Source organism: Lynx rufus, unplaced genomic scaffold (assembly GCF_022079265.1).
Source record: "Lynx rufus isolate CCGP_SWC_20201006 ecotype Redwood Valley unplaced genomic scaffold, mLynRuf1.p SCAF_3, whole genome shotgun sequence".
Lineage (NCBI taxonomy): Eukaryota > Metazoa > Chordata > Mammalia > Carnivora > Felidae > Lynx > Lynx rufus.
The window spans coordinates 29,887,671-30,111,090 of record NW_025814845.1 but is presented as its reverse complement, the minus strand read 5'-3'; the positions used below and the strand labels follow the sequence as shown (position 1 = coordinate 30,111,090).

General features: G+C 38.4%; 5 protein-coding genes across 18 annotated transcripts; 3 read left to right on the top strand and 2 right to left on the bottom strand.

Annotated features, from left to right (window-relative positions):
- Positions 1-22,313: 22,313 nt before the first annotated feature.
- SMIM14 (small integral membrane protein 14) lies at positions 22,314-149,785 on the top strand. Of its 10 annotated transcripts, none has more exons than XM_047092213.1 (8): positions 22,314-22,422; positions 30,987-31,126; positions 40,142-40,256; positions 47,840-47,940; positions 105,902-106,011; positions 129,602-129,650; positions 144,436-144,578; positions 146,685-149,785. In XM_047092213.1, exons 4-8 carry the CDS (start codon positions 47,922-47,924, stop codon positions 146,715-146,717), a joined length of 354 nt encoding a protein of 117 aa, XP_046948169.1. In that variant the 5' UTR covers positions 22,314-22,422; positions 30,987-31,126; positions 40,142-40,256; positions 47,840-47,921; the 3' UTR covers positions 146,718-149,785. The 10 variants fall into 10 exon arrangements, with proteins under 10 accessions (XP_046948169.1, XP_046948168.1, XP_046948172.1 ...); XM_047092212.1 differs by having other exon boundaries at positions 22,314-22,506; XM_047092216.1 differs by lacking the exon at positions 30,987-31,126.
- On the bottom strand, positions 55,296-55,777 carry LOC124521027 (small nuclear ribonucleoprotein G-like). Its single transcript, XM_047092222.1, has one exon. It carries the CDS (start codon positions 55,666-55,668, stop codon positions 55,438-55,440), a length of 231 nt encoding a protein of 76 aa, XP_046948178.1. The 5' UTR covers positions 55,669-55,777; the 3' UTR covers positions 55,296-55,437.
- An 8,657-nt stretch (positions 149,786-158,442) lies between the features above and the next one.
- UGDH (UDP-glucose 6-dehydrogenase) lies at positions 158,443-193,107 on the top strand. 4 transcript variants are annotated; one of them, XM_047091789.1, is made up of 14 exons: positions 161,718-161,987; positions 166,901-167,126; positions 167,224-167,341; positions 170,281-170,449; positions 175,536-175,637; positions 180,581-180,781; positions 180,889-181,086; positions 181,555-181,702; positions 185,388-185,482; positions 187,226-187,356; positions 187,604-187,737; positions 188,887-188,978; positions 189,088-189,198; positions 191,651-193,107. In XM_047091789.1, exons 4-14 carry the CDS (start codon positions 170,288-170,290, stop codon positions 191,759-191,761), a joined length of 1,485 nt encoding a protein of 494 aa, XP_046947745.1. In that variant the 5' UTR covers positions 161,718-161,987; positions 166,901-167,126; positions 167,224-167,341; positions 170,281-170,287; the 3' UTR covers positions 191,762-193,107. The 4 variants fall into 4 exon arrangements, with proteins under 4 accessions (XP_046947747.1, XP_046947745.1, XP_046947744.1 ...); XM_047091791.1 differs by lacking the exons at positions 161,718-161,987; positions 166,901-167,126; positions 167,224-167,341 and adding an exon at positions 158,443-158,678; XM_047091788.1 differs by lacking the exons at positions 166,901-167,126; positions 167,224-167,341.
- A 6,700-nt stretch (positions 193,108-199,807) lies between these two features.
- Positions 199,808-215,721, bottom strand: LIAS (lipoic acid synthetase). Of its 2 annotated transcripts, XM_047092187.1 has the most exons (11): positions 215,607-215,719; positions 214,351-214,523; positions 213,308-213,401; positions 211,644-211,724; positions 209,274-209,430; positions 209,130-209,187; positions 206,827-206,955; positions 204,803-204,948; positions 203,121-203,191; positions 202,243-202,354; positions 199,808-200,158 (listed from the first exon to the last, which is right to left on the bottom strand). In XM_047092187.1, exons 1-11 carry the CDS (start codon positions 215,649-215,651, stop codon positions 200,103-200,105), a joined length of 1,122 nt encoding a protein of 373 aa, XP_046948143.1. In that variant the 5' UTR covers positions 215,652-215,719; the 3' UTR covers positions 199,808-200,102. The 2 variants fall into 2 exon arrangements, with proteins under 2 accessions (XP_046948143.1, XP_046948144.1); XM_047092188.1 differs by lacking the exons at positions 209,130-209,187; positions 209,274-209,430; positions 213,308-213,401 and having other exon boundaries at positions 215,607-215,721.
- A 148-nt stretch (positions 215,722-215,869) lies between these two features.
- On the top strand, positions 215,870-220,525 carry RPL9 (ribosomal protein L9). The gene is made up of 8 exons (XM_047091973.1): positions 215,870-215,900; positions 216,352-216,398; positions 216,490-216,605; positions 217,132-217,227; positions 218,587-218,719; positions 219,759-219,839; positions 220,065-220,179; positions 220,435-220,525. The coding sequence occupies exons 2-7, from the start codon at positions 216,353-216,355 to the stop codon at positions 220,169-220,171; spliced, it is 579 nt and encodes a 192-aa protein (XP_046947929.1). The 5' UTR covers positions 215,870-215,900; position 216,352; the 3' UTR covers positions 220,172-220,179; positions 220,435-220,525.
- The last annotated feature ends 2,895 nt before the right edge of the window (positions 220,526-223,420 follow it).

The following is a 223,420-nucleotide window of genomic DNA, read 5'->3' as shown; positions in this document are numbered from 1 at the left end:
ACTCGATCTGGCCCATTTGCTGTTGGTATAAGCCCAGAAAATCCACTGCGCTCGTTTTCCTTCTGAAGCCATTGTGGTGGCAGTATTATTACGATCATTCCAGGTACTACAAATCACTGAATTAAGAGTGGTCATTGTTGGGTCCCAGCAGGTGTATTTGAAACAGGTACTCATTGGATATGCCTGAGATGGATTTAGAAGTCAGATGTTGATCTTTGAACTACTCAGATAATTAATCCCGACTTTTAATGGTTTCTAACCATGAGTGTACATCAGAATCCCTGAAGAGCTTCTTAAAAAAAAGAAAAAAAATCCCTAGTGTGGGGGGTGGGCCTAACAATCTGCATGCATCTCTTAACAAGTTCTCAAATGCTGCTGCCCCTGCTACTGATTCAGGGACCACACTAGGAGAACCACTACACTAAAGCATGTGAAAATAGTTTGTATATTAAAGTGAAAAATGGAGAAATACATGCTTCTGGTGTGGAAAGGGCAGCTTTACTTCCGTAAGCCTTGGGCCTACGATGGTGTCTGGCACTAGTAAGCACTCAATAAATATTGAATGAACAAATGAAGATAAGAGTAAAATGTTTTAAGTGGAAAGTAAGTTTGAAAGGCAATTTGAAAGTGGTTGCTAGGGTTTCAGTAAGCAATATGGTTTTGGTGCTGAGAGGTACTTTAAGTAGAACATTCCGAAATAAGTAATAAAGGTTATTTAGGGGTGCCTGGGTGGCTCAATCAGTTGGGCGTCCTCAGGTCATGATCTCCCGGTTCGTGAGTTCGAACCCCGTGTGGGGCTCTGTGCTGACAGATCAGAGCCTGGAGCCTGCTTCAGATTCTGTGTCTCCCCCTCTCTCTGACCCTACCCTGCTCATGCTCTGTCTCTCTCTGTCTCAAAAGTAAAAAAAAAAAAATTAAATTTTTTTTTCTAAACTTGAAAAAAAAGGTTATTTAGAAGTTTTTATTTCATTTCATGAACTCCGTTCACCTAATCAATTAGTAAAGTATCCTAGAACAATATCACAAATACAGTCTTAGCAAAAATTACTAAAGTTATGGCAACAGTAAGGAAATAGCCATTAGCAGTGAATCATTCAAGTGGAGGCACATGCAAAAGAAATTCTTGAACTTCTGCCACACGAACCTAGAGGGGATTTTTGATTCCAGCTCTCTTCCATGCTAGCTATCTTAGCCAACCTTGGTTTCCTCATCTGCAAAATAAGGAAGCTGGACTATATGATGTCTTTGAGGTTTTAAGAGGTCAGAATTCTAAAGCATCATTTGGAAACATTTCCCTGAGTGGACTAACATAAATTATAAAAACCCTTCTAGCAGAGCCCCCTAGTGGTCCTAAGAGGAACCAGCTATACATGTGGGTCATGGTACAATGAGTTATTGGTGTAATGTAAATCATGCAATTTTTATGTGTATTTGTGTTGGTACAGTAAAAGTAATTATTTTGAAGTGTGCAAAAACTGTTTTGAGTACTTTATTTATTTATTATTATTTTTTAATTTTTTCTTTTTAATGTTTATTTATTTTTGACAGAGAGAGGGAGACAGAGCATGAGCGGGGGAGGGGCAGAGAGAGAGGGAGACACAGAATCCGAAGCAGGCTCCAGGCTCTGAGCTGTCAGCACAGAGCCGGACGTGGGGCTCGAACTCACAGACCGCGAGATCATGACCTGAGCCGAAGTCGGACGCTCAACCGACTGAGCCACCCAGGTGCCCCTTGAGTACTTTAAATTTATCAGCTTCATTCAGTCCCTAATCTTAATCTTGGACTTCAAAGAAACTTGGCAACACTCAAATCACAGAGTGGTCTACTTAGAAGAGTATGGTCGTTTCTTTGGGGGAGAGAGGCTAGGTCATTTTTAAATACACATAATCATTGATCATGACATTCTACTTCTAGAAAATCATTCTACAGTCCTTCCAGAGAATGAGGCAACTGCATATTAACTGATATGAGATAATTCCCAAAGTACATTTTAAGTAAAAAAAAACAAAAAAAAAAAAACAAAAAAAAAACCCACCACTGTGCTAAATGCAATGTGGTGTATTGAATTAGATCCTAGAACTGAAAGGACTTAACTAGTGAAATCTAAATAAATTCTGTAACTTAGTTAATAGTATTGTACCAATATTAATTTCTCAGTTTGACATGGTACTGTGGTTATGTAAGACTTAACATTAATAGAAGTAAGTAAAGAGTACATAAGCATCTCTGAAACTTTTCTACCAATCTACAATTATTCCAAAAGAAAAAATTTACTTTTATAGTTATTTCTTTATTTTTTGAGAGAGAGATAGAGAGCGAATGGGGGAGGGCTAGAGAGAGAGGGGGAGACAGAGAAGCCCAAGCAGGCTCCGCGCTATCAGCGCAGACCCCAATGTGGGGCTCAAACTCATGATCTGTGAGATCATGATCTGAGCTTAAACCAAGAGTGGAAGACGTAACTGATTGAGTCACCCAGACACCCCACAAAAAGTTTACTTTTAAAAAAATTTTTTTTAACACTTATTTATTTTTGAGACAGAGAGAGACAGAGCATGAACATGGGAGGGGCAGAGAGAGAGGGAGACACAGAATGTGAAACAGGCTCCAGGCTCTGAGCGGTCAGCACAGAGCATGACGCGGGGCTCGAACTCACGGACCATGAGATCATGACCTGAGCTGAAGTCGGCCGCTTAACCGACTGAGCCACCCAGGCGCCCCAAAGTTTACTTTTTAAAAAGCACTATGCAGGATATATTGTGTACAGTATACTACCATGTATGTGAGGGAAGAAATGAATATGCTTGTGTATATAATGTTTGTGAATCCTCAAAATATCACTGGAAAAATGCATAAGAAACTGACAGTATTGGTTATCTCTGAGAAAGCAGCTTAAATGCCTTGGAGAAAGCAAAATGGGAGACTTGCACCATGTAACCTCTTGTATATTTCACCTATTCAAAACTAATTTTTTAAAAATGAGTTTCCAGTAATGCAGATTATAAACTCTTCATGATGTAGTTCTGGTTGGTTACTTCATTAAAAATTAATTAGTTAACCAACTATTTATTGAGTGTCTACTATGTGCCAGGCATGATCTAGGCCCTAAAGGTGTATCAATGAACAAGAAACAGAACACCTCTGGAATTGCAGGAATTACATCTTGTCAGGGATAGGGAGAATTCATCTCAAAGTGTAATCCACAGAAATGTCGGGGCCCCTGAGATGTTTTCAGGGGTCAGTCTGCAATGACCAAACTATAATCTTAGTACAACTAAGGCATTATTTGCCTTATACTGTGTTGACATTTGCACTGATGATATAAAAACAATAGTAGACAAAAAATTACTGTACAAGTAATAATTTTATTAATATCACACACTCACTGTTAAAAATACCAGTTTTAGGGGCACCTGGCTAGCTCAGTCGGTGGAGCATGAGACTCTTGATCATGAGTTTGAGCCCTACATTGGGCATGGAACTTACTTTAAAAAAAAAATACCAGTTTCACTTTTTAAAAAAGATTTTATTTTATTTGTTAATGTTTATTTAGTTTGAGAGAGAGAGTGAGCTGGGGAGGGGCTGGGGGGAGGGGAGAGAATCCCAAGCAGGCTCTGGGTGGTCAGCACAGAGCTCAACCTGATGCTTGATTCCATAAACCATAAGATCATGACCTTAGCCAAAATCAACAGACACTGAACCAACTGAGCCAGCTAGGCACCCCAAGATTTTATTTTTAAGTAATCTCTACACTCAACATGGGGCTTGAACTTACAACCTCAAGAACAAGAGTTTCATGCTTTTCCAACTGAGCCAGCCAGGCACCACCCCCACCCTGTTTTATTTTTTTTTTAACCAGTTTCACTTTAGAATGCCTTTGATGAAGCAGCAGAAAGTGTTGATGTTATTAAACTTAAACTTTTGGATACATGCCTTCTTCATATTCTGTGTGATTTATGGGAAGGATAGAGAAAGCACTTCTGCTGCATAAGGCACATGGTAAAGTCTGTGCAATTGGTTTGGTTGTGAACTAAATGAGACACTATTTCCATGGAACACCATTTTTACTTAAAATAATGATTGAGACAAACTATGTTTATCAAGGGTTGGGTATTTGGCAATATTTTATCAAAAATGAACTAGGTAAGCCTGTCACTTCAAGGAACATAACTGGCAGAATTTGTTGCCAATGATAAAAGTTAAACTTTCAACTGAAAATTTGAGCTTTAGAAAATATATCTGCCATTGTGACTTGACAGCTTCCCAATACACTTAAAGATATTTCTTTTTTTTAATTAATTTTTTTAACATTTATTTATTTTTGAGACAGAGACAGAGCATGAAGGGGGGAAGGTCAGAGAGAGAGAGAGACACAGATTCTGAAACAGGCTCCAGGCTCTGAGCTGTCAGCACAGAGTGCGACGCAGGGCTCGAACTCACGAACCGGGAGATCATGACCTGAGCTGAAGTCAGACGCTTAACTGACTGAGCCACCCAGGCTCCCCTCTTTTTTTTTTTTTTTTTAAATTAGAAGTCATCTGTTCTTTTTTTTTTATGTTTATTTATTTTTGAGACAGAGAGACAGAGAGAGAGAGAGAGAACAAGTGAGGGAGGGGCAGAGAGAGGGACACACAGAATCCAAAAGCAGGCTCCAGGCTCTGAGCTGTCAGCACAGAGTCCCACGTGGGACCCGAACTCAAGAACCGTGAGATCATGACCTGTGCCGAAGTCGGACGCCTAATTGTCTGAGCCACCCAGGCGCCCCAAAGATATTTCTGATTAAATTGGTGGTGATTGTAACAAATATGAATGCTTTTAATTGTACAATGAAATGTGTTCATATTTGGAAGATCCGCATTAAGTCAGTGAACCAATATTTTCCAAATGACCAAGGCATGATGTTACAAAATCATGCATGGGTAAAGCATCCATTCAAGGTTTGAGACAGACCAGTAGATTTAATATAACAGAGTACAAAAAGTTCACTGGTAATATTTCAGATTCCACGTTGCAACTAACCTTTGAGGAAGGACCCCTTGTCTGGATTTAGTGTAGTACTGAAGAATAAGATCCACAAATATCTGAAAAAGTTATTAAAGTATTTCTTCCCTTTCCAACTACATATCTGTGTGAGGTTGGATTTTCTTCATATACTTCAACCAAAACAATATATGCAACATACTGAATGCAAAAGCATATATGAAAATCCAGCTGCATTCTATTAAATCAGGCATTAAAGAGATTTTATCTTAGAAAATATAGCCTATTTCTCACTAAAGATATTTATGTAAGTATGTAATAGGTTTATTATAGTTATTTTAAATATATGTTTAAATATATGTTCCAATAATTTGTTTTAATTTCTTTGTTTTGTTTTATTTTGTTTTAATTTCTAACAAATATTGTTTAGCCCACGTAAATAATGCTATTTGGAATCCTCAATTTTTTTATTTTTTTGAGAGAGAGTGCATGCTTGTGTGTGCGACATGGGAGTGGGAGTGGGAAGGGAGAGAGAATCTTAAGCAGTCTCCATGCTCAGTGCCGGTGGGGGTGGGAGTTCAACACGGGGCTTGATCCCACAGCCCTGGGATCATGACCTGAGTCAAAATCAAGAGTCAGATGTTCAACCAATTGAGTCATATAGATGCCCCTAGAACCCTCACTATTTTGGGGCACCTGGGTGGCTCAGTTGGTTAAGCGTCTGACTTCGGCTCAGGTCATGATCACACAGCTTGTGAGTTCGAGCCCCGTGTCGGGCTCTGTGCTGACAGCTCAGAGCCTGGAGCCTCTTCAGATTCTGTGTCTTTCTCTCTCTTTCTGCCCCTCCCCCGCTCATGCTACGTCTCTGTCTCTGTCTCTGTCTCTCTCTCTCTCTCTGTCAAAAATAAATAAACATTAAAAAAAAGTAACACCAGCATTCTTCACAGAGCTAGAACAGGCAATCCTAAAATGTGTGTAAAACCAGAAAAGACCCCAAATAGCCAAAGCAATCCTGAAAAAGAAAACTAAAGCAGGAGGCATTACAATTCCGGACTTTAAGCTGTATTACAAAGCTGTTATCATCAAGACAGTATGGTACTGGCACAAAAACAGACACTCAGGTCAGAGAAACAGAATAAAGAAACCAGAAATGGACCCTCAAACGTATGGCCAACTAATTTTTGGCATAGCGGGAAAGAATATCCAATGGAATAAAGATAGTCTCTTCAGCAAATGTCATTGGGAAAACTGGACAGGGACATGCAGAAATATGAATCCAGACCACTTTCTTACACCATACACAAAAATAAACTTAAAATGGAGGAAAGACCTAAATGTAAGACAGGAAGCCATTAAAATCCTAGGGGAGAAAGCAGGCAAAAATCTCTTTGACCTTGGCCACAGCAACTTCTTACTCAACATGTCTCCAGAGGAAAGGGAAACAAAAGCAAAAATGAACTATTGGGACCTGATCAAAATAAAAAGCTTCTGCATAGTGGAGGAAACAATCAGCAAAACTAAAAGGCAACCGACAGAATGGGAGAAGATATTTGCAAATGACATATCAGATAAAGGGTTAGTATCCAAAATCTATAAAGAACTTCTCAAACTCAACACCCAAAAAACAAATAATCCAGTGAAGAAATGGGCAAAAGACATGAATAGACACTTCACCAAAGAAGACATCCAGATGACCAACTGGCACATGAAAAACTGCTCAACATCACTCATCATCAGGGAAATACAAATCAAAATGACAATGAGATATCACCTCACACCTGTCAGAATGGCTAACATTAACAACTCAGGCAACAACCAATGTTGGCAAGGATGCAGAGAAAGAGGATCTCTTTCGCACTGCTGGTAGGAATGCAAACTGGTACAGCCACTCTGGAAAACATCATTGAGGTTCCTCAAAAAACTAAAAATAGAACTACCCTATGACCCAGCAATTGCACTGCTAGGTATTTATCCAAGGGATACAGGTGTGCTGTTTCAAAGGGGCATATGCACTCCAATGTTTATAGCAGCACTATCAACAATAGCCGAAGTATGGAAAGAACCCAAATGTCCATTGACAGTTGAATGGATAAAGAAGATGTGGTATATATATATATATATATATATATATATATATATGTAATGGAATATTACTCAGCAATCAAAAAGAAATCTTGCCATTTGCAAGTATGTGGATGGAACTAGAGGGTATTATGCTAAGCGAAATTAGAGAAAGACAAAAATCATCTGACTTCACTCATATGAGGACTTTAAGATACAAAACAGATGAACATAAGGGAACGGAAGCAAAAATAATATAAAAACAGGGAGGGGGACAAAACATAAGAGACTCTTAAATATAGAGAACAAACAGAGGTTACTGAAGGGGTTGTGGGAGGTGGGGATGGGCTAAATGGGTAGGGGCATTAAGGAATCTACTCCTGAAATCATTGTTGCACTATATGCTAACTAACTTGGATATAAATTTAAAAATTAAAATTAAAATTAAAAAAAGTTCCTGTAAAAAAAAAGAATATATAATTTACATAAACTTGTTATATATGTGAAATTTGTAAACTTGGTTTCAGATTAATGGAGTTAATCTAGTAACTCTTCCATTACGTCTAACAGAACAATGTGTTTTGATGTGTTGATTCACGTAAGAAAAAAAAAATGAAGTAAGGCATTATAGTGCTTTGCTAACTCCTGATAATAATAGCCAGTCTTCCTTTTTTGTAATTCCTGCTAGTTACTATTACTGCTCTTCAGATTTAAATTTCCTGTTGTTCAGAAGGCAGAACAATTTTTTTCCCTACTGCTCTTTCCTGACCTTGTGTTTGCCAGCTTTTTTCCTTTCTTTCTCTCATCACTGCCTGTTCTACCCAAGCCTCTCATTTAACTTTTTTTTGAAACACCCAGTCATAACTCTGAGGTCATTTTGCCTTTTTTCTTTCACTGAATTCTGCCCTTCCCATCTTGTTAGCTTCTCTCCCCTACCCGCCCCAGCTGGGGTGAGGAGCTCTAGCAGCAAGAGTGGAAAGCAGCATTTAGATCCACAGTCGAACTTCTAAACTTAGCCCCAGGCCAGTGGGCACCACAGTATTGATTGTAATGCACACTGTATTTTTCTAAATTTAGAGAATAAAGCATAACTCCCACCATTATGGCTTTCAGGATATCTGCAGCATGGGGTGGAAAGCTGATTTTAATAGAATAGAATATGTTTCCTTGTCTTAAGTTACTGATTTGTTTCCTGTTAGGTGCAGAGGTTCTATAGGTGAGACTTTTTAAGGGAAGGACTTTATCATTTCACTCTTTCCAAGGAATATGCAGCTACAACTGGGACAAGGCTACAGGGCCTTCATACTTCATGTTTAAGACACTATCCACCTTTCCCATAGACTACCCTCTGCTGACCATCTCAATTGTTTTTGCTGAGTTGGTTAATTTCTTTCTGTCCTCTACACCAGAGTCCTTTATTTTAGAGCCTAGAATTTCTGGGGCTCCAGTGAAAAGATCCTAATCCTTTAGAAGCCACTCTTCAAAATCCCCTTCCTTTGGTCACCTCAAAGGCCATGAACTTCCCACTGAATAAAATCCACAACTAGTTCTACCTACTTGATTATGTCAATTATGTCAATTATTTATTATTCATTTAGAATACAGAATTTCATAAATCATATCAGCCTCATTAAGTTGGTCAGATGGTCTTTGTTTGCTTTCTGCAAATCTACTCTCCAACATTCTCTACTCTGTGCCCCCAGAACCAGAAAGTATGATCTATAATATTGTCTTCACATCAATAAGACTTCATTATCTTCTGGATTCCACTTGAATGTGGTCAATGGATGCGAGGCTCTGGCAGGAGATGAGGCCAAGGCTCACCAATGCCGTTTTGGCTACCAAAGGCTAAAGTTTCTGTCCAAGAGCTCCCTTTCAGCTATAGCTACTGCTATTGCTCTTCCAGGATTCTGATAATTTTGCTCCCTTTACCCTTTCAAACCTGGAGGTACCATGTGGTCCTTACTGTTAGCCTTTGTCAGCTTCCTGTAACTTTTATAGTATCTTTAACAAACTCTTCTGATAAACCACCTGCTTCCTGCCAAGGCCCTGTCTGAAAAACCAAGGTATAACCATTATTTCTTACTTTCCTGGATATTGCTGTTACTGAGGAAAGTTCCCACTCTGTCTCTACTGTTCTGTAGCCTCTGCATTAGGATTACTTAGAGGAGGCCAGTGTTCCAACTTTCCCCACCAGAGTGATGACCTAATTCAGAAGGACCAACTGAAAGTGACCACTTCAGGTATTGCTCTATGAATAATAGACAAATATCTTTCCCTTTCTTGGTGCTTCCTGGAGTAGAAATTCATAGCCACTTGCAGATGTCTGTAGCTGAGCATTCAACTGCACCATCCCAGGGAATGGCTCCTTTCCAAGGTGAAGGATCCAGCTTTTAGTGTCTCTTCCGAGAGATTTAGGGGAGCATTATGCAAATGATTCCCCCTGTGCCCTCTGAAGCTAGCGAGCAGCATGACTTAGGCACTCTCAGGAGACCCTACAGAGGCCAGGCTTCTCTGCGTAAGAGAGCTGTAATGAAAAGCATAATCCAAAGTAGCAGGAGGAAGACTTATCATGTGAACATCTCAGCAAAAGCACTGTGCTCAGGATTTGATGCAATTACAAATTACATCTTATCCTTCTTTTTATGATGTCAATGTATTAACAATGCTGTGAATTCTTACACATTTTTAACCTAATAGTATAATATATTTTTAAGTTAACATTAGGAAGGTTAGTTTTGTGTTTTTAATTTTCTTTTTTCCCCTCCACCCCAGAAGGTTAGTTTTAAATAAAAATAGTTTAGGGGCGCCTGGGTGGTGCAGTCGGTTAAGCGTCCGACTTCAGCCAGGTCACGATCTCGCGGTCCGTGAGTTCGAGCCCCGTGTCAGGCTCTGGGCTGATGGCTCGGAGCCTGGAGCCTGTTTCCGATTCTGTGTCTCCCTCTCTCTCTGCCCCTCCCCCGTTCATGCTCTGTCTCTCTCTGTCCCAAAAATAAATAAAAAACGTTGAAAAAAAATAAATAAAAATAGTTTAAATAGCATAATTTAAAAATTTGATAATTTATTATTCCACAATTTTGTGTATTTGATTAAGAAACATACATTCCCATATTTCCCATCTGAAAAGTGCAGGAAAGCACTTAGATACTACCACAATTAGAGCTTTGAATATGTCTGCAGTAGTAAGTAGTCTAAGCACACTTATTGATAAATAATATTATTTTTAAAAAACAATAAAACCTTATTTTCTACACCAGATAATTAGGTTTTTAGATTTCTGTCATTATATAAACCTAAGTACCAAGGGTTTATACCAGGCTCTCACTAGGCTTCCTTACAACACTTCTCCTCAAGCTTTCAATTTTTTCTTATTTTTAAATTTTTTTTTAATATTCATTTATTTGAGAGAGAGAGGGAGGAAGGGAGAGAGAGAGAGGGTACGTGCAAGTTAAGGAGGGGCAGAGAGAGAGGGAGACACAGAATTCAAAGCAGGCTGCAAGCTCTGAGCTGTCAGCCTAGAGTCCAACACTGGTCTCGAACCCAAAAACCACGAGATCATGACCTGAACTGAAGTCAGATATTTAATCAACTAGCCACCCAGGTGCCCCAAGCCTTTTATTTTTTATTTTTAAAAGTTGTGGTAAAATATGCATAACATAAAATTTACCATTTTAGCCATTTTTAAGTGTAGAGTTCAAGGCATTATCTTCACATTGTTGTGTAACCATCACCACCTGGAATTTTTTCATCATCCCAAACTGAAACTCTGTATTTCTCATTCTTCCTTCCTTTCAGCCTCTGGTATCCACTATTCTACTTTCTGTCTCTGTGAAGTTCACTATTCTAAGTACTCAAGTAAATGGAATCCTACAATGTTTGTCCTTTTGTATCTCGCTTATTTCATTTGTAATGTTTCCAAGGTTCATCCATGTTGTAGCATGTGTCAAAATTTCCTTCCTTTTTAAGACTGAATAATATTCCATTGTATATATATGGCACATTTTGTTTATTCATCATCTATCTATGGACACTTCAGTTGTTTTCATCTTTTGGCTGCCGCTAGGAACATATGTGTGCAAATTATCTCTTTGACCCCGCTTCAATTATTTTGTGAGTCTGTACCTGGATGTAAAATTACTGGGCTACTTGGTAATCCATATTTAATTTTTTAACTTTTTTTTTAAAGTAATATATAAGTATATATATACTTATATATATATAATATATACTTTTAAAGTATATATTATATATATATACAAAGTATATAAAGTATATAATATATACTTTATATATATATAATATATATTTATATATAAAGTATATAAAGTATAAAATATATAAAGTATATATTATATATATATACAAAGTATATATATATATATAATATATGTACTTTAAAGTATATATTATATATATATACTTTGTATATACTTTGTATATATATATAATATATACTTTAAAGTATATATATATAAAGTATATATTATATATATATACTTTAAAGTATAAAGTATATATTATATATATACTTTAAAAGCATATATTATATATATATTATATATACTTTTAAAGTATATATATATATATATTATGTATACTTTTAAAGTATATATATATTCAGGCCCAATGTGAGGCCTGAACCCACAACCCCAAGATCAAGAGTCACATGCTCTACTAACTGAGTCAGTCAGGTGCCCTATCCATATTTAATTAAAAAAAATTTTTTTCGGGGAGGCGCCGACAGAGAGACAGAGAGAGAGAGAGCGTGAGCAGGGGAAGGGGCAGAGAGAGAGCGAGACACAGAATCCGAAGCAGGCTCCAGGCTCTGAGCCGTCAGCACAGAGCCCAACGCAGGGTGTGAGATCATGACCTGAGCTGAAGTTGGATGCTGAGCACCCAGGCGCCCCGTATTTATTTTTTTTTAAAAAGGCACTTTTAGTTTTTATTTTTAATTTATTTTGAGAGAGAGAGAGCACAGTGGGGGAGAGAGAATCCCAAGAACACTCCATGCTGTCAGCACAGAACCCAATGTGGGGTTCAATGTGGGACTCAATCCCATGAACCATGAGATCATGAACTGAGCTGAGATCAAGAATCAGACACTTAACTGACTGAGCCACCCAGGTGCCCCCATATTTAATTAATTAATTAATGTATTTATTTATTAAAAAATTTTTTTAATATTTATTTATTTTTGAGAGAGACAGAGACAGAATGTGAGTGGGTTAGGGGCAGAGAGAGAGGGAGACACAGAATCCAAAGCAGGCTCCAGGCTCTGAGCTATCAGCACAGAGCCCCACGCAGGGCTCGAACTCACGAGCTGTGAGATCATGACCTGAGCCGAAGTGGGACTCTCAACCAACTGAGCCACCCAGGTGCCCCCCCAACACACTTAATTTTTAAAGGAACTACCACAAAATTATCCACAGCAGCTGCACCATTTTACATTGCCACCAGCAGTGCACAGGGTTCCAATTTCTTGACATCTTTGCCAACATTTCTTACTTTGTTTCTTTGTTCATAACCATCATGACAGCTGTGAGGTGGTATCTCATTGTGCTTTTTATATGCACTTCTCTAATGATTAGTTATGTCAAGCATCTTTTTATGTGCTTATTGGCCATTTGTATACCTTCTTTGAAGAAATATCTATTTAAGTCCTTTGCTTATTTTTTTATAATATTTTATTTTTCTTTAAGTAATCTCTGTACCCACCATGGGGCTTGAACCCACAACCCAGATATCAAGAATTTCATGCTTCTCTGACTGAGCCAGCCAGGCACCCCAGTCTTTTGATTATTTTTTTTAATGTTTATTTACTTATCTACAGAGAAAGAGAGAGAGATGGGGTTGGGGAGGGGCAGAGAGAGAGGGAGAGAGAATCCTAAGTAGACTCAATGTTCAGCATGGATCTTGATGCGGGGCTTGATACTACAATCAGCAAGATCATGACCTGAGCCAATATCAAGAGTTGAGTGCTCAACTGAATGAGCCACCCAGGCTTCCCTCTTTTGCTTATTTTTAAATCAGGTTGTTTGTTTTGTTTTTGTTGAGTTGTAGGGAGTATTTATTTATTTTAAAAAGTTCTTCTAAGACTTTTATAGCTCTAACTGTTACTTTAAAAAAATTTTTTTAAATCTTTATTTTTGAGAGAGAGACAGAGCGTGAGCAGGGGAGGAGCAAAGAGAGAGGGAGATACAGAATCTGAAAGCAGGCTCCAGGCCCTAAGCTGTCAGCACAGAGCCCGACGCAGGGCTGTAACTCGTGAACCGTGAGAAAAACGCCCTGAGCCGAAGTCGGACGCCTAACCGACTGAGCCACCCATGCGCCCCTAGCTGTTACTTTTAGGTCTTTGATCCATTTTAAGTTAATCTTTGAATATGGTATAAGGTAAGGTCCCACTACATAATTTTGCATGTGGGATGTCAGTTTTCACAGCATGATTTGTTAAAAAGATTGTCTTTTCCCCAATGAATGGTCTTGGCCCTTGTTGAAAATTATTTGACCATATATGTGACGGATCATCTCAAGCTTTTAACTGCAGAGGATTATTCTTCTCTTTCTTCCCAAGCAAAGCTTACCTTTGAATAAAAGCCACTATTATCACCATTTATGAGTATACAAGTAACTATATTAGATGTTAGAGATACATAGAGGAATAAGATATGGACTCTGCTCATGAAACTACCAATTTATTGGGGGAAGTAGAATATCTCATTAAAATACATACAAATACAAGATAGCATATGGTAGTTTAAAAATAAGCGCCACCTTATTGCTCAGTCAGTAAAGTATGTGACTCTTGATCTCAGGGTTCTAAGTTTGAGCCTCATGTTAAGTGTAGAGGTTACTTAAAAATAAAATCTTGGGGCACGTGGGTAGCTCAGCCAGTTAAGTGTCCAACTCTTGATTTCAGCTTAGCTCATGATCTCACAGTTCATGAGATTGAGCCCTTCATCGGACTCTGTACTGACATTGTGGATCCCACTTAGAATTTTCTCTCTCCCTCTCTCTCTGCCCCTCTCCCACTTTCTTTCTCTCTCTCTCAAAATAAATACATAAACATTAAAGAGAGAGAGAGAGAGAGAGACAGAGAGACAGAGAATGCCTGAGTGGCTCAGTCTATTAAGCATCTGACTTTGGCTCAGGTCATGATCTCACAGTTCTTGAGTTTGGGCCCCATGTCAGGCTCTGGGCTGACGGCTCAGAGCATGGAGTCTGCTTCAGATTCTGTGTCTCCCTCTCTCTCTGTTCTTCCTCCCCACTCATGCTCTGTCTCTCTCTCTCAAAGATAAATTAACACCAACCCCCCTCCTCTAAAAATTAAAAATTTCCCTTAAAAAAACAAAATAAAATAGGGGCACCTAGGTGACTCAGTCAGTTAAGCATCCAACTCTTGATTTTGGCTCAGGTCATGATCTCAGCGTTCATGGGTTCAAGCCCTGAGTTGGGCTCTGAGCTGACAGCACGAAGCCTGCTTGAGATTCTCTCTGCTCCTCTGCTGCTCTCTCTCTTAAAATAAATAAATAAACTTAAAAAAAAAACCTTAAAGGGGCGCCTGGGTGGCTTGGTCGGTTAAGCGTCCGACTTCGGCTCAGGTCATGATCTCACGGTCCGTGAGTTCGAGCCCCGCGTCGGGCTCTGTGCTGACAGCTCAGAGCCTGGAGCCTGTTTCAGATTCTGTGTCTCCCTCTCTCTCTGCTCCTCCTCTGTTCATGCTCTGTCTCTCTCTGTCACAAAAATAAATAAACATTAAAAAAAAATTTAAAAAAAACCTTAAAATTTTAAAACACAATTAAATAAAAATAAGTGGCACAGAAATTACATGTGTTGGGAGTTCAGAGGCTGTTGTTTTAGGAATTAATTTTAAATATTAAGATATCAATCAGTATATACACAAAAGTTCATAGTAACATTATTCATAATGGCCCCAAAATGGGAACAGTGCAAATGTCCATCAACTGATGAATGGATAAACAATATGTGGTGTGTCTATACAATGGAATATTATTCACCAATTAAAAGAAATGAAGTACTGACACATATTACAACATGGATGAACTTTAAAAACATCATGCTAAGTGAAATAAACTAGTTACAAAGGGCCATATATTGTGTTATTCCATTTATATGAAATATTGAGAAGAGAGAAATTTATACAAGCAGAAAATAAATTACTGGTTGCCTAGGCCTGGAGGGGAGAGGTGGAAGCAAGGAGGGAGGAATGGAAAGTAACTGCAAATGGGCATGGAATTAAGAATTTCTTTTTGGGATGATGAGAATGTTCTGAAATGGATTATGATGATGATTGCACAACTCTATGACTATACTAAAAACAATGGAGTTGTTCACATTAAACAGGTGGATTGTATGGCATATAAATTATATATCAATAAAGGTGTTATTTTAAAAAACAAATAGCCTCACCAGCCTCATCACTCCTAAATAAATGTAAATTTGAGGGTACTTGGGTGGCTTAGTCAGTTGAACATCTGACTCTTGATTTCAGCTCAGTTCACCATGATCCCAGGGTCATGGGATCAAGCCTTCTGTCAGTCTCCACACTCATGGAGCCTGCTTAAGATTCTCTCTCTCCCTCTGTCCCTCTCCCTCGCTCATGCTCTCTCTCTCCAAAATAAAAAACAAAAATTTTAATGTAAATTTTATTGTATACAAACTGCACCTCAGTAAAGCAGTTATTTAAAAAGAAATAAAAGATACATTGGTGGGGCGCCTGGGTGGCTCAGTTGGTTGAGCATCCTACTTCGGCTCAGGTCATGATCTCACAGCTGATGAGTTCGAGCCCCACGTTGGGCTCTGTGCTGATGACTCAGAGCCTAGATCTTGCTTCAGATTCTGTTTCTCCTGGTCTTTGTGCTCCTCCCCAGCTCTCGCTGGGTCTCTCTCTGTCTCTTGAAAATAAATAAACATTAAAAAAAAAAAAGAGGGGCGCCTGGGTGGCGCAGTCGGTTAAGCGTCCGACTTCAGCCAGGTCACGATCTCGCGGTCCGTGAGTTCGAGCCCCGCGTCGGGCTCTGGGCTGATGGCTCAGAGCCTGGAGCCTGTTTCCGATTCTGTGTCTCCCTCTCTCTCTGCCCCTCCCCCGTTCATGCTCTGTCTCTCTCTGTCCCAAAAATAAAAATAAACATTGAAAAAAAAAAAAGACACTAATTTGTAATCCAAAAGGAACTACTTTTGGATCAAATGACCTGTTTCTCTTAAGTTTGTAGAATCCTATCTGATGCCATGCAAAAGAGTGTGAGTTTTTATATCTGAGGCATTAGGGAATTATTGAAGGTATTTTATTAAGGTAGTGATATATGGAAACTGAATTTTAGAAAGACTGATACTGGCAGCTCTCAGTAACCTGAAATGAAATGGAGAGGAACTGGAAGGGGGAAGACTACTTAGGTTAGGCTATTGTAAAACAGTGGTTCACAGTAGCATCAACATCACCTGGGAACTTGTTAGAAATGCAAATTCTTGGCGTTCATCCCGGAGCTACTGAATCAAAAACTGTGAATTCGAGTTTAGCAATCTATGTTTTAATAAATCCTCCAGGTGATTCTGGGACAGGGAAACATTTGAGAACCACTGCTCCAGAAATAACAAGTATTTGAGAATTTTTTAAAATTATGGGGCGCCTGGGTGGCGCAGTCGGTTGGGCGTCCGACTTCAGCCAGGTCACGATCTCGCGGTCCGTGAGTTCGAGCCCCGCGTCGGGCTCTGGGCTGATGGCTCAGAGCCTGGAGCCTGTTTCCGATTCTGTGTCTCCCTCTCTCTCTGCCCCTCCCCCGTTCATGCTCTGTCTCTCTCTGTCCCACAAATAAATAAACGTTGAAAAAAAATTTTTTTTAAATTAATTTATTTATTTTGAGAGAGACAGAGACAGTGTATATGGGGGAGGAGCAGAGAGAGAGAGAAAGAGAGAGAGGGAGAGAGAGAATCCCGAGCAGGCTCTGTGCTGGTAGCTACCAGCACAGAGCCCTAATGTGGGGATCAAACCCACAAACTGCGAGATCATGACCTGAGCCGAAGTCAGACACTCAACCAACTGAGCCATCCAGGTGCCCCTATAAACTTTAAGAAATAATGCAAAGGATATTTTGTCCATCGAGGATAACAAATGTGCCACACTAGTGCAAAATGTTAATAGTAGAAGAAACTGTGAGGGATGGGGAAAGTGTAATATGGGAACTCTCAGTAGTATTTACTGAATTTTCTCTAAACCTGTTCTAAACAGTTCTCATGAACTTTAATATCATGACCTGAGCCAAAATCAAGAGTTGGATGCTTAACCAACTAAGCCACCCAGACATCCTGATACATCATTATTAACTGAAGTCCATAGTTCACATTAGAGTTTACTCTGTGTATATATGGGGTTTTGTGTGTACGGGCTTTGACAAATGCACAATATCATGTATCCACCATTACAGTATCATACAGAGGAGTTTTACTGCCTAAAAAATCCTCTGTAGTGTACCTATTAATCCCTCTTCCACCTCTTTCTCCTACCCCTGGTAACCACTGATCTTTTCACTGTCTCCTTTTCACTGTTTCCATGTTGTCATGTAGTTGGAATCACTCAGTATGTATCCTTTACAAACTGACTTCTTTCATTAAACAATATGTATTTAAGATTCTTCTGTGGCTTTTCCTGGCTTGATAACTATCTCCTTTTTAAAATTAAAAAATTTTTTTTTAAATGTTTACCTATTTTGAGAGCGAGAGAGAGAGAGAGAGAGAGAGCACAAGTCTGGGAGGAACAGAGAGAGAGGGAGAGAATCCCAAGCAGGCTCCATGCTGTCAGCACAGAGCCTGTTGTGGGGCTCGATCCCACAAACCGTGAGATCATGACCTGAGCTGAAATCAAGAATTGGATCCTTAACTGATTGAGCCTTCCAGGCGCCCCAGATAGCTATCTCCTTTTAATCACTGAATAGCATTCCATTGTGTGGATGTACCATAGTTTATCCATTCACCTCCTAAAGAACATCTTGGTTGCTTCTCGTTTGGGGCAATTATGAATAAAACTTCTATAAACATTCACCTGCAGATTTTTATGTGGACATAAGTTTTCAACTGTGTTGGGTAAATACCTAAGAGACTAATTGCTAGGTTATATCCTAAGTATATGGTTAGACTATGTTTGGTTTTTTTTGTTGTTGTTTGTTTTTTTAAGTTTAGTTATTTATTTTGAGAGGGGGGATGAGACGCAGAGAGAGAGGGAGAGAGAGGATCCCACGAAGGCTCCGAGCTGTTAGCGCAGGGCCTGATGTGGGGCTTGATCTCACAAACCATGAGATCATGACCCAAGCTGAAATCAAGAGTCAGACTCTTAACCAACTGAGCCACCCAGGTGCCCCTGTTTTTCTTCTTCATACTATGTTGGCTCTTCTGAGCTTCAGCATTTCTTAGAGCATTTTAAAATAAGCTGCCCAAGGATCATCTGACTCAGAAATTGTAACTCTGACCATTAATTGATTAGGGACCAGATTTTTTACTGTAATAGTTGAACTGAATGCATAGGAATGAATAGGGTGCAATGATTTTTTTTTTCTGTTGGTAGTGAGGATAAGCCCAAGATTATATTTTATTGTCCTTTAGCACACTGACCATTTTTGCATCTAATTTAGTGATCTTATTTCAGCATTCCATTTTCCACTAGCTATATGTTTCTAGTTCTCCTTTTCCTTTGTTTTTAAAGGTTTTATTTTATTTTTTTAATGTTTATTTATTTTGAGAGAGAAGGTACAAGTGGAGGAGGGGCAGAGAGAGAATCCCAAGCAGGCCCCTCGCTGTCAACACAAAACCTGACACAGGACTCAAGCTCATGAACCATGAGATTATGACCTGAGCCACAGTCAGATGCTTAACCAACTGAGCCACCCAGGCACCCCAGATTTTTTTTTTAAGTAATCTCTACACTCACGTCCTGAGATCAAGAGTCGCACACTCTACTAACTGAGCCAGCCAGGAACCCCTACTTCTCCTTTTCTGAAACAGCTCAGAATTTAACTGATTTTATCATTAATGAATTAAACAAAACTTTGACATGAGTTCACTATGTATTTGGATAATAATTTAAAAAATCAATTTCAGAATTGTGTTTTCACAAGATAAAACTAAAATAATTATCAAGCAATAAACACTATAATTACATAACACATTAAGAAAAACCATGAAATTTTATTGAGAAGACAAAAAAACACCCATTTCTTTATTAGAAGACTCAAATTTCTAATGATTTTCCCATCTTATCCCATAAATTATTAATAACTTAGTAATTATTCCCAAAATAATTTATAAATGTAATGCTATTCCAACTAAAATTCTAAGGGGACTTTTTTTTCTCAGCTGAACCATTTCATCCTAAATCTAAGAATCTTTGGAAAAGAAAGACACTACTAGGTATTAAAATATACTTTAAAGCTGTTGAGAATCAAAACATTTTTCTGAATAGGTAGTATAGATAGAATGGACTGATTCAACAGTTCATAAAGATTGGGATGCAGTACATGTGGCATTTCAAATTGGTAGAGAAATAATGAACTATTTAATAAATAGTGTCAGGATAATTTGGGGGAAAAATGCTACCTTCTACCCCACAACAATGCACCATGAACAACAGCTATGTCATTCTATTTTCTGCTTCCCAACCATGCAATGTTATCTATTTTCATGCTTTCATGCCTTTGTGTACGCTGTTCTCTCTGCTTGGAATTCCTTCTTTACCTCATCCATTTACTGAAATACTATTCTTTCCAGATCCAAATTAAACATCTGTGAAGCTTTCCTTCCTTCTCCAAACAAACATATGTCTTCTTTTGTGCAGCCACCATATCTACCACATATATCTACTATTGCACTCATAATGTTCTATTATGATTATTTATTTAAATTTCTACGCCTTTTACTAGACTGTAATCATCTTATGGCCAGGGACCATGTCTTTTTAATGTTGTATCTTTATATCTAGTACAAGGTGATTCGTAATTGGTGCTCAATAAGTATTTTTTGAATTAATGAATAAAATTAAATGTGATGATACTTTGACCAAAATGGAGCGATCAATCAATAAATAGTTGTCAGAAGCCCATGTGCTGGTCACGAGCATGGGTTCAAACCAGACTGCTTCAGTTTGAATCTCATATCCCCATTTACTAGTTGGGTGATCTTGGGCAAATGACTTAACCTCTCTGTACTCACTTTCCCCATCTGAAATGGCTATAATAGTAGTTACCTCCTCAGATTGATGGAGGTATTTAAAAGTTAGAGGATTTTAAAAGTTAGCATAGACTTCCACATCCAGGAAGAAATGGAATAGATGTACTTTTCCCTATTCCTTCCACTGAGTGCAACTAAAATTGCTGGATACATGGAGAGGAGAAAGTTGGCCAGTTAACGATGTTAGGACCCAAGGAATAACATGGTGCTGAGTTCCCAGGTTTTCTTTTCACTGCATATATTCCAGACTGGATATTAGAAAAACCAGCACCTTGGAACTACCAATGGACACTGATTTAAAAAAGAATGTCCCCAAGAAAAGCCTGTTCTCTCTAGCCAAAGGACAAGGAAAGGAATAGTTTGCTAGACAAAACAACCTCTAAACAGTAACTGCTCTAACATTATACAAACATCATAGAAAACAACCTGTGGCTCCACCCACACAATCACCAGCAAAGGCCCTGTGGGGAGCCTTTCCACTTTTTCCAGTCATCCCAATGAGTCATCCCAATCCCCCTACCTGGGTAAGTGTCACAGAAAGCCAAGTGAAGAGCTATGACTTTCATCTCTGCTTGGTGGTTAAGAGCATAGGATTCCCTGTGATGTCAGTGGAGACCATATGGGGAGCCTGGACTTCCATCTTCACCCACAACACTCCTTCTCCTTGTCACTGGTGTCAGGATAGGCCTAATAGAGTCAGGACTTTCACTACTTGTCAGTGGTACCAATGCCATAAATACCTCCATGGTGTCAGCAGAGGCCACATAGGGAGCCAGAACTCCTGCCCCTACTCAACAGTAATCAAATGCCCCTTCCTCCACCCATGGTATCATAGAAGAGAACTAACACTTTCACTCTTACCTGGCAATAATGAGGTAGCACACCTCTTTACCCATCAGAGTGGAGGAGGCCTGCTAAAACACAAGATCTAAATAAGATCTGGAGTCCGGGTGCCTGGGTGGCTCAGTCAGTTAAGCGTCCTACTCTTGATTTTGGCTCAAGTCACAATCTCCTGATTAGTGGATTTGAGCCTCATGTCTGGGTCTGCAGTCACAGCATGGAGCCTACTTGGGATTCTCTGTCTCCCTCTCTCTCTACCCCTCCCCCACTCACGTACATACATGTGCACACTCTCAACAAAAAACAAACATTTAAAAAATAAATGATATCTGGAGTCTTATACCACCCAAAATATAGGTTTCAATAAAAAATCATTCATAACAAAACCCAAGATGATCTCAAAAAGAATGAAAAAAAGATAACAGATGCAAAAAAACACACCAAAAACAAACAGATGCCAACACCAAAATGACACAGATGTTAGGATTATTTTATAAGGATTGCAAAGTAGATGTCATAAATATCTTTCAATAAACAATTATGAGCATGCTTTAAAAAAGAAAAAATAGACAGTTTTACAAAGAAACAAAGTCTTAGGAAAGAAATAAGATATACAAGGAACAAAATGGAAATTTAGAGTTAGAATATTTAATAACCAAAATAAAAATCTTAATGGATGGGTTCAAAAGAATAATGGAGAGGACAGATGAAAGAATCAGTGAACCTAAAGATAGAAGAACAGAAATTACCACTCTGAACAATGAGAGAAATTGATTTTTAGAAAAATGAACAGAATCTTGAGGACTACGACAAAAAGTCTAATAGCTGTATCTACAGAGTCCTGGACAGAGAGGAAGAACAGGGCTGAAAAAGTATTTGAAGAAATAGTAACTGTAAAGTTCCCAAATTTGGCAAAACAAACAAGCAAACAGACCAAAAGACTCATAAACAATGCAAGAAACTGACTGAACTCCAAACAGGATAAACTTAATTTCATGTCAAGGCACTTCATAGTAAACTTTTAAAAACTGAAGACACAGGAAAATTTTGAAAGCACTCAGAGAAATTAAATATTACCTATAGGGAGAAAACAATTGAAATATTAGCAGACTTCTCATCAGAAACCACAGAGGCCAGAAGGAAATGGCACAACATTTTTGGAGTTGTGAAAGAGAACTGTCAACCCAGAACTCTATCCAGAGACAATATCCTTCAGAAGTGAAGAATCAATCAAAACATTCACAGATGAAGGAAAACTAAACGAATATGACACCAGATTCACCAAATTAGACCTACATCAAAAGAGTGGCTAAAGTAAGTTCTCTTCTAAACAGAAAGGAAATGATAAAGAATCTTGTAACATCATGCAAGGAGAAAGAACACAGAGCAAAAATATAGGTAAATACAATAGACTTTCTTTGTCTTGGGTTTTCTATGTTTGGCCGTTGAAACAAAAATTATAACACCGTCTAATGTGGTTCTCAATGTATGTAGAAGAAATATTTAAAACAATTATTTTACAAATTCAGGAGAATAAAGGGGCATAAAAGGAGCAAGGTAAAATGTCAACACCAGTGAATTTGATTGTAGCAGTGGTTACACAAATCTACCCATGTAAGAAAGTGACATAGAATTATACACACACCTTGTACTGATGTCAAATTCCTGGTTTTGTTATTATGCTATAATTATGTGAGAGGTAACCATTGGGGGAAATTCAATTTTACATTAACACATATTAAGTTACTTTTTATATCAGCCTTTTTAGATCTTCTGGATTCTTCATTTTGTCACTAAGCTTGTCATCTATGAATCACCACCCATTTTGTATTAACTTCAAATTTGATTAGCATGTGTCCAATATGCTCCTTTATATTAAGTGGCTCATGAAAATATTTAACAGGATAGAGCCATAGAGGTCTTTAACAAATGACTAGAAACTTCTATTTCACCTTTGTATAAATTGTTCCAGCTTCTAATAAACTGTACTATCATCCAGCCCTCCTTGTCCATGAAGATTTGTCAAATGCCTTGACAAAATAAGGATCTACAAGGTCCATGCCATTTTCTTGCTCTCTACAGAAGTGAGAGTGGGATGAATAATAATGCCTACTCATTATTGAGTGATGAGGCCAAATTAAAAAAAAAATTTTAATGTTTATTTTTGAGAGAGAGAGAGAGAGAGAGACAGAATGTGAGCAGGGGAGGGGCAGAAATAAAGGGAGACACAGAATCCAGAGCAGTCTCCAGGCTTCGAGCTGTCAGCATAGAGCCCGATGTGGGGCTTGAACTCACAAACTGCAAGATCATGACCTGAGCTGAAGTCGGATGCATAACTGACTGAGCCACCCAGGTGTCCCCCAAATCTTTTTCATATATAACTTTTAATTTAGTCCTTTCAAAAGTCTCTGATATAGATATTATTATTTTAATTTTTGATGTGATAGAATTCAGGCTCCCTAGGGTACATGTAAGTGTGGTCTGGTTTAGGCTAACTACATATTCATTTTTCTAAATACTGGTATTTTACCGACTGGTAGGAAAGCAGAAGCATACCTGGAGAAGCTGTGGAGACAGTAGTGGGTTTTTTTTAATTTTGTTTGTTTTTTGTTTGTTTGCTTTGAGGGAGTTAGAAGTGAAGGAGACAGTGTAGATTCTCAAGGGGAAGAATTTTTTTTTAAGAATTTGTCTTTTTTAAAATGCTTATTTATTTGTTTTGAGAGAGAGAGAGAGAGGGAGGGAGGGAGGGAGGGAGGGAGGGAGAGAGAATCCAAAGCAGGCCCCACGCTGTCAGCACAGAACCTGATGTGGGGTTCGATCCCATGAACTGTGAAATCATGACCTGAGCCGATATAAAGAGTCAGATGCATAATTGATTGAGCCACTCAGGTACCTCTCAAGAGGAAGAATTTTAGGGAAAGAGGTTAGAAAAGGGATTTTTTTAATGTTTTTATTTTATTTTTGAGAGAAAGAGAGAGAGTGCAAGCAGGGGAGGGGCAGAGAGAGGAGGAGACACAGGATCCAAAGTAGGCTCCAGGCTCTGAGCTGCCAGTGTTGCAGCTCTGAGCTGCCTGATGTAGGGCTTGAACTCACAGAGGGTGAGATCATGACCTGAGCTGAAGTTCGACGCTTAACCGACTGAACCACCAGGCGCCCCTAGATAAGGGGATTTTTAAGAAGTTTTGCTGTGTCATGTATAACATAATACCCATTATTTATCAATACTTTCAAAGTTTGAACCATTGTTGTTTTGTGATAAGACCCCATGTGTGAGATTGATCTCAAGTAAGTCCCTGGGTAAGAGCATAGCTAGCCTGAAGAAGCTCGGCCACATTTGGGTTACAAGACAGGCTCCAAGAGTCTGAGTGTCCAAGTCTCACTTTTGGCAAGTGGGGGAGCTGGGAATGGAATTCAGTCTCATCCCACTTGGAGTTCTGCCTTCTTCCCTTGTATCACCCTGTAGGGGTCAGACTGGGGAGAGTAGGGACCCTATTAGAAAGGTAGAACACTTCATTTAGATCCACTTATTTTTTAGTGAATTCATGCTGTGCCTTATTTTCACCACTTTTTTAGAGATTCACAAACCATTTGTCTAATTTTCCATTCCAGAATTTCGCCAAGGAAAAAATGTGTTCACAGGCTTATAGTTTCTTCTTTTAGAAAATGAGGACATTTGTCCATCTCAAGTCTTCTGGCACCTCTCCGCTTCCCAACAAAGTTACCACCACATTTCAAATTCTGGCACTAAACCAGAGAGGTGAAGTTGCAGTAAATGGCTGGATGCTTTCTTACATCTTCACCTGCCTTGGACTAAAATTCTGTCTTTCACATGTAGTTCTTACCTTTCCTAATTTGGGGATAATTCTTTGTGATGGAAAATGTAAGCCAAGTAGGAGCTGATGAATTCTGCTTTGTCCTCTGTCATCTGTTATCATTACACCTTCTGTTCCTTGTTCTTCTTGCTGAGGACATCAATTTTCCTGACACTGCCTTTATGTATTGGTGCTGTTGAACACTATTATTACCAGGTAGTATTTTTAGATTAATTTATTAAAATACATCATAGACAGTTTAGTACAAAACCTTGCTTTAACAATTATTTTGCCTATTTCAAAGCATTTTAGAGCTGTTCTGTTACATAAACATAATAACTATAAAGTATCCTATTTACAAGGTTTCTTCTAAAATGTAGAGTTTCAGGCAGTAATTCAACAGCTTTATTGTTAAAATGAAGACCTTTTTTCCCCCAGCTTCACTGGCATATAACTGACATATAACATTGCATAAGTTTAAGGTGTACAAACACTTATTATATATTGCAAAATGATTGCCACCAAAGAATTAGCTAACACCTCCATCCTGTCACTTAATTACCATTTCTTTTTTGTGGTGAGGACATTTAAGATCTACTCTCTTAACTCTCAAGCATATAATATGGTATTATTGACTATAATCACCATTCTGTACATCAGCCCCCTAGAACTGGACAATCTTATAACTGGAAGTTTGTACCTTTGACCAATATTTCCCCACTTCCTCCTCTACCCAACCCCCAGCCCCTAGCAACCACCACTTTATTCCCTGTTTCTTTGAGTTCAGCTTTTTTAGATTACTATGGAGGACCTTTTAAATGGTAGAAATAGAAATTGAGTCCCATCTCTCAGAAAGTACAAAATGATAATGCAGGAAAAAGACAACAATAGAAATTTTGTTGATACCATTTTCCCTCTTCCAAGTTATTCATTCCCTCTGGGGAGGTGAACTAGCCTTATGTTTTAATACTTGACTTGAATTTCCATAGATATTTTATTTAAAAAAAGATATTTGCCATCATTTTGTATTTCTTCAAATAGCTAGCAAGAAACCTTTTCTTTCAAAGTAAGTGGTTAAAATTCTACATTCAGTTGCTTCATTTCTGTGTTTTCAAACTTCAAAAGAAGTGACTCAGAGCTGACTCTTTGGGTGGGCATCTTAGAATTCAGCCACACAAAGTTTATGCTTGGCATTTTCAGTATTTCATATTTTCTCTGCCCTTCCTAAATTCTCTTATAGCAGCAGGATTTTCACTTTGCTTCAATGAGCTGTTCTAGAACACCTGCCACATGTCGTCTCTGTCTTTTGCATTGGATTACAACTATGAGTCAGTCTCTGCCTGTAAGGCACTCATGGCCTCGTTGGGAACACAGTCATGCCAATAAATAATATAACAGTGTGTGCTGTGTGAAACAACTGAAGCATGTGCAAGGCTGTGAAATAGTTCAGAGGAGGAAATTCTCACTGTGAGGTTTAGGAAAGTGTCTCAGAGCACCAGTGAATGTCGCAGTCACCAAATATGAGAGGATGACTAGGTACGCAGCAAGAAGCCAAGGTGGAAAGGACATTCCAGGCAGCAGATATACCATGTACAAGAGGATGATGTGCGTGGGAAACAAAGATGTGACCATTGTTCTGATGCATGTGTAAGTTAAGTGTGGGGTGCAGATCATGATCTCGTGTAGGCTGTGTAAAGGAGATTGAATTTTGTCCTAGCTGCAGAGGGTTTTGAGTGGGGAAATGACATGGTCAGAAAAGATCTTTGAAGATTATCCTGACAGCAATATGGAGGATTGCTTGTAGAGGGCTAGACTGGAGGCGGGACCCCTGATTAGGAGGCTGTTTTATTAGTCTTGCCCTAATCTAAGTATTGGTACTGAAAAAGAGACTATGTCAAAATTTAAGCTGATGAGGAGATCACATTGCCTCTGTGACCTGGTAATAGTTTAGATGTGGGAAAGGAAGTTGGTCAAATGGCTCCTAGATTTCTGGTTTGTGGTTTGTGTTTAAGATTTTCTAACTAATATCCCTGCTTCAACTCTTCCCACTCTTCTGTCTCGCATAGCGGTCTGGGTGATTTTCCCCTTTGACTTTCTACTTTGTAAAATTTCAATTGAAAGAATAGTGTAGGGACACCTGGAAAGCTAAGTTGGTTAAGCATCTGACTTTTGGTTTCAGCTCAGGTCATGATCTCATGGTTTGTGGGTTCGAGCCCCACTTTGGACTCTGCACTGACAGCACAGAGCCTGCTTGGGATTCTCTCTCTCTCTCCCTCTTTCTTTGTCCCTCTACCATTTGTGCTCACTTGCTTTCTCCCTCTCTCTCTCTAAATAAATAAATTAAAAAAAAAGAAATCACTACATATTTAAAAGAAAGAAAGAAAGAAGAAAGAAAGAAAGAAAGAAAGAAAGAAAGAAAGAAAGAAAGGAAGGAAGAAAGTGTTGTGAATACCCACATAGCCTTCATCTGGATTTACCAATTGTTAACATTTTACCACATACTCCTTCCTCCCCACCCCCCTCATTGCTCTCTCCCTTCGTCTCTCTGCAGTGGATTTGTGTTGTGTCAATTCAGCTAAGCCGGAACTACATTTTCCAGATTTTGCCCTCTTAAAAATCTGCCACAGTTCATGCATCTGGCAGAAGACATAAGATACCCAGGTTAGAGATAGAGAACTTTATTTCTCACAGCATAAGCAGGCAGCATGAGCTTCACGTTCATACAGTTCCTTTGCTCTCATGCCCACCCCCACCAAATCCCACAGGGGTGGCATGGAGGTAGACTAAGGTGGATGGGTGCTACACATGTAATGGGTTTGTGTCACAGCTGAGGGACTTTGAGCTTAGGAAAACTCCCAATCTTTTATAATGGACTGCAAGCAAACCACCCTGCTTTTGCCTTGGAAGGTGTCATTACTACATTATTTTCTTACTATATTGTACAGCAAATAAATCTGCCCTCTGTCCCAGAGGAAAACGCTATCTCTTTCTTTCTTTTTTTTTTAAGTTTATTTATTTATTTTGAAAGAAAGAGAGAGGCTGGCAGGGGTTGGGAGGGGCAGAGAGAGAGGGAGAGAGAGAATCCCAAGCAGGCTTCTAGATGTCAGTGCTAAGCCTGACAAGGGGCTCCATCCCATGAACTCTGAGATTATGACCTGAGCTGAAATCAAGAGTCAGACACTTAAATGACTCAGCCACCCAGGTGCCCCTTTATCTTTCTTTTGGGACTGTTCACTATACAAATATCTTTTAAAAGATATTCCAAGATAAGGTCTGACACTGCTCTTGCTCTGAAAAGGTACAGAAAAGTGAGGGAACTATGGAGAATGGTGGCCCAACACGTAGTTCCAGGGCCATGAGGGATTATTTTTTTGCATGAGAAATGAAGTAGCAGCCATCTTCTTCACATACTTGTAATGTTGGTGCAGAGCACCAGCAAGTGTTACAGGTATCTCTGTTGGCTCACCTGCTGGTGTAAGCAACTCTATCTCCTGCCAGATCTCCTTCAGCTTCATCACCTCCTGGGCAAATAGCTCTTAGATAAAAGGCACCAGATGGATTCCTTGCATTACACCCCCATCATTAAAGGTACAAGCTTTGAGGTGATGAAAGGCCCACCTGAGTTCCAATCCATCCTATTGATATCCAGCTCAACCTCACAAATTTAAGTTTGTTCTTGCCTCTCTCACATCACAACCATCTTCCTTTCCTGAGTACTTGTCCTGTGGGCTACAGCCTCTAGAACCAGTCATAGAAACAACCATCTTAATATAGACCAATCAAGATAGTGTTGTACTGGCATAAAATCAATAAATAGATCAATGGAACAAAATAGCCCCCAAATAGATCCACACTTACAAGATTATTTTTGACAAAGGCATCAAAGCAATTCAATGGGGGGAAGGAAAGTCTTTCAACAAATAGTGCTGAAATAACAAGTTCGCCAGAATTGTTTTGGTTATCTTAGTTTCTTGCATTTCCATACAAATTTAAAAATCAGCTTGTCTATTTCTCCCAAGAGCCCTCAGAGACTTTGATTAAGATTGCGTTGATTTTAGAGGCGCCTGGGTGGCTCTGTCAGTTGAGCGTCTGACTTTGACCCAGGTCATGATCTCACAGTTTGTGGGCTCAAGCCTCACGTTAGGCTCTGTGCTGACAGATCAGAGGCTGAAGCCTGCTTTTGATTCTGTGTCTCCCTCTCTCTCTCTCTCAAAAACAAATAAACATTTTTAAAAAGATTGCATTGATTTTATAGATCAATTTGGGCACAACTAACATCTTAACAATTTTGGATCTTTCAGTCCCTGAATGCATTTTTCTATTATTTACATCCTTAATTTCTCTTAGTCAGGCTTTACCTTTTTTGAGTGAAGAAGCCTTGGATACCTTTTGTTAAATTTGTTTCTAATTATGTTATTTTTTTTTAGTTTAATAATTACGTTATTTTAAAATGCTATTATAGGGGCGCCTGGGTGGCGCAGTCGGTTAAGCGTCCGACTTTAGCCAGGTCACGATCTCACGGTCCGTGAGTTCGAGCCCCGCGTCGGGCTCTGGGCTGATGGCTCAGAGCCTGGAGCCTGTTTCCGATTCTGTGTCTCCCTCTCTCTCTGCCCCTCCCCCGTTCATGCTCTGTCTCTCTCTGTCCCAAAAATAAATAAACGTTGAAAAAAAAAATTAAAATGCTATTATAAATAGCATTACATTTTTTTCCCAGTGGTTTGTTGCTAGTATATTGACATACAAGTGATTCCTTAACCGTGCTTCCCTACTAAATTTGTTTATTAATTATAGCACTTTTTTGGTATATTCCCTAAGATTCTCTATGCAAGCAAGCAATCATGTGATCTGTGCATAGAAACCGTTTTACTTTTTCCTTTTGAATCTCTGTATCTTTTTTTCTTGCCTTGTTACATTAGCTAAGACCTCTAATACAATAATACTAGATGTGTTGCATGTGGATATCCTATCTTTATGCCTAGTCTTAGAGGGAAAGCAGTCCTTTGTCCATCAACAAGTGTGCTACTAGCTGCAGTTTTTGTACATTTATACTTAGACTATGAACATTTCTATTCTTAATTTGATGAAAATTTATGTCATGAATGGTTATTTTATTTTACCAAATGCTTTTTCTGTGTTGATAGACAGGAGACATATAGCTATATACATTTATATACCTAGATCTAGATCTTTCTCTCTCTCTCTCTCTCTCTCTCTCTCTCTCTCTCTATATATATATATATATATATATATACATGCATGTATATGCATGTAGCACTGTATAGATCAATGGAACAAAATATATATAGTGACATAGATAGAGATAGAGATAGGTATCGCTAGATATAGATACAGATGTATCTGGAACCCCCTTTCTGTACAGCTTGTTCCTTTCCAATGCTTCACCCCAACTCAGAGATTTTAGCCAACTCAGAAGCCACACACTCTCATGCCTGCCTCCTCAGTTCAGTAGGATTCCTATGCTCTGCTCAGACTCAAGCTATCTGCACTATAGTTAGGAAGTTTTCCCTAGGCAGAGAGCTGGTCAATCATGAGACTCACCTCATGAATTTTCTTTCTCTGAGAAACTGCAGTCTATGCAATTAATTGTACACTGTCTGAAAGTAGTTGCTGAATATGTTTATTGCAGTTTTACACTTGATTATTCCACGATGACCAGCAAAATTTCTGGTTTCTTCTTTCTAAAGTTTATTTTTGAGAGAGAGAGAAAGAGAGAGGCAGAGAGAGAAGGGGAGAGAGAGAGAATCCCAAGCAGGCTCCATGCTGTCAGCGCACAGCTTGGCGTGGGGCTCGATCTTGCGAACCATGAGATCACGACCTGAGCCAAAATCAAGTCAGACACCTAAACAACTGAGACACCCAGGCACCCCTTCTTTCTCTTGATTAAGGAATAATAGGCTTCCTATTTTTTTCTTATTTCCAATTTCTCTATATTTTCCAAATTACATCAGTGCAGTTTTCCCTGTACTAAGGAAAAGTTTATGGTTTTAAATATATGTATATTTATTTTGGCACAACTATAATCATTTTGCTTCTATCCTTGAGTAGACACATTGTACTTTGAAGGTCAACACTGGATCCTGGGATGAAGTTGAAAAGATCATTATCGAGAAGAACAGTAGAAAACAAACATTACACCAAGGAATTGGGACATGATGTTTCTCTTTTAGTATCATGTCTGCATTCAGGTAAGAATAAGGGTAAACGTGAAAGGCCAAAAGAAGTATGCTAAATGAATTTGTCCCTATTCTTTTGGCAAGGAAGAATAGGTTAATGGATATTGGGTAGATAATTTTAAATGTCTGCCATGAACTCTAACAATTGAGACCCAAGAAAGCCTCTAGTTCAGGGATGCCTGGCTGGCTCAGTTGGTAGAGATGACTCTTAATCTTGGGGTTGTGAGTTTGAGCCCTACATTGAGCAGAAATTACTTAAAGAATAAAATCTTAAAGGATAAGGAAATCATCTAGTTTGTACTCATTTTGCAAATAAAACTGAGGCCTGACAAAATTAATTAGTTTGCCTCAGTCATATAGCTTTTTAATGGTAACAAGTTGGAGTAGAAAGAGTATGACATTTTTTTGAAGTTTATTTTATTGATTTTGAGAGAGAGAGCACACATGTAGGGAAAGGGCAGAGAGAGAATCCCAAGCAGGCTCCACACTGACAGCATGGAGCCCCAAGTAAGGCTCTAACTCACAAACCGTGAGATCATGACCTGAGCCAAAATCAAGAGTCCTGACCCTTAAGTGACTGAGCTACCCACATGCCCCAAAAGAATATGACATTTTAAGATTTGTTTCTACTTCTAGAGGCATATTCTACCACTTTGGGGCAAGTTACTTAACCTCTCTGAGTCTCAGCTTCTTCATCTCTAAAATGATAGTAATCTTATGTACTTCAGTTGATTGCTGTGAAAATTAAATGCATAAGTATATAGCTAATCCTAAATAAATGGTTGGTACTCGATAAATATTATCACCCTATTCTTTCCAGTTATTTGTGAAATAAAGACACTGTCTACAATAACTCATTTAGAGGCTGGAAAAAGAAATTCATAAGACTCAAATAACAAATACTGAAACGATATATTTGTTCTAGAACAATGATACTATAAATATTTTAAAGAGTAGGGAAGACAAAGAAATAAACATATTTTAATTTATATATGTTGATAATACCTGTGATTTTATGTATACTTGATTGAGTTTTGGGGTGCTCAGATATTTGGTAAAACATTATTTTGGGTGTATCTGTGAAGGTGTTTCTTACGAGATTAGCATTTGAATCAATAGACTAAGTAAAGCACATTCCCACACAAATGTGGGTGGTTCTCATCCAATCAGTTGAAGGACTTGACTAAAACAAAAAGGTTAACTTTCTCTCAAGTGAAGGAGAATTTTTTATGCCTGCAGACTCAAACTGAAACATCAACTTTTCCTAGGTCTCAAGCCAGCCAGCCTTTGAATTGGAAATGAAAATTGGCTCTCCTGGTTGTCAGGCCTTTGAACTTGGACTGGAACCCTACCATTGGCTCTCCCCAGTCTCCAGATTGCTAACTCACCCTGCAGATGTTGGGTCTTGTCAGCCCCCTTAATTGCATGAGCAAATTACTTATAATAAATCTCTTTATAAATAGAAATATGTAGGGACACCTGAGTGGCTCAATTGGTTAGCGTCCGACTTCGGCTCAGGTCATGATCTCCCAGTTCGTGGGTTCAAGTCACGCGTCAGACTCTGTGCTGACAGCTCAGAGCCTCGAGCCTGCTTCAGACTCTGTGTCTCCCTTTCTTTCTGACCTTCCTCTGCTGGTATTCTGTCTCTGTCTCCCAAAAATAAATAAACATTAAAAAATTAAAAAATATATATATATAAATATATAGAAACAACTCTTAGGATATGTATTTACATAGATACATATATAGACACATGTAACTATATATGTATAGATATCTGTATATCTATATCTGTATCTGTGTATCTAGAGAACCCCAATAAAATACCATTGATGGGGCGCCTGGGTGGCTCAGTCGGTTAAGCGTCCAACTTCTGCTCAGGTCATGATCTCGCAGTTTGTGAGCTGGAGCCCCACGTCGGGCTCTGTGCTGACAGCTCAGAGCCTGGAGCCTGCCTCGGATTCTGTGTCTCCCTCTCTCTTTGCCCCTCCCCTGCTCATGCTCTGTCTCTCTCTGTCTCAAAAATAAATAAAACAGTAAAAAAAAAAAAATACCATCTATATACACATGCACACACTTATCCTCACATTTTCGTAAAAGTTAACAAGTGAGAATCCGTTTCAGGGAATGCTTATCCAACCATAGGAAGTTGGGAAATACTGGACAATGGCTAACTTCTCACAACTGATAAATCTCTTAAGGTATATATCTGTTTCTCTGAGAGCACAGCTCTTCTCCCAAAGAATATGGCCAGTTCTAGGAGAAATAGAGGTGACTTAGGAGCAGCAGAACCAAGGAAGACATGTCAATCAAATCACTCCTGAAAGGAGCAATAGAAAGTTTGAATAACCTCTCTGTAACATTTCCTGTTCACGGTGCCCTCAAACATCGAATTTTTGCAGTTCTTTATTTGTGGCTTGGCAGTATCATGAATCATATTTTGTGACTTGTTTCCTCACCTGTTGGTGACTGCTGGCGGCTAAATGGGGAATGCACTATGTAAAATACATTTTTTCTAATCCTTTTACTTAGTTAGATATCATCATCTCATTAAAAAAATGTTTTATGATACTGAATTTTAAGTCCCTAAAATAAAAATGATAATATTATCAATATATTTAATAAATAGGAGAAATACAAAAAGTAAAAGCATTGGTTTACTTTTCAGAATGGAAATGGTGCAAATACAAAATGTTACTGCAAACACTAGAAGGCACTATTTCTCTACTGAGGCAGAAAATGAACATAACACAAATTTCTCATATCCTGAACTCCTCTTCCCCAGTATCTATTCAAGAACAAAAAGTGCAGTATAACAAATTTAGAAATATACATTTCTACAGTGTACTAAGCAGTGTAAAAAAAAGGGTGGTGGTGGGAAGGAGAACTGCCAAGATAAAGGACACAATGAAAAATGTAAATCCAATAAAAAGAAGACAGAAACAAAAACCTGCAAAAAGCGATAAAGGAAAAAAAGGGATAATGAGAAGAAAATGAGGTCAAAGCAAGTTTCTTTTGTACAACATAATATATGGGAACTATTTTCCATGTCATGGCTCTCCATCATGTTACTTTGAAAAATTCTAATTATAATTAATCAGTGGTTCTGTAGGTCTGCACTGGCTCTTCTTTCCAATCTCAGCCATCCTATTTCTCTCAACTGTACCTTACAAGAAAGAAACTGGAAATGCATCAAATCCATAATGAGGGAGGACAAGGGGGGCGGGGCTGGAGTTACCATGGAAGTGCAAATACTGTTCCACAGTACATTTGTAGGAAGGGGGGTAGACAAATGTCCTGCTTATGCCTCACTAGATGATTATGTCTGAACACTTGGTTGAGACTTACTAAGGAATTGAAGGGAATCTGAATGATGGAGAACTAGACTGGCCTGGACTATTTGGTTAGATGCTCTTTTTTTTAAAGTAAGCTCTGCATCCAACATGGGGCTCAAACTCACAACCTGAATCATGTGCTCTACCGAGCTCACCTGAGCCAGCCAGGTGCCCCTAGAGCCTTCTTTTTCTTAAAATCTTGGGACTTTAGGTTCCACAATAGCTGAGATTCAATTGTTGTTGTTAATTTTGTTTTCTTTTTCTCTCTCTCTGGAAAAAAAAAAGCCTTCTGAACCTTTTAATTCTTGGCGATTAAAGGAAAACCAGGAGGAGATGGCATAGAGCTGGCTGCTTAGGATTTGAACTAGTTTTAAAGAGGATCTTGAGGTTGACTTCTATTAGTCTGTCTTTGAAATTGATTTAGGGAGGGAAACAGGAATTAAAGATCACATATTTTTCCAAATCAGATATTGTATGCTTAAGAGCCCAGGAAATCATGGCTCAAGACTCTGAGGAAATTTTATTAATTGTGCTTTGAGGACTAGGAAATCAAAGAGGCTCATTTAGCAAATTGAGGTTTAGCCTGCAGGGTTAGAACACCTGGCCAAATAATTTCTCAATAATCAAACTTATATCAAACTATGAACTCTCAGAGAATCATGTTTTATATCTTAATTTTTGAGAGAGAGAGGGCTCAACTGAGCGAGGGAAGAGAGAAAGAGAATCCCAGAAGGGGGAGTGAGAGAGAGAGAGAGAGAGAGAGAGAGAGAGAAGTGGGGCTCATCCAAAGCAGGGCTTGTGCTCACCCAATTCAGGCCTCAAACTCACCTGACATGGGACTCGAACTCAAGAACTGGGAGATCATGACCTGAGACAAAGTCATATGCTTAACCACTGAGCCACCCAGGCAACCAACACAATGGGGAGTCTTGATAATAGAGGACACATTCTTTCTTCGGTATGAATTTAGACTTTGATATCTTCAGGAAAAACCATTAATGCAAGTCCTTCGGAGACATACTTACCATATAAATGACCCTTATAAATAAGGGACTGGCAGTGTTGCTGCTCACCTAGTTGAAGTTCAGAAAATTACTTGAGACCAGAGTCAATAAGACTGGGTACTCCATTGGTGAAAAATTCTTGCCTAACAGAAGCAGGTAAGTAGTGATATGCAATATTATCAGCCTTTTTATAGTGACTTGTGCTGACTTCTTTCTACTCTTACAGTCCCTTTTTGAAATAATAGGCAGACTGAGGCAGATGGAGGGAGAAAGTTCCAGGGGAAGAAATCTTTTCCTATGGAAGGAGCAGGAACAGGTTTTCTCCCAAGGAAAGTATGGGGTTGTAGGGCTATCTTGAAGAGGCAGGGGTAAGAGGCTGGACTGTTCTTTTAGGAATGAAGGAAAGGGCCCCATGAAGTCTCTATCCAAATGAAGTCTTTGGGTGCTTTCCCTTCTGGAATGCAAAGGAAAGCTCAAGTTAGATCATATGTTAACTCTTGCCTCTTGTATATTATAGTTTCCTTTGTAAATAATTATTTCTCTATTTCACCAGAGTCTGTTGTCTTAATCTGCATTGGTAAGGAGGAAAGGGCTCTTCCACCATTGTTCTTTTAAACACTCCAGTAGAAAAAGAGTATAATCCCATCAAGTAGATTCTAGCTGTTGGTTTAAGGCCTTGGTTTTTTGCCACATGGACCTCTTTGCATGAAATGGCAACTAGCTTCCCCATGATGAATGATCCAAGAAAGACCAACAGAGAGATTAGACTTTATGACCTAACCTTGGAGTGACATACCATCACTTCTACCATATTCTAGTGTTCACATAAACCAACCCTGATACAGTGTGGGAGGGCACCACAGAAGGAAATAAGTACCCAGAGACAGGAAGGATCACTGAGAGCTATCTCAGAATTTGGCTTCCATAGATGAAATTCCTAAATGTATTTGATCACAAAACCCTTTCTTTGCTATTTCCCCAGGACTATTGTTCTGTGGAACACATTTTAGAAAATGCTGTTATAGGTAATGGAAATTCATTGGAATTTCTGCAAAGTTATGGCATCAATTTTTTTTTTTTATTTTTAAAAATGTTTTCCCCACTCTATCTCTACTTTAAAAGTTACCGGCAGAAAGAAACGTGTTGAATGAATTGAAAGAAGAGGAAAGATAAAACTTGGGAAACTCCAGTTAGGAAGTATTACAATATTGTAGGTCACAGGTGATGGCCATGGGAGATGACAATAAGGGATGAAAAGAAGGAGCTGAGGTGAGATAGACTGTGGAGGCAGAAACTACAGAACAATATGGTTGTGAAAAAAAGAGATATCCCAAATAACTGATTTCTAGCTTAAGTGATCATGTCCATGATGAGTCCATTAAGCAACAGTGGAAATACAAAATGAGGAGTAGGTTTGGGAGAAAATTTGATGAATTCAGTTCTAGATATCTTGGAATGTGGTGCCAGTAAGGGACCTATTTAGATGAATATGTCAATTAGAATTATTTTGGCTGCAAGCAGCATAAAACTTTACTCAAATAGGCTGGAATAATAAGGACAACATTTGGTTCCCAAATCAGAAATCCAGAGGTGGGATGGGCTTCAGTATCTCTAGTTCCATTTCCCTTCTCTCGCCTCTGTTCTCTTCCTTGTATCAGTCTCTTACTTAGGCTGGTTTTTAAGATTGCTGCAAATTTTCTGGCCTCATACTTGCACAAGACTTGATAGGGTTTGGGGCATGCTGCCCCCAAATACACCACTTTGGCATCTTGATTATTTTGAATTAAAGTTACTTAAGAAACAACCAGTGTAAGAAAGAGACTCTGATCCTCTGTGCCTCTAAAGACGGAAAACAATTCCCCATGTGAAGCATACTCTCCTTGCATTTGGAGGGTAGAAAGCGATTCTTATTGCCAGAGATAAGACATTCTGGGCCAAGAAGTTTATAGAAACAAACCTAGTTATTTCTTCATGAATTTGCTACTCTGAGCCCACACTTCTTTGTCTTTTCAATTCTTCACAAATTTATTGTCTCTGTCTAAAAGGCATAAAAACTGGGGTGCTTGGGTGGTTCCATCAGTTGAGCATCTATTTTGGCCCCGGTCATGATCTTGCAGCTCGTGGGTTTGAGCCCCACATCAGGCTTGCTGCTGTCAGCGTGGAGCTTGCTTTGGATCCACTGTCCCCTGCCCTGTCTGCCCCTCCCTGGCTTATGCTCTCTCTCTCTCTCTCTCTCTCTCTCTCTCTCTCAAAAATAAAATAAACGTTAAAAAATATATAAGATAGGGGCTCCTGGGTGGCTCAGTTAAGAGTCTGACTTTGGCTCAGGTCATGATCTCACAGCTCGTGAGTTCTAGCCCCAAGTCAGGCTCTGTGCTGACAGCTCGGAGCCTGGATCCTACTTCGGGATGTGTGTCTCCCTCTCTCTCTGCCCCTCGCCCACACACACTCTGTCTCTCTCTCTCTCTCAAAAATAAATAAAAACATTACAAAATAAAAATAAAATAAAAGGTATAAAACCTGCCTGCTTTGGTCACTTCTTTGAGTCTGATATTTTTGTGAACTCCTGTAAGTATGAAATTAAATTTTTCTCCTCTTCATCTGTCTAATGTCAATTTCATTATTAGACTAGCCAAAGAACCTATATAGGAGAAAAAAACATTTCCTGCCTTACACTAGTTGGGGAAAAAAGAGTCCATCTCTACATGTGGCTCTGTTTCTTCACCTGTCAATGCCTAGATTAAATTTCATGCCCAGCACTAAATCATTCCCTGAGACCAAAAAGAATGCTTTGTGCTCTTTTAAATCAATAACTAGCAAAGGGGTTGGATAAGATTCTTAGCCCAATGAAGCCTACCTCTGGACCTGGGGTATGATGCATGTAGAGAAGATAACCACAAAGTCCATTGGAGTGAATCCAACAGGCACTTGGAAATATGATTCCACAGCACAAGGAGATACAGATTTGGGAGTTATTTGCATTGACGTTAATTTGAAGGCGGAAGAATTGCGATCATTTAGGGTGACCGTGTATAGTGAGAAGAACAAGAGAACATTGAGGAAGAGTTATGTTAAAAGATCAATGCTGAGTGATGGCAACCAGCAAAAGAAAGTGAGGGGTGGCCAGAGGGGCAGGTATTTGTGGAACCAGGGTAGTAACAGCTTCTCCATAGCCATGGGATGAATATTTTAAAAGTTCCTTCTTCATTTGTTTTTCTTAGTCTCTCACTCAGCGTAATTCTTCATAGGCAAATGCCCTGTCATCTATTCCCTTTCTCTTTCACAGTGTCCATCAGAGTCTTATAAATGTCAAATGCTCAGTAATTACCTGCTGATTGATTATGGTAGGATATTTGGCTAATAAAGCACATTGTATGAATGTATACGGAAAAGTGTAACCAAAAGCAAGAACACTTGAAGAACTATGGATCTTAATTATATTTAAGTGTTGGTGTCGCATTTGACAAAAAAACTTAATTTTTTTTTTTTTTTTGAGAGAGAGAGAGCGCAAGTATGAGCACGAAGGGGCAGAGAGAAAGGGAGAGAGAGAATCCCAAGGAGGCTCCAGGCTGTCAGCACAGAGCCCGAGGCAGGGATCCATCTCACAACCTGTGAGATCACTATGTGAACTGACATCAAGAGTCAGATACTTAAACAACTGAGCCACCCAGGCACCCCAACAAAAATATTTTTAAACTAAAAACTATTCTTAGGGGGGTGCCTGGGTGGCTCAGTTGGTTAAGCGTCCGACTTTGGCTCAGGTCATGATCTCGCGGTTCATGGGTTCCAGCCCCGCGACGGGCTCTGTGCTGACAGCATAGAGCCTGGAGTCTGCTTCAGATTCTGTGTCTCCCTCTCTGTGTCCCTCCCCCATTCACATTCAGTTTCTCTCTCTCTCTCTCTCTCAAAAATAAATAATAAGACATTTTTAAAAAAAAACTAAAAACTATTTTTTCCTAGGAAAACCACTAAAAGCATCTCCTGAGTACACTGATGACTTCAGGAATGTTGCTTGAAGCATATTTACTATTAATATAACAAAAACAGTTAAAATGTAAAACCTCAGTTAAAAGTATTAGATGCCTGTCTGTTGCATTTGAAAAAGTCTGCCTTACATAATGTCAGTTTAGTGGTTCTCTTGTTACTTTTTTCCTCTCAGAATATGAGTTTAAATGTGTACCTTTTGGATACAAGAAAGAAAATCAAAGAATCCCCTCTTAGCTCTCAGTCTCTGTTTTACACATTTTTATTTTGCATTATTTTGTATTGTGCAGCATCTTGTCAAAATTTGTGTAGGCAGGGATTGTTTTGCTTTACTGAAGGGAAGTGGGCATTTGTTAAAATCCTCAGTATACTAGGAAATAGAAGGTAAGGACTTTTTGATTGGTTGATTATTTTATTAAGATTTAGTATATTAGTGCAATGCACAATTTACAGTTAACACTGGATGATGATGATGTTGAAGAAGAAGAAGAAGAAGAAGAAGAAGAAGAAGAAGAAGAAGAAAGAAAGAAAGAAAAGAATGAGTGAAGAATAAAAGAAAATACTTTATAAAAGTGGAAATGTAACTGATGTTGTGATTCATAGACATTATGCATAATGTATAGAAGAAGGGATAGTATGAATCCTTCATTTGAAGTAATCATTTTTGGTGATTAAAGTCTAGTGAGCTGCTTTTTGCTTTTCAGATCATCTTCCTCCATTGCTGCTACTAGTCCCTCTGCACACAGTTCATTAAACTACGGTCTGAAGTCAGAAGGCTGGAGTGACTTTATTGTTCTCAGTTTCCTCATCTGTGAAAAGGTAATAATAATAATTTTACCTATTGCATTATTGTGAATTACATATTATACCTAACACACAGCACAAGAGCTGGCACATCAAAAATACTCAACTATTGCTGGCTAATGACCATCAGGTTTTATTTTAGACTGTCCCTGATGATCTATCTACTCTGCTTATAAGTAATTGGTGTACAGAGTCATTCATAATTTAATGGCAGTTGCCACTTATGTGATTTCCAGTATTTGGGTGGAGAACTATTTATCAAAGCCAAGGACTGTGTGTTCTTTTTCTGTGTCATGTTTATTCAGTCATTAAACAACCACAGTGTCTGTCTTATATTACTCAGTAGTCCTATGATTTAATTGTTGAAAATGATATCAGGTCCTAAATTATGTTTGAAAGTAGGGTCAGTCTTCCAGTAGGAAAAGCAGGCCTCCACCCATATAGATCATTCTGTTTGGGAAAACTTTGTCCTAGATTTTGTCCCTGGTTCAGATACAAATACATTGGTTTCAATAATTTGAGGGTAAGATTTCTTTGCTTTCCCACTGTGCTTTCAAAATATTGTCAAAAGCTATCTCCTTTTCATTCTTATCTGCTGGATCTAACCTGATCTTATGTTCACTCAAAACTTTTGCCCTAGTCCTAGACAACTTATATTTAAGAACTGAAAATTTTTCATGGGAGGGTTTCCAAATTCATCCCATTTCAATTCATGTGGGATGCTACAAAATATTTCACTGAACATACCAATTTATTCATTAATACCTCTTAAATTTCCCCATTGTCTCATTTTAGACATTAACCATGGTGCCTTTAGCTTGGAGTTAGGGGAAACTCCAGGATTAGATGTTTAAATACCATAAAATCATTTTCTGGACTCTGGTCATACTCTTGGCCAACCACAGTATGATATAATAGTAGTTGGAAGTTTAGTCAAACATTTTAATTTCAAATAAACAGCTGTTTTGAGGATGGTTCTAATTGGAACTGGAACAGTTTTGACCCCCTCTTAAGTAGTAGGGTTCTGCAGTCAAAATATTCTGCTTATTATGTTTCCCCTAAATTAGGTAATATTACATCTTTTTTGTCATCCTTTATTTCCTTTCTTATCTTTTATTTTATTTTATTTTTTAAGTTCATCTATTTATTTTGAGAGAGAGAGAAAGGGAGGGAGAGAGAGAGCATGTACAGAAGCACGGAACTAGCTTCAGGGCTTGAACCCACTCTATTAATGGTGAGACCATGACCTGAGCCAAAATCAAGAATCAGACACTTAACCAATGCCAGCTAGGCATCTCTCATTTCTTATTCCTGATGATACCCTAAATGCATGCCCTGATTTTCTTAGAATATCTTTTGGGGAACTCCTGGAAGGCTCAGTCAGTTGAGTGGCTGACTCTTGGTTTTGCTCAGGTCATGATCTCACCATTGTGAGGCTGAGCCCTGAGTTGGCTCCAGGCTGAGCATGAAGCCTGTTTAAGATTCTCTCTTTTGGGGCACCTGGGTGGCTCAGTTGGTTAAGCGGCCAACTTCGGCTCAGGTCATGATCTCGCAGTCTGTGAGTTCGAGCCCCGCCTCGGGCTCTGTGCTGACAGCTCAGAGCCTGGAGCCTGTTTCCAATTCTATGTCTCCTTCTCTCTGACCCTCCCCCATTCATGCGCTGTCTCTTTCTGTCTCAAAAATAAATAAACGTTAAAAAAAAAAATAAGATTCTCTCTTTCTCCTGCTTGTGCACACTCTCTCACTGTCTCTCTCTCTAAAAAAAAAGTATAGTTTCTAAGAATACTTTTAGTTAATGTGTAATATCTATACATGCACTATACATGCAATAACAGTAATAGTTAAACAGTGTTTTATTGCTTAAGAAGACTCACAAGTTTCAAAATGATGATCCTTACAAATTTACAGCCTATTTTAAAAAAAAGAATGTGTCGATGGCATTAAAATAAGGATTGCATCACAGCAAAGTTTCCTTCAATGTCAGGGGTCCAGAGAGGCCAGGGTAGGCTGCTTTCTTTGCCCTCCATAAGGGTTGAGACCAGATGAGGTTTCTTTCTCAGATCAGGAAACACAGATGTGTACACAGAATATCATGGAAGCAAAAGGTCCAAATGGAATCTTAGGTGGAGTTTATTGCATTTTACTGGTCATGTAGATGTATTCCTGCTAAACAACCAGTCTCAATAGCAGAGCTGAGACCAGCTATAAAGCACTGGTCTCACTGATGTTAGTAATCCCTTGTTGACAAAGTGGTACAAATCACAAATATACCAAAACTCCTCAGACCCATGGTTACAAAACAACACTATTAATCAATGTGTTTCATGCCTTGACCAGGGGGTCAGTGCCATGCAGGAACTTTAGCAAAACAGTTCAGGCTCATTTCTGCCCTGTTGGAATCAACTGTTGGAGTACAGTCCACCACCCTAATCTGTGGTCAAAACCTTTTTACAACAAAGCAATTATCCTTATTTTTATAGAAATTAACTTGCCTTAGAATTGAAAGTCATACATAGATTCTAGACATTTGCAATAATCAGTAAGGAGGTGATAGGAATTCAAGCAGAAACTAAACCACTAAATAATACCAGCATAAATTTTTATGCTGACTTTATAATTCTTCTGCTTCCCTAATCTAGAACTATCTGAACTTTATTTTTTTATTTTATTTTTTAAAATTTACATCCAAATTAGTTACCATATAGTGCAACAATGATTTCAGGAGTAGATTCCTTAGTGCCCCTTACCTATTTAGCCCATCCCCCCTCTCACAAACCCTCCAGTAACCCTCAGTTTCTTCTCCATATTTATGAGTCTCTTCTGTTTTGTCCCCCTCCCTGTTTTTATATTATTTTTGTTTCCCTTCCCTTACGTTCATCTGTTTTGTCTCTTAAAGTCCTCATATGAGTGAAGTCATATGATTTTTGTCTTTCTCTGACTGACTAATTTCACTTAGCCTAATACCCTCCAGTTCCATCCACGTAGTTGCAAATGGCAAGATTTCATTCTTTTTGATTGCCGAGTAATACTCCATTGTATATATATACCACATCTTCTTTATCCATTCATCCATCGAGGGACATTTGGGCTCTTTCCATACTTTGGCTATTGTCGATAGTGCTGCTATAAACATGGGGGTGCATGTGTCCCTTTGAAACAGCACACCTGTATCCCGTGGATAAATGCCTAGTAGTGCAATTGCTGGGTTGTAGGGTAGTTCTATTTTTAGTTTTTTGAGGAACCTCCATAATGTTTTCCAGAGTGGCTGCACCAGCTTGCATTCCCAAGAACTATCTGAACTTTAAAGTATACATCTGCTGAAACATTAATAACCATGATCAATCTATCATTAATCATGTCTACCTCTTCTTAGTCCAATTTTCCTCTGTAGGAATAATGTCCTGTGAAACAAAAGCCAAAGATATAGCCACATTAGTATTTTTTAATATAGTCATAGTTAGAACTCTCAACTTTATTCATTCATTTTGAGAAAGTAGACCACTCTTGGAAGGTTGTCTGTTTGTTTTTTTCTCTTCAGCTCATTTCCTGGCTCTTCAAAAGAGAGAAGGTTTTGGCAGGGTCCTTCAGCTAAGACAGAATATCATTCTCTCTAAGCCTCACTAGAATTGTTAGATTTCGCCCTGTTTTGTAAAAGGCATTTTTTGGCTCCTTTCCCCTCAGCAATAATTTTACTTTTCTTTCATTAATCATTAATTTTAATCCAAACCTTTCTTCCTAAAATTCTCTCTGTCCCAGTCAGTAGGTTAGTCCATGTATCTGATAACAAGATGAGACATGTTTGGATTTGCCTTTCAGGCTGTTCCAAGTGTAGGGGATCAGACTAAGTAGAGAAAATGGGGCTATCCTGTCTCCTAGGCAACAAAACATTTGCAGAGTTAGTCTTATCTTCCAAAATGGGGGAAGGGATAGTCTATCCCATCAATCTCATTGAAATTCTTGCATTAGGTTTACATTGGTAGACATTATCTTGTTTTAGATTATCGGCCTTGGGAGCCCTTAATTTTATATCCAGTTCAGGGATGAGCAGCCCAGTTCGTTTGTTATGGACTGATTGTTTGTGTCCATCCCCACCCCCCAAATTTATTTCAAAACCCTCCCCTGGGGCACCTGGGTGGCTCAGTCGGTTAAGCCTCTGACTCTTGATCTCAGGTCAGGTCTTGATATCAGAGTTGTGAGTTTGAGTCCCGCATAGGGTTCCACACTGGGCATGGAACCTACTTAAAAACGAAAATGAAAACAAAAAGCCCTCCCTTCAATGTGATGGTACTGGGAGGTGGGGCCTTTGGGAAGTGATTAGGATTGGATGAGGGCTCCTTCCTCATAAATGGGATTAGTGCCTGTATAAAAATCATGAGGGAGATTATTGCTATCTGCTCTGTGCCTTGTGAGGATGCAATGAGAAATCAGTAGTTTGCAAACTGGAAGAGGGCCCTCATTAGAATTCAAGCATGCTGACACTGTGATCTCTGACTTCGAGCCTCTAGAACTATGAAAAATAATTTCTGTTGTACATAAGCCACTCAGTGTATGTATTTTGTTGTAACAGCCCAAACAGACTATGACAGCATTAAAAAAGAAAATCGTCATAAACTATGGAAAGTTTGTCTTTGTTTCCCTATTATCCCCCACTCTCTTTTCCCTACTTCCACTGTAGAAGCATAACAATTTGTCTAATAGAGACCCAACTTCAGTCTCCCTCATGTTAAGATGCAAAACACAAGTTAGAGGTTTGTAAACAAATCCTTCAATCCATTGTCCTCCCTGCATTTTTTAAAGTAGTTGTTGTGTTTAGTCCAGTTATAATTGCCTATTAATCTACTCCTTAAGGGGAAAAAGGAATATGATAAGCCCAGTCCATTGAATGTGATGTTTCTTTGCCCATTGTTGTACCATGTGGGCAAAGAAGTGAGTACTTTGATCTGAAGAAATGTAACTAAGAGGGCCAAACTGATACAGTATTCTTGTTCTAGCTTTTTGGTAGTTTTTTTAAATGTTTATTTTATTTTAATTAATTAATAAATTTATTTATTCATTATTTTATTTTAAATATTTTATTTATTTATTCATTTATTTATTTATAATATGAAATTTATTGTCAAGTTGGTTTCCATACAACACCCAGTGCTCATCCCAACAGGTGCCCTCCTCAATGTCCATCTCCCACCCTCCTCTCCCTCCCACCCCATTCATTTATTTCTGAAAGAGTGACAGAGAATGAGCAGGGGAGGGGCAGAGAGAAAAGGAGACATAGAATCCAAAGCAGGCTCCAGACTCTGAGCTGTCAGCACAGATGCGCTGGAACCCATGAACCATGAGATCATGACCTGAGCCAAAGTCAGATGTTTAACCGACTGAGCCACCCAGGCACCCCAACTTTTTGGTAGTTTTAAAAACAGCAGCCTCAGTCACTAGGCATGCGAAACCAAATCCAGAATATGTATCAAGTTCTGTCAATATCCAGCTAAGTTCCCTGGAGCAATAGATAAAGGGTCAATATTATTTACTTGCCAGCTATGCACTGGACCTTCTCCCCTGGGAATACTTCCAAAGGCTAATTGTAAACAGAACTGTTATTAACAATCTGAGTTTCAGTGAAGGCCACTGGTACATTTCATCATGTGGTCCATTGCTACATGGCTTGAGTTCCCTAATGTCAACTCATTTCATTGACCCACGTTGATTTGCATAAAGTTTCTTTGGTGAGCAGCAACATGTTTCACTTTTGTTTGTCTTTGGAACTTACATAAAGATTTTCAAAGAGTGGTACTCCTTTTATCATCCAACCATTTCTGTCCCACTTACTAGACCAAATTGTGAATCTGCTGGTAATAGCCCAAGAGTCAATATACACTCAAAGAGCAGGACTTCTTTTTGTATCCAATTCTACCACTGACAGGAATACCACATATAAATTAGCCCCCTGGACCCACTTGTTCCTCTCTTCTTTCACAAGCATTTTGCCGTTTACTGGACACTGGTGGGCCACTGCTTTCCATGATCTTATATTCTGGAACTGCTACCAGTGAACCAGCTTGACTGCCTGATATCCTTGAATAATCAATCGGTTGAAATGAGGGACCCAGTTCTGCAATAGCAGTAGGCAAGGCCTGGCTTAAGTAGCTCTAAAGATTCTCATTTTCCATCTCCAATTAGTGCTGGTCAAAGAGACAATTAATATATTATTCCTTTTTTTAATTTAGTTTTTAAAATATTTTTTAATGTTTATTCATTTTTGAGAGAGACAGAGACAGAGCATGAGTTGGGGAGAGGCAGAGAGAGAGGGAGACACAGAATCTGAAGCAGGCTCCAGGCTCTGAGCTGTCAGTAGACAGCCTGATGCGGGGCTTGGACTCATGAACCGCAAGATCGTGACCTGAGCCGATGTCAGGCATTTAATTGATTGAGCCCCCCACTTTTTTAAAAAAAAATATTTTTTTAATGTTTACTCATATTCCTTTTTAAATTTTACCTGGTAGGGATAGAAATTTCTATTAAAATTTTTATCTATGCCAATTATACATTAATGTAAAAAAATAGTTCTACAACATACATTTTAAAAATCACACATTCTAAATTTTAACCGTATTTTAATTTTTATACCTTTTATAGTAGCATTCCATATCCCTTAAATTAATTCTATCACTCTCAGAGGCTGATTAGCAAGCCTAACTAGTATTGTACATTGTACTCCCGTATTCAGTAGACCTAAAAGTTTATTTTTTACCTCCAGGCCATTTTATCCAGTCTTGGTGTTCATCTGATATACTAAAACAGAACATGAGGGAAGATCCAAGTGATTATCTTGAGCTGAGTATTATAAGAAACATGAGCTCATACAAAAAAATGATTGGATAAAATACCCTCCAGACAAACATTTTTTAATTAGCGGTGAAGGTTGCATAGGCTAATTGACTCTTCATTTATTACACACTTAGATGTCTTACTGACAGGAAGGATTCTCAAAGATTGTCAGTGTGTAATGGTGTAACAAGATTTGATCAGAGAAAGTACTACTGGAAACGATACAGGATTTGTTATAGAATTTGACTTTACACAACTGTGAAAACTGGTTAAGTAGTTTCTATATGGCTTTTACTTCTGTGTCTGGTGCTGGGCCTGAAGCCAGCATGGCAGGAAATCCAGATGGAAAAAATGAAGTGGGGAGGGGCAAAGATAAACTGGAACCCCTGAGGACAAGCTGGAATCTGCTTAGGTCCCTTACCACCTCTAAGCCTCTAACTTCAGTGATGCATTAACTAGCAACAGAAGCTAGTAAGTTATGAAGCTAAATGCGCAGCTGACCCAGGAATCAGAGTTAGAGAAGCTAAAGGAAGAGATACTTGGGGCACCCGGGTGGCTCAGTCAGTTAAGCGTCTGACTTTAGGTCATGATCTCACAGTTTGTGAGTTCAAGCCCCACGTCGGGCCCTGTGCTGACAGCTCAGAGCCTGGAGCCTGCTTCAGATTCTGTGTCTTCTCCTGTCTCTCTGCCCCTCCCATACTCATGCTCTGCCTCTCTCTCTGTCTCTCAATAGCAAATAAACATTAAGAATTTTTTTTTAATAAAAAAAAATAAAGGAGGAGATCCAGCAGGAGACAAAGTTGCTTTGGACCCAGCTGCTGCATCACACCTCCACCGTGAGCCAACAAATCAGAGACCATGGGTGTGAACTACAACGGTAGGTAGTACCTGTACTAATCCTTTGAGTGTAAAAAGAAGATGATAATGGGTGAGTTATATGGTTATATGGAGAGTGAATTATGTCTCAATATTTTTTTTAAGATGGCTGCTTTTTCACCTTTGTCTTCCAAATCTCACCCAAAATGTCTCTTGTGGTCCAGGCTAACATGTAAATATGTAAGGAAGAAAATTTCTGGAAATAAGTTCTTGCTTAACTAAGTTAACACAGTAAAAATCCACCACAAATGTTTTCTGTTAGCTTATGTAAATTTTGTTTAAAAAGTAAACTTTGAAGCTAGGTGGAGAATCCATGCCTTAGCTCTAATGAATCATCACTGGATATAAGTAAAAGGTTCTACCAATATCTTTGCAGTTTAAAAAATGGTATGTTTATACAAGAAAATATAGGACTAAATAATACTGAAAAGTGTTGCATTTTTTATCTGTAAAGAATAATATGAAATATTACTGTATTCAGAAAAATGATTTTTGAAAAAGCTTATTTATTTTGAGAGAGACAGAGATAGTGTGAGTGGGGGAGAGGCAGAGAGCAAGAGGGAGAGAGAGCAAATCCCAAGCAAGCTCCGCACTGTCAGCACAGAGCCTGACATGAGGCTCAAACTCACGAGACTGTGAGATGATGATCTGAGCCAAAACCAAGAGTCGGACGCTTAACTGACTGAGTTACCCAGGTGCCCCTAGGATACATGATTTAAAAAAAAATAAATATAGCTTACTTCCTGGACATCTCTCAGATGCCAGAGCAGATTAACCTATGACTATTCATATTCAGGTCATGAGATGACAGGTAGCTCTGGTGGACATTAAATAAGTATGATGATAATGAGTTTAGAAATTAAGTGATGCATGAGTTTTGCATAGACACATTTCCCAATCAGAGGTTGAATCTATCAAAAAGATGGGAGAAAATAGTCTTTTCAAAAAAAAGGTACTGGGACAACTGTTTCTCTGCATGCAAATGAATGAAATTGGACCCCTAACTCATAATATATAAAAATTAATTCAAAATGGATCATATCCTAAAAGCTAAAGCAATAAAACACACAGAAGAAAACATAGGGGTAAATCTTCATGACATAGTTTCTTAGGTATGACCAAAACACAAGTGACAAAAGTAAAAATACATAAACTGGACTTTATCAAATTAAAACTTTGAAGCGTTTCACTTCAAAGGACAAAGAAGTGTTGCTTCCAAGGACACTATCAAGAAAGTGAATGGATAACCCTCTGAATAGAAGAAAATATTTACAAATCATATATCTGATAAGGGAGTTGTATATGAAATATACAAAAAATGCTTACAAATTAACAATAAAAAGACAATTTGATTTAAAAAAATGTGTAAAAGAGGAGTGCCTGCCTGGGAGTGGCTCAGTCCCCACTGATTTAAAAAAATATGTAAAAGAGGAGTGCCTGCCCACTGAGTGGCTCAGTCGGTTAAGCTTCTGACTCTTGATTTCAGCTCAGATCATGATCTAGAGGTTCATGGGTTCGAGCCCCATATCAGGTTCTGCAATAACAGCATGGAGCCTGTTTGGGACTTTCTCTCTCTCTCTGCCCCTCTCCTGCTCTCTCTCTCTCTCAAAATAAATAAATAAAATGAACTTTAAAAAAATGAGTGAAAGATATGAATAGACATTTCTCCAAGGAAGACATGCAAATGGCCCATAAGTACATGCAAAGATGTCCCACATAATTAGTCATTAGGGAAATGCAAGTCAAAATCACATTGAGATACGGCTTCATATCCAATAGGTGGCTAAAAAACAAAAGAGAATAACAAGTTGGTAGAATTATGGTACAGGAATGCAGAATGTATGTGGAATGCATGGAACTCTCATACATTGCTGGTAGGATTGTAAAATGGTATAGTCATGTTGGAAGCCAGTTTGATAGTTATTCAAAATGCTGAGCTTAAGGTTAGCCTAAAATTGCCCCAGCAATTCCACTGCTAGGCCAGAATAGGCAAATCCACAGAAACAGAAAGTATAGTCGTGGTTTCCTGGGGCAGGAAGAAGGAGGTGCATGGAAAGTGATTCTTAATGCTTATGTGGTTTCTTGTTGGAGTGATTAAAATGTTCTGAAAGTAGATAGTAGTACTGATTGCACAAATCTATGAATATACTAAAAAGTATAAATTGTGCACTTTATACATTAATGTATTGTATACTTCCGTAAAATTTGGTTAGTATATCAAACCTCCTTCAGGTGGGCACCTTTGTGTGACTAGCACCATGAATGCCTAATAAACATGTATTTCATACGGCAAAAAAGGCATTTGGGCAGTGTTGTGATGGTAAACAACTGGCTGGAGGAGGTGGGAGTAGCCCTTGATTTGTAGCATTTGCCAATGTCCATGGTGTAAATATTCCTACTATGCCAACTTCAAGCTACTAGTGTGACATCACTGAACTTGCAGCTGAGAATAGATAGGCACAATTGATTCTCATTGGGAAGGAGAAAGTGTGAAGTGGCTCTGGCAACCACTAGCTATTGATAATGTAAGTTTAATAGGTACATGGAAAGAATAATAGAGAATCAGAAATACAGGGCGCCTGGGTGGCTCAGTCAGTTAAGTGTCCGACTTTGGCTCAGGTCACGATCTCACGGTTCATGGGCTCTGTGTTGACAGTGCAGAACCTGCTTGGGATTCTCTCTCTCTCCCTCTATCTCTCTGCCCCTCCCCCACTTGCATATTTTCTCTCTCTCTCTCTCTCTCAAAATAAATAAATAAACTTTATATAAAAAAAGAATCAGAAATACACTGCTGCAACATGTACCTCCTGAAAGACTGTTGGGAACTTCTCAAACTTCTGATTTAGACACTGATCTTTAGACATAATGCAGTATATTGAACTCTTGCTTGTTAGGATGATCAATAATGAACTCTTCACAGAAGAGCGAAAAGCAAAGTTAAATAAATTTAAAAATATCACGCATTGCTATGAAAAACACCCAAAAATAAATACATTTTTGAGGAAATACAAGTTATGGATCAATGTTTACAAAAGTAAAGGGGAAAATATAATAAACAATAACAATGACTTAGTTTCAAAAACTATCAATATATGGTTAATCTGTACTGATAATGCTCTTTTTCTCACCTATACTACCATCCATTTTCCTCCTCCTGATTATTTTGCAAATTCCAGACATCATACTTCGTCTATAATATTTTATTATGTGTCTCTAAAAGAGCTCTATTTTTTTAAGATTTTATTTTTAAGTGATCTCTACACCCAACATGGGCCTCAAACTTACAACCCCGAGATCAAGAGTCACATGCTCCACTGACTGAGCCAGCCAGGCACTTCAAAGAACTCTACTTTTAACATAGTCACAGTAGCCTTATCATACAGAAAATATTAATATAAATTTCTTAATATCATAAGAAATCCAGTTAGTATTCAGAATTTCCCATTGTCTTATAATTTTTGACAGTTTTTCAAATAAGGATTCAAATAAAGTGTATAAACTGTGATTGGTTCCATGGAATTTTTTTACAAAGGCTTTTTGTGCTCAAAGAATTTTGAAAAACTTTTTTTTGCACTAATAATTTCAAGTTAATATACAAGAGTATATTGGCTTCAATAATATAGCACATGGCCACATTCACTACCCCTACTACCAGAAGTTTTTCAGTCAAATCCTTAACCTCTTATCATTTCCTCTATAAATCATCACTGTGCATCTTTAAAATATAAAAATATCTTAAAGTTTAACAAAAACCACAAAACTATTGTCATGTCTTAAAAAATATCAATATTTCTTGGATATTATTAAATACCCAGTTAGTGTTCATATTTTTCCAACTTTCCCCAAATTTTTTAGCAGTTGGTTTATTCAAGTCAACATCCAAATAAGGTTTACGTATTAAATTAGCTTGTTGTCTCTTAAGTCTCTTTTTATCTATAGGTCTTTTTCATCTTTTTTTTAAGAAACATGATAGTTTGTCCTATAGAGTTTTGTATATTTTAGATTTTGCTGTTTATATCCTTGTGGTATTATTATATTTGATCTGATTCAGGTTAGGTTTTTTTTTCCCCCCAAAATACCTGAGGTAGTGATGTGTGTTCCTATTACATCTCAACAAGAGGCACAAATGTCTGGCTATTTCTCTTTTTGTGATATTAAGATTAATCAGTGGTTCAGGTTAATTAATTCAATGGTCAGTTTAAGTATTCTTTTTTTTTTAATGTTTATTTATTTATTTTTCAGAGAGAGAAAGAGCATGTGCATGAACAGAGGAAGGGCAGAGGGAGGAACACAGAGAAACCCAAGCAGGCTCTGCACTGTCAGCACAGAGCCTGATGCAGCAGGGCTCGAACTCACGACCTGTGAGATCATGACCTGAGCCGAAATCAAGGGTCAGAAAATTAACTGACTGAGCCATCCAGGTGCTCTGGTCAGCTTCAGCATTCTATCAGCTTTTTATGTAAGGATGTTAACAACCATTGATAATCACTGCCTATATCCATTATTTCACTGGAGGTTGCAAAAGGGTAATATTCTAACACTATCATTTCTTTTTTATTTTTTTAGCTGAAAATTTTTAGCTGAAATTTTCTCTATAGAGATAATCTTTCTTTTACCAGTGATTTATTCCAAGGTATAGTTAATTTGGTAAAAATAGGATAAATGCTTGATTCTTTCTAATTATTTAATATTTTCATGATGGGCTAGTTCCCTGGCATTTTTCAAAGGCAACCAAAGAAGTTAAAAACTTTTTATTATTATTATTAGGAGCATATGAACTTTAATACATTTGATATGTTGTAATCCAAATTATTTAGCTTTTTGATCTCAAATTGATCAAAAAATGACAAATCTGTGGGTCAGTGGTCAAGTTGGATCCTAAGTTTTTCTTCCTTCCTTCCTTCCTTTCTTCCTTCCTTCCTTCCTTCCCTCCTTCCTTCCTACCTTTTTCTTCCTTCCTACATTTTCTTTTTCTTTCTTTCTTTCTTTCTTTCTTTCTTTCTTTCTTTCTTTCTTTCTTTCTTTCCTTCGAGAGCAAGTGAGCCAGGGAGAGGAGCAGAGGGAGAGATAGAATCTTAGGCAGGCTCCACGCTCAGCACAGAGCTTGACTATGGGACCAATCCTACACCACTAGGATCATGACTTGAGCCAAAGTCAAGAGTTTGACACTCAACTGATTGAGCCACCTTGGTGCCCCACTCCTAAGTTCTTTTAGTATGATTTTTGATAACTTTGGTGTAATAAGATGTTCATGCTCATCTTGTACTTTTCCTGTTCCAAACTTGCAAGGAACCCTGGTTCCTGTTAGTGGGAAATGATTTTCAGAGACCATAATCTAGGTGTTTGGGGTGCTCATTGCCATTGAGTTGGTTATTGCTTCTAAGCCTTTTCAGTGGTCTACAGATTTTTTTAATGTGCAATGGGGGGGGGAGGGGAAATCTGAGCAATAAGATTTAGTCTGAATAGAATAGGTGGAAATTAGAGATATGTCATCTTTCTACCATGTACCATCATTTTGTCTTTTTAAAGATGCCTGAAATCTATTTTTTTATTAAGAAATTTTTTAACGTTTATTTATTATTGAGAGACAGTGAGACAGAACATGAGCATGGGAGGGGCAGAGAGAGGAGGAGACACAGAATTCGACGCAGGCTCCAGGCTCTGAGCTGTCAGCACAGAGCCCGACGTGGGGCTGGAACTCATGAGCCGTGAGATCATGACCTGAGCCGAAGTCGGTCGCCCAACCGACTGAGCCACCCGGGCACCCCAAGATGCATGAAATCTTTAAAAAAATCTTAATTAGCTTTAATGTTTCAGATTTATTTGGACTTGAAAAATGAATTAGAAATTATGAAATTACTTAGCCGACCTTAATATTTTTTAAAAATGTTTATTTATTTTTTTAATATATGAAATTTATTGTCAAATTGGTTTCCATACAATGTTTATTTATTTTTGAGAGAGAGCAAGCAAGTGGGGGAGGGGCAGAGAGAGAGGGAGACAAGATCTGAAGCAGGCTCTGTGCTAAGAGCAGGGAACCTAGTGTGGGGCTCGAACTCACAAGCCTCAAGATCATGACCCGAGCTGAAGTTGGATACTTAACTGACTGAGTCACCCAGGCAACCCTGACCCTTAACATTTTAAACCACTTACAATAAACTTCGTGGATAGCAATTTTTCTATTAAAACATTTTTAAGTTATTATAGAAACAAGCTCTTCTGCTGTTAAGCCTCAGGCCACTTCTTAGCCTCAGACTAGCTAACTGTGCTCTCCTTTCCCTATTTTTTTTTTTTTTTTACATTCCCCAGGGATTCATTTGACTGTAATTTTCTTTTTATTTATTTATTTTTTTTTCCACGTTTATTTATTTTTGGGACAGAGAGAGACAGAGCATGAACGGGGGAGGGGCAGAGAGAGAGGGAGACACAGAATCGGAAACAGGCTCCAGGCTCTGAGCCATCAGCCCAGAGCCCGACGCGGGGCTCGAACTCACGGACCGCGAGATCGTGACCTGGCTGAAGTCGGACGCTCAACCGACTGTGCCACCCAGGCGCCCCTGTAATTTTCTTTTTAAAGGCCTTCCTCCAAGTACTGAGTGGAAAGAGGAATGAGAGAGTCTTTTGGAAATATTTTATATCTTGCTCTGGGTGGCAGTTATGTGAGTGTTCACATATGTAAAAATTCAAATTGTATACTTAGATTTTTTTTAACATTTATTTATTTTTGAAAGAGAGAGATAGAAAGCAAGTGGGGGAAGGGCAGAGAGAGAAGGAGACACAGAATCCGAAGCAGGTTCCAAGCTCTGAGCTGTCAGCACAGAGCCCGACGTGAGTCTCAAATCCACAAACCGGGAGATCATGAGCCAAAATCGGATGCTCAACCGACTGAGCCACCCAAGCGCCCCTACTTAGGTTTTTATTTATTTTTTTTTTTATTTTATTTTTTTTGTTTTTCTCTAGAGTTCTATTTCTATTCTTGTATTCAAAAAATCTTCCCTGTTTATGTTCAAAATAAACAACTATATCATTACTTCCTGTGTTTTACTTCAATTGCAGTATACTTGGAATATAGATGTACTTGGAAAAGTCAAGAGTACATCAAAACTACTACAAGAGTTTTGAAAATTACAGTTAATGTTTCAGAAGAAATCTGCTCAGGTTTGCAGGTTCTTTATCTTTCCATTAAAAGATGAAAAAAGGCCATCCTAGCCATGCTTCACATTTAATCAGATTCTTCAATATTAATGCATAAAAGCTTTGGAATAAATCAGTCTCAACCAGGAACAGTTTGTGTTAGAAAAAACTAGAGTAAAAGCTAACATTCAATTTTCCATGTTTGGAATGTCTGAGAAAGCATTTTTTGACTATTAAAAAAGTTTATTTAACAAAAAAGTTCAATATGAAAATGCATGACCTGATTTTTATATTGTAGTAAAACTGGTGCTATGAAGGGGACACGTGGAAGCAGTTGGTTTCTTCTGGTGAACACACCCATTGTTTATACTCGTTCCAAGGCTTCTAACATGATGATACTATTTCCTCGAATTACCACCATTCCAATATTGTTCTGTTGCCTACTAGTTGCCATCTCCACACATTCATCTATTACAAGATTCATAAAGGGATCGAACCCCCGCAATATTCCTTGGACATGTCTGCCACCATTTAATTTCAATGATAATTTCTTGTCCATAAATTTTTTCAACTCAGGAGGGTGAGCTTTGCTCATGATGCTTGCTCGGCGAGCTCAAAGATGCCTCCAAACGGAATTCGTGGAGTCCTTCACGCTCCCTACCTAGGTTTTTAATATGGATTCCCAGTTATCCCAGCACCAGCACTCCACACAGTGATTTGCTTTCAGGAGGCACTCAGTTTATTTGAACTGAACCATGATGCAATTCAAGTCTCAGCATAAGGACTTGACCTTCTATAAGTGCTTGATAGGGATTTGATATTGTTGATAGTGAGGACTACTCGTATATTCGGAACCATCTTCTGGGCCAAAAAAACATTTTGCCTAGAAGTTAGGTACATAATGATTAACTAAAATTACAGTTACTCCAAATGAGTACTTTCTCATTTTGTTCTTGAGTTTTTTTGTTTGTTTGTTTTTAAGGATATTCCGTAAATAATTTAATGGGAGATAAAATACGTAACCACTTTTGCCAACTATAGTCATGTCATAATGGCAATTAAATTTTATATTAAACATCATTCAGTATCATAGGACAATGACATTTTTCCTGAGATTTTTACCTCAAAATGGAAGATTTGGTCAGGAAATGGAACATGTCTTCTCTTACAACGGGTCAGTTTCCCTACTTTGGTGTTATCATCAAAATATTGGTTGCAGATAACTATGCTGTAATGTCTCTCACTTAACTTCCACCTATCCACTTCTTTTTTGTTTTTAAGTTTATTTTTTTAAAAAAGGTTTTTTTTTAATCTTTATTTAGTTTTGAGAGAGCGAGCAAGCAGGGGAGGGGTAGAGAGACAGAGGGGACACAGAATCCAAAGCAAGCTCCAGGCTCTGAGCTGTCAGCACAGAGCCTGACGTGGAGCTCGAACTCACGGAAGCAACTTCATGACCTGAGTTGGAGTCAGATGTCCAACCGACTGAGCCACCCAGGTGCCCTAAGTTTATTTTTGAGAGGGAGAAAGGGAGCCTGGGGGAGGGGCAGAAAGAGAGAGAGAGAAAGAATTCTAGGCAGGCTCCATACTGTCAGTGCAGAGACCGACTTGAGGCTCAATCCCACAAACTGTGAGATCATGACCTGAGTCAAAATCAAGAATTGGACGCTTAATGAACTGAGCCACCCAGGCACCCCTCCTTTTCTTTAAGTGAGCTTGCCCATGCCTCCTGATCCAAGAGTTTGCTCACACATAATATTGCTCTTCAGTCCCTAGTCAATTGGACCAGGAGTAGATTATGCTGGGCTAATTGGTTTTTCTCTCCTCAGAATTTGGAATTGAATTTCTTTAGATTGCTTGAGCTGGAGATAATACATAGCCTGTGTGGGTATGCATTGCATGTGCATTTGCACAGGTGTGGTGATGGGGCAGTTGTCTAGGGCCCTGCTATACCATGTGGTAAAACTTGACTCTTGAGAAACTTGCCATTCTGAACAGTAGAAATACACACTGCCCCATTACTCAGCTGACACTCCCTTCTCTCAGCTTTACCCACTTTCTCATGTCTTTTTTTAAATTTTAAAAATTTTATTTATGTATTTATTTTTAAGTAAACTCTATGCCCTATGTGGGACTTGAACTCATGACCTTGAGATCAAGACATGCATGTTCTACTGACTGAGCCAGCCAGGCACCCCTCTCATGTATCTTTTTCCTTTTTTTTTTTTTAATGTTTATTTGCTTATTTATTTTGAGAGAGAGTGCAAGTAGGTGTGGGGCAGAGAGAGAGGGAATGAGAGAATCCCAGGCAGGCTCTATCCCGATGTGGGGCGCATCTCACAACCGTGAGATCACGACCTGAGCCGATACCAAGAGTCAGATGCTCAACCAACTGAACCACTCAGGTGCCCCTCATGTCTCTTCTTCTATTCCCTAGCAGTATCAGGTGACTGGCTTAGCAAGTTTTAGACCAGAGGCAATCACTGATTCTCAACTTATTGAAGCATGTAATGGTTCAGAGGGTTCAAACACCCTTACTTTTTGAATGATTCTTTTGGTAACTCCCTTCCTGGTCTTGAGGAAGGAGAAAATTCTCTACCCTCCCTCACAATGTAAGGAGAGATAATACCCTCTCTTTAGAATACTGTATTCCCTCCAAAATACAACTTTTATTGTTTCTGTCTTCTCTTATGTGAGAGAGGGGGGAAATGGTGGTGGTAGTGCGAATTTTCTCAACTAGTACCTCTCACTAGACCCAATGGGGGAGGGATAGACTCCAAAAGCTGGTGCTTCCTCAAACACAGAATGGGATGTGGGAGGGTAATCTTTTTTTTTTTTTTTTAAGTGATCTCTACACCCAATGTGGGGCTTGAATTCATGACCTTATGATCAAGAGTCCCATGCTCCACTGACCAGCCAGGTGTCCCAGGGGAGGGTAGTCTTTAGTACCATGTATTCTTAGCTGTGGGCTCAAAAACAGGACCCTATTTCACCTAAAATGAAATAATCCCTGACACAGACAATGAATTGAGTTGGATTCCTTCTAAATTCTGTTTCATACAATTAAAGCAGAAGTGCAACATTTGTGGTAGAGACTTGCAAATACGTGTATAAGACTAATATTACAAATCATGCAGAATTGGTTGGTTTTTTTAATACTCTGGTTCATTACTATTTACAGGGCATTTTAATATATATTATGTCATTTAATTAAATGCCCAGGACGTTGCTGACCCATAAGCCTATGGGATTGAGACCATGAACATTCCAGACCATCCCTGATATCCCAGTTTACTTTCCTATGATCTTTCCTTCTCAAGGCACACAGCCTCCTTCCCAGAGCCACAGGATTTCTAGTCATAGCTGATCCTAGACTAAAGCCTAATTCAGGAAAGGAACATCTTTTCACCTATTTTAATCTCCCATTAATTTGACATTTAGGTTCTTAAAAAGCACAATTTCATTTGGAATGCACTTCAGGATTTTTGTACCATCTGCATGTCTACCTTTATTTATCTTTGTTACATATAAGAAGAGTACATTTTAAAATTTAAAGTGCATAGTATAATGTTGATTTTCACTAGCAAGGGAAAGTCAAATAGGTGGCCATGGAAGGGGCCCAGTGGAATTCCTGCACTTCTTGACTCTTCCCTGATTCTGTTTCTTCCTCTTTATAATTTTTATAATCTTTGCTAGTGTGGCATTTTGGAATATGGCTGAAGCTAAAAGTCTGTGGATTTAGTTAGACAAAGAGATAATATCCAGGAATAGAAAGAGGCACTTACAATCCTCCTGTAATGCTTGGGGTCCCTTCAAGATTTATAATTCTACATAACACGTTAGGAGAAAGAATATCCCATTAGCAGAAGATGCTATCTTTTACAATTTAAAGAGGCTGAAATACTTTTGTGACTGAAATATTTAACTCCAGTTAGGTGGAGATTGGGGAATAAAAACAGACATAGCTAAATAACTGTCAGAACTCAATAATCTTTAGTTTGCTTTTTTTTTAATTTTTTATTTTGAGAGAGGAGAGGGAGAGAGAAAAATCCCAAGCAGGCTCCAGGCTGATAGTTTGGAGCCTGACATGAAGCTTGATCTCACAAATCATGAAATCATGATCTGAGCCAAAATCAGGAGTCAGATGCTCAGCCGACTGAACCACACAGATGCTCCTCTAGTTTTATTTATGTGTATATGTTTAATGTGTTCCAGAGAATGAAATAAGTAATATATTTTATTTTTTTAAGATTTTATTTTTAAGGAATCTCTACACCCAGTGTGTGACTTGAATCCGCAACCCCAAGATTGAGAATTGCATGCTCTACCAACTAAGCCAGCCAGATGCCCCTTAGTAATATCTTCTAAAAGGAAGAAATGTGAGAGGATTCTATCCCTCACCCCTTCTCTGTCTCTCTCCCACTTGCTCTCTCTCTCTCTCTCTCTCTCTGTTTCTCAAAATAAAAACCCATTTTTTTTTAAAGGAAGAAATGTAAAAGGGCAAAGGGCAACCATACTGAAGCTATCACACTGCTTCTCCACACTTATTAAACATTATCCACACTTACTTAAACATTATCTGCAACGTTAGAGGACAAATAGTTTACCTTTAATTTTCTTCACCCTAAATGCCTTTCTTTTTCAAATTTCTACTCAAGAAACTTTGATCTTTTCCTTCATCAGATCCCCTTCTTCCATATCTATTACACAAAAATTTGAAAAACCATTCTAGAAATTTTATGTTAATTTTATTACTTTCTAAAAAATTAGCAAATAGATTACTATTAATTATTATATAGAAAAAAATGAACATACAAAATCTTGTTTGGCTCTCTTTGCAGTTTTTTTCTTTTTTGAGAGAGAGAGAGCAAGAGAGCATGTTTGCCCACAAGCAGGGGAGGGGCAGAGGGAGAGAGAGAATCTTAAGCAGGCTCCATGCCCCACACAGGGTCCAAGGCGGGGGGCTTGATCCCACAATCTGAGCCGAAATCAAGAGTCAGACGCTTAACTGACTGAGCCACCCAGGCACTCCTCCCTTTGCAGTTTTAAATTACAAAGATACAACTCATGTTCTCTATCTGAGGAAATAGCATGATAGTAATATAACAGCAAACTCTTCAAAATATGAGTAATTTGATTTATTCTGATGACTATAAAAGTGAATAGACTTTCTCAAGATCTAATTCTCTTGAATTTAAGTTGTATAAAACCATCTTCAACTGGCTAACATTAAGGTTTTACACTTGAGTAATAAAACAGCTCTAATGTGAATTTGCAGTGCCTCATTAACTTCCAAAAAACTGTACAAGCATTGTTGACCAAAATTAATCCCAAGTAAATTAAGAGTTTACATATAAAAAATAATTGAGAATTTAGAAGAAATTAGAAATAAATATTCATTAAATGTTTGGATCTGTATTTTCTTTGTAGGCCACATGATTTTCATATTCATAAATGTGCCCCTACTGACCAACACACAGTAGGTATTTATTCAACAAACATCTGCTGAACTGAATATAACCTAGGCTTAGAAGAAAAAAAACCTTAAAGGAAACTAGGAAATATTTTACTAAATTTTAAAAATTTAATTTCAGCACATTAAAAATTATAGTTACTAAAAAGCAACTGTAAAACATTGGAAGCAAATATGGTAAAGAGTAGAGATCTTTCTTAAATATTTCATACAAATTGCTAAAACATAAAAATATAAACCTCTCTGAACTTCAAGTTATCTCAGGCATTTTAACAGTTTGTAAACTGTTTTAATAGATTCAAAACCTTTACATCTGAGATAAAACCTCAGTCTCCAACACTGGAATGAATGGATTAATCTTAAGAACAAAGCCCAATACTCTCAGAATATTAATATTAAAAAACATAGTAAATCTTTTTTTAGTGTTTATTTATTTTGAGAGGGAGAGAGAGAGCACAAGGAGGGGAGGGGCAGGGAGAGAGGGAGAGAGAGAATCCCAAGCAGACGCAGGGCTCAAACCCATAAATCATGAGATCATGACCTGAGCCGTAGTCAAGGGTCAGATGCTTAACTGACTTAGCCACCCAGGCACCCCAAAACACGATAATTCTTAATATGCTTAGTTCAGACTGTAGTTCAACTGCTGATATATTTTTAAAATCTCAAACGTGATATGATCAGGAATGATCTCATTTCCTAACACAACCGTCTTTACTTTTTAATATTCCCTTTTTTAGTATTAATATTCTTTACCCAGGTGTAATTATAATGTGCATGTTGTGTCATTTTCCCCTTTAACAATAAATAGGTTCCTAAGCATTTTCCCATATGCTGTATGGCAGTCATAATTAAAAATTCATTAAAGAGGGGCACCCAGGTGGCTCAGTTGGTTAAGCATCTGACTCTTGATTTTGGCTCAGGTCACAATCTCACAGTTTGAGACATCAAGTCCTATGTCAGGCTCTGCACTGACAGTGTGGAGCCTGCTTAAGATTCTCTCTCTCCCTCTCTCTCTGCCCCTACTTCACTCATGCTCTCTCTCTCTCTCTCTCAAAATAAATAAATAAACTTAAAAAATTAATTAATGACTTCAACACTGTACTGGAAGTCCTAGCCAAAGCTGTTAGGCTAGAAAAGTAAATAAAAGGCATCCAAATTGGAAAGGAAGTAAAATTATCTCTGTTTGTAGATGATATAATCTTATATGTAGAAAACCCTGAAGATTCCACAAAAAAACCTGTTAGAACTAATAAATGCAGCAAAGTTGCAGGATACAAAATCACCACTCAAAAATCAGTTGCATTCCTATATACTAACAATGAACAATTGGAAAGAAAAATTAAGAAAACAATTCCATTTATAATAGCATCAAAAATGTTTAGGAATAAACTTAATTAAGGAAGTGAAAAACTAATACACTGAAAACTAGAAAACATTGCTGAAAGAAATTAAAGAAAAAAATAAATGAAAATACATCTATCCCATGTTCATGGATTGGAAGATTTTATATTATTAAGATTTACCCAAGGGATACAGGAGTACTGATGCATAGGGGCACTTGTACCCCAATGTTCATAGCAGCACTCTCAACAATAGCCAAATTATGGAAAGAGCCTAAATGTCCATCAACTGATGAATGGATAAAGAAATTGTGGTTTATATACACAATGGAATACTACGTGACAATGAGAAAAAATGAAATATGGCCTTTTGTAGCAACGTGGATGGAACTGGAGAGTGTGATGCTAAGTGAAATAAGCCATACAGAGAAAGACAGATACCATATGGTTTCACTCTTATGTGGATCCTGAGAAACTTAACAGGAACCCATGGGGGAGGGGAAGAAAAAAAAAAAAAAAAAAAGGACGTTAGAGTGGGAGAGAGCCAAAGCATAAGAGACTCTTAAAAACTGAGAACAAACTGAGGGTTGATGGGGGGTGGGAGGGAGGGGCGGGTGGGTGATGGGTATTGAGGAGGGCACCTTTTGGGATGAGCACTGGGTGTTGTATGGAAACCAATTTGTCAATAAACTTCATATATAAAAAAAAATAAATAAATTGAATGCAACCATTCAAAAAAAAAAAAAAAGATGTCAGTACTATCTAAAGTGATCTACATATCAACACACTCCATGTCAAAATCTCAATGACATTTTTTTCAGAAATAGAAAAATCATGCCTAAAATTCATATGGAATCTCAAGGGACCCTGAATAGTCAAAACAATCTTAAAATAAGAAGAAGGGGCACCTGGGTGGCTCAGTTGGTTGAGTGTCCAACTTTGGGTCAGGTCATGATCTCGTGGTCCGTGAGTTTGAGCACCGCATCAGGCTCTGTGCTGACAGCTCAGAGCCTGGAGCCTGTTTCAGATTCTGTGTCTCCCTCTGTCTGCCCCTCCCCCATTCATGCTCTGTCTCTCTCTCTCTGTGTCAAAAATAAATAAGCTTTAAAAAAAATAAGAAGAAAAAAGTTGAAGGTCTCACATTTCTGGATTTCAAAACCTACTCTAGAGCCATAGTAATTGTAATCAAAACAGTGTGGTACTGGCATAAAAACAGATACACACACACACACACGTGATAGTATTCTATCCCAGAAATAAACATTCACGTATATGGTCAGATGATTTTTGACAAGAGTATCCAGATCATTCAATGGGGAAAGAACAATCTCATCAACAAATGGTGCTCAGAAAAATAGATATCCAAATACAGAGGAATGAAGTAGAACCTTACCTTACACTATATAGAAACATCAGCTGAAAATTGATCAAAGATTTAAATTGAGTAGCTAAAACTATTTATATAACTCTTAGAAGAAAACCAGGTAGAGGCACCTGGGTGGCTCGGTTAGTTAAGCATCTGATATTGGCTCAGGTCACGATCTCATGGTTTAGGAGTTCATGCTCTGTATCAGGCTCTGTGCTGACAGCTCAGAGCCTCGAGCCTGCTTTGATTCTCTGTCTCCCTCTCTCTCTGCACCTCCCTTGCTTGTGTGCTCTCTCTCAAAAACAAATATTTTATTTTTTTTTAAATTTTTTTTAACGTTTATTTTTGAGACAGAGAGAGACAGAGCATGAATGGGGGAGGGTCAGAGAGAGAGAGACACAGAATCTGAAACAGGCTCCAGGCTCTGAGCTGTCAGCACAGAGCCCGACACGGGGCTCGAACTCACGGACCGCAAGACCATGACCTGAGCCAAAGTCGGTCGCTTAACCAACTGAGCCACCCAGGTGCCCCAAAAACAAATATTTTGAAAAAAGAGAAGAAAACTGGGGAAAAACTTCATGACATTGGATTTGGCAATGATTTCTTGGATATGACACCAAAAACACAGGCATTTCAAAGAAAAAAAAATTGATAAATTGGACTTTATCAAAATTTAAAACTTTTGTGTAAAGGACACTGTCAATAGAGTGAAAAGGCAACCCATGGTATGAAAGAAAATATTTGCAAATTATATATCTAATAAGGGATTAATATCCTGAATATATAAACAACTCCTACAACTCAAAAACAACAAAAAAAAGAACCACCCAGTTAAAAATTGGGCAAACTACTTGAATAGACATTTCTCTAAAGAAGATATATACAAATTGCCAATAAGCACATGAAAAGATTTTCAACATCACTGTCAGGATAATGCAAATCAAAACCATAATGATACACCACCTCACACCCATTAGGATGGCTGATATGGAAAAAAAAAAAGAAACTGACAAGTGTTGGTGAGGATGTGAAGAAACGAACCCTTATACACTGCTGGTAGGAATGTAAAAGTGTGTAGCCATTGTGGAAAACAGTATGATGGCTCCTCAAAATATTAAATATAGAATAACCATATGCTCCAGCAATTTCGCTTCTGGGTATATGTCTAAAAGAATTGAAAGCGGTGACTTGAATAGATATTTGTACTTCCATGTTCATAGCAGTTTTACAATAAGCCAAAAGGTGGAAGCAACCCAAGTTTTGTTGTCGTTGCTGTTGCTTTGTCTCTTTAGGGAGAGAGAGAAAGAAAGCACAAGCAAGGGAGAGAGACATTTGGGGAGAGGGGGAGAGAGAGAGAGAGAGAGAGAGAATCCCAAGCATGTTCCACACTCAGCACAGACTCCGACGTGGGGCCTGATCCCATGAGCCTGAGACCAAAATTGAGACCAAAATTGAGAATCAGACACTCAACTCAGTGAGCCACCCAGATGCCCCAGAAGCAACCCAAGTTTTTATCAATGGATGAATGAATAAACAAAATGTGGTATATACAGATGATGAAATATTATTATTCAGCTTTAAAAAGGGAGGAAATTCTGCTATATGCTACAACATGGATGACCTTAATTATGCTAACTGAAAGAAGTCAGTCACAAAAGGACATTTTCACTTATTTTAAGTGATGATTCATTTATTCATTTATGATTCATTTATTTTAAGTTTTATTTAAGTAATCTCTACACCTTACATGGGGCTCGAACTCACAATCCTGAGATCAAGAGTCACATGTTCTTCTGACTGAGCCAGCCAGGAACAACCCTGTATGATTCATTTATATGAAGTGCCAAGAGTAGTCAAATTTACAGAGATAGAAAGTGGAATGGTGGTTGCCAGGGACTGGGAGAAGGGGGAATGGGGAATTAGTGTTAACAGGCAGAGTTTTAATTGGGAAAGATGAAAAAGTTCTGGAGATTGATGTTGGTGATTGTTGCACAACATGAATGTATTTAATGCCATAGAACTGTATAATCAAAAGTGGTTAAAATAGTAAATTTCATGCTATATATGTGTAACCACTCTTTATGGATTAAATTAGGTCTCCTCAGATTCATGTGTTGAAGCCCTAACACCCAGTGTGACTATATTTGGAGATAGGGCCTATAAGGAAGTAATTAAAGGTAAATGAGGTCATAACGGTGAGCCCTAATTCAATAGCATTAGCGTCCTTATAAGAAGAGATATCAGGAGGGCCTATGCACAGAAGAAAGGCCATGTGAGGACACAGTCAGGTGGTGGCCGTTTGTAAGTCAGGAAGAGAGGTCTCGCCAAAAACCAAACCTGTGGGCACCTTGATCTTGGATTTCCTACCACCAGAACTTTGAGAAAATAAATTTCTGTCGTTTGAGCCGTTTAGTTTGTGGTATTCTGCTATGGCAGCCTGTGCAGACTAATACAACCACAAAAAAAAAAAAAGTGAAAAAAAATTAGTAATGTTTTTCATTGCAAAAATAATATATGGCTATGTAAAAATTCAAACCATACAAAAGGGTAAAAAGTCATAAGGAAGTCTCTCATCACTTCCTCCTCTCCACCTTCCTTCCCTGTCCCCAGTAATCAATGTCAGTAGTTTTAGGAATATCTTCCAGAATGCTTTTATGAATATATAAAGCATATATTATTTACAAACACTTTCTTCTTCTAGATCAAGAATCAAACTAGGGTCTGGTTCAGAAAGGGAAGAAATTTTCAAGTTTGTCAATCCCGAACATATAATTTAACATATTCATCCATTCCATTCCATGTTTAGATTATTTTTAGATTTTTTTTCTCCATCATACAAAATGTGATTAACTTTCTTAAAATCTTTTTTTTTAATTATTTCTATCCTCAAGTTTCTTAGATCGTAACACACAATGTAACAAGGTTATCCTTTCCATTACCATTGTTCACATAGGTTATTTCCATATTTTTATTTCCATCATATAAATGTAATTAATATCTTCATAATCTTACTTTTAAATTATTTAAGTTCCTAATAGTGAAATTGAGCCAATTTTTTTTAGAACTTCATATATATCACCAAATTGATTTCCGAAAAGCTAACTGCCAACTTAAGTTTCTACTAGTAGTATTAATAGTACAAATATTAGATACTCCCATTTAAAAATATCTCCAGGGATGCCTAACTGGCTTGGTCGGTGGAGCATGTGACTCTTGATCTTAGGGTTGTTGTGAGTTCAAGTCCCACGTTGGGTGTAGAGATTACTGAGACATAAAAAACCTTAAAAAAAAAAGTCTCATAAGGTAGTAGTTAAAAAAGGAAAGCTTACTTTAATTTGCATTTTTGATGAGATTGAAGATTTTCAAATATTAGTTGTTTGTATCTCCATTTGTGTGTAAGCCATCAGTTCATACTCTACACCTACACAAGTATTGGAGACAAGTAATATCTTCCTTATTAATTTGTATGAGTCCTTCATATATTATGGTGTTACTCCCTTATCAATATTTATTTCCAGTATTTTCCAAGGGGTATGTCTTTTATGGGCCATTAAACAAATATTTATTCAGTATCTACTATGTTCCATGTACTGTGTTAGAATTCTATGTTATTCTTCAAATTACATATAGAATTACACATGCACTTTTTTTTCCTATTGTTTAAAGTTTAGAAAGGTTGAACTTTATGATTGGGCAAACAACCATATAAGATCCCGAATCACTGTCTGTGGGTAAAGCTGGCCCTTTCTATCTCATGAGATTACAAACAGATGCTGGACAAGGATGCAGTCATCCAATGCTTGACTAGGGTTACAAGATCAGCCCAAAGTAGCTCACTCACATGGCTGGTAAGTTGGTGTGGTTGTCGATGGAGGCTTTTGTTCCTCTTCACATGTTCCCTTCATAGAGGTGCTTGAGTGGGGTGGTGTGTAGACTAGCTTCCCCTATGGCACACAAACCAAAAGAATGAGGTGGAAAACTGCAATCAGTGCCTTTATGACCTAGCCTCAGAAGTCACATGCCTTCAGCTGTATTCTATGGAACAGCTTAGTCCTGAATCAAAAGTGCTGGAGGCGGACTACATTTACAGAGGTGAGAATCATTGGAGTTTACCTTGGAAGCTACCTACCAAGGATCCTAACATCTTGATTTTTCCCGTAGTTTACTTTATTAAAGCAAATATTGATAATTTTGCAACAACCCATATGATTCTAGTTGTGACATACTGTTGTTTTAAACACAGCTGTGTTTGCAAACACATCTGTGCACAGGAGTGCACTCAAGCATATAAGACTTTCTTTTTTTTTAAATGTTTATTTATATTTGAGAGAGAGAGAGAGCAGGGGAGGGGCAGAGAGTGAGGGAGACACAGAACCTGAAGCAGGTTCCAGGCTCCAAGCTGTCAGCACAGAGCCCCATGCAGGGGTCCAACCCATAAGCAGTGAGATCATGACCTGAGACAAAATCAGATGTTCAATCTTAACCAACTGAGCCATCCAGGCGCCCAAAGACTTTGTTCCACAAATTAAAGTTCCACAAATTCAAGATCCTTTGCTATAGCAACATGAACTTCATTAGGGCCTTAGATTCCATCCACCTCAAGCTCTCTAAATTTGAGTAGAGTTCAAGATGTCAGATTAAGGGCCAAGAAGTTTGACTTCTATTTACTTGTAATCTGTTAATTAACTAGTAAACACTTTTTTTTTTACCAGAAACCTTAAATTATTTAGAAATCTTTAGCTCTGTAAAGATTTACACATGAAAAATATCTTTCAGATTATATTACTAATTTGCTAAAGGTGACTCAATCAGTTGAAATGATTTACTAAGTAGCTGGGTAGAAATTCGTTAAGGTCACTAAATCAGGGTAAGGAAGACAGTTTCTTAGGAGTTTTCACCGCTTCTGGAAGATAGGTAGAGAGGATCTGCCTTTGTGAAATCTTTGTTTGGAACTTACATTTTTACTTGCCACTGGTCCTGTTCTAATTAAAGTTTGTTAATTCCTGGGCCTAAGAAACAATAGAGTAGCTGTAAGTTTTGCCAAATTGGGAAATTTCTGGGGCCCCAAAGGTTTAGCTGGTAGACTAAGGCCAGAATGGGAGAGCAGGAAGCACCAACTTGGTCCAAAAATAACTAGGGTTTTTACTCCCCTAATAGCATTCCTGCAATTAAAGCTTAGGGGTGCCGCCCAACAATGCTTACCCCCTCCCTGTTCACTGTCTTCCGACCCGCAAGTCATCGATGCTGACATATTCTCTTTTTCTAAGCTTAATTTTAGACAGCTTTCCGGATGCAAAAACATTAGGGGAGGGTAAAGAAGATCAATAACTGCTACATCTGACATACTTTTGTGCATCAGACTAAATACTCATCTCCTAATTTTCACTCGGGCCTGAGTGATAAAAAAAAAATAAAAATCTCTACAGAGGTACCCTTTCTCAGCACCCATGAACTTGAGCCCACCTCTACTTCTACCATCGCAATTCTAAGGACTCGGGTCAGAGAAAGCCACCAGCTCAGACAAAGGGAAACGCACAGCAAAGGACGTTGTCCACCAAAGACAAAACAGAGGCTACGCAGGTCAGTTAAACAAACCGGGGCCTCGCCCTCCTCACTTCACAGCACTCGGCCCCACCCCTCCCAACCGGAACTGCAACCCCCGCGCCGTGCGCCCCCACGAATAGCGTGTCGCTCGCGCCCGCCCCGCCTCCTCCAACGCACTGGGCAGGCGCGGGGTGCGCGCATGCTCCGCAGGCGGGCTGCTGGGGTCTCGAGTCGCTGCAATCTGTTGCGCCGCCGCCCGCGGGAGCCGGCAGATCCGGGTCTCGTGGCTTAGAGTGACGTGGTCAGTCGAATCAAAACAGAGGAGGGGAGGAAGTCAGCGGCCAGGAGCAGCAGCGGCCGCGGCGTCCCGAGCAGCCGCAGCGTTCCGGAAGCTTCAGGCGGTTTTTCTGCCGAGCCTGGGTCCCGGCCCCCATCCTCCCCGCCCCGTCGGTTGTTGTCTGGGCGGGTGAGTGTCTCCCCCTCTACCACCGCCGTTTGCCGGCCCACCCTCCCGTCACCCTGTTTTTCTTGGGGGTTCCTCAGGCTCTGGGGAACTGCGGCGGCTGCGGCAGAGCGGGGCTGGCTTCTCAGGCTTGGTGGTTCTTCGGCCGGGCTGGTGACTCTGCACCGGGAGAAGCCCGCTGCTGCCGAGTCCGCGCCCCCCGGCGAAGAGCGAGGCAGAGAACCTGCAATTTGGCTCTCTCTGCAGGAAACCAGAGTCGGGGCTTGGCAGGAAAGTGGACGGTAGCCACGGGTGGTTTTATTTTTAGGGCAAGACCGTCAGCTCGGGTGGAGGCGTATAATGGAGTAAAAAGAGAATCGTAGCTGAAAGGAAAAACCCACAAACCCTAAACCTACACTCTGTCATTTACCTCTATTTCTCTAGGTTTGATGAAGTCATTAGAATGCGTCCTTTGTTGTGATTGATGAGCCAGGAAAGCTGCCATCCAGAAAGCGGGAGCTTTTTTAGCTCTTATTGTGGTGGGAGTTTAAAGTATTCCTTTTTTCTGTTTGTTCAGTTAGTAGAACTGGAGCTGACAGTAAAGAAGTAGTACCCTTTATAAAGATAGATAATGTGCGATAAACTGGTTACCGGAGTACCTGAAGTCCAGTGTTGCCGTTTAAAGCCAAAGTTTTCCAAAGTGGCTGTTTCTGTGTGTGTTAGGATTTTAGCCAAGATGATGTTTGTTAGCTGTAGAAAGTCGATAGGATGTTTTCACTTGTCCTAGTTTGCCGAATCGAAGATTCGGCCTTATTAGAATGTCTTGGTTTTGCATGGAGAGCCAGATGAGCCTCACGCACGTAATATCTGCGTTTGTTGAAGAGACCTTCCAGTTTTTGTGTGTTATTGTTGTAAACCGTTGCCAGCTCTACATGCACGATAACTTGAGGTGTAAGGACGGTGGAAGACCTTTCAGGTGTTTTAGTCTTTAGACCCTATTCAGTGGAGGTTGCAGAAAGCTTGTGTTCTCTTTGACTTCAGGTGGCCGGCCACGCAGATTCTTCTAGTGTAGGCTGCTTCAAACCCTGCCACCCTCTGCGCCCCTCGACAGCACAGAGACAAGAGGACCAAACCTCCTTTTTGCCCTCAGTTGGTGTTTAAAAAAAGAAGATTGTGTTGTTGTTGTTTGGTCCCCAGAAAACTGATTAATTGAGGTGTTTCTTTGGTAAATGGCAAGAAAGGAGAAAACACGTATGTGCTAATTGATTGCCCCTTATGAAATCCAGAAAGAGTACTTAGGAATTTAGGCTACTCCCTTGAAGGGTGTATCCTTGGGTGGTATAACATGGATCACTTCTTAACGAATTTCTTTCTCCTATATGTGCAATTGAGATCTTTTTTCTTAATACCACGGTTGGAATCCTGCTGATTTAGAAAAATGAAATTGTTTTCTTGAAGTTCTTTTTTTTTTTTTTTACCTTTTATGTAACCTGTAACTGAATATTTTTGCTTATATGCAATAATTTGTAATAATTAGAGAATTATTACAATTAATAAACAAGAAAATAAGTCATTGATAATCCTGCCATCCAGAGATGACCAAAATGTTAGTGGTTTATATCCTTCCAGACTTCTTTTTTGCAGTTAGACATTTTATTCAAAAATGGTATCATAACTGCATATGCTTTTCTGTAACCTTGCTTTTTCGCATAGTAGTACTTTGGAGTAACAAAATTTATATTTTAATAGATACGGACTTTTGGAACCTATCTTTTAGGGTATATTCACTGTATATTTGCCAAACCTTTCCTCCCAAACTTTTACGATAATACGAAGAAGTTAATATGCATTGTGTAGCCGTGGAAGGTTTTCTTGTTTAACCCTTGGGAGAGCAGGCACAAAATAGCCTAAGTTGATAACAGGTAGTTTAAAAGAGTTTTGCTAATTTAGTGATTTGATTCAGGTAAAGCTTTAGTTCTGTTCCATAGCTACACTGTGCTCCAAATGCTGACCAGCTGTCCAGGCCTCCGTTAGTGAGGTCCTGAAAGATTTGACTTTATGAATCACACTGAAGAGTCTTGGATGTATGCCCGTTTAGCCCAGTGCCTTCTTGGTGGTGCCAAAAGAGAAGGAAATGTTCCCTTCACCTCAGCTTCAAAAGATAAGTACTGTCTAGGAAGTATCCTAAGTATACTAATAACCTATTTACATCTGTTAGTTGTGAACTTACCTAGAACCTTTAAGTCTATTTTTATTCTGTATCTCTTGGGTAATTAGTCCCAGATGCTTACTACTTATTTTGTGACTTAGTTCTTTTTTCTTTGACTTACCTTAATTGGAGTGTTTATATTCTAAATTTGGCCATTACTACCCATCGCTACCACCTCTACCTTTGTCACCTTTCACCATATCTGGCCTACTGTAGTAACCTCCTGACCTCCCTGCCTCCACTTTGGCTTTTTATGGTAATTCCCCTTACCACAGCCCAGAGATCCTTTAAAGTGTAAATTATGTTGCCTTGTTTTTGGAGAGCCTTTCATCACATTCAGAATAAAATACAAACGACGTGTTCTGGAACAGCCTCCTTCCCTTAACTCACCTTGTATCGCTCTGCCTAGATTAGTACCCTAGGGCCTGGCCATGTCTGTTCCTGTGTTCTAGACCCACTAGGACAAGCTGGGAACTTGCTAGGCTTGTTCCTGCCTTAGGGCATTTGAGCTTGCTGTACCCTGTGGCTTCAGTATTCTCCCAGATCTTGCTATGGCTGATTCCATCATGTCATTCAGGTTTCAGATGTTTCTTTGAGGAAATTTCTCCCCAGTTCTCTCTCCGTTCTCTTTTATTTTATTCATAACATTTTGCACTATCTGGAATTTCCCTATTTTTTTAATATTCTGGTTCCTATGCTAGAAGTTAAACTGTGAAAATTGGGATCCTGGGGATGTTTTCCTATTCTCTGCCTAGTAGGTACTTAATGAATGTTAGTTGAATGAATGAACTTGCTGAACATGTCTGTATTCCTCTTGAAGATACTGTCAGTTTTAGATAAGCCCTTTATATAGAAGAATCCTAGTTTTGAGTCTTTTTTTTTTTTTTTTTTTTTTTAATAGGACAGTGCCTTGATTCTCTTACTTCAGTAATTCTTGATGTTTGGGCCAGAGCATGGCTACATTCTACTTTAGAACTGTAGAATTAATCCCTGGGAGGAATGGGTTCCAGGAATCTGCATTTTCAACAAGCCCTTGAGGTGATTTTAATGCATATCAAAGTTTGAGAATGTTTCTTAATATTTTAATGGCTTTTCTCTGGGAGATTACTTCTTGCTTTGTAGTAATAATGATAGCTACCATTTTGGGGAACTCTCTTACATGTTAGGTACTATGCTAAAAAATTACATGTTTTTCAGTTAACTGTAGATGTAGAACAACTCTGACGTAGGTATTCCTACTTCCATTTTACACATGAAGGAACTGTGACATGGTAAGTAGCAGAAAGTTGGACTTGAACATATCTGTTAATCACTGTACCCTACTGCCTCTGAACTAGTGTTTAGAATTGTACACAGTACTTTGGTTTTGATAGACCATGTTTTTGTTAAGGGCAAGATAGTGTATTCTATCATTTCCAATCCAATCCTTAATGAAGTCCATTGGTTTGTTGGTCTTTTTGCTGAAGTTGCACAGGCAAGGTTGCAGAGGGAGAGGACCTCTGTAAAAACTCCTAGGTCTTCTTGCTTTGTTGTATTGAGAGCCTACCAGACTTAAAGTAAATTTTAAGTATTTAAAGTTTTCTCCTTCCTGTGCATTACCTTGTCTTCCACACACCAAAAACCTACCGCTTTCTGCCTGCTTATGTAGTCATTTGAATTCTTTCTGTATTTTCTCCATTGATGTGAGTGATTAACTATTTGGACTATCATTGGATCATTGTAAACTGAATAGATTTTTCACTGCAAGACCCCTTTCCAAATGAGCTAAAAAAATGTTAAATTTGATTGGTGTGTTGATTTTTTTGAGGTGGGGGAACTTAATCTAGAAAAATACTGGTTGTCTTTAGTTTCTTCCTAGTCTTTAAGCCTAGCTAACTGTGTTTATCTTTGGAGGCTCAGGTCACACAAGACCTTTACCAGAGCTCTGTCCTCACCCACCTCAGGCTTCTGTAAATAGCAATGTTTCTGATCCCATCACTTCACTTTCTGTATTTAATTGTATGTGGCTATCTGGCCTATTTGATCGGAAGACCCATGAGGTCAGGGAGGACCAGTTAGACAATCAGTAGGCATGTTGATGTAACAAATAAAAGAAGAAAAATAACAACTTTAATCTGTGTTTGTAAAAAATGGTACATTGCTAAAAGGAATTATTTGTGATCTTTTCCCATATAATTTAATAGGACTTAGAACAAAACCTCAATACAAGACCCTAAATTGTCCAAATTAATAAATAGTGATATATTGGTATATGAAATATAAAGATTTTGCAGAAAGTGAAGCACTCCCAACTGTTCTTTGTTATATTTTGGCTTCTATAAGGACTTTTTATGACCATAAAACTTCTTAGATGATTAACTGATAACATGCTACAGGCTTATAAGTAAAGGTATTCTTTTGGTACGTGTTTATGTGCATATTCGTGTTTTGGCCCACATAATAAGTACTAACCATATGAATGGTTGTTTCTGTAGTTGGGCACATATCAGCAGATCCTCCATTTGGATAAAGAGCAGTTTGGGCACTTTAAAAGCCATTTTGAAAAAGGGCTGAAAATTATTTGAGTCTGAAATTAAACAGTGGTTACCTGCCTGAATATCAATAATAGTGGCATTTACCTTTTATGGCTATATTTGCCAGCCCCTTGAATTCCTTCACACACTTCCCATTTACTTGTCACATCAGTCCTCCAAGTCAGATACTGTTATTCCTAATTTACACTGCAGGAAACAGGCTCTGACTAGTTGGGTAAGTTGCCCAGGGTAAAGCCACTGGTACTGTTGGGATTCAAACCCAATTTTCCCCTGACCCAAAGCTCATGGACTTTATATGGCAGCAGTATTGACTGATCTTCCATGATCATAGAAGTTATAGTAAGTAAACCTACTTTTTACAGCTGTCAGAATATGCTAGTAGAACTCCTTTCATGAATTGAAGATGGATTTCTAATAGCCCCTGTGTTTTTTTTTTTTTTTTTAACATAAGAGATGCTTGTTATGAAAAGCTGCAAGATGGTAGTATATGAAGCCCAACACAACAAAATCTGTAATCTTCTCATTCAGAAGTTATCTCTGTACATGGCATTTTCTTCCAGTCTTTTATTTATTTATTTAAAATGAATCTTTGGGGGACGTCTGGGTGGCTCAGTCGGTTGAGCATCTGACTCTTGATTTCAGCTCAGGTCACGATCTTGAGATCCATAGGATCGAGCCCCGTGTTGCACTCTGTACTGACAGCGCACAGCCTACTTGGGATTCTCTCTCTACTCTCTCTCTGCCCCACCCTCCCCCCAAAATAAATAAATAAACTTAAAAAAATTTTTTTAAACAAAAAATAAACTTCATCTTTGGTGTAAATAAGATGTAATACCCACATAAGCTTGTATCTTAGTTTAGTTTTGTGGGGTTTTGTTTTTGTTTTTGTTTTAACTTAATGAGCTTTTTACCATGGCCTTAGAAACTTTCTACTTTCTTGATTTCTAGAAACTTTCTTATTTTTAACTGGCTACATTTTTTTTTTTTTACTTTTTATTTTTTTTAAATCTTTCTTTCTCTTTTTAGTAATCTCTGCACCCAACCTGAGGCTCAAACTCAAGATCCGAAGATCAAGAGTCGCTCACTCTTCTGATTGAGCCAGCCAGGCACCCCTTAACTGGCTATATTTTAGAAGATATTTTGAATAAGCTTGATTACTTGGAGTTTTCAGTTAATGTTGGACATGAGTGTAGTTGCCAGTTTCACCATTATAAATGATACTGTGATGAACCATGGCTTTAAAAGTTAACCTAAGCTTTCAATGATTAGAGCAACCAGTCTAATTCTTTTTTTTAAGTTATATTTAAGACTTTTTAATGATTTGAAATGTAGTGATTTTAATCGTAATTTGACAAGTATATACAGTATACATGTATTTGTGATGCCTAGAAAATTTACATGAGAGGTTTTTTTTTATTTTTTATTTTTTTTAACGTTTTATTTATTTTTGAGACAGGGAGAGACAGAGCATGAACAGGGGAGGGTCAGAGAGAGGGAGACACAGAATCTGAAATCATGCGAGATCATGACCTGAGCCGAAGTCGGCTGCTTAACCGACTGAGCCACCCAGGCGCCCCTACATGAGAGTTTTTAATAGAGATTACCTCAGAGGGGAGAAAAGTACTTTTAACTTTACTTTAAAAAAGAAAAAACTTCTTGTTATTTGAATTTTGAAACTATAAATGTGTATTGTTTAAAAAAAAATCAAGTCCTGGGGCACCTGGCTGGCTCAGTTGGTTGAGCATCCAACATCCGCTCAGGTCGTGATCTCAACAGTTTGTAAGTTTGAGCCCTGCATCAGGCTTGCTGCTGTTAGCACAGAGCCCGTTTCAGATATTCTGTTCTCCTCTCTTCTGTCTCTCCCCCCCCGCTCCTGCTCACGCTCTCATTTTAAAAAATTAAAAAATAAATGTAAAAAAATCAACTCCTTTGAAAAATTAAAATCTTTCTTCTAAACGAAAACCTAATTTTTAGATGTGTAATAGGGTTTCTATTTTGTTAACATTTTAAACCTCAGTGCTCTTGTTTTGGAGAAAGTTACCTTCTCATAGCTTATTTTCCTACTGAATTTTCATTTCCTATTTTAAATTTAGGTCGTGGCACAGATGTGAGTCTCAGCTTTTTAAAAATACAAAATGAAGGTGGTTTTTGCTTGACTGCACTCATTGATAAGTACTACATGTGCAGTGTTTTCAGAATTTAACAGCTTAAAATAAAGATGTTTCAAATCAAGATAGGAAAGCAGTAAGCATCTTCCTGGTATATGCAACAGACTTAGAGGTGTTCTGGCTGCTAGCTTGTTTTATATCACTATATACTTTTTAAAACACAAGTTAATTTTTTTACATAGTATGTATTTTGTTGCTTTGTTACTCTTAGCAAAGGTAATATAAAAGAAACTGACTTGCTTAAAATTTTGAAGACAAAAAAAATCTGTGGTGTTTATTCAAATTTCATTTTTTAACAATATTGGTTTCTTTATCACATTGGGTCTAAGCATTTTTCCTGTCATCACGAGTGGCATTTATGTGCATCTGTCTATAAATGTGTTATCTAGGTTGTAGTATGGATGAGAGGGATTACATGAATTGGGAGAGCAGTAACCATATTTCTTTCTGTTCAAGAAATCATATAAGCAAGCAAATGAATGAGAGAAAAAGTCTTGATTCCACTCTCTTTGAATGATGTAAATTATTCACAAACTTGTAATATTACTTGTGATGTACTTCACAATTTCAGAACACACTAGTACTGTATTTTGTAACAAGAGCTGTTGAAAATTGCTTTCTTAAGATAAGTAACCTGTATCCACTATGATTTGGTATTACATAGTATGGAATTTTTATATCATCTTCTGTTGAATTTTTCTGTTTGTAACATAGGAAAAACAGACTTTTTTCCTTAGTTTAAAAGTTTTTTATTCAGGGGACGCCTGGCTGGCTCAGTTGGAAGAGCATGCGACTCTAGATCTTGGGGTCTTGATTTCAAGCCTCATGTTGGGTATAGAGATTACTTTAAAAAGTAAATTAAAAACTTAAAAATTTTTTTAAATTCAGAACATGTCTAATAAGTATTCTTGTGTAAATTTTAGAAAACATTTTTAGAATATGAAAAATTTGGTTATGATATTGGATACAAAGATGGTTCATTTGAAAAGTTTTCCTTTATTTGACCATTCACAATAAATTTTACAGACCATTCACAATAAATAAATAAATAAATAAATAAATAAATAAATAAATAAAAGACTGAGAGAGAATCTTTGGGACTGTACAAAAGTAAGGAACATCCAGGGAAGGTCAGGAAATTCATAGGTGAGGGACCAAGATTCAGAACAGAAGACTTCTTTCTGCTTTGTATCTTTTATGCAGAAGAGCGATAGCTGAGCCCCAGGGGAATACAAACCTGCCAAAGCAGTATACAGAGATCTCAGGCTGAGAGTTCAAGATAAATTTAAAACATAAGGGCTTAAGACTTGAATTGGCCCAGAGCATTTTACAGCTTATAAAGCACTCTTACACATTCTTGCTTGATCTTCGAAACAACCCTTTAAAAAGAATAGTTTCAGTTATTGCTCTTGTTTTATAGATAGAGAAAGTGAAGTCAAAGAGAAGCTAATTTATCCTTTTCTCAGCACTGCTGTAACTTGAATTGTTTATCTAAGATGTATTCTGCTATCCCATGATGTTTTAGCCTAAGGTGATTCCTAGAATACAATCAAATACAGGTTAAGGAAGAAAAAGGTCACTGAGGAAAGAGAAGGTAGTGTCTAAGACATAGGGAAATCGAGTACATTAACTGAGAGTTTCTAGAATAGTGGTAGGCAGCCCTGGGGTGGACCTTTTATAGAATCCTGCAGAGATATGGAGGAATTAAGGAGCTGAAGAAATTCTTGATGTCCTTGAAGAGTTAAGCTTTTAGAAGCGATGGGTGGAAGGTTAGTTGAGGAGAGAAATACTTTGATTTTGAGCTTTCTTCTGAGAGGTCACTTGTCTGTGACATTTATTTTGGCTGTTAATTATACACTGGTATGTAATTATTATTATATGAGTTAATTATAATTAATAATTGATTGCAGCTCTTAGAGGTAAGGGATGCCTTTTATTTCTTTTATATCCTCCTCTGAACTCTTCTGCCAGTTTCTTAGTCCCCCGAAGCCTTGTTAGATATATACTTCAGAGGAAAGGAGAAGTGAGAGAAGACATGGGTTTGAATCACACCTCTGCTTTGTGACACTGGGTAAGTCACTGAGGCTCTCCGGAACTCAGTTCTTCTCTATTTAAATGAATAGGTGAGAACTGCTGCATCCCCAAAGTTTTAATAGTAACACTTGTGAAGTTGTGATTTGTTGAATTATGAGTAAATGAAGGCTTGTCATCCTCATACATGTAGGTAATGTATACCCTACCTATACAGTGATATCTTGCACAGACCTATTGGTAACACTCATCTTGTTTCTTGTATACATTCCCATTACACTCTGTGGAAAATAAGTATTTTGTTGTTATTCTTTCTAGCCTGCTTTGATCTCTTCCTTTTGAATAGTATGCTCTTTCTGAAAGAGTGCCTTGAAGCTTTTTGTAATCCTGTAAAAATATTTTGTAAGAATTTCAGAGATGGTTCTTATTGTACTTTCTCTTACAAATACCTCATTCTAGGTGGAACAATATAGGGTCATCCTATTGGATCAGTATAGGGAATATTATAGGGAATTTGTAATTATAATTGCTTGGCTAGTAATTTGAGTTTTAAAATTTGTTGTGATAGAATTCAGGGAGTCTCAACTCCAAAGCGCAGAGATTGTAACATTTAGGGTATATAATGGGATTTAATTTCAACATTTAAATTATTTTATTTTATTTTATTTTTTTTGAAGTTTCTTTATTTAGAGAGAGAGAGCTCACATGAGCAGGGGAGGGGCAGAGAGAGAATTCTAAGTAGGCTCTGCACTGCTAGCACAAAGCCTGATGTGGGGCTTGATCTCAGGAACTGTGAGATCATGACCTGAGCCAAAATCAAGAGTCAGACGCTTAACCAGCTGAGCCACCCAGGTGCTCCTCAACATTTAAATTAAAAACATAAAATGTCTTTAACTTCTCCCAGATATAGCTTTAGCACAGTTTTTAGCAAATGATTGACTAATTTGAACTTGTGTCTGTATCCTTTTCTTGTCTACTTCCCATCAGAGATGCAAATGTAGTTTAAGAGAAAAGTAAGTCATTGATAAGAAGTAATAGGAAGTCAGTTGATAGTCATCTAATTTCTGTACTGCTCTGAAGTTGTCTTTGTAAGATTGAAAGAAATGTCACTAGCATGATTGGTCATATCAGAAAGATGTGGAATGAGCCCTGGTCAGGAATTTACATTGTCACTTCCTGTCCAGAGTTCATCTCATACTAGATGTGTGATCATGGTCAAATTGCTAGCTTCCCTGAACCTATTTTTCTCATATGTTATGTTATGTTATGTTATTTTTTAGAGAGAGTGAGTGCGGGCATGCACGAGTGGGAAAGGGACAGAGGCAGAGGGGGAGAGAATCTTAAGCAGGCTCCATGCTCAGCACAGAGCTGAATGTGGGGCATGATCTCACAACTGTGAGATCACGACCTGAGCCGAATCAAGAGTCAGATGCTTAACCAATTAAGCCACCTTGGTGCCCCCTATTTTCCTCATTTAAAAACAGGGATAATTTTCCTGCTTTGACTTTGTCAGAAGGGGTGTTGATAGCATGTGAAAGTAGTTAGTTAAGCTACAGGCAAATATAAACTACAGGTATGGCTATGTTTGCTTAAGATCCATTTCTGATAAAAAAATAGAGCAAGTGAATATGTGTTGTGTATGAGTGAATTTGAACACCTTATTACATTGAGATGTTGGATCATCTGATAAAATTAATCCCAACTGCTTAATTGTAGTATATTAGTATATAGCATGATAATGATATTTTACTCGAATTGATAGACAAATATTTTGTTCTCCATGTTTAATATGAAAGATGGCCAAAGTTTTGGGATATCTCTTCTCTTTTGTTTGGTCAGTTGTCTAATTTACTATGGAATAAAAACCTCTGCATAAAAACTTGGGGTCAGAAAGCTGTTTCTAGAAGGAAATTATTTTTAGAGGTGAGTAATTCCCTATATGATATAATTGGGAATAAGGTTAAGAATAAGAGTGGAAAGCAAACTCAAGTGTAGTCTCCCTGAATGTCCTGGAAGCAGTTCTAGCAGTTTCTGGCATTTGGTTCACTTTCTTGGTTTTATAACTTTCAAGTTTTCATCAGTAGAATTGATGCTTTTTAGAAAAAAATGCATAGAATACTTATTCTGAGTTCCCCATTTCATTGACCATCATTTCTATTTTCTGTCTTAAAAAACAAATTGCATGCATTCTAAATTGTTACTTTGCATTGTGCTCTTGCTGTGGGTGTTTATTTTTATTTTTTTGAAGGGAAAGAATTTTGATACCATTCTTGATCACTGTAAAGATTCGATTGGCTGTTTGAAAAGTTGATTTTATCATAAATCACTTTCTTAAAATCACAGTAGAAAGATTATTTTCATCCTTCTTGAAACAGCCTTGGTTATCCCTGTTTTCTCAAGAAGAGCCCTATGTTTGCATGGAGGGAAACTGAAGTGTGTTTTTTCTTTAAAACTGTAGTAAAAAAAAACACCTTAAGTATGTTTGAAATTTTTGGTACTAAAAGGTAAAATAGTATAATGAGTTCCTGTGTACCCATCAACTGGCTTCAACAATTATTTAACTCATGGCTGTTTTATTTTGTGTATTCTTCCCCCTTGCAGGATTATTTTCAACTAGTTTCCAGGCATTATATCTCGGTAACTGAAAATACCTAGTAGGATCTCTCAGAGATAAGGACTCTTTTTAGATGTGTAATTGACATTGTAGTTATGTTAAAAAAAAAAAATTAGTAATTCCTAAATGTTATTTGATCCAGTCAGTATTCAGAGTTCCTTGTTCTTGCATAAATGTCCTTTTATAATGTTTGAATCAGGATTCAAACAAGGTCTGTACATTGCATTTAATTAATTGATGCCTCCTAAATCTCTTAACCATATCCCTGCCATATCTTAATGTTTTATTTATTTACTTTTTGCCATTTATTTACTGGTAAATCTGAGTTAGTTTTCCTGGGTTTAGCTGCAGTATCCAGAAATTTTTTCCTTATTATAAGAGTTCATGTATGATCATTATATGATACTTCAAAAATAAAATGTGTAGGGATACCTGGGTGGCTCAGACAGCTCAGAACCTGGAGCCTGCTTTGGATTCTGTGTCCCTCTCTTTATGCCCCTCCCCCCACTTGTGCTCACTCGTTCTCTCTCTCAAAAATAAGTGAATAAACTTTTTTCAAAAGTTAAAAAAAATAAAATGTATAAAGGGAAAGGTAAAATCCTGTCACCTAGAGATACCCAATGTTGAAGTTTTTGGTATGCATGCTTTCAACTTTTTTGAGTTTGTGTTTTCTTGTGCTTTTTTAACCATGTGCATGTGCTGTGCTTATTTTTATATACTATTTGATATACTTTAATATTGTGTTGTGATCATTTCCCCATGTCATTATGAAAGAAAATGAAACATTTGGCTGCCTAATACTTCATAGAATGTATCATAATTTAACCATTCCCTTTTACCCATTTAGATTGTTCTAGTTTTTCACTGTTATGAGAACCATCTTTGTACATAATTCTTTGTGTTTCAGATTTTTAAAAATAGAAACTGAGTTATTCAGAGGCCATGAACCTTTTTTAACTTCTGGATTCATATTGCCGTAAAAATTATTATAATTTGTAATCTCAAATGCATTCTACAATTTATTTAAGAATCTGTTTGCATATGCTCTGTTATTAAGATGCCTTTGTGAGCCATATTAGTTGAATGTGGTTTTTCCCCAATTCTTTTGCTCTTTTTATTTTATTTGGGTTTTTTTTTTTTTTTAATGTACACGGTATTATGTTGTAAATTTGTTGGTATTTTCCATTGTGTGTGGTAGTTCTTCCACAATGGTCAAATAAATATTCACCTAAATTGCCTTCTAGAATTACTGATGGGTTTTTTCCTTCTTAACTGTTAGCAGGTTTTCCTAAGACCATTTATTAAAATACTGATTCCTTCATTTGTGATTTAAGCTTTGATGTATAGATAAATACATTTTGTAGTTGGTATGTTCAGAAAATTCTATAAAAAGAATTTATTTATTTCCTAGGTTTACTTATTTACTAGGTTGTTGTATTATCTTTATCCCTCTCCTTCCTCCACCTTTGTTTTTCTGCTTGTCATCCCACCTATGATGTGCATCCAAGATGTCTTTGATTCTGGATTTGCCCTGTGAAAACAAAACTAGTCCAGTCCTTGTCTTTTTCCTTTTTTTCTTTTTTGTCTGTATATAAAAAAAAATTTTTTTTTGAATGTTTATTTATTTTTGAGAGAGACAGAGACAGAATGTGAGTGGGTTAGGGGCAGAGAGAGAGGGAGACACAGAATCTGAAACAGACTCCAGGCTCTGAGCTGTCAGCACAGAGCCCGATGCGGGGCTCAAACTCACAGAGCTGTGGGATCGTGACCTTGAGCCAAAGTCAGACGCTCAACCGACTGAGCCACACAGGCCCCCCCCCCCAATTTTTTTAAATGTTTATTTAGTTTTGAGAGACAAAGACAGAGCATGAGCCAGGGAGGGGCAGAGACAGAGAGGGAGACACAGAATCTGAAACAGGCTTCAGGCTCTGAGCTGTCAGCAAAGAGCCCAATGCAGGGCTCGAACTCAGGAATGATGAGATCATGACCTGAGCTGAAGTTGGATGCTCAACCTACTGAGCCATCCAGGTGCCCCTGTGTATTTTTTTAAAACATTTTTTGTTAAAGTTTATTTATTTTGAGAGAGGGAGAGAACACGAGCAGGGTAGGGGCAGAGAGGGAGGGAGAGAGAGAATCCCAAGCAGGCTCCATGCTGTCAGTGCAGAACCCGAGTTGGGGCTCAAACTCAGGAACCGTGACATCATGACCTGAGCTGAAATCAAGAGTTGGATGCTTAACTGAGCCACCCAGGTGCCCCTGCCTTCATTTTAAACTCAGTTTGACAAAGCATTATATAAACATTGATAGTTTGTGCTATTTATACTGTTATTTCAACTTTTTGATTTCTCTTTTTAAAGTTTCTACCAGAGAGTGAGTAGGAGCAGGGAAAGGTCAACTTTTTTTATTAAGTTTTTAATTTTAATTCCAGTATAGTAAACATACGGTGTTATATTAGTTTCAGGTGTACAATACAGTGATTCAGTAATTGTGTACATTACTCAGTGCTCACTCATCATGATAAGTGTACATATTTTTTAGGGAAAGATAAACTTTGGAAAACTGAGTTTGCAAAGAATGATTATCTCAGATTTAGGGCAAAGACTGATTTTACAAGTATCCATGTATATACTTAGTCATTTCTTGTTGATATGATTTGTTTCATTTTGTAATACATTTACTTATAAAGTTTAGAAGCCCTTTTATTATATATTAAGTCTAGCCAACAAATTCAGCGATGACAGAGGGTCAGACAGAGGGTTGAGAAAATTTAGTATATTCAGTTCAAGAGAAAATTGAGATTCATTTATTTGTTCCTAGAGCTAATGGTTCTGGCAGTGGGAAGAACAAGAAACTTCCAGTAAGGTTATTCTTTTAAAAAGTTAATATTTTTTTGAATAGTTCAGAAGTGTTGTTACTACTTCTGTCCCCTAGCCACCCTTTCCAGAGGCAACCAATTATATAATTACTTTTAAATACTAAATTCTTATGGTTTTAGACTATTTGCAAACCTCTCTCTATAGATAAAAATTCATGTTTAAGTTATTAATGTGTGGGAGTTTTGGCAACAACCTTTAGTATTTTGGGTAGAATCATTTGTTTAATGTGTATATGAATGTTTATATGTATATACAAATTAACATACCCTTATGTAAATATATAATTTGATTCAAGCAGTAAAATGTAGTATGGAAACTTAGGAAAAGAAGAAGAAAAAAAACATCATCTGATCTCCTTAACAGAACCAGTACAGTCATTTTAACGTAGCATAATTCTTCCCTGGGTTTAAATTCTGGGCATATAGTAATTCTACATACTTTTTTTTTTTCTTTAACCACAAGAATTTCACATTGCGCATACTGGATTTCTGACTCATTTCTTATGACGGAAATGAATTTTTAGTAATATTGCTCTTGGAAGCAGGGTAGGGAACTAACCTTTATTGAAGAAGAGAAACAACTAGAGATTGGCAAAAAAGTAGGGAGTTTAAATAAGGTTACGTATTTTTATAATTCAGCCTTGAGAAAAATAAAGGAAAAATCAAGTTGTAGTAATTCTGGATTGTTAGAACTGATTGTTTTCCCCTCCTCCTCCTACTCTTCCTCCTCTTCCGCCTTTTTTGTAAGTTAAGTGATAAACCCATTGTGGGGCTTGAACTCATGACCCTAAGATTAAGGGTTACATGCTCCACTGACTGAGCCAGCCTGGAGCCCTATTTTAAGGAATGGATCCGAGATGTATAAAGGATAAGCTGACATTTTGTTATGTTTTTATGTGGATACCAGAGGGAATTTATTTTAAAAGGAAAGTTTGTGGTATGCTAAGTCATGCTAAGTTTATGTTGAGACTTCAGTGAAGCAGGGACAGCAGAGGCCAGAGACGCTAAGTCATAAAATGTAAAGGGATTGAAACATTGAAAGGCCTAGTATACAGTACTCTACTTCAAGTAAAAATTAATTTATTAGCCTCTTGATAGAATTATAGGGAGGGTGATCCCAAAAAGTTTCTGGAGAGCAATGGATAATTGTGGAATTAATAGTATATTACCCAATATTACTAATTTAAGATAAGTAAAATGTCAGTAATCTATTTCTTTTTATCATTTGTAAGGACTTTCCTAGGATCACCTGGAAGTAGTATTAGTCTGCTTTGTCTTCTCTGATCCGTGTTAAGTTTTGTGTTCTTTTCTTGTTTTTGATGTCCTTGACAGTTTTGAAGGAGTATTGATTAGGTGTTTGTAGAATTCCTCAGTTTGGGTTTGATGATTTTTCTCATGATTAGACTTAGTGTTTGGGGGGAAGAATACCACAGACATGAACTGCCCTTCTCATCACATATTAATAAAGAGTACATAATATCAGCATGATTTATCACTCATGATATATACCTTGATCTTTTGGTTAAGGTAGTATTTGCTAGGTTTCTCCACTATAAAGTCACCTTTGCTTTCTATATTCTACTCTTTATAAGTAAGTCACTAAGTCAAGTCCACACTCAAGGTCAGAGGAGAGTTAAGCTTTACCTCTTCGAGGGGTTAAATCTACTTACAGTATTTGGAATTCTGTACGGAAGATTTATTCCTTTCCATCGTTCTGTTTTCCCTGCTCTGTTGGAGTATTTAAAAATAAATCACAGATAAAACACATGTCAGTGACAAGAACATTTTTAGAGGTTTTTTTTTTTCTTTCTTTCTTTCTTTTTTTTTTTTTTTTTTTTTTTGAGTAACTCTACACCCAACATGGGGCCTGAATTCACGGCCCCAAGATCAAGAAGCATGCTCTATGGACTGAGCCAGCCAGGTACCCCTGCAGTTTTGATACATATTGCCAAATTACTTTTCCAAAGTGTTGTAGCTATTAGCTGTAGGACTTAGCAGTATATGAGTAAACTTTCATTGAACTTTCTGTGTTTTGTTTTCAGGTAAAAGTTTACATTGATTTGCAGGTATTTGATGACATAGTTAAGGTGAGGTTTTTTTTTTTAATTTTTTTTTTTTAACGTTTATTTATTTTTGAGACAGAGACAGAGCATGAACCGGGGAGTGTCAGAGAGAGGGAGACACAGAATCTGAAACAGGCTCCAGGCTCTGAGCTGTCAGCACAGAGCCCGACGCGGGGCTCGAACTCGCGGACCACGAGATCATGACCTGAGCCAAAGTCGGCCGCTTAACCGACTGAGCCACCCAGGCACCCCGAGGTTTTTTTTTTTTTTGTTTTGTTTTTTTTAAATTTTTTTTTTTCAACGTTTATTTATTTTTGGGACAGAGAGAGACAGAGCATGAACGGGGGAGGGGCAAAGAGAGAGGGAGACACAGAATCGGAAGCAGGCTCCAGGCTCTGGGCCATCATCAGCCCAGAGCCCGACGCGGGGCTCGAACTCCCGGACCGCGAGATCGTGACCTGGCTGAAGTCGGACGCTTAACCGACTGCGCCACCCAGGCGCCCCCCCGAGGTTTTTTTTAAAGTAAATTACCTCCCAATTTGGGGTTCAAATTCAAGATCAAGAGTCCCAGGCTCTACCACCGAGCCAGCCAGGTGCCCCAGGGTGACTTTTTTTTTTTATGTTTGTTAATTAACTATGACTCTTATGGGAATTATCTTTTCCCTTTGGCTTTACCTATTTCAAAAAAATTTTAGAGCCTCTCTTGGCTATTTTAACTCTTTGTCTTTTAGAGATGTAAGAGATTTATTTACCATTTTGCTTACTAGCCATTAATATTTATATATTTATATTTATTTATGTTTATTTTTGAGAGAGAGAGAGAGAGACAGAGTGTGAGCAGAGGAGGGGCAGGGAGGGAGACAGAATCTGAAGCAGGCTTCAGGCTCTGAGCTGTGAGCTCAGAGCCCTATGTGGGGCTCAAACTCATGAGCCATGAGATCATGACCTGAGCTGAAGTCAGACACTTAATCCACTGAGCCACCCAGGCGCCCCTAGCCCTTAATTTTAATGATCTCCAGGGTTTTGTCTTTTATTCAGTTTTCATGACCATATCCTCTTTCTTAGTCTTGTTGTATTTAAAAATTTTTTCTCTTGTTTCTCTTACATTTTACCTATTGGTAGGAAATTTGCTATCCATTGGTTAAGAAGTAAACAATTTAAGGCCATTTATAGGTAAAGTTCATGTAATGGTAATTCCATTCCAAATTAATGTGAGAACTATTATAGGTTAATCTAGGATATGATTGGATTATATCCTTTAAAAATTCATGAGTGAATCTTCCAAGCATTTTGTGTTAAAAGTACTTTTAAAATATTTACTATTTTGCGGGGCGCCTGGGTGGCGTAGTCGGTTAAGCGTCCGACTTCAGCCAGGTCACGATCTCGCGGTCCGTGAGTTCGAGCCCCGCGTCAGGCTCTGGGCTGATGGCTCAGAGCCTGGAGCCTGTTTCCGATTCTGTGTCTCCTTCTCTCTCTGCCCCTCCCCTGCTCGTGCTCTGTCTCTCTCTGTCCCAAAAATAAATAAACGTTGAAAAAAAAAATTTAAAAAAAAAATAAAAAATAAATATTTACTATTTTGCAATGTATTATAAAAATTGCTAACCCATTTGAAAGCGACTTTTATCACCTGGAAACCTATGTTAACATTTGCTACATTTGGGAATTTTTGTTACTCCCAGGTATTTGTAAAATATTCTCTCTTAAAAGAATTTAGAATATAATAGTGTCTTAAAAGGATCTCACCAAACCAAATATTTTCTTCTGTAAGAGGAACCACTTACAGAAAATGAAAACTCACATATGCATACTAACATAGAAATGCTTTCTTCCCGAAATCTTTAATGGCTTGGAAGACAATTTTTTTTTCACGTGAATCCTTGACCTCTATGGCAACAAAAAATAGCTCCAAAATAAAAGAAAATTTAAGTAATTTAAATAAAATTATCAAAATTTAAGTAAATTTAAGTAAAATTATCAAAAAAATCTAGGGTTCATTGTTACTCTTGTAACAATGTCATGTAACATGTCAGCATGTCAACGTGTTAAAACATTTAAAGAAAATGTAAATACTTACAAATATTATTTCATATGGTCATTGGATGTTCTTTTCTTCTTCTTTTTTTTTAAAGTTTATTTTAAGAGAGAGGGTAGGGGAGGATCAGAGAGGGAGAGAGAATCCCAAGCAGGCTTTGCAGTGTCAGCATGGAGCCTCATACAGGGCTTGACCCCATGATTCATGAGATCATAACCTAGCCAAAATCAGTAGAAAGCTTAGGCAAATGAACCACCCAGGTGTTCCTGGATGTTATTTTCCATTGCTGTCTTAGGATTTTAGATCTGTTTTCTATGGTTTGTAAGTGTATTAACTCTTTAGCTAATAGTCTGAGAAATAGATAAATGTTTAAAAAAATTTTTTTTTAATGTTTATTTATTTTTGAGACAGAGAGAGAGCATGAACAAGGGAGGGGCAGAGACAGAATCTGAAACAGGCTCCAGGCTCTGAGCCGTCAGCACAGAGCCCGACGCGGGGCTCGAACTCACGGACCGTGAGATCATGACCTGAGCCGAAGTCCGATGCTTAACCGACCAAGCCACCCAGGCACCCCGATAAATGTTTAAATAGAAAAATATATAGGGCGCCTTCATCTCAGGTCGTGATCTCCAGGTTCAGGAGTTTGAACCCCCTCATGGGGCTCTGTGTTGACAGCTTGGAGCCTGAAGCCTGCTTCGGATTTTGTGTCTCCCTCTCTCTCTCTGCCCCTCCCCCGCTAGCACTCTGTCTCTCTCTCTGAAAAATAAACATTAAAAAAATTAAAAAGAAAAATATGTAAAAATAGAAACTTATGAATCTGGCTCTGGAGCCACCTAGAAGGAAGAGAAGCGAATAACCTATAAAAAGTTCTCAATCTTACTCTGATATGGCAGTTGATAAATATTCAATAATATAAACTGCTAAAATCAGTAAGACAAAATGTTTGAAGAAGAAATATAAATGCCAATATGAAAAGATATGCAGCCTTGTTGGAATTAGGAAATTAAAAACAATGATATAAATTTTGGGGCCTGACATTTTTTTTTAGTATATCCATATATAGTTGAGCATATCCATGTTATTGTACTATCAGTGATAATAATACTGTATATAATTACTATGTTATACAATTAGTAACATGTGCTGTGTGCTGTTGATAGAATTAAAATTTGCAAAGGCTTTTTGTAAATGTCCTTAGACCCAGAGATTTAATTTGTTTTGTAATCAGCCCCACAAAAATATGGGCATAAAGATGTTTGTTGCAATATTAACAAAAAATTAGTCCGTGGATAGCCTGGCTGGCCCAGTCCATTGAGCATGTGACTCCTGATCTCAGGGTCATGCGTTCGAGTCCCACATTGGGGGTAGAGATTACTTAAACATTGGGGGGCATCTGGGTGGCTCAGTTGGTTGAGCTTCCCAACTTCGGCTCAGGTCATGATTTCACCATTCGTGAGTTCAGTCCCCACATTGGGCTTGCTGCTATCAGTGCAGAGCCCACTTTGGATGCTCTGTCCCCCTCCCTCTGGCCCCCATTGCACGCACTCTCAAAAATAAATAAACATTAAAAAAAAATTGGAAAGTCCCTAGCTAATCTCTACTAAAGGAATGCTAAAATTGTATGTTCATGTTTTTGGAGTCTTATGTAGCCATTAAAAAGTATGAAGTAGAGTTTTATGTAATGAAAGGTGTGAAGGCTTTTTATGCTACAAAAAAGTAAATTGCAGAACATGTGTGAGGTGATCTATAAGATCTACCAAAATGATATATGTATATACATATTTATAAGGGTGTAAATACATGTGAAAAGACCTGCAAGTATTCACACTGGACTGTTAACTGTGATACCTCTGGGGAAAGGAGGAGAGTTGGGGAGGAATGGGAAAGTTGACATTTTTCATTTTACTCTGTGTACTTCTGGGGATATTACTGATACCAGGTGATCTGCTAAAAATCTAACACTAATAACTTTGCTGTTCTGTGATTTGCTACTAAGAGTGTTTAGCCTCATTAGGAACCACTTTTAAGAAGTTTATTTCCCAAGGAATCAATCCTGTGTATAAGCATGTAATTCCATGGCATAATTCTAGAGAATTAGTGTAGTGAAACTACAATATCTACTTTTTTACCTTTTCCAGAGTTATAAGCTGGCAATTAAATTTGACTCCCCAGAGGTGAAATAAGGTAAATTAAACCCACCCAGCATGAGCTGGAGTGTTTAAGGTTCTAATAGCAGATTATAAACCGGTTAACAGCACTGGAAAATTCCCTCAGCATATAGAAACAGGATGACTCAACTGACATATTGCAGCTGAACTCTACTGGGAAAGGTTTGTTATTTGCAGTGGAAGGAGGAAATGACCCGGATCAGAGCATTTGCCCTCCCAACATTCAGAGTGTGTTAGTTCACTTCTTTTCTATGGTAGGAGTTGTTTAAGAGAGGATAGTTTGAGAGCTTTAGATGTGTGCATTTGTTTTGCCCTTTTAAGGCGTAAAAAGCAACCTTTAGGGGCTCCTGGTGACTCAGTCGGTTAGGCATCTGACTCTTGATTACAGCTCAGGTTATGAACTCACGGTTTGTAGTATTAAGCCTCGTGTGGGCCCTGCACTGACATTGCAGAGCCTGCTTGGGATTCTCTCTCCCTATCTCTCTGCTCCTCCCCTACTTGCTCTCTGTCTCACTCTCAAAATAAATAAAAATAAACTTTAAAAAAGTTGCTCTATTGTGGGCAAGACAGAACTGGGTTACTGAATCAGAATCTTGGTATGTTAGAACTTATTTCAGGGTGTTTTACAAATACCTAGAATTTATGTCAAGGTACAGAAAGGTATTTTACAAATACCTAAGGGTATTAAAACAATTCTTTTGGTGTCCTTGTTTCAGAGTTGTTCACCTCCTCAATATATATCCTAATGTGAGAACAGTGCTAAAGAATACCAAAATCATGAGCTTGACTCTTACAAACAACCAGCTTTATTGCAATTGGTCATAAAATGTCAAAGTCATGAAAATATGAACAATACACTGAAAAAATTCAAAATAATCCAGGGGAGGAGGGGAGGAATTACACATGGGCATAGATACAATAGATGAAATGAAACAGGCCATTGGTTGATAACTACTGAAGTTGGGTGACAGCTTCTGGAGAGTTCCTACACAATTCTACTTTTTCATATTTTGAAATTTTTAATAATAAGCATTTTATATATTAGAATCTTCCTTTTACAGTTAATACTTGCGATAGCAATCTGTGGGCATAAATTAACCGACAGTTTATAGGTTGCTTTTTTTTTTTTTTTAATGTATGTTTATTTTGAGAGCCGCTTAACCGACTGGGCCACGCAGGTGCCCCTGATAGAGCAACTTCTTAATGTCTCTGGACACATGAGATTTATTTTATTACTATTATATTTTAATGTTTATTTTTCTGAGAGAGAGAGAGAAAGAGACAGAGTGTGAGTGGAGGAGGGGCAGAGAGAGAGGGAGACACAGAACCTGAAGCCGGCTCCAGGCTTCGAGCTGTTAGCACAGAGCCTAATGCAGGGCTTAAACCCACGGACCTGAGTTGAGGTCAGATGCTTGACTGACTGAGCCACCCAGCGTCCCTGGACACATGAGATTTAAATGTGAGGTAGGATTGGTTAAGTTTTTTTGTTCTAGTGCTTAGCTGCTTGTGTGCACTGATGCTTGTTCTGAGGTCCTAGCCAAAAGAGAACTGTTTCCATTCTGTTTTCAAAAAACAAATAATTTTAAGTGGAAACTACTAACTGAAAACTGAATAGTACTTAAAACAGCTAAAGTTTATGTGAGGAAAGTTCCACAGAAGCATAGCGCTATTGAAGAATGTCCTGTTTATAAGTGCGTTTTCTCATTTTACTGGAACTAGTTAATACTGACATATACTTTAAAATTCTAGGTGATTTACATGCTCCTGGCATATAGATACAGAGAAAATAAACTTCAGAAATTTCAACAAATATTTATTAATGGCTGTGGCTTAAGCAGCAAAGGAGTTGTTTGGAGACAGAGTGATGACTAAAATAGGTTTCTGCCCTCAAGAAGCTGTGGACTTTTTGCAGGTGGAGGTGATGGTGATATTGGTGGAATCTAATTTTGCCAATCAAATGAATTAAAAGGAGACTTGAAACTAGCTGTGTTTTACAATTTTTATGGATGATGATAGGAACAGGTCTCCCTTTATAAAAGACAATTTGTTAGCATTTCGGTGTTCAGAGGCTGCAGAACTCGGTAGGTATTAGGCATTTTAGTATTTGAATTTCATATTTAAAAACTTATAGTATCTTTTAATTTCAAATGGCATTTTATTGGCCTGGGGAGGCACAGGTAGGAAGGAAGTTCCAGTATTATAAGTGGACCAGTATTTGCTTATGTCTACACCAGTACAGTCTGAGCCCTTTTATCCCTATGGACAATTTGCAAAGAGGTGAGAAACAGGCTTTCAAGGGTGAATTTTATCTGTAAGGGTAGGATATATTTACTTTCAGGTTTTCTGTGTTAGATATGTATAGTCCGTTCTCTGACATGAAGGCTAATCTTTTTTTTTTTTAATATTTTTTAATGTTTATTTATTTTTGAGAGACAGTATGAGTAGGGGAGGGGCAGAGAGAGAGAGGGAGACACAGAATCCAAAGCAGGCTCCAGGTTCTGAGCTGTCAGCCCAGAGCCCGACGAGGGGCTTGAATCCACGAACCGTGAGATCATGACCTGAGGCCAAAGTTGGCCACTTAACCAGCTGAGCCACCCAGGTGCCCCTTTTTTTTTAAAGTTGGGGTCAGACAAACCTGTGAGGTAGTCAGAGTTTGTATTTGGTATTTCCTACCTTCTGGAGAGTTAGTCTCTCCAGCTTAGGTGGTTGGCAACTCTTCTTCCCCTTCCAACCCCCAACTCCTGCTTAGCCCAGGCAAACAGATCTAAGAAGATACTAGATGGGAAGTAGGTTTGCCCTGACTGTTGTGCAACTTGATTTCACCTCAGTCTATCTTGGATATTTCCCCAAATCATTATAAAGAAATCCGCCACATTCTTTTCAACAGCTGTGTAGGGTTTTGTGTACTCATACTATCATTTATTTAATCAGAACCACAGGGATGAAGGATATACACTTTGCTTTATCATTTTTTGCTCTTATAAACAATGAACATCCTTATACAACAACATTGCGTGTTTATTTGGATATGGATATCCAAGTTAACTAGATAAATTAATTTTTACCAATCTTCTGATAGATGAAAGTGATACTTTGATTTGTACCTCTTTTGTTTTTTGTTCATTGCCTCTGTATTTTCCTGTGAATGTGACCTTTGCTCATTTTTTTGTTAGGTTGTCATTTCTGCATTGACTTTTCAGAGTTTCCTGTAAATTAAGGAAATTAACCTAATATGTGTTGCAAGTATTTTTCCAAGTTCTTTGTCTTTTTATTTTACAGTATATTTTTGGTTGATAGAAATTTTTATAATTTTTGGCTGTCACAAAAGTATTATTCCTTTATAGTTTCTTGGATTTATGTTCTGCATATATCCCACTTGTCTTCTTGTAGTTAAAAATTTGTGACTTTTAAAAGTTAAACTTTTTCTATATTTTGAAAGTCTTAATATATGGGTACACATTCATTGTAAGAAATGTTTAAAAATTGACAAAATGAAAGTCTGTCCTTAAAATTATATTCTTTTCCCTACAGCTAATCACTTTTTAAGTTGGATGTATATTTTTCCACTCTTTTATGTATGCATCATACTAAAATTTAAAAAAAAGTTATCTTAGCACTTATTAATAGTTGATTGTTGAAAGTGGTACCTTTATAAATCCCCCTCAAAAATCATGGGTCAGTTTGTGGGCATTCTTTTTTTTTTTTAATGTTTATTTTTGAGAGAGAGTGTGCACGTGCGTGCAAGCAGGAGAGGGGCAAAGAGAGAGGGAGACAGAATTCGAAGCAAGCTCTAGGCTCTGAGCCGGCAGCACAGAGCCTGATGCAGGGCTTGAACCCAAGAACCGTGAGATCATGACCTGAGCCGAAGTTGGATGCTTAACCAACTGAGCCACCCAGGTGCCCCAATGTGGGCATTCTATTCTAATCCATTGCTCTAGTTGATTGTTTCTATGTGTGGCCTTATTTTAAAAAGTCAAATCACTAACGCGTCTAGAATTTGTTTTAGTGTAAGGAATGAGGGTAGGGAGCCAGCTGTGCCTTATATCACTTACGGAATAATTTGTCTTCCCTCCAATAACTTAATATGCTGTCATCAAACCTAGATAATTCTAGAAAGGACACCATTATCTCTGACCTATTCAAAGAGCATTTTGACTAGGCTTCCTATGTTGATTAGCTTCCCTCCTGTTTTCCGTAATGCAGCTGAGATGATCTTTTCGAAACATATCAGCATACAACCTTTTATGGGCTTCACATTGCTATTTGGATGAAGACTTAATCTTGACCATGGCCTAAAGCACTGTGTGTGGCCCATCTCTTGACCTCTCTGGTCTCATTTCAGGCTACTCTTGCTCTCTGGATGCCAGCACATTGTGGCTTTCTTTGAGTTCTTCCACTATGTCATACTCTTACTCCAGGGTCTTTACCCAGCTTTTCCCTCTGTGTCTGGAATGCCTTCTGGACCTCTGTCCTCACACCTTCTTTCTTGCCCTATTGTATTCCAGTGCATCCTTCCATTTTAAACTCAAAGTTAACTTTTTTTAAAAATTTATTTACTTATTTTGAGAGAGAGAGCGTGCACGGGAGGGGCAGAGAGAGGAGCGAGGGAGGGAGAATCCCAAACAGGCTCTGTATGTGGGGCTCGAACTCATAAACCCTGAGATCATGATCTGAGCCTAAACCAGGGGTCGGACGCTTAACCAACTGAGCCACCCAAGCGCCCCCTAAAGTTAGCTTCTTGATAAATTCTTCCCTGATTAGATAAGTTTAGAACCTGTATGTGCTGTCTAGGCACCATTTAGGTGCCTTTTTTTTTTTTTTTTTGAATAACAACTTTATTGAGACGTAATTCACACACCGTACAATGCAACAGTTAAAGTGTAAGTAAAATGCAGTGGCTTTTAGTATATTCATGAAGTTATGTGACCATCACCATAATCAATTTTAGAACATTATCTTTACCCCAGAAGAAGGCCAGTACCATTTAGCAATCAGTCCTCATTTCTCCTCAAGCCCTCACTCTAGTCCTGGACAACTAGAATGTTTTTTTCTTTTTTAAATTTTAGTAAAACAAATATAACAACTTTTGCCATTTTAACCATTCTTTCAAGTTTATAGTTCAGTTGCATTAATTACCCTCACAGTGTTGTACAATTATCACCACTATGTATTTCCAAAACTTTTCTATCATCCCAAACAGAAACTCTGTACTTGTTAAGCAATGACTCTCCAATCCCTTCCCCAGCCCCTTGAAATTACCATTCTACTTTCTGTATGAATTTTCTTATTCTAGATATTTCATGTAAGTAGAATCCTACAATATTTGTCCTTTTGTGTCTGACTTATTTCACTTAGCATAATGTTTCATGGTATATCAGAACTCCATTCTTTTTTATGGCTGAATATTATTTCATTGTGTGCATATACCACATTTTGTTTGTCCATTTATCAGTTGATGGACTTGTGGGTTGTTTCCACTTTTTGGCTATCATGAATAATGCTGTGATGCATATTTAGCATACAACTATCTGTTTGAGTCCATTTTCAAATCTTTAGGGTATATACCTAGAAGTGGAATTGGTGGGCCATTGATAATTCTATGTTTAACTTTTGAGGAACCACCAAACTGTTTTCTAGAGAGGCTATACCATTTTATGTTCCCATTGGCAATACAAAAGGGTTCTTTCTAATTTCTTCACATGACTTTTTTTGTTTGTTTGTTTATTTTGAGAAAGAGCACGTGGGCATTAGGGGAGGGGCAGAGATAGAGGGAAAGAGAGGATTTCAAGCAGGCTCCGTGTTGTGAGCCCGGGGCCCCATGTGGGGCTCAAACTCAGGAACTGTGAGCCAAAATCAAGAGTCTGACACAACCGACTGAGCCACTGAGGCGCCCCTTATCTTTTTATGATAGTCATCCTAATAGGTGTGAAGTGGTATCTCATGATTTTGATTTATATTTCCCTAATGATTAATGGCATTGAACATTTTTTCATATGCTTATGGGTCATTTATATATCTTTAGAGAAATGTCTATTCAAGTCTTTTGCCCATGTAAAAATTGTGGGTTTTTTTCTTGTGTTAGAGGGATTCTTCATATATTCTGGATATTAAACTCTTATCAGATATGTGATAGGCAAATAGTTTCTCTCATTTTGTGGTTTGTGTTTTCAGTCTTTTGGTCCATTTATCTTTTTTTTTTTTTAAGTTTATTTATTTTGAGAGAGACAGAGCATGAGTGAGAGTGGGAGAGGGGCAGAGAGAGAGGGAAGATCCCAAGCAGGCTCTGCACCATCAGTACAGAGTCCAACGTGGGGCTTGAACTCATGAAACCATGAGATCATGACCTGAGCTGAAATCAAGAGTTGGACACTTAACCAACTGAGCCATCTCAGTACCCCTTGGTCCATTTATCTTTTATAGCGTTTACAAGTTTGTATTTATAATTTTAAAAATATTTAGGTAATTATCTGTCTTGATATTAGAATGTGAACACTGTTAGGGAAGAACTGTATCAGATTTTGCTCATTTTTCTATTTCTTTTTTTTTAAAGTTTATTTATTTTGAGAGAGAGGGGGAGTGGCAGAGAGAGAATCCCAAGCAGGCTCCACACTGTCAACGCACAGAGCTTGACATGGGGCTTGAACTCATGAACCATGAAATTACGACCTGAGCCAAAATCAAGAGTCTGATGCTCAACCAACTGAACCACCCAGCCACCCCCCTCATTTTTATATTTCTAATGCCTAATATAGGTACTAAATGTTTTTTGATTGAATGAAGTTCCCTTTAGTTAATTTATGAATTGTTCCGTTGATCTTAAATCTTAAATATTAGTTGGCCATGGAGCGCCTGGGTGGCTCATTCAATTAAGTGTCTGACTTCGGCTCAGGTCATGATCTCATGGTTCGTGAGTTTGAGCCCTATGTCAGGCTCTATGTTGACAGCTCAGAGCCTGGAGCCTGCTTCAGATCCTGTGTCTCCCTCTCTCTCTCTCCCTCCCTCTCTCTGTCTCAAAAATATACATTAAAAAAAATTCTTTTAAATATTAGTTAGCCATCTTGGCCTCTCACTTGTTACTGTTATTTTTCAAATCTTCCTAGTTATTTCCTTGCTTTTGTCCAGTTACTTCATGCACCCTTCTCCCCCCCACCTGCCACATTGGTATCATTTTAGATAACATATTTTTTTTTCCTTCAGAGAGCTTTCTTGGTAGGATAGAGGCTGCAAAATTCTCTTTGTTAGTTTGGGCTGTTACAGCAAAATACCAGAGAATGAGTGGCTTAGACAACAAACATTTATTTGTCATAGTTCTGGAGTCTGGTAGGTGCATGATTAAGGTGCAGGCAGATTCAGAGTTTGGTGAGGGCCCTCTTCCTTTTTTTTTTTTTTTTTGGACTCATCTTAAAAAATTTATTTTTATTTTATTTTTTACTTTTTTTTTTTTTTTATTTGTGAGAAAGAGAGAGAGAGCGAGCGAGCAGGGGAGATGGGTAGAGGGGGGGAGAGAGAGAGTCCCAAGCAGGCTCCATACTCAGCGAGGAGCCTGATGTGGGGCTTGATTCCATGACCCTGGGATCATGACCTGAGCCAAAATCAAGAGTCTGATGCTCAACCTGCTTAACCAGCCAGGCACCCCCTCTTCCTGGTTTATGTGTTCTTCACATGATATACAGAGAGAGATCATTCTCACGTCTCTTCTGTAGAGACACTAAATCCATTCATAAAGATCCACTCCCATGACCTAATTACTCCCAAAGGTCCTGTCTCCAAATACCATCAAATTGGCTATTAAGGCCTCAACATATTGTTAAATAACAAAAACTCAATTGAGTAAATTTAAAGATAAAATTAGCTTTATCCAACAATTCATGAATTGGGCAGCATCCTGTTTAGCAAATAGAAAGGAGCTCTGCTGAGCTTTAGAAAAAGAAAGGTTCTTAAAGATAGAAAGGGGGTAGAAAAGGAAATTATTAGCAAAGAATGCATTGTTTTAGGCAAGGTCAGCCTCCTAAGGGGAATGGAAGGGTCTATCAGGAAGATTATCTTACTAGTGCTGACTAGGAAATTCTATGTTGACTGGTTAAAAGTTGCATTCCTGGGGGGTCAAAACTTCAGTCAGGTTGTATATTAAGTCTTGGTTTCCTGATACGGAATTTAGCACAAGGGACTCCATTTTGACTTGCTGTCTCCTTTTTAACAATTCACCCCTTTTGATGAGACTCTCAGCTTAACTGAGAGATGTGATCACAATTTAAGACATTAGTTCCACTCTCAGCTCTGAAGTTCTCACCGATTTTGTACGTTTTTTATTTGGGGTATTCATAGGTTGTTACCTTTTTTCTTTTCTGCTTAGTCTCCGTAATAGGCCACAACTTCAGGCTCACAGTTTTGTTTTTTAAAGAATTTATTTTTAAGTAATCTCTACACCCAATGTGACACTTGAACTCATAATCTCGAGAGCAAGAGTTGTCCTATCAACTGAGCCAGACAGGCACCCCCCAGGTTAACAGTTTTTAAGTCAGTCATTCTCTTTGTTCCTTTTCTGATATTCTCATCTTAAGGAGATTATTTGCATGGTAGCTAGTAGCTAGGAACATGCATGTATTTTGAGAGAATACATGCATGTATTTTGAGAGAATAGTTTGGAGTGCACTTCAGAGCTATGATCCCCAAGACCAAAACCAATGAAAATCAAGTAAGTCAAGTCAAAGACCCTGTTGAAGGAGGTTACCTTTTTTAAATTTTTTTAAAATAATTTTTTAAATGTTTTATTTATTTTTGAGAGAGAGAGAGAGAGAGAGAGAGAGAGAGAGAGAACAAGCGGGGGAGGGGCAGAGAGCAGGGGCAGAGGATCTGAAGCAGGCTCTGCACTGACAGCAGAGAGCCAATGTGGGGCTCAAACTCACTATGACCTGAGCTGAAATCAAGAGTTGGACACTCAACCAATTGAGCTACCCAGGCACTCTAAGGAGCTCATCTTTTTAAGCCAAGTGGTTTGCTCAGTGATCTTATGTAACTGAAGTTTCCACTTTCTCAGAAATGTTAATCCAGGTGTAGCAGGTAGTAGTGGCCATAGCACGGATACCTCCTTGCTCAGCTAAAAGATGAACAAGGGCTATTCTGTTATCAAAAACAACTGTGGCCAGACAGTCTAAGGGTTTTTGTTGGATAGCTATTGTAGATTTTACAATACTTTCAAGAGTTAAGGAAAAGTTTCTAATCATAGCCTCATTTACATTTACTCCTAACCATGGAAGTAGGGCCCTGCCAAAGATAGTGAATCTTGAATCCTGAAAGCCTCCTGGTAGGTCTTTTCTAACTTGACAATGTAAACTCAGAAGAGTTGACCAAAAGGAGCACACTTTGGTAACCAAAGAGGCCTTGCCTGAATCTGCACCACTGTCTAAGCATTTATAGGCCCAAGGAGAATGATAACCACTGCAGACAAAGACAAACCCTGTGAGGGCACAAACCATTCCTGTTCAGGCAGTATTGTTAATAGATTCATTCACAAGAATTGTGTTTGCTCGTCATAGTCAGAGGTCAGTTAGGTTTTCTCCTAGCCTGAAATAAAAAGTTCTAAATTCCACTGGCCTTAGCAGTGGCCTGGGAGGTGGTAGTATTATCTTTCCAGGCCAGTGCCAGAGTAAAGAAAAAGTGAAGAAGAAAGGGTTTCATGTTTAAAGTATTTAGTATTCATGTTTAGTTAAAGTCTTGATCCAGTGTCTTGGGAGGAAGCATCTTGCTGTTAGCTAATCTTTCTAGTCAATTTGATGTAGAGGTCCCCAGTGTTTGTGCAGGACCAGATGTCAGGTGCAGTTTGTCAGCTTTGAAATGTGTATCTAAGGTTCATGTCCCTATCATCTGGGTAGTGAGGAGGACCTTTCAAGGAGATTTAAGGACAGTCTTTATTCTTTAATGATTCCAAATCAGAAGAGTGGGAGAAAACTGAGAACATTAGCTTGATGTGTCATAGCCAAATATTTGAGGGAACCTGGAATTCAGGATCCAGTCCACTTTTAACTGAAAACACACATCTGACTTTCCTTGAATATGGAGAGGTTTCCCTTATTATTTCTTACAGCTTAATTACACATATTAAAGTTTTTAACCTTTAGAAATCTTAGTTTCTAGTGAAAATAAAAAAGTAAACAGTTGTGAACTGTCATTTGCATTAACATCCTGTGGCTTGGCAGACTTTAAATACTTTTTAGGGGTGTGTGAGTGGTTCAGTCGGTTAAGTTTCTGACTCTTCATTTTGGCTCAGGTGATGATCTCATGGTTGTGAGATCAAACCCAGCATTGGGCTCTGCACTGGGTGCAGAGCCTGCTTGAAATTCTGTTGCTTCTTCGCCCCTTGCCCTTCCCTCACTTGGGCACACATGTGTGTGTGTGTGTGTGCATGTTCCCTCTCTATAAAAAAATTTTTTTTAAATAAGTACTTTTATAATTTCTAGAAACATGCTTTCCCCAAATATCTTTAGTTCCTCTGTAAAATGAAACCAAAAAATTGATAAATCTATGTTCAGTAATTAGTGTTTCAGTATTTTATCTTATTTGGAAATGATCTGGATATTTAATGAATTTAACTTAAATTATCATCTAACTTAATAAAATTTTAAGGTTTCGGGTTACCAAAAGATTTGGGAGAAACTAAAATTTACCTAAAACTTTTTATTCTATTTAACATCTATTTGATTGTTTTTAACAATTATGTTTAGATTACCCACAAAAGCCATTAGACCTTAGACAAGACCAGCCATTGCCCCAAGATGTTTTTTTAGCTGACAAATTTTGTGAGAGATAAAATGAACTTATTTGACTAGTAAACTCAGGCAGAGTAAAAGTTTGTATTTAGTCTGATAACTCTAAGGACATGTCTGCTTTAAATTAAACCAACACACTTTAACTAGCTTTTATACTGAAAATTGAACTAGATCATGTGAACTTGAAAAACACTTGGTTTCACTTCTATTACATTTCTAAGATTTACAAGTACTTCATAAGCACTTTTTAAAATTTTTTTTGTTTATTTTATTTATTTATTTTGAGAGAGACAGAGACAGCACGAGTGGGGGAAGGGCAGCTAGAGAGGGAGAGAGAGAATCCCAAGCAGGCTCTGTACTGCCAGCACTGAGCCCAATGTGGGGCTTGAACCCACAAAGCTGTGAGATCGTGACCTGAGCTGAAACCGAGTCGGACACTTAACTGACTGAGCCACCCAGGCGCCCCCATAAGCACTTATTTTTAAGCCAGTTAAACAGAGCTGTTTTTTGTTTTTGTTTTTTTAATTTTTTTTTTTAATTTTTTTTTTCAACGTTTTTATTTATTTTTGGGACAGAGAGAGACAGAGCATGAATTGGGGAGGGGCAGAGAGAGAGGGAGACACAGAATCGGAAACAGGCTCCAGGCTCTGAGCCACCAGCCCAGAGCCTGACGCGGGGCTCGAACTCACGGACCGCGAGATCGTGACCTGGCTGAAGTCGGACGCTTAACCGACTGCGCCACCCAGGCGCCCCTGTTTTTTTAATTTTTTAATGTTTTTATTTATTTTTGAGAGAGAGAGCTCTAACAGGCGAGGGGCAGAGAGGGAGAGAATCCCAAGCATGTTCTGCATTGTCAGCACAGAGCCTGATGCTGGGCTCAAACCCGCCAACCATGGGATCATGCCCTAAGCTGAAATTGAGTCCAACGCTTAACCAACTGAGTCACCCAGACACCCCTGTGTTTTGTTTTTGTTTTTGTTTTTGTTTTTGTTTTTTAAAGTAAGCTCTACATTGGGGGCTTTGTGCTAACAGTGCAGAACCTGCTTGGGATTCTCTCTTTCCCTCTCCCTCTTCCCTACTTGCCCACATGGTCTCTCTCTCAAAGTAAAATAAAAATAAAAACTGTCTTTAAACAGACAGTTCTTGGGGCGCCTGGGTGGCGCAGTCGGTTAAGCGTCCGACTTCAGTCAGGTCACGATCTCGCGGTCCGTGAGTTCGAGCCCCGCGTCAGGCTCTGGGCTGATGGCTCAGAGCCTGGAGCCTATTTCCGATTCTGTGTCTTCCTCTCTCTCTGCCCCTCCCCCGTTCATGCTCTGGCTCTCTCTGTCCCAAAAATAAATAAACGTTGGAAAAAAAAATTAAAAAAAAAAAAAAATAGACAGTTCTTATTTAAAAATCTATGTACATTTACATCTTTGAAAAAGAATTTTTAATGTTTGTTTTTGAGAGAGATAGAGTATGAGTGGGGGAAGGGCAGAGAGAGAGGGAGACATAAAATCCAAGACAGGCTCCAGGTTCCAAGCTGTCAGCACAGAGCCTGATGCAGGACTTGAGCCCACAAACCTTGAGATTATGACCTGACCGGAAGTCGGATGCTTAACCTACTGAGCCACCCAGGCGCCCCTATATTTACACCTTAAAGGCATGGGAGAAGAATTCAGGTTCCCCTGAGGTTGGTAAATAAGAGATAAATAAATATATAGGAGCTAAACAAGGAGGTTTTAGAATTAGTAAAAGGAATAGGTGAACATTGAATTGCCTCTAGAGCTGCATTTCTAATTTTGCTAAGATATGTAAGATGTAGACAATTGCTTTCAATTCCTCAAAGAATGAGGTTGCAATTCGAGTGACATCATAGGTTGATCCACCCATCGAATTACACTTTTTTTTTTTTTTTTTTTTTTTTTTTTTTAGTAAAGACTTTTACAAAGACTTTAAAAGATTTTTCCTTTCCTTCTGGGTACCTAATTTTATTTTAGCTTAGGGGAGGAGGCCTAAAAAAACATTCTTTTTTTTTAATTTTTTTTTTCAACGTTTTTTTTATTTATTTTTGGGACAGAGAGAGCCAGAGCATGAACGGGGGAGGGGCAGAGAGAGAGGGAGACACAGAATCGGAAACAGGCTCCAGGCTCCGAGCCATCAGCCCAGAGCCTGACGCGGGGCTCGAACTCACGGACCGCGAGATCGTGACCTGGCTGAAGTCGACGCTTAACCGACCGCGCCACCCAGGCACCCCCTAAAAAAACATTCTTAACAGGCTCTGTATGTCAGCTTTCAGTCTAGCCTATTTCCAGTCACAGAGCTACTTAAAAATTCTTTTAGGTGTCTTGTCAGTTTTCATCTGGGACAAACAGCAAACATTTCTTGCCATATTGAATAACTCCCCCTTGGATATATGGGAGGGATTCCCAACGAAAGTGCAAAAGGTAACTTATTTTCCTTTCTTTACTGGGTACTACAGACAGATCAGAGTGCTGACTCTAATAAGAATGTTCATCCTTAGCCAGCTTCTTCCAGTTTTTCCAGGATCCCATCTGTAGCTCCATTTTTTACCAGAATTTGGCAAGATTTTTTATTTTTAATGTTAGTTTTTCTTTGGCTATTTAAGAGAATAATGTAGCATTTTGCCAGAAAATCTCTTAGAGTCCCATTTGAGAGGAGCCCTCCTTTGAGGTCAGGTATGGGAATGACTGAAAGGTCATTAACTTGGCAGACTTTTGTTTATGGTCCATAAAGGCAACTCAGAGGAGTACTAGAATGAATATTCAAATAAAGGAGGATAGAGGAAAACAGTAAGAATTATATCAGTTTTTTTGCTTTTAAGTACTTTTTACATCTTTAATTTTTCACTAGCCTTTTATAACAAATCTTTTAATGAAGCTAGTTTGGAATTTTGAAGCCTTTTGGAGTCTCCTGCATACCAATTAAAATAGTATCCCATTCTGTTTGATTTGGAAGCCCTTGCTTTTAAGGGCACTTGTTAAATGCTCTTATCTAATTGGAACATTTCTCATAATGGCCATTGTAATTCTAGGTTGTAATTCCTCTGACGACTGGTAGCAGTTTGGTAGGACCCTAGCCACAATTAGAATTTAACTCGCCTTTTCTGTGCAGCCATATCTAGTCACAAATGGGGTGTAACCCACATTTATGTCTGGCCATATTTTGGGGCTGCCAATCTGATGGTTACCAAGCCAAGTTCTCAGGACACAAAAAATCTTCGCAAAATTTTGCCACTTCTATTAATATTTGTGTCTTCTGGACCATAGTTCTTAGGCATAAAATAAGCACAGGTGCCGGAAGGAAATATGCTTGACTGTTTAGAGTTTAAGGATCCCATAAGCCAAGTTTAGGTTTCTCAGAGCTGAGCTAATACCTAAAAGGGATGTGCCTCTGGGTTGGGAATTGTACGGTATACATCATTGCACAGAAGTTTTCTTGAGTTTGCCAGGTGACCTAGAGTCAACCTAACTTGTTCTGTGACCAACTTGATGTCAGAGTCTTTGAGTTAGGTAATGAATACACTAACAGCTCTGAAGTATTGTGCCAGTGCCCACCACCAATTTTTGTGGCTTTTTTTTTTATGTGATTCCTGTTAGTTATAGCCCTTATCTATACAAAATAAGACAAACATGTGCACCCTAACATAGCAGCAGCAACCATAACATGTTACTGTAGACTGGCCAAGAGAAGGCTTTACGTACCATCACTGATTCCTAGCATGGATTAAACCAGCAGACTCCAGTAAAATGGGGACTGTGGATTGGAACTGGGGAAAAGACTAAACCACCAAATCCCAGTAAGTGGAGACTATAGACTAGAACTGGAGGGGTATTCCAAACATTGTGGACTGAGCCAAGAGGTAGGGACTCAGGTTTCAGATGGAACTGTGTGCCAGCTCAAGCTGACTGGACTGGAAAGCCAGTTAGCTTAAGAGCTCAGCAAAGAGTACGGAGCTCAGAACTGACAAGAACTCCGTGATGGCCCTCAGAAATGGCTAGAAAGAAAGTAAACTCAAATATTTCATCGGGTACCACACCTATGTTTCTTGTTGTCCCCAGAGATGTCAGAAGTCTCCTTTAGTCCTGCTGCCTTCACCAAATTCTTTAAGTAACAAAAATTAAACTGAGTAAATGTAAAGATTTGGCTTTATTCAACAATTCATGAGTTGAGCAGTGTCTCATGTAACAAATAGCAAGGAGCTTCACCAAGCTGTATAAAAGGAAAGGTTTTTAAAGGCAGAAAGGGGGTGGAGAAGGGAAATTATTAGCAAAGAATGCATTGTTTTAGGCAAGGTCACCTTCCTACAGGGAATGGAAGGGGTTTGTGGATGGATTATCTCACTAGTGCTGACTAGTGAGATAATTCCATGTTGACTGGCTAAAGGTTACCATTCTTGACGGGGTAGGGGGAGGTTGAAACTGTGATTAGATAGGTTATTAGGACTTGGCTTGCTGACATGGAGTTTAGCACAAGTGACTCCATTTTGTTGCCTGGTATCTCCTTTTTATTTTTTTTAATTTTTATTTATTTTTATATAATTTGTCAGGTTAGCTAATATACAGTGTGCTCTTGGCTTCAGGAGTAGATTCCTGTGATTCATCACTCACATACAACACCAAGTGCTCATCCCAGCAAGTGCCCTCAATGCCCATCGCTCATTTACCCCATCAACCCTCACTCAGTTTGTTTTCTGTATTTGAGTCTCTTATGGTTTGCCTTCCTCTCTGTTTGTAACTTTTTTTTCCTTCCCTTCCCCGCCATGGTCTTCTGTTAAGTTTCTCAAATCCCAATTATGAGTGAAAACATATGATATCTTCTCTGACTGATTTATTTCACTTCTGCTGTCTCCTTTTTTAACAATATGAATTTTAGCAGGGGCACAAACATTTATTCTATAGCAGTACTATAGCTAACAAAGAATTAAATTATTAAGCAGAGTAGGACTCTAGCATCATCTGTTTCACAGGAGGGCCCAGTATAGAACATCAGAAGACATTCACATTTGTAGGAAATTAGTCTGATGGCAGAACAAGTAGGCAACCATTTGTGTGGATTCCTAAATTACATAGTTTATAATAAATATGAACTATCTTTAGTTTAAGAGAACTATTAGTTAAGAGACCTGTTATATTAAGAATTTTTCATAGCTTAAGGGAAAGAATAACTGAACAGTAGTCTTACAACATTTTTTCCTTCCTCCTAGATTTAAACAGTCAAGTTAAATCAAACTGGGAAATCATGGCAGAAGGTGGATTCGATCCCTGTGAATGCGTTTGCTCTCATGAACATGCGATGAGAAGGCTGATCAATCTGGTGAGATGAATGGGATGGTCCTATTCAGAATTGAACTGTATCCCTTCTGTCCTGTTTTTTGGGGGGTGGGGGCGGGGGGGGGGAATGTTGGTTATTGGAGAATTTTCATCTGATGGTCACTAAAATTATTTCATAATTGAAATTCCACAATGGTTTAAGTCATAGTGGTTAAAGTGCTTGCCAGCAATTCTTCTATTAGAGATAAAAACAAAACAAAACAAAACAAAACAAAAAACAGATTGCTACCTTTTATTTATGGTAGATTTCTTTTGGTGAAATCACCATCACGGGAAGATGACACATTTGTGTGTAGCCTTTTCTGTTCTATATTAACAAATATATAGTCTTCAGCTATATGGAGCTTGTTTACCTGATAAACTGCTATGAAGTCATAGTTCCTATTGTGACATGGTTCAAATCCTACTCCAATAAATGGCATGACAATAAAAATTTCTATATAAAGCATTTCCAAGTCCAAATCAATTATTTGACAGAGGCAGGTTTCTGAACAACATGCTTTAGATAGTCTCATTGAATTGATTGTTGTGAGATTTGAATTTGTAAAGTTTTTAAGACTCTCCTAGTCTTATAATCTTAAATACAGGAGTCTTTATGTATTAAATACAGGACTTTATACTTTTTTTATGTACAAAAGAAGAAATTTGACTATTAACAATAAAGTATATTGTATTATTATTATGTTAGACATAACATTTTGTTGTTCTAGAAAGCTCTTGTAAAGAGGTATATTATCATAGACCAGGTAATAAAGGCAGGAACAAACATTTGCTCAAATATTTGAGTTGTTGGTGGTTAATAAGCAGGTTTTCCGCTGACTCAGTGTCTGTATGTAGTGATCAGAAGTGTGTTTCTTGTGAATGATACTCCTTTTAGAGTCAACATATGCTAGGACTTATGATCCTAAAAAATTTCTTACAGGGAAATCAATAAAATAAGAACTTATAAAATTAATAAGACTTGTGGTTATAGAAATAAAATAGGAATGTTATATCTCTGACAACTTGATGTAAAAATAGATGAGTCTAAGGAGAGAATATTTAAAATATTTTCTCTGATTTATGATGTTAAATAGCTGATAGCTTTTATGTCTAAATTTCAGGGTAAGGCAAAAATTTTTTTTTCAAATGTGATGCTAGGCACAAAAAATAGACTTGTAATTTAACTGGTAAATTTTCCCAGGAGATCAGTTTTTCTTTTCTTTTCTTTTTTTTTTTAATTTTTTTTTTAACGTTTATTTTTGAGACAGAGAGAGAGCATGAACAGGGGAGGGTCAGAGAGAGGGAGACACAGAATCTGAAACAGGCTCCAGGCTCTGAGCTGTCAGCACAGAGCCCGACGCGGGGCTCGAACTCGCGGACCGCGAGATCATGACCTGAGCCGAAGTCGGCCGCTTAACTGACTGAGCCACCCAGGCGCCCCAGGAGATAAGTTTTTAATAAGAGTTACTACCTCTTTTTTTCTTAGTGTCATCTTTTTATTTTTAACATAGTATCTATTATGCTTTTTTCTCTTAGCTCTGCTGCTTTTTTTTTTAGAGATGACTAAAACTAAGCCCTACTCTTTATGATCCCCTGTACATTTTTTTTCTCTTCAGTAGGTTGTCAGGAATACTCATGTTTAGCTTTGTTTTGTTTTGTTTTTAATGGGCACATTCATACCCGATGGGACATTATTGATAGCAATCCTAGTGTGAAGTACTTTATGTGAAAATAGGTTTTAGATTTTACAAACCTTTAAAAGTGTACAGTGTACATTTTTTAGTCTATGCTGGATATTTTCACATGATGTAAATTACTGATGGGTGATCCTGGATGGGTGATCTGCTAGTGTATAAATTGCTGATAGCAGTATTGAAGATTCCAGAAGGGAGGAGAAACTCACTTGATTTCAATGAGGAAACTTGCTAATTAGGCTTGATAGACATTTGTTTGATTTGAATTGTGCTTTATAGTTTTTATTTCTTCTTTTATTTAAACTCCAATTCAAGCAGCATTTTGGGGCCATACCTACCTTATCGATATTAAGTACTTTCTAAACTGAAAGAGTATCTTTTGAAACAACGTCTCTAACGTCAGAAATTCAGAAATAATGTCTCTAACTTCAGAAGTTCAGCCATGAGGTCTCTAAGTTCTCTAAATTCAGAAATGTGTAATACTGTTTACTATAGCATTATTGCTAGTAGTGAAAGTTATAAACAACCTAAATGTCTGCCAGTAGTGGTTATATCATGGTTTGCTCATATGATGGAATCTTATACAGAGGTTTAAAAGAATGTCTTTGAAGATTACATCATAACAGAAGGGAAATTCACATGTGAAATGAATAAAGGCAACGTCTAGAAATGACATTTAGCATCATCTTGCTTTTCTGTACCCACACACACTGTATATATACATGTGCATAGGAAAAAAAGCCTTGAAGAAAATATGTCAGTGTTAACAGTGTTTATCTCTGGATTGTAGAATATAAGGTGAGAGGGTTTTTTTTTTTTTTATAGTTTTTTGTATCTTCTATGATATACTCAGGAAAAGGGTTATTTAACAAAAAGAATCTTTTTTTTTTTTCATTTAAACATTGTCAGCACTCTTTCATACTGTACTAGGCTTTTATACCTCTCATGCTTTCGTTATCTTCTACTCTTACACTTCAGAGGACCTGTTTTTAGTACCTTTATCTTAACTACTCTGTGGAGGTCTAACCCCCCAGTCTATATTTAAAAGCAGTTTATCTGATGGTATAATTTTTCTGTATTAGTTGTAACTACCAGAATTTAGATGTCTGCCTGTTCAGAAAACTCATGGGTATATATTGGTGATGACAGAGGTTTATTACCCTCATCTTTCTAAAAGTAGACATTGAACTCATCTTTGCAATAGAGTAGCATCTCATTAATTTTAGGTTCTAATTTGGAATTTTTGTTACTTTTTACTTCGTATAACCAAATTGGATTTTCTTGTAAGTTAGAGTATTATCAAATTCTGAGAATTTAAGGTGCTAATAGCAAGTAAAAACCTGGGAACACTTAGAGATTTTAATGATTATTTATGGTTAGATTATTAATTGTGTACTGGACTGCAGTTTAGTTTTGCCTATTCTGTGGAAATAGGTAGGCTTTGCCAAGGGATATTTTCAGCTTAGGAGCAGTTAAGATTTTACCATTGTTTCCTTTCCATTTTAATAAAGTTCTGTTCCTTCACAATTTAAAACTAAATTCTTTTCCTAATTTAGTAATGATATCAGTTAAGGTTCTTTATTATAGGTTATAGAAGTTCTGACTGAGTTAAGCAGAAAAAGACCTATTAAAAGGATAGTACGTGGCTCACACTAGCACGGACTAGGAGAACCTAGCATGGAAAATGAATACGATCAAAGGGAGGGTAAGTGCCAAAACACGAGGGAGCCAAAGTCGTGCTGCAGAGCTAGGGCAGCCAAGAAGCTGCTTGCTCCTGAATTCTAGACTTTCGTATGTCCAAGTGTTGATGCAGCATCTCCATTTAGATAACTAGTAGACATCTTACACATGATATGTGCATTACCAGACTTCTTTTCTTGCCCCCAGGCTTAAACTTCCTTGTCTCTTCTATTCACTCCATTATTCTGGTTGCTCAGGCAATACCTTTTGTGTCAATTTTTACTCTTTCAGCCTCATAGCTAATGCAGAAACAAATCCTTTTGACTCAACCTTAAAAATATATCTAGAATCCAGACATTTCTCACACTTTCCGTGCAGCATCCTGTTCTAGTCTACATCAGCTTTTGCCTGGATTATTAAATTAGCCTCTTTATGAGTCTCCTTGCTTCCACCCCCTTGCCATGCCCCACTTTCTGCAAGTTTAGTTTTCACTACAGCAGCTGAAGTGATCTATTTTCGATGAAACAGATAATGTTCTCCTTCCCTCAAACTCCTGCATGACACTTAAAGTGAAAAAAAATGTACATAGCCCTACATGATTTGTCCCTTCTCCACCCCACTCTTCCCTTTTGCTCATTTTGTCTAACAGTTCTGGCCTCTTACAGGTCACACACAAATGATCGATAGTGTAAAGACTTTAGACTTTTCTATAGCGAAACTGGAAGGCATTGGCACAAAGACTTTAAGTTCTGAAAGGAAATTATTACAAATCCAGCATTCTGTATTCAACCAAAGTGTCAATCAAATAGGAGAGAATCTTCAAAAATCCTATCTCATGTACCATTACTTAGAAAGGTGCTAAAGAATGAACTATTTTTCACCAAAATGAAGACATAAACCAAGGAGGGAGACTAAGATTTGAGTGTAGAAAGTGAGAGGTCTAGCACATGCAAGAAGCAAAAGTAACTTCCAGGATAATGGTGAATGGAAATCCCAAGGTGATAGCTGTGCGTCAGGCTTGTGGATACAAGACAGCTGGTTTCATTGAGAGGGTGTCACACAGCTCTAGCAGAGACTTTTTCAGGAGGATGAATTGATAGAACACCTAGTGAGTCGAGACATTTTGTGATCTAAAAAGCTGAAAACAAGTTGCCAAAAGTCCTAGAAAACCAAGTAAATGGGAAAAAAGAACATTTAACTTTAAGGAAATACAGAAAATAGTACAGAAAAGAAAAAGTAATTATAATTTACTACATGGTTCAAATGTGAAGAGCATTTACATAGTCATAATAATGTTAAAACTATTGAGCTAAACCAATTTATGATTTAATTACTAGCAGATGGGAAGAGTGTACATGTGTGTTGGGTTCAGAAAAGAGAGAGCTAGGTCTTCTTATTCTATACTGGTGAATCAATGGGTATTGCTTAAAACTGAAAAATCAAGAAGTAGCAATAATGCATATTTATAAAGACATGGAGGTAAATACTAAAATAATCAGCTAAAAGGTGAAAGTCGTTCCTCTATGGGAGGAGAAATAGGTATGCAGAAATGAGGAACTGCTTTTTTTCGGAACAGACTGGCAAAAGTGTTTATTTAACTCTGAATTGTATACATGAATAACTAATAAAAATTAAAACAACAAAAAGCAAAAACCTTCCAGTTAGGAGTAAAAAGACAAGGTGTGAGTCTATTGGGTAGCTGGATATGTTGTGTATCTTTTTCCTCCATGGAATGTAAGGTGACTGGTTGAGGCCTTTGCTACCGGCTAAAACCAGGTTACTGCTTCCTAAGAAAAGTAGAAAATATTCATGGGGAGGGCCTCTAGTTGGATGTTAAGGATCAAGAGAGAAGCCAGAGTAACCCCAGACCTTTAGTGGATATAAAAGAGGAAATGGTTCAGAAATGAAATGTGCTATATATAAAGCCTTAGAATGAAGCTTTCCCTACTTTGAGCATTAAGAGGTTCTCTAGCCTGCCTGCATCCTTCCTTGATAAGGAAAGCTGTTTGTATACGCTGTCACCATCCTGATCCTTTAATAACTATAAAGATTAAAACAAGAAAGCAGTTGAAGAAAATAAGAGGACCACAGTGTGGTTGGGCATAGCTAGCTACATTCAAAGACAAGATGAAATAATTAGATGTGTCTAATATGAAAAATCATTGCGCAAGTTATGGCTATAAGTGCAGCTTCATATAAGTATGTTGTCCTGGTCTTAAATATCACCAGCAACATGATTTTCTGAAATGGTGAACAATTCTTTGTAAAGTTGTAAACAAAACTAAGTATAATATTCCTTTGATTTAAATGCTGAATTCCAGTTAAATTCCTTGGTAATTTAGTGTCAGCTAACCAAAAAATATCTTGCTGTTATTTTTTTAATGGACTTAGATTAAAGGCTCAGATTTTTCACTTATGTGAATAGGTGGCAGGACATTTGAAAGTCATGTGGGATGTAAGCCAGTCACAACAATCGAAGATCTGCCTCTCAGATATCCATGATGCCCTGGTACTGACACATTGGAGAACATATGATGGGGGGAGAAGTAGAGTTTAAAAAAAAAAAAAGGAGGGGAGCCTGGGTGGCTCAGATGGTTAAGAGGCCTACTCTGGACTTCAGCTCAGGTCATGATCTCACAGGTTCGTGGGTTCGAGTTCTGTGTCGGGCTCTACTCTGACAGCGTGGAGCCTCCTTGATATTCCTTCTCATTCCCTCTCTCTCTGCCCTTCCCCCACTCATGTGCATGCACTCTCTCAAAATAAATAAACATTAAAAAAAAGAGGAAACCCAAATAAGCTTATGAAGGTAGGCAAGAAGAAAGAAGAGAAGCGTAGTTCATAGAAAGCACAAGTAAAATGTTATGTGTGAGTGGGTTCTCATCCCTTGTTAAAAGAGTTAGATTGGAGTCTTGAAATGCTATTTACAAGGAAGACAGTTACTAGGGTGTCTGTGTGGCTCAGTCAGTTGAGTGTCTGACTCTTGATTTTGGCTCAGGTCATGATCCTAGGATCATTGGATTGAGCCCCAAGTTGGGCTCCACACTCAGCATGGAGGCTCCTTGAGACTCTTTCTTGCTCTCTCTCTTTCCCTCCCTCCCTCCATTTGCCCCTCTCTCCCCCCACCCAGTCTCTCTCTCTCTCTCTCTCTCAAAAAAAAAAAAAAAAAATATATATATATATAGTAGGTATGTGATAAAGGAGTGAGGAAAAAGCTATCTCAAAAGAATGCAGTACTCTTAATCTTAGACACAATATAATTCAAAGCCAAAACAATTAAGTGGAACATGGAAATGATATCGACAAAAGATAGAATTCATCAAAAAAATATGGACCTTTATGTCTTGAACAACGGAGAACACAAAAACTATTATAAATACAAGAAGAAACATTCTTTAGAAGTATCTGAGAAAAGATAGTGAAAGCCATAGAGATGTCTTTGTGGGGTTGGAGTGTGAGAACATGTGGGGGATGTGTGTGTGTGTAGGTCAGTATATGTTTGTAAATACATAGGAATGGTTTCCAAGGGGTATACTGGAGCTCATAATAATGGTTATATTGAGGAGTTTCAAGTTAGTCTAGGTACTAGTTTAAGCCCATGATATAAGTTTTCCTTTTACAAATGAGGAAACTGAGGTACAGAGAAGTTAAGTCACTCTTTCCAGGTGTCGGAGCTGAACAGAGAGTGGCAGAGGCACATTCAACTCTGGCAGTTTAGCTCTAGGTCCTGTGCTGTTTCTTTTGTTTTCTTTTTTTAATAAAATTTTTAAGTTTATTTATTTTGAGAAAGAGAGGGCGCAAGCAGGGGAGGAGCAGAGAGGAGAGAGAGAGAGAGAGAGAGAGAGAGAGAGACTCCCAAGCAGGTCTTGCACTGCCGGTGCGGAGCCCAATGTGGGGCTTGAACCCACTAACTGTGAGATTATGACCTGAGCGGAAACCAAGAGTCAGTCACTTGACCAACTGAGCCACCCAGGTGCCCTTGCCTTGTACTATTTCTTTAGTGCCCTGTTCTGTTCTGCTGCTGCCAGTTGGTCTCCTTCAAGCACCTTTAAAAACACTATATTTGTGATCAAGGGAACATTAGGAGGATAGAAGAAAGCAATGAAGGAGAGACTCTTCACTGTATTTGTACAGTTTAAAACTGTGAATGTACTACCTAATCAAATAACCTTAAAAATAAAACTCAGAAGGCACCTGGCTGGCTCAGTTCATGATATTGCAGTTCATGAGTTTGAGCCCCTCATTGGGCTTTGTGCTGACAGCTCAGAACCTGAAGCCTGCTTTGGATTCTGTGTCTCCCTCTCTCTCTGCCCCTCCCCCGCTCATGCTCTGCCTCTCTCTGTCTCAAAATTAAATAAACATTAAAAAAATTTTAAAGAAAAAAACCTCTGCATACAACTCTTGATCTTGGGGTTGTGAGTTCAAGCCCCTCGTTGGGTACAGAGATTACTTAAGTAAAACTTTAAAAAGATAAAACTTTGTAAGCTACTTCAAAGGCGTTAGAAGCAGTAAAATTATACACAATATGTAGTACAGACTTTTTTCACTGAAGACTAAAATTTTTGAATATACTATTATATGATTTGAAAAGAAAAGATATTATGTTTAGCTTTCCCATAATTCTTTTTAAAAAATGTTTATTTATTTTGAGAGAGAGAGAGAGCACGCACGAGCAGGTGGAGAAGGGGCGGAGAGGGAGAGAATCCCAAGCAGGCTCGTACTGTCAGCACAGAGCCCCACGTGGGGCTTGATCTCATGAATTGTGAGATCATGACCTGAGCCAAAATCAAGAGTGGGATGCTGAACCAAATGAGCCACCCAGGTGCCTCTAGCTCTTCAGTAATCCTAATAAGACTTTCTTTTGTTCTTAATTCTTTGATTTCTAAATTGTAGATTTTTTTCTCATCAGCATATAAAAAATATATAAAAATAGAAAAAACTTGTATGTCTCCTAAGGCAAAATGGCTACAACAACAATTCAGTGCTTTTTTTACTATTGCCTCATCAGTGCTTATGTAAATTTTGATTGTTTAACTCTTAGGCTGTACCAGTATAAAGAATATAAATCTGATTTTCATTCATTTTATTGTCTATAGTGTGGACTTTAAAAGCAAATGATTATATCTCCGGTTGTATTATAGGAGTGTTTTAAATAATACATTATAAGCTGCATTTACGTTTAAGGTTGATAAGACTGCAGTACAAAGAGTGCCCATTTTGGGGTGCTCATGACAAAGCTTTGCTTATTCACTTGGCAGGTGTGCTTCTGGTGACTTAATTACATCATTGAGTTACACACAGGTTCATAACACAGTTGTACTTTGCTAAGTGTGTTTATGTCTCTATTTGTCTCCACAATGTTCAGAAACATTAATAAAAGGAGGCATTTTCTGACATTACAATCTATTTCTTTCATAATTAATGCTTTACTCATTAAATACTGGTTGGTAAGACTTATTTTAAGTGGATAAAAATATATATACAGTGAGTTTCTTTCATTTAAAATCAGTTCTTTTCATCAAGTTATGCTATGTTGCATTACTTGATTTAATATGGAAACATGCTTAGTGATAAGTATGGATTTTTCTTGATATGGTAGAATACTACTACATGTGTAGAAAGATGCCAGCACAAAATTGTGATCTCATTATAAACCAGTCATTTTTTAAAGTTGTGTGGTATTTTTTTGTGTGTGCCCTTGTGGAGTTAGTATTCATTAAAAAAAAAAAAAAAGGCATTTCCTTACAACAACTGTATTTAGTTGTGTGTGTGTGTGTGTGTGTGTGTGTGTGTTTTAAATGACTAATATTTCCTTACAACAATAAAAACAGCCTGCAGGGGGCTTTTTCCATTCCCATTGAAGCCATTTGTAGAATTATTCTGGTTTCACCCTATTCTGCTCCCTTGATACCTCCTTCTTTCTCTGTTCTCCTTGACTGGCTGTCTCTTGGCATAAAATTTCTTCTATTAATGATAGGAGTTCCAGAAAGAGAGAACAGATAGATTTCGTAATGTGAACTTGGATCATGTTTTGTGTTTTTCCTGCTCTCTGTTGTAACCTAAGATTTGAAATAAGATAATCCCTTTTTTGGTTTGTTGAGCTCTGTATTTCACATCTAAACAGTGTAACTGAAACCTCTAAAATTTTAATTTACTTAAAGTTGTATTTGTATTAGAGTATTGTAAGCATGTGATCTGGGAGATCTTTGGTCAGAGTCCTCATTATAGGCCTGAAGGCCCTGTAAATTGTGGCTAATGTTCACTGTACTTAAATAAGTTACATTAAGATTGATTGGGTTTTTTCCTGGAAGAAAAATGTGTGTGCCTGAAAAATTTCTTGAGAAACCTGTCTACCTAGCAAATATATCTACTGCTAGTATCTTTTTCTATTTATTTAAAAATTTTAATGTTTATTTATTTATTTTTGAGAGAGCATGCATAAGTGTGAAAGAGGGGCAGAGAGAGAGTGGGAGAGAGAATCCAAGTAGGCTCCGCACTGTCAGCTCAACATGGGACTTGATTTCATGAGTCATGAGATAATGACCCAAGCCAAAATCAAGAGTATGACGCTTAACCAACTGAGCCACCCAGGCGCCTCTATTTATTTTAATTTTAATTTTAATTTTTGTAGAACACTTATTGAAATAATACATGAATATATTCTTTCAAAAAATAATCAGACATTAAAAAAAAAAGTAAAAGTAGGGAAGTATATATCCCCAATTTAATAATAGTATTTAGCATCTTCCATGTGGTACAAAGCCTTTTTTAATCATCTGATTAACTTCTGGGTTTTATTTTAGTTAATAAAGGAAATTTTAGTCAATTTCTTACTTTCAAATCTTAATATTTTTTATCAATATCATCCAGGCACTGGAAGACTAGTTAGTCCTTCTGTGGCTAGAGGTATAATTCAGTTTACCAATTAGGAAATGAGGTTATATGGGAGTGCCTGGGTGACTCAGTTGGCTAAGCATCCGACTTCAGCTCAGGTCATGATCTCATGGTCTGTGGGTTCAAGTCCCAGGTCGGGTTCTGTGCTGACAGCTCGGAGCCTGGAGCCTGCTTTGGATCCTGCCTCTCCCTTTCTCTCTGCCCCCCTCCCTTGCTTGCATTCTGTCTCTCAAAATGAATAAATGTTGAAAATAATAACAAAAAAAAGATAAAATAATGGTTGGATGTCCTTATGGCACACAATTCAAGCAGTATACTGTAAAAAGAGAAAATAAAAATCTCCCTATATTTTCCAATGCTTCATTGCTTCTTTATTGAATATAAGCTGTTAACATTTGTTTTATATTATTCCAGTTGTATGACCTCATAACAAATTACTCAAAAATTTAGTGGTATAAAACCTTTTATTAAGATGACAAACTCTGTGTCTGGAGTTCATACAGAGCATAGTGGAGATGACATGTGTGTTGCACAATGTCTGGGTTCTTAGCTGTAAGACTCAGAGGCTGGGAGCAGGAAGCATCTGGAGGCTCACTCACTCACTGTCTGGCAGCTGATACTGGTAGACTGAAACCCTGCCTAGTACTCCCAGCCTACATATGACCTTTTCATATGGATGCTTGGCTTCCTCACAGTGTGGTGGCTTGCTTCCAAGGTTAAGTATCCATCTCAAGGGAGGATAGGGAAGGGGGAGAACCAGCCAGCAGCTGGATACTTTTTTTTTTTTTAATTTCCTTAAGTAATCTCTACACCCAACATGGGTCTCTAACTCAACAACCCCAAGATCAAGAGTCACATGCTCTACTGCCTGAGCCAGCCAGGCACCCCAGCAGCTGGATACTTTTTATGACCTGGCCTAAGAAATTGCATACAGCCCTTTGATTATAGCGATCACAAGCCTGCTTAGGTTCAAGAGGAGAGGAAATATATTCCATCCTTTTTTTTTTCAATTGAGGTATATTTGACATTATATTAATTTCAGGTATACAACAAAATGATTTGATACTTACATATTACTAAATGATCACCACAGTAAGTCTAGTTAACATCCAACATCATACATAGTTACAAAGAAATTTTTCATCTTGTGATGAGGAATTTTAGGATCTACCCTCTTAGCAACTTTCAAATCTGCAATATAGTGTTGTTAACTATAGTCACCATGTTTTACATTACATCCCCATGGCTTATTTTTTTTTTAATTTTTTTTTCAACGTTTATTTATTTTTGGGACAGAGAGAGATAGAGCATGAACGGGGGAGGGCAGAGAGAGAGGGAGACACAGAATCGGAAACAGGCTCCAGGCTCTGAGCCATCAGCCCAGAGTCCGACGCGGGGCTCGAACTCACGGACCGCGAGATCGTGACCTGGCTGAAGTCGGACGCTTAACTGACTGCGCCACCCAGGCGCCCCTACCCATGGCTTATTTTATAACTAGAATTTTGTACCTTTTGACCTCCTTCACCCATTTTGCCCACCCTCTACTACCCAATTTTGGTAACCACCTATCTATTCTCTGTATTTATTAGCTTGGTTTGTTGTTTTAAATTAAATGTATAAGGCAGATTATTGTCTTTCTCTGACTTACTTCACTTAGCTTATGTCCTCAAGGTCCATCTGGATTGCCACAAATGGCAAGATTTCATTCTTTTTATGTCTCTGTGTACACACACACACACACACACACACACCCCATCATGTTTATCCATTCATCCATCAGTGGACACTTAGGTTGTTTTCATATCTTGGCTACTGAAAATAATGCTGCAGTGCACATGGGTGTGCATATATCTTTTCAAATTAGTGTTTTCATTTTCTTCAGATAAATACCCAAAAGTGGAATTGCTGGGTCATGTACTGGTAATTCTGGTCTTAATTTTTTTTTTTTTTTTGAGAAACCTTATACTTTTTTCCATAGTGGCTGCACCAATTTACATTCCCACCAATAGTGCACAAGGGTTTCCTTTTCTCCACATCTTCACTAATGCTTGTTATTTCTTGTCTTGTGCTGCTGTTTATAAGCCACCCTGTCTGTAGTATTGTTTTAGAAAAGTAAACTGAGACCTTTGCTAACATGAAAAGATATACAAAGTGTGTTAATCAACTCTTTATGTTATCAGTAAGGCTTTCGGTCTACAGTAGTCTCCTGTAGTCAAAACTTATATATGGATTTTTGACTATGCAGGGGGGTCAATGTCCCTACCACTGTGTTGTTCAGGGATCAACTATTTTACAAATATCAATGTCTGGAATATAGTAACCAGAATGCTAACAAATAGTTATCATCATATGGTGGGATGTTGTCGATTTTGGTCACTGCTCTAAGAACTACTAGAACATTCCTGAGCTACTGAGCTCCATTAGAACGTAGGAAATGTTGTGTTTTGGGTTTTTTGTTCTTTTAATGGGGCTTTATGTTTATGTTTCTTTCGTATTTTATTTTTTAATTAAAATTTTTTTTAATGTTTATTTATTTTTGAGAAAGAGAGAGTGCACAAGTGGGACAGGGTTAGAGAAAGGGAGACCTAGAATCAGAAGCAGTCTCCAGGCTCTGAGCTGTCAGCACCAAGTCAGATGTAGGGCTCAAACCCACGAACCCATGAGATCATGACCTGAGCTGAAATCAGACATTTAACTGATTGAGCCACCCAGGTGCCTCTCTTTTCTTTCTTAATAAATGTTTATTCATTTTTGAGAGAGAGAATGTGAGCAGGGGAGGGGCAGAGAGAGGGGGACAGAGGATCTGACGCAGGCTCTGTGTTGACATCGGTGAGCCCAAGGCAGAGGGCTCAAACGTACCAACCATGAGATCCTGGCCTTAGCTGAAGTTGATGCTCAACCAGCTGAGCCACCCAGGCACCCTTATATTGTTATTTTATGTGTTAGGCTCCCTACTACATCTCTGGATCCGTAATATATACTTGCTGTTTTATGACTTTATTTCCCAAGCTGCATATTGGAACACCTGACCTAACACTGATGATTTGTGAGAATACTTTAAAATGGGAACACCTGTTTTTTTTTTCATCCTCTTTTTTCAATATCTTGCTCTCAAACTGGCAAGGAGTTTAGTTGTTGCAAATAATATACATATAATTCCTCTGAGCAGTTTAGGGAAAAAAATAGTCTCTTAAAATCTGAAAACCTTAGTTTGACAAAATGCACATGAAAATTACTCCTGGGATGCCTGGTCGCTCAGTCGGTTAAGTGTCTGACTCTTGGTTTTGGCTCAGGTCATGATCTCATGATTCTTGAGTTCGAGCCCCACATCCAGCTCTTTGCTGACAGTGGGGAGCCTGCTTGAGATTCTCTCTCTCCCTCTCTTTCTGCCCCTTCCTTATGCTCTATCTCTCTCAAAATAAATAAACTTTAACAAAAAATCACTCCTTAAATATTTGTCAAAGAAATGAATATTTTTCTCTATTTTTGTTTTGAGGAAAGCCACAGGAATCTCACTGCTCAGAGACTTTCAAGCGAACCTTACGACCATGAGCTGTGTTAGAGGCCATTGACCCAACCGTTTAGTCATTACTTTGAAAGTACTTTTTGTTGTTGGTTTTAGAATTTCATTTAAAAAAAAATAATAGTGATAAATTTGAGCATGCTTATTTACACAGTCAGCCCTGTTTAATATTAAAATGACTTTTTCCCACTTTCCTGCAAATTGCTGTGATCTAAAAACGTTATCCTGTAGACCATGAACTGGGATTTTTTTTTTTTTTAATTTTTTTTTTTTCAACGTTTATTTATTTTTGGGACAGAGAGAGACAGAGCATGAACGGGGGAGGGGCAGAGAGAGAGGAAGACACAGAATCGGAAACAAGCTCCAGGCTCCGAGCCATCAGCCCAGAGCCTGACGCGGGGCTCGAACTCACAGACCGCGAGATCGTGACCTGGCTGAAGTCGGACGCTTAACCGACTGCGCCACCCAGGCGCCCCAGTGAACTGGGATTTTTATATACATGTTTAATTTTTTATATGTTTAATTATATCATTTAATCCTCATAATGCCTTAAAGTTCATAATGTTAAGCAGTTAGGTAGGCATGAACAAGGTGGGATAAAGCAGATGCTGGCCATACACTCTGAGCCACCCCACCCAGGGTTAACAGCCACACCTTCAGAGCCACTCCAGGGCTAACAGAACAAGAAAGGCCTAGCCACAGAGCTGGCTCAAAAGCCACAAGGGAACTTCCAAGAGCTGAGGATGAACACAAAAGGTGCAAGCTGCCTTAAGATCACAGCAAAAACTCATTAGAAACTCATAAATAGACAATACATAAATAAATAACAGAATGCATCATGGCTGCGTGCATGCACAGAAGCCAAAATGTTATGTAACCATCAGCTGTCAATCAAAGCCAAAATTACATATAGAAAAAGCAAACTTAAAAGGATGCAGTTAGAAAGTCTTGGGGCCATTGCCACTCTTGCTCTGGCAGTGGCCCACTTTCTCTCTTGAAAATATAGTATACTTATCTACTCAGTAAACTCTATCTCCCCATTCTGGTCTTGGGTCTCCAACTCTGGGTGCATCTGGGACAAGATGCACCTTGGTATCTGGTCAACCGAGTGACCCAATAACATTAATAGGTCATATATATGTCTTTTATAGTTTGAAACTTTATGGAAAGTAACAGATAAAGAGTTTGAACCCATATACCTCTGATTTTAAAGCTTCTCTTTTTAACCACTGTTCTGTTTACCAGTATACAGGCAGCTACTGTCCATGGGAAAGAACATGACTTCCAATATATGTGAGGTTCTTGAGCAGACATAAAAAAAATAGCGATAAGTTCTAGTTCAGGTATTGTCTTAACTCGGGTGGCTAAAGCAAAATACCACGGATAGGTGGCTTAAACATCAAACATTTATTTCTCCCAATTCTGGAGTCTGGAAAGTCCAAGATCAAGTACAGGTAGACTTGGTGTCTGGTGATGGTTTTCTACTTGGTTTGCGGACAGCTGCCTTCTTGCTGTATCTTCAACATGGTACAGAGGGAATAAGGACTCTAGTCTCTTCTTAATATAAAGGCACTAATCCCATCGTGGGGGCTTTCCCCTTATGACCTCATTTAAATCTATTTACCTCCCAAAGGCCCCGCTTCCAAAAACCATCACATTGGGGATTTAGGGCTTCAACAAGTGAAGTTGGGACGCATTCAGTCTATAGTAGGTACATTTTGGTAATTCCAGAGAGAGACTTTCTTTTCTTTTTAATTCTTTTCAGTGAATTTCTCCAAAGTAAGTTTTCTCAAAAAGATCCATTTATCTGCTTTTGTCATTAGAATTGTCTCTTTGAGAAGATATGGCATAGTATTACTTGGCAATCAAAAAGAATGACATCTTGCCATTTGCAACTATGTGGATGGAACTGGAGGGTATTATGCTAAGCGAAATTAGTCAGAAAGACAAAAATCATATGACTTCACTCATATGAGGACTTTAAGAGACAAAATAGATGAACATAAGGGAAGGGAAACAAAAATAATATAAAAACAGGGAGGGGGACAAAACAGAAGAGACTCATAAATATGGAGAAGAAACTGAGGGTTACTGGAGGGCAGACGGGCTAAATGGGTAAGGGGCACTAAGGAATCTACTCCTGAAATCATTGTTGCACTGTCTGCTAATTTGGATGTAAATTTTTTTTAAATTTTTAAAAAAGGGGGATTAAAAAAAAAAAGAATTGTCTCTTTGATCTACATTTTTCCCAGAGACCTCTGACAGCCAAGGGTTTCTGTTAGGCTTCCTGGGTATCATAACAGACTATTTTATATTCATCAATTTCCCTAATGTGAAATCTCTTGGCCAGGTCTCTCTTATTCTTTCAGTCTTTTTAAATCTGTGTTTTCTGCCTTTTTCCCTAATGAGTAAACACATTTATTATACTCATGTTATGCTGTCTCTGTGATTTTGAAGCAGGCTAACTTCAAAAACTTTCCATGACCATCCTGGTTAGATGGAGAGATTTAAATCTACTTTTAGTTATTTTCTGGGATCCCAGGATCAGTGTTAACATGAAATTTACCTGGACAACAATTGTTGGCTACAGATAGTCCACATGTGGTTCTTCCCCTTGCCTCCACCGTAATACAGAAAATATTTGAAGTTTATTACTCCATCCTGTAGATCCTGTCATTTGTTTCCTTCACATATTATCCTTGGTTTTCTTCTAATTATATTTGTTTTCGCAAATAGTTTCCTATTGGAATAGCCAAAATTAGCATCAATAGTACCACTGTATTCTCCAAATAAGTCAAGAGAAAACTAAGATGTAAATTAGGCCTTTGTTTAAACAGTTCCATCAAAACAGTGAGATTCTCTTGTATTTAAATGCATGGCTTTTTTAAAATTTTTTTTTTTTCAACGTTTATTTATTTTTGGGACAGAGAGAGACAGAGCATGAACGGGGGAGGGGCAGAGAGAGAGGGAGACACAGAATCGGAAACAGGCTCCAGGCTCTGAGCCATCAGCCCAGAGCCCGACGCGGGGCTCGAACTCCCGGACCGCGAGATCGTGACCTGGCTGAAGTCGGACGCCTAACCGACTGCGCCACCCAGGCGCCCCATTGCATGGCTTTTTTAAAGTGTGTATTTATTTATTTTGAGGAAGGAAGAGAAAGAAAGTGTGTGCCTGTACATGAACACGGAAGGCGCAGAGAAGAGAGGAGAGAGAGAATCCAAATAGGCTGCATGCTGTCTCCATGGAGCCCGACTTGGGTCTTGATCTCACCACTGTGAGATCATGACTTGATCCGAAACCAAGAGCCAGATGCTTAACCAACTGGGGCCACCCAGGTGCCCTTAAATAGTGGTTTTTTAATTCTTTAAAGACTGTAATTTACTCATCATAGGTGTTTGAATCTGAATACTGAAAATATATTCCAAAACACTGGTTTGGAAAAAACACGTAGTCCTGATCATGATACTTTGGCACCTCATTATTCAGAGCCTGCAGCATTGCCTGTTTGTGAACGTGAAGAATGTAGCCAGGAACTCAAAGAAGACCTGCCAGAAGAGCAGAGTCCAACCACAGCTCTTGGTGGAATGTCCCAAATATTCACCGCAGCTTGGACTAGAGTTGAAGTGCTGCACTCAGCCAGGCTTCCGATGAATAAATTCTTCTCATTCTTGGTTGGGGGGAGGGGAGGGGCGGGGGGGGGGGGCAGTGCATGCACATGCCCGTAGGCACTCAGTTTTAATTTTCTTAAAGCTGAAAGAGCTCCTGTCTGCTTAGCATGAGCCAAAGGATTTATCGTTTCCTGTTGAAAATCATTTGACTCCCACTCTTCTGGCTGCCCTTACGTAGAAAAAACCACTTATTATGAACCAACACAGCTTCCACATTAAACTGACATAATTTCTCTTTTTACCAATTATATGTGAATTAGTTAATTTTCTAGAAACTTCTATAGCAGGACAAATTGTACATTACCATTTTTTATCATAGTCCCAAAGGGAAGCCTACTCTTTCTTCCCCTGGCACTTAAAGGAAGAGCTCTCTCTCTCTCTCTTCTTAATGTTTGTTTATTTTTGAGAGAGAGAGAAAGAGAGCATGAGTGGGAAAGGAGCAGGAAGAGAGGGAGGCACAGAATCTGAAGCAGGCTCCAGATGTCAGCACAAAGCCCTACGTGGGGCTCGAACCCATGAACCATAAGATCATGACCTGAGCTGAAGTCGGATGCTTAACTGACTGACCCACCCTGGTGCCCCTCCCTCCCTCCCTCTCCCTCCCTCCCCCTCCCCCTCCCCCCCCCCCCCCTCTCTCTCTCTTTAAAGTGATCTCTGTGCCCAAGGTGGGGTTCTAACTCAGGATCAAGAGACACATGCTCATCAATTAAGCCAGCCAGGTATCCCAAGAGAGATCTCTTTCAGTGTAGAAGGAAAACATTGGCTATGTTGGTCTTAGAGCTACTTAATAACTACACATATGGTTATTTTCACTTTAGTCAGATTTTGCTTCAGTTCAATTATACAGTACATCAACTCATGGGAGTATTTTGTAACAATTCAGAATTGTGCTTGAGAGAATGTAATGATATGTTGGTAACTATAAAATTATGATACAAAATTTTGTACATTGTAAAGTAGAATGGAATTGTGTTAAGGATTTAGATTTTGGAGTTAGTACTGGATAATCAAGTTAGCTAACCTCTCCCAAACTCAAGTTTCATCCATCAGTAAAGTAGCAATAATAGAACCTGTCTCCAGCCTTGGTTGAGAATTAAATAACAAGTTAAAGTTCTTACTACAGTACCTACCACATACAAGTTTCCAGTGTTTGTGATTATAATAAATTATTTAAGTTATAATAAGTCACTTTTTAAAGTAATACAATTTTAAAAGTAATATAATTTTTATTTAAATATGTCCCAAATATTATAAAATGAGAAAGTACTCCCAATTCCACAATGATAAACCATATGGGTATCTGTTATATATTGCTATGTCTCAGAATTGGAGGCAGTCAGACAAATGACATCAGTAGCATACTGTGATGATTTGAGCATACAGAGAGAGCATTTGGTCCTGGGGTTAAATACAACAGCTAAGTAACATGGCTCTTATGCCCCAGCCACAAGTGACTTTGTGGTTCTTCATCACTATCTCACAGGAGCCTGTTCACCTAAGGCCCTTTCCTAGTTGTTTATTCTGCCTGGAATGCTCAATCCCTTGATCTTTACTGTCCCGTAGATAGCCCCTTAAGTGTTATTGCCTCTCTCTGCCTGATTTAGATATAATGCCATCCTGTTTTTGTTCTCTGCATGACTCTCTGAAATTTTTTATAATATATATATTTTTAATTTTTTTTTTTTATTTAAAAAAAATTTTTTTTTTCAACATTTATTTATTTTTGGGACAGAGAGAGAGAGACAGAGCATGAACGGGGGAGGGGCAGAGAGAGGGAGACACAGAATCGGAAACAGGCTCCAGGCTCCGAGCCATCAGCCCAGAGCCTGACGCGGGGCTCGAACTCACGGACCGCGAGATCGTGACCTGGCTGAAGTCGGACGCTTAACCGACTGCGCCACCCAGGCGCCCCTATTTTTAATTTTTTTAATGTTTGTTTATTTTTGAGAGAGAGACAGAGTGCAAGTGGGGGAGGGGCAGAGAGAGAGGGAGACACAGAATTTGAAGCAGGCTCCAGGCTCTGAGCTGTCAGTGCAGAGCCTGACATGGGGCTCGAAGCCACCAACTGTGAGATCATGACCTGAGATGAAGTTGGATGCTTAACCGACTGAGCCACCCAGGCGCCCCATAATATATTTGTTAATCGTCTGATTTCTCCCCACAAGACTGTATGATCCATAAAAGTAGAAACTTTGTCTTTTTCATACTATATCCTCAGTACCTAGATCTGTACTTGGCACATAGTAGGCATTTAATAAGTATATTGAATGAATAAGTGAACAAATGATTGTTGCATTATTATTATTATATAGATGTAATTCATGAGCATCTCACATTTCTACATGAACATTTTAAAAACATGTTTGTTTATTTTTGAGAAAGAGTGTGGGGGAGGGGCAGAGAGAGAGAGAGGAAGAGAGAGAATCCTAAGCAGGCTCTGTCCTGTCAGCACAGAGCCTGACATGGGACTCAGTCTCACAAACCGTGAGATCTTGACCTGAACTGAAATCAAAAGTTGGATGCTTAACCTACTGAGCCACCCAGGTGCCCTCTAAATGAACATTCTTATATGGCTACAGAGAAATATTTGTTTTTTCTCTTATTCCATGTGTGTTTCCTAGTAAGTTCAATGATTTAAGAGCACAATAGTAAATATTTTAGGCTCGATGACTCTATAATTATAACCTCAGCTGTTGTAGTGAAAGCAGCCGTAGACAATATCTAAATGAATGCGTGTGGCTGTGTTTCAGTTAAACTGCAAGCATACCTCATTTTATTGCACTTGCACTTCATACATACTGCATTTTCTACAAATTGAGGGTTTGTAGCAACCCTGCATTGATCGAAGTCTTACCAGTACCATTTTTCTGTCAGCATTTGCTTGCTTCATGTCTCTGTGTCACATTTTGGCAATTCTTGCAATATTTCAAGCTTTATCATTATTATTTATTATGGTGATCTGTGATGAGTGGTCTTTGATATTACTGTTGTAATTGGTTTGGGGGTACCATGAACTTCATCCATATAGTATGGCGAACTTAATCCATAAATGTTGTATGTGTTCTGACTGTTCCACTGGCTGGCTATCTATCCCGCCCCGCCCCCCATCTCTCTCCCTGTCCTCAGTACTCCTTATTCCCTGAGACATAAAAGCATTAAAATTGAGTCAATTAATAGCCCTGTGATGGTCTTTTAAGTGTTCAAGTGAAAGGAAGAGTCCCACATCTCTTACTTTAAATCAAAAACTATTAATGATTAAGCTCAGTGAGAAAGGCATGTCAAAAACCAAGATAGACTGAAAGCTAGGTCTCTTGGGCCAGTTAGGCAAGCTGTGAATGCAAAGGAAAAATTCTTGAAAGAAAATTAAAAGTTCTACTCCAGTGAACACATGAATGATAAGAAAGCAAAACAGCCTTACTGCTGATAATGGAAAAAGTTTGAGTGGTCTGGATAGAAGACCAAACCAGCTACCACCTTCCCTTAAGCAGAAGCCTAATCCAGAGCAAGAAGATCCTAACTCTCTTCAATTCCATGAAGGCTGAGAGAGGTGAGGAAGCTACAGAAGAAAGGTTTGAAGCTAACAAGAGGTTGATTCATGAGTTTTAAGGAAAGAGGTTATTTCTATAACAAAGTGCAAGGTGAAGTGGCAAGTGCTGATTTGGATGCTGCAGCAAGTTACCCAGAAGATCTAGCTGAGATAGTTCATTAAGGTAACTACACTGAACAGTAGATTTTCAGTGTAGATGAAACAGCCTTCTATTGGAAGAAGATACCATTTAGGACTTTCATAGCCAGAGAAGTCAATGCCTGGCTTCAAGGGACACGTTGACTGTCTTATTCGAGGCTAATGCAGGGACTGACTTTAAGTTGCAGCCAGTGTTCATGCTCATTTACTGTTCCCCAAATCCTAGGACTCTTAAGAATTATGCTAAATCTATTCTGCTGGTGCTCTGTTGGAACAACAAAACTTCCATGACATCACGTCTGCAACATGGTTTACTGAATATTTTAAACCCACCACTAAAACCTATTGCTCAGGAAAGAAGATTCCTTTCAAAATATTACTGCTCATTGACGGTGGACCTGGTCACTCAAGAGCTGTGATGGTGATGAATGTTGTTTTCATGCCTGCTACAACATCTATTCTGCATCCCCATGGATCAAGGAATCATTTTAACGTTCCAGTCTTATTACTTAAAAAATACGTTTCATCAGGCTAGAACTGCCTTGGGTAGTGATTCTTCTGATGGATCTGGGCAAAGTGAATTGAATGTGTTCTCTATATCCATGAGCTCTGCTTGTTTTTTGTTTTTAGATTCCACATATAAGTGAGATCATACGCTATTTTTCTTTTTCTTCTTTTTTTTTAAGTTTATTTATTTTGAGAGAGAGAGAGAGAGAGAGCGCGCGCGTGCATGCATGGAGGTGGTGGGGGGTGAGGAGGGCAGAGAGAAAGAGGGAGAGAGAGAATCCCAAGCAGGCTCCACACTGTCAGCACAGAGCCCTGTCAGCAGGGGCTCGATCTCGTGAACCATAAGATCACTATCTGAGCCGAAAGCAAGAGTCAGACACTTAACTGCTTAACTAACTGAGCCACCCAGGTGCCCCTTTATCTTTTTCTTTGTGACTTCTTTCACTTAGCATAATTCCCTCTGGGTCCATCCCTGTTGTTGTAAATGGCAAGATTTCATTTTTTTAGTGGCTGAATAATATTTCATTGTATATATATTTGCAACATTGTCCTTATCCATTCCCTTTTCTCAACATCCTCACCAACACTTGTTGTTTTTGTCTTTTTGATAATAGCCATAGAATGTATAATTTTTAAAGAGGTTTTTGATAGATTCCTTTCTTATTTAGGGTTAAGATCTGTCTTCCCATTTTAATTCAAGTAGGACTGCTTTTAGAGGTATATACCAAAGCACGCCTGATCGTCTTAGAGAACAGTTTATAAAACGATTTGTTTAGTTGTTAATTCCAATAATTGTTTAGATGAGGTCCTAATTGGTATGGCACAGTAGTAATAATAGCTAACGTTCCTTGGTTTCTTACTACAGTTCACTTGCATTATCTATTTTAATCCTCACTAGTACTCAAATGTAGGTAATATTATCCCCATTTTACCAGGTGAGGAAACTAAAGTTTAGAAGTGTTAAAGACCTTGACCAAGGTCTTTGAAACTCTAGAAGTTTGCAGATCCAGACTTTAAATCCAGGTCTTTTCTGCAGAGCTCTCATACTTAACCAGCTAAGCACACCTGCTCTGTTGTTTTCCCAAGCAATTGCAAGTCATGAGTTACTGCTTTAATGGAGAGAGGGTGTCATTATAAAGTAACAAGGCTGAATTAAAAAGTTGCATGCTCCTTATTCTCTTTTACCATATGGCCATCTCTATTTTAAGATTTATCATGTCATTTCTAAACATCATAAAATTTCTCAGCATAGGGTGGACATTCATAAAAGGGTGATGTATATTTATTGATAGTTTTTTCTTTTAAATTTTCTTTTTAAAAATAATAATCACATGGTCCCAAAATTGTGTAAAAAGATAAATATTGAAAACTTTAGTTTTCATCTCTGTCAGAGTCTACTCCTCCATTCCACCCCCAACCCCTGTGGTATCCATTTTTATTAGTTCCTTATAGCCATGGTTTATGCAGATCTAAGCAAAAAAGGGAAAGTATTTGTTCTTCCCTTTCAAAGATGCATTTTCTACAAATAGAATCTTTTTTTTTTTCTCTGCTTCGAATTTTCCATGAGAAAAAAATCTCATTAACAAAGTTTACTCTCCTTCTAGTAGTCTTCCTCTACAGTTTAGCGTTCTTCTTTGGGAAGTTTAATAATGTGAAGCAGTTTAGGTAGGTCACAGGTGATTTTCTAAAAATTCCTTAATATAAATGGGTGAATTGTGCTAGGTCACAGTGTATGTGAAAGTATGTGAAAATTATTTTGACTAGAAAAAATCCCCCAAAGCTGGACTGCTCCTCAGTGTAGTCTGTGTTTGTATCTGATTCTGAAGGTACAGTATATCTACTGTGGTAGCATTTGTTTAAAAAAAAAAAAATCTTTCTAATAAAGATTATCCGCTTTTGGTTAAATCCAATGGCTAACTTTCCTTTCTTCTTATTCATTGTAGTTGAGGCAGTCCCAGTCCTACTGCACAGACACAGAATGTCTTCAAGAATGTAAGTAATGATGGCACAGGAGGGGCCTTGCATTGGGGCAGAATTAGAGGACAGATGACTGTGAATGTTGGAAATTTTATTTATGGTTTGTTGTTCAAGGAAATGGTTCTCAGTAATGTATTTCCTATTTAAATATTTCATTTTTTAACTTAAATATTTTTTTCTTCCTCAAAAACAAATTTTCATTGAAGAAAATTTTAAAATCATAGGTAAGGAAAAACTTGCAGAATACTAAAAGATAACCATTATTGACAACTTGCTGTAAAACCTTTCAGACCTTTTTCTTGGCAAATATATGTGTAACGTGCACTTCTGGCTGGTCACACTGGAACAGCAAGGCTGCTAGTGCAAACCCCTCACCCTTTCTCTACCATGTCTTTTTTGCATCCATTGGCAGCTTTGGGAACTTTTGAATGGGGAGAGGAGCCCATTCTTTCCCAGGGTGTGGAGGCTTTGGGGCTTTGGCTCTGACATTAGCATTCTCTAGGGAGCAAAGGCAGTTGGGAAGTTTCTCAATCTGGCTTTATGGGCAGTGGTGATGGTAAAGTGAGAATCAGAAGAGAAAGATGGATCCTGCATTGTGAATATAGCTGATAGACTTGGTGGCTATTAGGTGAAGCACCTTTTTTACAAGACACAAATAACTTGAGGGGTTCTAATACCTAACATTCAAGCCAGTTCTGTCTTAGCCATAATGATTTGACTGTAAGAATGGAAGTATGACATTAATAGGAAGGTGAAACCTGACACAATTAATTTCAGATACATTTGTGAAAATGGGATCACTTTGTGTGTATTGTTTTTCACCACTGTATTATAAACATATTAGTGTATATTTATCTTAAAAATAGTTACTGACTAAATAATAATACATTTTGGGAATACATCAGTGTTTAAGTGATTTCCTTTTATTGGAATCTTAGCCTGCTGATGTATTTTTTGCTATTATAAATAATAGTTGAACAGATATCCTTTATATGCATATTTTTAATTAAATTATTTTTTTACCTTAAAATTTTATTTTTCATTTTACAGAGAGAGCTTGCAAGTTTGGGAGGGGGTTGAAGGGGGGAGAGAGAGAGAGAGAGAGAGACAGAGACAGAGAGACACGGAGGGAGGGAGGGAGGGAATGAATCTCAAGCAGGCTCCACACTGTCAGCACAGAGCCCAACAGAGGGCTTGATCCCATGACCCTGGGATCCTGACCTGAGCTGAAATCAAGAGTCAGACCCTCAACTGGATCAGCCACCCATGTGCCTCTGTTTTTTACCTTTTCCCTCTACTTCACCCATTTCTCCCACTCCTTAGCCCCCACCTCTGACAACCACCAATTGGATCTTTGTGTCTATGAGCTTATTTTGTTTTGTTAGATTTTACATATAAGTGAGATAATACAGTATTCATCTTTCTCTGTTTCCCTTATTTCACTTCCATCCATGTTGTCACAAATGGCAAGATTTCATTGTTTCTTATGGCTAAATAATATCCTATTGTGTGTGTATATATGTATATATACACCATCAGTTCTTTATCCATTCATTGTGGATGGACAATTAGATTGTTTCCATACCTTGGCTATTGTAAATAGTGCTGCATTGAACATGGGAGTGCATATATCTTTTTGAATTAATGTTTTTGTTTTCTTTGGAGAAAACCCAGAGGTGGAGTTGCTGGGTCATATAATGGTAGTTCTTGTTTAAATTTTTTGAAGAACCTACATACTGTCTTCCATAGTGGCTATACCAATTTACATTCTGATCAACAGTGCACAGGGTTCTTTTTTCTCTACATCCTCACCAACACTAGTTATTTCTTACCTTTTTGGTAATAGGCTTTCTAACAGGTATGAGATGATATCTCATTGTGGTTTTGTTTGCAGTGTCCTGATGTTAGGTGACTTTAACCTGTTTGCCATCTGTGTCTTCTTTGGGAAAATGTCTATTCAGATCTTCTGATAACTTAAAAAAAATTTTTTTTAATGTTTATTTTTGAGAGAGAGGGAAACAGAGTGCAAGCAGAGAGAGGGAGGGAGACACAGAATCTGAAGCAGGCTCCAGGCTCTGAGCTGTCAGAGCCCCGACGTGGGGCTCAAATCACAAACCATGAGATTATGACCTGAGCTGAAGTCACCCCAAATACTTTAGCTTTGTAATAGAATTTGAAATCAGGGATTGTGATGCCTTCAACTTTTTTCTTTTCTCAAGATTGCTTTGGGGTCTTTTGTGGTTCTATACAAAGTTTAGGATTGTTTGTTATATTTCTGTGAAATATGCCTTTGGAATTTTGATAGGAATTGAATTGAATATGTAATTGCTTTGAGTAGTATGGACATTTTAACAATTATTCCAGTGTGTGGGCATGGAGTATCTTTTTATTTGTATCTTCAATTTCTTTCATTTCAACACACAGCTCTTTCACCTCCTTGGTTAAATTTATTCCTAGGTGTTTTTTGATGCAATTATAAATGGGACTGTGTTCTTAATTTCTCTTTTTGCTAGCTTGTTATTAGTGTATAGAAACACAACAGGTTTTTGTGTTGATTTTATATGTTGCAATGTTAGTGAATTTGTTTATTCTAACATCTTTTTGATGGAGTCTTTAGGGTTTTCTATACATAATGTCATCAGCTAATAGTGACACTTTTACTTCATTTTAAATTTGGTTGCCTTTTATTTCTTTTTCTTGCCTAATTGCTCTGGCTAGGATTTCTAATACTGTGTTGGATAAAAGTGGCCAGAGTGAACATCCTTGTTGTGTTCCTGGTTTTAGAGGAAAAGTTTTTCGGTTTCACAGTTAAATATGGTGTTAGCTTTGGGCTTTATTATGTTGAGGTACATTTTCACCTTGTTGAGAGTTTTTGTAATAAATCGATGTTTAATTTTGTCTAATGCATTTCCTGCATCTATTGAGATGATCATATGACTTTTATCCTTAATTTTGTTAATGTAATATATATCACATTGACTGATTTGTGATCCTTAGAGTAAATCCCACTTGATCATGATGTATGGTCTTTTTAAAGTATTGTTGAATTCTATTTGCTAATGTTTTGAGGATTTTTACATCTGTGTGAATAAGGGACATTAGCCTGTACCTTTTTTTCTTGTGGTATCCTTGTTGGTTTTGGTACTAGGGTAATGTTGGCTTCATAAAATGAGTTTAGTAGAATTACCTCCTCTTCTGTTTTTGGATGAGTTTGAAAAGGATTAGTGTTAATTCTTTTTTAAATGTTTGGTAGAATTCACCAATGAAGCTGTTTGGTCCTGGACTTTTGTTTGTTGGGAGGGTTTTGATTACTGATTCAGTCTCCTTACTAGTAATCAGTCTGCTCAGATTTTCTGTTTTATCATGATGCAGTCTTGGTAGGCTGTATGTTTCTAGGAGGTTATTCATTTCTTCTAGGTTGTCCAGTTTGTTGGTGTATGATTATTCATACTAATGTTATGATCCTTTATATTTTTATAGTATCAGTTGTAACATCTCTTTCATATCTGATTTTAGTTGAGTCCTTTCTCTCTTTTTTTGGTTAGTCTGACTAAAGGTTTATCAATTTTGTTTATCTTTTCAGAGAATTAGCTCTTAGTTTTATCAGTCTTTTCTAGTATCTTTTTAATTTCTTTATCATTGATTTCTACTCTAATCTTTGTTATTCCCTTACATCTACTAACTATGGGCTGTATTCTGTTTTTTTTCTACTTTTTGAGGTATAAAGTTAGATCGTTTGAGACTTTTCTTATTGCTTGAAGTAGGCATTTATCACTGTGAACTTCTCTTTTAGAACTGCTTTTGCTCGTGGTGTGCCTGGGTTGCTCAGTCAGTTAAGCATCCAACTTTGGCTCAGGTCATGATCTCATGGTCTGTGAGTTTGAGCCCCATGTTAGGCTCTGTACTAACAGCTCAGAGTCTGGAGCCTGTTTTGGATTCTGTGTCCCTCTCTTTCTCTGCCCCTCCCCCACTCACACTGTCTCACTCTAAAAAATAAATAAAACATAATAATAATAAATGAACTGCTTTTGCTGCATCCCCAAAATTTTAGTGTTATAATTGACTTTTTGTTTGTTTCAGGATATTTTTGATTGTATAAAATTTTTCTGGGGTGCCTGGCTGGTTCAGTTGGTAGAGCATGCAACTCTTAATCACAGGGTTCTGAGTTCAAGCCCCATGTTCAGTGTGGAGCCTAGTTTTATATTGCTGTGGTTGGAAAAGATGCTTGATATGATTTCAGTCCTCTTAAATTTATTAAGACTTACTTGTGGTCAACATATGATCTATTCTAGAGAATGTTTTCTGTGCACTTGAGAAGAATGTATATTCTGTTGCTTTTGGAGGGAATGTTCTATATATACAGTTAAGTCCATCTGATCTGACATGTCATTTAAGGCTGATGTTTCCCTATTGATTTTCTGTCTGGATGATCTATCCATTGGCGTAAGTGAGGTATTAAAGTTCCCTGCTATTGTTGTATTGCTGTCTATTTCTCCATTGAGGTCTGTTAATATTTGCTTTATATATTTTGGTGCTCCTATAAATATTTACAACTATTGTATCCTTTTACTGGATTGACCCCTTCATCATTATGTAATGCCCTTATTTGTCTCTTATTATGTAGTCTTTGTTTTAAAATTGATTTTGTCTGGGCACCTGGGTGGCTCAGTCAGTTCAGTGTCCAACTCTTGATTTCGGCTCAGGTCATGATCTCATAGTTCATGGGATCAAGCCCCTCATCAGTCTCTGTGCTGACAGTGTGGAACCTGCTTGGGATTCTCTCTCTCATCTATCTCTCTGTCCCTTCCCTGCTCATGCTCTCTCTCTAAATAAATAAATAAAAAACATTCAAAAATAAATAAATAAAATTGATTTTGTTGGATATATGTATTAGCTACCCCAGCTTTCTTTTGGTTTCTTTTTTTTTTTTTTAATGTTTATTCATTTTTCAGAGAGAGACAGAGAGCATGAGCAGGTAAGGGGCAGAGAGAGAGAGAGGGAGACACAGAACTTGAAGCAGGCTCCAGGCTGTGAGGTGTCAGCACAGAGCCTGACATGGAGCTCAAACCCATGAACCGTGAGATCATGACCTGAGCCAAAGTTGGATGCTTAACTGACTGAGCCAGCCAGGCACCCCTCTTTTTTTTTTTTTAAACATTTATTTCTTTATTTTTGAGAGAGAGAGTGAGCACAAGTGGGGGAGGGGCAGAGAGAGCGGGGGCAGGGTGGCAGGGGGACACAGAATCTGAACCAGGCTCCAGACCCCTCTAATGTGGGGCTTGAACCCATGCACCACAAGATCATGACCTGAGCCTAAGTCAGACACTTAACTGACTGAACCACCTAGGCACCCTCTTTTGGTTTCTATTGCATGGAATATCTTTTACCATGCCTTTACTTTCAGTCTCTGTATGTCATTACATCTAAAGTGAGTCTCTTATAGGCAGCATATACATGGGTCTTGTTTTTTGGTTTGGTTTTGTTCTTGGTGTTTTATTTTTATTTTGAGAGGGGGCGGGGAGAGGGGTAGAGACAGAGGGAGACAGAATCTGAAGCAGTCTCCAGCTCTGAGCTGTCAGCACAGAGCCAGACACAGGGCTCAGCCACGGGATCATGACCTGAGCCGAAGTAGGACACTTAACTGAGCCATCCAGGCACCCTGGGTCTTGTTTTTTTAATCCATTCAGCCACTCTATGTCTTTTTTTTTTTTTTTTTTTTAAATAAGCTCTATGCCCAACGTGGTGTTTGAACTCACAACCCTGAGATCAAGAGTCATATGCTCTACCAACTGAGCCAGCCAGGTGCCCCACCACTCTGTCTTTTGATTAGAATTTAGTTCATTTACAGTTAAAGTACTAGACTCCTGGCTGGTTCAGTCATTAAGCATCTGACTTTAGCTCAGGTCATGATCTCACAGTTCGTGAGTTTGAGTCCCTCTTCGGGTGAGCTCAAGCCCCGCTTTCGGTAAGCCCCTCTTCTCTCTCTCCATCTCTCTCTGCCCTCTCACGTGTGCCCTCCCTCTTAAAAAAGAAAAAAAAAATACAGTTTAAGTAATTAATGATAGGCATATACTTGTTGCCATAGCGTTCATTGTTTTCTGGCTGTTTTTGTAGTTCCTTTCTGTTCTTTTCTTGCTATCTTCCTTTCTGGTTTGATGACTTTCTTTAGTGTTATGCTTATATTTTTTTATCTTTTGTGTGTTTACTGTAAGTTTTTGTTTGGGGGTTTACATATAACAACTAATAGTCATCTGTTTTAAGTCAATAACTTAAGTTTGATTCCATTCTCTTTTTTTAAACTTCTTTTTTTTAAGTTTATTTAGTTATTTTGGAAGAGAGAGGGAGTGTGCAAGCAGAGGAAGGGCAGAGAGAGAGGGAGAGAGAATCCTAAGTCTGCAAGGAGCCGGACTCAATCCCACAAACTGTGAGATCATGTCCTGAGCCAAAATCGAGAGTCGGATACTTAACTGACTGAGCCACCCAGGTGCCCCAAGTTTGATCCCATTCTAAATCTCAACATTCTAACTTCCCTTGCTACATTTTATGTACATTTTAAGATTTTTGACATGTTACTAAATTGCATTTATTAATAGGCTCTGTGCTTATACATACCATCCCGAAGCTGAGCTCCACTTTATTTTGTAATGAAGCTAAAACATAGTAAGGTACTATTTTAAAGGCACTTGTTATTACATTATTAATTATTGTTACTATTATGTGAACTGGGTGTCCCATTAAATTCTGTAAATATAACAGCTTAGAGAAATAGGAGCTATTACAGTGCTTAGCCCAAAGTAGAAATTTTGTCAGAACATTTTCCATTGGTGCATCAGGGTAGTAATTATATGCTTCTGGACAAGAAGGTAACGGTAATGTGTAGACGTTGTGTTAGGTTGTTGGGGTGATATGTGGTGTTTCCCCCACTCCAGATTTCTTTATGTTGCTTTTTCAGTAGCATTCATTAATCTGCAGTGTGCTTTCTGATAAGCAGCTCAAAATTTTCCTCCAGCAGGTAAAGCTAAAACCTGTTCTTCTAGTTGAAAATAATCTTATTGAACTTCTTATGGAAAAACAAGTATTTATTACATTTGTGGTATCTGTGATCCTAGAGCCCAACCCCACCTGTAAACCAAATATACTCTTACTTCTTTGAATGAAATGTCATTTCTTTAATCTAAACATAAAGACAAAACTCTAGAGCTTAAATATTAATTTAGTTATATTGGCCAGTTTTTCTTCCCTGGTTCTTTTAGTGTTTGGTGGAAATCCTTTCTGAAAGTCGTGTTTTTAAATGGTTTGTGCAGTTGTTTCCTGTCGGTGTTAGAATTACTTTTCTTTGTATTCTAAATTTTCTCCAGTGAATTTATGCTGTTTTCATAAAATATATTTTAATCTGGAGTTCCTACTGTCCCCTACTCAGGTTCAGTAATTTGCTAGAATGGCTCACAGAACTCAGGAAAACAGTTTATTTACATTACCGGTGTATTATAAAGGGTACAACTCAAGAACAGCCAAGTAGAAAGGGTGCACAGGGCAAGATATGTGGTGGAAGGGTGCAGAGTTTCCCTGTTTTCTCTGAGTGTGCCACTTTCCCAGCACCTCGATGTATTCACCAATCAGGAAGCTCTCTGAACCCCTTTGTTTAGAGTTTTTATGGAGATTCTATTCTGTAGGCAGGAATGATAAAATCATTGGCCATTGGTGAGTAAGTTGATCTCCAGCCACTTTCCTGCCTGGAGGTTAGGTAGTGGAGCTGAAAGTTCCAGCTCTCTAATTATATGGTCAAACTCTGGCAACCAGACCCCATCCTGAAGCCTACAGAGGCCCCCCAAAGTCACTTCATTAGCATAAACTCAGGTTTGGTTGAAACGTTTATTATTAATTACAAAATGACATTTCTTTCCTATCTCTCAGGAAATTCCAAGAGTTTTAGGATTTCTGTGCTAGGAACTGGAATGAAGACCAAATATATATTTCTTTTTTTCTTTTCCTTTTTTTTCCTTTTTTGTTTTGTTTTGCTTTTTTCTTTTTTGAGAGAGAGCGTGCGCACATGTATGTGTGCACACATGCAGGTGAGGGGGAATGGCAGAGGGAGAGGGGGAGAGAGAATTTAAGCAGGCTCCGTACCCAGCATGGAGCACGATGCAGGGCTCAGTATCACAACTGTTAGATCACAGCCTGAGCCGAAATCAAGAGTCAGGACACTTAGCCGACGATGCCACCCAGATGCCCCTATATTTCTTATTATATCACAATACTCATTGTGCTTGCCATGGTTTGTTGCATGCATTTGAGGTGATTTAATTGAATCTGAGCTCATTACTTTGTGTGGGAGCAGAATTTAGCTGCAGTGTATTAGCAGATTCAGTTGGTACATGATTCTTTTTTTTTTTTTTTCAAAATGACAAAAGGATCAATTTATTAAGAGGACATTACAATAGTAAGTATGGATCACCGAATAGTGCATGATTCTTTATATTGAGCTAAACTCCCACTTCATTGTGGTGTCCACCCATAGTTTTGCTCTCTAGAGCAGTAGGGAGCAAGTCTGCTCACTCTTCTGAAAGACTGCCTTTCAGATAAAGTGTTGTGTGGAAACCAGCTCTATCACTAACTTAATTCTGGAGTAAATCAACTTGAAAACAGGTAGCTATACTGTGAGGATAATGTAATTACTCCATACAGCCCCCAAATTGCAGAGTTAAAGCCTCCTGGTGCTAATGCACCACTTTCACTGTTGTTCTATTTCTGCTTTTCCACTGGAAGCCTATGTAAGTTTGTAGAAATAATCCCTTGGGATCTACCAGCTCTTAGAGCATCCCTCTCTACTCCTTCATCTTCCTGGTGTCCAGGTAAGTTAATAGCTTCACTGTGCATATTCCATTTGACAAACTATTTGTAATACATTTGCTTATAACTAAAGACTTAAACGTTAAGCAAAGCAGAATGCTGTATTTTGATGCACAGAGTCCTTTTACATTTTTTGATTTGACATCTTTCCAGACGATACAGCAAAATGTATTTACTCTCTTAAGGCAAATCATTTCCAGGCAGTGAGGAAACAGATTTTATATCTCCCATGTGATTGTGCCCCTTAATATTTGTATGTGTCAAAAAGTTATCACAGTAAAAACCCCGGGGACCAGTGCCTGTTCACTTCTCTCTACTGACTTTAAAATCTCTGTTCCTTGGGGTGCCTGGCTGGCTCAGTTGGAAGAGCATACAACTCTTGATCCTGAGGTAGTGATTTCAAGCCCCATGTTGGGTATAGAGGTTACTTAAATGAAAATAAAACTTAAAATTAGGCGCACCTGGCTGGCTCAGTCAGTAGAGCCTGCAACTGTTAATCTCAAGGCTGTGAGTTCAAGCCTCACATTGGGCATGGAGCGAACTTAGAAAAATAAAATAAAAATAAATTTAAAACAATAGCTGCCTGTTATATTTGTTTGTATCAGCTACATGTAGTATGAGGGAGTTTGAGTAGCATACCTGTTTGGAGACTTTATGAAAAAGCGAATCTTGTCATAAGGGACTACAAATAATCACAGAATGCCATCAGTGATTCTATTCATGTCTGTTTCTGAATATTTCAAGAAGTCCAACTCAGTTCAGATACTACCCAGGCTCTCCAATCCTGAACTTTTTTTGTTTAATTCAATTTATTTTTTTATATATAGTTCACAAATCAAGGACTTAATTAATAAACACTGAAAAGTTATCTTCCTCCTTACATTTTCTCATCTACTCAGGTGCTGTCTCGGGTATTATTAGCTTTTTATGTATCTTTCCAGAATTTATTCATGTACAAGCAAACTGTCTATTATTTACTTCCTTTCTTGGTACACAGTTTCTCACCTTTTTTTTTTCAGTCAAAAAAAAAAAAATAGCATATCTCATGGAAACTTCCCTAAACATTTTTTTACAGCTTCATGGGTATTACATTGTGCAGATGTTCCCCTAATTTACTAATCAGACACTCTTGGCAGGCATTTAGGTTTGTTTCTATTTTTTTCTAGGTTTTTTTTTAAAAAAATAATCTTGCACAGTATACCTATGTGAAAATACATTCTAGAGCCATCTTAATTTTATGGGGCTAGTATAAATAGAAAAACACTGACTATGGTCAAGAGGTTCAACTTTTTTTTTTAAGTCTATTTATTTTGAGAGAGAGAGAGAGGCAGAGAGAGAGAGAGAGAGAGAGAGAGAGAGAGAGAGAGAATCCTAAGCAGGCTCTGGCTCAGTCTCAAGAACCATGAAATCATAACCTGAGCCAAAATCAGGAGTTGGATGCTTAACCAACTGAGCTACCCAGGCACCCCAAGAGGTTCAACTTTAATTGATTTAGCTATTATTCTTTATTCTGAGAGGGGCCTTGAGTTATTGGAGAATAAGAGAAATGAACTTATCAAACTTTGAAGGTTAGGAAAATGATATCCATTTAACCTTTTTTTTTTTTTTTTTTTTTTAGCCTTTTAAGTAGAGAAATTTTACTGCACATTACTACCCTTCACAGACTTTAGAGGCATCTTTAACTTCTTTTCTTCCCCCTTCTACTGTCAGTCCAGTCAGTCACCACGTGTTTTGCTTCTCCCATCCTAGTACTATTTGTATTTGACCCTTTTCCATTCCCACTTCAGCATCTTATCCAGCCTAGTTATTCACGCCAGGATATATCTGCACTCAAACTTTTCTGTGTGCATAATACTGGTAATGAATACCTCCTGGGGTATTCAATACTGGTATTAAATACCTTCTGTGTACCAGTCACTGTACTAACTGCTCCTTATGTACTGATCATTTCAATCCTCACAACTACTCTCTGGGATGATAGTAATATTTCCATTTCACAGGTGAAGAAATTGAGGCACAGAGATTATATAGCTAAGAAGTAATGGAGTCAAACATCTATAAAACGGTCTCAGTTCTTGAAAAGTTAATGTCCTAATTAGAACAAACAGGAAGCCATTCCTTCAAACTAGGAATGCTACACTAGTCCAGAGAAGAAAGGAAGGAGAGGACTGAGAAAATGGAGATTTTTAAAAAAATGTTTATTCATTTTTGGGACGCCTTGGTGGCTTAGTTGGTTAAATGTTCCACTTCGGCTCAGGTCATGATCTCACAGTTCATGGGTTCAAGCACCACATCAGGCTCTGTGCTGACAGCTCAGAGCTTGGAGCCTGCTTTGGATTCTGTGTCTAGCTCTCTCTCTACCGCTCCCCTGCTCATGCTATCTCTCTCAAAAGTGAGAACAAAATATTTATTCACTTTTGAGAGAGTGCAAGCAGAGGTGGGGCAAAGAGAGAGGGGGACAGAGGATCCAAAGCGGGCTTTGCACTGACAGTAGCGAGCCAGATGTGGGTCTTGAACCCACAAACCGTGAGATCATGACCTGAGCTGAAGTTGGACGCTCAGCTGAGTGAGCCACCCAGGTACCCCAAAAATGGAGATTTTTATAGAAGAGAGTGATGTAGGTGAATAAATGGTGGTTATTTGTAAGCACATGCTAGACAGGGAAAAAATCATGAGTACCCCAGGACTGAGTTTGTAAAATTGTCAAATTCTTTCAGCCAAACTAGCATTGAACTGTTGCATCATATTCATTTGGGAAGTTTTTAAAATATTGTTGGTTCCTGACCCCATCCCTGAGCTGCTCCTGAATTAGATGGTGTGAGGTAGAGCCATAGAATCTGTGGTATTGCTGTCATCACAGGCTATTCTTAAGCATAGACAGACCAGACTACCACTGGCTAAAGAAGGAAGAAGATACTATGGTTGACTAGAACAGGAGGATGCTTTATGTGAGAAATACTTAGAGTTAATATGATGAGTAGGGCCAAATCCTATGAGGAAAGGCCAGGCTGAAGAGTTCAGAGTTGAAGCAGTAGTCAGAGAGTAAGTCACTGGGTTGGTCAGCAGATCTGTTACGAGCAGTGTTCTAAGCAGACTTTTCTGGAAGCAATATGCAGAAAAGAAAGACAGGAATAAGAACCAAGCTAGGAGACAGTTACAGGAAACTGAGAACCATAACATGACTGTGAGAGTAGGCATTTTCATGTCTACAAAGACATGAATTAGTAAATTAGTGATCCAAGGTTCAACCCCGTGAAGAATATTTTATGTGCAAAGAGTATCAAAAAATAAGAGACCTGGGGTGCCTGGCTGGCTTAGTTGTTGGAGCATTCAATTCTTGATCTCAGGGTTGTGAGTTCGAGCCTCACGCCGGATGTAGAGATTACTTATAAAATGAAAGGAAGAGGGGCGCTTGGGTGGCTCAGTTGGTTAAGCGGCCGACTTCGGCTAGGGTCATGATCTCGCGGTCCGTGAGTTCGAGCCCCGCGTCGGGCTCTGTGCTGACAGCTCAGAGCCTGGAGCCTGTTTCAGACTCTATGTCTCCCTCTCTCTGACCCTCCCCCGTTCATGCTCTGTCTCTCTCTGTCTCAAAAATAAATAAACGTTAAAAAAAATTTAAATAAAATAAAATAAAATGAAAGGAAGAGACCCACTTTCCAAATTGAATAATACATAAGAATTGACATTGGGGTTTCACTTCTGGTCTATACCATTAATCTGGCATTTTATTTCTGAGACAGGGGCACCATAAGAAGTGATAATGTGTAGAAGTCACAGTTATCTTTCTTTAACTTTAAATAATCTAATTTTACCTAACCTCTACTTACAAGCTTATTCATCAAAAATCCTTTTTAAAATCTGTGTTTTCTAATTTTACTACTCACAGGACTAATAATTTTCAGGTTCTGTCTCACTCTGTGGTATTGTCAGAGATTCTGACATGGCAAAGAGGTTGGTTAAGAGTACAGCCTCTGGGGGGCGCCTGGGTGGCGCAGTAGGTTAAGCGTCCGACTTCAGCCAGGTCACGATCTCGCGGTCCGTGAGTTCGAGCCCCGCGTCGGGCTCTGGGCTGATGGCTCAGAGCCTGGAGCCTGTTTCCGATTCTGTGTCTCCCTCTCTCTGCCCCTCCCCCGTTCATGCTCTGTCTCTCTCTGTCCCAAAAATAAATAAACGTTGAAAAAAAAAATTAAAAAAAAAAAGAGTACAGCCTCTGGAATGACACCAGCTGTATTAAAATCCCAGCTTTGCCACATACCAACTGTATGACATTAGGATTTAACCCCCCTTTCCCCTAGTTTCTTCATCAATAAAATGAAAATATGGTAGTACTTACCATAAAATAAGATTGTTAAAAGGATTAACAGAGATGCCTGGTTCAAAGTAACGATTCAAATTTTAGCTATTATTTAGCAATAAAAATAATAGTATTTGCTTTTTTTTAATGTTTATTTTAAGAGAGAGAGGCAGAGAGAAAGGGAGAATCCCAAGCAGACTCCATACTGTCAGCACAGATCCTGATGCAGGGCTTGAACTCATGAACTGTGAGATCATGACCTGAACTGAAACCAAGACTCAGACACTTAACTGAGTACCCAAGTGTCCCAATAGTATTTGCTTTAAAAACAACAACAACAACAACAACAAAAAACCCCTCTCATGTGGTGCCTGGGTGGCTTCAGTCCCTTAACACACTCTGAGTTTTGATTTCGGCTCGTTCATGAGATAGAGCCCCGTGTAGGGCTCTGTGCTGACAGTGCGGAGCCTGCTTGGTATTTTTTCTCCCTCTCTCTCTGTCCCTTCCTTGCTTACACTCTCGTTCTCTGTCTCTTAAAATAGGGGCTCCTGGGTGGCTCAGTTGATTACGTGTCTAATTCAATTTCAGGTCAGGCCATGATCTCACGGTTCGTGAATTCAAGCCCTACATCAGGCTCTGTGCTGACAGTGTGGATCCTCTCCCCCTCTCTCTGCCCCTTCTTCTCTCTCTCTCTCTCTCTCTCTCTCTCTCTCTCTCTCAGTAAATACATAAATAAATAACTTAAAAAAAAGAAATCTATCTTCTGTAATTTTCATTTATGACAACTGAGTTCTCTAATATACGTCAATTATAAGTCTGTTTTATTTAGCAGAAATTTGTTAGGCTCATACCATGGGCCAGCACTGTGTTAGGTACTTGTAATAATGAATTAAATAAGACATGGCTGCCTGAGGAGCTGGGAGAAACTATTACTGACACACACAGCCCTGACTTCTTTCTCCTGATAAATGGATAGATTTTAGAATATCTGTATCTGAATCCAACTTCTTTTTGTTAAAAAAGAAGGCCAAATTACTATCTCTTTGAGAATATCATTCAAGGGATCTTTAATTTATATATTATACAATTCACATCGTTCCTTTTCCTTAAGCTCTGTTATTTTTTCATGCTGCTTTTGTAATTAAAATTCAGAATTTTCCTGTCTTGAGGTAGAGTGTCTTTACTGTACATCAGGTGGTTTTAACCTGGGTTTTGTAGATCTCAGTATATCTGGGGATGGGTGGCTTTGTGGGTTCATGAACCTTCCCAAATCATATGCAAAATTGAGTGTGTATACATGGATTCTTACAGTGGAAAGAGTCCTTAATTTTTCTAAAATTCTCAAAGGATTCTGTCACACCAAAATATTAAGAACCCCTGTATATTAAAATCCTCATTTAATAGGTTTTGTCTTATGACTATTTTGTACCATTTACCATTTAGATTTTCTCACAAGAAGAAAGGAAGATTCAAGATGTAATATTTCATAATTGTATTTCTTAAAATGTGTATACAATTTTTCATTGTATATTTTCAAATGTGTAATACAATTTTTGAAAATGGCACTTGAACATTAGAATTTATTCTTAAATTATCTAACAGTATTATAACCATGCTACATTTTTTGTTGCAAATATATTTTTTGTTTGTCTTTAGTGCCAGGACCTTCTGGTGATAATGGCATCAGTATTACCATGATCTTGATGGCCTGGATGGTTATTGCAGTGATTTTGTTTCTACTGAGACCTCCTAATCTAAGAGGATCCAATCTTACTGGAAAGCCAACCAGTCCTCATAATGTAAGTGTTGTGGATTAGAAATTCATTTGGGTAGGGGTGGGTGTGGCCTGGGAATGGGAGGAGTTTGTTTTGACTGAAATATCTGAATTAGCAAAAGGAAGATTTAACTCACGGAATAAGTTCTTCCTATGTAGTTCTTGTAAATCTTGCAACCCCAAAAGGCTTAATCTTCATGGAGTTACATATAGAGAGAAACAGACCAGTAGCCCAAAAAGAATTGTAGAATGAATTCCAATCTTTACTCACATTCCAGTCTTTCTCAACATAGAAAATGATCCAGTTCATAATAATCCACAGCAGTACTTCTCAAATCTCAGTCTTTCACTCCCCAGTTCCTCACAGTTGATCCCTTGCTTCTCATGGTTCCCGCTCTTTAAATTCTCTTACTAGCTATAGTTCATATTTTTTCCTCTACTTCACTTTTTCCCCTTCTGTCCTAGCTATTAAATTCAGTAGAGACCCTGAGCCTATCTGGCTAAATCCTGTTTTCCTTTTGTTTTCCCATCCAGTTTCTCTTAAAAACTCATCCAGTTCTGCATCATAATAGATCAAACGCTGGCAAAGGAGAGATAGGATCATTCATGTTGATAAATCTTGATAGTCATGATTACTACCATTTATAGAACCTAGGTAAAAAATAGCATAAATAAAGTGACCCAACAGGGAGTGTTTTGTGCTATCTTGAATAGAAGAAACTCCACTGAAGGATTCCTTTTTACTCTTTGGAGAACCAGCATTTATATTTTTTCTTTTCTATTTGACTTGGATGTTATCTCTTGAAAAATATTTCCATGATGAATTCATTGTTGAACACCAAATTATCCCACTAATTCCCTTCTCCAACCTTCACCATATGGAATTGCTAAAATAATTTCTTCTTTTCCACAATCTGTGTTGTTATTATTAGAAATTTAGTTAAACTAATTTCTTACATAGGAGAAAGCAAATGATAATCAGTGCTTTTTTTTTTTAATAGAACATTTAGTTATGTAGCCATGCTGATTTTAAGAAAGAAAGCATCATTAGCACGATATAAAGGGCCTTAAATTTATTTTTTGTTTTTCATGGAGAGGAAGATATCCATAAAACAGCTTGTATGTTGTCTTGATAAGGTGCTTTCTCCTCAGCCTTTTTTCTTACTTTCTATGCATAGTTTTACTACTTTCATATCAAAGACCAACTTCCTCAACTTTTGGAGCTAAAGAAGTTCAACTTAATAAGCTGGTTTAGAAGCCATCAAAACTGACAGAAATCTAAGATAATAGTCCCTAAATCTTATTTCATTGTAGGCCAGCAGTTCTAGAAGAGTAGGCCCACTGCCCTAAGAATAAGCAAGAAAACATATTGACTAATTTTAGGCTATAGTTCATATTTTGACCTATTTGAAAAATTGACCACCCTCAACTGGGGCCTCCTATAGCAGGTCACAGTAAATAAATGGAATCTTCTTGAAGGTTTCTAAAGCTTTGATCTTTCCTTTACAGTTCAAATACTTTCTCTTGCAAGTAACAAAAATCAGCTTGGCCTGGTTTAAACAAGTGGCTTTATTGGTTTACACATTAGAAAATCCAGAAAGGTTGTAGGATCAGTGTTTTAGATTGTTTAACAGTATCATCGAAGCCCTACTTTCTTTCCTCAGACCATCAGCTTCATTCCAAAGTGAGCTCCCTTTGTGGTCATAGGATGCCTGCCAACAGCATCTGGAGTCACATGCTTCCTCATTGACATTCTGTAGTGAGAAACAAAAATCTCTAGCTTCTCTTTGGTTGTACTGAGCTCAGTCATCTTAGCAAGAGGGATGATGCTACCTTTATTGGTTTAAATATCACTTCTGGAGCTGTCAGCGAGAGCAGTTTCCTCCATATCATACTACTGTTACACAGTTTTCCTTTCTTCTGTGCTACAGGGAGGAATGAAACAAACATTGGTGAATTACAGTGTTAATCTAGTGTTCCCTTGTGCAGAAACATATAAAAAGTTCAAATAAGTATATGATTAGGGATTGGAGGGTGGTGGGCATGCTGCTCAACACTTACTATATGTGTTAGATTAGTTGCACTGGGATTTAAGAAGTAAATTCCATAATTTCTGTCTTTCTAATGCCAGGGACAAGATCCACCAGCCCCTCCTGTGGACTAACTTTGTGATATGGGAAGTGAAAATAGTTAACACCTTGCACGACCAAATGAACGAAGATGACCAGAGTACTCTTAACCCCATTAGAACTGTTTTTCCTTTTGCATCTGCAATATGGGATGGTATTGTTTTCATGAGCCTCTAGAAATTTCACTTGCAAGCTTATTTTTGCTTCCTGTGTTATCACCATTCCTTTTTACAGCATATTTGAGTAAATGATTATATTAAAAAAAAGTTACATGGGCTTTTTTGGTTATCCTACACTTAAACATTCCACTCATTCTGTTTGTAACTGTGATCATAATTTTTGTGATGATTTCTGGCCTGATTGAAGGAAATTTGAGATCTCTGCATTTAAATATTTTAAATAGTTTTGATAGGTTTTAAAATTGCTTTTTTTTTTCATTAGTTATTTATAAAGTTACTTGGGGTTGTCTGAGATTGTATGAAAAAAAATTAGAACCACACTGTATTTACATTTACCTTGATTTGCGGGTGGCAGTTATCTCTAGTTCTTGGGACTGTGGCAGCCTTTGGAATATTTTACAGTTCTGTGTCATCCACTACAACTGGCTTATGTGGCTAGAAAAGGAAGGGAGAAGAAATGAAATAGTTGTTTACTAAGCTTTTTATTCCCGTAAAAATGTCTAATATTAGGAGAACTTTAAACATGATTTAAATATGGTGGATGATTTACAGTCCATTATAGCCTTACAAGGTTTGTGAAAGGAGGAAAAAAGTTAATTCTTTCTGCCTTTGCCAAGTATATTCTATACAGTAATAATTTAAGCTATAATTTATTTGTTAAATGGGTGCCTCTCAGGAACCTTCTTTTCTGTTCTAACACTTCCCTGTTAAATGGAACTATCTTAAAGCTGTATTGGGGACCTATTTGGTTACTGATATTTGAATGCTCTTTACTTATTTAGTCTTTTTTCTGTGAGGAAAAAATTGAATCTTTTATTATCCTTCTTACTTTAAAATATATTTGATGAATTCTTAGTTTACTCCAAGGGAGAAGGAGGAAAATGAAAAAGCAATCAAGGATCTTTTTCTCACCCCTTATCTCATTCTTGTTTAGTAATAGGATGGATTGGGGTGAGGAGGAGTATTAATATAAGTAAAATTTTGAAATGTATGAAAAGTAAAAGGTTGCATTGTTTTGCTCAGTTTGAAAGAAAATACAAATGGCATAAAAATGAAGTCGGCATGACCTATGTGGTTATGGAATTTTTTCTTAGCAAGTGATTACAGATGGTTTATGGGGGCTAGAAGATATTTTGCTATCAATGTAAGGATTTTTCCCCCAGATGAGTCTAGCTTTTCACTGTATTGATCTGAGAAATTACTTGTATGAATTAATAAACTTCTCTATATCATTGTACTGTTTAATAGAGTCTCTGATACAATTGTGTGATGCTCATAGGGTATTTTCCCCCCTTTATTATGATTACATTTTAGGCCATAAACATTTTAAGGGCTTCATTCATTATATAATCCAATATTGACTGCTTGCATTCCTTTTGTGCATCTTGGCTTTGTGCTTAATTTCTTGACATAATATAACCTACTCAATTACTTTATGCTAATTGAAGGGTATCATAACACAGGTAAGTCAAATCTTGGATAATTGAGCACCAGAGGTTTAAAGTTCTTCCTCTTGCTGGGCCTGGAAACCTTCCCAGCTTTATAACTGTTAGAGTATTTAATGCAGAAAGGGCAGGAATGGCATAGGATGGAGCTAAATCTCTGTAAGCATTCCTTTTTCTGCCCTTGCCCCCTAGACTTTGAAGGCTTACACATATATCCTAACAGTCTTTTCTCTAAGCTGCTAGAAAGCCAATCTTTGGCAGAGATACGGATGTATTTACTGAATCTGTGGCTCACAAATAATTGAGAATTGGCTTTGGTTGAAGCCAACTGGCCTAGACCTGGAAACAGAATGTCTAGTGTTAGCTAGAGACCTGCAAATCTAGATTCTTATTCCTGGTTCTTCATTTCTGTTATGTACACTTAATTGATAGTACATCTAGAATATTAACCTTTTCTATATGGACCATCTATTTAATTAGCAACAAAGCTCCTAGAGAAGTAGTTTTGGTTTTTTTGCTTATAAAATTTCTCCGTATTCCTGAGAAAGACCATGTACTACTGCATATAAAGTATTCCTGTTAACCTAACTAGTAATTTATATTATTCTATTTAATTCTTAAACTTCTACATGTGGCCTTCTTATTGAGCACACTCTTAGTCATTACTTGGCTTGTAAACATTCACCTGAACTGTGGCTACAATCATTTTTAAATAATCTGGAAAAAAGAAAGCTAAAGCTTCACATTTTAATTTTTGGCTCTTAAATATTCCACAACTAACATTAAGTTAATTTTATTTAAGAGTGATTTGATGTACCTTATGCAAAGTAATGTTTTCTTTCCATATGGAAAAAGTTAACATTGGAACTGTGTATAGTAAAAGATTTTATCATGTATCTATCCAAGCACTATCCCATAGCCAGCAAGTCATATTTTAAACTTGCAGAGATTTTCCAAAGTAACTGTTAGGTTCAGCTATTCCATGGTTACTTTTAGTGTCATTGTGTGGTATGTGATGTGGTAGTATTTATAGAATTACTGAATTTTTATATTTTCAAAGAAACCTTGGAAATTTGTCACTCTGAGTTAAAGTCTGTCACTCTAAATAAACATGTGCTAAAATTGGACCAGCGCATCAGCTTATGACACAAAATAGCAACTTGAAGGAGAAATGAAGCGTTTACACATAATGGGTTAAATTTTTGTTGTTGGCAATAGTAGGTTTAGTCTTAACATAATATTTCGAAATGAAAAATCATATGTATTTGTTACCATGTCTGATGATTGCTTTGTTAAAAGCAAAAGTGGTCATGTGATATACTAAATATTAATTGCTGTTTTTAAATGTTTAAATCATGCCAAACAAATCATGTCTGTGCCATCCAGGGTTTATTGTAATCTTTTACTGAGTACTTGGACTGGGATAAAGGGCTTGTACTATGCACTTTTTATTAATGAATAAATAGAAAACGTTAGTAATGCATTGTTTTCTGTTTGGCTTTTGTGGGAATTGAAGCAAACATATTTTGCTTAGTAAAATGTTAACATTCTTTATTCAACAATTTCTTTGTAAGACTTTTTACTCCTAACTAAAGACATTCCATAGAGAAATGGAATTTTCAAGGAAAACATTTCTATAATAGCAGTAGGGCCAGTATTCAGAAGTAGGGATTCTGAGAAATCTTTAGGAAATTAGATTACAATTACATTTCTTTAGTTACTGTTTTTTAAATTTCTTCTAGGATACAGGGTTAATAGACATTTGCTTTGAGGGAATAATATCCAATAGTATTAATTATTTGAGCAGACAGATGTTACCTAAAAGGAGCTAGACATGTAACTGTACTGAACACATGCCAAAGTAAGAATTTGCTTTTGTCCTGTGACCTGGAATGCATCCAGATAACTAAAGATTGTTAATCCCCATATACATGTTAAAAAATTTTTTAGACAATTTTACAATTTTTTAAGCAATTTTACAATTGCTCTGGGCATGGTTATGGTATCAGTGTCTTTGTGATATTTAAGTGTTCTTTAAAACAGCAAAATTTGTGAAATACATAATTTCCTGAAGGCAGTTAATGATTCCAATCTCAAGTTTGTCATACATATGTCAGTAGATATCTGAACCCCTGTAATGATAAGTTTTCATTAAATGGTTCTGCAGTATTAGTTTTCCTCTTAGAAAGTGGAATTCTAATAAGTTTTTTCTTCCTGCCATTTCATCTGATAGTTTTCTCAGCTCCAAATCTCAGTTTATAGAGTTGGTTTTTCTCCCCACCAAAAAGTTCCATAAACACCAACTGTGATTATCTATCACGCTCAGATTTTTAAAAACTGGAGTTATCAAGGTGATCTCTTCCCATGGGAAACTTAACTTTGCATATCTTTTCTCAAACAAATGGACTATGTTGGTTCAGTAAACATTTCAACAAGTGTTTATATTTGTTAATTGTTAAACTGTTTCTGCTTTAAAATGGGTGTTATTCAAAATTAGATTACAGAAACCATTTTAAATCATCAGATGCCAAATTAAGACGTCTATTGAAAGGGAGGTGGAAGATGTCTGGGAAGCAGGGAATATGTACGGGTAAAGAATAATATGTGTAATTTTAAGAATAAGGCAACTTTCATATCAAAAAGGAATATTCCCTTATACAAAACTCTTCTTGTTTCTAGGAAATTTGGGAATGAGAAAAAAATATTTACAATCCCTGCAATACCAGAGGTCTTACCTCTTAAAAATCTGGTTCCTATATTCTCATAACTCAGACACACATATTATGTCTTGATGATTAATGAATTTGAATTGCATTGTTTGTGAAGAACTGAGCAAAATTAAAGAGCACAAATACTACATAGCAAGTTCAGCATTATAGAATAAGTCTCCTATGTTGTTTTTAAATGAATCTGTTATATAGTTACTCATTAATTCAGTGCCAAAGGAAGAGGCACTGTACATTCAAAAGGCATTACAGACCCTGGCCTGAATGCAGCTCTCCCTGACAACTAATTAGTATAGAAACATTAAACTTTGGAAGTCTGGATGTTTTAAAGGTGATTCCTTAACAATTAATACAGCAAGTAAAATTTTGTGGTTACAACATATAGAACAAATACAAATCTGACACCAGAGCCTACACTACCAACACATGGATTAAGATTTACATCCTTGTGGGTGTCAGTTAAGTGTCCAATTCTTGATTTTGGCTCAGGTCATGATCTCATGGTTCATGGGTTCAAGCCCCATGTCTGACTCTGCACTGACAGTGCGGAGTCAGCTTGGGATTCTCTCTGTCCCTTCCTCTCCCTCTCCTTCTCTCTCTGAAATAAATATTAAAAAAGGATTTATATCTTTGCAAATTTGCTTAGCCTTCAATTTTAACAACCTTTTCTTTAAAATTACATTTTACTCTATTTTGTTTTACATTATACCTCTGTCAACATCCTATTTCCCAGAGAGTTTCACCAGCAGCAGCCTACTGAAAGCTGATGTTCTCAGGCTTCAAGCATGATTCTGTTAGCCAAAGTTCAATCAGAAAATACAAGGCTTAAAGAAGTATTGGGCTAAATAAAGTATAATTGAAAATTATATTTTCTCCATTGAAGTATCTCTACAACATCAAAAGTATTCTTTTCATTGTGTTGCAATATTTAAGAAATCAGAGTCAAATAGGTATAAACTAGCAACAGTTAAGGTTGAATAATTGTAGTAATATCCTTATAATAAAAATAATCATAATAATCTTGTAATCAATTCTGATGCTAATCTATGAAAGTATCAAAGATATTAAAAGGGTGTTTTTGTTGAAGAAAGCTGTTTTTTATCATTCTGTAATTTTTGTCCAATTCTCAAACTTCTGTTTTAATTGTAGTGATTGTCTCATGCAATAAAAATATTTAGTATTGCCAATAGTGTTTTAGCCTTGGGGAAAAAGTACTCAAGTAGCTTTGTGTGAGCTTGGCTTAATGCTAAGGTAAACAATTCATTCAATTCTTCTCACAATTCAAAGATAGCATATAGCTTATAGTAGTGGTTCCCAAACTTTCTGGCTTTTGTTTATATTATGCATTATATCTATCAATATATATACTGTGTCCAAAATTAGAACATTTAAAAGTATTAAGTATTTTAAAATAATAAACCCAATACATATTAATAAAAAGGTTTTTATGAAAAAATAACCATTTTCCAAAATGAAAATTTAGTGAGAAGAGTGGCACTGTTTTACATTTTTGCAAAACTCTTTGATAGCTAGCTTAAAAGAGAGCTGGCTTTTTATTTCTACTTCTACATTCAATATGTTACATGTTCTCTTCTCATGAAACTGTGTGAATGTTAGTTTTTGATAACTAAATGACTACTGGTATTTTGAGCAGCCTATATACCTTGACTAAGGAAAACAAGTTATGTGAACCTTGGGGAGCCCACTTAATTCGGAGCACCACTTTCCTCATTTACTTATCAAATATGATACCTACCACTTTACAGACAACTGAAGTGAAGAACAAATGAAATGTTTGTAAAAATGCTTTGTAAAGTCCTAAATAAATATTGTTACATAAAGGCTCTCATCGTCCCAATATACATACATACACACATGTACACACACACACATACACAGTCACACTCTCCCTTTTCAAAACCTAAGTTGTAAGGCAACTGGAAATTTGGGGCATTAACACTGAATTTCCATTGGAAAGAATTCACTCTAATAAGAATGGACAATGGAACCTTTAGGTCAGACATGGCAAAAGAAAAACACTGAAGATTAAAACATTAAATAGAATATCACAGTTTCCAATCAAGATTTTAAAATCCTTGGATGGAAACTGGAAAGCAAATACATTTTGACTAATAGATTAATAAATCCATTGCAATGAAAGCTAAAGAGCACACTATTAGACTGTGGTTCTCAACTTTGCCTGCACATTGAGATCTTTAAAAACCTGATGCTTTGGGGGTGCCTGAGTGGCTTGGTCTGTTGAGCATCCGGCTTCGGCCCAGGTCATGGTCTCACGGTTTGTGGGTTCAAGCCCTGCGTTGGGCTTTGTGGTGACAGCTCAGAGCCTTGGAGCCTGCTTCGGATTCTGTTTCTCTCTCTCTCTCTCTCAAAAATAAACATTAAAAAAAAAAAAAACCTGATGCTTTGGCCCTACACCTCAGAGATTCTGTTAGGGCTTTGACCTAAACATCTACAGGTGAATCCAGTAGCAGCTAAGGCTAAGAACTGCTGGTATAAAGAATGCTAAACTTTAAAGCTCGTGGGTGGTTAAGTTGGTTAAGTGTCCCACTCTTGATTTTGGCTTAGGTTATAATCTCATAGTCATGGGATCAAGCACCCCATTTCGCTCCATGCTGTGGAGACTGCTTAAGATTCTCTCTACCCTTCCCCTGCTGCTCATGCTGTCTCCTTCTCAAAAAAAAAAAAAAAAAAAAAAAAAAGGCTACCTTATGTTTAGTTCTAGAGATGAAAAACAAAACAGAAACAAAAGCAAACAATCATTTCTTTCTAATTGATTTCTACATATTGGCATGGAATTAACTGAAACCTTAAATTCTCCTGCAGTAGTTTATTTTTACTAGTGATATTTCACAGTTTTTCCCGATGCGTAAAAACAATGCCTTTATCTTCTCAATTATTTCTTGTGGGGATGAGGAAGGGAGATGTTACACTTCATGGATGGCCCTAACAGAAGCCTGTTCAGTTCATGTGAAGGCTCTTAAAAAGAAAGAGAGGGGCGGGGAGGGAGGAAGGAAGGAAGGAAGGAAAAGAAAGTGGGATTATTACTTTGCAAGGACTTAGATTACAACTGTTAATAGGGTAAATATTCCCTCCCCCACTTGCGCTTTGTCTCTGTCTTCTCTCTCACAAAAATAAATAAATGTTAAAAATAAAATTAAATAAATAAATAAATAAAGGGGGGCACGTGAGTGGCTCAGTTGGTTAAGTGTCTGACTTCGGCTCAGGTCATGATCTCACGGTTCATAAGTTTGAGCCCTGCGTCAGGCTCTGTGCTGACAGCTCAGAGCCTGGAGCCTGCTTTGGATTCTGTCTGTCTGTCTCTCTCTCTCTCTCTCTCTGCCCCTCCTCCATGTGTGCTCTCTCTCAAAAATAAATAAGTAAACATCAAAAAAATACATAAGCAGTGTAGGGCTGAAATGCTTGCTTTAGGTATTCATAATTCAGACTCTCATCTTGTTGCTCCACTGATCCCTAGAGCAGTGTTTCTCAAGTTGTGTTGTCCACCCAACGTCGTCCTCTGCATTGTTGAAGATAGTTCACCACAATCCCCACTGGGTCAGTGCTTCAGCCAGAAGGGAAGGAAACAAGGAGGGGCCTACCTGTTGACTCTAAGGTTTGTCCTGGAAGTTGTACATTATCCCTTCCATTCACATTCCCTTGACCAAAACTTAGTCACATGACCATACCCAAAGGAAGCTAGGTGTAGTCTTTATCCTGGAACATATCTGCCCAGCAAATTTGGAAATTCTATTACTAAATAAGTGTGGCTATTGGAGTCAGCTGGCAGTCATTGCCACAGAGGAAAAACAATACTTATGTGTTGGCTATGATGATTTTAAGATGTCAAATGGAGCTTTTGAGTACATAGTTGGATAGATTTATAGAGCTAAGTAAAGTTCCATCACAAAGAGAGATATAAATTAAAAGGCAACAGAATATAGATAATATTTGAATCTTTGGCACTGGATAAAATTACTTAAAACAGTAAAGACAGAAGAGAAGAAATCCCAGGACTGCAATATTTAGAACTCTGGTTGAGAAAGAGGAACCAACAAACAGAGAAGGAGCATCCAGTGAAAGGAAACCATTTGAGAGGCTCAGTGACAGCAAATTCTACCGATTAGTCAAGTCATGGGGATGGATAATTCAACATTTCAGCAGAAAGGACTCACTGGTGAACTTGATAAAGATGTTTCGGTGGAATGATGGGGATGACAGCCCAGCTGGAGTAGTTAAGGAAAGAACTGGGGTGCAGAAAGAGAGAAGAAGTACAACTCCTCTTTGGAGGAGTTTTACAATGAATGGGAGCAGAGAAATGGGCAGTAATTTGAGTGGGATAGGAGTCAGATGAGAAGGAGATATTTTTATTGTTTTATTCAGATGGAAAATATGATTACCTGCAGAGTTGTGAAGAGATACCCACAGAGCCCTCTCCACTTCCCCAGTGATGTCACCTCTTTCTTGCCTCAGCAGTGCTATCATCATGTCTGAAAGGAAAACCCATTGAGATCTACATGTTTTTGCCAAGGCTTGCTCAATCCTGCCTTCCTATACTCTCCCTACACTCATGGCTTCACTATGATAATTGGCCTTACAGACTATCATGAGTAATCTAAACACATCCTATACCCCTGTTTCTATCAGCATCCACTATAAGTCCAAGACTCCCAGGTCATCACTCCACCATCCCCCTTACCTGATTCAATCTTATACCCTTCCATATGCCTCAAACATCCTAAACTGAGAGGCCATCATAGGCAAAAGCCCCATACCTTCACCCTTTTGTCTGAACACTCCCTTCACCAAACTTGGCATCTACTTAAGGGCACTGACTCTCCCATTGCCCTCTCTAATGGGAGCTGTTGTCTTTTCCAGACCCTCTAACCAAAGTATGTCGAGGTAGAGTGAGGTTCTTCCCAGTTTCCCATTTTGGCTGCCCACCTATCCCTCTCTCCTCACCAAAACTCTTCAACTCTTTAAAAGCTCATACTGGCAGAGCATTCCATATGATACCCTATTTTCCAAAGTCGTAGATCCCTAGATCTATGATTTTAGCACTGGACTTTCTGCCTGACTTTTCAGCACTTTTCCTATCATCGTTCTCAGTGGTGTCAATATCCAAGTAGACAATCCTTCCAATACTCAGTCCTTTGACCTCTCCTCCTCCAGCCATCTTGTTTTCCACACAACTGCAGCCAACCACTCCCATTGGTTTATCTTAGAGCAGTAATTTTTTGGTATTTGTTAAATTTTTTTTAATTAAAAAAAAATTTTTTTTGAGAGAGTATGAGCAGGGGAGTGGGGCAGAGGGATAAAGAGAATCTTAAGCAGGCTCCATGAGCCTGACACAGGGCTTGAGCCCACGACCCTGGGATCATGACCTGAGCCAAAATCAAGAGGTGGACACTCAACCGACTGAGCTACCCAGGCTCCCCTAGACCTAGTAATTTCAAACTTTATTGCTTGTATATTCCTAAAAGAATTTTGAAAAACTATGTATTGTCTTGCACACTTTTTTCTTTTAGAAGTGCAATGCAAACAGAAAAAAAAAAGTGTGATGCAAAGCAATCTTAATGTTTTCCCTTAACAAAGGTTCATATATGTCTCTCTCATTTCAATCCACTTGCTCAACTAACCATATTGTTGGTGTCATTTAATTCTTTTCTCTATTTGGCTAAAATAGGGAATCTAAGCCTTGACTTGTACCTTTTCACCTGAACTTACTTGGCTCTGTCAGTGACCAAACCAAGTGGAATCTCTACTCCACATTCAAAATTGCCTCCATTTGTCTTACTCAATTTTTGGGTAAAGACTCTAGTGACAGCAAGATCACAATGCATAAACTACAAGAGGTTTTGCAAGACTTGTACATAAAACTGGATAGCTCCAAAGCATTAAAAGAACTACAGTCCTAGGTGCTGTCCAGAGTGCCAGCATCTGTGTGATTAAACAGCTTGGAAATTTTGGAGAATGGCTCTGACTTCAGTCAATGCCTCACACATTTTAAGTTGACACTTAATATGTTCCTAGGTGTGAGTTCCATTTTGTTAATAAAAAGTATTAAACATCATACAAAATGAAGACTATAAGTGGAAAACTATCTTAAGATTTGATATAACTATGGGAATGCAAGCTGGTGCAGCCACTCTGGAAAACAGTATGGAGGTTCCTAAAAAAAAAAAAACAAAACAAAAAACAACTAAAAACAGAACTACCCGACGACCCAGCAATTGCACTACTAGGTATTTATCCAAGGGATACAAGTGTGCTGTTTTGAAAGGACACATGCACCCCCATGTTTATAGCAGCACTACCAACAATAGCCAAAGTATGGAAAGAGCCCAAATGTCCATCGATGGATGAATGGATAAAGAACATGTGGTATACATATATACAATGGAGTATTACTCGGCAATCAAAAAGAATGAAATCTTGCCATTTACAACTATGTGGATGGAACTAGAGGGAATTATGCTAAGTGAAATTAGTCAGAGAAAGACAAAAATCATATGACTTCACTCATATGAGGACTTTAAGAGACAAAACAGATGAACATAAGGGAAGGGAAACAAAAATAATATAAAAACAGGGAGGGAGACAAAACAGAAGAGACTCATAAATATGGAGAACAAACAGAGGGTTACTGGAGGGGGTGGGGGAGGGGGGATGGGCCAAATGGGTAAGGGGCACTAAGGAATCTACTCCTGAAATCATTGTTGCACTATATGCTAAGTAATTTGGAAATAAATTTTTTATTTTTTTAAATGTTTATTTTATTTTTTGAGACAGAGAGAGACACAGCATGAGCAGGGAAGGGGCAGAGAGAGAGGCAGACACAGAGTGTGAAGCAGGCTCCAGGCTCTGAGCTGTCAACACAGAGCCTGACGCAGGGCTCGAACTCACGAACTGTGAGATCGTGATCTGAGCCGAAGTCAGACGCTTAACCGACTGAGCCACCCAGGCGCCCCTGGATGTAAATTTTTTTAAAAATTAGATTAAAAAAAAGATTTGATATAACTAAGTTAAATAAATATTTATTTAACTGAATAAATACTGTAAAGTTTCTCCATTTCTATTTTATTCAATACCTCTTAAAAATTTTAGTAGTCCTGGGGTGACTGGGTGGCTCAGTTGGTTAAGCATCTGACTTTGGCTCAGGTCATGATCTTGTGGTTTTTGAGTTCGAGCCCCACGTCAGGCTCTGTGTTGACAGCTCAGAGCCTGGAGTCTGCTTCAGATTCTGTGTCTATGTCTCGGCCCCTCCCCTGCTCATGCTCTGTGTCTGTCTGTCTCTCAATAATAAATAAACGTTAAAAAAAAATTTTTTTTTAATTTTAGTAGTCCTGCAAAATAGTCAAGTTGCTTTCAAAAGAATCAAGGTCACTAATTTTATGGTATCTTCTGTTTGGAATTCAGAATATCCTAACAGGCCAACATGTCCTGTTTCTAACTGGACTTCAGCCTCAGCAAAAATAAGTATAAAATGAAGAAAGACAGATTTGAGGTGTCTTGATTAATCACTCTAGGGGGCTGCCCCAAAACAAGAATCCGGTTTATTCCTTTGGCACTCAGGAGAATTTCACCCCAGGGTAACGGATCCTAACAAGGTTTCACTTGGGTAAAAGGTAAGCCTTTCTTTTGTAAAATGGACTATTATTCTTAGGCATATTCATTTTGGGAAAGGGTACCTGTGGAAGCTGAAGAGCTGGAAATTGAGTCCCTTAAATGTATCTGTGTAAGGCAGAACTAAAATATATTGTCAGACACCAGGATAGTGTCACTTTTGGTGTGGGGGAGGGGGGTGGGGTGGAGAATATTACCAAAGTCTTGTTGCTTTTATTCCCTGATCATCTCTTGAGTATCTTTATTTCTCTGAATGTCCATGGCTACTACCCTGGACATGCTATTTCTAAATCTTTTTTTTTTTAATTAAAAAAAATGCTTATTTATTTTTGAGAGAGAGAGAGAGAGAGCACGAGTTGGGGAGGGGCACAGAGAGGGAAACACAGAATCCAAAGCAGGCTCCAGGCTGTGAATTGTCAGCACTGATCCTGACATGGGGTTGGAACTCACGAACTGTGAGATCATGACCTGAGCTGAAGTTGGATGTTTAGCTGACTGAGCCACCCAGGCCGCCCCAGCTAGTATTGATATTCTGATTTAATTTCTGAGATTGTACTGTTTCAAAGATTATGATTATTATCAAAATACTAACAAAGAATGTAAAGTGAATACTAGGTAGAAAAATGATTAATTCAAAACAAAGGGAAGAAATAATATAAAAGTAGTTTTTATCACAAAACTAACTGCAGTGGGAACTTTATTTTTATTTATTTTTTAAATATTTATTTTGAGAGAGAGAGAGAGAGAGAGAGAGAGAGAGAGAGAGAGAGAAGGAGCATGCAAGTGGGGGAGGGGCAGAGAGGGAGAGAGAGAATCCCAAGCACGGTCTACACTCAGCTCAGAGCCCTAGGTGGGCTGGATTTCATCAACTGTTGAGGTCATGACCTGAGCAGAAATCAAGTCAGATACTGACTGAGCCACCCAGATGCCCCTCTAAAAGGAAATTTAAATCTATTTATATGCCAAGTTCAAAAAGATAACTCTATTATAGTACAGTATTTGTCACATATATTGCAATTACTTAGTCACTTATCTCTTCTACTAGCCTGTGAGCTTTGGAAAAAGGAATTGGGTCTTAATCCATTTTGCATCTTTGGTCTCCAGGATAATGTCTAACACACAATAGGCACTAGATATTTGTTGGATAAACGAATCCATACAATATAGAATATTGCATAGAATATACAACACCTACATATCATACTTTCTACAATCTATAGCAAACTGTTTAAGCAGTATCCATGAGCTTTCTTTTTTTTTTTCAATTTTTTAACGCTGATTTTTTTATTATGTGTCTTTATTTTTGAGAGGCAGAGACAGAGCACAAACGGGGGAGGGGCAGAGAGAGAGGGAGACCCAGAATGGAAGCAGGCCCCAAGCTCTGGGCTGTCAGCACAGAGCCTAATGCAGGGCTGGAACATACAAACTGCAAGGTCATGACCTGAGCCGAGGTCGGACACTCAACCCACTGAGCCACCCAGGCGCCCCTAACATTTATTCATTTTTGAGAGACAGAGAGATAGTGCAAGCAGGGCAGAGGCAGAGAGAGAGGGAGACACAGAATCTGAAGCAGGCTCCAGGCTCTGAGTTGTCAATACAGAGCCCAACCTGGGGCTCAACCCACGAACCGTGAGATGAAGTCGGATACTTAACCGATTGAGCCACCTAGACTCAGCCCCTCCATAAGCTTGCTTATGATTGTCATGATCCTGTCAAGAAAACCATCATCCCAGGGTTCCTAGCTGGCTCAGTTGGAGGAGCATGTGACTCTTGCTGTCCTGTCAGGAGTTGGAGTGCCATGTTGAGTATGGAGATTAGAAATAAAACTTAAAAGGGGCACCTGGGTGGCTCAGTCAGTTAACTGTGGGACTTCAGCTCAGGTCATGATCTCTGGGTTCAGGAGTCTGAGCCCAGCATGGAGCTCTGTGCTGACAGCTCAGAGCCTGGAACCTGCTTGGATTCTGTGTCTCCCTCTCTCTCAGCCCCTCCCCCCGCTCACACTCTGTTTCTCTCTCTCTCAAAAATAAATAAACATAAAAAAAAAGGAATAAAACTTTTAAAAAACTTACAAAAACCCCTCATCATCTATCAGGTATTTTAATGTGCCTTTATAAACGTCTAAACACATTCCTTATGACGCTGTATTTAATAATCGTCTTTGACTTCGAGTACAAAAATTATGTGAGGAACACACAAGAAAAGTCATGACTTCTTTTCTTCTTAGATTTGAGGTTTAAGATAGTTCTGTAAGGGAGAAAGAGAACAGAACTAACCTCATTAAAAACGGGAAGTCTCCATACATTAATTTTAGTCTTCCTGATAGCACGGAACTTGCATGTTGCAAATTATCTGCTACGTATCATGCACAGACATCCCAAATCCCGAATTTGGCAGGAGTATCTCTGGAAAATATGGCTGGGAGGGCGTGGGTGTTATGCTTTTCCTCCCAGGGATCAGGCGGAGGCACTAACTGGTCCAGTCATGACAGGACTCAGCATCCTAGCCCAAGAGATCTGACTAAACCTTGGGCCTCTGGCCCGGAGTACGTGGGAGGGGAGTAAAGCCCCGGCTCAGTGGGACCAGCAAAATCTCGGGGGCCGAAACACTAGGCCACCCGTTCGGGCTGCTGCTGAGACCGGAAAGGGGCCGGGACCTTCCGGTCCCCCCGCGCCGCAGCCGGCTGGTTCAGTACCCCCGCAACCCTAGATTATGTCCGACGTGGCGCCCACGCGGCGCCACCTCAGCGCCGGCCGTCAGCGGGGACGAGGACACAGAAAGCGAAGGGGGCCTGGCACACTAGCGCCCGGCGTGGCGGTACCTGGAGCCGCAGCCCACGGGCCTCAGCGGCCTTGACGCGCACGCAGCTCCGCCCAGTGCCGCTCGCGGTAGGGGCGGGACAGCTGAGCTGGCCCGAGCGGATTCGCCCAGGTTCGGCTGGGGGCGGAGCCTCCCCTCCTAGCAATGACTAGCCCCTCCCCGTCTCCCCGCCCCTGGGGCCCGCAGGAAATAGGGGCGGGCCCCGGGGCCTAGTGTGGCGGGAGGAGGAGCAGGGATGCGGTGGAGTGCAGAGTCCGGGAGGGCCTGACTGCGGGGGAATGAAGCCTCCGCCTTCTCGGGCAGAAGCTTTTAAATACGGGTTCGGCCCGGGACTCTGGGTGCAGTGCTTGGCAGCCTGAGGGAGGGGCGTGCGGTGAGGGGAGGTCAGGCGGAGCAGAGCTAGAGTGAAGAAGCTGCGGCAGCGCGGCGGGTAGCGAGGAGCTGTCCTAGCCGTCGGGATAGGAGGGGCCGCTGCGCTTGGTGTCTGGAAGTGGGTAAGCGCCTTGCCCGGGCTCGCCCCGCCGCCCCGTCGGGAAAGTCCCGGGTCCCGGCGGGATGTGGAGGGAGCGGGGCGGGGGAGTGCGCGCTGCTCTCGGTCGCGCTGTGCGCTCGGTCCAGGGCTCCCCAGTCTCAACGACCCTGGTCTCCTTTGGGCTCAGGGTGGGAATCGCCTTTTGGTCTTCTGCCCTGAGGATGGAATAGCTTGAGCTTTTTATTCTAGACTCGCGAGTCTTCCAGCCGCTTCTCTTTCTGCTTTTTCTCACTTTCTGGCTTGAAACAAATGAGATTTCCCCAGAAAGCCAAACGTCCACCTAAGGAAGTCGTCCTCTGGTTAGGGACCCCATTTTGATCTCAGAGTCATAGTCTTTTGTTTGTGTTTAGTCTGTTCACCTGGGGAGCTGCTTGCTTTCCTTCTGTCACTAGCCTTAAGAAACTACAATGAAAACGAAGCTAGAAAGCCCTTTTGAGGGCGAAATCCTATCTATCCCACGACAGACATTCTATCGTGACATCTGCATGGGCTGTCCTGGAATCCATTGTTGGCAGCCACACCGTATAGTTGCTTTATTTCATGTCGGGGAAGGCCTCCTTGGGTGCTTCAGGAGATCATGTTTGTGTGAGACCTTGAAAAATCATACTTCTTATATATAGGAAGATAGCTGACTAGGCTTGAATATTCTGGTATATAGAAAGGAGGGATTCACTGCTAGGGAGCTTTTCACGGATATACAGAGGAGTAGCTGTCCATTGACTGCCCTCAAAGACACAGTGAGTCTTTGAGTTTCTTCAAACCCCCTAAGAAATGGAGAACAGTAGTCTGGTCTGTTTCTTCAGGGAGGTTCTGGAAATGAAAGAGCTTACTGTCTGTTCTGAGATGTGCTTGTTAGTACCCAGCATCTAGTTTAAGGTAAGTGGTAGACAATCCTGATTGAAAGGATCTCCTTTCTTCTCCCATTGCTGTACTCCTTTCTGGGACATAAAATCTGTAACTAATGAGCATACTTCATCTTCCCTCTTATTACTTTCATAGCTTTATATGATGCCCTTTAGATATAATGTTAACATTGCCTTTCTCACTGAAGAAATATTTTTCTTGGGTCAGGCATCTGTTAGTACTTAATTTTTGGAAATGACTAAGGTTGATGTGTGTGTGTGTGTGTGTGTGTGTGTGTGTGTGTGTGTGTGTGACGTTGATGTATCCAACTATAACGTCCATTGCCTTAGCTACAGGATAATTATGCAGGGTATACTGAAGCGATTATATTCAGCGTAGATTGTAATAGGACCTTCGATATTTGTTAGCCACATCTTCTAGGTTGAAGTATTGATCTGAATTTATAAAATTTTAGGTGAAGAGTAGTTTTGGAACAGCCTAGTTTGTTGAGATTTTCCCAAAATACAGAGGTGAAAGCTCATTTCAAATTGATTCATTCAGTAAGCAAACATTCCCATTTCCCTGACAGCACAATAGAAGGTCAGAAAGTACACAAAAGTAGAAATGGAATATGGAATCAGAAGACATCTGTGTCAGCCACAGTGTATCACTAACACTGTATCAAGCTCCATAATAAAGTTTATTGAAGATTCTATTAAAACTTTCAAGTGACCATTAATGGAGACTTGCACAGATTCTACATCTAGCTTCTTTAGTAATTTCCCCATTGTCATCTACAAGCCATGCTTCATATGAAATAGCAATGCAGGGTAACCCAAAACACATGTAGTTCTATAATATAGGTCCATCAATAGTTTACCCCAGCTGCTGTATGTAAGGCATGGTGAATACAGCCTGGCAATCAAGGTGGATAAGAAGTAACTCTGGAAAGGCATGAAATTCTACATAAAAAAGAGGATGATAGAATTCTGGACAATTTCAGCAAAGATACAATGATTAGCCATCTGAGCTAAAGCTATTCAGCTAACAGTCTTCATCTCAAACAGGCTCTCATGGAGAGCTACTCATTCATTCAGTTAGTATTTATGGAGAGCCTACTGTTCTAAGTGCTGAGGTAACAGCAGCAGATAGGAACTGTTAGCCTAGGAGCGTGTTATTAAACTGTGAGCTCCTTGAACCCAAGAGTTGCATCATGTAGACATTCAATCTATGTTTATATAATAATGTTAACAGAGCCTGTTCTGGTTGAGATTGAGGGCATAGGATGTCCTAATAACCTGTTGGCTATGGGATTAAGTGGTAACCCCAAAACATCCTCTGGTCCAAAAATACTTTGAAATTCTTTTTGTGTATTCTAGATATACCGGTTGTGATTAGAGAGGCTGGCTAGCTGTTCAGTAAGGGAGTTACAGTGTGATAGTTCTTTAGGTTCATCACAGTTCAGAACTTGATCTTCTGCCTTGCATATCTGGAAGGTAGATTTATTTTTTCCTCCATGGACCCAGAGTTAATGAGGCTTTAGATGTTAACTTACAATGATTAAACTCATAAAAGACTAATGGATACACTAGAATGAAACTTTGGTATTAGAGTAGGGAAATTTTATTACAGTGCCTGGAATTCTTATGTCTCAAATCTGGGTCATCCCTTGCTAGTGTTATCCTGGGAATCTGAATTCATAAGGGAGAGTGGAATCAGAGCAAAGAGTCTAAGGAGAACATTCCATCCAGGCATTGGGAAAGTCCATTCTTGCCCCACCTCTGTGCAACCAGAACACTTCTGACTTCCAGATTCTGTGTCATTCTTCTCTAGACAGTGTTGAAATAAACACCACGTCATTCTTGTTCTTAACTCCCTCTTTCCAGGCTACAGGCTGATCCTCCTTTTTATTTTCCTTCAGTGGAATTTATTAGATTTTAGCTGCACTAATGCCATTGATTGTCATGGCTACTTTCAACTATGTTACTTTAACTTGTTAAATTATAGTCTCCTTAATGTCATGGACATGCTTCCCTGAAAGGGGCACTCGAGACCCACTTTGAATTCATTTCTACCCTATGAGACAGTTATTACCTCTGGGGACCTGGCTGTCTTAGTTGGTAGAGCACGCAACTCTTGATCTCAGGGTTGTAAATTCAAGCCCCACGTTGGATGTAGAGATTACTTAAAGATAAAAAAAACTAGGGGACCTGGATGGCTCAGTCAGTTAAGCATCTGACTTTGGCTCAGGTTGTGATCTCACGGTTCGTGAGTTCGAGCCATGCATCTAGCTCTTTGCTGTCAGCACAGAGCCCACTTGGGATCCTCTGTCTCCCTCCCTATCTGCCCCTGCCCTGCTCACTGCGTGCTTCTCTCTCTAAAATAAATAATAAAAAATAAATAAAATTAAAGAGACAGTTATTACCTCTTACCACTTCTTAATACCCATATTTTTATCCAGCTAGGCAGATCTCACTTCTCTGGACTCCTTTCTGTATATGAGTCCTTATTTATTCCTTTTTTTTTCATCTGGAATGCCCTCCCCCACTTCCCATTTCTTTCTATATCCTACTTACTCTTTTTTTTTTTTTTAAGTTTTTATTTATTTACGTTGAGAGAGAGAGAGAGGAAGCAGGGGAGGGACAGAGAGAGGGAGAGAGAATCCCAAGCAGGCTCCACACTATCAGCACAGAGCCTGATATGGGGCTGGAACTCATGAACCATGACATCATGAAATCAAGATCATGAGATCATGAAATCAAGAGCCAGACGCCCAACTGACTGAGCCACCCAGGTACCCCTCTCTTTTTTTTTTTTAATGTTTTTTAAATGTTTATCCATTTTTGAGAGAGAGAGAAAGAGAGAGAGGACACGCACACACACACACCCTCCCCCCCCCCCCCACACACACACGAGTGTGAGTAGGCATAGAGAGAGAGGGAGACAGAAACTCAAGCCAACTAACTCCATTGTCAGCACAGAGCCCAGATCAGGGCTTGAACTCACAAACTGTGAGATCATGACCTGAGCCAAAATAAAGAGTCAGATACTTAATGACTGAGCCATCCTGGTGCCCACTATATCCTACTTACTCTTTAGGCCAAGCTTAGATTCTACATTTCCCTGATGTAGATACCTTCTTATTTTGATTCTCCCCCGCACACCCCCCCTGCTTTGGACTTTAGCATTCATTTTGTCATTTAATTGATTATACTGCCTCGTATGTTACTTGGGTGCTATTAACTCCTTTTCATCTTTTAAGTCAGCTTAAGAGTCACCTTCTCACATTAAAAAATTAATAAAAAAAAAATTAAAAAAGGGCAGTTGGGTGGCTCAGTGGTTGAGCATCTGACTTCAGCTGAGGTCATGATCTCACCGTTCCTGGGTTTGAGGCCTATATAGGGGTCGGCACAAAGCCCACTTCAGATCCTCTGTCCCCACCCCACCCCTCCTCCAGTTGCACATGCTGTCTCTCAAAAACAAATAAACCTTGGGGCGCCTGGGTGGCGCAGTCGGTTAAGCGTCCGACTTCAGCCAGGTCACAATCTCGCGGTCCGTGAGTTCGAGCCCCGCGTCAGGCTCTGGGCTGATGGCTCAGAGCCTGGAGCCTGTTTCCGATTCTGTGTCTCCCTCTCTCTCTGCCCCTCCCCTGTTCATGCTCTGTCTCTCTCTGTCCCAAAAATAAATAAAAACGTTGAAAAAAAAATTAAAACAAAAAAACAAATAAACCTTAAAAAAAAAGTCATCTTCTCAAGTCCTTCTTTAACTTACCCTATCTAAAGTAGTTCTTTCCCCATAGATAGTGTCTCTGTCTCTCGCCTACCTGTTTATTGCCTTTATATGGAATTATCACAACTGCCATTATTTTGTTTTATAGAATATAACTATGTAAGAGTAGGAACTGTACCTGTCCTGTTCACTAGTGTATCCACAGTACATAGAACAATAGTGGCTGTAACATAGAAAGGTGTTTAATAAATGTTTTTCAATTGAATTTTTCCCTAAATAAATTGTTAAATTCTTGAATGTCAGGACCTGTGTCTGTGGCCAGATTCTCTGCTGTGCCCACACGGTAGACCCTTATATTGGGAATATGAATTTTTCATGAAGGAGAACAAGGGACTAGGCCTGAAGCAAGTTGAAGCAATATTTCCGAAATTGGATGCCAAGCCGTTTCTACTGTAGGGGTACAGACAGTGGCAGTGAATGCCAGAGACACATCTTTGGTAAGCCTGTTCCAGGCTTGGCTGTCCCACAGGTGAGAGCTTTTCAGAACATTCCCCTGACCTTTAGCCACTTGGCAGTCCCAGTGTAGTCTTTTCCTCCTAGCAATTTCTCTGTCTCCTTGTGTACAGGGCACTTGAGGCCTGGAGAGTAGTAAAAGGCAGAACTGAAGAGTAGAAGAAGGGTGAAGAAATGAAAGATGGATGGTTGCCAGAAGTAAATTTTGTCAGGCTCAGTATTTTTCTTGGGGTGAGTTTTGGAACCATGAAAGTTTGATAGGAATATCATGTTTGTGTGACTTCACAGGTGATAGTAGGGAACTCTTAACTCATTTATTTAGATTATTTTTTAAAAAACCAGTATACATAGTATGGTAGCAGTATTTTTTTTTTGTGAAAGAGGGACAGAGTGAGTGAGGGAGGGAGGGGCAGAGAGAGAGGGAGAGAGGGAGAGAGAATCCCAAGCAGCCTCTGCACTGTCAGCACAGAGCCCAAATCAGGGCTCAAACTCACAAACTATGAGATCATGACGTGAGCTGAAATAAAGAGTCAGACACTTAACGACTGAGCCACCGAGGTACCACCCCCCTCTCATTTATTTAGGTTATAAAAGAGAGAATCTACCAGGGGCACCTGGCTAGCTCAGTTGGTAGAGTATGTGACTCTTGATCTCAGGGTCATGAGTTCAAGACCCACGTTGGGCATGGATCCTACTTAAAAAATAATGAATAAATATGGGGCACCTGGGTGGCTCAGTCGGTTGGGCATCCCTTTGGCTTGTGTCATTATCTCACCGTTCGTAGGTTTGAGCCCTGCATCAGGCTCTGTGCCGATAGCTCAGAGCCTGGAGCCTACTTCAGATTCTGTGTCCCGAACCATGAGATCATGACCTGAGCCGAAGTCAGACTCTCAACTGACTGAGCCACCCAGGTGCCCCAAGAAGGGATTATTAGAATATATATTTGTATTCACTTGTACTGTATAAGAAATACTGGAAGGAGACACAAATAACTTTGCTTCTGGTAGAAGCAAAGTAGTGGGTAGCAAAGTAGATAGGAATGAGGTAGACATGAGGCTTCTTACTATATACCTTGTTATACAGATTTAATTTGAACCATATGTATTTGTTACCTATTCAAAGCAAAAAAATTTAAAAATGTTTTTTGTATGTGTATCACTAAGAATATTGCTTTCTTTTGTAGAATCAATAGATTCCAAGTTTTGCTCATATTTACTGTTTTACCAAATTTCTGTTCTTTTTAAAGTTTTTTAGGGCCACTTAAGTGGCTCAGTTGGTTAAGAGTCCGACTCTTGATTTTGGCTCAGTTCGTGATCTCATAGACTGAGCCCCACGTCCAGCTCCAGGCTAGGTGTGCAGCCTGCTTAGGATTCTCTCTCTCTGACCCTCTTCTGCTCATGCCTTCGTGCAATCTCTCTCTCAAAATAAACATTTTTTAAAAAATAAAGTTTTTTAAAGATCATTAGAGATAGACTCTGAGTTGATATCTTCTAAACATGGCCCCTGAAGATTGATTTATAAACGAGATTGTTTCTTTTTTTTATGTTAATATTTTGGCAATTTGCAAAGCTCAGCTTTGTTTGTGTGTGTGTGTTTTTTATATATATGAAATGTATGGTCAAATTGGTTTCCGTACAACACCCAGTGCTCATCCCAACAGGTGCCCTCCTCAATGACCATCACCCACTTTCCCCTCCCTCCCACCTCCCATCAACCCTCAGTTTATTCTCAGTTTTTAAGAGTCTCTTCTGGTTTGGCTCCCTCCCTCTCTCACCTTTTTTTTTTCCTTCCCTTACCCTCCCCCAGGGTCTTCTGTTAAGTTTCTCAGGATCCACATAAGAGTGAAAACATATGGTATTTGTCTTTCTCTGTATGCCTTATTTCACTTAGCATAACACTCTCCAGTTCCATTCATGTTGCTACAAAAGGCCATATTTCATTCGTTCTCATTGCCAAGTAGTATTCCGTTGTATATATAATCCACAATTTCTTTATCCATTCATCAGTTGAGGGACATTTAGGCTTTTTCCATAATTTGGCTATTGTTGAAAGTGCTGCTATAAACATTCAGGATACTTGTATTGGTTGTTCAGCTTATTCTCTTCCAGTAAGGAAATCTACCCAGAAAACCAGCAATTAAAACATTGTTTGATTATAGATTTAGATTGAAGAGAATTGGATCATCTTAATTATGTAGTTTGTGTCTTTTTTCACGATAGGGTTGTACTTGCCCATCATTATAATGAGATCAGCCTTCCATAGTACCTTCTCTGATCCATGCAGGAGTATACTAACAAATTCTTAAGTTCTCTGATTACCATTTTCCTTCTCCTTGGAATCGGTGAATGGGTTAGATTAGATGATGCCAGAGGTCTTGGCAAGGACTAAAATTCTAAGAATCTGATTAGTTTGACAGTTCTTGTTCTCTTCATAATGAATTAACTGACATTCTTATATGTAAATCAGTACCTTTGTCATTTTGATTAGTGTGAATCAATTCACCTAAATGGCTTTTGAAAACCCATCAAAGTCTGTGTAACAGCTTTGGTAACTACAGAATTACTTTCCTTTAACCATCTCATAGTTTCTGATTAAAGTTGAAATGGAGTTTAAGATCATTGTCAAATACCTAAAAATACACTGCTGAAGCCAAAATATATAGGGAATATGACCACAGAAACCAATTCTGGACTTTCAGACTGATCTTATTATCTGTCATGTTTCTTAATATCTGTCATGTTAGTCTAAACCTGCCATAAGGCTGATCTTTGTAAACCAGCATTTATTTAAGCGAGAATTGCATTGGTGTGTTTACCCTTGAATTTTCCCTCAGCAATCAAAGTTCCCCTGGTGTAGTAGAGGTCTAAGTAAGGTTTTGTTTTGCTTCTTGAATTTCTAATTATTAGATCATTATAACCTTTGTGGCACTTCAGTAATATCAGTTATATTTTTTTCCATGTTTGATGCTAATGCAGCCGAGAACGAACTAGGTCATCCAACTGGAAGGTTACGTATTATCACTGTTTTAATAATGCTTAATGAGTGTGAATACAGGAAATATTTCCAGATATTTATCACCTTGACAGTTTTTATAAAGTGTGATAAATGTGCAGTGTGATTTCTTTAAATTTTCTGTTTTCAATAGAATAGTCTTACCGCTTTCCTTCTAGTTCAATCATGTTTGAAATTAAGAAGATTTGTTGCATTGGTGCGGGCTATGTTGGAGGACCTACGTGTAGTGTCATTGCTCATATGTGCCCTGAAATCAGGGTAACGGTTGTTGATGTCAATGAATCAAGAATCAATGCATGGAACTCTCCTACTCTCCCTATTTATGAGGTAAAACCATACTAAACAACTCTTTGTTCTTATGTTCTTTGTTTTCTTACTGTTTTTGCTAAATAAATTACTATTAATGTAGAAATCTATGACTACAGCTGATAAGAAACTAAGTGAGAAATCTAGGTCCACAGTTTTATGGACATTACAATTACAGTTATGTCAAGTATGCCCAGGGAAAATGGGAGGAAATATATTAGAATATTAATAATGGTTGTATTAGGGCAATGAGAATGTGGGTAATTTTTCTCTCTCGTCTTTTTTCTCATTTTGTCTGTTAATATGGTTACCATATTGTAAATAGTAAAATTTTAAAAGGGTATTCTATAAAATTAAAATGGTAGAACTGTGGATGTTTATAATATTAATTCATGTAAGTCTATTATATTTGGGCGTTATTGTACTTAGGTAAACCATGGGTGGATAAATGATGTCTTTTATATCTAGTACCTAGTATCACAAATTTGTTTAACTGAAATTTCAAAACTTCTGTGAATTTAGATAGTGTATAGTTAGGAAAATATGCTTCTATTTTATTAAGCTATGTGGATCCCATTTTTTAAAATTTCACTGTAAAATGAGTTCATGAATATTATGCTTTTGAAACCCAGCAGAGAAGCATTTGAGAATTTGATGGTAGCATTTTCTTCCCAACATTAATATATTCTCCTTTCTTCCTTCAGGAAAACTTTGTTATTTGTAAGATTGTTATCAACCATAGTCTTTAAATGTATTAGTCCTTTGGAAGGGAAGTCTCAACCAGGTTTATAGGCGTATGAAATATAGAAATCCATGAAAAAGCACCCACAGAATAGTAGCTACCCAACATCATGGATTTAATCCTATCGGAATCACACTTAGAACAAAAAAGCAAACCTCTGAATTGTGCCTTCTGTTTGTGCTTTACTCTTTCTTTTTCTACCGAATGAACTACCCATAATAGTTCTATAAATACTTTAGTGCTGTAGCATTTCTTTCCCTGTTATGACATTACTACTATATTTGGCTTTGGAGAATTTTAAAAAACATTTTGGAAACATAAGAGTTTTAGAATTCTGATAACCATAAAAGGGCCGCAAATCATTTGAAACCCATATTTGTACCCAATCATTCAGTAGTCAGTTCTGCCAGCAGCGTACTGTAGTTTTCAGAAACAAAGGGTGCCCATCAGAATGGCTAAAATTACTACTACTGACAATACTAAGAGTCAACAAGGATTTAGAGCAATTGGACGTTTATACATTGCTGGTCAGAATGTAGACTGGTATAGCCACTTTTAAAACTGCTTGGCAGTATTTACTAAAGCTGAAAATATGCAGAGTCTGACCCAGCAAATCCACTTGTTGGTGTATATCCAATAGAAATGCGTACTTATGTGTGGCCAAAAGACAGATATTAACAGTGCTATTCATAATAGCCCCAAATGGGAAGCAGCCTAAATGTTAATCAGTGTTGGAATGGATACACAAATTATAGCATAATCCTGCAATAAAATACTATACTGCACTGAAAATCAATGAAACTATACTCCTACATGCAGGAATATGGTTTGAGGTACCTGGGTGGCCCAGTCAGTTAAGCATCCGACTCTTGGTTTTGGCTTGAGTCATTGTCTCCCGGTTTGTGAGATCGAGCCCTGCACTGGGCTCTGTGCTGCCAGTGCAGAGCCTGCTTGGGATTCTCTCTCCCATCTCTCTCTGACCCTGTCTCACTCACATGTGCTCTCTCCCTCTCTCTCAAAATAAATAAACTTTAAAAAATTTAAGAAAGGATATGGTTAACTTCTCCCAAAGTGTTGTGTTGCCAGACACAAAGTAGTACATACTGTATAATTTCATTTGCATAGAATTTAAATATAAGCAAATTAATCTCTGATTATAGAATTCAGCATGATTATAATTTGAGCAGTGGTAGTGACTAGAAGTGACTAGTAGATACTGCAGGTTCTGATTTACAGTTAATGTTATAATTCTCATTATAAATAGTGGTTACACAAGTGTGTTCAGTTGTGAAAATTGAGCTATATACTTTTCTATACTAATATATATGCATTTTTATGTATTTTGTTTTACTTCAATACAAATTTTATTTAAAAACAAAAAAAAAAGGTATCCTGAATTAGAAAAAATATAAGCTATCTATAATGTATTGGAATTTGACATTTTTCTTGGAGAAAACAAAAAAATCAGTTGGCCAGGCATATTTCATGGCCAGATTCTTATTGTAGATGTTACTATTTATATTAATTGAAATCTGAAACTCTTCTTCCTAAGACTTCAGTGCTTGAAATTTAAAATAGGGGCACTTGACTGGCTCAGTTGGTAGAGCATCTGACTTCTCATCTTGAGGTCAGGAGTTCGAGCCCCATGTTGAGCATAAGCCTTCTTAAAGAAAAAAAAAAAAGTATGTTGTACATTGACACTGAATCCAGTTGGAATATATAGTTAGATTGAGAGAGTTAAGGTCTAAAATTATTTCTTTTCCATATCATACTTGTTTTTTCTCAATAACCTTTTATAAACAAAGAAACAAGCATTTATTATTTTTGTGCTTTTATTTTGTAGATAAAATTTTTCTTCTTTAAATCTCTTTAAAAAGAATATAAAGGATTTGAAAGTCTAGCTAGAGGTGCTCATTAGAAACTCAGAAGCAATGTCTGAGTTCTCAAAACCTTGAAATCTCATAATTGTATTGGCTTAAGTTTTATTTTTATGTCATTTTCTAAAAAATCCATTTATTTATTTTAAGAGAAAGAGAGCACGCATGTGCGTGGGGGAGAGATAGACGGAGAGGGAGAGAGAGATTCCTAAGCAGGCTCCGTGCTGTCAGTGCAGAGCCCCACACTGGGCTCGATCTCACAAACTGTGAGATCATGACCTGAGCCGAAACCAAGAATCAGACGCTTAACCAACTGAGCTATCCAGGTGCCTTTTTTATGTCATTTTAATATGTCTATTCCAGAAAATTAGATGATACCATAAGCAGCTATTTTAGTTCTGTGCTATTTAGTGTAGCCTGCAAAAGAAATGAAATCTTTTTCCGAAATCCACTGGTTTTGGAGGTTAAAAATATGACACTGCTACTTTAAAATTCTAGAAGGAATTGTCTCAGCAAGTAGAATGATTTTCCTCTTAGCAAGTGAATGACTTCAGGCTTTCTTAGACATCAGTTAAAAGATGCTCACTTAAGGAATTTATAAATCAGAAAATAAAGGTGATTTCTATAAGTTGTGTTTAAAAAAAAAGCAACAACAACTTGGGGAATGAATTGTGTGACCCAATTTTCCATTTTCAAAGATATATTAGGCCTTTGTTCTGTTTTTATTTCTTTATTTTATGTTGTAAAATTATGTATTCCTATACATTTTCTTGGCCATATTGGAGATGTAAAATGTTACGTGAAATGTCAAACAGGAAGAATTATACAAGAAGAAAAAACAAATGGCGGGTTTAACTGGAATTCACAATGCTCTCTGAATTGCTTTATTGAGTAGCTTATATTTGTTGTTACTAGTTGTAACTTTATACTTACCTACCTTGGACAAGGCAAAAGAATACTTTTATGTCCAGAGCAGCCTTGAACACCTTTGTAATCACCTTGCTGTTGTAAATCTGTATCCTATAATGCATTTAAAAACCAATGACCAAATAAATACTTGTTTTCAAGGATAATTATAAAAATCTGTGGCATTGATTTTTCATTGTAAATACTATGTTTTCAGGTCAGAAGTCTCTAATTGTGACTAATGTTTAACTCATGGTCACTGATAGAGAAATACTACAATATGTAATTATAGCATTTAATATGCCCCTTTGAGTACCCAGTCTCCTTGAGAGTTGTTCTGTCATCACTCCATTTACTCTGAGACTAATTAGAGAAATATTTAGAAGGAAAAATGATAGAACTTGATTGTTGATCATAAAAGAAGGATGAAGGGGACACGTGGGTGGCTCAGTTGGTTAAGGTCTGACTCTTGATTTCAGCTCAGATCATGATCTCACGGTTTATGGGGTTGGCATGAAGCCTGCTTGGGATTCTCTCTCTCTCTCTCTCTCTCTCTCTCTCTCTCTTCCCCCCCCCCAAATAAATAAATAAGCCTTAAAAATACTTTCTTAAAGAAAGGTGAAGGAGAGGAAGGAATCAAGAATAATATCCAGGTTTCCAATTTGGATGACAGGTGCATGATTGTGCTACTAATTGAGTTCAAGAATGCAGGATGTTGTGGAGGATAGTGGGAGATAAAATGGCAAGTTCTGTTTTGTCCTACTTAGTTATAGAGGCTTTGGGAAATCCAAGTAGAGATGTTCAGGAGGCAGTTGGATATGTATCAGAAGTTTGGGCAAATGATTCAGGGCTGGAAGTGTAAAGTTAGGAATGTACAGGTAGTTGAAATCAGAGTAATTGAACTCTCCCAAGAAGAGTCTATAGAGAGAACAGAGCATTAGTCAAGGACAGAACCCAGGAAAACGCTAATGTTTGATGGTAGGTGGAGAAGAAAATGCCATAGAGAAGCAATGAAGAGTAGTTCATCGAAGGTGAACCAAAATCGGAAGAGTTTTAGTAGTGCAAGCCCCTATAAAGATGTACAGTTGACCCTGTGGGGGTGTGGGGCGTTGACCCTATTTTGTATACTGCATTCTTAAAGTAAACTACAGAAAAGAAAGTGTTATTAAGAAAATCATAAAAGGGGCACATGGGTGGCTCATTCGGTTAAATGTCTGACTCTTGGGCTCAGCATGACCTGATCTCATGTCATGATCTCATGGTTCCTGTGTTCAGTCCCTGTGTTGGGCTCTGCGCTGACAAATGTGGAGCCTGCTTGGGATTCTCTGTCTTTCTCTCTGTGCCTCCCCTGCTCACTCTCTCTCTCTCTCTCTCTCTCTCTCTCTCAAAATAAATAAATAAATATTAAAAAAAATCATAAGAGGAAATACATTGACAATATGGTACTATATTCATTGAAAAAAAATTCACATATAAGCAGACCGGCGCAGTTCAAATCTGTGTTGTAATGTAATTCTATACACTTAGGTTATCTCATATGACTGGTAAACTGTGTGTACAACTCCTTCTTTTTTCTTTTTAGCCAGGACTAAAAGAAGTGGTAGAATCCTGCCGAGGAAAAAATCTATTTTTTTCTACCGATATTGATGATGCCATTAAAGAAGCTGATCTTGTATTTATTTCTGTAAGTATTTTCTTTTGCTGTGTGAGGTTTTTTAAAAATTTCTTTTTAATGTTTATTTATTTTTGAGAGAGAGAGAGACAGAGTGTGAGTGGGGAAGGGGCAGAGAGAGAGAGACACACACACAGAATCTGAAGCAGTCTCCAGGCTCTGAGCTGTCTGCACAGAGCCCAACACGGGCTCAAACCCCACAAGCCATGAGATCATAACCTGAGCCAAAGTGGGACACTGAACCGACTAAGCCACCCAGACGCCCCTTGCTATGTGAGTTTTAATGCATTATTGTCTACATAGAAGTTTTATTGTGTTTTAATAGTAATCCGTTGGTATTAATCCACATCATTACTTAGCATAGAGTCCAGTTGAATTTAGGTTGTCATTTTGTCCAACACTTCACCATACCCCATAATCATCTGGTCAAATGCATCACTTCCAATCACTGAACAAATAATTGGAGAAAGTTCTAGTCTGGGATCTAGAGTTAGGAAGTGTTGGTAACGTATGAGTCCATGTGGTAATAGTGTATGTGTGTCATCATTTCTTGTTTGAACCACTGCTTGGAAGAGGTGAGGTAAAGAGAACCAGGTAAAGTGTGTGTGCGCAAACTTATGGGACTCTCCTTTCTAGATGACTTATAATTGTTCCAGAAGTTATTTTATTATTATTTTTTTATTTTAAAGAGAGAGAGAATGTGTGCATTTAAGTTTATATTTATTTATTTTGAGAACGAAAAAGAGCGCACACGCGTGCACTGGGGAGGGGCAGAGAGAGGAGAAAGAATCCCAGTCAGGCTCCATGCTAATCAGTGCAGAGTCCAATTAGTGCAGGGCTTGATTCACGAACAGTAAGATCTTGACCTGAGCCAAAATCAAGAGATGGATGCTTAACTGACTGAGCCACCCAGGTCCCCCTAAGATTTTAAGTAATCTCTATACCCAGTGTGGGGCTTGAACTTGACAACCCTGAGATCAGGAGTTGCATGCTCTACCAATTGAGCCAGGCATGCACCCTACCAGAAGTCATTTTTAATTAACTTTTTGGAACTTGGCTTGGGTTGGTTAGGTTACAGGCTAGTCCACAGGTTATCTTAACTCATGATACGACTAGCCTGTTGTACCTTTGTAATGAAAAAATAGAATCAATGCTTAGGAGTAAACTCCGGTAATGTAATATTTGAACCAAGTATTTTACTTCTTGCTGTCCTGGTAGCCATTTACTCAAATATTCTGTGGCTGATGGTATAGTAATCACCAATTTGTGGCTGAGCTAGGGTGTTATATGACTCAAGACCTTTAGGGCCTTAGAGAATAAAGGGAAAGCCAGTGTTGTAAGCTTTGACTGAGCTCCATGAACTAAGGGAAAGAAATATCATGGGGTCCATAGAGGGTAGATGTTGTTGAATTGATTATGCATATTGTTAATGATTATAAGTTGTTGAATTAAGAGTTTTCTGACTGATGAGACAAAAGAAATACTATTAAGATATGTTAACTCCAGAAGAAAGTAGTAATGAAGCCTGTGGTAAAACTGTTATGAATTAAATCTCTCTTTTGGCATTAATTACTTCAGAGAAATTGGTGTCACCTTTTGTGACTTGCCTACCTATCTACTACTTAAGCTTACAGAAGGTTAGGGTAGAGGCATAGAAAATGAGAAAAGATTTTGGAGTAGCTAGGTACTTGGATAAAATTAAGAAGTTATCCTTGGGGCACCTGGGTGGCTAGTCAGTTAAGTATCCGACTTCAGCTCAAGTCATGATCTCATGGTTAGTGAGTTTGAGCCCTGTGTTGGGCTCTGTGCTGACAGCTCAGAGCCTGAGTCCTGCTTCAGATTCTGTGTCTCCCTCTCTCTCTTCCCCTCCCCTGCTCCCTCCCTCCCTCTCTCTCAAATAAATAAACATTAAAAAAATCTTTTTGAAAAAGAAGTTATGTTAGTCCAACTTTAGGATAACTAGAGCCTCAAGTGAGAGTAGGGGAATTTTCTGTAAAAAATATTCAGAAAGAATATTCTCAAGCAATAGAATCCAGGGGGTAGTCTGGCCAGATAGCTAATTTATACTTGCCTCTGCAGATCTAGCCTGAGCTGTCCTGAATCTTTGCAAGCTGTTACTGTATATACCCGTTATGGTAATTTATTACTGTAGAACTCACATTGAGTTCCCATCATTCTCTGGATCAGCTTTTAAAAATTTATTTGTTGTATACTTTTCATTGTAGAAAATATCAAATTTATACAAAAGATGAAGACAATAATATTATGAACTCCTATTTACCCTTTGCCCATTGTCAGCAGTTACCATGGCTGATCTTGTTTTGTTTGCTACTTCTCTCCTTTGCCTCCTACCCCACGTTATTTTTAGACAGATTCCAGGTAGGAATAGTTTCATATGAATCAGTTTTCAGTTGTCATCTCCAGAGCACCTTGCCAGGGAAAGATGTTTGATCTTCTCTCATCTTTAGCATGTTCCATCTTATCCTGTTAGCTGTCTTGGCTCTTCCGTACTCTGGTGCACCCTGACTTCCACGTCTCAGGCTTTTCCTAAGTCATTCCATGCATATAAACAACTTTCGTTCTCCTGCTTTTCACACCTCCACGCAACTTTCAAGTTTTTATTTGTTTTGGCTTGCTTCCTTTATTTAGTCTCCCATTAGGTTATAAGCTTGTCAAGAGAAAAGAATTGGTATACTTACTACTGGTTCAAAAACTATTCCTATATAGAATTTTAGCCTTTTCAGAGTGCTTTGATTTTTACCAAAGCATTATAAAAACCCACTTGCTAGATAGAGAGAGCATAGTATCTTCATTTTCCAATGAGGTAATTGAAGCAAAGGCAGCCACATGTCTCTAAGGTTACATGGTATAGCTAAGCCAAAAGTAAATGCCTAGACTCCAGTCACATGGTTTATTTTTCTTTCTATTTGATAGACTTTATTTACATAGTATTGGAAATCCTAAAGATGCCAGATAATGTCTAGCTTTAATGAGCCAAGAAAACATTTGTGAATGATATTGCAAATATTTGTAAAAAGCTATGGATATAGGTTTATAAACAAGGAGGATAGAAAAGGAACTTAAAATTTGGTTTTGGGGCACCTGGGTGGCTTAGTTGGTTGAGCAACCAATTCTTGATTTCAGTTCAGATCATGATCTTGCAGTTCATGGCTTCTGCCGCAAGTCAGGCTCTATGCTGGCAATGTGGGGCCTGCTTGGGAATCTCTCTGTCCTTCTGCCACTCCCCTGCTTGTGCTCTCTCTCTGTGAAAATGAATGAATAAACTTTAAAATTTTTTTTAATTAAAAATAAAATTTGGTTTAAAAGACTAGGAAAATGGTATCCAAAATCTATAAAGAACTTATCAAACTCAACACCCAAAAAACAAATAATCCAGTGAAGAAATGGGCAAAAGACATGAATAGGCACTTTTCCAAAGAAGACATTCAGGTGGCTAACAGGCACATGAAAAATTTTTCAAAATTACTCATCATCAGGGAAATACATATTAAAACCATGGTGAGATACCACCACCTCACACCTGTCAGAACGGCTACAATTAACAGGCAACAACAGATGAAACCCTTTTGCACTGCTGGTGTGAATGCAAACTGGTACAGCCACTCTGGAAAACAGTATGGAGGTTCCTCAAAAAACTAAAAATAGAACTACCCTGTGACCCAGCAATTGCACTATTGGGTATTTATACAAAGGATACAGGAGTGCTGTTTCAAAGGGGCATATGCACCCCAATGTTTATAGCAGCACTATCAATAATAGCCAAAGTATGGAAGGAGCCCAAATGTCTATCGATGGATGAATGGATAAAGAAGATGTGGTATATATATACAATGGAATATTACTCAGCAATAAAAAAGAATGAAATCTTGTCATTTGCAACTATGTGGATGGAACTAGAGTGTATTATGCTAAGCGAAAGGAGTGAAAGACAAATATCATATGACTTCACTCATATGTGGAATTTAAGATACAAAACAGATGAACATAAGGGAAGGGAAGCAAAAATAATATAAAAACAGGGAGGGGAACAAAACATAAGAGACTTAAATACAGAGAACAAACTGAGGGTTGCTGGAAGGTTGTTGGGGGGGAGATGGGCTAAACGGGCAAGGGACATTGAGGAGGATATTTGTTGGGATGAGAACTGGGTATTGTATGTACATGATGAATCACTAAATTCTATTCCTGAAATCATTATTACACTATATGTTAACTAACTTGGATGTAAATTATAAAAATAGATAATAAAATTTTTTAAATTAAAAAAACAAAGACCAGGATAATAGTGGTGCCTAGTGGCTCAGTCGGTTGGGCGTCTGACTTCAGCTCTGGTCATGATCTCATAGTTTGTGAGTTCAAGCCCCACAATCAGGCTCTCTGCTGGGCAGCGCAGAGCCTGCTTGAGATCCTCTGTCTCCCTCTGTCTCTGCCCCTCCCCAACTTGCATGGTCTTTCTCTCTCTCTCTCTCTCAAAAATAAATTTAAAACAAAGCATTAAAAAATAAAATAAAATAAAATAAAATAAAATAAAATAAAATAAAATAAAGACCAGGATAATAATTTATTACATAAAATAAAGAGAGGAAAGAAAACTTATATTTCATTTCAGACTGGGAACTCCTTTATGACAAGAACAGTCTCATTCATCTTTATATCTCCAGGGCTTAGCTTGCAACCTGCCTTCCCTGATATCTGTCACTATATAGTAGCTTCTCAACAAAAATTTATTGAATGAGTTGATGCTTCAGGCTGTTCTGTCTGGTGATTATATTTATAAAATGTATTATTTCTATGGAATTAATAGGGGGTTAAATTAAAGCTAATGATGATAGTTAACTTCGCATTTAACTAGTTAATTGATGATTCAGGGTTTATCTTGAAATCAGTGAATATCTCACAGATACTTTGTTCTTAATCCCATATGCTTTCATCAGGTGAACACTCCAACCAAAACCTATGGAATGGGGAAAGGCCGTGCGGCAGATCTGAAGTATATTGAGGCTTGTGCCAGACGCATTGTGCAAAACTCACATGGGTACAAAATTGTGACTGAGAAAAGCACAGTTCCAGTGAGGGCAGCAGAAAGTATTCGTCGAATATTTGATGCAAACACAAAACCCAACTTGAATTTACAGGTATAAAAAAAGGAAGCGTTAGAACCTGATACTATGTAAATATTGCTGCTTATAGTTGCCCATGGTTAATTCTAGGCTTACAACTTTGCTTTGCATTGGGATTCTAGGTACTGTCCAACCCTGAGTTCTTGGCGGAAGGAACAGCCATCAAGGACCTGAAGAACCCAGACAGAGTACTGATTGGAGGGGATGAAACGCCAGAGGGCCAGAGAGCTGTGCAGGCACTGTGTGCTGTGTATGAGCACTGGGTTCCCAGAGAAAAGATCCTCACCACTAATACTTGGTCTTCAGAACTTTCCAAACTGGTTGGTATAGAGCATTCAACTCTCCATTTAATTTAAAGCCAAGGACTTATTTCTCTTAAGCCTGATAAGCCACACAGGTACTTTCTTAATATTAAATAAAAGGTATGCTTTTGAAGACAATATTCTTGTCCATTATGAAATAATTTTCACAAGGGAAATCAAATATTGGGGTATAAAATATTTTGGAAAGTGCTAAATTTTAATAAAATATAACATAAAATGAAGGGTTCATTAAAATTGTAGTCTTAAAAATCACTCTTTCCCTTTTTTACTCCCGTTCTTAATCATCTTTCTTCTCAAATTTAAAACGTTTTCCTTTACCAACCCGTTCATAGCCTCCTCAAATTGAGGCCATCAGTAACTTTTATATCTCCCTCAGTAATTTGTATCAACTCAGTGAAATATAATCCAGACATTTAAAATTGCCATTTTAACTCGTTGTACTTTTCCTTTTTTTCCCCCCCGAAGGCAGCAAATGCTTTTCTTGCCCAGAGGATCAGCAGTATTAACTCTATAAGTGCCCTCTGTGAAGCAACAGGGGCTGATGTAGAAGAGGTGGCAACAGCCATTGGAATGGACCAGAGAATTGGAAATAAGTTTCTGAAAGCCAGTGTTGGTAAATTGAAAATTTTCTGTACATAAAATAGATTCATTTAGCTGGGTCTCTAACTTTAAGGAAGTCTTTTTTTTTTTTTTAATATTTATTTATTTTTGAGAGAGAGAGAGAGAGAGAGAAAGTGTGGGGAGGGGTAGAGAGAGAGGGAGACAGAGGATCAGAAGCAGGCTGTGCGCTGACAGCACAGAGCCCAAGGAGGGACTCAGACTCACAAACTGTGAGATCGTGATCTGAGCCGAAGTTGGACGTTTAACCAACTGAGCCACCCAGGCACCCCAAAGAAATCTTTGTTTAACTTGATGCCCTCAAAATAATGATTCTGTTATACATGTGACATCTTCAACCTATCTGGAACTTCCCAAGTGCAGCAATAATTTAACCTATATTGTTTAATAATTACTGATTGATTAGGAGGATAAACAGAGTTCACTGTTTTAGGAGCATTAATTGGTATTCAGTTCGAACATTTAGGAAGAGTAAGTTCCAGAGACCACATAGGAAATAACTCAATACCTTACTGAAGCAAACAGGAAACAAATTTCCTATCATTTACTTTGCCTACTAATATACTTTTGGAAATGTGGCCTGGGTGAAGTAAGTCGGTCCTTATTAGTTGCCAGTTCTGTACTTCTGAATTATCCTATTTGCTAAAATTTATTTTTAATCCCAAAATCAGTGCTCCTAGTGCTTTCACGGTCATTTGCAGACACAACACAGCAGCAAAAAATTTGAGTCACCCAACACAGACATTTCCAGCTGAAGTTGCATAAGGCAATGCTCTTGTTTCAGCTCCCATTCTGTAAACAAGTGCTTTTTTTGTGGTCTATTTAGTGTCACATTTTTTACATTTTTGTGCTTTTTATTGGTGGTTTCACTTTTCTAAATGGCCCTCAGGCATATTGCAAAGTGCTGCCTAGTGTTTTGTTTTTTTTTTTTTTACATTTTTTTTAACGTTTATTTATTTTTGAGACAGAGAGAGACAGAGCATGAACGGGGGAGGGGCAGAGAGAGAGGGAGACACAGAATCCGAAGCAGGCTCCAGGCTCTGAGCCATCAGCCCAGAGCCCGACACGGGGCTCGAACTCACGGACCGCAAGATCGTGACCTGAGCTGAAGCCGGACGCTCAACCGACTGAGCCACCCAGGCGCCCCTGCTGCCTAGTGTTTTGAAGTGCCAGGAGACTCTGATGTACCTCACAGAGAAAATACGTGTGGTTAGATAAGCTTTATTCAGGAATGAGTTGTAGTGCTGTTGGCTATGAATTTAATGTTAATGAATCAATAATATAAAATAAAGTGTCTTTAAACTCAATAAGGGCAAGAACAGGGACACTGGGCTGGCTCAGTTGGTAGAGCATGCAACTCTTGATCTCAGGGTAATGAGTTTGAGCCCCATTTTGGGTATAGAGCTTACTTAAAAGGGGGAGGCAGAAGACATGAGCAGACATTTCTCCAAAGAAGACATACAGATGGCAAACAGACACATGAAAAGATGCCCCGTATCACTCATCATCAGAGAAATGCAAATCAAAACCGTAATGACATATCACCTCACACCTGTCAGAATAGCTAAACTAAAAAATACAAGAAACAACAAATGTTGGCAATGATACAGAGGAAAAGGAACACTTGTGCACTGTTGGGGGGAATAAAAACTATTGCAGCCAGTGTGGAAAACCATATATGGAGATTCCTCAAAAATTAAAAATAGAATTATCATGTGATCCAGTAATTCCACTACTGGGTATTTACCCAAAGAATACAAAAACACTAATTCAAAAAGATATATCGACCCCTATGTTTATTGCAGCATTATTTACACTAGGCAAGATATGGCGGCAACACATATATATGTGTATATATACATATACACACCACATCTTCCTTATCCATTCATCTATCAATGGACATATACATATATATATATATATATGTATATATATATGTGTGTGTGTGTGTGTATATGTATATGTATATAATATATATACATACACACATATATATATATATACACACACATACATATATATACATATACACAGTGGAATATTACTCAGCCATAGAAAAGAATGAACTCTTGCTATTTGCAACAACATGAATGAATCTAGAGAGTATTATGCTAAGTGAAATAAGTCAGTTAAGGAAAGATAAATACCATAAGATTTCACTCATATGTGGAATTTAAGAAATAAAACAAACAAAAGAGAAAAGAGACAAACCAAGAAACAGACTCTTAACTATAGAGAACATACTTATGGCTGCCAGAGGGGAAGTGGATGGGGTGAAATAGATGAAGGGGATTAAGACTACACTTATCATGATGAACACTGAGTAATGTGTAGAATTGTTGAATCACTATATTGTAGACCTGAAACTAACATAACACTGTATATATACTATGCTGGAATTAAAATTGAAAATCAAAAAAAATAAAAACATTAAAAAGTCTAAGTATAATAAAATAAAATAAATTTTTAATAAAAGTAAAATGATTATGTATCAATTTGTTGGTGAAATGTGACCATAAGCTCACAGGAACCTAACTCTTTATTTTGCCTAGGAACAATGCTTTAGTATTCATTAATTCCACATTTGTGGCAATTTTGTAGAATGTAACTAGTAGATAATGAAAATTGGTTGTGTTTTTGGATATAAGTTAACATGGTTGATCTAAGGGTAAATAGAGTTTTATAGATTGGGCCATAGGCAGCCCTTCGTGTGTTTCTGGGGCCTAATGCCATTTCTCAATTCTGGTTTCCCTGCCCTTTTCTATCTTTTTAGTATTTTCTTTAAGCTACCATTTAAAAAAAAAATAGCTACTATTTATTGAAGGTCTATTATGCAACAAGTTCTGAACTAGTACTTTATATATCTCATTTATTAATCCTTATAGCCTGTTAAGAAGGTTCTGGTATGTCCTTTATAGAGATGGTTAGGGATCAGGGAAATTTTCACAACTTGCTGTAAGTCACACAACTAGTGAGTGGCTAGGTGTTTTGGACTCCAAAGCACATGCCAATCCTTACTGTATATTGAATTGTGTTAGAACAGGGTGGGCAAACTATTGTCTTCAGGCTAAAATTGGTCCCCAGCTTGTTTTATAAATAAAGTTTTATTGGAACACAGCCATGCCAATTTTATTACATATTGTCTATGACTGCTTTTGAGCTACAAAGGCAGAGTTGAATATTTGTGCCAGAGATTATGTGGCCCACAAAGGCTAAAATATTTGCAATTTGTCCCATAAACTTTACCAGCCCTGTGCTAAACTAAGTGCTAAACTAAGAGAGGTGGGGCAGTGATACCAGATGAATAAGGAATAAAATAGAAAATGTAGCCATAATAAAACATTTACTAGAAGATTATCTAGAAATTATTTATAGAGTTGATTAGTTGCTTGCAAATTTCACACATTATTTAAACCCAGTAACTTTCCAACATCTGAATTTTATTATTAGAAATCCTAGCATAGGGTCACCTGACTGGCACAGTAGAGCATGCAACTCTAATACAGTAGAGCATGCAACTCTTGATCTCAGGGTTGTGAGTTTGAGCCCCATGTGTGGGGTGGAGTTTACTTAAAGAAAAAAAAATTCTAGCTTAGGCCCTCTGATTTAGTGTGACAGATTTGTCACATGATTCAGTTGTGGTTCTTAAATAAAAATACTGTCACTTTTTTCTTCAGGTTTTGGTGGAAGCTGCTTTCAAAAAGATGTTCTGAATTTGGTTTATCTCTGTGAGGCTCTGAATTTGCCTGAAGTAGCTCGGTATTGGCAGCAGGTATTAATCTTTCTAGTCACAACTTTTGCTTAACTTCTGATTAAAACATGTCACCCTTTGTGAGATGTTTTTGACAGAATTTATTTATTCCAGGAACTCAAACATTATATTCAGTTTCTTTATTTTAGGTTTACTTATTGGGCTTCTGTGTTTTTGTCTTTTTTGCTAATCAACTCTGATGGAAATTTCTGATAAACTATCTGTCTTCTAGTTTTATAACACATTTGCTCTCAGGGTAAAGCAAGAACTATTAATTACAACTCTTCTCTATCCTAAAAGGCAGACAATCATAACAAAGGAAGAACCTGTATTGTAATGCTTTCAAGGTGGTTTGTGTGTGTTGATATTTGTTTTGTCCCTTTGAGATTCACAGAGCTAAAATTAAAGACCCTTCCCAAACTGAAAATAGAGTTCACATTAATTGAGTGCTTTCCCTGTGCCAGGCACTTTCTTAGGTACTTTGCATATTTCATTTAGTCCTCATCACTAATATTCCCCATTTCTAGGTGAGGAAACTGAGGCTTAGAGACGTTAAGTAATATGTCCAAGATACTAGCCGGTGTACATATCTTTGCCAAATATTTTTTCTGCAACTTTGTAGTTTTTTAGATTTCAGCAGTGGGTGACAGTATAAGGAAATGTACATTTTTAAGGAAAATGTACAATGTAAAAGTTTGTTTCATTCAGTCCAGCATGATGACTTTAGCTTCCTGTCCATCATGGCAAAATGCAGATAAAGTCTTGATTTTCCAACACTCTGGGCTCATTTCACGAGCTCTCAGGTTTTGAGACAGCCCCTAGAAATTCAGTGCCTTAAAAAAAAAAAAAACACATAAAAACTAGTCTCTTTCCTTATACACTGGCCACCAATAGGAAGTCTTGTTTCTTTATTTATTTTTACTTTTTTTTAAATGTTTATTTATTTATTTATTTTGAGAGATGGAGAGAGCGAGTGTGAGCAGGGGAGGGGCAGAGAGAGAGGGAGACAAAAGATCCAAAGTGGGCTCTGTGCTGATGCAGAGAGCCCGTATGGGGCTCGAACCCATGAACTGTGAGATCATGACATGAACCGAAGTCAGACACTCAACCCGCTGAGCCACCCAGGTGCTCCTGAAGTCTGTTTATAGACTCTTAGGAGAGTAAAGGGTTAGGTGAGCAGAGACTTTTATTCTTACAATATTTAGTTAAAAACTTAGCCAAGGGTTAGGAGTGCTATGCTTTATCAAGAGGCAGCTATAACTCTGCATTGTTCAACTGTTTTCTGCTCACTTTCTACTTCCACTCAGTTTCGGTGAGGGGTAAGCGTATATGGCAAGGGTGGTGGTGGGGCTTTGGGATTTGATTGCTTACAGCCTTGCTTCCATAGGGTTTGGAGAAGTTGGCAAAGGAGAACTCTGTTTTCTCTGTGCCTTTTTTCAGCTATTATAGCTGGATCTCAAGTGGGGTTGAAACTTAACTGTGCTCCTCATCTTTACATCCATCCCATCTGAGGTTGGTGCATGGAAGCCAAGTGAAAATTTTCAGGGTGACTTTAAGTGTGGGATGGTAATTCTTTTTTTTTTTTTTTTTAATTTTTAATAGATACTGAAGAGGTTGTTTAATCTTTGCCTCCTGTTACTTTATGAGGCTGGTATTCATACACTAGTACTATAAAACTGTGAGCAGTGTGTGGCATAGGCTTCACCTCTTTTAACTGCACTAATTGTACATGTATACGTTGTATAATTGTACATGTAATTTCAGGTCATAGATATGAATGACTACCAGAGAAGGAGATTTGCTTCCCGGATTATAGACAGTCTGTTTAATACAGTAACTGATAAGAAGATAGCTATTTTGGGATTTGCATTCAAAAAGGACACCGGTGATACGAGGTACCAGTTCTTAAAAATATTTCAACCCCTTTGAGAGTACTAACTGCTCATCTTATTTTGATTTTTGATAGTGGATGTGTGTGTGTGAAATATATGTGCATATATATAGTATAAAGAATAAAAGTAAAGTGAACATCTGTATCCTCACAAGAAATAGAATTTTCCCTCTACAAACTCCTTAGGTATTAGAATATATGCCATTTTGTTTCATTACACTCCCTAGCAATACTGATGTTTTTTCCTTTAGAGAATCTTCTAGCATATATATCAGCAAATATTTGATGGATGAAGGTGCACATCTCCATATATATGATCCAAAAGTACCAAGGGAACAAATAGTTGTGGATCTTTCTCACCCAGGAGTTTCAGAGGATGACCAAGGTAAGGCTTTGAGTCTTATGAATCACTGAATATGGGCCTAAAACTTGTTTGTTCTCTAGAAACCTTTGGTGGTTCTGTTTTTGTTTTTGTTTCTTAATGAAATGCTGCATTAAAAAAATTTTTTTAGGGGTGCCTGGGTGGCTCAGTTAGGCATCCAACTCTTGATTTTGATTCAGGTCATGGCCTCAACAGTTCATGGGATCAAGCCTTGCATCAGGCTCCGTGCTGACAGTACAGAGCCTGCTTGGGATTCTCTCTCTCCCTGTTTCTCTGTCCCTCCCCCCGGCTCTCTCTCTCTCTCTCTCTCTCTCTCAAAATAAATAAATAAACTTAAAAAAAAATTCCAGTATGGTTAACATACAATGTTGTATTAGTTTCATATGTACAATATAGTGATTCAACAATTCCATACATTACTCAGTGCTCTTTGATAAAGTGCAGTCTAAATCCCCTTTATCTATTTCACCCATTCCCCCCACCTGCCCCTCTGGTTTGTTCTCTATAGTTAAGACTGTTTCTTAGTTTGTCTTTCTTTCTCTCTCCATTTTTTTTCCTTTATTTGTTTGGTTTCTTAAATTACACATATGAGTGAAGTCATATGGTATTTGTCTTTCTCTGACTGACTTACTTTACTTAGCATTGTACTCCCTAGCTCCATCCATGTTATTGCAAATGGCAAGATTTCATTCTTTTTGATGGCTGAGTAATATTCTGCTGTATGCATATGTATGTGTGTATGTGTATATATGTGTGTGTATGGTACAGCTTCCTTATCTATTCATCTGTTGATGGACATTTGTGCTGCTTCCATGGTTGTTCTGTTTTTATCATTGGTAGGCCTTCTTTTCTGCCTCATTTCTCTAAAATTAAACTCTTAGACATTGTTCTATCAACTTTGATTTTATTAGCTGTGGGTTGGTCTGATGATTTTTCCAACATACCCTAAGAAGCCCCAGATGTTCCAAGGAGATGCTTCTAGGGTAAGGTTCAGGTACTCCAGGCGCCGCCCCCCCCCCCCCCATTACTCTCATTCTCACTTCAACCAGACTATTTCACTTCTGTCAGACCTTCCTAGTAACCCTAGTATTAAAATGCGTAATTTCAAATAATTCCCTTCTTATTGCCAATTTTTTGTTGCTGTTGTTATAGTGTCCCGGCTCGTGACCATTTCCAAGGATCCATATGAAGCATGTGATGGTGCCCATGCTGTGGTTATTTGCACTGAGTGGGACATGTTTAAGGTGAGGTGACAAGTACTATGAAAGAAAATCTTAGAAGTATTCTGGTATCAGTAGGGGTTGAGTATGTGTTCATGTATATGTTCTAATTGTTTCATTTCTGTCTTTATAGGAATTGGATTATGAACGCATTCATAAAAAAATGCTGAAGCCAGCCTTTATCTTTGATGGACGACGTGTCTTGGATGGGCTCCACAACGAACTACAAACCATTGGCTTCCAGGTAATTAATTATGATCCTGGACCAGTTTTGTTTTGTTTGTTTGGTCATTTGCTTTTTAGTGGGTTTGAGTTTTAGAATTTTAATATTCCCTTCTTTAGCAATAACATAACATGGGGGCAACATGTCAGTTCTCTGGAAAATCTCTATGCGATTTGTGTAATTACTCCACTCCCTCCTTAATTTGTAATCTCAAGATCATTCAGTATTGGTCTTCCTTACATGGTATCTAGGAGTCAGTAGTTATCTATTACATGGGGATAGAATGTACCTTGTCTTACTTCATATAAAGATCAAGTAAGAAAATATACAATTTAAAAGAATTTTTTTTTTCTTCCCAGAGCCACCCACACTGCTCTGATGAACTACCTGCACCACACTGACACCCTCAGGGGCCAGGCCACTTATTCCTATCTGAATGTTTTGAAAACTGCACAATGCACTGTAGTTGTCACATATTGCATAGGATCCTATACCTTTTGAGTGCTCAGCACTGTTCTAGTGCCTGAGAGGTCTGAGCGAGAAGTATGGGAGCTTTAGTGGGACTGGCCCTTTTTTAATTCAAAGATTGCTACCTAAATGGAGTGTTTAGAGAGCTGACAGAAACCTGAACAGTACCTTTATGTTGCATCTATTTCAATTTTACCAAGGGTCCCAAGAGTATTAATAAGAAGGAGGTACTTTCCATTTCCTCGGAGCAGTGTGTACGTGGGGGTGGGAGGCTTGAGGGGAGGTTGGGAGGGTGAAGAATTACGCCAGGAGATTGTAGTCAGCATAGTCCCATAGTCCCTGGGCAGAGCAGGGAGGGGGGAGTGTTGAGAGCTGGCTCTTGTGCATTTGCTCGGCACCAGCATTCTTGGAAAGGTACCCAGAAGGCTTTATCTGCTGTTCAGAATATTGGATCTGGTTCTCTTAACCTGTCACCGACTTGTTAAAGATCCTTCTTATAGAATTCAGTGCTCATTTCTCATTCGTGAGAGATTCACTTGCAGCAAGAATCAGATGACGTCCTTGTCTGTTAACATTCCATCAGGGACCTTGGGGATTCTTCTACTGCACCCCTCCTTAGTGAGTAACAGCATGACTGCTTTTCCCAGTCATGACTTAAACTGAAGCAATGTTATTTTTTAAAGATTACTTCCAAGACGTAAACACATTTTCTTGCATTCTTGTGTTACTCATTTAAGGGAGAAGATAGGTAATATAAGCTTGGATTCTTATAAAAGTTAACTTTTCTGAGTACGGATTTTTAAAAAATGGGGAAAAAATGAGGAATGGAATCACTAAATAAAGGGAATTTGTAAGTCACTAAAATGATTAATACAAAGCAAAAACCCTTTGAGTCAGAATTATATAGTTAATTTTAAAAAGTTTTTTTTACTTTATTTTGAGAAAGAGAGAGCATGAGCAGAGGCAGATAGAGAGGGAGAGGAGAATCCCAAGCACTACACTGTCAGCACAGAGCCCAACGGAGGGCTCGAACTCACAAACCATGAGATCTTGACCTGAGCCAAAATCAAGAGTCGGACGCTTAACTGACTGAGCCACTCAGGTGCTCTTAATTTTTAACTCAAAAGACATTTGTGAAAATTGTATAGTATATTTTTGCTATAGAGAAGAGCTAAATTTATGATTGTTAAAGAAGCAGTGTCTTTAAAGATAAGATTAGTGATTTTAGATATATGAGGAAAAGTTTAAAATGTAATATGCAAAATAAAAATAGACTACCACTTATTTATTGAAGGCTGACTTGTATGCCGGCCACTGCACTGGGCACTTTATCTAATTTAATCCATAACACAACCTGTTGAAGTAAGTGGTAGTAACACTGTTTACAAATGAGGAAGAAAGATCTAGAGAGCTTAGTTGACACAACAATTAGCAATCAGGAATCCAGCTGGGGCCTGAACTCCTGAAATCTATGCTATTACAGCTGATGTAAATTTAAAAAAAAAAAAAAATTCTTTTTTAATGTTTATTTAGTTTTGAGAGACAGAGAGAGACAGGGCACGAACAGGGCCCAATGCGGGGCCCAAACTCACAAACCGTGAGATCATGACCTGAGCCAAAGTCAGCTGCTCAACTGACTGAACCACCCAGGTCCCTCAAGCTGATGTAAATTTTTTAGAATAAGGGAACAGATGTGAGAATAGAGTTTGAGAGAGAATTTGATTGCACTGGAATCTTGTCTGTTAGTTGCTTTCATCCATGTTGCTGACACAGTGGTGGCATGTGATTCTGTCCTCAGTCTGAAGGGGTCTGGTGTTGGGAATGGCAAGAGTAAGAGTGTCTAGCTGTAAATTTGGAGAGTGGAGTGTTAGATTGACTCTAGAAACATGAAAAATACAGAAGGAACCAAAAATCTTTCATAGCAACCCAGAAAACTTGAGACCCTCTTTTGATTTTAAAAGGAAAAAATAGGTTTTCTTTCTAAAATCTTTCTTTTCCTCCCTAGATTGAAACAATTGGAAAAAAGGTGTCTTCAAAGAGAATTCCATATGCGCCTTCGGGGGAAATTCCAAAGTTTAGCCTTCAGGATCCACCGAACAAGAAACCCAGAGTATAGTCATTGCCATTTTTATTTGTAAATTTTTTGGTACTTTAGGATAGCAGATATCTATCTGATATTAAATGGTAAATGAACCAAGTGTTTTTAAGGAAACAAAACTATTTTTTTAATCAAATTTATACTAGCTATATGGGAATTAGCATATCTGGTATTATGAATCTAGAATATTTTTTACATATTTTTGTAATTTTGTTACCTCAGTGATTGGATGAGTGGTAAATAATCATGTTGGTTTTAATGGTGTCGATCTTTGTAAAATACAGATTAAACCTAAAACACTTTTTACTTTATAAAATGTCCATAGGCAGCACTTTAATATCACATGTACACTCTTCAGTTTTTCTGATCATTGGTTTATTTACTTGTTATTAAATGTATATATTTTAAACCGTGAAATTGCTGTCCTAAACACTGGGCTAAACCTGTTAACCTTTCAGAAAGTGTCCTGGAGACTTAGAGGTTTCTGGCTTAATTGGGTGAGGTGTTTCCCAAGCCATTTCTTGTCTCTCTGAACAGACAGGGAAAATTCAGTGGATAGAATGGGGCCTTGTGCTTTTTTCTTTTCTTATCTTCCTTCCTTTCTTCCTTTCTCCTTTCCTCTCCTTTTTCTTTCTTTCTTTCTTTCTTTCTTTCTTTCTTTCTTCCCTTTTCTTTCTTTTTTGGATGTGCTTAGAACATTTTTCCTATGCTTCCATGTTACAAGTGACCCTATAAGTTTGGTTTGGGTAATGTTCCTTTGCTCCTTTTGTTTGAACGAGCTGCGTTGTTGGTTTTTTAGCCCAAGAATGTCATCACTGCTCATTTCCAATCGATCCAAATAAGACTAAAAGGCAATTTTTTTTTTTAACGTGAAGAAAATATCAGTATTGGTCTAGTTTATTCTTCTTCATGTCTCGTTTTTTCTCACTGATCATTATTTTTTTAGTTCAAGAGCCAAAAATATTTGTTACCTTCATTTTGCATTTTTAGTTCTATAACTCATTGAAGTTCCCCTTTTCCTTTAAATAAGAAAATCAATATAATCTCATGTATGAACTTAAAAAAGTAGATTTTACAAATTATGTATAGCATTATTCTAAAGTAAGAATTTTTGTATGTTTCCATGTGCTTTTTTATTACGTGTCTTATTGACTTTGATTTTGTCTTATGCTTTATCATTATTGAAATATGCCAGATGTCCATCTGATGCTATGCTCTGCTGAGAGTATACAAATCAAGTTAAACAGATACAGGCCTCATCCTTTAGGAATTTTGAGGTTCAGTTAGAATACAGAAACAAATACAAAGATGAGAGACATCTGTACAGATAGCAAACACATAAATAAAATATTCTGTATCAACAATTGCGTGAGTGTATTTTCTGTCATAGTACAAGTAACAAATGAGTCATGACAGTCTGACATTAGAAAAATATTACTCCTGGGGCCCCTGGGTGGCTCAGTCAGTTAGTTGGCTGTCTGACTTCCGCTCAGGTTATGATCTCGTGGTTCGTGAGTTTGAGACCCACGTCAGGCTCTGTGCTGACAGCTTGGAGCCTGGAGCCTGTTTCGGATTCTGTGTCTCTCTCTCTGACCCTCCCCTGCTCATGCTCTGTCTCTGTCTCTCTCTCTCCAAAATAAATAAATATTTAAAAAGTTAAAAAAAAAAAAAGAAAAATATTGCTCCTTACTTTTTTGAGAAAAGGACCTTACATCATTCTTTCAAATGATGTAAGAACGGAAGGGAATTTAGCAAATAGATCTGGTGCCTGCAAATCAAAGCTCATGGGCCAAATCTGGCTAGCCACCTATAAATAAGCTAAGAATGGTTTTTATAATTTTATATGATTATATATATTTTTTTATTTAAGATTTTATTTTTAAGTAATCTCTACACCTAATGCGGGGCCAAACTCACAACCCTGAGCTCAAGACTTACTTGCTCTTCTGACTAAGCCAGCGAGGTGCCCCTCCATGATTATATTTAAAAAGATTTTTTTAATGTTTACTTTTGAGAGAGAGAACACAAGCAGGGAAGGGGCAGAAAGAGAGAGAGGCAGAAGATCTGAAGTGGGGTCCGTGCTGACAGCAGACAGCCTGATGTGAGGCTCAAACTCACAAACTAAGAGATCGTGACCTGAGCCAAAGTCAGACACTTAACCAACTGAATCACCCGGGCGCCCCAATATGATTATATTTGAAATGGTTATGTAAGTCCCCAATTTTGCCCCTTGGCCTGAATAGCCTAAAATATTTGCTATCCAGCTCTTTAAGAAAATGTTTGCAGATAAGAGTGAAAAAAACAAAACTCCAGAAAGAGACAAACACCAGAGTGATTGAACATAAAATGATTCCTTACTCTTAAGATCCTGAAGTGAAAATGAGCTTATTCATCAGACTTCAGCTCAGGTTATGATCCCACAGTTGATGGGTTTGAGCCCCACGTTGGGCTCTGTGCTGACAGCTCAGAACCTGGAGCCTACTTCAGAATCTGTGTCTCCCTCTGTCTCTGCCCTGCCCCCGCTCGCACTCTCTCTCTTAAAAAGAAATAACACTTAAAAAAAAGAGTCTGTCTCTTAACCAACTGAGCCACCCAGGCACCCCACATTTGTCTTTTTATGACTGGACTATTTCACTTAGGATAATATCCTCGGATGTTTAACCGACTAAGCCACCCAGGTGCCCCTACAAAACCATTATTAAAAAGACAAAAAGCAGAGCTCTCCGTCAGCATGGTACACTGAGCACACACATCCTCTCCCTTCTTAGGACCCTATTATAGCAAGAGGGGGAAAAGGCATAATCCAATACAACAAAGGGAATAGGAAGGGGCCATCCGTGGTCAAGAGATTTAAGGAAATTTCTGGAAAGCACTGAGTAGATGGATGTGTACTGACAGAGAAGGGCTGCTTCCTGGAGTACTGGCAGAGGAGTGGGTCTATGCAGCAGAACAGCAGAAGCTCTGCCCAAAAGGATACAGGAAAAAGAGGAACACACACCTGGGGCTTAACTGAAGGTCTTTAACTTCAACAGTCAACCTTCTCATCCAGTCTTCCCTCTATAAGCAGAATGACAGGCAGCCTGGCATTTACCCCCATGTGACGACATCTCTCAGTCCCAGGGTCAAAAACAAGCCCCCTAAAACAACCAGGAGGGGTTAGGGACAGGGTTCTTCTGTAAAGAAAATGATTAAAGTGTTGGGGAGAACTAGAGCAATGAGTATCGTCCTGCACCAGAACTAAGCCTTCCTTCTATGTTTTAAGTCCAACACCACCTTTGCCGTAAGGTAAAGCCATCAAGTCAAAAGACTATCTCAGGGCATCTGGGTGGCTCAGTCGTTAAGCATCTGACTTCAGCCCAGGTTTGTGAGCTCCAGCCCTGCTTCGAGCTCTGTGGGATTTTCTTTCTCTCTCTTTCTCCCTCTCTCTCTCTGCCCCTTGTGGGATTTTCTCTCTCTGCCTCTTGCTGACTTGCACCCTCTCTCAAAAAATAAAATAATAAAATAAAATAAAATAAGCCTAAAAAAAAAAAAAAGACTGGACTTCCAGGTACCTGGGTTGAATTAAACATATGTACTATTTTCATTCTCTCCTGAAATGAGAGAATGAGCCCTTACTTGAGCTTACTTACTAAAATGGCAGTAAAGGAATGAGAAAGATATAGACAAAGACAAAGAGAGTGGGAAAGGAGGCATGGATGGATAAGAGACGTGAACCAACTCTTAGAAGGTAGAAAGCAAGGGGACGCTAAGTAACTTAAAAAGAGCAAGCAGAAACTTCAATGCCCATACAAAAGACTGTTTCTTGGTGTAATTGTCTCCTTAGATCTCAAGAATTGGAAGCACCGGATATCACAAAAATTGGGGTTGCAGTGTGGGGCTGAAAACAGAGGACTTCTATGGAAGATGGTACATATAAGGAAGTTAGGTGCACCCAGTCTCTGTCTTACCTCATGAGAAGAAACTACCTTCCCCACCCCTCACTCTCAGGATAGTAGAGGTTTATTTTTAGGAAGAATAGAATCAGAAAATTTCAGACTTAGGGAGGGTGTCAGTGAGATGCCAGACTGGAAACAAGGGAACTAAATAAAAACCTGCACTCCCCTGTCCTGCTTGCTTTTTCTCACCTGGTTCTGAGAAGGTCAGCAGTCAGGTTTATAACCCTCAAGGAGGAGACTTGAGGATTATTACTATCTTTTTAAAGCTTAGATGGCTTTAGAGAAATGATCCTAACATTTGGGAGTCTGTCACTAAGAAATCCAGCTCACCCCCCAAACACTACAGTGAAGCTCCATCAGTTAGATGACTCCCCCCACTCCTGCTTCCCATCAGCTTTACTTTTTTTTAAAGTTTATTTATTTTGAGAGAGAGCGAGAGAGAGAGTGAAGGAGGGGCAGAGAGTGAATCCCAAGCAGGCCCCACACCATCAGTGCAGATCTTGATGTGGGTCTCGAACTCAGGAACCATGAGATCATGACCTGAGCCAAGACCAGGAGTCTGGGCACTTAACCGACTGAACCACCCAGGTGGCCCCACCATCAGCTTTAGACTGGCTTACCACTCAGTATGCATGTACAGCCAACGATCAGCAGACATTTGAGGACAGCCTTCAAGACAAAGGGCAAAGGAATGCCTGGGTGGCTCAGTCGGTTAAGCATCCAGCTCTTGATTTCGGCTCAGGTCATGATCTCATGGTTCGTGGATTTGAGCCTTACTTTGGGCTCTGTGCTGACAGTGTGGAGGCTGCTTGGGATTCTCTTCCTCTCTCTCTCTGCCCCTCCCTCTCTCTCTCATAAATAATAAACATTAAAAAAAAAAGTAGAGACTAAAACAAAGGAAATAGAGACAGTGCTCAATGTGGTGAACCACAATGTCAAAAGACTATCCACAGAGAGGAAAATAGAAGAAATCGCAGCTAGGAAACAAGAACAGGATGCTATTTTGAAAAAGGAAAAAGAAAGGAATCATCAGAGAACTCTTGGAAGTTACAATGCAGTGGCCAAAATCTTAGCAAGGGAATCATTGTCAAAGGAAATTTTCATGGAAGCCCAATGTAAAATAGATTAAAATGGTATTTTTATTAACACAAATGTATGTTAAAGTGTGTGTGGCTGGATCCTCAGGGACATGAAGGGCATGTGCTCACACCGCTCTCACGGCTGCTCCTGCTATTTTGCTCAACTTATATTCTGAACCCTTCTTTGTGATGTTATTCCCATTTTTCTGCCTAAGGCCACTGGTGCTCACGTTTCTGAATGTAATAATATTGATAAAACCTCTGAGGTTAGATGCTTTCAAGTAAGAGAAACTCCTATTCAAACTGGTTTAATGCATTTATTACCTCACCAAACAGGAAGTGGGTTTGGGGGTTGGCTGATTCAGTGGCTGGAAAAGGGGCTAGGACACTTGTACTAGTTGGTATCTTAAAAACCATGCGCATTTATCACTTTCATTTTCTGAAAAATGCCATTTGTGCTACACAAAGAAAAAGATCAGATATGCTGAAATGGGCATGTACTAAATTTTAACATTTGGAGACCAGTGATGCATTTTGTGCTGCTCAATCGAAAATTTTTATACAGACCTTCTGTCATGTCTGTGCATATAAATGCGCTTATTAATGCATCATTGTTTAGGAAGGTCAAAGCTCTGCCCTGGCCTTTTAAGATTCAAGCCTGTCCATTCTTGTGCAGTTGTGCAAGGCAGTATATCTCTACACACGTTAACCACACTCAAATGTCCAGCAAGATCCAGGTATTAGGTCACATGTTCTAGTCATGGTAGAATGGTCGGTTATGCAATAAGGAGTGAAGAAACAACAACCCCAGAAGCTACTATTTGTGATTCCACTTTGAAACAAACATTTCCTGCTACTCTTTCAAGTTTTGGGTTTAAGTTTAACTGGAGAGTATCCTGAGATTGCCAAGGGTAGGTGTTTTTAACTTAAAAAAAATTTTTTTTCTTTTTTATTCTGAGAGAGAGAGAGAGAGAGAGAGAGAGGGAGATTGAGAACAAGAGCAGAGAAAGGGGAGTGAGGGAGAGAGACAGAATTCCAAGCAGGCTCCACACTGTCAGTGCAGAGCTCAATGTGGGACTCAAACCCATGAACCTTGAGATCATGATCTGAGCTGAAACCAAGAGTTGGATGCTTAACTGACTGAACCACCCAGGTGCCCCTTACAATTTTTTATAATTCACTATTTTGCTGTTTGTCGGGTTTTTCTTGACTACTGTGCTGCTGAGGCTGCCAAAAACCTGCAAATGTCATCCATAAGCCCCAATCCCACATTTGTATCAAAATAGCTTCATTATATCATTTGCTGTTTTTATACATAGTTCCAAATCTGGAACTGTAACATACATATGTACTAATAAAATACTATTTTACTTATTTTATATTGAATCCTATGATAATTTCATTTGACAAAATTATTCTTCTGCTAGAATGTTTTACTATCATTCACCTATATTGTGCAAAATTAGGAAACATCCGGATTACATCATAGAATCAGGGTCTTAAAAGTAATCCAGGTTTCCTGTGAAATAACAGATTTTAAGGATGCTGGTTGCCTGAGATGCTTAAAGTTGGGCTAATTTTACACAGCAAAATTTATTAGGATCTATAAAGAAACTAAGCCAAAGTATATATGGCTTCCATGAGTTAAAATGTAACTAATTTTCAAAGTTATGCATTCCTTTTATAAACAATTCACCTATTTAAAAACTCAGAATTAGTCTTCTACATTACATATTTCACAATATAGCCATCTAAGAACTCCTTTGCAAGAATGTAGTAGGGGCACCTGGTTGGCTCAGTCAGTTAAGCATCTGACCTCAGCTCAGGTCATGATCTCACCATTTGTGAGTTCGAGCCCTGCATCAGGCTCTGTGCTGACGGCTCAGAGCCTGGAGACTGCTTGGGATTCTGTGTCTCCCTCTCTCTCTCTGCCCCTCCCCTGCTTGTTCTTTCTCTCTCTCAAAAATAAATAAATAAATAAATAAATACTTAAAAAAAAAAAAAGAACGTAGTAGAAAAACAAGATTTAAGGTCAAAAGATGAAGTTGAGGGTGCCTGGCTGGCTCAGTCAGTGGAGCATGTGACTCTTGATCTCTGGGTCATGAGTTCGAGCCCCACATTGGGTGTAGAGATTACTTAAATAAATAAACTTTAAAAACAAAAAAAGAGGTTGAGTTTTGGTACCCAGGAAAGAAAATCCTTCATGTCATTACCGTCATATACAACCAGAGTGGTGTGAAAAATAAAAGGAACAAATGGGATAGTGCATGTAGATGTAGCAAACTACTGCAAAATGAGGGTTAATATTCTTTTTCTTAGGTTCTATTTCCCTGTCTTCGATAACATCATGATCTTGGTTTCAAAGAAGTCCTAAACAGGGGCACCTGGGTGGCTCAGTCGGTTAAGCGTCCGACTTCGGCTCAGGTCATGATCTCGTGGTCCGTGGGTTCGAGCCCCGCATCAGGCTCTGTGCTGACAGCTCAGAGCCTGGAGCCTGTTACAGATTCTGTGTCTCCCTCTTTCTCTGACCCTCCCCTGTTCATTCTCTCTCTCTCTGTCTCAAAAATAAATGTATGTTAAAAAAAATTAAAAAAAACAAAAACAAAGAAGTCCTAAACAAGCAATTAAATGTAAAACTATTTTGCAGGTCTGAAGCAGTCATACCAATGTAAAGAATCAACATTCAAACTCTTAAGCCTTTCTAAATTATTGCAGTGATGCTGCAGAATTCTGTAAAGGACACATGCCAACTGTAAACAGATCGTAGTCTCAACCTGTACTCACCATTTCATCACACTATGTCATTTTTCAGAAATGAAATGCAGTCACGATGTACAGGGAACAGGCTTAAAAGCTTCTCTGAAAGTTTTTTTTAACGTTTTATTTATTTTTTAGAAAGAGAGTGAGAGAGTGAGCAAGCACGAATGGTGGAGGGGCAGAGAGAGAGAGAGGGACAGGATCTGAAGCAGGCTCTGGGCTGACAGCACAGAGCCTGACGTGGGGCTCAAACTCATGAACTGCAAGATCATCGCCTGAGCTGAAGTTGGATGCTCGACCGACTGAACTACCCAGGCACCCTTTTCCAGAAGTTTTTAATGTATTTTTTAATTATACTGGTAATAGTAACCCTTAAAAGATGTTTCATGATTACATCACAGCAAGCGATTGTTTAATAGGACAAGACATGCAAAAAGACAAGTGAATTAATTAAATATGCACAGCTATTGACATGTTTCTTAAGACAAAGAGACTGAGGTATGTCCACTGAAGTCCAGGCATTCTGGTACCACTTCTATTACCAAATGGAATCAGGTATTAAAAATTCCTGTGGTCCTGAAGGTCTTGTTATGTTTTAGAGGGCTTTTTTCTTTTAGCCACTAAATTTTTCAGGAAAAATTCACCTATTTGGGAAAAATGAAAATACATTAATATTAAATTTCAAAATTACACTTCAGTGTTTTCCTTTTATTCTTTAATTAATTAATTAATTAATTAATGTAAGCTCTATACCCAACGTGGGGGCTTGAACTCACGACCCCAAGATCAAGAGTCACACGTTCTATCAACTGAGCCAGGCAAGTGTCCCATCACCTTTACCATTTTTTTTTTCTGTAGAGTTTTTAAGTAAACTCTACCCCCAATGCTTACAAAAATTTTTTTAGCACTACAGTCTCTATTATTCTAGTACCCTACTATTATAAAGGGTGACCCTACTGTACCTATGGGTCTGCTTTAGAAGATCTATTCCACTTTATGTGCACGATCTATTCCTCATCACTGACAAAGTATTGCTGTTGGCACAATTCATTTCAGAGAGCAATTCTGCTACATTATTAGCCTGGATCTGATGTTTCTAAAATGGATCTCCATGCAGTTGAGCAGACTCATCTGATGGAATCCCTTTAGCTTATTTCCCTCCAGGGAAGCAAGAGCTCTTCATTTATAATAGGCTTTCTCTCCACTCCCTCAGTTGTGCCTGTGCATTAAGTTAGCTGCTTAGAGGGGGCACATTCCCTTTTCAGGTCATTAGGGTTCCATTTAGTCTATGACTGTTATAGCGCAGCTCAGTGCTTATTGTCAGAGCCCAGCACTGCAGGCCTGATTTTATGAGGAGTCTGATGAACTTCGCTTTGTCATCTTAATATACAACTGCAGTGACCATATCTGTACACAATTACCAGGAATCCCAAGGTTCATAACCCAGCCATGTAATGGAGAGTTATCCACGCTCCTTCATACCTTACCTAAATGTGGCAGGAGGAGAACCAACATTATCAGACCCAAGCCCATCATCTGAGTCTGATGCTCTACACAGCAGAATTCAAACTTTTACTGATCACTTTAAAAGCATTAAAAAGTTCACAATTCACTAATGCCAGAAATTTTCCTTACAAAATAAAATAAAAACTTCTCTCAAATAATTTTACTTTAACTACTCTAGAAGCTGATGTTAGTTCTATCCTTTACATATTTCAGCCTGTCAGCAGAATTCTTCTTGAAGAATTAGTTTATTTGCTCCCAAAGTCCCCACATCTTGTCAGTCAGTGTTGAATCAAATTCTTGGGTTTTATATGTAGGATAAGATGTTGTTCATTAAATGTCTTGAATCTCTTTATAGGAACACACTGAATATCACTAATGCTTGAACATTAGTTTTTACCAATAGAATTTATGCCTAACTTAAATATATCTATGATTTAAACCCAATATGTAACACAACCATCTAAAAGATCATTTACAGTAATAATGTAGTTTAGACCTATCCAAAAAATAACTGTTTATTCTTCAAGAAAGTGTAATTGTTAAGTCCAACTGACGGGAAAACTTTATAAACATTTTTTGGATTAAATTCGGGCTTCAGATACGTTCTCATAGACTTTTCATCTCTTAGAAACGGCATTTATTTTCGTAAGTCAGCTCAAGCTGCTGATCAAAATAAGAGCTGCATTACAAAGATGAAGAACTGTACTGTAACTAGTAAACACACTGAAGATTTCTACATGGAAAATAATCTCACAAATTTTTTTCCTGCTGCCTCTGGGAGGAAAAACACAAAGATATAACGCGATAAGCAGCAATGCAGTCAAACAGACACTTTTTAGGATTTAAATTGATCTGAAATTAGGAGTTTGGAGATGCAGCTGGCATCACTGTCAAATGAATATACATTTTTCAGAAAACCATGTTATGTACTTGACTGGTATCTGTCATTTCTGAATAATCTACTATTGAAATCCACACAAAGAGTAAGCCGATTACTTCTGCTTTCATTCACAGTAGCCAAGTCATAAAGGGGCTACTTTCTTTATTTAAGGAAAAAACCAAGCTTAAGAGAAAATTTTCCTTAATAGGACCCCTATGGAGCAAAGTTCCCAAGGATGTTCCAGAAAAAAATGATTTTTCCTACAAAAGATAACCACAGCTATTATAATTTTAACATGAAAATTATGGTCTAAATAAAAACATCCCCTGTGGTGTAACTTACCTGCTTTATATGAAGAACGCACCAGAGGGCCACTTGCAGTATAATGAAATCCAAGTTCATTTCCTACTTTTTCCCAGTATTTGAACTTTTCAGGAGTAATGTATTCTTCAACCTACATTGAAAGCATTAATTCTAATAGATTAGAATTTCCCGAAATCATTTTGATTCTATAGAAAATCTATGCCCACGCATTCAGGATGGCTTTCACTTCATAATGTATCCAGTTGCCCAGAGGCTTTCCTCCTCACCTTCCTCACAGACTACCTGTCTACTGGTTCCTTGGCCATTCTATCAGGACTTCATTAGAGAGGAGGGGAAACATCAACTCTGTATTACATTAACTATTCCGAAGGCTAAAAAAAATGAGATTATCTATAGAGATTCTGTATCTGTATTACTCCTTCCCTAACAGGTATAAGCAAGAATTAATCACCCCTAGAAGATTCTTGAGGACCAGACTGCCTTACTTGTCTTGTATCTTCTGCTTAGCACTGCGTCTGGTACACAGTCACTACCTGATAAAACTTTCTTGAATGAATGAATGTCCAATGCAGAAAAAGAGGAAGACTGACTTTTCTTTCTTATTTCTCCTCTGGCTCTCATGTAACTCTAAAAACAAATCCCAAGTGTGGATGAATGCAATTTCCCAACAACTAAATTCTTTTTCTGTACATTCATTTAAGTTGTACAATTTGAGGGCAGCAAAAAAGTGCCAGTGTATCTGCTGGCTTTATGCAGATAATAACATGGAAACTGGGACTTGGAAATATACATGGAACGTTACACTAAAAAGCTAGCAGCTTCTTAACTGTATCTATGGACAGCAAAGATTTAATTCAAATTACCAGCGAACATCTGGCAACTCAAGATAATGATACCTTCAGGTGGCGCTTTGTTGGCTGCATATATTGTCCTAAAGTCAAACAGTCCACATCTGCTTCACGAAGTGCTACAGAAAAAGGGCACATGTTACATTAGCAGATTTTTTAAAAAGACTTATTTTTCTAAAAAATTTTATTATTTATTTAGTTTATTTTTCTAGTAACCTTTACACCCAATGCGAGCTCAAACTCACAACCCTGAACCAGCCAGGCCCTTTTAAAAATTAAAATATATATATATCTTATTTTTAAATAGTTTCTATGCTTAAAATGGGAGTCGAACTTACAACCCCAACATCGAGTCACATGCTCTACTGAGCCAGCCAGGTGCCCCAAGATTTTTTTGGGCCCCACGTAGGGCTCAAACTCATAACCATGCTCCACCGACTGAGCCAGCCAGGTGCCCCATTAGCAGATGTTTTTATGGTGCTAAAACTGTAGATGTAAGCATAATTTCCCTGAGCATAATTTGACTTTGGAACAGTGTGAACTTTATGCTGGCCTATAATCCTGATGTTGGGGAGTAAGACTAGATCTATCCATTCAAAAGTGCCACGGAATATGAAAGGACTGAAAACACAGAAATGATTAAGACAATCATGAGGGGCTAATAGAAAGGACAAATAACTCGAATACCACTGAATAAATGCTAAAATATGGGTGAAGGGTGTTTTGAGCAGGAGTCTGTTAGACAGAAGAGATGAAGGGAACAGTATATGAAAGTCCTGAAGTCACATATTACAGACCAGATGCACTGTATTAAGTTTTACCAAATGTGCAAGATGTGCTCTAGGGGATGTGATTTAACCACTTACATATTGAAATCTTTCTAGTAAAACTATAGTTTTACTCTACTAAAGAGAAGTTTTTAAAAAATTTTTTTCTAAAAAAATTTTTTTTAATGTTTATTTTTGAGAAAGAGAGGGAGGGAGGGGAAGAGAGAGAGGGAGACACAGAATCCGGAGCAGGCTCCAGGCTTTGAGCTTGCTGTCAGCACAGAGCCCGAGGCGGGGCTTGAACCCACGAACCGTGAGATCATGACCTGAGCCGAAGTGATGCTTAACCAACTGAACCACCCAGGTGCCCCGAAGAGAAGCTTTTAATTACTATTTGGATTTGTTACCTTTAGAATCGATACATAACTACAAGTAGGCAAAGGATCCTCATGTAAATAAGAGGGTTTTTTTTTTCTTACAATTTATAAAGCCCAAGAATCACGAAGCAAATGGGCTAATAAAACTAAGAATCAGCAGAGTCCAAAGCACATGATGTTATGTGACAATGTTACCAACAAGCTCTTCCTCAAAGAGCTGGCTTCATTTTATTCATCTTTGAATTGTCACTGCCTGTCAGAGCTCCTAATAGCTGTCTGGCTCTTAAAAACTATTCAATGATTAAACAAGAAAGTGGATAAAATCATATTTTCACTTGATGAAAGAGTAGGGAATAAAATGGGATATAAATTTCATATCCTGAGCTTTCTGCATATCATTCCATAAGGTTCTAAGAAACATACTTCCTTTCCTTTTCATGCTGCTGTTTATAATCATATCCTGTACTTTGTTCTTACTGGCACTTTCACTGAGACTATGGAGGAGGCATAAGAGGGCCTTCAAAATAGGGTTCCTGCTATTACTTAAATTAAATGAAAAAGAGTTTTCATTTTCCAACTTCTTTACCTTTCATTGTTGCGTATACTTGCTCATCATTTTCGCCTAAACCCAACATTATGGAGGTTTTAGAAATCACATCAGGCCGAACCTCCTTGGCATGTCGCAGTACGCGCAAAGACTGGTTGAAATTGGCCCGGGGATCACGAACTTTCCTTGAAAACAGCAGGGCTGTTGTTAGCAAGAATAACCACAAGCTCAACTAAGTACATAGTTATGCAAGCTATCTAAAAGACCAGGAAAGTACATTCTGAACATTACGTTAAATCATATGGTTCCATACTACCATTTGTGCACAAATATCTAGCTATTACTTTTGTAATGAGTATCAGGTTTCATTAGGCCCCCTAGCTCTATCTACTTTTAAGGCCTTTTAAATCTGTGGCAGAGAAAACTAGAATGGAAGTAATTCAGTTTAGGAATTACTCATTGAGAAACCAGAATTTGAAGCTGAAAATGAGTGACTGTAAGGGAGGGTAAGTCGAGAGAGAGGGGAAATGAGTGGAAGTAAGAAAATCTCTGAACTGAACAAAGGAAAAGCTATTTAACCTGAACCCACATTTCAGGTCTGAAAACTTTTAAGTTCGTTTCTTTTCTAAAGCCCAAGCTGCCCTCTGCTGGTGAGTACACGACATTGACATCTCTTAGGTAAAAAAGGCATGATTCTGGAATTTTCACTGGCAAGGATAATGTTTCTTAAGTGAAACCAGGGAAACTGGCACCCACTTGTGGTGGTATCATGAGACATGACAGGGTTGGAACAGGCTGTGTGCTAGACTTCAACAGCAGCCAAACCATGCTTTAAATGGCGACAAGGCCAAAAGGACAGAGAGTTGCTGATGTTAATCCAGCATTCACCTGAATTCTAATGCACTTTTTTTGTAACTGACTTGCTGTAGTCATTATTTTTCATCAAGGACCAATACACAGGGAAGAAAGGAAACCAATTTGTGGATTTAAAAATAACCACAAAACTGACAATACCAAACATAATTACTTGTGAAAGCATTTCTCCAGTGAATTTAAGTTATGCTCCCTAATATTTATTTATGCTGTAGTGGAAATGCTGGTTGTCCACCATACTTTTTTCAAGTTCTTTGATACATATGATGTGTAGAAGCTAATAAGATCACTGCCAAATACTTTACTAAAATTAAATAAACATATTAATCTTGCCTGAAGGTTAAAATAATTTTCATCATTCTGAAATATGAATATGGTCATTAATGTGGGATAACAATCTGTAAATACTTCTATCTGCTAACATTAGTAGAAAGAATAGTACCCACTTTTTAAAAGAGATTTAAACTACTTCTGAATGATAATACATCTGAATATTTCTTTTGTATCGTTTATTGCATATATTAGTGCCAAAAGTATTTTAAAGTCTTTTTTTTTAGAATTACAAAGTAATTTGCTTTTATATAATTTTTTTCTTTTTGAAAACTATTTTTTGAAAAAAAATCGGCACTGGCAATATGATACTATTAAAAAAAATTTTTTTTTTAACATTTATTCATTTTTGAGAGACAGAGGGAGACAGAGCATGAGCAGGGAAGGGGCAGAGAGAGGGAGACACAGAATCCGAAGCAGGCTCCAGGCTCTGAGCTGTCAGCACAGAGCCTGACGCGGGGCTCGACCCCACGAACTGCGAGATCATGACCTGAGCTGAAGTCGGAAGCTTAACCGACTGAGCCACCCAGGCACCCCAATATGATACTATTTTAAATCAAAAAGATGCCCATTATGTGTGCGTGCACCAAAACATACATACATGCATATAAATATATGCCCATACGTATAGGTTATAGTAATCAATATTACTGGGTAGAAATAATATGGGTGATGTTTATGCTGTTTTTGTTGGCTATATTTTCTGATTTTCCTGTGATAGATATATGTTGCTTTTGTTAAGAAAAGAAAGACAGCTCACTTCGTAAAAGTCCAATACAAAGTTCTCTCCTGAAAAAAGAGAAAATTATAGCAGATTCTGGCCCCTAAGTTTGCCAATGTTACTCTGTACATGTAATCACCTCTGCAATTCTGGAACTGTCTCTATGTTATGAGCATACACATCTAATCCCGACAAAGCAACTTTTTCTATTGCTTTAAGATCTCCTCGGAAATCAGGGGTGAGACATTCCACAAGAATTTTTGGATTCCTATAGGGAAAAAAAAATAAGTATCAAACTGAGGGAAAAAACTGACATCTATTGCTTAAAACAGAAATTACCAGTACTCATTCAGGATCAGTTTCGTTCAACAGTGTAATCTTTAGAATCTTGCCAAGGAAAGCATGAAAATACAAATGTTCATAAATAAACTGTTATAGGAAAAAACACCCTGAACATCAAATATTATGTACATAGTGGTTAAAACACAACTGCAGGAAAATGTTCAGAATAAATTTTGAGATTAACAGACATACTTTATTGAACAGGTATTAAGAAAATAAAGTTGCTTAAAGGAATTAAAATATAAATATTAGAACATTAAATATATAATATCTTTTTATTTTTTGGAAAGTAAATTGGAACATTTCTTACATGAATGCAAATATCATTTGATTGCTTTAATTTTGATTTCTTTAAAAATTCATCAGATAGTGCCATCCTCTCTTCCTCTAGGCAAATATTTCACAAGTGCTGTGAGTTTTAAAAACTATTTTCTGAATTGCTGAGTCATGCATGAGCTTTGCTTAAATGAAATACAAGTTAAACATTAATCTTCTATTTACATTCTGACTCTATCTATGCATTCAAGCATTAAAATATGAACTAGGTCATAGTGCTGTTCCCTTTGACAGCACTGGAAATGACTAGGACAGCTGATAAATTTTTTCACAAACCCAGTGGCAGTTTCTGGAGCTATTTCCTGAGAGAACAGATGCGGAAAGGCCCTCTCATGCATATAAGTGATGTTGAAAGAACACAGCCTATAACTTACTGTTTTTATTTTTAATTGTAAAGTTGAGACCCATTAGTAGTTTGTGAAATCAATTTAGTGGGTTGCAAACAGAATTTTTTAAAGTAAACTATTAAAAAAACCAGAAAACACAGGGGAAATCACTGAAGAAACATTTACTAAATGCTAGGTACTCAACTCGCACTAAGCTGTAGGAAGTAAGCATAACTCCTTTTTTTTTTTAAGGTTTTTTTTTTTTTATGTTTATTTATTTATTTATTTTGGGAGAGAGACAGGAAGTATGAGCGGGGAGGGGCAGAGAGAGAGGGAGAGAGAATTCCAAGCAGGCTTGGTGCTGTCAGCATGGATGTGGGGCTTGATCCTACAAACCACGAGATCATGACCTGAGCCAAAATCAAGCATCAGACCAAATGAAACAAACACCCAGGTGCCCCAACATAACTCCTTTTTAAAATCTTTTTAAATAGATGGGATTAAAATATTAATAAAAATGTAGATTATGGGTAAATTTCCCAGGGCATATAAACATGGATAAAATCTATATGCTTGCACATTTTAACAATGTTGGAGTTTATCTCATCCATATACTTCTAGATGATGATTTATTCAAAATTAGTGTTGGGAAGACTGCAGTTTTATGCTTTTTAAAAAAATTACTCGGGGCGCCTGGGTGGCTCAGTCAGTTAAGTGTCTGACTTCAGCTCAGGTCATGATCTCGTGGTTCATGGGTTTAAGCCCCGTGTCGGGATCTGTGCTGTCAGCTCAGAGCCTGGAGCCTGTTTCAGATTCTGTGTCTCCCTCTCTCTCTCTGCCCCTCCTCCACTTGTGCTCTGTCTCTGTCTCTCAAAGATAAATAAAAACTTCAAAAAAATTTTTTTAAATAAAAATAAATTAAAAAAAAATTACTCAAGGAGCATCTGGGTGGCTTGGTCAGTTAAGTGTCTGACTTCAGCTCAGGTCGTGATCTCATGGTTTGTGAGCCTGAGCCCACATTGGGCTCTCTGCTGTCAGTGCAAAGCCCATTTCGGATTCTCTGTCCCCCTCTTTCTCTGCCCCTCCCCCACCGATTCTCATTCTCTCTCTGTCTCTCTGCCCCCCTCCAAATAAATAAATAAATAAACTTAAAAAAAAAAAGAAAGAAAGTTAAAAAGAATTACTCAAAGTTTGGGGTGGCTGGGTAGCTCAGTCAGTTAAGCATCCGACTCTTGACTTTGGCTCAGGTCATGACCTCACGATTCATGGTTCAAGCCCTGCATCAGACTCTGCACTGACAGCGAGGAGCCTGCTTGGGATTCTCTCTCTCCCTTGCTCTCTGCCCCTCACCTGTGCATGTACACATGCACGTTCTCTTTGTCTCAAATTAATAAACTTAAAAAAAATTGTTTACACAAGCAAATGCAAAAACAAGTACCTTTCCTTTAAGTATGATACAGTCTTTGCAAAATGCTCAGCTCCTCCATCAGGCATATCTAGAAACAAAAGAGTCCACTGCTCAAGATGATGTCACAACTTAGTAAGAGCCAATTTCTGGAAGAGCCAATGATGACACACTAACCATCTCGATCCACAGACGTCAGGACAACATAATCCAGACCCCACTCTGCAATTGCCTTTGCAGTATTGTAGGGCTCATTGGCATCAAGCGGACCTGGATTTCTTGCAGTCTTAACAGAACAGAATCTGCAACCTCTTGTACACGTATCACCCATCAACTAGAACAGAGATGTTACAATTTAAATCAAATAGAAGGATGACCCTGAAGAACATATGTTGAGAGAATAAAGCAAGTTACAAAAAATGAATACAGTTTAATACTGCTTATAGGAAATTTGAAACATTCAAAGTAAACAAAATACAGTTAAGGAATATGTAAACAAAATACAGTTAAGGAATACAAATACATGTAGTAAAACTGGAAAGAAAAGGGAATAAGCTCAGAATTAAAAATAGCATTAAAGTTAAAAAGGTGACAGGAGCAGGAAAGGATGTACAGTAGGGTTCAAACATAATGCTAATGCTCTACTCTTAAACTAGAGGTATCAGGCTGTCTATTGTTATTCTTTGTAACTTACATATAGTCTATAAAGATTCTTTTGTACTATTTAAACTTTTTGAGAGACAGACAGGGCACAAGAGAGCATGAGTGGGGGAGGGGCAGAGAGAGAGGGAGACAGAGGATCCAAAGCAGGCTCTGAGCTCTTAGCAACAGCAGAGAGCTCGACATGGGGCTCAAACTCACGAACCATGAGATCATGACCTGAGCTGAAGTCAGGACAGTTAAATGACTGAGCCACCCAGATGCCCCTGTACTTATTTAATATTAATAAAAATTATTTAAAGGGAATAAAACATTCAATTAACATATCAACATGCAGGTCTCTGTGGGAATTAAATGGAAGGCATAGCTCCTTCTTGTTAAATAGATGAAAGAGAAAACACATAAAGTTAACAATCTGCTTCCTGTGGGTACTGCTATTGTTCAGGACACTGCTCCTGCTGCTACAGGTCACTACCATGTTCTGACATGCTAAGTACAGCCATTGTGGATGTTTTGGGGCCACTGGAGTTTCAAAGCTGCACAGTAATGGGGTGAGATTTGGAAGAGAAAGATCCTCTTCTCTTTATGTTTAATTTTCTTACAGGGGACTCATAGCTGTGGTCCCAACGTCTCAAACGGATTTATTGAAACACTGACCTCTTTCCGGAAACCAGTCATGAGTCAGCGGGGAAAGGAGCCAGGCAAGGGATGAAACAAGAGATTTCCATAATGGAGTGTTCAAAATCACTCCTTCCTTCAAGAACTGTAACCTGAATAAGCTCCATGGTCAACTTTATTTCATAAGCCTTGGTTCCTCACATAAATAGCCTCCTGCCAGTCCAACTTAGACATTCCCAGTAAGTATGAACTTCCAGTTGCACACAATTTAGATTTAACCCTAGCATCTCAACCTCCAAACCCCTCTGGATAAATATGGTAGGTTACACAGTTAATACCAATTCTTACTCTACCATATTAAGATTATATATTTTACCCTTTGCGATGTAACCTGCAGGGCCTCCAACTGGGCAGGGGGCTTATGTCTCTGCCTCAATTGCTGTCTGCTTGGCTATGTGTGACTTACTTTGGCCAAGAGAATAATAGCAGGCATGACCAAGCAGAAGCCTCAAATGGGCATGGATGGTTGGCTTGCCCTCTGGTGCTCTTCCATGCTTCATGATAAGAATATATCTTGGAGGGGCGCCTGGGTGGCGCAGTCGGTTAAGCGTCCGACTTCAGCCAGGTCACGATCTCGCGGTCCGTGAGTTCGAGCCCCGCGTCGGGCTCTGGGCTGATGGCTCAGAGCCTGGAGCCTGTTTCCGATTCTGTGTCTCCCTCTCTCTCTGCCCCTCCCCCGTTCATGCTCTGTCTCTCTCTGTCCCAAAAATAAATAAACGTTGAAAAAAAAAAAAAAAAAGAATATATCTTGGAGAGCTGCTGGTCTAAAGAGAATAAAGCTCTGTGGAGCGGACCTGAACCCTGAGACCTCAATGTATTGCCTGCAGTCCAATTTAGCCCAGTCAAGAGCAGTTGTACCCCCAGGCAATTGAAGGGACATGGGAGACAAAAATACATGCTTATTATTGTTTAGGGGAGGAAAAGTTAAGCAATCATGAATAACATTTCCAAAAGTTAACAGAAGAGATATTTCAAACACCATATGATTAGCTATTACATACATGGAAAAATCAATAATAGATTTATTCAGAGAAGGGTGAGAGCATATCAGCCTAGATTATTCTGTCAGGTTTTTTTTCCTCATATTTTTCATAAATTCACATGTAACACAAAATCTGGTCAGAGATTCCTCACGCACATTTTTAGGAGAAAGATAAAATATTCCTTTCGGTTTCCAGACAAAAACTTTGTAGTCTGAGGTGTTCTTACCATGATTGTGGCTGTGGCTGTGGCATATTCTCCACCTCCCCAACACTCTCCAATGTTGGGACAGCGAGCTTCCTCACACACCTGTGAGTAAAAGGGAATGGAATACAATCAACTGAAAATATTAACCAATTGAACAAATTAGTGATCAAGCATTTTATTTTTTTTTTTTTAATTTTTTTTTTTCAACGTTTATTTATTTTTGGGACAGAGAGAGAGCATGAACGGGGGAGGGGCAGAGAGAGAGGGAGACACAGAATCGGAAACAGGCTCCAGGCTCTGAGCCATCAGCCCAGAGCCCGACGCGGGGCTCGAACTCACGGACCGCGAGATCGTGACCTGGCTGAAGTCGGACACTTAACCGACTGCGCCACCCAGGCGCCCCAGTGATCAAGCATTTTAAACGGTCTATTCTTTTCAACGTATTTATGAAGAAATTCACTATTCAAAAATGCTGTTAAACTCACAAACTGTATGTGTACGTGTATACATACATATATACATGTATATATGTGTGTGTGTGTATATATATATATATATATATATATATAAGGATCCCGTTTTTAAATTAAAAATGATATAAATGTATACATTTTATATGTGCAAAGAAAAGGTCTGGTTGGATATATGCTAAAAAATTAAAGTGGTATAGTTAACATTTGGAATTGCATACATGACATCTCATATTTAATATTATACTCTGTCTAGTAAGCATGTACTTAATTTGTAATATAAAACAAAAAAAACACCTAATTTCCTAGGTTGAAGGAAAAAAAATCTTTTTTGTACTATTAATGAGAAATTAAGAAATACAATTACTTTTTGTCTCTTTTGCAGGGAAAATGATTTTTATAAGCTATGTTTTTTGAAAAATTTTTAATGTTTATTTATTCTTGAGAGAAGGAGGAGCGTGACCAGGGGAGAGGCAGAAAGAGAGACACAGGATCTAAAGCAGGCTCCAGACTGTGATCTGTCAGCACAGAGCCCGATGTAGGGCTCAAACCCACGAAGTGTGAGATCATGACCTGAGCTGAAGTCAGACGCTCAACCAACTGAGCCACCCAGGCACCCCAAGCAGGGAAAATGATTTTTATATGTATTTCCATTACCGATCATGATGCATCCCTAAACATTTTTATTCACTTTCTTTGCTGTTTTTGTTATGTATGTATGTATGTATGTATTTATTTAATGTTTTTATTTATTTTTGAGAGAGAGAGAACGAGAAAGAGAGAGAGAAAGAGAGCAGGGAATGGTCAGAGAGGGAGACACAAGAATCTGAAGCAGGCTCCAGGCTCCAAGAAGTCAGCACAGAGCCTGATGCAGGGCTTCAACTCACAAATTGTGAGATCATGACCTGAGCCGAAGTTGGTCGCTTAGCCAACTGAGCCACCCAGGCGCCCCTATTTATTTTTGAGAGAGAGAGACAGAGCATGAGGGACGGGCAGAGAGAGAGACACACACAGAATTCAAGGCAACCTCCAGGCTCCAACCTGTCAGCACAGAGCCTGATGCAGGACTCGAACTCATAAACCATGAGATCATGACCTGAGCCAAGATGGATGCTTAAATGACTGAACCACCCAGGTGCTCCATATTTTTAAGTTACACATATGTAGAAACATTATGACTTTTACTTAAGAGGGACATTTAACACTGAAACTTACTGTATGAAGATTCAAATTCCGCAATGTATTTTTCAATTTATTGTAATTTTTCCCCATGGGAATCTCAGTCTTTAGCCATGGAGGTAGTCTTAACCTGAGGAAAGCCAAACATAACTATCCGTTAACAAATATGTTCCCAAATAATCACACAGCTTTGAAGTTAACTTTGCTTTATTACAATTCTTGGTGAAGAGGTTTTTGTTCCCCCCCCCCCCCCACAATCCTGGGTTAATTCTTATAATTTCTGCCAGAAGAGTAAGAACATAGACTCAAATTTAGACTTGCTCAAACTGCTTCAGAAAACACTCATAACTGTCTAACAGAGCACTATGCTCATGTCTACCTTTTGCAAAGGCAAATCGTCCTAATAAAAAATGAGGAAGTTGTTGAACATCTCATTCCTCACTGAATAACACTGACAAAAATTCAGTATTTGTTCAGAGTAAGGAGAGATCCCACAAGCGTACTTTCTGCTCTACATTCCAAATTTATGATCGTTATTAAATGGAAAAAAGTCTAAAATTTGGAGTGAAGACTACATATCCTGAGGTTCCCTTAGACTTATATCCACTTGTGAACTAGAAGATGTTGCGTAAGGTATGTCCCAAAACAATCTGCACTCTGTACAAAATTCCCTTACCATTATTTTAAATTAAAGCAAGGTATTCACAAGTCATATGTACGTTGAATAGGAGAAGCAACAAGTTAGGTCAACACCCAGTAACAATGAAAAATTTATCAAGGTCAAACCGACTAGTAGCAAGGTGATAATGTTTGTTGTCTGAAGAAATTTGATGCTGAATACAAAATGGGAGATGGTGGTTTAAGATGGCTAAATCCTAGAAGGACAGAAGAAAAACTGTCAAAGGACACAAAGAAAAGGATTCCAACAATTTCACTTATTTACCTGTTCCAGGTCTGTTATCACTTCTTTCTAATGATTTTTAGTTAAATATACCAAGTGTCATTAAAATTATATCTAAGGATTGGTCATATCTGAAAATAATGCACAATGAAGGAATTTATCTCAGAATTTCAATTACCTTTCTCCTTTCTGGCGTTTTAAGTTTCCTTTATACTCATCCCACTTGCTCTTGTCTGCAAGATCACCAGTTACAAAATCTTGAAGGTTTGGTCCATTCTGTAAGAATTCCTTTTTTTCCTCTGGCAAGGAACTTACTGCTCTGATTGGACTGCATAAATACCTTCCAAATACCTAAAGAAAGAGTTCATTATCACATGTACTTAGTGGGGTTTGAAATAATTTAGTTTTAACCTATTTCAATACCTAAAAGAAGGGGTAAAGCCAGACAACTGATACAGAAATTATGTCAAACAATTTACAGGCGCTATATAGGAGCTTAAAATCTAGGATTAAAGAAGCCTCAAGGAGAACAGATGAAACCTGAAAAACAATGAGAGCTAACCGCTTACTACTAGATGTACAATAGATTTGGAATCTTTTGGAACTGGCTAACATATGTCACTATTTCAAGTAGCCCACCTAAGTGCTAAAATTCTCTTTCAAAAGTTTAAACTGCAATAACTGGAGATGCCAGAGCTTTGAATTTTCTACTCCTGAGTTGAGTTAAAGACGTTTAAAAGGAAATTTGCAAGAAGTCTCTCTTATTTGGGCTTTGGATAAGCATTGGTGTTAAAATGTAGAGATAATGTTTAGTTGGTTTCAGAGAACTGAAAGGCGAGAAACCGAACCTAACGTTTTAATTCACGATAGTCACTCAATATACATTTGCTGACCATAAAAAACAACAACAACAAAACACTTACTCCTAGATCTGAACACAAACGTGTGCAAGATAGCCCAAACACTAAAATTCACGAGTACATGCAACCTTCAACAATTTAAAATGAGTGCTGTTGGAGTGCTGTGAGATTGCTACTTCACTCCACGACCACTCCCCCGCTAAAGTTAGAGCATAGGCTTGTGTTCTCATCACCCAGACCTGTTGTCTACTAACAAGAGCCCAACACAAAGTAGGAATTTGGGGTGCTCATCGCAGTGCTCCTATAATGCTCCAACCAATACAGGGTACAGATCACTGTGCTAAACAGAAAGCAAGCCCTCAGCGCCTGCGAGAGAGACCTACAAACAAACCAGTACCAGAGACTCAACCTGACGGTGTGTCGGGAGAATTAAATGGAATACTACAGGAAAAATGTTAGCACAGCGCCCGGCTAAAAGTAAACGCTCAGTAAGTGCGGGCCTTATAATTGGGCGCTCTGAAGAGATGGGAGCCCCTCCACCCCAGGGTCGCATCCTGCTCGCCCTGCCGCTCACCCGGGGCCCCAGGGTGCAGGCGGCGCCCCAGCAGCGAAGAGACATCCCTCTCTTTTTTTTTTTCTAGCAGAGTCGAAGGATAACTAATTCCCGGGAAAGACAGATCGACAAACCGTCGCTCGGTTTATGACACAAAATCTGAGCTACCACTGACCCGGGGGAACTTGACCTGCTCCGCGATTGGCTGCTTTAGCCTGGTAGCGTCGCGCTCTCATGACGCCATACGCAGAGCCCTTACGGGCTACAAGAACGTGATGACGAAAGACGCTCTCTCTTTGCCGCATCTACTGCGAGGTGAGGATGTATCCGAGTTTTGTGGGTTTGGGGAATCTGAAGCCATCGGCTCTGGGAAAGCCAGGGGCGCGAATCTGGCGCTCGGAGCCTCTATGCTGGTTGTTTCCCCGCGCGACGAGCGCCATATGGATCTGGTGGCGCTGGGATTCGAGTCCTGTACTGGACTCAGAGGTCTACCCCCGCCCCTCAGCCTTGCCGGGATGGCGCCGCCTTAATAGGGCTCCTTGGGTTGCTCTGAGCGGGAATTCGCCCCCTGTGCTTGTAATATCCGTTTGGGAGCTGCTCTTTCCTGGCCAGGCCGCAGCATTGGGCTGCTCTCCTGGTTGGTCCTCCTGTGTCCTCTCTGGGGGTTCAGCTTGCCAGTCTCAGGTAGGAGTGGAGCTCCGCGCTGGGTAGTTTGATCACAAACAGGCCTGAACCGGCCTCATAACCCCAGGTGTTTGTGTTTCAGAATGAAGACCATTCTCAGCAATCAAACTGTCGACATTCCGGAAAATGGTATGAGACCTGATGTTTGTATTTTTTTAACGTCTTTTATTGCCTGCCTTGTGTCTTGTTCGGGGGACTCACAAACCTGTTTTCTTCTTAGTCGACATCACTCTCAAGGGACGTACCGTTATTGTGAAGGGACCCAGAGGAACCCTGCGAAGGGACTTCAATCACATCAATGTAGAACTCAGTCTTCTTGGAAAGAAAAAGAAGAGGGTGAGGCTTTTTTTTTTTTTGCACATCAATTGCTTGTTTGGAAGGTAGTGACGTAATAGTATCGAATTTGGTTGCTGTAAGTTACGGAATGCAGGTTCAATGTTTTAGCTTAAAATTCGGTGTCCACAAGTGTAGCTAGTTGCAGTGTTACTGCGTTAGTGAAGTTGGGAAAGGAAATTCTGATTATAAAACTCAATACTAGTACCTACTATCATAGTTATCATGAACGTCGAGGTTTTAATACTGTTACAAGTTAGGTTTATTTTCCTTGTGATTATTTTGTAGAAATTTTAGGAACCAGGCAGCTCTTGTGAGCCTGGTATTTTAGCTTTCTAGGAATGAAGTATGATGCAAATTGAAAATCAGTATTTTTGCGATACATAGTGGTAAAAAAGTTAAATTATTGAGGGCTTTCTGTGTGGGTGCTTTAATTAGGGCTAATACTAGAATCTCGTGAATAAATGGATTTTTCTTCAAGCCGACTTACTACTGGAAAGAATCTTCTAAAGTTTCTGTTCTGTTACAGCTCCGTGTTGACAAATGGTGGGGAAATAGAAAAGAACTGGCTACTGTCCGTACTATCTGTAGTCATGTACAGAACATGATCAAGGGTGTTACATTGGTAAGTAGATTGATCAGACCGCTTTGTTTTGGAAGGGGAAGTTTCTCAGCTGTACTTTATGCATGCAACATAAATGCTGCAGAGCATCTACTATGTAATTTATTGCGGTACTTGGGAAAGGTGATTTTGGAAAAAAAAAAATTACTTCTTTTGAGAGAGCAAGTGTGCTGTGAGTACGGAGGGGAAAGAGAATCCAAAGCAGGCTTCATGCAGTCAGCACAGAGGCTCGATCCCACGAAGTGTGAGGTCATGGCATGAGCCAGAATCAAGAGTCAGAGGCTCAATGCCTGAGCCACCCGGGTGCCCCATGTTGGCAGTTTTTAATAGGCTTCTGCAGGTCTTTAGGATTAAGTGATAAATGTGGGTGAAGACCAGATGGTCTTAAAGTAAGTTGATGGTGTTTTTTCCCCCACACAAATAAAAGTCACACCTTCAGGTTGTGGTTGTTTTGTAGGAAATGTATCCTGTAAGGTAGGCTTTGATTTTCTTGGTATGCCTCTTAACCACCAGGATCCCTTGAAGGGATAGAAAAAAGGTGGATGGATCTAATTTCTGAGCTTCCTACAAGTGTATTTGATGTCACTCTTCTCTTTCTAACTCCCTCTCTCAGCCTTTAAGATAAATTTCATGTCTTTGCTGAAATGCTTTTCTCTGCATTAAAACTCAGCCCTTTTAAATGGCATCCTGTCCTTCAACTCCATCACACCCCTTATTGGGTCATGTTTCACGTATTTCCTCTTGGTACCAGGCTAAGTTCTTTGAGAGCCTGTCTTAATCCTTGTTGTCATCTGGCATACTTTAGTAACTCAGTAAATATTAATCTAGTGCCAAAGATGAAGGACTTTGAGGTTCTCATTTTAAAAAGCTGGCATTGTTGGGGGGTCTGGGTGGCTCAGTTGATTAAGCGTCCAACTTTGGCTCAGGTCATGATGTTGCGGTTCCATGAGTTCAAGCCCCGCGTTGGGCTCTGTGCTGACAGCTCAGATTGCTTCGGATTCTGGGTCTCCCTCTCTCTGCTCCTCCCCCCGGTCATGCTCTGTTTCTCTCCTTCAAAAATAAATAAAAACATTAAAAAAATAAGTAAAAAATAAAAAACTGGCATTGTTTACTGTGGGCATAGGAAGCAGTAAATACATGCTTTCTTAAAGAGCTTTACAGTCCATTGAAGAGAGAAAACATGTTGATGTATACAGTTTGTAAGGCTTTGGTACAGGTGACTGTTGTTACAAAATCTTGACAATGAGTGTTATGGGAGGATTGTTGCATTTTTAAATTCTAATGTAAGCATCCTACAAAATTTAAAAACTGGATTTCTTGTCTTTCAAATTGCTCAGCTTTGCTAATAGTTTGTTCTAACAGGGCTTCCGTTACAAGATGAGGTCTGTGTATGCCCACTTCCCCATCAACGTTGTTATTCAGGAGAATGGCTCTCTCGTTGAAATCCGAAATTTCTTGGGTGAGAAATACATACGCAGGGTTCGGATGAGGCCAGGTATGTGCATACTTTTAGATATGGTTCAGAAATGTTTTGTTTTACTTGTGAAGACTGGTGTTTGGGGTTGGCTATAAATACAGATTTATTTCAATTGTCCATTTTGATTATGCTTGTGATAACTCTTGGTGTTAGTTAAGGCTTGATACCATACTCCTACTGATTGGGATTCCTAAAGGCTTACGCATTAGAGTAGTTTCAGGATGTGTAGCTGTGTTCAGTCTTTACAAACTGAAATATTTAAAAATAAAAAATGTTTGAATAGTTGTTAATAGCATACACTGCCTAGGTTTAAATTTGTCAACCTTGGGCAAATTACCTGCCTCTATGCAGCTCATTTTACTCATCTGTAAAATTGGAACCATCTCATGGTTAAATGAGTTAAAATTGAAATACATGTGGAACAGTTTTGGCTTGATACATGGTAAACATAAAAGCATTTAAAAAAATTCTTTTTTACATTAAAGATTTTAGTTTGAAGTAATTACACCAAACATGGGGCTGGAACCCGCAGCCCCGAGATCAAGAGTAACATACTTTACTGACTGAGCCAGCCAGGTGCCATCCCAATGTTAGAAAATTTTAAAATTAGTGCTTTCTTGATGCTTCTTGATTTCATTGGGGTGGGAAGAAGGGATTCTAAATACCAGTTTAATGGGTCTACAAAAACATTACATGGTCAACACACTTAATGGGAACTGTTAAGTAAAAAATAAACTTGGCGATATCAAATATATACAGTAGAATTAAGACTTGATAACACAGCTTTGCACAGCTAAATTGCACTAGGTGCATACCGTCTTCTACTCCTTGACCAAATCACTGAAAATCTAACTACTCTGGAACAGGTTCATTAAAACAGGAACACAAACCAGATTTTGCCTCGGTAAAAGTCAGGTCCTATAAATCAGAATCTCAAGTGTGATTTGATGTTTGGAATTTTAAATGGAATAAGTTGCTACTGTAAATATTTTGAAAGTAAATATTGTAAAGATTTCATATCATGTTGACACTATGTGAACACCTTCTCCTCTTTCAGGTGTTGCTTGTTCCGTATCTCAAGCCCAGAAAGATGAGTTAATTCTTGAAGGAAATGACATTGAACTTGTATCAAACTCAGGTTTGTATGTTTTACTATGCCTAATTATGCCTACAGAATTTGGTTTAAGTCTTGTAGTTGAATACATGATAATTCTGTTCAGTTGGTGAGCTTTTTCATTTGCAGAAGTTGAATAAAAAGCTGTCTCAAAGATACATAGGTTTAAGTATAGTATACGATAAAATACTTTTTTACGATGGGTCTGGCTGGTGGTGTAATTGTCTTTATCTTTCTTACTGTTAATAGCTGCTTTGATTCAGCAAGCCACAACAGTTAAAAACAAGGATATCAGGAAATTTTTGGATGGTATCTATGTTTCTGAAAAAGGAACTGTTCAGCAGGCTGATGAATAAAATCTACGGTAGGTTCTTATGTTTGTAAGTTTCCTTACTGCTTTAGTTTAGAGGTCTTAATTTACTAGAATCTGAAACTGGAGTTGTAATGACACACAAGTTTACCGGAACACCGTGAATTTGGCAGAATAAGGATTTTGACATACATTTTTACTATGAACTAGTAAATCATAATTTTAAATGTTTCAGATTATTTAGAGTAGAACTTGTTTGGGCAAAGGTATTGATGGTAATCGACAGATTTTTTTCATTTCTTTTTACAGTTGTCCAGCTACAGAGACAGCAAGAGGCCGGATGATTTTTCAGACTTACTTGTGATACTTTAAGGATGCAATAAAACTATACTGATTTGGGGCTTTTTCTTTTTTTCCTTCTTAATTTTTTTTAATGTTTATTTTTGAGAGAGTGCATGAGCAGGGGGAGGGGCAGAGAGACAGAGGCACAGAATCTGAAGCAGGCTCCAGGCTCTGAGCTGTCAGCACAGAACTTGACATGGGGCTCGAACTCCAGAGCTGTGAGATCATGACCTGAGCCGAAGTCGGGCACTTAACCAACTGAGCCACCCTGTCCACCCCTATTTGGGCTTTTTCTTAAACCGATAATCCTTTCCTACTATTTGGCAATTAAACCATCCAGAAGTAATTGTAGTGTGCTAAGAACAGTAACAAGGAATAGGATGAGGGTTTTTTCTAGTAATATTTAATGGGAGAATTGGCTTGAATTTGGTTTTTTGAAGGATTAGTGAGGATATTTCAGGCAAGAAAAACGGTACCAGTAACAGGCAACACCATTTGTTCATCATTGGATGTAGAACTTTCGGGGGGGGGGGTCCTGAAGGTATCTAATTTTGCAGAGGCATAAATTTGAATATTGTGAGGTAAATGTGCTTGAGTCATTTATACCAGTAACTTCATGTGAAAAAGCAGCTGAAGAATGGAACAGTGATACACCTTAGTGAGGTTACTTTGTGTTCATGATAAATATGGTGGTTGTGTCCAAGATCCTCACTCTTAACTCTCTGTCCTACCTCACCCATTTACTCCCATATGCTAGTCCTTGATGTTTTTAGAAACTGATAACCCTTCCATAATCTAATTAATGTTATGTCATGCTTTAAATATGTTACCATATTACACTAATTTAGCAGGGTTGCCCCCAGCCTCTTCTGTTGTCTTCCCTATCTCATTTGATAGAAACTCCAACCTTCTGATTTCTCAGACAAAATAACAGCATTCAACCTTGATTCCTCTTCCCAACTACACGTTAAATCCATCAGAAAAGTGTAGACTCTGCCTTCAAAGTAAGGTATGTTCAAGGACTTTAAGAGGGGCACCTGGCTGACTGAGTTGGTAGAACATGCAACTCTTGATCTTGGGGTTGTGATTTTGAGCCTCATGCTGGGCATACAGATTACTTAAAATGTTTAAAGAGACGTTAAGAAAAAGCAACCATTTGGAATGTATGGGTCTTACTGAGATCTTTATTTTATTCAATGTTTTGCTTATTTTTGAGAGCGCGAACAGGGGAGGCACAGAGGGGAGACAGAATTCTAAGCAGGCCATGGCCTCTGAGCTGTCCACACAGCCCGACACGGCTTGAATTCAAAAGTGTAACGACATGACCTGAGCCGAAGTCAGACACTCAACCGACTGAGCCATCTCGGTGCTCTACTGAGATCTTGATTTTATTTTATTTTTGAGAGACAGAATGGGAGTGGGGGAGGGACAGAGAGAGGGAGGCACAGAATCCGAAGCAGCCTCCAGGCTCTGAGCTGTCAGCACAGAGCCTGATTCGGAGCTCCAACTCGAGCTGTGAAATCATGACCTGAGCTGAAGTTGACCACCCAACAACTAAGCCACCCAGGAGCCCCGAGATCTTGATTTTAAATGAGCCAACTGGATTTTTTATTTTAAGTTAATCTTTAGTTCGGTGCTAAGTTGTTAAGAAATGTAAGTGAAATGTTAAACTGTAGTTTGCTTTGAAATACTTAAAGTGGGGTTGGGGAGGGCATTGGATGAGAATCGAAGTGAAACAGAATGCCTGTAAATTGATAATTGTCAAAACTGAACAATGGGGATTCATTGTGTTTGCTTACATAAAGTTTGAAATTTTTTATAATGTAGAGAATAAAAAGCCCTGTACATTTTTGGGGAGGTTAGTATAATAGTCTTAACTGGTGAGCTTTGCTCCTCTCATCTTTTAAGCAGTAATCAGAATCCTTTTTTCAAATTCAACTTCCTCTTAACCTGATACACTGGCTGAACTGACCTTCCTGTTTCTCAGTACCACTGCCTTAAAACTTTCAAGTTGTCTTTCCCCCTGGAAGTTCTTTCCCTTTGGAGTGACAACTTAGCCTTCAAGACTATAGTCAAAATGTTTTCAGGGCACCTGGGTGGCTCAGTTGGTTAAGAGTCCGACCTTCGCTCAGGTCATGATCTCATGGTTTGTGATTTAGAGCCCCACATTGGGTTCTGTGCTGACAGCTCAGAACCTAGAGCCTTCTTCGGATTCTTTGCCTCTCTGTCTCTGTCTCTCTCTCTCTCTCTGCCTTCCCCAGCTCACAGTCTCTCTCTCAAAAATAAACATTAGGGGCACCTGGGTGGCTCAGTCAGTTAAGCAGCCGACTTCGGCTCAGGTCATGATCTTGCGGTCCGTGAGTTCAAGCCCCGCGTCGGGCTCTGTGCTGACAGCTCAGAGCCTGGAACCTGTTCCAGATTCTGTGTCTCCCCCTCTCTGACCCTCCCCCGTTCATGCTTTGTCTCTCTCTGTCTCAAAAATAAATAAACGTTAGGAAAAAAATTAAAAATAAACATTAAAAATTTTTTTTATAATCCAGTGTTTTCAGTGAAGCCTGCCTTGATGACCCTGTTGTGCTCACTCCTCATCTCCATCTTATACATACCTCTGCTTCACTTGTTTTTGTTCATAGCATTTATTATGGATTGTACACTTTTTTTTCCTGTTAGAATGTAACCTTTGTGAAGATGGATCTTTTCTCACTGGGATATTCCAAGCACCCGGAATAATAATGCCTGGCAGATTGCTATTTGCTAATAAGTACATGGTATCTAGGTTGCCAGGGAGATTAAAGTTACAGACACAGTAATACCAATGGGATTGGAAAGCAATGTTTTGGAAGGTACTGAGGATCTTAAAACTTTGAAGTTTGAGGAAGAAGTTTCCGAATGGCTGTAATTTAGAGGGATGGAGGTGTTTATATTGAGAGTGTCTGTGTATAGGCAGTGGTAG

Coding starts and splice junctions, on each gene's coding strand:
- LOC124521027 (XM_047092222.1), bottom strand. CDS start 55,668: ATGAGCAAAGCTCACCCTCCTGAGTTGAAAAAATTTATGGACAAGAAA.
- SMIM14 (XM_047092211.1), top strand. CDS start 103,091: ATGGGAGGGATTCCCAACGAAAGTGCAAAAG. Junction 103,122..105,901: donor TCCCAACGAAAGTGCAAAAG/GTAACTTATTTT, acceptor CCTTCCTCCTAG/ATTTAAACAGTCAAGTTAAA. Junction 106,012..129,601: donor TGAGAAGGCTGATCAATCTG/GTGAGATGAATG, acceptor TATTCATTGTAG/TTGAGGCAGTCCCAGTCCTA.
- UGDH (XM_047091791.1), top strand. CDS start 170,288: ATGTTTGAAATTAAGAAGATTTGTTGCATTGGTGCGGGCTATGTTGGA. Junction 170,450..175,535: donor CTACTCTCCCTATTTATGAG/GTAAAACCATAC, acceptor TTTTCTTTTTAG/CCAGGACTAAAAGAAGTGGT. Junction 187,357..187,603: donor AAGGACACCGGTGATACGAG/GTACCAGTTCTT, acceptor TTTTTCCTTTAG/AGAATCTTCTAGCATATATA.
- LIAS (XM_047092187.1), bottom strand. CDS start 215,651: ATGTCTCTTCGCTGCTGGGGCGCCGCCTGCACCCTGGGGCCCCGG. Junction 209,188..209,273: donor GACGTCTGTGGATCGAGATG/GTTAGTGTGTCA, acceptor TTTTGTTTCTAG/ATATGCCTGATGGAGGAGCT. Junction 204,949..206,826: donor ACAGTTCCAGAATTGCAGAG/GTGATTACATGT, acceptor GCTGTTTTCAAG/GAAAGTTCGTGATCCCCGGG.
- RPL9 (XM_047091973.1), top strand. CDS start 216,353: ATGAAGACCATTCTCAGCAATCAAACTGTCGACATTCCGGAAAATG. Junction 218,720..219,758: donor CAGGGTTCGGATGAGGCCAG/GTATGTGCATAC, acceptor CTCCTCTTTCAG/GTGTTGCTTGTTCCGTATCT. Junction 219,840..220,064: donor TGAACTTGTATCAAACTCAG/GTTTGTATGTTT, acceptor TACTGTTAATAG/CTGCTTTGATTCAGCAAGCC.